This window comes from Poromitra crassiceps (genome assembly GCF_964638095.1).
Source record: "Poromitra crassiceps genome assembly, chromosome: 8".
NCBI lineage: Eukaryota > Metazoa > Chordata > Actinopteri > Beryciformes > Melamphaidae > Poromitra > Poromitra crassiceps.
The window spans coordinates 20803458-21073457 of record NC_139629.1 but is presented as its reverse complement, the minus strand read 5'-3'; the positions used below and the strand labels follow the sequence as shown (position 1 = coordinate 21073457).

The following is a 270000-nucleotide window of genomic DNA, read 5'->3' as shown; positions in this document are numbered from 1 at the left end:
CTCTTTGTGCATTCACTCACTGGAAATTAGCATCCATTAGTTAATGGCAGTGCCACTAAGGTAAACTCAGTGGGCAGTGTAGACAGTGCCACTAAGTTAAACTCAGTGGGCAGTGTAGACAGTGCCACTAAGGTAAACTCAGTGGGCAGTGTAGACAGTGCCACTAAGTTAAACTCAGTGGGCAGTGTAGACAGTGCCACTAAGGTAAACTCAGTGGGCAGTGTAGACAGTGCCGCTAAGTTAAACTCAGTGGGCAGTGTAGACAGTGCCACTAAGGTAAACTCAGTGGGCAGTGTAGACAGTGCCACTAAGGTAAACTCAGTGGGCAGTGTAGACAGTGCCACTAAGGTAAACTCAGTGGGCAGTGTAGACAGTGCCACTAAGGTAAACTCAGTGGGCAGTGTAGACAGTGCCACTAAGTTAAACTCAGTGGGCAGTGTAGACAGTGCCGCTAAGTTAAACTCAGTGGGCAGTGTAGACAGTGCCACTAAGGTAAACTCAGTGGGCAGTGTAGACAGTGCCGCTAAGTTAAACTCAGTGGGCAGTGTAGACAGTGCCGCTAAGTTAAACTCAGTGGGCAGTGACTCAGATTCAGACTTGGACTCGACTCGAACTCGACTCAGACCCTTCTTTAATGACTTGGACTCCAACACTGGTGACTTGAGACTCGACGTGTACTTGAGAATAGTGATTTGACTCAACACTGCCTCCGTCCCTCAACTTCAGGAAAAATGGCCCATTTGCTGTTATTGATTACTTGGAAGGGTCCAATCATGATTTTTTTAAAGTCTGAAATCTTCCGTCATCCCAAAGCAATATTCCCTGTCCAAAAGAGAGAGGTCCTCTTAACTGAAGAGATTTCAGCATCTCTAGTTGTTGACTTCCCCCACAAGCCTAAAAGTCACAGGTCCAGGTCCTCTTGAGTCAATGCGATGAATTGATTGTTTCTGGGACAAAATATATTGGATCAGAGTTTAATTAAATGTACCATTCTCACTCTAATCATTTCAGGAACACACAAGCAACAACAAAAAGGGTCACAGCTAGAGCCCAGCAAAGCACAGGCCTTATCATTCACCTGCGCACACTTATAAGACCAAGCATTTTCAAATGGGAATCGTTATTTCATTTTCATTATAATCTGCATTTAAATGGCACTCTGGACAACAGACAACCCAAAGTCCAGACTGTTCCACTCCACTTTTTAAATGACTCGAGTACATTAGTACATTGGCTTTCAAACAGAAAATGGACTCCAATTTATAAAGAAATGATTCATTATCCCACCACATTAGAAAGTTACTTTGAAAAAAAACATGGGCAACAGTGTAGGCCATGGACAAAGAGTACACTTTATTGAGATACATAGGTTTCATTATTAGAAATTGCTATAGTCAAAAGTTCAAGTTGTTTAATCCTGCATTATTCCAACTGTCATTCACTTTATGCTGCCAATTAACTTAAACTATACTTACGGTACTCTGTAAAAAGAAATATCACAGCCTTATCTTAAATTGCAAACAGCCTGCCTGCAATAACTGGATTCAGCTTAACTGAATTTCCCCTTTGCATAATCCAATTATAGAAAATGGCCAGAAAAAGACATTTTTCTTGGAGGGAACTTTGTAAACAATGTGTGGTTTTTTTTAGAGCTCTGTACATTTGATCATGATTTTCTTGTCCGCTCTTCTGTGCCAGACGTTATCGGTAATCAGTCATAGATGCAAATTTGATCCTACTTATAGGCTGAAAAATAAGACGTTCTTGTTGCTAAGGAGGAGCCAAAGACTTTTTGCAGTTGAAGGAAAACAAGTATCATACAGTAAACACGTCCTGCCGGTGAAACTCCCCCTCGCTGACTGCAGATGTAACGGAGGAAGCATGTGCTAGTCTACGGCTCTCCCCAGATCAGCAGAGGGGGTGGAGCATCAACGACCGGGGAAGCAGGGGGAATTGGCCGGCCGGGTATCAGCCGGATAGAGAGGCAGTTGCAGCAACTCTTATTTCTTCTCGATTTCTGTTGGAATGTTTTCTCGGCCAGCTGTTGTGAAACAATGAGAAATCCACAGAGGAACACAGCCCAGACTGTAAGAAGCAACAAACAGCCCTTCTGCTCCACACTGAACGTTACAGCTCAGTTGGATAATGCCAGCATTTAGGCTACTTTGAAGACCGTTAATATGGTCTCCTACTTTGAAGATGTTAATATGGTCTCCTACTTTTGAAGACCGTTAATATGGTCTCCTACTTTGAAGATGTTAATATGGTCTCCTACTTTTGAAGACCGTTAATATGGTCTCCTACTTTGAAGATGTTAATATGGTCTCCTACTTTTGAAGACCGTTAATATGGTCTCCTACTTTGAAGTCCGTTAATATGGTCTCCTACTTTGAAGATGTTAATATGGTCTCCTACTTTTGAAGACCGTTAATATGGTCTCCTACTTTGAAGATGTTAATATGGTCTCCTACTTTTGAAGACCGTTAATATGGTCTCCTACTTTGAAGATGTTAATATGGTCTCCTACTTTTGAAGACCGTTAATATGGTCTCCTACTTTGAAGACCGTTAATATGGTCTCTTACTTTTGAAGACCGTTAACTCATTCAGGGCCAGTTTAGGACTGCCAATATTTAGCACAGGCCAAAGATTTTCATAATTGTTGGTCATCTTTCAAGACCCACAGTAAATTATCTATTAGCACCAGAGTGATTTGCAATACCTCAAAATGAAGATGTACGTCTCTGAGTTCACCTGGAAAAAAAAAGTGAGCTTTTAGCATGTTCTGTACTCTACTTATAGCCATTTATATACACCCTGTTTTCCCCCAGAAGGTGTCCCAGAGAAAATAAACAGGAGAAAAGGCAATTTTTGTAAAAGGGCACAATCTAAGGGCAGAACTCACTCTCAATTCTTTTATTTTGAACTGTATTGACATCAGACATGTAAATATTATTTGTTAGGACACAAATGACAAAAAAAAAAAATATATATATATATATATATACACATGAAGTGCTTTTTTTTTACATTCAACAATACAGTTTACTCGGTGTGAGTGAGTGTGCAGACAGACAGACAGACAGACAGACAGACAGACAGACAGACAGACACACCGACAGACAGACAGACAGACAGACAGACAGACACACACACACACACACACACACACACACACACGATCCCCCTTTTAGATTTCTAACCCCACATAGGATAAGCAATAACCACGCCCTGTGGCGCTGGGATTGGCCAGGAGCAACACTGGAGGGCACGCAGCCCAGCGATTTCATGAACCAACTGAAGAGCTCTTGAGAAGGACAGCGGGCTGCTGTGACTGCCTTCTGCCCGCTGCTGCCTAGCTGTTCCTGTGTTTATTTTGATTTGTTCTGGTACACCCGTCCTCGTCCATGTCTCCCTGTCATATCCTCTCTGCTATTTGATCGTTCCCGTTTTCCCCTCGGCTATTCAACACGTCCTCACCGCCCTCGCAAACTGATCGATCATTTCCTCATTCCTCCGATGATCAAACACATCTCTTGATTACTTTCTCCTGGCTGGCACAGAGGAAGGCGACTCCAGCTCGTGCAGCGCGCCGAGGGCGTTTCAATGGCGTTTCTCCTGTCTGCACAAGGAAGCGTTACCGGTTTTCTGCTTTTCCTCTTGCTCAATTTCAAAACAACAGCTGCGGTATGTGTTTGTTCACGTGTTGTCTTAGATGCTAGGGACATGATACCATGTGACAGGCTGGGGAAGTGTTTTAACTATGCGCTGCACGAATAAAAACAAAAACACGTCAAACACGTCATTGGCCCTCTGGGCTATTCCTGATAACACGTCAAAGACGTCATTGGCCCTGAATGAGTTAATATGGTCTCCTACTTTGAAGACCGTTAATATGGTCTCTTACTTTTGAAGACCGTTAATATGGTCTCTTACTTTTGAAGACCGTTAATATGGTCTCCTACTTTTGAAGACCATTAATATGGTCTCCTACTTTGAAGACCGTTAATATGGTCTCCTACTTTGAAGACCGTTAATATTAGGGCTGTGGCGATTCACTTATCTCCCGATTCGATACTATCACGATTCTTGGGTGCCGATTTGATTTATATTGCGATTCTTAACACTTTGAGTGCCACGGCCCTTGGGCAAAAGGTGCTGTACTGTGCCACATAGGCCGCAATGCATTTTAAAACAGTCATATAATTTCTTTCATAATTACTATGTAAACACTGAACACGCACAAATAACGATGAGACTCTCTTCTATCACCTGCAAAAAAAAGTTTATTGATCCCATTTTCCGTTCTTTAGTTATGAGCCGGAGAAGATAGCTTGATTTGACCAAAAACAGCCACTTTTTTTCTATAACCTGAGATATTCAGCCTTTTGTGAAAGGAAGCATTTCAAGCACATCATTGACTCATTGCTAATATTTTCTGATGTAATGACACCTCAAAAATAATTTCCTTCAATAAAAGAGTGAAAACAAAGGAATTTTGTTTGGCCAAATACTATTTTTTAGCTGCAACCAGCAGCGCTGGCCCCTGCGTGCGCTGCTGGTTGCAGCTTCTTGCTGTTCTTGATTTACTGCTGGTGGGCATCAGATATTCTAGCTTGCGTTTCCTAATCCTGTCCTGCTGTCTGTGTGTTGTATGCTGCTCTGCGTGTTCTGCGTGCCCCCCCCCCACCCCCTCAACTGCACACTCCTCCTTCTGGGAGTGTCTCTGGGGCTTTCTGCTGCCTGCGTTTGCTCTGCACTGACAAGTCCGCTAGATCCAGCTTTTTTACAACCGCGTGTATTTGTCACCAGCTTCCAGTTGAGAATAATAACAACTCCACGGCTGATCATGCGAATGGGCTGTGCAGCGGACACGGAGGTGCTCAATTGTGACAGCAGATTGGCTGCTGCAGGGGCACAGCTAACGTTATGCTTCAATGAAGCAGCTGCATACGGACGGATGCGATGCGATTTCCTTTTCCCCAACGACTTCTTCTGTGTGTTTTACTCCACTTTCTCTCATCTGGAGTGCGCTGTCGCCACCTAAGGGTTCTGTAAAATAGGTTAGACACATTCAATAGCTCTCATATTGTAAGAGGCGATGTAAGAAGCATAGATCGACACCCCCCCGTCAAAAAAACAATTTTGAGTTATTGACGCCATTTGGCGTCGCTGGCAGCCTACGGTAAATTTCTAATGACGCCATATGGCGTCGCTGGCACTCAATGTGTTAAGTATTGCGATTCTACGATTATTGCGATTCGATATTACGATTTATTGCGATTTTTGTTTATTTTTTTCTTTTCTTTTTTCAGTTTGTTTGCTTTTTTACACTAGATTAGAACATGGGAAAAGTTGAATCATACACTAGTAGAGACTGTATATTATATCATGAGTAAGGCTGGGCGATATAGTTAAAAACAGGGGCGGATTGGGATCATAATTCAGGCCGGGCATTAGATACCAAGCAGGCCAGGCCGATATGGGCCGACGCGCGTGAAATTTGGGCCGTTTGAAGCCCAATTTGGGCCGTTTGAAGCCAGATTTGGGCCGTTTGAAGTCCAATTTTACAATGAGATGCACCCACTTTAACCCTGAAGTGTAATTATTACTTCAGACTAACTAATAAAGTAATAAAACCACTAGTAAACCAGTAGGCGGCGCCTGGCCTGCTGTTCAGTGAGTGGCCTGACTGCGGGCACCCAAAAAAAAAAATGCGATTATCGATTCTGGAATAGAAGATCGATTCAAAAAATCGTGACATTAAAAATCGCGATACTTAGGTGAATCGATTTTTTCCAACACCCCTAGTTAATATGGTCTCCTACTTTTGAAGACCGTTAATATGGTCTCCTACTTTGAAGACCGTTAATATGGTCTCCTACTTTTGAAGACCGTTAATATGGTCTCCTACTTTGAAGACCGTTAATATGGTCTCCTACTTTGATGACCGTTAATATGGTCTCCTACTTTGATGACCGTTAATATGGTCTCCTACTTTGAAGACCGTTAATATGGTCTCCTACTTTTGAAGACCGTTAATATGGTCTCCTACTTTGAAGACTGTTAATATGGTCTCCTACTTTGAAGACCGTTAATATGGTCTCCTACTTTTGAAGACCGTTAATATGGTCTCCTACTTTGAAGACCGTTAATATGGTCTCCTACTTTGAAGACGTTAATATGGTCTCCTACTTTGAAGACCGTTAATATGGTCTCCTACTTTTGAAGACCGTTAATATAGTCTCCTACTGTGAACCAAGAGGCAACCCTCTGGGCAGCAGACCTATCCTTGACTTGCCAGGTCACCACTGTAAATAAGAATATCTCCTTAATGACTTGTCTGGTTAAATAAAGGTTAAAAAAGGAAGAAAAAAATGAATGGGACTCGAGCTGTGTATGAGTGCAAAATGCTGTCAGTGCTCCAAAATCATCCAAAACAGAGTTTATAGAAAGATACAGTGTGTAAACTTAATCAGGAAAATCATTCCTGCAATCACATGTGATGTGGTGTATGAAGAATCCACCTACATGAATCCACTGTAAGGACAAGAGACTCTCATGGTGGGAAGCTTGACATTTCAGTTACTAACATGCAGAGTGAAAGCATAACAGTTTGGAGCAATCATCATTACAGGAAGTGTTTGTTTGGTTCTCTCTTGTCCCACTTCTACAAGGTTAGTCCACGGTCAGTTCAAGTGTGGGTCTCTGTTTGTCTGCAGTCCTGTGTGCCCATGTGTTTTCCCTGTCTCCCTGCCTGTCTCCCTGCCTGTCTCCCTGCCTGTCCCTGATTTAGAACAGCCCGTCCTCACAAGTAAAACAACATGATTGGTCAATTTTCAAGGTAGTTAAAATGACCAATGTTTTTTACGAATGCGACCCCTTGAGGTCGTGCGAGTAAGTGCATGCGTGCAGTGCATGCGCGAGCTGTAACCAGGAAGTAGCGGCACCTCTGCTGGTCTTTAACGTGATGGCTGAAGGGGTGAGATCGGCGTTCCGGTAACTTCCTCGTCTTTCAAGCGAGAGGACTGTGTTCGCCTCCCGTCTTGAGTCGTAACCCTAAACCATAATCCTCCTAACCATAACCAAGTGGTTTTCAGTTGCCTACAACATCACCGTTTTCAACCAGGAAACACGGCGACACCAATCCCACCAAGTCTGTTTTACAAGCCTCGCCCGTGGTCACCACCGGGGCCATCCTCCCCCCGCCTATCACCTGCATGTAGCGTTTCTCATAGGGGTGTCAAAAATAATCGATTATAAGATGCATCGCGATGCGGACGTGCACGATTCTGCATCGATTCACAAATGTCAAAAATCGATTATTATATATATATATACAGTACGGTATATATATATATTTTTTTTTTTATAATAAAATAAAATATAATGGAAGTACATGCAGTTGTTTATTTTAATTATGGATCATAATACAATGCAATTCCAACTGCACTTTTATTTTAAAAGTAGCCACACAGTGAGAAAAAAGAAAGTGAGAAAAAATAAATCATGTATTGCGGAAAAAAGTGATGCATCGATTTAAGATGCATCGAGATGCATCGATAATCGTAATCAAATCGAATCGTAGCCCTCTGAATCGTAATCGAATCGTGAGGCCAGTGAAGATTCACAGCCCTAGTTTCTCATATATCGTTTTGGGAGTCACTGGAAATTAACTCATTGAGTGCCAGCCACTTTTGGAGAACGGACACTCCCAGTGCCAGAGTTTCAGAGCGTTTTCAGTGAGTTCTCGAGGCCCACAGAATATTGTGTGATATTACTATGTAAACACCGAACACACACAAAGAACGAGGAGACTATTGTATCATCAGCAAAAAAAAGTTTATTGATACCATTTTCCGTTCTTTAGTTATGAGACGGAGAAGATAGGTTGTTTTCAGCAAAAACAGGCGTTTCAAATTAGAAGCTGAGATATTCAGCCTTTTGTGAAATGAAGCATTTCAAGCACATTCACTGACTCTGAAGCTAATATTTTCTGACCTGAAACATCTGAACAGTAATTTCCTTCAATAAACAGCACCCACACCCCCCTCAACTCCAAACTCCTCCTCCGTGGGAGTGTCTCTGGTGGCTCTGCTCGCTCTGCTGGCTGCTGCGTGTGTCAGGCGAGTCTCTGCTGCCTGCTATGGCAGGCTCTGCTGCCTTACGGATCCACGTTCGGATGGCGGCTGCTCGTCGGGGGAGTCTGGATCGGGCTCGCATTCGTCTGCGTTTCTGCGGTTTTGGTTGTGAGCTGGGATGAAGCTACGTCCGATTATAGGCTTTCTGCTGTGCGTTTCAAAGTGCGCTGCACCCAGTCTATTTTCGGAGCGCTCAGCCTTGTGCGCCGGCTCCCAGCGCGACACTGAAAAGCCAAACCATTCTCATGAGAATGGTTTGGCTTTGATTTTATTTTCTGGCGGCTAATCGTGTGGAGAAACTATGCAGCAGAGACAGAGGGGCTCATTTGTGAGAGCGGATTGACTGCTGTTCGCAGCTAACGTTGGCTCCAGGCAGCCAGAGCAATCTGTGCCGCTCTGGCTCCAGCATCGGTTTCTCTTTCATCACGGGGCTTTTTCTGCTTTTTTCCCCTCAACTTTCTCTAATCTGGAGAGCACTGTCGCCACCTAATGGGTCCGTAAAATAGGTTATACACCTTCAATAGCTACAATATTTTTTACAGGAGATGCACGAGGCTTTGATCCAAGTCCCACCGTCAAAAAACCCAATTGACGACTTTAGTCGTCTTTGGCACACTACGTTACTATTCGAATTGACGACTATACTCGTCCTTGGCACTCAATGAGTTAACTTATTCTGCCATTTCGGTAGGAGGACATGTTGTTTAGAAGTGTACACAGAGCAGCAGTTTTATCTACAGAAGGCATGTATTTCCCTGCACACAAGATCTTACACTTCCTTCTCTGTATGATGTTCTTCATAGCCATGCTCTATGTGTACCTGTGACTCTTTCTGTCTGTGCAACTAAAAACGTGTGTGTGTGTGTGTGTGTGTGTGTGTGTGTGGGTGTGTGTGTGTGTGTGTGTGTGGGTGTGTGTGTGTGTGTGTGTGTGTGTGTGTGTGTGTGTGTGTGTGTGTGTGTGTGTGTACTTTACAGCTTCGTGCTTGTGTCCATCTTTGTGTGCATGTCAGTCAGGAGTTATGGAGGTGCTGGTGAATCAGTAGGGTGACCAGATGTCCCCCACTTTGTGTGGGACTGCACAGCATTTCCATGCCTTTTCCCATGTCCCACATATTGAGACGATGTCCCACATTTTGATTGGCTCATTTTCAAAAGTCAAACCCACTGCAGGACAGAGAGAGACACATTTTTTAAGAAAAACATAACGAAAATTCTCAAATTCCAGCTTGTTAAACGTGAATATTTTCTGGTGTCCTTAGTCTTCTATGACAGTAAAACTGATGTATCTTTGGGTTGTGGCCTCTTGGTCAGGATGAAGGAAGACATTTGAGGAGGTCATGGGCTTTGGGGAAAAGGTGATCAGTATTTTTCACCATTCTATAGAGCACACAACTAATATTACAGATGAATGGATATTGAAAATAATCGTTAGTTGCAGCTCTACTCAGCGTTGGTAACGCGTCCCACATTGTCCCACACAAACATACTCTTTGTCCCACATTTGGTTTGCTGGGGATCTGGTCACCCTACATGCATGTGTGTTTTGTGTGTGGATTGGCGGCTGTGACTGCTGCTGGGGGTGACATAAGGACAGCCCAGCCACTGTAGACCACCAGGGATCAGAGACACCTTCCTCCTATCCCCATCTCAATACCGAGCAGAGGGGAATAACAACCTGCTATCATTGCCAAACTAAAGATGGTTTCTCTTGATGGACTATTGACTTTATAGCAGTAATTGTCTGTCTTGTCACCTGGGCTGAGGTAACAACAAGGTCATCAGTTTGGAGGAGAAGGTGTTCAATGATAAATGGACCATTTTTCCTTCCGTGGTTCATGGGCTATTTATTTTTCTGATGGATAGACTGAAATTGAAATTTCAACCCCATGTTACCTTGTCGCCGACTCGCGGGCCTGGAAGAATGTTCTGGGTCGGTATTCTTGTATTTATTTTTTACTGTTTGTCGTCATTGGCCATAGTAGAAAATGGTCTGTCTGCGGAAGCAATTTCTTTTTATAGTCTGTGGTTAGGCTGCCCTCGGTGGAGACATTGAGGATGATGGACATTGTTGCTTGAAGTCAACCTTGCCAGTATGTGAGGGACAGTATCATAATGGCGCTCCCTGGGGGTTTGACATCATATTGCGCTCCTGTTGCAGCAACGAAAAATGACAATCCCTTCCCCTGCTGTATCTGTCTAAGCTGGAGCTAGCAAAATGATCCTCTTTACCCTATCAGCCCAAAAGCCCACGTCTGTCTAGACTCAGCTCTCAGTCTTAATCCGTTTCACTACTGTAAGACTGAGAATATTACTATTTAAATCTTTTCATAACGTTAGGTGGTGCTGTTGGAAGCCTTGCATCGGAGAACCAATCATGAGTGTGGGCGGGCCTGCTTTCTGGGGGCAGTGACGCTCATGTAGAACTGGTGCTGTCGCGTTTGCGGAGAAACATATTAATCACTTAGAAACAAACATAACCTATTAATAGGACGTGTTTCATCCGGCCCCGGCGGCTAGAGGTCTTTCCCCCAGCGATAAGCCCGACTCCCGAGGCTAACGTTACAGAGCCTGCTGATGACTTCACAGCATTCACAGTAGGAATGTAGGTAGGTAGGAAAAATGATTGTAAAATAAACAACAGGTATAAACTCTCTTTGCAGCACACATTTGGTTGTCACTAACCCTTGCTCTATATTGGAACTATGAAACATTGGCATTGCCGCTACCAAATAAAATTCTAATAATAAATGTAGGCGTGTCTGCTGCCGGCCGTACTCACCGGGCTCAATGAACCAGATTTGGAACAGTAAATTCCCAGACGTTTGGTGGTTAGGTGGCGCTGTTGGCGCCGCTCACCAAACGTCTGGAAACCGAGACTAACGTCTGTCTGACTATTTTTGTTGTTGTTGTTTATTTTTCAGGCGAGTTTATCAAGGCGCTGTACGAGTCAGACGAAAACTGTGAGGTGGATCCATCCAAGTGTTCATCCAGCGACCTGCAAGAACACCAGAGCAACCTGAAGATGTGCTGCGAGCTCGCCTTCTGCAAAATCATCAACTCCTACTGGTAAATGAACAAAGAAGACAAACAGGCCTACAGAAAATGGTGCACAATGTAAAAAATAAAATAAAAGGGGGCGTGCTCTTTGGTTTGGGGTATGCAACTGAATGAAACCAAAGTTCAAGACACTCTTCTTTGAAAAATGTAAAAGCATGGAGTCATGGACATTAAAAACACTTTAAAAAAAAATGTTTCGGCATCGGCCTTCATCAGGGAGCTCCAAACAATTCATGTCCAAAAACATGAATTGAAGTTAGCATTGGATATTTGCTTCATCCTATTGGAACAAGGCCTGCAATAATGAAACTAACAACTGAATTTAAAGTTACTTTTGGCCTTTGTGTTTAAAATGCCCAAATCATAATCATTTAATTATGGGTTTATAAATATAGACTGTACACTACACTACTCTCGGAGTGATTAATGGCAAATACTCTCTGACAAATTTCAGATTGTCCATTTTGCTTGATTGTAGCTTACAGTTTAAAAAGACTTGTCATTTCATGTTCATATGTTACATACTATACATATATACATATTATACATACATACAGTGTGATAGTGCAGTGTTTCCTTAAAAAAATAACTTGCAGCAACCACTTTTACAGTAGCTGTAAGTCAACCCATTAATTTAAAACGAAAGACATGTCTTCAATTCAATAAAATTAATATAACCAACAGCTAGAGGTAAGAAGCATTGCTTTAATCTTGGCACTGCTCCAGGGATACTTTATTAAAATTTCAGAATGGGACTTTAATATTGATATTTGGCGCAGGAAGTCCAGTGTTGCATTACAGCCTTTGTCAATACATGCAAAGAGAGTGTGTGTGTGTGTGTGTGTGTGTGTGTGTGTGTGTGTGTCAATAATAATAATTTGACGTTGGCCCTCCCCAAAAAAATGGCATATGAAGTCCTGCCCTCTCTCTGACTCTTGGCAGCGTTTTTCCACGAGAGCTGAAGGAGGTGTTTGCCTCGTGGCGGCAGGAATGCAGTAACCGGGGGCGACCAGACATCAGCGAGCGGTTGATCAGCGCGTCCTTGTTCCTGCGTTTCCTGTGTCCGGCCATCATGTCGCCCTCGCTCTTCAACCTGATGCAGGAGTATCCGGACGACCGCACCGCACGCACACTCACCCTCATCGCTAAAGTCACGCAAAACCTGGCCAACTTCACCAAGTGAGTGTGTGATTAGTTAGTTATTACTAGTGTCCTCTAGTAAGAGAGTGGCATCAGCGGAGGACCAAAATGCAAGAATCATTAGCCAATGAACAGCCAGGAATGGGTCTCGCGCTACTTTTGCATGCTAAAATAAAGCCGATAATGTACAATTTGATTCATTTCAAGGGATGAAAAACCCTTTCAAAGTACAACACTGTCTATTTTGATGCAACTCGACAGTGCTGCTTTTTTTACTGAAGAGTTCCACTTTCTACTTCCTGGAAAAAAACTGGTCCATTGGAGTGAATGGAGATGTCGGAACTCTTCTATTATACGGCTCTGGTTATTACTAGACACCTTTTTATTTTCAGCGAATTCCAGCTGTTTTAAAGTTTAAAGGCACAGTTCGCCCAAGAATGAAAACCTCATCCTGTCACCTACCCAACCTCATGCCAGTTGAAACTCCGGTGAAGTTTGTCCAGGTTGCCAGCACATCTCAAGAGCAAACCAGTCACCGTGACTTCAGGTGTACTGTACTGAAGTCAATGGTGACTGGTTTTCTCTGGAGTTGTGCTGGCCACATCCCTGTGTGTTACATGGACAAACCTCACCTGAGTTTCCACTGACATGAAGGTGAGTAGAGGATGACAGAACTTTCATTTTTGGGTGAACTGTTCCTTTAAAAAAACATCGTGCATCATATAAAATACATTTCAGCACTATAAACATTTCCTAATGTGATTTTCTCCATCACACTGTGTCTCTTGTCTATGGCTTCAGGTTTGGCATCAAGGAGGAGTACATGTCCTTCATGAACCAGTTCCTGGAGCACGAGTGGACCAACATGCAGCGCTTCCTGCTGGAGATCTCCAACCCAGAGACCATCTCCAACACGGCGGGCTTTGAGGGCTACATCGACCTGGGCAGGGAGCTCTCCACCCTGCACTCCCTCCTCTCTGAGGTGGTGTCCCAGATGGAGCAGGTACTGCAGATCACTTACGGTGCTACCAGCTGCTCGATCCTTCTCTCGTTCGTCTTGTATCATCGCCCAGCCATACTGACGTTGATGCCGTGAGATTGTCCCAACAATTATTTTCAGCACAATTATTTTAGATAGTTGATGAAACAATACAAATTGAAATAAAGTAATGTATAGTTATATTGAGTGTAGAAATGCTTAAAAATACATAAAATCTGGGGGGGGTGGGAGGTCTCTAGTCTAATGGATGCATTAAGAGAAAGTTTAATGCATTATCACAAGCCTGAGGATTTTAATCGTGCCTAGACTACTACAGTAGGATGTTTACCACACAACAATCAATAATGTATTACTGCATTACATAAACAATACACTTGAGGAGAGCACTGAGGCTGGCTGAGGCATATTAATGGATTCACAAGAACACCATTAGTTGTGGTGGCAGATGGGAAGCTGGTAATAATTAGATCTGTGGTCCTTTTTTTAATGATATTGTCATACATCCACCTCTCAGAAAGCCGCTCTTTCAATCATTCAGAATTCACGCTGAGTCTGGCTCACACTCCTGTCCATCCAGAGTCTGGCTCACACTCCTGTCCATCCAGACTGAGTCTGGCTCACACTCCTGTCCATCCAGACTGAGTCTGGCTCACACTCCTGTCCATCCAGACTGGCCTGTTCCATTATTCAGAATGGGGTTGTCTGAATAAGAGAGATTATTGCCTGGCAATGGGCGGGGGAATCCACTAAAACATAAATGCATAAATGGATTCCAATAAATGTGAATAACTAAAGTTGTCCAGTGTCATATTATTTCACTTGACTTGTTTGCCTCTGTCTCTCCCGCAGAGTGCAGCCTCCAAACTGGGTCCTCTGCCCAGGATCCTGCGCGAGGAACACGGCCCTGTCCAACCCGTCCAGCATGCAGATGACACCCGGACAGTCCTCGGAGCACATGGGCTCCCCTCCCGCTGCGGCAGGCTGCAGCATCTCCACTGGCCTGCAGAAGATGGTCATAGACAACGAACTCTCTGGGTAAGAAGTTTAGGATCTCATCATCGTATCAAGAGCAAGTCGTTTTTGGAGAGATTGTGCCTGGGTTTACATTTCTGCTGATATAGAGATTAACAAAAATTACCATTTGTGTTTCTGTGTATTTGTGTTTGCGTATGGAAATGATCAAGCCAATAATGAGATTATTCGTCTGTTGTCTTTCAAAGTCAACGTGTGTGTGTGTGTGTGTGTGTGTGTGTGTGTGTCTGTGTGTGTGTGTGTGTGTGTGTGTGTGTGTGTGTGTGTGTGTGTGTGTGTGTGTGTGTGTGTGTGTGTGATCTCACTGCCAGTACTAACAACTCTGATAAGCATTAATATGCTTGTCAGGTGAGGCCATGACACAGGAGAGTCTGGCGCCTGCTTGTTTACATCAGCCAGATGAAACCTGGGGCCTGTACCACGAATGGAGATAAACAGATCCCGGATCTGTCCCCTTGATCTGGTTTGACTTAACTAGACAATCACAATCGAGCTAAACGAAACCACGAAGGTGGTTATCAGCTGGGTCTGTCAATTTAGGATTTGCCTATCCAGCTCTGAGCTCGTGCACGTGAAAATGCTCATGCACAGGAGCTCGTGCCCACGAAAGAGGCGTGGTTTGGAACAACTAGCCAATCACAATGCAATACGGACAGCTCCAGCTTTTACAGTGCCAGACACGCCTATTTCCTCATTCATTCAAAGCGCACATCAAAGTGTATTAATTAGCGGAGCTTTACTGTATGTCAGAATCAAAATCTGCGTTGGATATGAGTCTGTTACTGAAGGACTGTCTAACGTTACTGCTTATATTCACATCAGTCATTTGATTTCTTTGAACAGTGCTTTCTGCCTCCATGAGCCTACAGCAGCTTATAAATTATAAACTTAGTATGTCTTTTTTAACACATTGAGTGCCAGCGACGCCATATGGCGTCATTAGAAATTTACCGTAGGCTGCCAGCGACGCCAAATGGCGTCAGTAACTCGAAATTGTTTTTTTGACGGGGGGGTGTCGATCTATGCCTCTTACATCGCCTCTTACAATATGATAGCTATTGAATGTGTCTAACCTATTTTACAGAACCCTTAGGTGGCGACAGCGCACTCCAGATGAGAGAAAGTGGAGTAAAACCATAGAGTAAAACACACAGAAGAAGTCGTTTGGGAAGAGGAAATCGCATCGCATCCGTCCGTATGCAGCTGCTTCATTGAAGCATAACGTAGCTGTGCCCCTGCAGCAGCCAATCTGCTGTCACAATTGAGCACCTCGTGTCCGCTGCATTCGCTGCATTCGCATGATCAGCCGTGGAGTTCTCAACTGGAAGCATGGTGACATACACGCGGGTGTAAAAAAGCTGGACTAGCGGACTTTTCACTGCTGAGCAGCACACGCAGAGCAAACGCACTCACAGCAGAGCAGAGCAGAGAGATACTCCTCCCACAACGGGGGGGGGGGGGGGGGGGGAGGAGGAGGGGGGGAGATGGGGCACGCAGGACACTACAGCATACAACAGACCCAGGGAGCTGCAGCATTACATCAGAAAATATTAGCAATGAGTCAATGATGTGCTTGAAATGCTTCCTTTCACAAAACGGTCATTATCTCAGCTCGTAGAAAAAAAGGGCTGTTTTTGGTCTAATCAAGCTATCTTCTCCGGCTCATAACTAAAGAACGGAAAATGGGATCAATAAACTTTTTTTTGCAGGTGATAGAAGAGAGTCTCATCGTTATTTGTGCATGTTCAGTGTTTACATAGTAATTATTAAAGAAATTATATGACTGTTTTAAAATGCATTGCGGCCTATGTGGCACAGTACAGCACCTTTTGCCCAAGGGCCGTGGCACTCAAAGTGTTAAGAGTGGAAGTAATGTATAATCTCAGTCTAAATTTCCTACATCCGTACGCCTACTGTATTTAGACCATAGATTTAGAAACATGGGCTCAATTAATAATTATCTCTTATCAATCATGATGTGTTTGGTCGCATTGATGGAATCATTCCTATAATACCAATAAAGAAATAACGATGATAATTAAAATACTATATATATGTAAAAAGCTCGACACGGTATGGGGATAGATTTCATTGTCTGAAAAAGCACTTGCACGACTACAGCTGACGGTCAACTAGCATATACATTAGGGCTGTCACTTTTTCCCAAAATAAAGTTCGAACGATCTTTAATTGCCCGAAATTCGTTCGAATATATTCAAAGTTTTTTGGTTAATTAAAAAAAAAAAAAAAATCAGTCCAGGCCACCGGGCATCAGCCCGACGTGTTAGCTTGGACGCTCACAGTCACAACACTGCCTCACAAACTTGGCTGCATCCAACTCGAGACAACTTTTCAGACCCTGGAGACAATCTTTCTCAGAAGAGACTAACGCGACAAATCTGGAGACTTTTTCTGACATGGGATTAACATTACCAGCAAGCAGCAGTTGGTTAATTTTGGTTCATAAAAAAAAATTAATAAAAAAAAAAAAAAAAAAATCGAACAATCAATTTACATATCGAATACGAACCCCTCCCCCACATTCGAAGTTGCATTCGAATTTCGAATGAAAAGTGACAGCCCTAATATACATCCTGCGCCTTAACTCTCCATACCACTGTAAGGACAGTTACTAGTTAATTAGTCTGAATTATAGAAATGATATCATTGAATGATATAGCGATGATATATGATATAGCGAGCGAGAGAGAGAGAGAGAAGCACACACACACACACACACTGCTGTGTGTGCTTCTCTCTCTCTCTCTCGCTCGCTCTCACTCTCTCGCCAAGTGAGACAATTTTGGCCAAATATGAAGTTATTTTGAACATATTTTAGCATGACATTACAGTGGCAGCCAGCCAATCAGAGGGATTTCTCACAGACGCACCGATTAGTGCCAACGGTGCGGAACACACCGCGGAAACTAGGGCGACAGACGCTCCCCCACAGCCCAGACATTGGCCGCTGTGTCAGGGGCTTTAAGGGAGACAGGCAAGGAGGAGCCAAGAGAGCAGAGAGGAGGAGCCAGGAGAGCAGAGAGGAGGAGCCAGGAGAGCATAGAAATAGGCAGCAAGGCAGACAGCTGCTAGCATTATTCTCAGCCGTGACCCTGGATCAATATCTAATTAACTAGTGTCCCTATATGGCCTCTCCTTACTGTACTTCATCACATGACTTCTTTGTGCATATGTTGACGTGTGTGTGTGTGTGTGTGTGTGTGTGTGTGTGTGTGTGTGTGTGTGTGTGAGAGAGAGAGTGAGTGAGATCATTTGCAAGCCGTGAGCCTGAAACTCCCCTGAAAACCATTCTTGCGCTATTGCTTCTCATCCACCAAGCAGTGAGGTGAGAAGTGGGAGAGCGGGGTGAGGGAGACAGACAGGAGAGAGCAGGGTGAGTGAGACAGACAGGAGAGAGCAGGGTGAGTGAGACAGACAGGAGAGAGCAGGGTGAGTGAGACAGACAGGAGAGAGCAGGGTGAGTGAGACAGACAGGAGAGAGCAGGGTGAGTGAGACAGACAGGGGAGAGCAGGGTGAGTGAGACAGACAGGAGAGAGCAGGGTGAGTGAGACAGACAGGAGATAGCAGGGTGAGTGAGACAGACAGGAGAGAGCAGGGTGAGTGAGACAGACAGGAGAGAGCAGGGTGAGAGAGCAGGGTGAGTGAGACAGACAGGAGAGAGCAGGGTGAGTGAGACAGACAGGAGAGAGCAGGGTGAGTGAGACAGACAGGAGAGAGCGGGTGAGGGAGACAGACAGGAGAGAGCAGGGTGAGTGAGACAGACAGGAGAGAGCAGGGTGAGTGAGACAGACAGGAGAGAGCAGGGTGAGTGAGACAGACAGGAGAGAGCAGGGTGAGTGAGACAGACAGGAGAGAGCAGGGTGAGTGAGACAGACAGGAGAGAGCAGGGTGAGTGAGACAGACAGGAGAGAGCAGGGTGAGTGAGACAGACAGGAGAGAGCAGGGTGAGTGAGACAGACAGGAGAGAGCGGGGTGAGTGAGACAGACAGGAGAGAGCGGGGTGAGTGAGACAGACAGCAGAGAGCAGGGTGAGTGAGACAGACAGGAGAGAGCAGGGTGAGTGAGACAGACAGGAGAGAGCAGGGTGAGTGAGACAGACAGGAGAGAGCAGGGTGAGTGAGACAGACAGGAGAGAGCGGGGTGAGTGAGACAGACAGCAGAGAGCAGGGTGAGTGAGACAGACAGGAGAGAGCAGGGTGAGTGAGACAGACAGGAGAGAGCAGGGTGAGTGAGACAGACAGGAGAGAGCAGGGTGAGTGAGACAGACAGGAGAGAGCAGGGTGAGTGAGACAGACAGGAGAGAGCGGGGTGAGTGAGACAGACAGCAGAGAGCAGGGTGAGTGAGACAGACAGGAGAGAGCAGGGTGAGTGAGACAGACAGGAGAGAGCAGGGTGAGTGAGACAGACAGGAGAGAGCAGGGTGAGTGAGACAGACAGGAGAGAGCAGGGTGAGTGAGACAGACAGGAGAGAGCAGGGTGAGTGAGACAGACAGGAGAGAGCAGGGTGAGTGAGACAGACAGGAGAGAGGGTAAGAGAGGAACGAAATGGAGAGATTGAGAAATTGGGCAGAAGGAAGGGTAGAAAGAAGTGAAAGGTGGGTGGACGAAGTAATGGACAAAGGGAGAAGGACAGAGAGAGATGGAGGAGAGGAGAGGAGAGTGATAGAGATTATTGGAAGATAAATCATGTCTGTCAAGGTAATTGTCTCCAGGCAATAAAGCCTCCATCTGGCTGCTGCAGGGAAGGAGGGGGGGGGGGGGGGGGGTTAGGGACAAGGCAAATGAGTGTAGAAGACACACATCCTTACATCTTCTCCAGGTTCAAATATCAATGGAAGTGTACTCTGCATGAATTGTGCATAGCAATGCACTTACATGGGATGTGTTGGAAGAATACTGCAGAATCGACCTGTTTGCTTGTTTCACTTTCACCTCGTGTCGAGCTCCAGGTATAGGCCCTTCTCACGGGGGCCATTTTGTGTCTGAAAGGCAGGGTAAACACAGGTGCAAGCAAAACACTAATGAGGGTTTCCAACTTCCATGATTGCAATTTGGAAACCCTCCTTAGTGTTTTGCTTGCACCTGTGTTTACCCTGCCTTTTCGACACAAAATGGCCCCCGTGAGAAGGGTCTATTGCTTCATTCATGATTATAACTCAGTTGGCCTTCATTTGTTGGTTGAAGTGTTAAAATGCTCTCTCTCTCTCTCTCTCTCTCTCTCTCTTCCTCTCTCTCTCTCTTCATCTCTCTCTCTCTCTCTCTCTCTCTTCCTCTCTCTCTCTCTTCATCTCTCTCTCTCTCTCTCCCTCTCTCTCAGATTGGTTGACTTCACCAGGTTACCCTCACCCACCCCAGAAAACAAGGACCTTTTCTTTGTGACCAGGAGCTCAGGGATCCAGCCCTCGCCCGCACGCAGCTCCAGCTACTCCGAGTCCAACGAGCCCGACCTGGGCATGGCCAACGGCAGCAAGAGCCTGTCCATGGTGGACCTCCAGGACCCCCGCAGCCTGGAGAGCGGCCTAAGTCCCGGGCCCTCAGCAGACGGCCTGGGCGAAGGCCCCGTCTCTGCGGGAGTGTGGTCAGCCAGAACGCCACAGGGCAACATCCCTGGAGGTCCCACCCTGAGGAGGCCGGGCCAGACGCCCACCACCCCGGGGTCAGAAGGCACCCCGGGGCGACCTCCGCAGCTCTTAGCCCCCCTGTCCTTCCAGAACCCCGTCTACCAGATGGCCGCCGGGCTGCCCGTGTCCCCGCGCGGCATGGCCGACTCGGGCTCCGAGTGCCACAGCTCAGTCAGCTCCCACAGCAACAACGAGGACGGCCCTGTGGGCGGGAAGCACACCTTCTTGAACCACGGTGGAGGGGTAGGCGGAGGAGGTGGGGGCGGCGGAGGAGGAGGAGGGGGCGGGGGCGGAGGGAGCAGCGGGGAAGAGTACACCAGGCGTTCGGGCGAGTTCACCCGACGACAGCTGTCCCTCACCGAGGCCCAGCACCAGCCCACCGTCCCCCGGCAGAACAGCGCCGGCCCCCAGCGCAGGATAGACCAGCCCCCGCCTCAGAGCGTGACGCGGGGCCGCACGCCCCCCAACCTGCTCAGCAGCGGGCCCTACCCGCGGCCCTCGTCCGGCAGCATGATGTCGTCGTCGCCCGACTGGCCCGGCAGCGGCGCCCGGCTACGGCAGCAGTCCTCTTCCTCGAAAGGCGACAGTCCCGAGACCAAGCAAAGGGCTCAGCACAAACAGGTACGGGAGGGAGGCCTGAACGCAACTCTCACAACACGGTCCCCACTAATGTGCACGCACCGCACAGAGCGCACATGTCTCTTGCTTTATAGTGACTGATGGTCATATTTAGAAGGATTATTCTGAAGACTCCTCCTCAGTCCTCAGTCCAGATTTGTACATGAAATGACGGTGACAAAACACAGCCGTTCATCTCATACATGTTGACAAAGGCTGTGTGGGCGGGTCTCCACCAGAGAGACCCGCCTCCACCAGAGAGACCCGCCCAATGAGCAGAGACTCTGCTCATTGTGCCCTAATGAGTTGAAGTCATTGTGTGCGTATAATAACAGTAATCTGCATCTTATCACCTCACCACTGTTTTACTGGAGGACTTTAATAGGCTGAATGACACAATTAGCTCCTCGTTAACGAGCATGTGGGCGCCGCACATGTCATACACACACACTGTCAGCGCAAAACCGCCGCTTGCTAAAGCGGTGGGAGATATGCTACACATGGGTGGTAAGTGTATGGATTACTGTGTTAGTGTGTGTGCATTGCATGTAATGTGCGTCTTCGTGTGGTCAAAACAGGAGGTTTCCCCATATATTAACGCTTTCTGTTGAATACCTTAGCTGGTAATTGTAAGTCCATTATTGGCAGGTCTGAACGATAGGCTGTAATTAAAAACCCTTGGTCAATGGTTGCCCTTGGTGACTGTTAGTAAGGCGATGGGGGAGGGCATCTGCATATTAACCATAATGCCTTGCTGCCTTCTCGAGGGAATGGTCTGGATCGCCAATAGATTGATTGAGTGATTGATAGGGCCGATCCCAGTTTTCATTTTGTTTGTGAGAACACAGCGCACACATTCCTTCTCTGCGGTTGAGTCCAGACAAAGGATACAATCAAAGTTCCATTAAAAGATAGATCTCCATTGATCATTAAATTGATTGCATTTGTATCTTTGTCCAATCTGCCTGGATTAAAACATTTTTTTTTTTAAATTAAGACAGTTGTACTTGGGGAAATTGGATTTAAATTATTACATCTCTGATGCTTTGTTGCCGTTTAGATTCAGGCATTTCAGCATTTTCAAAGCCTTCAATCTCAAGCAGTGTTCTGCACAGTCTATGAAAGCGTCCTACATCCACGGCTTCTCTCACTTAGCACCTGTCCATCAGCATAATTGGCAGATATAAACAAACAAACGCACACACGCACACGCACACACACACACACACCTATACACCTTACCTGCCAGTCTCTGCCTCGCGGCTGCTCATTCTTTCTTGCTGCCTTTCTGACTTACCTGCCTTGCTGCACACGTCGTTGTGTGTCCTGTGCGTGTCTGTATGTCTACACACTCACCTGTGTGTGTTTCAATCAGTGCTTTATGGAACTATGTGGACGCGTGTATGTGTGTGTGTTCGAGACACAAGTGTGTAACCGTGTATGTGTGTGTGTTCGAGACACGAGTGTGTAACCGTGTATGTGTGTGTGTTGGAGACACGAGTGTGTATCCATTCCACCCTGCTGTTTAGTCCACATGTCCTGCTTTTCTCCCGCCTGCATTTCAAGCTTATTCCCATGTTGCGTTTTTGTTGTTGTTGTGTTTTGTGTTGTTTTGCATGCCCCGCCCCTTCCACTCGCCCACTCAGCTCATGTGTGTGTGTGTTGTGTTGGTTTCACTAGGCCCCCTCCCCAGTGAACCCCAATGCGCTGGACCGCACGGCAGCCTGGCTATTGAATATGAATGTGCAGTATTTAGACCATGAGGGGATGGAGCCCGAGTCACTGAGAAACAGAGAGGATCTGACTCAGGTGGAGAAGGTAACCTGCCTCCCCAACCCCACCTTCAACTCTGACCCCTCCCAACCCCACCTTCAACTCTGACCCCAGCCCTCCTTTCACAACCACCAACCAACCCCACCTTTAAGTCTGACCCCTCCCAACTCCACCTTCAACTCTGACCCCTCCCATCCCCACCTTCAACTCTGACCCCTCCCAACCCCACCTTTAACTCTGGCCCCTCCCAACCCCACTTTCAACTCTGACCCCTCCCAACTCTGACCCCTCCCCACCTTCAACTCTGACCCCTCCCAACCCCACCTTCAACTCTGACCCCTCCCCACCTTCAACTCTGACCCCTCCCAACCCCACCTTCAACTCTGACCCCTCCCCACCTTCAACTCTGACCCCAACCCTCCTTTCACAACCACCAACCCCACCTTTAACTCTGACCCCTCTCAACCCCACCTTTAACTCTGACCCCTCCCAACCCCAGAAAGATAATAGTTGCATTATTGTAGCTTTAACATGCACTCTGTAAAACGACCTCCCTGCACCCCTGAAACCTTTTCACCCTTTTCACCTGAAACCTTACACCCCTTATCTATATGAAATTGACTTAATATCCTTGAGTGAGTGAGTGAGTGAGTGAGTGAGTGAGTGAGGGTGGGTGTGTGTATGTGTATACACTGTCTATGTTGGAGCATGTGTGCAACTGTGTGTGTGTGTGTGTGTGTGTGTTTGTGTGCGTGTGTGTGTGTGTGAGAGAGAAAGAGGCTCTCGGCTGCTTATGTACTCGCTGCACTACCATTCACCCTCAGCTTGGCTTCCACGCTTTGGATTCACTGACACATGCGCCCCCATTTCTTCCATCCATAATGAATACAGGCGTGTCATCCTAGCATAGCTCACACAGGAGCCAGCAGTATCCTAGCATAGCTCACACACAAGCCAGCAGCATCCTAGCATAGCTCACACACAAGCCAGCAGTATCCTAGCATAGCTCACACAGAAGCCAGCAGTATCCTAGCATAGCTCACACACAAGCCAGCAGTATCCTAGCATAGCTCACACAGGAGCCAGCAGCATCCTAGCATAGCTCACACAGAAGCCAGCAGCATCCTAGCATAGCTCACACAGAAGCCAGCAGCATCCTAGCATAGCTCACACACAATCCAGCAGCCTCCTAGCATAGCTCACACACAAGCCAGCAGCCTCCTAGCATAGCTCACACACAAGCCAGCAGCATCCTAGCATAGCTCACACAGGAGCCAGCAGCATCCTAGCATAGCTCACACAGAAGCCAGCAGCATCCTAGCATAGCTCACACACAAGCCAGCAGCATCCTAGCATAGCTCACACAGAAGCCAGCAGCATCCTAGCATAGCTCACACACAAGCCAGCAGCATCCTAGCATAGCTCACACAGAAGCCAGCAGCATCCTAGCATAGCTCACACAGGAGCCAGCAGCATCCTAGCATAGCTCACACAGGAGCCAGCAGCATCCTAGCATAGCTCACACAGAAGCCAGCAGCATCCTAGCATAGCTCACACAGAAGCCAGCAGCATCCTAGCATAGCTCACACACAAGCCAGCAGCATCCTAGCATAGCTCACACAGAAGCCAGCAGCATCCTAGCATAGCTCACACACAAGCCAGCAGCATCCTAGCATAGCTCACACAGAAGCCAGCAGCATCCTAGCATAGCTCACACACAAGCCAGCAGCATCCTAGCATAGCTCACACAGAAGCCAGCAGCATCCTAGCATAGCTCACACAGGAGCCAGCAGCATCCTAGCATAGCTCACACAGGAGCCAGCAGTATCCTAGCATAGCTCACACAGAAGCCAGCAGCATCCTAGCATAGCTCACACAGAAGCCAGCAGCATCCTAGCATAGCTCACACAGGAGCCAGCAGCATCCTAGCATAGCTCACACAGAAGCCAGCAGCATCCTAGCATAGCTCACACACAAGCCAGCAGCATCCTAGCATAGCTCACACAGGAGCCAGCAGCATCCTAGCATAGCTCACACAGAAGCCAGCAGCATCCTAGCATAGCTCACACAGGAGCCAGCAGCATCCTAGCATAGCTCACACACAAGCCAGCAGTATCCTAGCATAGCTCACACAGGAGCCAGCAGTATCCTAGCATAGCTCACACAGAAGCCAGCAGCCTCCTAGCATAGCTCACACAGAAGCCAGCAGCATCCTAGCATAGCTCACACAGAAGCCAGCAGCATCCTAGCATAGCTCACACACAAGCCAGCAGCCTCCTAGCATAGCTCACACACAAGCCAGCAGCCTCCTAGCATAGCTCACACACAAGCCAGCAGCATCCTAGCATAGCTCACACAGGAGCCAGCAGCATCCTAGGATAGCTCACACAGAAGCCAGCAGCATCCTAGCATAGCTCACACACAAGCCAGCAGCATCCTAGCATAGCTCACACAGAAGCCAGCAGCATCCTAGCATAGCTCACACACAAGCCAGCAGCATCCTAGCATAGCTCACACAGAAGCCAGCAGCATCCTAGCATAGCTCACACAGGAGCCAGCAGCATCCTAGCATAGCTCACACAGAAGCCAGCAGCATCCTAGCATAGCTCACACACAAGCCAGCAGTATCCTAGCATAGCTCACACAGGAGCCAGCAGTATCCTAGCATAGCTCACACAGGAGCCAGCAGTATCCTAGCATAGCTCACACAGGAGCCAGCAGTATCCTAGCATAGCTCACACACAAGCCAGCAGCCTAGGCAGGGAATGCAACCAAAGAAGGCAAGAACTTCCCTCCAACACAAACAGACGCCTTCAAATGGTAAACAGAGCAGGAAGCCAGAGAGGGAATCCGGATTGGAAAAGTCATAAAAATGCACACAGCAGGTTACATAGAGGTCCCAGCTAATGCTATATCTGCTCTTAACAGTACAATGGCCATATTGGTCATTTTGACGGTTCACATATCATATATTATACGGTATTCCAATAATACTGTATATACAAATTTAAAAATAAATCAGGATAGCACATTAGAAATGTCAGGACCACAGAAGCTCAACTTGAATAGAGACGTGTATAAACAATGGTTATAAATGCACATTCTTTCGTGTGCGGACAGAACATGATAGTCAAGAGAGTTTAGAATGTTCATCCAAATGATGCCGTCGCCATAGCAACAAATGATCTTTCTGAGCCTCATGCAGCAAATCAACACTGTGGTTTCCATGACAACATGATCACATGTTCTGTGGCAGCCACTGAAGTGAAGAGTGTACAATTGAATGGGAATGACCGTTCTATCAATTCAAATTCCGTGGGAAAGACCAAATGTAAATTCCAATCATTTCCCTAATTTGTTATAATCTGCATGACCACAGAATGCAAGTACTCTAATTATACTATACTATATCAACATTGGGGGGGTTTTCTATAAAAAAAAAACACATCTGATATCCGATATGTCGATATTTTCCAACTCTTTCGGCCGATTGCCGATATGATACTAATATATGCGCTGATTCCCCCCCCCACCTAATGTCAGAGAACATCAACTCTCTTCTGTAGTGGAGTTAACACATTATCACGTCTACTCTTATCATGATGGCCCACTGGTAAATGCAGACATAAATACAATGCTTGTCACAATGTACACATTCACTGAGCAAAGTAAGAAAACTAATTCAATTTCGGCTCTGTAAAACACGCCATATTTTTACGAGTCAAGCATCGAGCATTTTGGCATAATTAAAGCGTCATTTTATCAGCCTGTCATATCGGCAGAATGTTTATTTCTGGCCGATGCCAATATTTAATTTGAAAGCCGATGACGTGCCGATATGATCATGCATCCCTGGTGCAGAGGATGAAGAGCACGGGTGAGGTGCAGAGGATTGATTGATTGATTGATTGATTAGTTTATTTGGTCATATTGTTCCAGAAATCAATAATCAATACAAGAATTTTCATGTGGATCAAACAGGACCAAAAGGTGTAGACTGAAGCCGGGGCTTATTTTGTCTACCCTTTTAACACAGTTTCAAAAGCCTTTGTAGTACAAAAGAAAATATATTAGAGAATGAAAGAAACGAAATAAAGAAAAATAAAAAATAAAATAAAAAATGTTACTCAAACTGGCGTTGTCTCTGCTAAGAAGCATCGAAATTCCATAATATATAATGTAATATATATATAAACATTTATCTATATACATATATATATATATAATATGGCTATACCACTGTTTTATATTTATCTATAATCTTGCATTTAAACATATTTTTGACGGATGAAGAGCACTGGTGAGGTGCAGAGGATGAAGAGCACTGGTGAGGTGCAGAGGATGAAGAGCACAGGTGAGAAGACACAACCTTGGGGGGAGGCAGTGGAGGTGTGCAGGAGGTCAGAGTATGTGTTGTTGTTGACCAGTACTCTCCAGGATCCAAATGATTATCTGGTGATCTAAAAACAAGCAAAGTAAACATGCTGCCCCCCATCAGCGATAGATCCAGCCTTACGTCAGCCCCATTCATTGTCAATGCCGCCCCCTAGTGGCACAAGTCAACGTTACAGTGTGACTCAGGGAGATAGTGTGGCAAGCGAGAGACTACAGTGTGACTAACTGACGGACGGACGGAGGGAGGCCGAGCCATAGTCCCGCCCTTGGTGGGGGAGAGTGAAAGTGGTTGATCAGTTGATCTGTCTGGAGCATCAGCAGATGTAGCATCAGGACCAACGGGTGCAGAATTGGATCTGCCCAGGCCACTTTCACACCCTGTTCTTTTCTCTTCCATATTAGTTTCAGCTTATCCAATTCAGATGTGTTCATCACATTCTTCCATTACTCGAATTTGATGTTTCAAACGATTCTTCCTATCAGCCGCGACAGAGCAACTGTAAACGATTGAACGCCACTCCTAGGCAACAAAAGAGAGAGAGAAGGTCATACAGTCAAAGCTTTTGCACACAGTGCAGTCCGTATTTTCGTCCGAAATTGACGCGCGAAAAAAAAAAGAATACGACCTTATTTGTGTCAATCATCGTTGACACACCGAGTGCGACAATTACGTCCGTCATTTAAGTTTTCGGACGAGGTTCGATTTTCTGCATTTTTCGCATCGGTCAATAGATTTTTGCGAGCTGGGACCCGTCTGTGTTTTCAGATGACGGATTAAAAAACACGCATACGAAAACAATCGGACTGTGTGTGCAAAGACCTTCACTGTCACCTTTATGAGGTAGATACATTATATACACAGATCCCTTTTAACAATAGACTAAGATACACAAATATTTTTACTCGATTGTGGGTAGTTTAATTAATTTCAACAAAGCTTTTACATTTTCAAAAGAACTGTCTTTGCGCTGTTTTCTGTCACGGAACAGAGGCTCCTGACACAGAGAGGAGGGGGAGGGAGAGGGAAAAAGACACGCTGTGATTAATGTTGGCTTTCTAAACAAACAATGCTTTTGCAACTTGTTATTACAGCAGCTTGATTTCCCCTGACAGGCGGGGATCTATTGACAGGCCTAGTTTTCAGACCGAACGAGCGGATGCATGAGAGAGAGAGGAGAAGGCAGGGAAGGGTGCAGAGTGGAGGTGATGTATTGTGCGTTTGAGCGAATCAGGGAGGGGGGGGGGGTAGGACAAAGGCAGTTATAGATATATTGGATGTCACTGGATCTCGGGGGGATCCAGTGACAGGAGTGAGGGAATGTGAGAGAGTGGAGAGAAAGGGTGGAGGAGCTGATAAATCAATGTGGGGTCACTCTTCTCCTGAGGAGGGCGGAGGCGGGGGAGGGGGGTGAGGAAGAGAGAGAGAGAGAGAGAGAGAGAGATAAAGAGAGAGAGAGAGAGAGAGAGAGAGAGAGAGAGAGAGAGAGGTGGGAAAGAAAGCAGAAGGTGACAAGAAAAAGATGGATGACCCAAGCACCATCCTCATGTTGCGTAATTGAATCTGATCATTCAGCGTCGTCCCGTAGATTAATCAACAACATTCTTCTCCGTCCGGTTACAGCTGGATAACGGAGTGGAGCGGTCACCGCTCACATTTAGTTGTCGTCATATTAAATAATGAGTCATAACAGGGAGCATAAACAGTTCCTTTCATTCAATTTGAGTTTAGTTTGTTTAGTTTGACACAAATGATGGAATAAAACACTGGACAAAAGAGAAGAAAGGAAATACACGTGGCGGCGGAGCGGCTTCCTATGACATCACTTGTACGTGTAAAGTGTGATCATGGAGATCGGGAGCTGATTTTGATTTTGAAGCAGTACTGCATGTGAGATGAGGGTGGATGATGTCATGGCAGTACTGCATGTGAGATGAGGGTGGATGATGTCATGGCAGTACTGCATGTGAGATGAGGGTGGATGATGTCATGGCAGTACTGCATGTGAGATGAGGGTGGATGATGTCATGTCTACTGCTGATGATACCAATCATGATCCATTGGTGGATGAATTTAGGGACTGGTGCAAACGCTCCTTCTTGGACATAAACGTCTAAAACTAAGGAAATGATCGTTGACTTTAGGAAGAAGTCTCCGCCTATTCTTTCTGCTGTTCAACAGTACACACATCCAGGGACAACAATTAAATAAGTTAACCTTTAAACCAAATACTGATGTTTGTGCCACGGCCCGTCAGCGCATGTACTTTTATCGGAAGCTCCGAAGATTTCATGTTGACACCACTTTTATGAGAACATTTTATTGTTGTTTTATTGTGTCTGTTTTAACCTTCTCTTTGATGTATTTTCTGGTTGGGGTCACTTACCTTGAAAAACAGGGACAGGTTAGAAGGAAGTTAGACTGCAATAAAATTGCAGGCACAAATCTAAATGACTACGGTACTACTCCCAGCTGTACAAAGGCAGAGTCACAAAGAAGGCCCAGTCAGTCCTTGCTGACCCGAGTCACTATAGTGTGTTTGTGTGTGATTGTTTGTGGGTTGATTGGTGTGTTGATTGTTGATCATGTTTGCATCTACTACTGGCTGTGCAACAAACTGCCCCTCGGGGATAACGATTGCCTTGGCTTGCCTTACAGTATCTTACCTTACCTGAACTTAACTTACCTTACCTTACCAATACACTTTTCACAAAAAAGGAAGTTGTGGGTCTCCAGCTCAGAGTTGCAACAATCATGAACCTCAGAGGGATCTGCTTGATAAGCTGGTCTTGTTTCATCTTTCATTTTTAGTAATGAAACACCTTTTTGCTTTTTTGTTTTGTTTATATATTTATTTATTTTCAATGGCAGGGATAGATTGTTTAGTTGGTAGTCCAACCAGTGTTTGTTTTTTTGTTTTTTTCCTATGTGGCAGGATCAAGTCGGTATTATCAGCAACAATGCTAGGACAAATTCAAAGAAATAGAATTATACCACACATTTTTTCATCGCAAATCTGTAGTTTATCTAGTAGTGTTTTTGTCTCATTGACTCACCCGTTAGTAGAGTCTCTCTTACTGGTCTTCCAGTCGCACGTTGACTGACCACAGGATTTTAGAAATCCAGTACCTCAGTGGCTATATAAAAATCAAAGATGGAGGAACAAATGAACACTGAAATAAAAGGGTAATGCTCTAGCAGGCAAAGGGATTGTCATGGGAAATGTTTGAGCACAGCTATACAAGTGTACTGTAGCAGAAGATTGGTATAATTAGGGCACGGAGGATGGCTTTTTAATGATACCAGTGATGCCAATGATGGTTATACCCCTGGCACGGCCCATCTCTCTGTTCTACTCAGACTGATCCTCAGTCCCACGACTAATCGAAAGATGTTGCCACTGTTGTTGTCGTCAGACGTGGCAATGAAGGGCGAGAGCCTGCTGAGAGGGTCGATAACGACAAGTACGGCGAGGGTAATGACAACGATGAAGATGTCCTGATTCCTCCACCTGTGTGTTGTGTGTGTGCTCAGTACCAGCAGGAGATCTTGGTGCTGCAGGAGAAGCTGCGGGCGTCGGTCCAGAAGCTGGAGGAGTACGAGGCGCGGCTGAAGGGTCAGGACGAGCAGGCGCAGAAGGTCCTGATGGAGTACCAGGCCCGGCTGGAGGAGTCTGAGGAGCGCCTGCGCAGACAGCAAGATGACAAGGACCTCCAGATGAAGGGCATCATCAGCAGGTACGATCCGTTAGAGACACTCTACATCTCAGCCCACTCGCCTGAATTACACGTCAGCCTTCTACAGTTCTGCAGTCCACGGATACGTAGAATATCAACGTTTCTGAAGCAAAAAATACGTTGCGTATCACATCTCTATTGAAATAGCACGGACGGAAATAGTAAGGACGTTGTGGTCGGGGAGGATGGAGGGTGTAAACACTTGCCTTTCACACCGGAGGGCCATGTCCGCATCCCAGCGTGTTCAAGTCTACATTTAGACCGTGATTCACGTTTAAATGTGTTTGTTATTTAAGCCAAACCATAATCCTAACCTTAACAAAGTTATTTTACTTGCCTAAAGATAACCAAAGTTGTTGTTTTATTTGCATTTAATATTGTAAAGGCAGCGAGGTTTTCAAATTAACCACCGTTTCAATTTTACTTTGAGATTGTAGGTTTGCAGTAACGTAAATTGCCATGTTCTAGGAACGTAAAATACCAACCTTCTTGTTTCCAATTTTTTTTTCAATATTTTATTTTACAATTTTCAGAACAACAGGCTCAAACAAAGACAAAAACAAAAACATACATATATCAACATATCAACTAGGGATGTTCATCAATTGTCGAAAATCGATAATTGATCGTTAAGGATTGGAATCGATCCTGTGGAATTTGGATCGATTTTGTTATTATAAAAAATAAAATAAAAAATATTTTTTTTTGACTAGGTTTGGGTGGAATTCGTTCCTCCTCGCCCCACTCGGTTGCACAGCCGACTAATGTGAGGTGGAGCTTCATATAGTCTCTAGTTTTCTGGCTGGGCACGGGCCTTTGTGCCAACAAAACTGTTTTAAACATGGGGAATTTACACCGGCATGCGCCGGGGACAGCAGAGTGTTGGAGAGGAGACACATTGAAATAAAGAGTTCATTGAGGAGAACACGTTGTCTTTCGTATTTTCTGCCATAGGCATTCATTTTGTAATATATATATATATATATATATATATATATATATATATATATATATATATATATATAAAAGTATTAATATGATCGATAATCGATAATTGATCGTTAATTTTCACCGATTATCGATTATGGAAAATTTTCAAAATGAACATCCCTAATATCAACATACATGGTGATAGCAGCCACGTAAAGTGTCAATGTACTAAATGTGCGTGGGATCCTGCGCAAGGGATCCATTAAGAGTCAACCAGGAGAGTCATCAGTCACCTCTAACCTCGTCCAAATAGGCCAGAAACAGATCCCAGACCTCAGACAGGAGAGTCATCAGTCACCTCTAACCTCGTCCAAATAAGCCAGAAACAGATCCCAGACCTCAGAGAATTTCTTAACTTTCAGCAACTTTTCCAAGTTTTGCTATTGGAGAAACTGCGCCCTCTGCGTGCAGCAGTATCGATTTCGATATCGCCGTTCAAAGTCAACAAAACACAGCGCCAGAAAGCTCTATGTACATGTTGTGACATCGGGTACTCACCACGTGATGAAATAATAATCCATAGTTACGTGAAACATCATTTTCGTAGCAAATCCGCATCGAGTTACTTCCTTGTTTCCAGGAACACAACGCTCCCGCTGTACAGCGCATGCGCGCATCTTGCCTCCGGGACGCAGGCACCAAACTGCTTAGTCCCAGGAGAGACCTTTGGAGGGCGGTGTGTGACCAATAGAGGTGACATTCTCCCTGTTACAAGTCACTCTACCATCCTCAATGACTAAAAAGCTGTTATATTAAGGGGAAAAAGTTACTGATTGGGGCTTTAAGTGAATTGATCCTTAAGCTTAATTTATACTTATTATAAAGTGTCGCTCAGCACATGGTCGCAGACGAAAAATAAAGTGTCGCTCATGTTGCTGCATTTATGCTTCTCTCCTCGGCTCAACGGTCACGTGACGCTATAGACAGAGGGAGGCAGAGAACTAGTGCAGACAGCCAAGAGAGGGAATGCTGTCAGTGAACCCACGTCGGAGGCAAGATGTAACTGCAGCCACATATAACGACACGCAACCACACAATCACCTCCTCTCTCTCTGGGAAGTTGGTCACGGTGTTCTTTGTGATTTTCACGAAGTCATACATCAAGGACATGCTGATAAAAATAGCAGGGACACGTTCATTAATTTCATTTCAGCGAAAACTAAAACAAGGAAGTCACGCGCAGCCCGTCTATATAGCCAATCACACTTGCGCGACATTAAGTGACGTAGTCAGCGACACTAGACATTTCACCAGGTAGCAGACACCTCTCGCCGACACTTGAAAGTGTCGACTCAAGTCCTCATTTCTGTCGGCGACCGTTTCAAAAGTGTCGGCAGACGAAGCATAAATTGGGCTTTAGAAACCGGAGTCTCTCCATATGTATAACCGAGATCATGTCCGTCAGCCACAGCTGGAAGGAAGGTGAAGAGGGGGACTTCCACTCCTTAAGAATAATGCCTACCCCACACTACAGGATAATTTGCAAGATTATGGCCAAGATTCCCCCCTCCCGATTTTCTCGGGGGTGCTCCCGATTTGAAGCGCGTCGGGCAGATAATCTTCCCAAATGATCCTGTAGTGTGTGGGGTTCAAAGATTCACAATCGGGAAGACTGCCTCTTCCCGATTGTGAATCGGCCATATCTAACATGTTAGATATTTACAACCCGACAGGCGATTGCATCTTGAGCAGAGAGCCAGTAGTAGCTGCGTTTCCATTAGTTTTTCGCAAATTAAACTGGTCCACGTCCACCCGCAGCCCCGCACAGAAACAAAGAACGAGGAAATTGTCATCGAGGTGAAATACCCGTGCGTCTTTGAACGGGACGGAAAACTAATGCTATACTGCAAAGCATGTAGCCTACAACAAGCGCTTAGGTCTCTCAGCTTCCCGCATCGCGAGTGTCCGCACGGAAAAGTGAGTCAAATCAGCAGACGCGCCCCTCCAGAAGACACCTGTGCAGACGGTTTTCGCCTGGCCGTGCACAGTAGGCCTACACCCCGAATGGACGCGGCTGTCCGCGCAAATATTAGTTAAACAAATCCTTTCAGTGCAAATGCATTATAAAAAAAAAAAATAAAAAAAAAATCGAAAACGAAAACGAAATGACACTAGTACACCCGGTGCGCACACTGAATAGGCATTTTAAAAGTTAACGTCGAGCCCTGCTTCAAGGTGAATCTTCGGCATAATCTTCTAGTGTGTGGGGTTGCGTTTGAACAGACGCGATTGTGTGTGTGTCCCAAGATTGAAATGTTAAAAAATCGGCTCTCTCTGTCCTGTAGTGTGTGGGCTCTCAAGATTTTTATAATCTTCAAGGATTTGAAAATCCTGTAGTGTGGGGTAGGCATAAGTCTCTTGGCGACAGTCGTCCCCTGTGTCAGAGACTGCTGCACAGCCATAGGGAGAAACAGCGAGGATTCTGAGCAGCCGAAGATGGCGAGTTCTGCCTCTGGTTGAAGGGCTACTTTGTAGGCCTTAGAGTACCAGTCAAATATCCTGGCCCAGAATCTGGAAAGTGAAGGGCAAAACCAAAAAGCATGGGATAGTGTACCCTACTCATCCTTTGTTTCCAATTTTTATGTTGAGAGATTATACATATATATATATATATATTATAGCCGTAGATTGCAGACAAATAAAATGCCAGTGTTTTATTCTGTCGACTGGGTTGTACATTGAACACACTCTTGGGCACTGCGTCTAATGCGAGTGGGCTTGGGTCTGGCATTGTTATATTTATTGACCATGTAGTCTAAGCAGTGCGTTTGGAGTGTGATTGGACTGAATGAAACTTAACAGGCGCAGTTTGAAATGTCAGCTGAAGATGGGGGGCAGTCGCCACGAGGAACGTGTACGATGGACGTTAAACTCTCCGTTATCGATAGGCACCGACCAGGGCCGGCCCTATCCGTCTGGGGGCCCAAACCCCCTCCCAGGGGCGGGGGTTTGGGGGCATCCGCGCTGGAAGTACTTTTAAGTAGGGGGTGCTGTAAGGAGGGGACTCTCGGTGCTGCCCTGGCGGGCAGCGCAGATGAAAATTTGACGTTTTTTGGACTTTTAGCCATATTTAGAGGAATATTTCAAACAAACAAACGTGACGAGGAGGATGCTCATTTGTAGCCCTATCAGTGTCAAGCAAGCGTGTAGAACCCAGCAGCCATAGGGGTTGCCAGGTCAGTTAAACCAGGGGTTCCCAACCTTTTTTGTGCCAAGGACCGGTAGATACAGTACATGCAGGACCGGTTGTCAATTTTAATGGTTTTAGTTACATATATATTTACTCACCAGGTGGCGACAAAAGGTAAATAACAGCCTTTTGGGTTGTACTGTATGTAGCCTACAGTATTTATGTTTTTGTTTAAACTACAAACATAAATAAACGTCAACCTATGTTTTAACTACCACACAGCCTATAATATTATAGCCTATGTTTATTTAAAAAAAAAAAAATTAAGGGGGCCCCTGGCAACTCCCGGGGCTCTAGGCAGCCGCTTAGTTCGCATATAGGGCGGGCCGGCCCTGGCACCGACTCAATACGCCGTGGCTGCCGAACAAAAGGCCCATGTTATTCACCACTGCATTTCATCCAATCAAACAGAATGGAAGAGAATTGTGCCGGGCAAACATTCTCCAATAACTTCTTTCTTTATCAAATTGCCCCTTACCCAAAGCATAACTGTAATGAACAGAAATGAATGGGAAAAAAACAAGCTGATGCCAGATTTGAAAGCTGCTGGGATATGAGCAGCCGTGCTGAATCCACAGATCGTTACACACTGAGCATGGGCTGACAGAGGCACAGGCTGCCAGAGCTGCTAAACAAACACATTAGCACTGTGCACAATAGCACGCATTAAAGCTGCTGGCCACATGAAGTGCACTTGAGCAGACACAAGCAGCAATCTACTGCGGAATGAATGTTTTACCTAGGGCAGAGGAAGACTAACCTGACGCTGCCAGATGGACGGTATAGCTCCACATAGGTTTCACTAAACCAGTCGATCTGGGTTTGAAGTCACCAGACCCGCTGACGGAGGCGGGCACTTTGTCCAAGCTACTTGGCAGGTGATTGGATGACGCATCTGTCTATCACCGCTGGTGGGTGTTAACTTCAACCAATCAGATCGCGGAAGGTGCCTGTGGATGATCTCCGTGGTATTCATTGATTGAGTCCTCGCGGTCGTAAAGTCACCTTCGAAGCATTTAGTTAGATTATAACGAACTAGTTGTGTGGCTTAGCCTTCCCAAATGTTGAGGGTCGTTTTTTAGAATTTAATACATAGAATTGGGAACGTTACATTCAATTTCATTCACTGCCTGTCACTTCCGCGGCGGCAGCCATGCTGATGAGTGAAAAGAACTACAAAGACCATGTACCCACTACTTGCCCAGACGAGCCAGAGCCCGCCTACGGCCGCCGCTGATTCGTCGAGCCGGCATGGCTCGACCAATCATCTTAACTGCCTGTGCAGGTCCAGACCGTCACGGAGAACCAAATGCAATGTGAGTTCACGTGACGGGCGGTTTACCAGGCTAGAGGAAGACGCCTCCAGCTGCCATAAATATCCACTTGTTTCTTTGGTGACTGTTTTGCAGTCAATTTGAGGAGAGGAAAATCTTACTCACAGTATATTACATGGCATGGTGAAATGTGGTTAAACAAAAAATGTAAGCCTGCATACAGTACTGTGTAGAAGTCATAGGCACCCTAGACTTTCTATATACTTTTTGTCTTAGATGTTTGTTTATTTGTCTTCTGCATTAGTGTGTCAGTAGACTGCTATATATATATATATATATATACATACATACATACGTATATGGCCAAAAGGGGGTGCAGTGGAGCCCAGCTCTCCCTAAACTGTGCGCAGTTGTCCATCAGTTTGATGTTTTTAGTGCTGGGATGTCAGAAGACAAAATGTCTTCCCTGCATACTTCAGATCTCTATCCTCTGCCACTCTGCCAACGCAATAACATATTTAAATTAAATGAAGGCCTTAAAATGCACGACACCACCCACATGCACACACACACACACACACACACACACACACACACACACACACACACACACACACACACACTAACTGTAATAGTTTCAATCTCCTCTCTTAGTCGACATATCCTTATCTCATGTGGGTAGGCTTATACTGTTGTCTGCTTGTAACTGTACTGTCTTCTTTTGCTTTTCCAGGTTGATGTCGGTGGAGGAAGAGCTGAAGAAGGACCATTCAGACATGCAGGCTGTAGTAGACTCCAAACAGAAGATCATTGATGCACAGGTCAGTTTGACAGCACACCATGCTGCAATGGCTTGACTGACAGGGGAGCTCCATTGCCCACTGTGCAGATGGCATACAGTTTTGTAGATACACTGTCTGTCTGCCTGTCTGCTTGTCTGTCTGTCTGTCTGCCTGTCTGTCTGTCTGTCTGTCTGTCTGTCTGCCTGTCTGTCTGTCTGTCTGTCTGTCTGTCTGCCTGTCTGTCTGTCTGCCTGTCTGTCTGTCTGCTTGTCTGTCTGCCTGCTTGTCTGTCTGCCTGCCTGCCTGTCTGTCTGTCTGCCTGCTTGTCTGTATGTCTGTCTGTCTGTCTGTCTGCCTGCCTGTCTGTCTGTCTGCTTGTCTGTCTGCCTGCTTGTCTGTATGTCTGTCTGTCTGCCTGTCTGTCTGTCTGTCTGCTTGTCTGTCTGTCTGTCTGCCTGCCTGCCTGTCTGTCTGCTTGTCTGTCTGCCTGCTTGTCTGTATGTCTGTCTGTCTGCCTGTCTGTCTGTCTGTCTGCCTGCTTGTCTGTATGTCTGTCTGCCTGTCTGTCTGCCTGCCTGCCTGCCTGTCTGTCTGCTTGTCTGTCTGCCTGCTTGTCTGTATGTCTGTCTGTCTGCCTGTCTGCATGCTTGTCTGTCTGTCTGCCTGCCTGTCTGTCTGCCTGCCTGCCTGTCTGTCTGCTTGTCTGTCTGTCTGTCTGCCTGCCTGCCTGCCTGCCTGTCTGTCTGTCTGTCTGCCTGTCTGTCTGTCTGCTTGTCTGTCTGTCTGCCTGCCTGTCTGCCTGTCTGTCTGTCTGTCTGTCTGTCTTTCCTTAGATGTGCTGTATGTGTTTCAAATGTGTATGTGCTTTCCACTGTGCATTTCCTCCTGGTGAAGTGAAGGGTGATATGCCATGGAAATACAAAGACATGTTTAATTCATAGCTGTTAGAACTATGTGGCATTGACAAGCCTGAATGACTGAGCAGCATTTCTCAGCTCTGTCTATTTCTTTATACAGCCTACATCTACATCTACTTAATGTATCTTTATACAGCCTACATCTACATCTACTTTATGTTTCTTTATACAGCCTACATCTACAACTACTTTATGTATCTTTATACAGCCTACATCTACAACTACTTTATGTATCTTTATACAGCCTACATCTACAACTACTTTATGTATCTTTATACAGCCTACATCTACATCTACTTTATGTTTCTTTATACAGCCTACATCTACAACTACTTTATGTATCTTTATACAGCCTACATCTACATCTACTTAATGTATCTTTATACAGCCTACATCTACATCTACTTTATGTATCTTTATACAGCCTACATCTACATCTACTTTATGTATCTTTATACAGCCTACATCTACAACTACTTAATGTATCTTTATACAGCCTACATCTACATCTACTTTATGTTTCTTTATACAGCCTACATCTACAACTACTTAATGTATCTTTATACAGCCTACATCTACATCTACTTAATGTATCTTTATACAGCCTACATCTACATCTACTTTATGTTTCTTTATACAGCCTACATCTACAACTACTTTATGTATCTTTATACAGCCTACATCTACAGCTACTTTATGTATCTTTATACAGCCTACATCTACATCTACTTAATGTTTCTTTATACAGCCTACATCTACATCTACTTAATGTATCTTTATACAGCCTACATCTACAGCTACTTTATGTATCTTTATACAGCCTACATCTACAGCTACTTTATGTATCTTTATACAGCCTACATCTACAGCTACTTTATGTATCTTTATACAGCCTACATCTACAACTACTTTATGTATCTTTATACAGCCTACATCTACAGATACTTTATGTATCTTTATACAGCCTACATCTACAACTACTTTATGTATCTTTATACAGCCTACATCTACAGATACTTTATGTATCTTTATACAGCCTACATCTACAGCTACTTTATGTATCTTTATACAGCCTACATCTACAGCTACTTTGTGTATCTTTATACAGCCTACATCTACAGCTACTTTATGTATCTTTATACAGCCTACATCTACAGCTACTTTATGTATCTTTATACAGCCTACATCTGCAGATACTTTATGTATCTTTATACAGCCTACATCTACAACTACTTAATGTATCTTTATACAGCCTACATCTACAGCTACTTTATGTATCTTTATACAGCCTACATCTACAGATACTTTATGTATCTTTATACAGCCTACATCTACAGATATTTTATGTATCTTTATACAGCCTACATCTACAGATACTTTATGTATCTTTATACAGCTTACATCTACAGCTACTTTATGTATCTTTATACAGCCTACATCTACAGATACTTTATGTATCTTTATACAGCTTACATCTACAGCTACTTTATGTATCTTTATACAGCCTACATCTACAGCTACTTTATGTATCTTTATACAGCCTACATCTACAGCTACTTTATGTATCTTTATACAGCCTACATCTACAGCTACTTAATGTATATTTATACAGCCTACATCTACAGCTACTTTATGTATCTTTATACAGCCTACATCTACATCTACTTAATGTTTCTTTATACAGCCTACATCTACAGCTACTTTATGTATCTTTATACAGCCTACATCTACTTAATGTTTCTTTATACAGCCTACATCTACAGATACTTTATGTATCTTTATACAGCCTACATCTACTTTATGTATCTTTATACAGCCTACATCTACATCTACTTAATGTTTCTTTATACAGCCTACATCTACAGCTACTTTACGTATCTTTATACAGCCTACATCTACAGATACTTTATGTATCTTTATACAGCCTACATCTACAACTACTGTATGTATCTTTATACAGCCTACATCTACAGCTACTTTATGTATCTTTATACAGCCTACATCTACAGATACTTTATGTATCTTTATACAGCCTACATCTACAACTACTTTATGTATCTTTATACAGCCTACATCTACTTTATGTATCTTTATACAGCCTACATCTACAGCTACTTAATGTATCTTTATACAGCCTACATCTACAGATACTTTATGTATCTTTATACAGCCTACATCTACAACTACTTTATGTATCTTTATACAGCCTACATCTACAGCTACTTTATGTATCTTTATACAGCCTACATCTACAGCTACTTAATGTATCTTTATACAGCCTACATCTACAGCTACTTTATGTATCTTTATACAGCCTACATCTACTTTATGTATCTTTATACAGCCTACATCTACAGCTACTTTATGTATCTTTAAATATTCTGTCTATAAGAAGCTCACATCACCTCTCTGTAAATAATGCAGAGACAATGCACATTATGCATTATACAAAAGTCAAACAAAAAATTATATATTAAAGTTTTCACATAAACAGAACAAAAAAGATGAAAGCATGCAGCAACAACTTTTAGGGATAACACACACACACACACACACACACACACACACACACACACAGCGAGACACATGTGGGCTCAATCTATTTCACACAGTGAAGTAATGAAACAAACAAACAGGGAGCAGTGAGGCAATGAGCTGTTTCCCCAGGAAACAGACGGAGAGAATGAAAATGAGAAGCTCGTTACGAACGGAGGGCAGAGAAACTTGCCAGAGTGGCTCAGCCCATCCTGCCACCAGACACGACACGATACAATTAACACAATGAGCGCATACTAACTAGACGTGAGGAGGGAGTTTATTATTATTGAATCAAATCCCTCGGCGAGTGTCTTGCAGTGAGTGTATCTGTCTCTTTAACTGTGTGTGTTGCAGGAAAAGCGCATAGCATCCCTGGACGCGGCCAACGCCCGGCTGATGAGCGCGCTGACCCAGCTGAAGGAGCGCTACAGCATGCAGACCCGCAACGGCATCTCCCCCACCAACCCCACCAAGCTGCAGATCACCGAGAACGGAGAGTTCAGGAACAGCAGCAACTGCTAGACGGACTGGCAACCCGAGCCACCGGGAGTGTCTGTGGATGTGCATGTGTCTGTGTGTGAGAGAGGGAGTGTCTGTGGGTGTGCATGTGTCTGTGTGTGAGAGAGAGAGTGTCTGTGGGTGTGCATGTGTCTGTGTGTGAGAGAGAGAGAGTGTCTGTGGGTGTGCATGTGTCTGTGTGTGAGAGAGAGAGTGTCTGTGGGTGTGCATGTGTCTGTGTGTGAGAGAGGGAGTGTCTGTGGGTGTGCATGTGTCTGTGTGTGAGAGAGAGAGTGTCTGTGGATGTGCATGTGTCTGTGTGTGAGAGAGGGAGTGTCTGTGGGTGGGTGTGCATGTGTCTGTGTGTGAGAGAGAGAGTGTCTGTGGGTGTGCATGTGTCTGTGTGTGAGAGAGGGAGTGTCTGTGGGTGTGCATGTGTCTGTGTGTGAGAGAGAGAGTGTCTGTGGGTGTGCATGTGTCTGTGTGTGAGAGAGGGAGTGTCTGTGGGTGTGCATGTGTCTGTGTGTGAGAGAGAGAGTGTCTGTGGGTGTGCATGTGTCTGTGTGTGTGAGAGAGGGAGTGTCTGTGGATGTGCATGTGTCTGTGTGTGAGAGAGTGTCTGTGGATGTGCATGTGTCTGTGTGTGAGAGAGAGAGTGTCTGTGGATGTGCATGTGTCTGTGTGTGAGAGAGGGAGTGTCTGTGGATGTGCATGTGTCTGTGTGTGTGAGAGAGGGAGTGTCTGTGGATGTGCATGTGTCTGTGTGTGAGAGAGGGAGTGTCTGTGGATGTGCATGTGTCTGTGTGTGAGAGAGAGAGTGTCTGTGGATGTGCATGTGTCTGTGTGTGTGAGAGAGGGAGTGTCTGTGGGTGTGCATGTGTCTGTGTGTGAGAGAGAGGGAGTGTCTGTGGGTGTGCATGTGTCTGTGTGTGAGAGAGAGGGAGTGTCTGTGGATGTGCATGTGTCTGTGTGTGAGAGAGAGAGTGTCTGTGGATGTGCATGTGTCTGTGTGTGTGAGAGAGGGAGTGTCTGTGGATGTGCATGTGTCTGTGTGTGAGAGAGAGGGAGTGTCTGTGGATGTGCATGTGTCTGTGTGTGAGAGAGAGAGTGTCTGTGGGTGTGCATGTGTCTGTGTGTGAGAGAGGGAGTGTCTGTGGGTGTGCATGTGTCTGTGTGTGAGAGAGAGGGAGTGTCTGTGTGTGTGCATGTGTCTGTGTGTGAGAGAGAGAGTGTCTGTGGGTGTGCATGTGTCTGTGTGTGAGAGAGAGGGAGTGTCTGTGGGTGTGCATGTGTCTGTGTGTGAGAGAGAGGGAGTGTCTGTGGGTGTGCATGTGTCTGTGTGTGTGAGAGAGGGAGTGTCTGTGGGTGTGCATGTGTCTGTGTGTGAGAGAGAGGGAGTGTCTGTGGGTGTGCATGTGTCTGTGTGTGAGAGAGAGGGAGTGTCTGTGGGTGTGCATGTGTCTGTGTGTGAGAGAGGGAGTGTCTGTGGGTGTGCATGTGTCTGTGTGTGAGAGAGAGAGTGTCTGTGTGTGCATGTGTCTGTGTGAGAGAGAGAGGGAGTGTCTGTGTGTGTGCATGTGTCTGTGTGTGAGAGAGAGGGAGTGTCTGTGGGTGTGCATGTGTCTGTGTGTGAGAGAGGGAGTGTCTGTGGATGTGCATGTGTCTGTGTGTGAGAGAGAGGGAGTGTCTGTGGATGTGCATGTGTCTGTGTGAGAGAGAGGGAGTGTCTGTGGGTGTGCATGTGTCTGTGTGTGAGAGAGAGGGAGTGTCTGTGGGTGTGCATGTGTCTGTGTGTGAGAGAGGGAGTGTCTGTGGGTGTGCATGTGTCTGTGTGTGAGAGAGAGGGAGTGTCTGTGTGTGTGTGCATGTGTCTGTGTGTGAGAGAGAGGGAGTGTCTGTGTGTGTGCATGTGTCTGCGTGTGAGAGAGAGAGTGTATGTGGGTGTGCATGTGTCTGTGTGTGAGAGAGAGAGTGTCTGTGTGTGTGCATGTGTCTGTGTGAGAGAGAGAGGGAGTGTCTGTGTGTGTGCATGTGTCTGTGTGTGAGAGAGAGGGAGTGTCTGTGTGTGTGCATGTGTATGTGTGTGAGAGAGAGGGAGTGTCTGTGTGTGTGCATGTGTCTGTGTGTGAGAGAGAGGGAGTGTCTGTGTGTGTGCATGTGTCTGCGTGTGAGAGAGAGAGTGTCTGTGTGTGTGCATGTGTCTGTGTGTGAGAGAGAGGGAGTGTCTGTGTGTGTGCATGTGTCTGTGTGTGAGAGAGAGGGAGTGTCTGTGTGTGTGCATGTGTCTGCGTGTGAGAGAGAGAGTGTCTGTGTGTGCATGTGTCTGTGTGAGAGAGAGGGAGTGTCTGTGTGTGTGCATGTGTCTGTGTGTGAGAGAGAGGGAGTGTCTGTGTGTGTGCATGTGTCTGCGTGTGAGAGAGAGAGTGTCTGTGTGTGTGCATGTGTCTGTGTGAGAGAGAGGGAGTGTCTGTGGGTGTGCATGTGTCTGTGTGTGAGAGAGAGGGAGTGTGTGGGTGTGCATGTGTCTGTGTGTGAGAGAGAGGGAGTGTCTGTGTGTGTGCATGTGTATGTGTGTGAGAGAGAGGGAGTGTCTGTGGGTGTGCATGTGTCTGTGTGTGAGAGAGAGGGAGTGTCTGTGTGTGTGCATGTGTATGTGTGTGAGAGAGAGGGAGTGTCTGTGGGTGTGCATGTGTCTGTGTGTGAGAGAGGGAGTGTCTGTGAGAGAGGACGTCTACGTGCCTGCATGGCTGCATGTCGGCTCGGAAGATTCTGTGTGTGTGTGAGATAGTTTTTAAACGGGGACATACAATTAGTACTTGTGGAAGAGACTTCTGTTTTTTTTGGACGCTTAACAGTGTAGGAGTGCGGACGTCACTCTGGGGGCCAACGGGCGGAGGCGGGACTTCAGGATGACAGACAGATTACTGAGAGAATTGAGAGCCAGTGGGCGTGACTGATCACCAGAGGGCCTTCACTTAAGAGGGTGATGGCCAGAGGAGGTGGAGCAAAGCCTGTAGATAATGAACTCAAAAGCTCTTTCCGTCAATCAAACCCATTTGGATATTTCCAATGGATGTATGCAGTTGCCGGGACACTTGCAGACCCCGCCCATGCCTGGGACAAACCACTATACAGTATAATCACACACACAGTCAGTGGCTGTCTGAGACAGTCGCACGAGCACCCCTCCTCTCCTCTCTTTCTGCTTCTTCTCAAGTGGAACACCAGTCAAAACAACAAGAACCCAGCATCGACAGATATCACTACAGTTGTCTGGAGAGGATTCTTTTCCAGTGCTTTATTTCAATGTTGTTTCTTTTCTTTTTAACCAAAAGAGCTTCAGAGGATATTTTTAGTCCAAATACAATCGACTCATTCCCCTCCTCAGTCCTGTGGTGTGTTCCAAAGTGCCCCGCGCGAGCCCCCTACCACCCACTCCCCCCCCATGTAGTGCACTTTGTGAAAGCTATTGGTACATGAAACGCCTTAAGTAAGGGACACACCTCTTCTTTATCCCCGCAGCTCCTCCTATTTCTGCAAAAAAAGGCACAACTTATACTGTGGATTTGTAAAGGATAAAAAAAAAATTGTACACTCTTAATGTATTATGAACACTAAAGTAAATGAATTCTATGTGATACTATATTAATGAGATTTAATATAGATGTATGCATTTCTTTTTTTCTTCTATAGAATATACACACATATACCTATATTTGATAATCTCAAATATGAAAGCAGCCCTTTATTTAGGAGTGAGTTCTTAAACTTAGCGAGTTTTATTTTTTATTTTGTTTTTTCTCCGATAAACGACTGAAGCTTTAGCGTGCCCCCGGTGGAGAGGCCGCCATAATCGGTGGTCTTTTCACCCTAGTAGCACAAGGAGAGCTATAGAGAAGCGATGGGTTCAGACACACCCACACATACTATACACTGGACAGGGCGGGCCATCGGAAAGATGGCCTCCTAAGCTAGAATCTCCTCTAACGGTTTTGTTTGTCAGTGGTAATGAAGTATGCTGCATCCAAACTGTGACTCCATTCATCTTGGTGGCATCATCGCTCCTCTTCTCATCTCTCTCCCTCCGTCCTCCCCTTTCTTCTGAATGTGAAGATGCTGGCTCACAGTTGGTCTTAACACGGGGTGTATTCCCTCTTGAATGATCCTGTCATTGCCATCAGATCCCATAGCCCCCGTGCCATTTCAACATCTATATTTTGTATATTTTTGTATTGATTTTTCTTACCTTTAACAGACTATATACATTAAGTGAGGCTCTGCATGCTTCATCCTGGCTTTGTGGCCAATGGTAGCGTCAGTATCACCATTTGTTTTCTGTTTGCCAATTGGAAGGTGATGATGATGATGATGATGATGATGATGAATGGCTCACTGCAGACACATACAGTGAATTATGATAACAGAGTGTATCAAAAGGCTGGACAGCCTGGGAAAGTGTAAATAAAATGTTCACAATATTTTTACCTAATGTTAACGGAGAGCTTTTTTGTAAATGTACCTTGTGCTCAACTCTTCTGTATCAATATGACATGGATATTGTAAATACTAAATAGCTCAATCAGTCATCTGTCCTCATTGGTTTAATTCACATTCTGGTATTCGCCCTGTTAAAACGCTTGTTCTGTATCAGAGTGGAATATAGGTAGCAGAAGCTGGTTAGAGGAGGCGTGACTGTGGGGGAAGTCTTGGATAATGCCATGCTGGTTTCAGGCCAGGCTGATCGTGTGTGCACGCGCTCCTCGGATACATCGTATTTACCGTATTTACGAGTTGTGAGCACATGGGCCCTTCAATGTCGTATTTTACGAGTGGGAATTTCGGAAATTTCGATGCTACACGAGGACTACAACAATGGCGGAAAGTATGGAGTCCATGGCACCAATTGACTGTAAAAAGTTATATATTTTGTTATTCTGTTCATAGTAGCTATCATTTATTTTTAGTAGTTGCACATTATAGCCTATGTAGCTACCATAATGACCCACTACTTGCTTTTAGTAAGAAAACACCAGCCACGAGAAAACAAGTGTTTGTTGCCCTTTCCGACCAAGAGCACTTGAACGGTGTCCTGTCGTAATTACCACATCAACACTGGTAAATACGATATATCCGAGGAGCACATGAATGCACCATCAAGTCCAGGCAGCTGCCAGCCTACAAGCAAGCACAATCCCGTTTTCCTCATCAATCTAGCTCTATGCACTTTTTACGTTCAGCGGGTTGATATTAATTGACCTTACTTTGAAAGCACATTGCCTGTTTCAAGAGTTTAAAAATATACATAATTGACGAGTGAAAGGGAATTTGATCAAATGACTACAATTACAATACAATTAGTGCATTAACATACGTAGCAGTATATCATGAACGCACACAGAAGTATAGACCGTTTCAACTTGACAACATAAACATTCTAAATTGCCCCTAGCTAGCTTCCTGTTGCAGTGTTTGCTAACGCAATAGCTGACAGGGAATAAGCTATAGGTTTCAAACTGTTCCCATAGCAACACGATTCCGTGAAAACCGTCTATACACAGTAGCTTTGTTGATTCCTCCTGTTTCAGTGGAAATAGCCTCAGTTTGATGAGTGGACGGGATGGTACCAACAACAAACACTGACACACTCCTGATCATATCTTATCAGAAGAGATCTATTCTTAGTCTTATTATAAGATGACATGTTAGAGCTATTCATTGTAGTTAACTGATGTATGGCTGTCATGTGTGCCACATGTGTAACATCAGTAAATAATCCCACACTAAAAAGTAGAAGCAGCTCTCATCATGTGGGCGTGGTCATTTTTCCTCCGAGCCATTTCTTCATCCAGTCCATGTTTCTGTTTTTAGAGTTTACAGGATCAGAGAAAACCCAGAACACCCATGATAGATCTAGTCTCTGTAACTATAACCCACTCACCTGATCACACAGTTCCGCCGGTCCAAGAAAAAGATTTATCAAAAATATAAAAGCTATAAATAAAGTAAAAGATGTTGTATGTTTTCTAATATCTTGTAGAAAATACTTTTGTAAGTATGTTGAAAGTAAAGTATTTGCTGGATTCTGCTTCCTTCGACGACAGTGACAAAACAATAATGTACAGAGGAATTTGTTTGTGTTGACAAGATAATGTGGCTGTGCAATTTATGTACATTTGCAACTAGACCTATTAAAGTTTTATTTAGCTATTTTAAATCTTGGCCTTACGTGTCCTCACTTGATTGAACGTTATTATTCTAATACAGTGTCAATGAAGTTTAACTTGAGCGCGAGATACGTCACATGTTCATTAAATACTAAAGCAGGCCGGAATGGCCGACAAGGGAGCTTGTGATAGAAGTGGAGCACAAAGAGCCAACATATGTTCAGAGTAGGGGTGTCACGATACACTCAGTTCACGATACGATACGTATCACGATACTGGGTTCACGATAACGATACGATACGATACGATTTTAACAATATTTTTTTAAACTTGAATAATGACAATATATGACTGGAAAAGTAGTATTTTATTTGAAATGCACAAATACAAAACATGCTGTTGTGGGAAATTGTTATTACAATAACAACTAGAAAAAACATGAGATTGGAGATAAGGCTTATCTTGAAATAGAATGAGTTACACCGTCACTTAGATTTACTTTGAACTAAAAGGTTTCTCAGCAGTATAAATTCTCATTATGCATCTTCAGTTTTTCTTCAAACTCAAACAACAAGACTTTTCTTAATCTATTTTTTATGCATCTTCAGTTTTTCGTGTCAAGTAAACAGTTTTCCCAGAAACTCAATTGAATGGTTTCTCTCCTGTATAACTTCTCATGTGTCTCTTCAGAGACTTGTTCAACTGAACTACTTTCCACACATTGAACTTCAACAAACAAAGACGTTTCTTAGTCTATTTAAAAAAAAAAAAAATAATAATTTTTTTTTTTTTTTTTTTGCGATATGAGATTTCATCTCAACGATACATATCGTGACGTTTTACTATCGCGAAATTTCGTGGGACGATATATTGTGACACCCCTAGTTCAGAGTGGCGCTCCAAAGGCAGAGGAGGGGGTAAGATGGAGGGATGTGAAGGAGGGGTTGTGAGCACTGCCTGACCTACATACCGCCTGATTGTTATTCCCCACAGTAGGCAGGAGAACGTCTGAAATGATCCTGACCAAAATGGAGGCTGCAGAATACGCTGCGAAATATCTCCGATCTTATGACTAACGTTGAGTTTCAAAGTAGTACAAAAAATGTACACACTTGTATCTGTGTGTACCTCAAGGGCAGGGAAAGCCAAGTGTGCCCAAAGATCGAACTTCACCGTCTGACTGAACTGAGATCAAACATTGCTTGTGCTCTCTGGCTCCATGAGGCGCAAAATGTGATTATCCTCTCAGGCCCAATCCACATACTGCATATTAACCTCTCAGGCCCTATCCACATACAGTACTAATCTCTCAGGTCCTATCCACATACTCCATACTAACCTCTCAGGCCCTATCCACATACAGTACTAATCTCTCAGGTCCTATCCACATACTGCATACTAACCTCTCAGGCCCTATCCACATACTGCATATTAACCTCTCAGGCCCTATCCACATACAGTACTAATCTCTCAGGTCCTATCCACATTAGAGCTGGGCTCGGGCTGAATTTTCCTTACCGAACCCGACCGAGCCCGTCACATTATTAGCCGAGCCCGGCCCGGCCCGACAGGTGTCAATTGATAATCTGTCCGAGCCCGGCCCGAACCCCCTCCCTGATTTTTTTTCCCCCCTCGGAGCGCAGCGAGCGCATAATTCAATGAGTCTGTCCAGCCTATAAACAGCCCTATATAATCCCAAACCAAAATCAGTCCTCGTAATTCAAAGCAGTCAATGATTAATACGTAATGTACAAAGCAAAGCACCAAACAGCCTAATTCGTGCGTGCCGTGCACTGCCCACACAGTCCCACATCGCTGAAAGAAGTACTGCACGGTGTCGGCGACACCAGCGCTGAGCCGACACGCAGCTGACTCCGGGCAGAGCAGCAGAGTGCATGTCTGGGCGTGTTTCATTCGATGCCTTCAGGTGCTTTCATTAACGTAGTAAATTAGCTCAGGAGCTGATGATAGATATATTTGAAGGCAAAAACAAGTGACTGATTACGTGACCGAGCCCGGCCCGAGCCCGAACGCGACTTCAATGTTTCTGTCCGAACCCGGCCCGTAAGTCGGGCCGGGTTCGGGTTCCGAGTCCGACGGGCCGGGTAGCCCTGCTCTAATCCACATACTGCATACTAACCTCTCAGGCCCTATCCACATACAGTACTAATCTCTCAGGCCCTATCCACATACTGCATATTAACCTCTCAGGTCCTATCCGCATACTGCATACTAACCTCTCAGGCCCTATCCACATACTGCATACTAACCTCTCAGGCCCTATCCACATACTGCATACTAACCTCTCAGGCCCTATCCACATACTGCATATTAACCTCTCAGGCCCTATCCCCATACAGTACTAATCTCTCAGGTCCTATCCACATACTGCATATTAACCTCTCAGGTCCTATCCCCATACAGTACTAATCTCTCAGGTCCTATCCACATACTGCATATTAACCTCTCAGGCCCTATCCCCATACAGTACTAATCTCTCAGGTCCTATCCACATACTGCATATTAACCTCTCAGGCCCTATCCCCATACAGTACTAATCTCTCAGGTCCTATCCACATACTGCATATTAACCTCTCAGGTCCTATCCGCATACTGCATACTAACCTCTCAGGCCCTATCCACATACTGCATACTAACCTCTCAGGCCCTATCCACATACTGCATACTAACCTCTCAGGCCCTATCCACATACAGTACTAATCTCTCAGGCCCTATCCACATACAGTACTAATCTCTCAGGTCCTATCCACATACAGTACTAACCTCTCAGGCCCTATCCACATACAGTACTAATCTCTCAGGCCCTATCCACATACAGTACTAACCTCTCAGGCCCTATCCACATACTGCATACTAACCTCTCAGGCCCTATCCACATACAGTACTAATATCTCAGGCCCTATCCACATACTGCATATTAACCTCTCAGGCCCTATCCACATACTGCATACTAACCTCTCAGGCCCTATCCACATACAGTACTAATCTCTCAGGCCCTATCCACATACTGCATATTAACCTCTCAGGCCCTATCCACATACTGCATACTAACCTCTCAGGCCCTATCCACATACTGCATACTAACCTCTCAGGCCCTATCCACATACAGTACTAACCTCTCAGGCCCTATCCACATACAGTACTAATCTCTCAGGTCCTATCCACATACAGTACTAACCTCTCAGGCCCTATCCACATACAGTACTAATCTCTCAGGCCCTATCCACATACAGTACTAATCTCTCAGGTCCTATCCACATACTGCATATTAACCTCTCAGGTCCTATCCGCATACTGCATACTAACCTCTCAGGTCCTATCCACATACTGCATACTAACCTCTCAGGCCCTATCCACATACTGCATACTAACCTCTCAGGCCCTATCCACATACTGCATACTAACCTCTCAGGCCCTATCCACATACTGCATACTAACCTCTCAGGCCCTATCCACATACAGTACTAATCTCTCAGGCCCTATCCACATACAGTACTAATCTCTCAGGTCCTATCCACATACAGTACTAACCTCTCAGGCCCTATCCACATACAGTACTAATCTCTCAGGCCCTATCCACATACAGTACTAACCTCTCAGGCCCTATCCACATACTGCATACTAACCTCTCAGGCCCTATCCACATACAGTACTAATCTCTCAGGCCCTATCCACATACTGCATATTAACCTCTCAGGCCCTATCCACATACTGCATACTAACCTCTCAGGCCCTATCCACATACAGTACTAATCTCTCAGGCCCTATCCACATACTGCATATTAACCTCTCAGGCCCTATCCACATACTGCATACTAACCTCTCAGGCCCTATCCACATACTGCATACTAACCTCTCAGGCCCTATCCACATACAGTACTAACCTCTCAGGCCCTATCCACATACAGTACTAATCTCTCAGGTCCTATCCACATACAGTACTAACCTCTCAGGCCCTATCCACATACAGTACTAATCTCTCAGGTCCTATCCACATACAGTACTAACCTCTCAGGCCCTATCCACTTACAGTACTAATCTCTCAGGTCCTATCCACATACAGTACTAATCTCTCAGGCCCTATCCACATACTGCATATTAACCTCTCAGGCCCTATCCACATACTGCATACTAACCTCTCAGGCCCTATCCACATACTGCATACTAACCTCTCAGGCCCTATCCACATACTGCATACTAACCTCTCAGGTCCTATCCACATACTGCATACTAACCTCTCAGGCCCTATCCACATACTGCATACTAACCTCTCAGGCCCTATCCACATACAGTACTAACCTCTCAGGCCCTATCCACATACAGTACTAACCTATCAGGCCCTATCCACATACAGTACAAACCTCTCAGGCCCTATCCACATACTGCATATTAACCTCTCAGGCCCTATCCACATACTGCATACTAACCTCTCAGGCCCTATCCACATACTGCATACTAACCTCTCAGGCCCTATCCACATACAGTACTAACCTCTCAGGCCCTATCCACATACAGTACTAACCTATCAGGCCCTATCCACATACAGTACTAACCTCTCAGGCCCTATCCACATACTGCATACTAACCTCTCAGGCCCTATCCACATACTGCATACTAACCTCTCAGGCCCTATCCACATACTGCATATTAACCTCTCAGGCCCTATCCACATACTGCATATTAACCTATCAGGCCCTATCCACATACAGTACTAACCTCTCAGGCCCTATCCACATACAGTACTAACCTCTCAGGGCCTATCCACATACTGCATATTAACCTCTCAGGCCCTATCCACATACTGCATACTAACCTCTCAGGCCCTATCCACATACTGCATATTAACCTCTCAGGCCCTATCCACATACAGTACTAACCTCTCAGGCCCTATCCACATACTGCATACTAACCTCTCAGGCCCTATCCACATACAGTACTAACCTCTCAGGTCCTATCCATACAGTACTAACCTCTCAGGCCCTATCCACATACTGCATACTAACCTCTCAGGTCCTATCCATACAGTACTAACCTCTCAGGCCCTATCCACATACAGTACTAACCTCTCAGGCCCTATCCACATACAGTACTAACCTCTCAGGCCCTATCCACATACTGCATACTAACCTCTCAGGCCCTATCCACATACTGCATATTAACCTCTCAGGCCCTATCCCCATACTGCATACTAACCTCTCAGGCCCTATCCACATACAGTACTAACCTCTCAGGCCCTATCCACATACAGTACTAACCTATCAGGCCCTATCCACATACAGTACTAACCTCTCAGGCCCTATCCACATACTGCATATTAACCTCTCAGGCCCTATCCACATACTGCATACTAACCTCTCAGGCCCTATCCACATACTGCATACTAACCTCTCAGGCCCTATCCACATACAGTACTAACCTCTCAGGCCCTATCCACATACAGTACTATCCTATCAGGCCCTATCCACATACAGTACTAACCTCTCAGGCCCTATCCACATACTGCATACTAACCTCTCAGGCCCTATCCACATACTGCATACTAACCTCTCAGGCCCTATCCACATACTGCATATTAACCTCTCAGGCCCTATCCACATACTGCATATTAACCTATCAGGCCCTATCCACATACAGTACTAACCTCTCAGGCCCTATCCACATACAGTACTAACCTCTCAGGGCCTATCCACATACTGCATATTAACCTCTCAGGCCCTATCCACATACTGCATACTAACCTCTCAGGCCCTATCCACATACTGCATATTAACCTCTCAGGCCCTATCCACATACAGTACTAACCTCTCAGGCCCTATCCCCATACTGCATACTAACCTCTCAGGCCCTATCCACATACAGTACTAACCTCTCAGGCCCTATCCACATACAGTACTAACCTATCAGGCCCTATCCACATACAGTACTAACCTCTCAGGCCCTATCCACATACTGCATATTAACCTCTCAGGCCCTATCCACATACTGCATACTAACCTCTCAGGCCCTATCCACATACTGCATACTAACCTCTCAGGCCCTATCCACATACAGTACTAACCTCTCAGGCCCTATCCACATACAGTACTATCCTATCAGGCCCTATCCACATACAGTACTAACCTCTCAGGCCCTATCCACATACTGCATACTAACCTCTCAGGCCCTATCCACATACTGCATACTAACCTCTCAGGCCCTATCCACATACTGCATATTAACCTCTCAGGCCCTATCCACATACTGCATATTAACCTATCAGGCCCTATCCACATACAGTACTAACCTCTCAGGCCCTATCCACATACAGTACTAACCTCTCAGGGCCTATCCACATACTGCATATTAACCTCTCAGGCCCTATCCACATACTGCATACTAACCTCTCAGGCCCTATCCACATACTGCATATTAACCTCTCAGGCCCTATCCACATACAGTACTAACCTCTCAGGCCCTATCCACATACTGCATACTAACCTCTCAGGCCCTATCCACATACAGTACTAACCTCTCAGGTCCTATCCATACAGTACTAACCTCTCAGGCCCTATCCACATACTGCATACTAACCTCTCAGGTCCTATCCATACAGTACTAACCTCTCAGGCCCTATCCACATACAGTACTAACCTCTCAGGCCCTATCCACATACAGTACTAACCTCTCAGGCCCTATCCACATACTGCATACTAACCTCTCAGGCCCTATCCACATACTGCATATTGACCTCTCAGGCCCTATCCCCATACTGCATACTAACCTCTCAGGCCCTATCCACATACAGTACTAATCTCTCAGGCCCTATCCACATACTGCATACTAACCTCTCAGGCCCTATCCACATACTGCATACTAACCTCTCAGGCCCTATCCACATACTGCATACTAACCTCTCAGGCCCTATCCACATACAGTACTAACCTCTCAGGCCCTATCCACATACAGTACTAATCTCTCAGGCCCTATCCACATACTGCATACTAACCTCTCAGGCCCTATCCACATACTGCATACTAACCTCTCAGGCCCTATCCCCATACTGCATACTAACCTCTCAGGCCCTATCCACATACAGTACTAATCTCTCAGGCCCTATCCACATACTGCATACTAACCTCTCAGGCCCTATCCACATACAGTACTAACCTCTCAGGCCCTATCCACATACTGCATACTAACCTCTCAGGCCCTATCCACATACAGTACTAACCTCTCAGGCCCTATCCACATACTGCATACTAACCTCTCAGGCCCTATCCACATACTGCATACTAACCTCTCAGGCCCTATCCCCATACTGCATACTAACCTCTCAGGCCCTATCCACATACTGCATACTAACCTCTCAGGCCCTATCCACATACAGTACTAACCTCTCAGGCCCTATCCACATACTGCATACTAACCTCTCAGGCCCTATTCCCATACTGCATACTAACCTCTCAGGCCCTATCCCCATACTGCATACTAACCTCTCAGGCCCTATCCACATACAGTACTAACCTCTCAGGCCCTATCCCCATACTGCATACTAACCTCTCAGGCCCTATCCACATACTGCATACTAACCTCTCAGGCCCTATCCCCATACTGCATAGTACTCATTTCTACCTGTGAGGCCTGCTTATTCCCTTGGCATAATGGAACGAGCTCTGCATCACCCTTTGGGGTAAGTGAATGCCTTTAAGAAAACTAGTTACCAACTGACCACACAGCCAGCACTTAAGCACGGCTCCAGGATTGTTTCTAAGGGGGGGCTCGGGGGAGGCTAGGCCAATATGTGGGGGTGCTCAGAGAATAGTCGATTTTCATGACTTCAAAGTTACTTTATAATGAAGTCACCCCCCCCCCCCCCCCCGGCACCCAAATAAAACTAGATATGGCACGCAGCACGTTAGCACATTCAAAATAAATGTAGTTTTTAAATTAATGTGGCCAAAGAATATAAAACAATATAGCTATAATACTACAAGTGACCACAAGGCAATGGCAAAAACTTACACATGCAAAGGTTTAAGCATGAGGAGTGATTGGTTACGTTTAGGCATGCAGAGTGATGATTGGTTGGGTTTAGGCATGATGAGTGGTGATTGGTTAGGTTTAGGCATGAGGAGTGATGATTGGTTAGGTTAAAGCCCCATTCAGCAAGTTTTCCAAGTTTTGCTATTGGAGAAACTGCGCCCTCTGCGTGCAATAGTATCGATAACGATATTGCCGTTCAAAGTCAACAAAACACGGCGCCAGAAAGCTCTATGTACATGTTGTGACATCGGGTACTCACCACGTGATGAAATAATAATCCATAGTTCCGTGAAACATCATTTTCGTAGCAAATCCGAATCGAGTTACTTCTTGGTTTCCAGGAACATAACGCTGTAGAGCGCATGCGCGCATCTCTTTTTTTTTTTTTTTTTTATTGCCACGGGACGTGGCAGACAAACTGCTTAGTCCCAGGGCTGGCCAATGGAGGGCGGTGTGGGATAAATAAAGGCAAGAGTCTCCCTATTACAAGTCAATCTACCATGTCCTATGACTAAAAAGCTCTTATATTACAGTAAAAAATGTCAAAAATCTTACTGATTGGGGCTTTAATATCAGGGTAAGAAAAAGTCCACGATGGAAATAAGCCGCGTTTATCTCTATGCCATCTATATCCCATAGAGATAAATCTCTATGCCATCTAAATCCCATAGAGATAGACACAGTGCCTATCTCTATCACTTTTATATCCCATAGAAATCAATCTCTATGCCATCTATATCCCATAGATAAACACTGTTTATCTATGCAGTGTGGGTACGGGGTACGGGGGGTACGGTGGCGCAGTCGGTAGCGCTGTCGCCTCACAGTTGGAAGGTCCTGGGTTCGATTCTCGCCTGAGACACTGTGAGTGCTGTGGTTGTGTTCCCCCCCATATCCTCAGTGCCTACTGCCCAGGTGGGTTCTCTCGTCATAAGGGCCTTTCTCTCTGTGTGGAGTTTGCATGTTCTCCCCGTACCCCCCCAGGGGGTTCCTCCGTACATAACCCCCCCACTAAAAACATGCAGAAGATCAGATCGTCATCGTCATCCGACCAGTGACGACAACATCCGAAGTTGGTCCCCGGGCGCTGTATGAGAAAGCGACCACTGCTCCTGGCCTGCCCCCCGGAGGAAAGGACATGCCTGGATGGGTTAAATGCAGAGGACACTTTTCACCGGCCACCGTCAGCATGAGTGTGTTGTGGCCGCATGCATGTATTGTGGTGCTCGTGTGACAATAAAAGACGGGCTTGTCCGTTACGAGAGAGTGATGATTGGTTGGGTTTAGGCATGATGAGTGATGATTGGTTAGGTTTAGGCATGAGGAGTGATGATTGGTTAGGTTAATATCAGGGTAAGAAAAAGTTCACGATGGAAATAAGCCTTTTGATTGATTGATTAAAAGATCCAAGGGATAGCATGTAAAAGTGTAAACACTTCATTCCAACATATGGTCCCTGATGTGTTATTGTGTTCTCTTGTGTTCTCAACCTCAATGTTTTTTTTTATGTTTGTATGTATTCCTGCTGGGCAGTTGTATACATATCTTTTTATAAATGATCAAATACATTGAAACCTGGTTATTAACTTTACATTTGTACATTACACATTTGTTTATTTAAAAATAGAAGATACTAAAATTCTTGAGGGGGCTAATAGCCCCCCCTTGCCCCCGTGTAGCGCCGTCCCTGACTTGATATCAAAGGATAGAAGACAGAGACACACTCATGGCAAGGCCAAGGGCATTCTGATAGCTAAGGAGTGTATCGATCATCCCACCATTAAACCTGCCAGACAGCTGAGAAATGAAAAGAAAAAACAGTATCTTAGTCAGGTGTTGGGCCACCATGTGTCACCAGAACAGCTTCAATGAGCCTTGACATTGATTCTCCAAATCTCTGGAAGTCTACTTCCAAAACATATTCCCTCATTTGGTTTGATGATGGTGGTGGAGAGTGCTGTCTTAACACGTCGGTCCAAAATCTCCCAAAGCTGTTCACTTGGGTTGAGATCCGGTGACTGCAAAGGGATGCCATACACATACATGATTCACATCATTACACACACACACACACACACACACACACACACACACACACACACACACACACACACACACACACACACACACACACGAGAAGAACCGCCCAGAACAGAACCTCCTTTGCTTTGAAAAATTCTAGTGGGTGAAAGAGTTAATGTGCAGCAAAAGTGCAAACTAAACTCCAACACATCCTCATACTGAAACAAATAAGTTGATTTCCAATGACTCCCATTAAACGACGTACAACATTATGAGCTAAAGACTGCCAGAGGTCGCCGCTACTCCCTGGTTGGGATATTTTTTTTCCCATGATGGCGAAGGCATGACCCGCCCCTCTCTGCCTCTGATTGGCTGACTGTACGCGGCTGCTCCCACCGTCTTTCCAGGCGAGCCAGAAGTATCTCAAATGTGAACAGCAGGTGCAAAACAATCATTAAATCAACAAGCATGAGATACTTCATTATATGGAACGTTACAATAGCAAACCCTATATCTGAGTTATTTCGGACTACTTAGCCTATTGCACAGACGTGTATTTTTTTCTTGTCATTCCAAATTGAATCACATTGTTGCTCTGATTAAGTAGAAGTACAGTTATTTGTGTAAAAAAAGACTGGTAAAGCAGAAGTACTGATTCAACTTAATTACTCAAGTAAAAGGAAAAAAGTACAGGCTCTGAAATGTACTCAAGTATAAAAGTAAAAGGTGTTCTGTGCAAGGCGAATAGAAACTCATCTCATATTAATATAATTCAAATACTATTCAACTTAAAAGGTCCCTTCAAAACATATTTTAAGATGCATAAAGACTATACTTTACTCTTCTAGTCTTAATCACTATGACCCACTAGCTCAGAGAGTTGGATTGCTGTCTAGCAGTTAGGAGCTTGTGGGTTTGAGCCTCAGTGAGTTTTGAATGTCGACAGCCAGTGGAAAGAGTCATTTAAAGCCCTGAGAAAACCTCATTCAATCAGTCTGACTTGGTGGCACAGAGAGTAGGCTTGCTGCCCGGCAATATTGAGACCTCAGTCACTTTTGCGGTTGTGGGTTCGAGCCTCAGTCAGTTTTGAATGGTGACAGGCAGAGGGAAGAGACAAGAGCGCCCGGAGAAGAGCTGTGAGTGTGAAGGGCCCCTGGTGGTGTGAAGGAATAATACACACAGAGACACCGGGGCCAGAGGTTGTGGGTTTGATTCCCACTCCGCTGCCACTACCTGGAGCTAAGGGGGGAGGGCTGTTCTCCCCCCCTGAGCTCTGCAGAGACATGAGCTGAGGGTTATGAGACAGAAAACCACAGAGAGCTGAAATTTTACTGACATCGGAAGTACGTTTTAAATACCGTTGTGCCCTCCCTGGCTGCCGCTAGGCGTAAAAAAAACTTTTTGAAAAACTGCTCTAGACTCAGTATCCAAACATAACTACAATATACATATATACTCCATCCTGTCTGTATCCATTCAATAGATCAGAGGTATTCAAAGTGGAAGGCGGGCCTCCGCAGGGGGGCTCCAAACAGTTTCAGGGGAGGCGCAGTGAATGGAAGTGGGGGGGGGGGGGTCACATTAGTTATTACATAAGTTATCAAAATAAGGTCATGTAGAAAAGCCTAAATGTGTGTGATTTGATTCAAGAGATAGTTGAGAGATACAGTAGTTTGGGGGAATTTAACTGTTTCCCACTTCCCCGGAGTCATAACCAAGCCTTAAGACAGACCTTTTTTGTACCTGATGTAGTCTGAATATGTCAAACAGCTAAATCTTGGCTCAATTGTTGAGTGTCTGTGGGATCAAATAATATAAGTATGTAATAAGGGATGATTAGGTGGCCGTGATTGAAGGAAGGTCTGTTTGGGAATTTAGCCAGGGCACCAGACTGTAAAGAGAGAAAACCAAGCACTATACGACAACACAAAAGCCCACCAGTGCTAAGCTAAGCGCTGTTGGTAATCTGAGACATTCAGACATTCACAGTAGGTGGGTAGTTTTATGTATAGCAGGCTAAAAAGTTATATTAAAGGATAATTCCTGTTTTTTACACCCTGGACCTCCAGCTTTAAATATGATGTGTGATATGTTCTTTTTTGGTATAATTTTTTTTTATTGTAAATACAATTTATATTTTTTTGTAAATATTGTAAATATGATGTTTTAAGTCACCCTGACAACTTGGGTTTGATTAGCATCAGCAGAAACCATCATCAGTTTGAACTGCAACCTGAAAACGAGGAAAACGGGGCATCTGAAATTATTGTATTTACGGCCTTCCCTGCAGCTCGCCCACTGCACGTCGCATGCTTTATGTTGCATTACCGGTTACCGCCTCCTTCTGGATTTATCCATCAACTGTTTCCCTACATTCTGTCCCGGCTGGGCTCAGTAACATGATTTATGACATCACTGATGACATGATCATTCATCAGTGATGTCACAATGCACAATTGCTCAAGTGACATTACTTATGACGTATGAAATCTGTTGACATCATCAGTGGGACAAAAATTGAAACAGACAGAGATAATAATAATAATAATAATAACAAAACTGTTTAATCTTTTCATGTCATGTCTTTATTTTTTGCACCAAATTATGGAGAGTAGTATCGGTAACAAAATATACCAACAATATAAATGCAGAAACTGTTACCGTACTCCCTTCCCCCAGTCACATTCCCTCTTTTTTACATTTTCAATTTTCTGTTCTCTTGTAAATTTTATTTCCATAATAAACCATTCACAGAGTTTCATTATCGGAAACTCTGTGCATGGTTTAGCCCGGCATCTCTCGGCCTGTCTCGGAGGGGAGTCCCCAGATGGGGGTCCGCTGCTGTGGCCTGGGTGGGCCCGTCCCCCGCGTGGCCTGCTCTCACGCTCTCAGTCACTATGCTGGTGGCTGGGGGCTGGGGGGGCGGGTCGCGTGGGGGCTGGGCCGCAGCAATGGGCCCCTAGCACAACGACCTCACAAGGTTCCTCCTCAGCCAAGTCACTGGGGCAATCCATGTGGCGATCCATGTGTGGATTGCCACCATATGGTGGAAAGGTTTTCTTGCGTTCACTGGGGGTGAGGGGGTGCCGCTGTGTCCCGGCCTGGCCTTCCCTCCCACGCCTTATGTGGGCGGGGGCCGGGTCGGGGGGCATCGGTGCTCTTCATCACTGGTCGAGGGCTGCCGGTTGGTTTAGAACAGCTTAGGTAGGCGATAGATTAGCTACAGCCTAAGGCTGACCTGTTATAGTGTTCAGGCTAAAATCAGACTAGAGCAGGGTAAGATAGGCCAGATTAGGCTGTAGATTAGCTAGATACTATGTCCCAGTTAGCTCTGGTTAATGCTTAGAGTAGTCAGTTGTCTGATCTTCTCCCCCCCCCCCCCTCTCTCTTTCCCCCTTCCCCCGCTTCTTCCCTTCTTCCCCCTTCCTGTTCTCCTCTCTTTCCATGCTCTTTCCTCCCCCACATCCCACCGCCCCCCCCCTCCCTTCTCCTGCTCTCTCCTCCTTCTCCCCCCCTCTGCTCCTTCTCCTCTTCTCCCCTATTTTCCTGAATCCCTGCCACTTCCTGCTCTCCCTTCTCTCACATTCCCCCTGCTCTCCTTCCCCTGCACCCTCCCACCTCTCCTTCTCTGCCTCTCTCCTCCTCTCTGTCCTCCCCCCTCTCTCACATTCCCCCTGCTCTCCTTCCCCTGCACCCTCCCACCTCTCCTTCTCTGTTCTCTCCTCCTCCACATTTCCCATTTTCTCCCCACCCTCGCCCTAATCCGGGCCCGTATCCTACTCCCTCCCTCCACCCTAGACCCTACCTCTACTCTACCTCCCCTGTACCCTTCCACCTCTCCTTCTCTGTTCTCTCCTCCTCTCTGTCCTCTCCCCTCTCTCACATTCCCGCTGCTCTCCTTCCCCTGCGCCCTCCCACCTCTCCTTCTCTGTTCTCTCCTCCTCTCTGCCCTCTCCTCCCTCTCACATTCCCCCTGCTCTCCCTCCCCTGCACCCTCCCACCTCTCCTTCTCTGTTCTCTCCTCCTCCACATTTCCCATTTCTCCCCACCCTCGCCCTAATCCGGGCCCGTATCCTACTCCCTCCCCTCCCCCAACCCTAGACCCTACCCCTACCCTGGCTCTCCCTCCCCTGCACCCTCATCTCTCCTCCTCTGTTCTCTCCTCCTCCACATTTCCTATTTTCTCCCCACCTCCCCCCTCTCCTCCCTCCTCCCTCTCCCTCCCTCCTCCACTCTCCTGCTTTCTTCAAATGTTCAAATGTTATCTTTATTCTGTATATTCTTGTTACTGTGTGTTAGCTAGAATCAGCTAGACATACTTTCTGTGAAGCCCTCTGAGACATGCTTGTGAATTAGGGCTATATAAATAAACTTGACTTGACTTGACTCCTCACTTCAGAGGCACGTTTGCCCTGTATTGACGTTCTTCCCTCAGCTTCTCCTCCAAGCATTGAAACACGATGGCGTCCACTTTCAGGTCAAATTTGTTAGCGAACAAATTGTCGGAGTTCAGGAGCCAGCGGAGCTCAGCGGCTCCATAGATACAAACGCCACGCAGGTGTTTGCCAGTGCACGGTGGATACAGAGAGCCTTCAAATGATGTCCATTTGATCAGTCGCGTCTTCGATGTGACATCAGGGTGTGACCTGGGAATCTGGCCTGGTACCCCGGGCACCCGGACCAGGGTGGCCCAGAAGTGTTCATCTGGTGAGTATGTGTCGTTGGACCACACCAGGAGGTCCATGGCCTTCTGACTACTGGCTACATAACTCACAAACTCCCAGGACAGGACGACGTACGCAAGCCCAACAAACACTTCCATACCGTGAGGAGCCGCTGCCTTGGCCCGTCTGGTTTCGACAGGCAGCCTGTGGTACTCATACCTTCCTGGAATGTTCTTCAGCTCATGCTGGAAGCTAAAGCGCCGTTTTTTATTTTTGTTGGGCCGAATGGACTCCACCATGCTGCTGCCATTCAGCTGCTTAAGCTCCATCACCAGCTCATAGTTTGTCTTGAGGGGGAAGTCCTGGCCACACAAGTTGATGACATACTTCCACTTGACCTCTGACCTCAACAGGTCCGAGAGGCAGTTGAGGTCAGCTTTAAGCCTGGTGATGTGGGCATACTCCACAGACTCCAGTTTGGAGGCAATGTGTACATTTGGGAAACAAAGGGCAAGGTTCTTTATGGCCATCATAAAAGCTGGAGTGGACTTCTGGTCATAATGAATGCAATAGATGTTATGAGGTGCATAGATGGCGCGGAGAAGACTCTCCACCATGGGTGCCATTTTATGCACCACTAGGGAGTAAGCCAGGGGGAAACGCTCTTCCTCATCTGACACAGAAATGTCATCGTATCCCCGTGTTTGGATAAACTTCTGACAGTCTGAGGTCAAAGAAACGATGCTATCGTCGTCCACGTCAACGTTGACTTTCCGTCGTATCTCAAGGGCCTTCCCTATCTCCACAGGGTCCAGCTCGTAGATGGCAGCACAGTTGATGTCATACCTGTGGATCCTGGAGGAGCTGTCAGTGATTCCATTGGGCTCAATAGAAGCTAGAAAATAGAAGCTGCTCCACACCACTCCCACCACCAACAGAAACAGACAACACAGGAAGTGCCTGTGTCTCATATTATGTAAGGGGGATCTTATTTCCATTAAAAAGGACATGGGAATGAGATAGAAGAACTTGCAGATCTCAAGTTGCCCTAGTTGCACCGGTCCTACTTATAGCCTCTGCAGGGAAGGAGTTATGACATCACTGATGATGTCATAAGTCTATGACATCATCATATATGATGTCATAAGTCTATGACATCATCAATGTCTGTCATGAACCACTTCATATCATCAGATGATTATAACATTGTTGACTGCGGTGAAGCCAGCCTACTCACGCTGTTGCCTCGTCAAGCCAGCCGCTCCTACATTTCAAGGGCGCCCTTATTGCAGACCTTACGGTAAATACACCGCGCGTTGACCAACTTCAGGGTTTCAAAATAAAATGTCAGGTTTTTGAAAGGCAATAACAGAGATGTGTCGAATTGTCGATGATTTTACCAGCCAGCCAGTGTATTCTACACTGATTTTGAGTCATTAGGTCACATGACCTGGAAGGTATTCAGCCGTAAATGCTTATTTTTCGATAAAGAAAATAATATGAAATATATGGAGTATTAAACTCCAATAAAAATAGGTGTGTCCTAACCAGGCTGTGCAGTAATGCCATTCTACATTGATTTCGAGTCATTAGGTCATATGACCTGGGAGTTATTGAGCCGAAAAGCCACATTTTTCCATAAAAAAATGAATTATGAAATTTGGGGAGTATTAAACTCCAATAAAAAAAGGTGTGTCCTAACCAGGCAGTGTAGTAATGTCATTCTACATTGACTTTGAGTCATTAGCTCATATGACCTGGGAGTTATTGAGCCGAAAAGCCACATTTTTCAGAAAATGCATGTTTCCATAAAGAAATTAGTCATGAAATATGGGGAGTATTACACTCCAATAAAAAAAGGTGTGTCCTAACCAGGCAGTCTAGTAATATGATTCTACATTGATTTTGAGTCATTCGGTCACATGACCTGGGAGTTATTGAGCCGAAAAGGCGAATTTTTCAGAAAATGCATGTTTCCATAAAGAAATTAATCATGAAATATGGGGAGTATTAAACTCCAATAAAAAAAGGTGTGTCCTAACCAGGCAGTCTAGTAATATGATTCTACATTGATTTTGAGTCATTCGGTCATATGACCTGGGAGTTATTGAGCCGAAAAGCCACATTTTTCCATAAAAAAATGAATTATGAAATTTGGGGAGTATTAAACTCCAATAAAAAAAGGTGTGTCCTAACCAGGCAGTGTAGTAATGTCATTCTACATTGACTTTGAGTCATTAGCTCATATGACCTGGGAGTTATTGAGCCGAAAAGCCACATTTTTCAGAAAATGCATGTTTCCATAAAGAAATTAGTCATGAAATATGGGGAGTATTACACTCCAATAAAAAAAGGTGTGTCCTAACCAGGCAGTCTAGTAATATGATTCTACATTGATTTTGAGTAATTCGGTCACATGACCTGGGAGTTATTGAGCCGAAAAGGCGAATTTTTCAGAAAATGCATGTTTCCATAAAGAAATTAATCATGAAATATGGGGAGTATTAAACTCCAATAAAAAAAGGTGTGTCCTAACCAGGCAGTCTAGTAATATGATTCTACATTGATTTTGAGTCATTCAGTCATATGACCTGGGAGTTATTGAGCCGAAAAGCCACATTTTTCCATAAAAAAATGAATTATGAAATTTTGGAAGTATTAAACTCCAATAAAAGAAGGTGTGTCCTAACCAGGCAGTGTAGTAATGTCATTCTACATTGACTTTGAGTCATTCGGTCATATGACCTGGGAGTTATTGAGCCGAAAAGCCACATTTTTCCATAAAAAAATGAATTATGAAATTTGGGGAGTATTAAACTCCAATAAAAGAAGGTGTGTCCTAACCAGGCAGTGTAGTAATGTCATTCTACATTGACTTTGAGTCATTAGCTCATATGACCTGGGAGTTATTGAGCCGAAAAGCCACATTTTTCAGAAAATGCATGTTTCCATAAAGAAATTAGTCATGAAATATGGGGAGTATTACACTCCAATAAAAAAAGGTGTGTCCTAACCAGGCAGTCTAGTAATATGATTCTACATTGATTTTGAGTAATTCGGTCACATGACCTGGGAGTTATTGAGCCGAAAAGGCGAATTTTTCAGAAAATGCATGTTTCCATAAAGAAATTAATCATGAAATATGGGGAGTATTAAACTCCAATAAAAAAAGGTGTGTCCTAACCAGGCAGTCTAGTAATATGATTCTACATTGATTTTGAGTCATTCAGTCATATGACCTGGGAGTTATTGAGCCGAAAAGCCACATTTTTCCATAAAAAAATGAATTATGAAATTTTGGAAGTATTAAACTCCAATAAAAGAAGGTGTGTCCTAACCAGGCAGTGTAGTAATGTCATTCTACATTGACTTTGAGTCATTCGGTCATATGACCTGGGAGTTATTGAGCCGAAAAGCCACATTTTTCCATAAAAAAATGAATTATGAAATTTGGGGAGTATTAAACTCCAATAAAAGAAGGTGTGTCCTAACCAGGCAGTGTAGTAATGTCATTCTACATTGACTTTGAGTCATTAGCTCATATGACCTGGGAGTTATTGAGCCGAAAAGCCACATTTTTCAGAAAATGCATGTTTCCATAAAGAAATTAATCATGAAATATGGGGAGTATTAAACTCCAATAAAAATAGGTGTGTCCTAACCAGGCTGTGCAGTAATGCCATTCTACATTGATTTCGAGTCATTAGGTCATATGACCTGGGAGTTATTGAGCCGAAAAGCCACATTTTTCCATAAAAAAATGAATTATGAAATTTGGGGAGTATTAAACTCCAATAAAAGAAGGTGTGTCCTAACCAGGCAGTGTAGTAATGTCATTAGTGGCCGGGCCAGCGAAGCGCCAGGCCACTTCTTGTATTTGCCTGTATTATTATTATTATTATTATTATTATTATTCTTTATCCTCCTGGTTAAACCCTACTCCTCCCACATTTTTTCTTCAAACGACACCAAACTTCAGTATCTGCATCGTTAGACTGTTCTACACAAAAGTATCAAACCAGATTTTCGATCGGTCAAAAATTGAGCCCACAGTGCATCAAAACGTTGAATTCTGGCCCCGTGTATAGCCTAATTACCTTAATTACCTTTGGCAATTAGGTTGTATTTGTGATGTCATCAGTCAGTCAAGCAATTGTGATGCCATCACTAATGTCACTCGAGCAATTGTGATGTCATAATATTTTTTTCCCCCATTGACTTGCATGGGGTTTCGAAAAATCTTGTTACATTTGGCAATTAGGTTGTATTTGTGATGTCATCAGTCAGTCAAGCAATTGTGATGCCATCACTGATGTCACTCGAGCAATTGTGATGTCATAATATTTTTTTCCCCCATTGACTTGCATGGGGTTTCGAAAAATCTTGCAGTAAATTAGCTGTAATTCAAAAACCATAACAGCTACAGCTACGAAACTTCGTAGGGAGGTGCACAGAGGGGCCTTATACTATACACGAAAGAAATACACAAATTGAGCAGATGGTGGCGTTATAATAGCCCTCTTTACAGCCTGCGCTCGGCCCCTAAGGAGGATCTGCAGTCCTCTTCGGCCGAGCTCGTGTTGGGCCAGCCACTAAGAGTCCCTGGGGAGCTATTGTGATGTCATGTCATAAGTGACATCACATGTGGTGTGATGTCACTCCTTTGCATCGACTTCCACAGTACGGCAATTGGGTTGTATTTATGATGTCATCAGTCAGTCAAGCAATTGTGAAACCATCACTGATGTCACTCGAGCTATTGTGATGTCATGTCATAAGTGATGTCACAAATCCTTTCTGGTTGACACTATATAAGTGGGAACAGTATATCTTTCCATGTAAGGTCCCAGTTGAGATGCCTCGCAACAAAAAACGCCATCAGATGATCAAGAAGCTCCATGCTGCAAGGAAATCAGAAAAAGCTGGATTGCATGCAGCAGATGATAGAAAGCTCACCCATAAGAGACTTGAGACTTGACTTGGATTTGTGACTGAAGACTTGAGACGTGACTTGGACTATAGCTAAAAGACTTGAGACTTGCCCGGCCACGACCCATTGCTGCGCAGCAGCTATAATTCTACATTGACTTTGAGTCATTAGCTCATATGACCTGGGAGTTATTGAGCCGAAAAGCCACATTTTTCCATAAAAAAATGAATTATGAAATTTGGGGAGTATTAAACTCCAATAAAAAAAGGTGTGTCCTAACCAGGCAGTGTAGTAATGTCATTCTACATTGACTTTGAGTCATTAGCTCATATGACCTGGGAGTTATTGAGCCGAAAAGCCACATTTTTCAGAAAATGCATGTTTCCATAAAGAAATTAGTCATGAAATATGGGGAGTATTACACTCCAATAAAAAAAGGTGTGTCCTAACCAGGCAGTCTAGTAATATGATTCTACATTGATTTTGAGTCATTCGGTCACATGACCTGGGAGTTATTGAGCCGAAAAGGCGAATTTTTCAGAAAATGCATGTTTCCATAAAGAAATTATTCATGAAATATGGGGAGTATTAAACTCCAATAAAAAAAGGTGTGTCCTAACCAGGCAGTCTAGTAATATGATTCTACATTGATTTTGAGTCATTCAGTCATATGACCTGGGAGTTATTGAGCCGAAAAGCCACATTTTTCCATAAAAAAATGAATTATGAAATTTGGGAAGTATTAAACTCCAATAAAAGAAGGTGTGTCCTAACCAGGCAGTGTAGTAATGTCATTCTACATTGACTTTGAGTCATTAGCTCATATGACCTGGGAGTTATTGAGCCGAAAAGCCACATCTTTCCATAAAAAAATGAATTATGAAATTTGGGGAGTATTAAACTCCAATAAAAGAAGGTGTGTCCTAACCAGGCAGTGTAGTAATGTCATTCTACATTGACTTTGAGTCATTAGCTCATATGACCTGGGAGTTATTGAGCCGAAAAGCCACATTTTTCAGAAAATGCATGTTTCCATAAAGAAATTAATCATGAAATATGGGGAGTATTAAACTCCAATAAAAAAAGGTGTGTCCTAACCAGGCAGTCTAGTAATATGATTCTACATTGATTTTGAGTCATTCGGTCATATGACCTGGGAGTTATTGAGCCGAAAAGCCACATTTTTCCATAAAAAAATGAATTATGAAATTTGGGGAGTATTAAACTCCAATAAAAAAAGGTGTGTCCTAACCAGGCAGTGTAGTAATGTCATTCTACATTGACTTTGAGTCATTAGCTCATATGACCTGGGAGTTATTGACCCGAAAAGCCACATTCTTCAGAAAATGCATGTTTCCATAAAGAAATTAATCATGAAATATGGGGAGTATTACACTCCAATAAAAAAAGGTGTGTCCTAACCAGGCAGTCTAGTAATATGATTCTACATTGATTTTGAGTCATTCGGTCATATGACCTGGGAGTTATTGAGCCGAAAAGCCACATTTTTCCATAAAAAAATGAATTATGAAATTTGGGGAGTATTAAACTCCAATAAAAGAAGGTGTGTCCTAACCAGGCAGTGTAGTAATGTCATTCTACATTGACTTTGAGTCATTAGGTCATATGACCTGGGAGTTATTGAGCCGAAAAGCCACATTTTTCCATAAAAAAATGAATTATGAAATTTGGGGAGTATTAAACTCCAATAAAAAAAGGTGTGTCCTAACCAGGCAGTGTAGTAATGTCATTCTACATTGACTTTGAGTCATTAGCTCATATGACCTGGGAGTTATTGAGCCGAAAAGCCACATTTTTCAGAAAATGCATGTTTCCATAAAGAAATTAGTCATGAAATATGGGGAGTATTACACTCCAATAAAAAAAGGTGTGTCCTAACCAGGCAGTCTAGTAATATGATTCTACATTGATTTTGAGTCATTCGGTCACATGACCTGGGAGTTATTGAGCCGAAAAGGCGAATTTTTCAGAAAATGCATGTTTCCATAAAGAAATTATTCATGAAATATGGGGAGTATTAAACTCCAATAAAAAAAGGTGTGTCCTAACCAGGCAGTCTAGTAATATGATTCTACATTGATTTTGAGTCATTCAGTCATATGACCTGGGAGTTATTGAGCCGAAAAGCCACATTTTTCCATAAAAAAATGAATTATGAAATTTGGGAAGTATTAAACTCCAATAAAAGAAGGTGTGTCCTAACCAGGCAGTGTAGTAATGTCATTCTACATTGACTTTGAGTCATTAGCTCATATGACCTGGGAGTTATTGAGCCGAAAAGCCACATTTTTCCATAAAAAAATGAATTATGAAATTTGGGGAGTATTAAACTCCAATAAAAGAAGGTGTGTCCTAACCAGGCAGTGTAGTAATGTCATTCTACATTGACTTTGAGTCATTAGCTCATATGACCTGGGAGTTATTGAGCCGAAAAGCCACATTTTTCAGAAAATGCATGTTTCCATAAAGAAATTAATCATGAAATATGGGGAGTATTAAACTCCAATAAAAAAAGGTGTGTCCTAACCAGGCAGTCTAGTAATATGATTCTACATTGATTTTGAGTCATTCGGTCATATGACCTGGGAGTTATTGAGCCGAAAAGCCACATTTTTCCATAAAAAAATGAATTATGAAATTTGGGAAGTATTAAACTCCAATAAAAGAAGGTGTGTCCTAACCAGGCAGTGTAGTAATGTCATTCTACATTGACTTTGAGTCATTAGCTCATATGACCTGGGAGTTATTGAGCCGAAAAGCCACATTTTTCCATAAAAAAATGAATTATGAAATTTGGGGAGTATTAAACTCCAATAAAAGAAGGTGTGTCCTAACCAGGCAGTGTAGTAATGTCATTCTACATTGACTTTGAGTCATTAGCTCATATGACCTGGGAGTTATTGAGCCGAAAAGCCACATTTTTCAGAAAATGCATGTTTCCATAAAGAAATTAATCATGAAATATGGGGAGTATTAAACTCCAATAAAAAAAGGTGTGTCCTAACCAGGCAGTCTAGTAATATGATTCTACATTGATTTTGAGTCATTCGGTCATATGACCTGGGAGTTATTGAGCCGAAAAGCCACATTTTTCCATAAAAAAATGAATTATGAAATTTGGGGAGTATTAAACTCCAATAAAAAAAGGTGTGTCCTAACCAGGCAGTGTAGTAATGTCATTCTACATTGACTTTGAGTCATTAGCTCATATGACCTGGGAGTTATTGACCCGAAAAGCCACATTTTTCAGAAAATGCATGTTTCCATAAAGAAATTAATCATGAAATATGGGGAGTATTAAACTCCAATAAAAAAAGGTGTGTCCTAACCAGGCAGTGTAGTAATGTCATTCTACATTGATTTTGAGTCATTCGGTCACATGACCTGGGAGTTATTGAGCCGAAAAGGCGAATTTTTCAGAAAATGCTTGTTTCCATAAAGAAATTAATCATGAAATATGGGGAGTATTAAACTCCAATAAAAAAGGTGTGTCCTAACCAGGCAGTGTAGTAATGTCATTCTACATTGACTTTGAGTCATTAGGTCATATGACCTGGGAGTTATTGAGCCGAAAAGCCACATTTTTCCATAAAAAAATGAATTATGAAATTTGGGGAGTATTAAACTCCAATAAAAAAAGGTGTGTCCTAACCAGGCAGTGTAGTAATGTCATTCTACATTGACTTTGAGTCATTAGCTCATATGACCTGGGAGTTATTGAGCCGAAAATGCTAATCTTTCCATAAAGAAATCCATATAAAATATAGGAAGTGTTAAACTCCAATAAAAATAGCTGTGTCCTAACTAGGCAGTGTAGTAATGTGACTCTACACTGATTTTGAGTCATTAGGTCATATGACCTGGGAGTTATTGAGCCGAAAAGGCAAACTTTTCAGAAAATGCATGTTTCCATAAAGAAATGAATTATGAAATATGGGGAGTATTAAACTCCAATGAAAAAAGGTGTGTCCTAACCAGGCAGTGTAGTAATGTCATTCTACATTGACTTTGAGTCATTAGGTCATATGACCTGGGAGTTATTGAGCCAAAAAGGCTCACTTTTCTGAAAATGCGTATTTTTCCATAAAAAATATAATATGAGGAGTATTAACTATTTTCTTAGAAGGGAAGGCAGAAGATTCTAGGGCTGATATCTCCAAAACCCATACAACTATTGACAGGGAAAAGAAATTAACATCACACCAGCTCATTTTATACAATTAGCTAGTTAAAGTGCTACTATACATTTTCAGTTAGCATACACTTTAATAGATTTAATAGATGCATAGAGACATTTCACTGGTGACTTCTAGCCTACATTTTATAATTCATCTTGACCATCTTGAAACAGCTCACAACGCTAGGTTAAGGCCTCGCTGTCACAGGCTATGTGGTAATCAAAACATACAGAAGTGCGTATGCCCTGCTTTATTGTCATAACAATCTACTTCTTTAATAATAACTGCATTCATAGTTACCGTAAATTCCGGACTATAAGACGCACCGGTGTATAAGCCGCGGGACCAAAATTGACTATTTTTTTCTTCTATAAGCCGCACCGGACTATAAGCCGCGGGTGTTTTGATGTTTAATTACCATATGAAAGGGTTCGTGCACAGAGAGGAATGTCGGGAAAGAGATCGCTGTTTGGGGAAGCTCCCATTTATTAACATTTCAACAAAACAAAACAAAAGTCAGGTCACTAATCCCCAGACAAAATCACACAACAATAGGCTACCGTATATGTGCAGCAAACCTGTAACCAGAGAAGTCAAGTCACTAATCCTCGTCTTCCTCTTCTTCCTGCGTACTGAAACCACCAAAGTCCTCATCTTCAGTGTCGGAAACGAACAGGTTCAGGGTGGCTTCGTCAACCACTCTCCTCTCTCCTTCAGGTGCCATGGCACGAGTCCGATACCTCACGAGTCCGACACCTCACGAGTCCGAAAAAAGAGGCTAACTTCCCCCAGACCCTAACCCAAAACCTAACCTCTCCCACCCCCACGCCTAAACCTAACATCCCCCAGACCCTAACCCAAAACCTAACCTCTCCCACCCCCACGCCTAAACCTAACCTCCCCCAGACCCTAACCCAAAACCATGAGGTGTCGGACTCGTGAGGTATCGGACTCGTGAGGTATCGGACTAGGGGGCAGTCCCCGTGGCGTCATCCTCTTCATCCCGCAGCAGTCCAGCGTTTTGGAACCCGTTGGTAATTGTGGATGTTTTCACACTCCTATAATATTCCGTGATCTTCCTTTGTGTGAATTCGCCGAAGTTTGTGATTTTCTCCTGATAGTCGGGAGGGAGTTGTTCAGTAGTTCTCCCCCGGACGGACAGTCCCTTTTGCCCAGGTTACGCGCGGCTGCTCTGTTTGATCGGCGGCTGCTCTCTTTTAATGCGAGATTGACTGCTTTCAACTTGAAAGCTGCCTCGTGTGAATTTCTGCGTACCTTCCCCATGGTAAGTGAGAGTGTTGCTTCTACTGCTCGTCTTGTTGTGAATATTCCTTGATCTTCCTTTGTGTGAATTCGCCGAAGTTTGTGATTTTCTCCTGGTAGTCGGGGGAGGGAGTTGTTGCCCGAGTGGCCGTTTGCTTACCGTAATTACCATATGTAAGTGGTCACGCACAGAGGGGATTGTCGGGAAGAGATGGCTGTTTGAGGAAGCTCCCATTTACCGTATTACAACATTTCAACAAAACAACATAACACAACACCACCGTTGTTTATTTTTACAGTGCACACAGTGTCCGCGGTGTGGTGAAAAGAGGGCAAGAGAGGAAATTAAAACAGAAGTGGATTTATAGTTAGAAAGAGTGCTAAAAAAGAGAGATTTTTTTTTTTTTTTTTTTTTTTTTCTGAAAAAATCCATAGATAAGACGCACCGTTATATAAGCCGCAGGGGCCAAAAAACGGGAAAAAAGCCGCGGCTTATAGTCCGGAATTTACGGTATACAGATCATCTCTCAGTCACAGGTCAAAATAACCTCATGTCTCATCACATTGCCCTGTGTACAGCGCCATCTTAGAATAACAAATGTAATCTCTGATCTGGGCACTATCGTAACAGAATAACAAAATGTAATCTCTGTTCAACTGAATCACTATAAATGTGTAGGACTGGCTGGTCCTTTTCATGTAAGCCTGTATGTCCACCCGTGGTATGTACAGGAGTGCATCTCCTTGGCCAGGATCTCTGTTTCAACTGAATATATGTCATATCATAGACTCAGCCCTCAGTCTTAATCCGTTTCACTCCTGTAAGACTGAGAATATTACTATTTAAATCTTTGCATAACGTTAGGTGGCGCTGTTGGAAGCCTTGCATCGGAGAACCAATCATGAGTGTTGTGGGCGGGCCTGCTTTCTGTGGGCAGTTCTCATGCAGAACCGGTGTCTCGCAAAACATCGCAGCGTTTGCGGAGAAACATATTAATCACTTAGAAACAAACATAACCTGTTAATAGGACGTGTTTCATCCGGCCCTGGCGGCTAGAGGTCTTTTCCCCAGCGATAAACCCGACTCCCGAGGCTAACGTTACTGAGCCTGCTGATGACTCACAGTAGCAAGCGGACCACTTCCGGGTAGGAAACATTATTGTAAAATAAACAACAGCTATAAATTTTGTTTGGAGCATATCAGCTTCATGCTCTGTGTTAGGACTATGATAAATGGCATTGCCGCTACCAAATAAAATTCTAATAATAAATGTAGGCGTGTCTGCTGCGTGCCGTTCTCGCCGGGCTCTGACAGACAGTTTCTGACAATGAAATTCCCAGACGTTTGGTGGCGCAGCTCACCAAACGTCTGGGAGCTGAGACTAGTCATATCACAAAACTTATTTTGACTCCGGCTCCCTTTTACTCAAGACTTCCATTTTTGAGTGTTTTGCTGTTCATGATTAATTTCTTTATGGAAACATGCATTTTCTGAAAAATTCGCCTTTTCGGCTCAATAACTCCCAGGTCATGTGACCGAATGACTCAAAATCAATGTAGAATCATATTACTATACTGCCTGGTTAGGACACACCTTTTTTTATTGGAGTTTAATACTCCCCAAATTTCATTTTAATTTTTTTATGGAAAAATGTGGCTTTTCGGCTCAATAACTCCCAGGTCATATGACCTAATGACTCAAAGTCAATGTAGAATGACATTACTACACTGCCTGGTTAGGACACACCTTTTTTTATTGGAGTTTAATACTCCCCAAATTTCATAATTCATTTTTTTATGGAAACATGCATTTTCTGAAAAATTTGCCTTTTCGGCTCAATACCTCCCAGGTCATATGACCTAATGACTCAAAATCAGTGTAGAGTCACATTACTACACTGCCTGGTTAGGACACAGCTATTTTTATTGGAGTTTAATACTTCCTATATTTTATATAGACTTTCTTATGGACAAATTAGCATTTTCGGCTCAATAACTCCCAGGTCATATGACCTAATGACTCAAAGTCAATGTAGAATGACATTACTACACTGCCTGGTTAGGACACACCTTTTTTTATTGGAGTTTAATACTCCCCATATTTCATGATTAATTTCTTTATGGAAACATGCATTTTCTGAAAAATTCGCCTTTTCGGCTCAATAACTCCCAGGTCATGTGACCGAATGACTCAAAGTCAATGTAGAATGACATTACTACACTGCCTGGTTAGGACACACCTTTTTTTATTGGAGTTTAATACTCCCCATATTTCATGATTAATTTCTTTATGGAAACATGCATTTTCTGAAAAATTCGCCTTTTCGGCTCAATAACTCCCAGGTCATGTGACCGAATGACTCAAAATCAATGTAGAATGACATTACTACACTGCCTGGTTAGGACACACCTTTTTTATTGGAGTTTAATACTCCCCATATTTCATGATTCATTTCTTTATGGAAACATGCATTTTCTGAAAAATGTGGCTTTTCGGCTCAATAACTCCCAGGTCATATGAGCTAATGACTCAAAGTCAATGTAGAATGACATTACTACACTGCCTGGTTAGGACACACCTTTTTTTATTGGAGTTTAATACTCCCCAAATTTCATAATTCATTTTTTTATGGAAAAATGTGGCTTTTCGGCTCAATAACTCCCAGGTCATATGAGCTAATGACTCAAAGTCAATGTAGAATGACATTACTACACTGCCTGGTTAGGACACACCTTCTTTTATTGGAGTTTAATACTCCCCAAATTTCATAATTCATTTTTTTATGGAAAAATGTGGCTTTTCGGCTCAATAACTCCCAGGTCATATGACCTAATGACTCGAAATCAATGTAGAATGGCATTACTGCACAGCCTGGTTAGGACACACCTATTTTTATTGGAGTTTAATACTCCCCATATTTCATGATTAATTTCTTTATGGAAACATGCATTTTCTGAAAAATGTGGCTTTTCGGCTCAATAACTCCCAGGTCATATGAGCTAATGACTCAAAGTCAATGTAGAATGACATTACTACACTGCCTGGTTAGGACACACCTTCTTTTATTGGAGTTTAATACTTCCCAAATTTCATAATTCATTTTTTTATGGAAAAATGTGGCTTTTCGGCTCAATAACTCCCAGGTCATATGACTGAATGACTCAAAATCAATGTAGAATCATATTACTAGACTGCCTGGTTAGGACACACCTTTTTTTATTGGAGTTTAATACTCCCCATATTTCATGATTAATTTCTTTATGGAAACATGCATTTTCTGAAAAATGTGGCTTTTCGGCTCAATAACTCCCAGGTCATATGAGCTAATGACTCAAAGTCAATGTAGAATGACATTACTACACTGCCTGGTTAGGACACACCTTCTTTTATTGGAGTTTAATACTTCCCAAATTTCATAATTCATTTTTTTATGGAAAAATGTGGCTTTTCGGCTCAATAACTCCCAGGTCATATGACTGAATGACTCAAAATCAATGTAGAATCATATTACTAGACTGCCTGGTTAGGACACACCTTTTTTTATTGGAGTTTAATACTCCCCATATTTCATGAATAATTTCTTTATGGAAACATGCATTTTCTGAAAAATTCGCCTTTTCGGCTCAATAACTCCCAGGTCATGTGACCGAATGACTCAAAATCAATGTAGAATCATATTACTAGACTGCCTGGTTAGGACACACCTTTTTTTATTGGAGTGTAATACTCCCCATATTTCATGACTAATTTCTTTATGGAAACATGCATTTTCTGAAAAATGTGGCTTTTCGGCTCAATAACTCCCAGGTCATATGAGCTAATGACTCAAAGTCAATGTAGAATGACATTACTACACTGCCTGGTTAGGACACACCTTTTTTTATTGGAGTTTAATACTCCCCAAATTTCATAATTCATTTTTTTATGGAAAAATGTGGCTTTTCGGCTCAATAACTCCCAGGTCATATGAGCTAATGACTCAAAGTCAATGTAGAATGACATTACTACACTGCCTGGTTAGGACACACCTTCTTTTATTGGAGTTTAATACTCCCCAAATTTCATAATTCATTTTTTTATGGAAAAATGTGGCTTTTCGGCTCAATAACTCCCAGGTCATATGACCTAATGACTCGAAATCAATGTAGAATGGCATTACTGCACAGCCTGGTTAGGACACACCTATTTTTATTGGAGTTTAATACTCCCCATATTTCATGATTCATTTCTTTATGGAAACATGCATTTTCTGAAAAATGTGGCTTTTCGGCTCAATAACTCCCAGGTCATATGAGCTAATGACTCAAAGTCAATGTAGAATGACATTACTACACTGCCTGGTTAGGACACACCTTCTTTTATTGGAGTTTAATACTCCCCAAATTTCATAATTCATTTTTTTATGGAAAAATGTGGCTTTTCGGCTCAATAACTCCCAGGTCATATGACCGAATGACTCAAAGTCAATGTAGAATGACATTACTACACTGCCTGGTTAGGACACACCTTCTTTTATTGGAGTTTAATAATTCCCAAATTTCATAATTCATTTTTTTATGGAAAAATGTGGCTTTTCGGCTCAATAACTCCCAGGTCATATGACTGAATGACTCAAAATCAATGTAGAATCATATTACTAGACTGCCTGGTTAGGACACACCTTTTTTTATTGGAGTTTAATACTCCCCATATTTCATGATTAATTTCTTTATGGAAACATGCATTTTCTGAAAAATTCGCCTTTTCGGCTCAATAACTCCCAGGTCATGTGACCGAATTACTCAAAATCAATGTACAATCATATTACTAGACTGCCTGGTTAGGACACACCTTTTTTTATTGGAGTGTAATACTCCCCATATTTCATGACTAATTTCTTTATGGAAACATGCATTTTCTGAAAAATGTGGCTTTTCGGCTCAATAACTCCCAGGTCATATGAGCTAATGACTCAAAGTCAATGTAGAATGACATTACTACACTGCCTGGTTAGGACACACCTTTTTTTATTGGAGTTTAATACTCCCCAAATTTCATAATTCATTTTTTTATGGAAAAATGTGGCTTTTCGGCTCAATAACTCCCAGGTCATATGACCGAATGACTCAAAATCAATGTAGAATCATATTACTAGACTGCCTGGTTAGGACACACCTTTTTTTATTGGAGTTTAATACTCCCCATATTTCATGATTAATTTCTTTATGGAAACATGCATTTTCTGAAAAATTCGCCTTTTCGGCTCAATAACTCCCAGGTCATGTGACCGAATGACTCAAAATCAATGTAGAATCATATTACTAGACTGCCTGGTTAGGACACACCTTTTTTTATTGGAGTGTAATACTCCCCATATTTCATGACTAATTTCTTTATGGAAACATGCATTTTCTGAAAAATGTGGCTTTTCGGCTCAATAACTCCCAGGTCATATGAGCTAATGACTCAAAGTCAATGTAGAATGACATTACTACACTGCCTGGTTAGGACACACCTTTTTTTATTGGAGTTTAATACTCCCCAAATTTCATAATTCATTTTTTTATGGAAAAATGTGGCTTTTCGGCTCAATAACTCCCAGGTCATATGACCGAATGACTCAAAATCAATGTAGAATCATATTACTAGACTGCCTGGTTAGGACACACCTTTTTTTATTGGAGTTTAATACTCCCCATATTTCATGATTAATTTCTTTATGGAAACATGCATTTTCTGAAAAATTCGCCTTTTCGGCTCAATAACTCCCAGGTCATGTGACCGAATGACTCAAAATCAATGTAGAATCATATTACTAGACTGCCTGGTTAGGACACACCTTTTTTTATTGGAGTGTAATACTCCCCATATTTCATGACTAATTTCTTTATGGAAACATGCATTTTCTGAAAAATGTGGCTTTTCGGCTCAATAACTCCCAGGTCATATGAGCTAATGACTCAAAGTCAATGTAGAATGACATTACTACACTGCCTGGTTAGGACACACCTTTTTTTATTGGAGTTTAATACTCCCCAAATTTCATAATTCATTTTTTTATGGAAAAATGTGGCTTTTCGGCTCAATAACTCCCAGGTCATATGAGCTAATGACTCAAAGTCAATGTAGAATGACATTACTACACTGCCTGGTTAGGACACACCTTCTTTTATTGGAGTTTAATACTCCCCAAATTTCATAATTCATTTTTTTATGGAAAAATGTGGCTTTTCGGCTCAATAACTCCCAGGTCATATGACCTAATGACTCGAAATCAATGTAGAATGGCATTACTGCACAGCCTGGTTAGGACACACCTATTTTTATTGGAGTTTAATACTCCCCATATTTCATGATTCATTTCTTTATGGAAACATGCATTTTCTGAAAAATGTGGCTTTTCGGCTCAATAACTCCCAGGTCATATGAGCTAATGACTCAAAGTCAATGTAGAATGACATTACTACACTGCCTGGTTAGGACACACCTTCTTTTATTGGAGTTTAATACTCCCCAAATTTCATAATTCATTTTTTTATGGAAAAATGTGGCTTTTCGGCTCAATAACTCCCAGGTCATATGACCGAATGACTCAAAGTCAATGTAGAATGACATTACTACACTGCCTGGTTAGGACACACCTTCTTTTATTGGAGTTTAATAATTCCCAAATTTCATAATTCATTTTTTTATGGAAAAATGTGGCTTTTCGGCTCAATAACTCCCAGGTCATATGACTGAATGACTCAAAATCAATGTAGAATCATATTACTAGACTGCCTGGTTAGGACACACCTTTTTTTATTGGAGTTTAATACTCCCCATATTTCATGATTAATTTCTTTATGGAAACATGCATTTTCTGAAAAATTCGCCTTTTCGGCTCAATAACTCCCAGGTCATGTGACCGAATTACTCAAAATCAATGTACAATCATATTACTAGACTGCCTGGTTAGGACACACCTTTTTTTATTGGAGTGTAATACTCCCCATATTTCATGACTAATTTCTTTATGGAAACATGCATTTTCTGAAAAATGTGGCTTTTCGGCTCAATAACTCCCAGGTCATATGAGCTAATGACTCAAAGTCAATGTAGAATGACATTACTACACTGCCTGGTTAGGACACACCTTTTTTTATTGGAGTTTAATACTCCCCAAATTTCATAATTCATTTTTTTATGGAAAAATGTGGCTTTTCGGCTCAATAACTCCCAGGTCATATGACCGAATGACTCAAAATCAATGTAGAATCATATTACTAGACTGCCTGGTTAGGACACACCTTTTTTTATTGGAGTTTAATACTCCCCATATTTCATGATTAATTTCTTTATGGAAACATGCATTTTCTGAAAAATTCGCCTTTTCGGCTCAATAACTCCCAGGTCATGTGACCGAATGACTCAAAATCAATGTAGAATCATATTACTAGACTGCCTGGTTAGGACACACCTTTTTTTATTGGAGTGTAATACTCCCCATATTTCATGACTAATTTCTTTATGGAAACATGCATTTTCTGAAAAATGTGGCTTTTCGGCTCAATAACTCCCAGGTCATATGAGCTAATGACTCAAAGTCAATGTAGAATGACATTACTACACTGCCTGGTTAGGACACACCTTTTTTTATTGGAGTTTAATACTCCCCAAATTTCATAATTCATTTTTTTATGGAAAAATGTGGCTTTTCGGCTCAATAACTCCCAGGTCATATGACCGAATGACTCAAAATCAATGTAGAATCATATTACTAGACTGCCTGGTTAGGACACACCTTTTTTTATTGGAGTTTAATACTCCCCATATTTCATGATTAATTTCTTTATGGAAACATGCATTTTCTGAAAAATTCGCCTTTTCGGCTCAATAACTCCCAGGTCATGTGACCGAATGACTCAAAATCAATGTAGAATCATATTACTAGACTGCCTGGTTAGGACACACCTTTTTTTATTGGAATGTAATACTCCCCATATTTCATGACTAATTTCTTTATGGAAACATGCATTTTCTGAAAAATGTGGCTTTTCGGCTCAATAACTCCCAGGTCATATGAGCTAATGACTCAAAGTCAATGTAGAATGACATTACTACACTGCCTGGTTAGGACACACCTTTTTTTATTGGAGTTTAATACTCCCCAAATTTCATAATTCATTTTTTTATGGAAAAATGTGGCTTTTCGGCTCAATAACTCCCAGGTCATATGACCTAATGACTCAAAGTCAATGTAGAATGACATTACTACACTGCCTGGTTAGGACACACCTTCTTTTATTGGAGTTTAATACTCCCCAAATTTCATAATTCATTTTTTTATGGAAAAATGTGGCTTTTCGGCTCAATAACTCCCAGGTCATATGACCGAATGACTCAAAATCAATGTAGAATCATATTACTAGACTGCCTGGTTAGGACACACCTTTTTTTATTGGAGTTTAATACTCCCCATATTTCATGATTAATTTCTTTATGGAAACATGCATTTTCTGAAAAATTCGCCTTTTCGGCTCAATAACTCCCAGGTCATGTGACCGAATGACTCAAAATCAATGTAGAATCATATTACTAGACTGCCTGGTTAGGACACACCTTTTTTTATTGGAGTGTAATACTCCCCATATTTCATGACTAATTTCTTTATGGAAACATGCATTTTCTGAAAAATGTGGCTTTTCGGCTCAATAACTCCCAGGTCATATGAGCTAATGACTCAAAGTCAATGTAGAATGACATTACTACACTGCCTGGTTAGGACACACCTTTTTTTATTGGAGTTTAATACTCCCCAAATTTCATAATTCATTTTTTTATGGAAAAATGTGGCTTTTCGGCTCAATAACTCCCAGGTCATATGACCGAATGACTCAAAATCAATGTAGAATCATATTACTAGACTGCCTGGTTAGGACACACCTTTTTTTATTGGAGTTTAATACTCCCCATATTTCATGATTAATTTCTTTATGGAAACATGCATTTTCTGAAAAATTCGCCTTTTCGGCTCAATAACTCCCAGGTCATGTGACCGAATGACTCAAAATCAATGTAGAATCATATTACTAGACTGCCTGGTTAGGACACACCTTTTTTTATTGGAATGTAATACTCCCCATATTTCATGACTAATTTCTTTATGGAAACATGCATTTTCTGAAAAATGTGGCTTTTCGGCTCAATAACTCCCAGGTCATATGAGCTAATGACTCAAAGTCAATGTAGAATGACATTACTACACTGCCTGGTTAGGACACACCTTTTTTTATTGGAGTTTAATACTCCCCAAATTTCATAATTCATTTTTTTATGGAAAAATGTGGCTTTTCGGCTCAATAACTCCCAGGTCATATGACCTAATGACTCAAAGTCAATGTAGAATGACATTACTACACTGCCTGGTTAGGACACACCTTCTTTTATTGGAGTTTAATACTCCCCAAATTTCATAATTCATTTTTTTATGGAAAAATGTGGCTTTTCGGCTCAATAACTCCCAGGTCATATGACCTAATGACTCGAAATCAATGTAGAATGGCATTACTGCACAGCCTGGTTAGGACACACCTATTTTTATTGGAGTTTAACACATTAAGTGCCAGAGACGACCTAACTCGTCTTACATAATCCAGCGCTTAAGTGCCAAGGACGAGCTAACTCGTCTTACATAAACATTTTTTTTTTTTTGACGGTGGTACATCAATCAACAACTTTTACATCTTCGAGATCACTATTGGAGCAAGATAATGTGTATAATCTATTTTACCGACCCACTAAGTGTTGACAGTGCTCCCCCAGACGACCGAAATCAAAGAAAAAACTGCCGCGGGACCAAGCCGTTCAAGGAAATGCCGTGGCGATTTCACAGTAATCCATTCAAGACTTGTCTTGCCTGAGAGCGGCCGCGCACCGGCAGCAGCACACAGAGAGCGGAGAGCGATTTGCAAAATAGATCATAGGTGAAACACACTTTGAAACACCTCAGAAAGGCCAGAATCAACATCTGCCCATCGCCCACGCATTCCCCGGCCCATCTTGACTCGCACAAGGAGCGTCTGCACGCAGGCAAGCAGGCAGGCAGGCACACAGGCAGGCAGCAGCAAAAGCGCTTCTGACACGCCCGCTGTACAGCCAGGAGGACACAAGACACACGGAGGGAGGAGTTTGAATGAGAGGGGTGTTTCCTGTTGTTATGGAGGAAATTACTGTTCAAAACTATTGTTTAGAATGTCTGACGGTCTTACTGATGCCAAAAATGAATGGTTAAAGTGACTGTTTCACAAAAAGCCATTTATCTCTGAATAAATTTCCAGACGCTGAAACCATGCTGTACTCAACGGCTAATATCTACATAACTACTAACTCTGCAAACTAACTCTTTTAGACAGAGAAAGCACACATTCTATTAGTTATTTTTAGATGATTGGTGTTCATGAATTCTTAACAGAAAAGAATCCTCGTCTGTTTCTAAAATGAGCCAGAATCGTCAAAAACACCCCTGGCACAACTTACCTACAGGAATGAAAACATGGCTGGCATTCAATGTGTTAATACTCCATATATTTCATATTATTTTCTTTATCGAAAAATAAGCATTTACGGCTGAATACCTTCCAGGTCATGTGACCTAATGACTCAAAATCAGTGTAGAATACACTGGCTGGCTGGTAAAATCATCGACAATTCGACACATCTCTGTTATTGCCTTTCAAAAACCTGACATTTTATTTTGAAGCCCTGAAGTTGGTCAACGCGCGGTGTATTTACCGTAAGGTCTGCAATAAGGGCGCCCTTGAAATGTAGGAGCGGCTGGCTTGACGAGGCAACAGCGTGAGTAGGCTGGCTTCACCGCAGTCATTGTTGGTGGGTATGACATCATCAGTCACCACCTTCGTTTGCATGTTCAGTTGAAGGATTGTGATGCCACGCTACTGCCGTAACGCCGCCCTATTATACATGTAAATGTATAATAATAACTAATATCATAATAATACAGTATATGATATTAGTAAGAAGAACATCGCGCTAGGGCTGGGCGAATAATCGAATTTTAATCATGATTACGATTTGGGCTGTCCACGATTATGAAAACAAGATAATCGACATACAACGATTTTGCGGCTCTTGTCACTCTCGTTCTGTCTTGTGTTGTAAATCAAGCGCACCCCTTCCTTTGCAGCAGTGTGCTCGGCCCCTCCCCCAAAGCCCAAAACACACACACACTGCTTCAGCTCGAGTTGTGAATGACTGTCATGTGAACAGAGAGCCACGGCACGTTTCTCCTCCCCGATTATTTCCGTGGTAGCACAAGAATAAGATGACAGAAGTCACAGAAAGAGAGCCGCTGGTCGAGAAGAGAGGTAAAACAACGTATGTGGGGTGGAAACACTATGGTTTCGCAGAGTTTAAAGGTCCACACATCAAGAGCGATGCGAATATACAGCACGGAATTGCGATGCGAGTTTTGACCCACCTCTCAATCACAGCCACAGACTTGGAACAAACAGTGCAAGATATGCGCGGTCGTGGCTGCACCCCGCAACACAACCTCTCCCTCTTTCTTTAATCACTTGAAATCCACTCACAAAGTGGTCTATGACCAAGCAATAAACGCTAAACGAACAAAAATACAAAGCCCCATCTAGTTACTGCCACCACATACAGTCATCGATTCAGGACACTCTTTACATCAATGCGACCGCATATTCAACAGCTAACGAGTTCACAGATAAACATTAACAATAGCCTATTATGAACCTAAACGTGTTATTGTAAGTCGCTTTGGATAAAAGCATCTGCCAAATGAGTAATTTAATGTAATGTAAACGAACGTTACTAGCGTTCTCATTAAGGAGGTCTGGATCTCTTTGCAGTCTGTCCACAGTGTCCATTTCTGTGGATCTGTAGGAGGCGCTACGCTGGTGATGTTAAAGACAGGGCAGTGCTGTAATATGTCTCCTCCATCGGGAATCGAACCAACGGTCTACCTGTCAGACAGAGACAGTGACGCAGCTGACTGAGCTATGAGCTGTTGGGAGTTAAAGTCCTGATTTCTACACACTGTATTCACACTGACAATAACACAGAGCATAAAGAGTGAGACAGGTGAGATTTGTACCAGTGAGTTGAGCTAGAGTCAGGGACTGACTAGTCTCCTTCATCAGCTTATTTCTATCAGTGTTCAAACTACTACTGGGGATGGCCAGGGGGGCCAGGTTCCCCCAGTAGTAAAAAAAAAAAAATGCTCACCATTTTAAATCTCCATCTGACTGTCTGGCTGAATATGATCATACAATTTATATCCACTTTGACAAGCATCACAGGTATCTCTTTGCTAAAGTGACAGGGGGGCCTCTGACATGAATTTCTCCATTGGTTTTGGGTGAAAATAAATATATTGTAGGCGGAGTTCCCAGCATGCTCTGGGGTAGATGTGTTTGCTTTGGGATGTTAGTTAAAGGACTTCCTGTTCTATATGTGTGATGTTAGTTATCTGCAATGTTATGTGTCGACTAATAGTGCTGTTCTACATGTTAATTACATTGCTTCACAATGTTGAAATGTTCGCACCATGGGTGCCCAGCAAGCACGGACGGACCCGGACGAATCGAGAGAGCCCAATCGGGGCCAGCTCAAGTCATATCATGACGAGTCAGATCTGGCCCAAGTATCACTATCCAACTAATTTCACTCACCACTGAAATATCCATGAGGATAACTAAATGGTTGCAATCAATCACGTATTTCTCAGCCTGGGCTATTTTTTATCCAAAATCCGAGTGATCAGCAGTTGTGGACATCTGCTGATTAACAAACTGTTTATTCGTGGAGGTGGGACTACGAGGAGATGAATTGCGGGGGAATCCTGCAATTGTCTCACTTGCATATCGTGTTGCCAGATTGTTTTGAAAGAGAGAAAATACACTGTGAGGTGTAAATCTTTGAGTTGGGAGTTGCATGTTTCGGGGTTCTGCTTACACAGATTGTAAACTGTTACATGCTGTGATGTGCGATCCACAAAAGTTCGGTAAAGTTGCAAATATATTGACAGATTCGCACTTCCCGGATCAATAGCTCATAAACGAAGCGTGTACTGCACATATGACGCCTCCCCATCTTAGTAAGGTAGACAACGAGCTACAACCTCATTTTCACCTAAATGAATCCTCCGAGCCGGACAAATAACATTGGTCTCTATGTGCTGCGGGCGGTGAGGCAAGTGCTTAGGGACCGTCAGACTTGACGCCAACGTTTTAAATAAAAAACAAGTTTCTGCCATAATCCTATCATATACGGTAGGCTATGTATTATCCGTGTCTCATAGCCTGTTTGTGTGTGCAGGAGCATTGGCAAACAAACGTTATAGGCTGGTGACACTTGTAAATTTTGAGGGGACCCTCAATGATTCTTCCAGATTCAGTTTATTAAATTAGCTATCGTTTTTAATAAAACTGTCCCGACTCCATGGATGTTATACTGGTATAAAAATAACAAGGGGTCCATGTTTTGAAACAGTAGGCTATATTACTCCAACCTACAGCAGAACATTTCAGCGAACAGTTAGCGTAGCGGTAGAATAGCCGGCCTGTAAGTTGTAGATCCCGACGGGTGGTATTATATTTTTTGAAAATGTAGCATAAAATTGTTAATCTGGACATAATTATAGCTTTATGTATAAAGTTGCTAAATATACACTGTACATAGGAGAATAACTGAACATGCCCATTCATGGTAACGGTCATATTTCGACGTCAGCTTGACGTTCCCGCGTAGACGTCTAAATCATCCCCAAATCACCATGTGATCTGGCCTAGTCCTGAACATCACTGGAACACGTCATCACAACGTTATCATGACGTAATTATGCTTGCTGGGTGACTCTGGTAAGCAGTTCAGTGACCCCTCTGAGATGCTGTGTGTGGTCTAATGCAACAATAAACAGTATTTCCAGTAGTCTTGTGTTGTACACGGCGCAGGATCTGCTAATAAAATGGAGATAATCTCTCTGACTGTGCTTGTTGCAATATCTTTCTAGCTTTTGATTGGGTTGCGAAGACTCATGTCTGAGTGGGCATTACCCACCCCTGCCCATAGACCCCTCTCATGGGGGCCATTTTGTGTCAAAAAGGCAGGGTAAACACAGGTGCAAGCAAAACACTGAGTGTTTCGAACTTCCATGATTGGAATTTGCAACCCCTCATTAGTGTTTTGCTTGCACCTGTGTTTATTCTGCTTTTTTGACACAAAATGGCCCCCGTGAAAAGGGTCTATGAATTCCCTGTGCCACTCCCACAAGGGCTATGTTCAGAGAGCAAAAAGACATCCCCAAGTAGGGTTCGATCTCGGCAGGCCTGCTTCAGAGTCCTCTGTCTTAACCCCTCAGCTATTGACTTGAGTGAAAATAATCTCTTGGAAGTAATATATATACTTCTGACAAAGGTTCCTACTGGAACATGCATGAAAGGTTACCTCGCTAATTCAGTTTCATGATTCCCTCCAGCGATTAGATTACTTTATTTCAATCATGAGAGACTCTTAATATAATTTTAACAAACTTTATTGAATCAGAATAGACGGTTTGAGTATGGCGTATGACTCCATGATGTGACGCTCCTCTTGCTTATGAGAGAGGGCGTCGGTGCTGTATGAGATAGGACATCCCCCCTAAGGGGATTTGTTTCCAACAGGAGTCATGACATTGGTGGTGATCTGGGGAGGTGGTGGGATGAAGCTTTTTGCTCTGGAGATGCTGGATGAATGCGTGATGCTGACACAAGGTGAGTGATGACTGCACAAGTGTGATTTAAGCTGTGGTGATGGGGGCTTTATATAGTACCAGGAGAAGGACATTTATGATGTCATAACTGATGTCATTTGGGAGAAGGGCATTTATGATGTCATAACTGATGTCATTTATGATGTAATTTATGATGTCATAACTGATGTCATGGAGAAGGTGACGTCGGAGATGGTGACGTCATTTAGTGACGTCATTTGGGCTGAGGGGTATGACAGCATGGGGTGCTCTATTAATGCCTTATTTGGTCTTCCATGATTGAAATTCAGTCTACGACTACACTTCAATCATGAGACTCTTAATATAATTTTAACAAACTTTATTGAATCAGAATAGACGGTTTGAGTATGGCGTATGACTCCATGATGTGACGCTCCTCTTGCTTATGAGAGAGGGCGTCGGTGCTGTATGAGATAGGACATCCCCCAAAGGAATTTAAAGTTATTTCAGGAACTGGGAGAGTGAAAACGGGGGTCATGGAGCTCGCCTGGGGTATGCTTTAGTCAGGTCGTGGGCTGACAGGGGGAGAATTTATGCATGCCGGGAGATGAGGGGCTGACCGGGGTTTTTTAAGGCAAAGCGGGGATGCAAGGGAGTGGATGTGGATAGCCCGGGCACGGGCGCATTGAAGAGAAAAGGAGAGTTTGATCACCACCAACGAAGTGCTTGTTGCCTCTTTAGTCATGGAAGGAGGGATCTTTGGGCTGATAATATGGCGTCTTGCTCTGGACGAATGTAGGATGCATAGGCTGATGAGGACCGGCGCCCCAGTTGTTGAAGGGAGGCGGAGGACACCCCCTGCATGGCTGCTGATGTGGCTGCTCCGATCCTGAAGGAGTGACTGGAATGGTTCTCTGCAGGGATGTTGCATTTCTAGAGTGTGGTCTTGAAGTGAAGGATGAACCAGGATCTTGTCATGTGATGATGGGGAGAGATGAGGAAAAGGGGGCCAAGGGCTGATTGAGGTTTATGCAAATGCCGGAATGATGGGTTATGCAGATTGTCAGGACATTGGCTGACTTGTCAGGACGTGGGCTGACTGAGGTTTAAGCAGGATGCAGGGATAATGGGTTGAGCAAGTTGTCAGGATGTGGACTGACTTCTCAGGACGTGGGCTGACAGGTTTAAGCCGAATGCAGAGATAATGGGTTGAGCAAATTGTCAGGGCGGGGCTGACTTGTCGGGACATGGGCTGACTGATGTTTAAGCAGAATGCAGGGATAATGGGTTGTGCAATTTGTCAGGACGTGGGCTGACTGAGGTTAAGCAATGGCAAGGACACTTATGGGGTTATATGCAAATTGCCCGGCATGGGCACCAAACGGGGATTGGGAGAGAAGACCACCACCAATGAAATGCATTAATACTTCCTACCAATCATGGAAGGAGGCATATTTGGGCTGATAATATAGCAGCTTGCTCTGGATGGATGTAGGACGCAAAGGGCTGATGAAGACGGCAGCCCAGTTGTTGAAGGGAGGACCCCTATTTTAGATCATGTATGATAATGTAAGACTTTATGTTGACTGTGCAAAGCCTCAGTCTTCTGATCCAAAATCAGACACCTTGTCCATTAGGCCAGGTGGTTTGACTACCAGAACAGGGTAACTTCTTATGTTTTCCACCAGAAAAAGGTTTTTGTTAACACGTTGAGTGCCATAGCCGAGATATCTCGTCTTACATAATCCAACGGTTAAGTGCCATAGACGAGCTATCTCGTCTTACATAAACATTTTTTTTTTTGACGGTGGGACATCAATCAACTCCTTTTACATCTTCTATATCACTATTGGGGGAAGAGAATGTGTATAATCTATTTTACCGACCACTAAGTGGCGACAGTTCTCTCCCAAGACAGAGACAAAGCCACAGCCAGCCACAGCCAGCCAGCGCGCTGGACAAAGCCACAGTGTAATTTTCAAGGAAGCAGCTCGGCGAAAACTCCCTCGATCCCACACACACACACACACACACACACACACACACACACACACACACACACACACACACACACACACACACACGCGCGCGCACACACACACTCGAGCACCCCCGCGCATAAATAAGACCAGAATCGCAAAAGCTTACTCAAACCTCAAGAAACAGTTGATGTATCTCGTCCAGACGGCCGCGGAGAATCCTTCCCCCGCAGCACAGACGGAGGGAGGAGCCCGGAGACACACACACACTCTCTCCCTCTCTCTCCCCCTCCCCCCAGTCCCGAGAGAGAGAGAGAGAGAGGAGAGAGAGAGAGAGAGAGAGAGAGAGAGAGAGAGAGAGAGAGAGAGAGAGAGAGAGAGAGCACACAGAGCGGGAGACAGACACGCCGCGGGGGCAAAGAACGGACAGAGATCCCCTCCCCCCAGAGCCGCGGAGCAACGCGCGAACACACACACACACACACACACACACACACACACACACACACACACACACACACACACAATACAGTATACAGACTCGCCCAATGGCACCCACAATCACAGGCAGGTGACTGTTCTGCTGTTTGATTGAATTTCACAAAACTGCGATTATCTCAGCTTGCTGTCTCATACGCTAAAACCATGCTGTACTCAACGGCTAATATCTACATAACTACTAACTCTGCAAACTAACTCTTTTAGACAGAGAAAGCACACATTCTATTAGTTATTTTTAGATGATTGGTGTTCACGAAGTCTTAACAGAAAAGAATCCTCGGCTGTTGTAAAATGAGCCAGAATCCTCAAAAAAAAACCTGGCACAACTTACCTACAGGATTGAAAAAATGGCTGGCACTCAATGTGTTAAGTGTCTAAGAGCCCTTAGCCTCAGTCAAACCAGCCACACCTTAACAATCACACCCAGGTGGTGCTAATTAAGTGTCTTAAAGTGGTAATCCATGACATAATAATAATAATATCCATGCTGGATAAGGTAATCTCATGATGAATGGAATCCAGGCCCATTTCAGCTATGGGCAGGGGTGGGCATTGCCCACTCAGAGATGAGTCTTGCCCACTCAATAAAAAAGGAAACATTGCAACAAGCACAGGCAGAAAGACGACCTCCGTTTTATTAGCAGATCCTGTGCCTACTATAGAAAATACTGTTTATTGCATTAGAACACAGCCACATGCAGCATCTCAGAGGGGTCACTGAACTGCTTACCAGAGTCACCCATGGTGCGAACATTTCAACATTGTGAAGCAATGTAATTAACATGTAGAACAGCACTATTAGTCGACACATAACATTGCAGATAACTAACATCACACATATAGAACAGGAAGTCCTTTAACTAACCTCCCAAAGCAAACACATCTACCCCAGAGCATGCTGGGAACTCCGCCTACAATATATTTCTTTTCACCCCTTGCATGCACGTTCCATGGTCACTTTTGAGGTCTTGGGTTTGAGTCTCAGTCAGTTTTAAATAGCAACAGCCAGAGGAAAGAATGAAATGCTCTGAGAAACCCCATCTTAAGAAGTCTGACCCAGTGGCTCAGAGAGTTTCATTACTGCCCAGCAGTGTTTAGCTTGTGGTTTCAAACCTCAGTAACTTTTGAGGTCGTGGGTTCAAGGCTCAGTCAGTTTTGAACAGTGACAGACGAAAAAGATAAAAGCTCTCAGCGAAGAGCTTTGAGTACGAAGGGGAGCTGGTGGTGTTGGTGGTGCGATGGATATGTCGACCACATAGAGACGTGGAAGCATGCAGATGGCTCATTTAATTCCTGCTCCACCACCACTACGTGGAGCTTGTCATAATGTCATTCAACTTATTAAATGTAAAAGATCCACAGCTTTTTTGGAAAGATGACATAATGAGTATGAAAGACAATGAGTTTTGGCCTGTCAGATGTGACTGGGGAGGGCATTCCAGATGGAGGGGGCGGCTGCAGCAAGGCCCTGTCAGAGGCCCCCCTGTCACAGCTTTAGCAAAGAGATACCTGTGATGCTTGTCAAAGTGGATATAAATTATATGATCATATTCAGCCAGACAGTCAGATGGAGATTTAAAATGGTGAGCATTTTTTTTATTTTTTATTTTGTTATTTATTTTTTACTACTGGGGGAACCTGGCCCCCCTGGCCCCCCTATTAACTCCGGCAATGGCAACACTTTTTTCCCTCTCTCTCACCTTCTCTGTAATGTCTCTCACCCAGAGGAGACCCACGTTGCATTCAGGTACAGTCAGTTAGATTCAGCTTTGGTGGTGGTAGTTGCTTAAACCTGCGCTAAACCTCTGGTGTCACTCCACATTAACTCTTTAGGCTTTAGACAAGGTGCCACAATAGTCTACTGGAAATTTCTTGGACCCAGTAATGTTGTTTCTTATTAACTTAAATACCCCCTTAAAACCGCTTTTAGCAACCAAGTTGAATTTCATCCACTAGGCATAAATATGACATTTCAATCATAAAAGTTAATTTACTGCTCTAGACTCAGTATATGACACGTCTGGATCTCTTTGCAGTCCTACGCTGGTGATGATAAAGACAGGGCAGTGCTGTAATATGTCTCCTCCATTGGGAATCGAACCAACAGTCTACCTGTCAGACAGAGACAGTGACACAGCCACTGAGCTATGAGCTGTTGGGTGTTAAGGTTCTGATTTCTACACACTGTATTCACACTGACAATAACACAGCATAAAGAGTGAGACAGGTGAGATTTGTACCAGTGAGTTGAGCTAGAGTGAGGGACTGACTAGTCTCCTTCATCAGCTTATTTCTATCAGTGTTCAAACTACTGGTGATGATAAAGAAGGATCACTGCTGCAGCTTATAATGTGAGTACTTTTTAAGAAAGTCCCTGAGGCAGGGATTGAACCAACAACCTTTGCATATGACACAACATTCACATGTTCATCTGAGTGAGCTATAATCCACTTTCTCTGAAACTCTTATCATATTTAGTCAACCTCATCCTGATTTTATTTAGTCAAGTTTTCATCGACTAAGTGTCTAAGTATCTTAGTCAAAGAAAACCGTAACTATTCATTAGAATTTCCAAACTTATTGTAAAGATATATTAATCTGTTATTCTGGAATTGTTTTAAGGTTTGAATGTGCAATACAGACACAGATGTTTAACGTCTTCTTCTCTTCTGATTTGATCTCTTCCCAATTCGTCCCTCCCTAACATTTAGTCTAGTTTTCACCAGTGAAAATAGGTAGTCGACTAACATTTTTCCTCATAGTTTTTGTCTACGAAATCAACACTGCTATGGATGTCTCCACCTAGTGGTGCACTCCTCTTCCAAACTCACACACGTTTCCACAATGACACCATGTATCTGAAATTATGTTTACTTACTGTCAATCAGGGGCGTCATGCAAGCCAACAATCTGAGGGGGCGAATGCTGGCGCCGCCCGGAGGGCGGCAAAAAATTTTGGGGGTTGGAAGCCAGATTTAGAGGAATATCTAATTTTAAATTAACAGACTGAGCAGGTGTAACCATAAGGCTATTTTCCAAACTGCTCAGCCTCCTGGAAAGATCCATAATCACCAGACTAAGTACATTGCCACTGCCCAGGCTCAATGGACTTGACAAAAAAGGGAAACCACATGTTTCAAAGCAATGTAACACAATGTTTATTTTGGCTGGTATTGCCTTTTCAGAAGGTAGAAATCTTTCCTCTAGAGCAGGGGTTCCCAACCTTTTTTGTGCCAAGGACTGGTAGATACATGGGAAAAAAAGTTGCGGACCGGTTGTCAATTCTAATGGTTTTAGTTATATATATTTACTCACCAGGTGGCGACAAAGGGTAAATAACAGCCTTTTGTGTTGTACTGTATGTAGCCTATACAGTATTTATGTTTTTGTTTTAACTACAAACATACATAAACGTAAACTTGAAACTATGTTTCAACTACCATACACAGCCTATAATATTATAGCCTATGTTTATAAAAAAAAAAAAAAAAAAAAAATTACCTCTCAAAAATCTGAGGGGGCAATTGCCCCCTCAGTTACAATGGGCATGACGCTTCTGCTGTCAATCTCATCAAAGTTTCTGAAGACCATCTCCACATGATCCCACTCCATAAAGCTGCATTTCCCAATGAAGGGCTGGGCAAACACCACATACTGATACATATTTCAATTCAAATACATGTCACTCTTGTGTTAGAATGAGTAAATGGGCATTGACACTGTTTTTATATAACCCTTGATCAATTCTCATTAATCTTTTATCTTTTCTTTTTTATTTGTCTGTTAGGCTACATACGTGCACTGCAAAGTAGTGGCAGCATTAATAACCAGAGACCAGACTATATCAAAAACATAAACACACAGTGGCGTCTTTCATGCATGCTAGCAAGCGAAACTGCTGTCTGCCTGTAGAAAAAGACGCAGGATAGCCAAGCGAATGTGATTGGATGAACGTTTGATGCTAGGCCAATCACAGGCAGAGAGGGTGCCTCCAGCCTTCGCCATCATCCGGAAAAAAATATCGCTCTCTGGTTACAGCTCCCGACTCTCTGGCGTATGCACTGTACGCATGCACAAACTCACACGACCACAAGAGGTTGCATTCGTAAAACCTCGGCCGTTTTAACCCGCTTGAAAATGAACCAGTGATGTCGTTTTCCTTGTGAGGAGGATGGCCTGACTTAGCCTGAAGCTTGCCTCATTGCACGCTCCTTACAGTTCATTAAATTGCAGTTTCACTCGATGATTTAGCACCGAAACTTCTGTGATCATCAAATTTGACGTCTTGTATTTTTCCAGTCTGTTCTTCCTTTGGCAGCGCCAGGCCAGCCAAGGTGGAGGACAAGGTGAGTGTCAGACAGCATCAGCGTCACCGTGTGGAGTGAAGTCGTGGAAGAGATTGGGCTTGATTGATCTGTACGGGCAGCTCTTTGATATGTACTGAATGACAAACTAGCTCAATCTGCTGTTACTATCAAGATGTTGATGGGAGGATGTAAGTTGAAAATGAAATAGATAAAGGGGTATTTATATTGAAGGTGAAAGAGACAGTGGAGGGGGAGGGCCGGCGATGAAGGTGAGAGACAGTGGTGGGGGAGTAGCCTGGGTAAACCCAGCCTCCACGTAACCTCTATCTATGTGCTATCATAGATAGAGGTCACGTGGAGGCTGGGTTTACCCAGGCAAGTGGGGGAGGGCCGGCGATGGAAACATCAGTCATTGGAGATGTGGGGGGGTGGGATGATGGAAACGATGGGGAAAGACAATTGAGAGCTCCCGTCAGGCTTCCTAAACATTTTCCCTTTCCAGATGTGTCTGCCAGACATTGACATCTGAGTACACAAGGGCGTCACTTTGTGTTGAAAAGTGGTGGGGACATGGCCCCATTGTAAATGACACCTATGGCCACACCACAATTTGGAGGTTTTGGGGTTTGAGCCTCAGTCAAACCTTTGAAGACTCAAAAGCTCTGACAGAAATGACTCAACGTTGTGAGATTCAGTGGCTCAAAGAGTTTTGACAGCAGCACGACAGATTTGAGGTTTAGGTTCGATCCTCCGAGAATTTTGAAAGTAGACACCCAGACGAAAGACGGAAACTCTCTGACAAAACCTGTCTTTAGAAGTGTGATGCAGTGGCTCAGAGAGTTGGATTGCTGCCCAGCAGTATTGAACTTGTGGGTTCAGGCCTCAGTCAGTTTTGAGCTTGTGGGTTCAGACCTCAGTCAGTTTTGAACGGCGACAGCCAGAGGAAAGAGAGAAAAGCGCTCAGAGAAGAGCTGTGAGAGCAAAGGGGAGCTGGTGGTGCGATGGAGTTGTCGACCACATAGAGACGCGGGAGCCAGCGGGTGGCCGGTTCGATTCCCGCTCCACCACCACCAGCACCCAGAGCCATGGGGGGCCCGGTCTCCCACTCCCAACCTCCAACCTCCACCCTCCACAGAGATATGACCAGGGGATTATGAGAGAGGAAACTACAGACAGCTGAACTTTCACTAACATTGCAATTTACTTAGTGGTGGACATTGAAGTTGTGCAGCTGCCAGGCGTAAGACCTCCTTAATAAAATACATCTAGACTGTCTATGGCACCTCTCTATATATTCCTCAGTTTTGGCTTTGGCATCTGATTTGAAAGCCTAAAGAGTGAGACAGGTGGGATTTGAACCACCAAGCAGCTGTTCATCTCACTGAGCTAGAGCCAGGGACTGTCCAGTGTCCTTTATCCGCTTATTTCTATCAGTGTTCAAAGTACTGATGATGATAAACAAGCATCACTGCTGGCATCTAATCATATGAACTTTTCTGAAGCAGGGAGGGATTGAACCAACAACCTTCGGCACCACAGCCATGTGTTTATCTGGGTGAGCTACAGCCCCCTTCCTCTAATATAGAACTGCTAGAATATTAGAATTCTAGAATATTATGGACGAAAAATCATCTCTGTATTTTTAGGCTGAACTTATATACGTCTGTATTTTCTACAAGTGGGCCAAATGTTCAGTTGTAAGTCAAAGCCACATGTGAGATGTAGCGCTGGGCAAATTATGGACAAAGTCATCACAATATTTTTGACCAAATACGTTATCGATATTGCGACAATATTGTAGGGATGACTATTGGTGCTTTTACAAAATATTTACACAATGAGATTTTTGATAGTCATCAGTAATGTGGATATAATGAACAAGTGGGTAAAAGCAAATAATAGAACAGCTAGCGGGCAGTCTGGTAAGATCAGAAAGTGACACTTTACTGTACTCATTACAATCATTGCATTACAGTGTAATGCAACCTTTAAAACCAGGAAAAGACAACACTTATGCCATATCACCATATCCAACATCTAAGACCATATCTTCTCATATCACCGTATCACTATCCAACATCTAAGACCATATCTGGTTGGGTTTAGGCAAGTAAAAGAATGGTTCCGGCTAAGGCAACAAAAGCCTACGTTTTCGTAACACAAGACACACACAACTTGGTTTTCATGTGACAATGAATTTAATCAATTTAGTGGAATAGAAAGAACTGAACAAAAGAGTTGAAACATGTAGAATCCCAACATTTCTGTTACTGTGAATAATGGTGGTGTAAACAAGCAGAATTGACAGCAATGACCTACGACCTCTCTGGCTGGCATCCCCCTATTCAGCTTATGTAGAAGAGACAGAGAGCCTAACCGTTAGTGTAAACACAATCGGAGGTTATGATTGTGTTTACACTTCCTGTGACTCATAAACCTAGTCTGACTCATATGTGAGTCAAACTAGGTTTGACCAGGTGAGTCAAACTAGGTTTGACCAGGTGAGTCAAACTAGGTTTGACCAGGTGAGTCAGACTAGGTTTGACCAGGTGAGTCAAACTAGGTTTGACCAGGTGAGTCAAACTAGGTTTGACCAGGTGAGTCAGACTAGTTTGACCAGGTGAGTCAAACTAGGTTTGACCAGGTGAGTCAGACTAGTTTGAGCAGGTAAAACAGCCGGCGTTTTGAACAGGAAGTCGTGACACAATGGGTCAAGTGGGCGGGGCTACATAAGGTGAATAGCAGTCGTTTTGCCTGTAACTGGATCCAAGTCATGTTCATTGCAGTTCATGGACAGATCTCACAATTAGCTGGATACGTTTTTTATTTATAAAAAGCTATCTGAATCACTGTAAATAAATAAAAAATGTCCTGCAGTCGCCGCTGAATTCCTCGTGGCAGTTGGGTGGCTACAAAGTGATCAGCCTGGAACCTGTTGCAGGTCTGAGGCTGCCTGACTGGAGGAGCTGCTGAGCTGAAAGAAAGGTGATGGGGTGGGCGTGGCACGGCCGTTTCACTTTGGATACTTCACTAATGGGCTCACAGAGCTAAGGACGGACAAAATGTGAGCCACTGGTTGTACAGTACATAGTGCTGAACTGAGGAACTAACCCATTGATACCTGATGCCGCATTTGTGTGTGTATCCCTTTCCGCTGGGCGTATGACGCGGTTCGCGGTCTTAAAGGGATACACACACAAATGAGGGATATACACGCAAATGCTGCATCAGGTATCAATGGGCTAAACACAAACAGACACAAACATACACTCACAGACACACACAAAAACTGGTCTCACGTGGTCAGACCCATCGTCTTACGTCGGCAAGCTTCCAGCGAGACGACACAAAAACTCAGTCACTCTTACATCCATATCTGTGCAAATGTAATAGTTCAAAACGTTACTGTGCAAATTCAAGAATATAATACACACGTGTATTTATGGGTGCGGGTGTGTGTGCGTGCATGTGTATGTGTGAAAAACTATGTGTATGCGTTGTTTTCCCTGAAGAGTTGTTTTTGTGTGTGTGTGTGTGTGTGTGTGTGTGTGTGTGTGTGTGTACAGTACCAGTCAAATGTTTGGACACACCTGATTGAGTGCATGTTTTTCCTTATCTAACGTAGGGGTTCCCAAACTTAAGAATGCCGCGGCGCACTTTGAAACTTGAGACTAAGATGATGTATTTCCCTACATATTTTTATTTCATTAACATAACAGAGCATGTGAACTTGGGCATATGGCCAATTAATAATCTGAAGTTCGATCAGAAGTAGTATTTGCATGGATAACACATTTATTAAGACAAACGGTGATGGACGACCCTGATTATGGGACGACGACCCCCCCCTGGTAGAAGGACACTATCTCTGGGTGTAGTAGTCTTAACTCCTGGGTGGAGCATTGGCCACTATATTTCTCCACCTCGCCCTGTTCTGTACCAGCCTCTCCAGATCTTGCCATCTATACCTCTCTTTCCATCTGGGCTGTAACACTCCTGCTCCAGGTGTTTTTTGGCCTCCCTCTACAACTCTCACTCTGTGGGTTCCACTGCAGGGCTTGTTCGGTGATGGAATTACTTGCTTTCCACATTAACATGGCAAAAATAGCTCAATTTAGCAAAGTGAAATGACTGTTGATGACTTTAAGATACGGTATTAAGGTATTAAGGTATTAAAATTTCAAGAACTTTGCTTCAAAAACCATCAAGCACTATGATGAAACCAGCAATTAAAAGGCAAACCCGAGTTACCTATACTGCAGAAGATAAGGTACAGTCCCCAACCTGAGAAATCGCTAATTAACAGCACCTCAGATTGGAGCCCAAATAAACGCTTCACTGAGTTCAAGCAGCAGACACATCTCAACATGACATGTTCAGATGAGACTGCTCGACCCAAACCCAGTAGAGATGCTTTGGGATGAGTTGGACCGCTGAGTGAAGGAGAAGCAGCCATGTGGGAAGTCCTTCTAGAGACTGTTGGAAGGCTCGCTCATGATGTTGGTGGAGGATAATGCCAAGATTGTGCAAAGCTGCCATAGAGGCAAAGGATAGAAATCTAAAATGTAAGATAGTTGTGATTTGTTCTCACACTTTTTGGTCACTTCAGGGACAGATTTGTGTTATTTGATAGTATTGATGTCTTCAATAGTATTCTAAAATAGTAAAATAATGGAAAATAGTAAAAATGAAGAAACATTGCTTCTATGAGTAGGTGTGTCCAAACTGCATGTATGTATGTATGTATGTATGTATGTAAGTAATTTATATATGTATGTATGTATGTATGCATGTATGTATGTAAGTAATTTATATATATATGTATGTATGTATGTATGTATATGTATGTATCTGTGTGTGTATGATTGTCCTGGGGACTCCATGGTAAAGGTGAAGAGAAGCAAACAGCTGCTCTGTAGAATCAATACGTATATTTAAAAGAGGCATTTTAGAGTCACATCCACTCCCCCCACTGGACCAGTGTTCACACACGACTCGAGCGGGAGGGAGGGGAGGACATCTGTCTCCACTGAAGGAAAACCAACCAAGCTGAGAACGCTCCTCTTGCGAGTCAGCCAGCGGGGTCGAGCTGATCCTTCTCTGGGCTCTCACCGTGCCCCCTCGAGGAGCCAGGAGAGCAGGCAGTCAGTTATCCACGCTGGCCCTGAGTCTCTGACGCAGCCGGTAGTCCTGGCTGGCCGCCCTTCGCGGGGGATCCGGGGACTGCTGGAGGGGGTTGGAGAGGCCCGGTGCCTGGGCCTTGTTGCCCCGGGACAGCGCCCGGCTGCAGCTCACCGAGCGCCTGTCCTCGGGCCCCGCCGGGCCCCCGACGCCCGACTCCAGCTGGGCCTCGCACAGCTCCACCATTGACACCACCTGCTCCCGCATCGCCAGGGACTTGAACCTGCGAGCTGCCAGGTAGAAGAAGGCTTCCAGAAATGCATGCAGTCCCATACCTGACGGACAGAGGGAAGAGAATGTGAAATTGACAAGAATAATTTGCTCTTTCAAATGAATCAAGACGTCACACTTGTCAATCATGCCCAAAAGATAGTCTTTTCTATCATTCTAAATCCCCCATACAGTTGTCATGAATGGTGAAACTAGCTATACAGACTAAAACCATTTTTTGAATCATGCTCTAAACATGTTTATTTATGGTATAAAGACAGGCATTTTAACATGGGGGTGAATGGGGATTGACTCGCTCTTGCAGCCAGCATCAAGTGGCCATTTGAGGAATTGCAGTTTTTTCTACTCTTGATCTTGGATCTCAATCTGGATAGGATCTACTCTCCTGAGCTCAGTGTGCATCATTGTGAGGTTTATCGCAGTGCACACATGTACCGAGTTTTATAATAGAGACATGCATTTCTTCTGTGTCCTTTCCATTACATTTTGTCATTATTTATGCCCCTCCAGCATTGCAAGGTCTTCAATGAAACACCACTGGGAAGAGGTGAACTTGAGGAGAGTGGGAAAATTAGGATTCAGGACATAGAGAGGCTTTCTCCTGAGGCGGTAGAGCCTTTTATCATTCAGCTGAGAATCCTGAGTCAGCCTTTCACACTATCCTAAACAAAAAACTTTTCCTTGAGCAAGAAGAAGAAAACAAATCCTTGAGCACATAGACATAAAATAACCGACCCGACTTGAATGCTCCCCGCATACCTATGAGACGGTTTCACATTCAGCTCACAGTCTCTTCAGTACCATCCTGGTCCAGAACGGTGAGGGAAGTACGGCACCGCGTTCAAGTAAAGCAAACCACAGGCCCGTCTGTCCGTCCAGCCCCTCCACCTCCTCGCAAACATTCACAGGTGCAGTCTCTGAATAATTCATGAGGAGGAGGAGTCTCTTTGCTGTCACTTTGTGATCTCAGCGTATTCCAATTATGGGAGTGGAATTTGACGAAGCAGCCTTTAGCTCAAAACATAACGCTGTTCGTCCCCCAAGTTTCGAGTACTTTGTGAGGCTTTTAGCATGTGTGTGCGCGCGCGCGGGGGCGTGTGTGTGTGTTACCTGCTTCTTTGGAGTCAGGCATCGATCCTGACCAGCGACGTGTGATATCGATGTAGAGGATGTCCACTGATGCCATGGAAAAATAACTATTGCTCAGCTTACAAGTCCTAAAGAAAAATACCATCATGTGAGCTAGTTCATATTCAAAACAAAGATTACAAGTGCCATAAGGATATACTGTATATTTATAAAGTAGTAAATCATTCTAACTAAGACTAAGTACTTCTTCAAGGCACATTGTCGTTGTCCACCACCGATCGGAGACCTGGGGGGGGGACTATGGATCGGTCTCGGTCCGTGCATCCGTTACAATGCAACGTTACCTTTCTCCTTCTAGGGCTACGTTCACACAGGCCACCCAAGCCTCTACGTTCACACAGGCCACCCAAGCCTCTACGTTCACACAGGGCACCCAAGCCTCTACGTTCACACAGGCCACCCAAGCCTCTACGTTCACACAGGCCACCCAAGCCTCTACGTTCACACAGGGCACCCAAGCCTCTACGTTCACACAGGCCACCCAAGCCTCTACGTTCACACAGGGCACCCAAGCCTTGCCTCCGCCTTGCCTTTACCCACGCTTTTAAATAGGCGTCCTTTTTAGTCAATGAGGCTGTGTACACAGGGCGCCTCAGCGTGAACCTTGCGTGTACCCACGCCTTGCCTGACCTGCGCCGATTTTATCGTTTAGGCGTGAGTTCTATTTTCCAGCCAACTAGGCGCGTCAAGGCAGACTTCTTCTGTCAAGCCATGAAGGAAAAACGCGACAATATCCGTGGGAAATGGCAAAGGCAACTAAATTTCAATATAAAATGGAGTTACTACAACAGTGTTGAGCAGAAAGAGAGAGAGAGAGAGAGAGAGATTGACGGGTGGCTATCACGTGGGGCTTTCTCCCCGTCGGTAAACAAATCTTCAGGAGAGAGAATAGCGACCGAAGAAGCAAGATGGACAATGAAAAGTGAATCCACTTAGTACAACAGCATCCAGTTCTCTATGACAGCAGTCACCCAAGAAGGAGACCTCGTTATACATATCCAGCATCAATAGCACATTAAATATATCTGATTTATTTTACCTACCCATGATAATTCGGGACCACACGTGACAAAAAAAAACACTCGGGAGAGAGGAGAGGCACTTGTAACTCGGCTCAGGTTCAGCGTGGAATAGTCGTGCAGTGTGATCGCAAAAGCGTGTGATAGGTTCACGCCCAGTGCAAGGTCTGCAGGCGTAGGCGTGGGTTGAAGCAAGGCAAGGCGTAGGTGCCCTGTGTGAACGTAGCGTAGGGGGCGGCATTGACAATGAATGGGACTGAAGAAGACTGTAATGTTGACTCTGTGTCCCTAGGGGGTGGCTGGACACATCGTACTCCTATAATATTCCTATAGTATTCCTGTTGGGGCTTGAACTGTGTCTGTGGTGCACAATAGTGAGTAATGTTGACGTTAAGCTGCTACAGTTTTGACTCGTTTTCTGTTTCTTACCTGATGAAGGTGCGGAAGGCGGTGGGGCCCAGGCGCATGTTGCCCTTGACCCCGAGGAAGCGTATGAACAGGGCGGTGATGCGCTCCATGAGACGCAGGTAGTTGAACTGCTTGGAGTACTTGGGGTACACCTGCTTCAGACAGAGCGAGGGCAGAGCGCCTCCGTCGTCCCGGCTCGCGTCCACGGGAATCTCCTCCCCCGGCTCGTACCCGGGCCGCGGCTGGGAGCTTCTGTCAGGGAGACGACAAGGGAAGTAACAGATTACTAATGAAACCTGTTCATACTCCTGCATCTCTGATCAGAGAAGTTTGCAAGTCGCATTTGTCGCTATGTGTTATTTGTCCGGTTGTGTATTTTAGCAGGTCATTTTCCTCTCAATCTCATATCACATGATTTCCCCTGGGTTCCCCCGGATTATTTCACATAATAAACTATTATGTAGCAATGTTATACTTCAGTCGGGACCTATCATAATAATATAATATAATAATAATAATCGTAATTACAGAAGTGATTCCCAAGCCCCTAACTTAGGCCACCTTAGAGCCACAGACCCCCAAATTGATGATTTTCTCTCTCAGACCCAAATCTGAGAAGCATTTTTAATTATTAGATATGATTTTGTCCAGAATCCCATGACTGTCTGTATTGTAGGTAGAGAGATAACAGACTATCTGTATTGTAGGTAGAGAGATAACAGACTGTCTGTATTGTAGGTAGAGAGATAACAGACTGTCTGTATTGTAGGTAGAGAGATAACAGACTGTCTGTATTGTAGGTAGAGAGATAACAGACTGTCTGTATTGTAGGTAGAGAGATAACAGACTGTCTGTATTGTAGGTAGAGAGATAACAGACTGTCTGTATTGTAGGTAGAGAGATAACAGACTGTCTGTATTGTAGGTAGAGAGATAACAGACTGTCTGTATTGTAGGTAGAGAGATAACAGACTGTCTGTATTGTAGGTAGAGAGATAACAGACTGTCTGTATTGTAGGTAGAGAGATAACAGACTGTCTGTATTGTAGGTAGAGAGATAACAGACTGTCTGTATTGTAGGTAGAGAGATAACAGACTGTCTGTATTGTAGGTAGAGAGATAACAGACTGTCTGTATTGTAGGTAGAGAGATAACAGACTGTCTGTATTGTAGGTAGAGAGATAACAGACTGTCTGTATTGTAGGTAGAGAGATAACAGACTGTCTGTATTGTAGGTAGAGAGATAACAGACTGTCTGTATTGTAGGTAGAGAGATAACAGACTGTCTGTATTGTAGGTAGAGAGATAACAGACTGTCTGTATTGTAGGTAGAGAGATAACAGACTGTCTGTATTGTAGGTAGAGAGATAACAGACTGTCTGTATTGTAGGTAGAGAGATAACAGACTGTCTGTATTGTAGGTAGAGAGATAACAGACTGTCTGTATTGTAGGTAGAGAGATAACAGACTGTCTGTATTGTAGGTAGAGAGATAACAGACTGTCTGTATTGTAGGTAGAGAGATAACAGACTGTCTGTATTGTAGGTAGAGAGATAACAGACTGTCTGTATTGTAGGTAGAGAGATAACAGACTGTCTGTATTGTAGGTAGAGAGATAACAGACTGTCTGTATTGTAGGTAGAGAGATAACAGACTGTCTGTATTGTAGGTAGAGAGATAACAGACTGTCTGTATTGTAGGTAGAGAGATAACAGACTGTCTGTATTGTAGGTAGAGAGATAACAGACTGTCTGTATTGTAGGTAGAGAGATAACAGACTGTCTGTATTGTAGGTAGAGAGATAACAGACTGTCTGTATTGTAGGTAGAGAGATAACAGACTGTCTGTATTGTAGGTAGAGAGATAACAGACTGTCTGTATTGTAGGTAGAGAGATAACAGACTGTCTGTATTGTAGGTAGAGAGATAACGGTGAAACCATGATCAAAATCGTCTACACGGTATTTATTCTACATTCTCTAATTGTGCTTCTTGTAAATGAGTTTAAGAATTCATAGATTTAGCTCAAATCCCTCAAGGACCCCTGGTGGTCCCCATATTGAGAACCACTGAATTACTGAACTGAATCTGAATGACAGCAATATAAGACAGAACAGATTTGAACAAGTATAGATGCTGTCCAGTCAGTCCCACAGTTACTAGTAGCTCGGTTTGCAGCATCAACTGTTGCTGTAGTTGAAGTTGTAGTTGTTTGCCAAAATGTTACATTAGCATTGCCCAAACTTGATTAATTCCACATTTGCAAAAATGCTTTGCTAGCTCAACTAGCGATAACTAAAATATTTACTGGCAAGGAATTAGGGCTGTGAATCTTCACTGGCCTCACGATTCGATTACGATTCAGAGGACTACGATTCGATTCAATTACGATTATCGATGCATCTTGATGCATCTTCAATCGATGCATCACTTTTTCCCCCAATAAATAATTTATTTTTTCTCACTTTCTTTTTTCTCACTGTGTAGCTACTTTTAAAATATAAGTGCATTTGGAATTGCATTGTATTATGATCCAAATAAACAACTGCATGTACTTCCATTATATTTTATTCGATTATTAAAATAAATAAATAATAATAATAATAATCGATTTTTGACATTTGTGAATCGACTTGCAGAATCGTGCAAGTCCGCATCGCAATGCGTCTTACAATCGATTATTTTTGACACCCCTACAAGGAATATGTGTATTTTCTCCCCATGCATAGTTTAAGCCACTGCAGTGGCAAAGCTTACACACATTAGGAAGGCTGTAATACTGGAGGGATGAGCGAGCATCATTCAACACAAGGTGAGAGAGCGCTGTTTGGCGTTAAGTTGGAACCAACTACGGATGGACTAGACTAGACAATTGTCAGGCACTAGCAGTGAAGAGATACTGCAACACATCAAATGCATCAGTTCAACTGGATGCAGATTCAGTGATCATCATGTTGCAGACAAGTGGAAGTGACATTGTGTGAAAATTCAAAACGATGTAAAATGTTCACAATAATTGAAGTCATGCTTTATCTTAATTAGATGCTACTCAGTAAACCAAAGGGGGGGAAACAATTACTTTGCTGCGAGTCAATTAGTGAACTGGTATAGAGAGAGATAAGGTGTGTGACGACTGACCGACTGACTTGAATTTGACTCCTGATGCCCACTTTGCCATGGGAAAAAGGTGCCATGACTGATGATGCACAGCAGATCTGCACACTGCAGAACCCTCAGTGGGAATAACAATAAGGCCTTAAAGAAATACTTGGGTATAAGAGGAACAAAGGATAGAACTACATTAAGAGATGTGGTTTTACTTCAATGACAGATCCATTAACATTCTATTTGATTAGCTGCCTGACCTTTTCCTGGCATTTCATCAGCAGCTGTGTCTTAAAACTATGAGAGCAAGTCCCTAAATGTAACACAACACATGTAGATATGCACTAGAGCAGGGGTGCCCAAATTCTTTCCCATGAAGGGCCAAAACTCAATCTGGGTGGAGGGCCGAGGGCCAAAAATAAATGTTGTGGAATTACATTAAAATGTATTGTGTTTTATAGAAAATTAACATTCTAAATCTAAAATAACATTTCAATATAATAATCTACTTTTTATCTGTTTGGTAATTGTAATAATTTGCAATTGGTTAAATATATAAAAAAAAACATCTGCATTTGTGGGGAGCTTAAACATTTAATCAGTAAACACCCAATTTAAAAACAGTTGTATTTTCCACCTTTGTAATCAAGAGAGAAATTTGACTTAATTCACAACTTGAAAAATCCTCAAGGTGCTTTATTGTCCATCTTTTGTAAAAAATTTGCCATGACAATTTGCAGGGATGCAATCTCAGGAGTGAACACAGTATCCGCAGCCACACTCAGACACTGTTTCACAAAGTCACCAGGGGGGGGAACAAAAAAAATCCCAAATCCGTGGCGGGCCAAAACAAACAGAGCGTGGGCCAAACTTGGCCCGCGGGCCCCAAATTGGTCAGCACTGCACTAGAGACAGCTAGTGCAACGTAGCCACGCTAACCAGCCATTTTGGTTGTAAACATGGTTCCAACGGAGTCAGCAGGTGACTAGAGAAAGCTACGGAGACAATATGTGTGTGTTCAACTCGCAGACAAAAAGAGGCAAGGTCAAAGTCAGTGATCTACTACAGTAACACCAGGTGAGATCAATCCTGCAGACAGACCCGTAATAGCTCTGTGACCTGTAATAGCTGTGTGTGTGTGTGTGTGTGTGTGTGTGTGTGTGTGTGTGTGTGTGTGTGTGTGTGTACGTACGTGTGTGTGTACGTGCGGTCCAGCAGCAGGGCTGAGTAATAGCCTGTGGGCCTGAGGACCTAAAGACATATGGCCAAACTAATGAGCTGATTTACAGATTACTGCCACCAGGTTGAGATAAATGTGTCGAGTGTTTCACTGGACTCTGCACTTATAGAGGCTGGCCTGGCAGAGGAGGGGGGGAGATATTAAGGCTGTATGAAAGATAAATACATCCCACCCACTTTACACCTTGCATTAAAATGCATTTTGGCTGATCGGATTACAAATCGGATAGCGGACAAGACGCATGGAGGATGGATTCTGAACTCAGTGGCCGAACCACCTCCGGAGGTGGTCAGAGACGCACTGTGACCACATTGAACACGAGTGTGAATGCAAATGCACATACAACAAACAGCTGTTCTACGCTATGGAGCTTGCCTATAGGTCCAGACCTTTGACTCCGCCCACCCCACCGAGTAGAAGATAGGAAACGGAGTGCAACGAGTTGACAATTCAGCCAGGGCCGCCCATAAGGGGGGGTAAAGGGGTAAGCTTCCAGGGGCATCGCCACTAGGGGGGGCATTGGAGCCAGGCAAAAAAATAAAAAAAAATAACACTAAAATATACGGTATCTCCCATCCTGAAAATGCGGCAACTAATTAATTTTTTTGCAAGGAGTCGAACAAATACACAAAACACAGCAGCAGTAACAAGGCATGCTTGGGCAGGAGTGCTCCTGTGGAAAATAGTGCCATTCTGATGTAATCCCCCATCCGACCAGCGCAGTGAGAGGCAGCAATGTGCCGCAAGGCATCTAGTCTGCCGGAAAGCCAAAAGAAGAAGAAGAAGAAGAACAAGGCAGGCATGGGGCGGACCATTTTACTTTACTTACTTTAACCATTTATGGTGTAATACACAACACAGACAGGTGATAGCAAACAAAACAAGACCGCCGGTGATAGCAAAATGCCAGGAGCAAAACAAAAGTCAGGATGCCAAAATCGCAAGGCAAAAAAAAAGCGGGAGCAGGCAAGGGCTTTAGACCCAAATAATAATCTGTTAACAAACTTTTTTCAGTCAGCTCCGAAAGCTGCAGCGTTGATATGAGTAAAGCGCGTGCGGGGGAGGGGGGAGCATAGTGGCTGGACCCTTCCAGGGGCAATGCCATCTCTCTAGGCGGCCCTGAATTCAGCTGATTGATGATTGGGATATCAGGCTACTATGGAGGCCGTTTCCCTCACGGTCTGTGTTGGAGTCCTGCAGTCAGACTGCGCTTTTCAGCAAAGAGCCGTGGCTCCGCCCCGTCATTACTCCCTCTCGTCAGTAGCAGGCGCCCCGGGAGCCCGGCTGGCTGGAGAGTTTCTCTCACGTCACTCTCGTTTCTCCCTCTCGCTGTTCATTCATAAAGACAAGCCTGTTACCGTCCCGACCGCGGACACGCACGGGAACAGCCCGCGGACGGAGATGTCTGTTACCGTCCCGACCGCGGACACGCACGGGAACAGCCCGCGGACGGAGATGTCTGTTACCGTCCCGACCGCGGACACGCACGGGAACAGCCCGCGGACGGAGTGGAGTCTGCGAAAGGCTGCTGCTCATGGGCAGCCAATGCGCTTGGTCACTCGGTGGGAAACGGCTGCAATCGGATCTCAATGTGGACACTGGAGACATGTTAATACCAGGCGTAAATGTAATCAGGGTAATGTGGTCAAGCGCTATCCGATTGCAATCTGATCACCCGAAACGCATTTTAAGGCAAGGTGTAAAAGGGGTTACTGTGTGCTCAAAAAGCGTCAATCGTTGCCATGGTAATAGACGTCTCAATCGTTGCCATGGTAATAGACGTCCAAATCAGCAGACGATGCTTCGTGTCCGCCCACCTCCTCTCCTCTCTGTGTGTCTCTCCACATGCGGTGTAGCTTCGTGAGACAGTCTCTAGTTTCCTGGCTGGGCGGGGTCCCTCGTGCCAACTGCTCACATCCAAAACAGTTACGTGAATTCAGTGGCAAGCAGTGTTGGGGGTAACTCATTACAAAAGTAACATATTACATGTAATATATTACTTTTAGTAGTAACTCAGTAATATAACTTATTACCAATAGGATTTCAGTAATATTATACCAGTTACTTTGCCAAGTAACAAACATTACAAATTGAGTTACTTATTTTTATTTTTATCAACGCATATTTAAATAGGCTAAAGATACAATCATTTCCTAATCAAATTGTGTGTTTTTATGCAAATAACCACTATAGATGACAATAACAAAGGAAAAAGGATAACATTTAGAAATTTGGACAGTTTACACTGACTTCAAGGTTGAAATAATTTTTTCGGGATGGTCCCGGGGCGGCGATGTCATTCTGCTACTGCCGTTATTTTGGTGAAAGTAATGCAAAAGTAGTTTAATAAGTAACAAGTTACTCTACACAGACAGTAATATTGTAAAGTAACTTATTACTTTCAAATGAGAGTAATAGTAATATGTATTATATCACATTTTTGAAAGTAACTTGCCCAACACTGGTGGCAAGATGTACTGTACGGCCCACTGACTTCACATCCAGTCGGATATGCAGAACTGCAATAAACACCAAATGACTTTAGGATTAGCCTGTTATTGAATCCTTCTTCCACACACTGTTTGGAAGTCTGCTGATGAGAGTGGCTGCTACATGTCATGAAGTCTGCTGATGAGAGTGGCTGCTACGTGTCATGATGTCTGCTGATGAGAGTGGCTGCTACATGTCATGAAGTCTGCTGATGAGAGTGGCTGCTACGTGTCATGATGTCTGCTGATGAGAGTGGCTGCTACATGTCATGATTGAACTCTGCTGATGAGAGTGGCTGCTACGTGTTATGATGTCTGCTGATGAGAGTGGCTGCTACATGTCATGAACTCTGCTGATGAGAGTGGCTGCTACGTGTCATGATGTCTGCTGATGAGAGTGGCTGCTACGTGTCATGAGAGTGGCTGCTACGTGTCATGATGTCTGCTGATGAGAGTGGCTGCTACGTGTCATGATGTCTGCTGATGAGAGTGGCTGCTACGTGTCATGATGTCTGCTGATGAGAGTGGCTGCTACGTGTCATGAAGTCTGCTGATGAGAGTGGCTGCTACGTGTCATGATGTCTGCTGATGAGAGTGGCTGCTACATGTCATGAAGTCTGCTGATGAGAGTGGCTGCTACGTGTCATGATGTCTGCTGATGAGAGTGGCTGCTACATGTCATGATTGAACTCTGCTGATGAGAGTGGCTGCTACGTGTTATGATGTCTGCTGATGAGAGTGGCTGCTACGTGTCATGATGTCTGCTGATGAGAGTGGCTGCTACATGTCATGAAGTCTGCTGATGAGAGTGGCTGCTACATGTCATGAAGTCTGCTGATGAGAGTGGCTGCTACATGTCATGAACTCTGCTGATGAGAGTGGCTGCTACGTGTCATGATGTCTGCTGATGAGAGTGGCTGCTACGTGTCATGAGAGTGGCTGCTACGTGTCATGATGTCTGCTGATGAGAGTGGCTGCTACGTGTCATGATGTCTGCTGATGAGAGTGGCTGCTACGTGTCATGATGTCTGCTGATGAGAGTGGCTGCTACGTGTCATGAAGTCTGCTGATGAGAGTGGCTGCTACGTGTCATGATGTCTGCTGATGAGAGTGGCTGCTACGTGTCATGATGTCTGCTGATGAGAGTGGCTGCTACGTGTCATGATGTCTGCTGATGAGAGTGGCTGCTACGTGTCATGAAGTCTGCTGATGAGAGTGGCTGCTACGTGTCATGAAGTCTGCTGATGAGAGTGGCTGCTACGTGTCATGAAGTCTGCTGATGAGAGTGGCTGCTACGTGTCATGATGTCTGCTGATGAGAGTGGCTGCTACGTGTCATGATGTCTGCTGATGAGAGTGGCTGCTACGTGTCATGATGTCTGCTGATGAGAGTGGCTGCTACGTGTCATGAAGTCTGCTGATGAGAGTGGCTGCTACGTGTCATGAAGTCTGCTGATGAGAGTGGCTGCTATGTGTCATCATGTCTGCTGATGAGAGTGGCTGCTATGTGTCATCATGATGTCTGCTGATGAGAGTGGCTGCTACGTGTCATGATGTCTGCTGATGAGAGTGGCTGCTATGTGTCATCATGTCTGCTGATGAGAGTGGCTGCTATGTGTCATCATGTCTGCTGATGAGAGTGGCTGCTATGTGTCATGATGTCTGCTGATGAGAGTGGCTGCTACGTGTCATCATCATGTCTGCTGATGAGAGTGGCTGCTATGTGTCATGATGTCTGCTGATGAGAGTGGCTGCTACGTGTCATGAAGTCTGCTGATGAGAGTGGCTGCTACGTGTCATCATGATGTCTGCTGATGAGAGTGGCTGCTACGTGTCATCATGTCTGCTGATGAGAGTGGCTGCTACGTGTCATGATGTCTGCTGATGAGAGTGGCTGCTACATGTTATGAGAGTGGCTGCTACATGTTATGAGAGTGGCTGCTACGTGTCATGAAGTCTGCTGATGAGAGTGGCTGCTACGTGTCATGAAGTCACATCAAGAACTAAAACAAGTCCAGGGAGTACATTCGTTAGCTGCGTTTCGCTCCGTTAGCAAATGCTCTCAAAGCAAGTGGCTGGTGAGGCTGTAAGCTGATCTATCCACCATGCAGAAATGTTTGCTAGTCTCTCTGTTGAGCTTGTAGTAGTACTGTTACCAGCACAGCATGGAGATGTTACCAGCACAGCATGGACAGAACTAACAGGTTGTTTTCTTTCTATAGCTGGAAATGTCACTTTGTTGCATTTTTTTTTACATTAATTCTGCCTAGTTACAAGTGACTAAAAGTCACATGGGAAAACGTCATTTTCTGGTCATGTTCTGTAGTTGCTACCATTACTGTACATTCTCACTCATAACAAACCTCAACACAGTTCGCTTGGAAGAGGATTGAGAGCCACCTTTCCAGGCAGCCTCAGTGCAGTTCTATGAAACTCTCTGGAGTTTGAATGCCATTATTCTCACCGGCCCAAACAAACTGAAGCAAAGGAGTACACGCTTCAGGAGTCCATTAAACCGCTCCAAATATGCTTGGTGTGCCCAAAAGGTTACAGGCTGTCCAGTCCAGATAAAGACCAACCCATTTCAACCACATATTGTACCGTGCCGTAGCCTATCCTAAAATAGCCGTAAAAGGCGGTCATGGAAATACCACCTGAAGGCCACGAAATATACAAACTGCCAGCCAACCTAATGGGGGGGATTAAAATGTGGGGGGGAAATCCAGTTTTCCCTGTGAATTACAGCTTTATAACTGTATTTAAATATTAAAAGTCATATTTGTGTTTATCTCCAAATAGCAAAGAAACACTTCCAGTCCTATTGGACAATACAAGAGCCAGTCTTCCAGACCCGGGGCTGGGCAGGTAGAGTGGGATGAGAACAAAATAAACTGTTCAAGGAGAAACAAAAGCAATTATTTCTTATTGTACGTTCATTTACGGAAAAGGGGATTAAGGCCACATGTGAAAAATGTATTGAGTTCCGAGATTCATCTCAGAATTGTGAATCGTGGCCTAAATCTTCTTCCGTAATTCGATATTTATTAGAAAGAAGCAGCATCAGCTATTTTCAATGTGGAGAGAAAAGGAGGAAAGTTGGGGTCCAGGGGGCTGGAGTGGCTGAGAAGCACAATTCATCCTTCTGGACCCAAATCAAAGAGCGGATGTTTCATCCACCAACAGATTGAGACACCAAGCTGGGGACAAAGACTAACGCCCTGTATTGATGTATTAACAGGTCTGTGGCTGCACAGCTTCTCAGGAGAGAAACATTAAGTAGACTAACCATCACTTTTCGGGCTACGACTTCACTAACATTTGCCGGTGCCCTTTTTATGGTGACTGCTATTGTCCTCATAGAGGCAGAATCCGCTGAAGTAGACAATTTTTTGTCTTTATAATGAACAAAAGCAAGATGTAAATGCAAAGGAAAAAGTCAATCTCACAAACCAATCACTCCCGACTGAAAACCAACAAGAACATCAAACTTTTTCTGCAGACAAGCCACTTTCAGAGAGGCGCACATTTGAGCTGGCAAAGCAATCTCCACACAGCCTCCGTGCCTATTACTTCAGCTTAATTTCCTCCAGATATCTCTATTCTGCAATTTCCCAGCATGTACAAAATCTTCTTCCATTGTAAAGAAGGAAAAGGCTAGTATTAGTGACTTTAAGTTGCAGAGAAATTGTCATTCAATTCACAGTAAATGCTTAAGAGATAGAAGGAACTAACATAAAAATAGCATGATATATCAGCTACAGTGCTGTATGTTGTATGCACATATGTTGTATGCGCACACCCCCCAATCACCATCAATGGCACAGTGGTGGAAAAGGTGGACAGCTTCAAGTACCTGGGAGTCAACATCCACCAGGACCTGACATGGGCCAGCCACACCGCCACTGTTGTCAAAAAGGCCCAACAGCGACTACACGGACTCAGACACCTGAAGAAATTTGGGCTAAGGCCAAAAATCCTCAGGGACTTCCACAGAGGCACCATTGAAAGCCTGCTGACTGGCTGCTTCACCACCTGGTACGGGAACTGTACCACCATGGACCGCAGGGCGCTAAGAAGAGTGAGGTGCGCGGCCCAGCACGTAACAGGATGTGAGCTACCAGAACTGCAGGAACTGTACAATCAGCGGTGCCTCAGGAGGTCCCTGAAGATCACACATACCACCCCCACAACAGCCTGTTCTCCCTGTTACCCTCAGGGAGGAGATACAGGAACCCAAAAGCACGAACAAATCGCCTGAGGGACAGTTTCTTCCCGCAGGCCACGAGACTCCTTAACACACACAAATCAACAATCATGTAGTAGCTGCTACCATTACATATGATAATTATGCCTATGTTATTTGCACCTGTGCAAACAGAATGTTTAATCATGTTTTAAGGTGTCTACGCTAGAAAAGAAAAGGAAAAGTTTACTGTTATTGCTTGTTGTTCTCTTGTTTTACTGCATCTATATGCCCTGTTTTTGCACTGTTATACTGTTATTTGCACTATGTTGTAACGGAGCCTACAGCACAAGAATTTCACATGTGATACTTGTACTATGGAGTGACAATAAAAATCTTGAATCTCTTGAATCTTGAACATGGGCACAGACAGTATACTGTATATACTAAGCTGTGCCACTCCATGTGCTCCCTCCATTCATCTTCTCATGAAACAGAAAAATGAAATTAGGACTGTACTGTGTGAAACCCAGGTCACGACCTCTGACCTGCAAAACATAAACTGGATAAACAGGAGAGATCTCACTTCTCCCATGCACAGACTCTCTATGACAGATATTAATTAATATGACAAAATATAAGCTTCTTAATATAGCCTAATAAATAAATAAACTTCCTAAACTTCTTAAAGCACGTAAGGTGTTAGGGTTAGTAGTTATGGTGTAACAGTTTGGTTCGATACGACACAGTGGTGTCACGGTTCGGTACCTTTTCAATAATACAGCAAAATGTCCTTTTTGATGTACTAGGCATTTTATTTTATGTACTACCCTGCAGCTCGCTGAGCTGGCCCTGCAGCTCGACCGCTGCGTGGCCTCGCCTGCTCTCACTGATGATGTCATAGACATTGTGACAATTCTCGAGTGTAACCAAAAACCACAATTGCTCGAGTGACATCACTGATTATGTCATAGCTGATGTCACTGAGGATGTCATAGACAATGATGTCACAATGTCTATGACATCATCAGTGATGATGTCGCAAAGTCTATGACATCTGTGACATCACAATGCCCAAGTGTAACCAAAAATGTGACCAAAATTGCAGAACCTACTTACTCCCTTTTATATAAAGGATTTATTCATTTATTTACTTTTAGTCTTATTTATTTTTATTATTTTCAGTCTAGTTTACATTTTAATTTCAATTTATGAAATTCTTTTTAACACCTTTCATTTTAGTTTTATGATATCCATGATATCCATGTAGGAGTAGACTTTTGTTTGGTTCGCAAAGCGTATTGATCCTAAAGCCTCATACCTAAACGGTTCAGTACGAATATGCGTATTATTATACCCCTAGTTAGTAGCAGATAGTAGTTTCAAGAAAACCAGTTTTCACTCATTCATATGGACATTTTATGCAGCAAGGTGACTGCCACCATAATTAAACTGCGTCCCGGTAGGTGGAAAGTGGAGCCAGTGGAGTAAGCATGTGTGCCAATATGAGCAGAACATCTGCCTTAACATGTGCTGGCCTGAAAGGACTGCTTAAGCCGTATAAAGACCGGTGGACTGTGCAGCAAAGGGGAGGGCATCAGAACATGCATTGGTCCTGGCACAGGTGGAGTGTTATTTTGTCTGAGTGCCAAATAAAACAAAGTGAACCACAAGCTCCTTTCCAGCGTCCTTCCAATTATCAAGAGGCTGAAACGTGTCACAACAAAACATCGCACAGGTCCAGAGCAACTCGACTGGCCTGCCCTCTAAAGCCTCGCTCACAAATCAATTACCAAATCAATTACAAAATCCACCGCCGCTACTGCCTCACTAAACAGTGAGAATACTGCCTCTGGATTCAGAGCACCGCACAGTGTGACTACTACCTCTGGATTCAGAGCACTGCACAGTGAGACTACTACCTCTGGATTCAGAGCACTGCACAGTGTGACTACTACCTCTGGATTCAGAGCACTGCACAGTGTGACTACTGCCTCTGGATTCAGAGCACTGCACAGTGTGACTACTACCTCTGGATTCAGAGCACTGCACAGTGAGACTACTACCTCTGGATTCAGAGCACTGCACAGTGTGACTACTACCTCTGGATTCAGAGCACTGCACAGTGAGACTACTACCTCTGGATTCAGAGCACTGCACAGTGTGACTACTACCTCTGGATTCAGAGCACTGCACAGTGTGACTACTACCTCTGGATTCAGAGCACTGCACAGTGTGACTACTACCTCTGGATTCAGAGCACTGCACAGTGTGACTACTACCTCTGGATTCAGAGCACTGCACAGTGTGACTACTGCCTCTGGATTCAGAGCACTGCACAGTGAGACTACTGCCTCTGGATTCAGAGCACTGCAGTGTGACTACTACCTCTGGATTCAGAGCACTGCAGTGTGACTACTACCTCTGGATTCAGAGCACTGCACAGTGAGACTACTACCTCTGGATTCAGAGCACTGCACAGTGAGACTACTACCTCTGGATTCAGAGCACTGCACAGTGAGACTACTACCTCTGGATTCAGAGCACTGCACAGTGTGACTACTACCTCTGGATTCAGAGCACTGCACAGTGTGACTACTACCTCTGGATTCAGAGCACTGCACAGTGTGACTACTACCTCTGGATTCAGAGCACTGCAGTGTGACTACTACCTCTGGATTCAGAGCACTGCACAGTGTGACTACTACCTCTGGATTCAGAGCACTGCACAGTGTGACTACTACCTCTGGATTCAGAGCACTGCACAGTGAGACTGCCTGTTAGACAACTTCAATATTTGATCATCCAAAATTGGGCAGTCTCTAGTCTAACTTTACCCCTCTTTGTCCCTTTGGTATTCAGAGAGGAAACTATGGGAGGGGCATTTTAAATGTGGGCCATCTCCGAAGAAAATCTACCAAATTCAGTGTTCTGCATTATTAACTCGGTCGAGTGGATTGACCTGAATGGCCACAAGCAGGAAGAGCTAAGAACAGGGGAAGATGGGCTTATATAGAGAGACAGGTAAGAGAGGAACAAAGAGAGCAAAGGAGGTGGAGGGCAGAAAGGAGAGGAAGTGGAATAATAAGGTGCACACGATAGCAGGTGAGAGGATGAGGGAGAAGTCAAATCGTATTATCCACCAACTTCTCCTGTGCTTCAATACATAACTGTTTAGCCAGTTGTGGGCCTGGCTTTGCCAGCCAAACAGGATTTCAGGATTAGGATGAGTGTGTGCTGACTTAGCAGATCTGGGTCAGTCAGGACCTTATGGTGTGAGAGGGGTTAAGAACTCAATATCTTGCCTCCTGATCCAGTCAGATCATCAAGAATAATTCTAACATGTTGATGTATATGACCCCTTGCAATGTGAGTGGGCCAAAGGCACAAATCTGCCAACACAGACAAGAACTAGGCTAGCCAAGAGCTGAATGTATGACAAATTATAATCATTAAGCAAATTCCTCTGAGTTGAATATTATTTACATATAATTAGCACTGTGTACTAGGTCAATATCAAAACAGATGAATTAGACAATTTTCTGAGTTTCACTATTGTTTTTTATGACTTAGATTTTCAAAAAACCATATCATAGAAACACAATAACATTACAAACCTTGAGGATTACCAGACAAAAAGATAAGAGAAGTAATAAGAAAGAAAAAACAAACAAAACAAAAACAATCAAATAAAAAAAGTTGACTGATAAGAGATAGTAAACAATCAAATAAAAGTGACTCACAATTAAATAAGGCAAATTAAAACCACAGTACTAACATGACATAATGTGAATTGTCAGAAGTCCATAGTACCACTGTGAAATGTCCACTGGTAGTCCTTAATAAAGGACTAGTCCTTAATAAAGGACTACCAGGATGGACTCCATAGGGCGCTGTGCATGTCACAGAGTGCGTCCCCACATATACACGAATAGACATAACATGTTGCAGGCAAATATCAATACAAGCCGGCCCAGGCCGGCATTCAGTGAGACCACTCAACCCAGTAGAAATCTTCCCCACTTACTGTATCATTGCATTTATCCACCTCATTTATTAGGCTATAAGATATCCTCTCAACAGCTGCCACCTCACCCAGTTCTGAGATCCAATCTTGAAATGATAATGGGCCTTCTACAGCTTTTCACGTTCTCATTATCACCTGTTTACCATAATAGTTGTCTGAATCCAGTGTGCTAGGGCTTTTACAAATTGGTCAAGGAGTTGAGGATGTCCAACTTAGTATGTATAGACCAGGACAAAATTCATAATCCATCCCCACAATCTCTGTGATGTATTCATGGACTCCAGTCCAAAAGGTCTGCCATATTTCAAATATAACTGAAATATTGAAATGTGTCAAAAGGTGAATTAGTCCATTTCTAAGTTTTATATACTTCCTATTTACTCTTCTTGTTATTGAACCCCCCCTTCCCCTATTTCTTTACTATGCTACTATTTGATTATACAACTATACATCCAGTAATCCATCAATCTGTAACATTTGTCTTTGGCAGGAATATTAAATGAATACATTTAATGGAATTTATGGCATTATGGTCTGTGATTTTTGAAATTAAGTAATTTATTTAGTCAAATATTTTATATACATTTGTTTTGTGTGATACAGTACTACCATGTCTGATCCAGAAGCACGACCACGACAGACCACGTGTCATTTAGTGTGAAATGCTCCACATTTTCAATCTGTTCGAATTATAAAAGCAATCAGCATCAGACAGACATCGACACAGACAATGAATCTATACATTTGATTCCAGTTGTTCCTGAACAAATGACCTTCAGGTAGCCACTGTGGCAATTCTTTTGGTTGGTGCATTAATCACTAATGGATTTATCATTTGTTTCTCTCAATTTTAACCTCATCTGAACCACCTCTCAATGGCTGAGAAAGATGTTAGCTAACGAGGGAGAGAAGTCTTAGTGAATCTTGATGAGGTGCCTCCACTGAACTCCAGTAGGAGCGCTCAGATGTGAGGGTTTGACTGTAGGTTCATGTGTGTGTGTTGCATACATTGACTGTATATATTATCTGGACAGACTGTGCCCATTGGTTTTTGATACCAGAAAATGAAGCTCGAATCTCCTGCTCCCTGGTAATGTTTGATTGGATGAATGGATTTTCCTGGAGCATTGTGGGAAATCCTGCTACTGCAGATGCAGTGTCGCGAGCCCAGCCGACTGTCCGCCTGGCTTGTGTTCTTCTTCTTGTGTTCTGTACATCCATGGTGTGAGCCTCCAGCCTGTTAGCTCCACAAAGTAAATCCAATTTGGAAATATGCATTATTTTGATAAACTGACCTCACAACGAGAGCAATACAGTTACGTGTCTAACAACATTATTAAAACATCATAAAGATAACGTTTCTGATAGTTTGCTAAATTACTACATGCTAATCTGCTAGCGAGCTATCTGGCAAGCTTCTTCTTCTTCTTATTCTAATAGCTTTCCGGCAGGCTAGATGCCTTGCTGCCTCTACCGGTCGGAAGTATTACTGTTCTTATTTATCCAATGTATTTATCGTCTATTAAACTCAAAATGGGGCCATAATTTAGAAAACGGAGGACATGAGAACATGAAAAAAACTGTTGATTCAGACCATAAACTCATTTGTAAAGTGTTTATTTAAGACATAGACCGAGAGAGAGATTGTTTTCCGTCATTTCCCCATTGACTTGCATGCACTGCACTTTGATTCTGCAGTACCCACTTCGCCCCCCCCCCCCCCCCCCCCCACTGGCCATTCGAGAGAATGCAATTCCCGGGTTGGCTTCAAACAGAGGGAGGCTGAATTGGGCACTGGTTGCATAATATGCCCCCCGAGGTGCCAATGCACTGTAGGAATGCCTCTAGAGGAGTTGGCAGTGTGCAGTAATTGGCTTGGCTTGCTAACAGAAGGAATCTCCTCCTGCCTAGAGGATCTCACCTAGCCATGTCTGGAGGACAATAGAACCAGATCCAGGTCAGATGGCCCCGTAAGGCAGTGGTTCCCAAAGTGGGGTCCCCAGCAAAAAGGGGAATCATTTATTTTCACCAGAATTCCATCCCTAAGTAACACAATGACAGAATGTATGACTATCTATTTCGGGCATGGTTTTCATCAACTTTCTGTAATAAAACATCTAAAAGAAAGAAAATAAATCTTATCAGAGGGGGTACCCTGAGACAAAGTCTTATCAATTGGGGGTTCATGGTCTAATCTGTGTCAGTTTAGGGGTCCTTGTGAAAAAGTTTAAGAACCACTGCCTCAAGGAACACTTCTGTTGTCAACACGCATGCACGCGCGCACACACACACACACACACACACACACACAGAGTGAACACACACACACACACACACACATAGTGAACAACACACACCCCGAGGAGATATTGCTGACTATCATCAGGGCAGTTTCTTTCTCCATGAATTAGTAAGCAGTGTGAATGGCATTGAGAGAGGCCTGCTGAATGTTTAATGGAATCAATCATGGCGCAGCAGCCAGAAGGACACTGCATCTATTTAGACAGGACGGGCTCTGCTAAGCAGGACACCTCAGCACAAAGTGACAGCCAGACAGAGTGACACTGATACGGCCCACCAGACAGAGAGAGGACCACCAGACAGAGAGAGGACGACAACGACGACGACGACGGAGGGAGAGCCAGCTGGTAAAGGGTGAAGAATGTCAAGTGAACAAACAGAGAGACTGTCCTTGTGTCCCACTGAAGTCCGATGCCAAATATAGAGATGGGATATCGGTATTGGGATATCGGTATCGGGTGCCGATACTGACATAATTCACATATTGGATATCGGACTGACGTCGGCGTTGTCGATCCACGTTCCGATCCAGATTCCATCTATAGCCTGCGCTGGACCATAAACCCACCATAACATAACATGAAACAGTGCTAGTAGTAAGTAGTAGTAGTAGTGAGCTAGTAACGTTCGCAGTTAGCTAACTCGACAACATGTCCTTAGTTTTGGTGCTATTTTTGGTTAGATATTTTAGTAGGGGCTTTCCCACTTCACCAAATGTGGTAAAGTGGCAGCGGTGTTTAATTGTCGGTTTGTTGAAATGTAATTTTAATTCATTTTGAGTGGATCAATAATTGTTTTGCAAATATCCAATGACCTTTATTAATTGTTGAATTTAATATTGTGGAGTATGATGAAGCGGTTAACTAATGCTATGAGATAACTGATTACCAAACCAAACACTAACCTGATGGCTCAGTAGGAGCCAGCTACAATGTAAAGGTGGAGGTTGCAGCTCCTTGGTGAGTTGCTAAGAGCTCTGGGATCGGTATCAGAATCAGTATGGTATCGGCAGATATCCAAATCTAGTGGGGCTCAAAACAGCACCTATAGGTCGCTTCCGGAAAGAAGCGCCAAAATTGGCACAAATACTCCTTGTGGACTGTTATTTTGATAAAAGTAACTGGCCATGCAGAAAATTTATTTTTTTCCAAGATGGCCGCCATTTCCAGCCTGAAAACACTATTTTGGGGGCAACTTTGGGTAGAATTTTCCAATATGAATGATCTTGTTATCAAACCATACATTTATGACCACAGAGAAGCCAGATTTATTCCATGAAAACTTCAAAATGGCTGCCATTTTAAAGATGGCTGCCATTTCAGCAATTTTTACCATAGGATTTCACTGTGCAGGGCGATTTTGATGATTCTGGTGTCAAATGACAAGTTTTTAACTATGGAAATTTAAAAATTATACATCAGAAATCATTTGTATATCTCCTTTTACCATTTACTCTGCATATCTTTTCAAAGTAATGTGAAAATATGCATAAACAACAGTATTTTAGCACAACTTTTATTAGAAATGTATAGGAAATTGACATTTTATTTTCACAGGGAGCGATTATTTGGTTACAATTGAATATGCATAAGCTATAAATAAATAAATAAATACATTAATCTATTAATTAATAAAGTACATTTGATCTAATAATTACCACTTTTATAAATGGACACCTTGCTGTAAAGTAATTACATACATTTTTGCTAAAACAATAAATAGCTTTAAAAGAATGAGAGTCAAGGTGGGGACAGGAAATCAATGAGGGGGGGGGGGGGGTCATCTCCTGAGTGTCCTGCAGGTGGTGCAGGCTGGCGCTGGAGTAGTCCTTGACACTACAGCTGCTAGGCAGGCTGACCCCTGAGTTGCTCATGTTGCTGGTGCTCCGCTCCAAGTAGCCCAGCAGGTAGTCCATCCCCACCACGTTGACATCCAAGTCTTCTGATGGCACACAGGGGACACAGCATTCTGATGGACAAATGGCATACAATGCATTGAAGACATCTGCAACCTTAATAACCTGACCATTTGTGTATCAACAGTTATGTTATAGAAAATGTGCATATATAATCAACTAACCTATAGTCTGGGTTGAAATGGAGCCTATTCCTCACATCTGCATCTGCAGCTACACAGTGCTGTGCAAACAAGACTAAATCTGTAGCATTTGCACCTTCCACGGCATTCAAATCTGCAACCACACTTGGTCAGTTGTCGGCAACTCTCTGCAATGGGGGGGAGATCAGTCCACAAGATCTGCCACATATCGCCTTTCTTGATCCATCCCCAGTCAGAAGGACTTTGTGCTTCTGGTTGGCAAAGTAATGATTGAGCCCATATGCATCCAGCCTGGTAGGCAGCACGCTTTACATGCTGGAGTAGAGCAGCTTGAGTAGAAGGGATGGCTTCATATGGCCTCTGCTTCTGAGCAAACATGTCCAGCCTTGCATCATTAACACAATCAGATGTACTGGACCTGTCATACATCTTTTTGTTTTTACAGTCAAAGAAAAAAACTAGAAATATTTCAAGTTTTCAAGTATACAGTATCAAAGCTGAGAATCACATGACGGTAAATATCTAAAAATAAATGTAACTTATTACTTACAGACACAGAATGTAGTTTAGGAATTTTCTTAGTAGATTAGACAGAAGTTGGCAAACCAAGCGACCACCAAATGACAGCTGGCAGTGCAGTGACAGCCGATTTAAAGGGGCAGCACTTTTGTGTGTGTGGAGGGGGGGTAATCTTGTAAACAACCCCCCCCCCCCCAAGCCTAGCAGTACACCAATAACAAAACTCTTTTGCTAAAGTTGTGCTAAAATACTGTTGTTTATGCATATTTTCACATTACTTTGAAAATATATGGAGAGTAAATGGCAAAAGGAGATATACAAATGATTTCTGATGTATAATTTTTAAATTTCCATAGTTAAAAACCTGTCATTTGACACCAGAATCATCAAAATCGCCCTGGACAGTGAAATCCTATGGTAAAAATAGCTGAAATGGCAGCCATATTTGAAATGGCAGCCATTTTGAAATTTACATGGAACAAATCTGGCTTCTCTGTGGTCATAAATGTATGGTTTGATAACAAGATAATTCGTATTGGACAATTCTACCCAAAGTTGCCCCCAAAATAGTGTTTTTGGGGCGGGAAATGGCGGCCATCTTAGAAAGATCGAGATTTCTGCGTGGCCAGTTACTTTTATCAAAATAACAATCCACAAGGAGTATTTGTGCAAACTTTGGCGCTTCTTTCCGGAAGCGACCTATTTTACATTGAAAGTGCATTTTTTGAGCCCCACTAATCATCATGTGTCGGAATCGGATCGGAGCTGAAACAAAGTGGATGGATGCATCTCGAGTCTAAATGTTAGCCGGGCGTACGCAGAGAGGACAGAGTCGCCCGTCAGTAGCTGGCCTGAATGCTATTGCTGGCTTCTTGTCTAATAAAAGAGTTTCTTGCTCCCTCTCATATCTATCCCGCACACCCGCATGCCCTTTGTCAGGGATCAGAGAAATTCGGGGTGACGCAGGGGACAGGAGGATCCTCTTCAAAGCCCTCCTCTGTGACAGAATGAGGTGAAATTCGAACCTTAAAATACCACACTTTGGTTCAGCTATAGCTATCCTCGCACTGCACCGAGCCCAATCCACTTCAGAGTATGTGTGTGTGTGCATGGAATCCACTTCAGAGTATGTGTGCGAGTGTGCATGGAATCCACTTCAGAGTATGTGTGTGTGCATGGAATCCACTTCAGAGTATGTGTGTGTGTGCATGGAATCCACTTCAGAGTAGGTGTGTATGTGTGCATGGAATCCACTTCAGAGTATGTGTGTGTGCATGGAATCCACTTCAGAGTATGTGTGTGTGTGCATGGAATCCACTTCAGAGTGTGTGTGTGTGTGTGTGTGTGTGTGTGTGTGTGTGCGCATGGAATCCACTTCAGAGTATGTGTGTGTGTGCATGGAGTCCACTTCAGAGTATGTTGTATGTGCATGGACCCCACTCCAGAGTATGTGTGTATGTGCATGGAGTCCACTTCAGAGTATGTGTGTGTGTGCATGGAATCAACTTCAGAGTATGTGTGTGTGTGCATGGAATCCACTTCAGAGTATGTGTGTGTATGTGCATGGAGTCCACTTCAGAGTATGTGTGTGTATGGAGTCCACTTCAGAGTATGTGTGTGTGTGTGTGTGTGTGCATGGAATCCACTTCAGAGTATGTGTGTGTGCATGGAATCCACTTCAGAGTATGTGTGTGTGTGTGTGTGCATGGAATCCACTTCAGAGTATGTGTGTGTGTGCATGGAATCCACTTCAGAGTATGTGTGTGTGTGTGTGTGTGTGTGTGTGTGTGTGTGTGTGTGTGTGTGTGTGTGTGTGTGTGTGTGTGTGTGTGTGTGCATGGAATCCACTTCAGAGTATGTGTGTGTGTGCATGGAGTCCACTTCAGAGTATGTGTGTATGTGCATGGACCCCACTCCAGAGTATGTGTGTATGTGCATGGAGTCCACTTCAGAGTATGTGTGTGTGTGCATGGAATCCACTTCAGAGTATGTGTGTGTAATGTGCATGGAATCCACTTCAGAGTATGTGTGTATGTGCATGGAATCCACTTCAGAGTATGTGTGTGTGCATGGAGTCCACTTCAGAGTATGTGTGTGTGTGTGTGCATGGAATCTACTTCAGAGTATGTGTGTGTGTGCATGGAATCTACTTTAGAGTATGTGTGTGTGCATGGAATCCACTTCAGAGTATGTGTGTGTGTGCATGGAATCTACTTCAGAGTATGTGTGTGTGTGCATGGAATCTACTTCAGAGTATGTGTGTGTGCATGGAATCCACTTCAGAGTATGTGTGTGTGTGTGTGCATGGAATCTACTTCAGAGTATGTGTGTGTGTGCATGGAATCTACTTCAGAGTATGTGTGTGTGTGCATGGAATCTACTTCAGAGTATGTGTGTGTGCATGGAATCCACTTCAGAGTATGTGTGTGCATGGAGTCCACTTCAGAGTATGTGTGTGTGTGCATGGAGTCCACTTCAGAGTATGTGTGTGTGTGCATGGAATCCACTTCAGAGTATGTGTGTATGTGCATGGAATCCACTTCAGAGTATGTGTGTGTGTGCATGGGAGCGCTGTATTTCACATCGTCTGTGAGATGCTTAGTAATGGTGTAGCTAACACTGCATCCTAAGATATGGTGTCCCTGTGTAGTGTAATATAATATAGATGTGCTTTCTGTTCTCATCCTAACACACTTGCTGCCGAAACGTTGGTTTCCTTTTCTCTGTGTCCTCAATAAATATTGGCACTTTGACTATAGTGTGTGCGGCTACATCTCTGTCTCTCATGAGACTAAAAAACCTCAGCTCATCCTAACACACACACTTTGTTATAATGGACCAGAAATCACCTTCACTGACGTCATACAAAGGGTTAATGGCTAATGCCATTTAATATTGACACATCTCTCTCATACATGCTCCTATCTATCACCTGCTACTCTCTCTACTTCCCCTGCACTTTCTCTGTCTCTGCTGTCTCTGCATTGTATGCCTGGTCCCTTCTCGGAAACACTCCATTTGGATAGTCCGCCTACAGAGATCTACTACAGAATATTTGTAACAGGTCAACAGTTTATTAATTGACATTCGTTTACATTGAACAATTCAACTGTTTCGCCTCGTCTGTACATGTTGTATTAACAGCTCATTAGTTACTTGCGATTCAACAGATTGTTTGCTTCATCACACGCACATAATACGCTCTATAGATAATCTGTTCAACTACTGTTAAAGTCAACTAATAAGCTGCTGAAATGTTACAAATAGTCTGGAGTCTGTCTGTAGGCGCAGTATCCAAAGTGTTAGCCAATTCTCTCCTCTCCTCCCCTTCATCTTGAATAGATGTGCTATTCATATGGGGATGAATTCAGCCTCAACTCACAGGTATGCAGCAGCACAGGTATACTTTACTAACCGATAGACAGACCATCTGTGCAGTAAACAAATCGCTCAACCGCCCGTAACAGCATTGGGAACATTTAAAATGTCCTCAGACATTCATTCAAAGTCTGGCTGTTAACGACTCTAAAATGAAAGAAAGAAAAAAACAACAGTGCATAGTCCATACTCATTAAAACGCAACTGAACAAGATGACATAGAAATATATGCAAATGAAGGCAAGTAGGCTTCCTGTTAAGAGCTGGTCGTATTCCACTGGGATCCCCGAGACTTCTGAGGGATCTGCTTTCAGAATTTTCAGAAAAGTGTATATTTTTAGTATATTTTTTTAATGTTGCAGTTAGGTGGAGGTTGGCTTGTCAGCAGCACGGCTGTGATATGAAGGCATCACCGTCACCGCTTCAGTGTATGGCTTCCTGTTCCATAGCTGATGCCACATCTCCTCTAATTAAGTCTTTTGTTAAGAGATAGCATTCCTCAGATTCAGCTCAGAGCCTAAGGCCACGTCCACACGGAGACGAGTGTATCCGCTAAAGTTTTTTCTCATATGGACGTTTCGTCCAGATGGAACCAGCGTTCTGGGACTATACGTTCTGGGAGAATACGCACATTTTTGAAACCGGGTCCCAGAGTGAATAAATCTGAAGACGCCACCCTTGCATTTCCGTGTTTACAACCCATACGCATCTTTCCTGAACCGATGACGACATAGCACCACCTCTCTCTGCCAGCTAGCTACTGAGCCTCAGGGCTCCACAGCTGCCTCTTCCCATCCACCCCTCCCCTCCCTTCATTTCCCAGAAGGCTTAGCGGCGGCTAAGTTTTTACAATAACACAAACAAAATCAGGCTAAACGTGTTAGATAGAAATAATATTTATTTTTAATGCAACATGCAATTTTGGAATAGTTGAAATTTGGACAAAATGAAATTAAATGAAATATAAACCCTGAGTGTAACGCACATACTCGGGATGATCTACATACTGTATAGCCCTCGCAAATACAACGTGAATAGTGAAGTGAGAGGTTTTTTACGACCACACGGTTGTACTGTGATGGTTGCACTGTGATGTCCACTCGTGTCCACTCCAACAAGACTATAGCTTACTTGATATTATATAGCCTAATCTATATTCATGTTGCATCATTTAGCCTGTGCTGTGATGTGCAGGAGCGGCCAATACGCTGGGATGTGTTTGCAACATATGTCTAAAGATCATGGAAGTGGGTGATATCAGGAACGTCACCGATAGTTAATGTTCTATATATTGTAGGCTACAGGGAGACCATCAGCCCTGCTGAACAGCTCTGCATTTGCCTGTATAGGTTTAATCATTTTATTCATCGACATGGCAAACCTCCCCGCAAAGCCAAGCTGCTCGCTACAGTGAGATACACATTATAGACTGTGCGCCCCTAGTGGTTGATGCCATTATTGACGAGATTGTCTTATTCTCTGTTTTTGGTGTACTTTGTGGCAGCGTTACAGCGCCACTTACCGGCCTGGCATATATACTACAGCGGTTTCAGTGGTATTCAGTGGTTTCATGTGGATACACACATTTCTTGAAACGATTCCATGTTTATGGAAAACTTTTCTTAAACGGGGGGGAAAAAAAGATCGGTTCCGTCTCCGTGTGGACATGGCCTAAGTGCCCTCTTTCATCGACACAGATAAGTGCACGTGAACTCACATGTGCACACGCTGTGGCATCTCATAGACACAGATAAGTGCACGTGAACTCACATGTGCACACGCATACACACACAACAAAGAGGAGGGCTGCGAGGGCATGCTTCTTATTTTGTGGCTGTGTCGTTGGTTGCAGTGCAGACTGCATTTTTTTTTAAAGGAGCACATCTGATCTAATGGCTAATTGAATACGCATTACAACTAGCTAGTTGCATAATTAGCAATTGCCCGCTCTACCACAAGACTCAGTAACAGTCTGCAGATGACAGTAGATTTCCCTGCAATCACAACCTGACATGAATGCTAAAGTTTGAATTCCCTCGTGGCACTACATAGTGTGGATGTGTGTTTGTGGATGCACACATGTACCTGCATATTTGACATATCATGATAACAGTGCAAGTGCAATGGATCTAATTAATGGTGACATATTTTGTTCATATTAGCTAAATAATGAAACAGGCCATTTTGAAATTGAAGGCTGAGCAACAACAAAATAATAACACACCTGTTAGAACATTAGAACAAACACCACAACAGTAAGCACGCAAGCTTAAATCAACTGAGCTGGGCAACAGTAGCACGAACTGACTTAACAAATGTCAGCTTGTGAGTGAGAGAGAAAACAAAAACAAATTTGAACTAAAAAGCTAGCTTAGTATGGATGTCCTGGTCACTGAAAAAGCCTTTGGGTGCATCTGAGACAAACGTTCATCTTGTTGCTGTGGGTCTGCCTCCTGGACTGAAGCATGTTATATCTTTTGTGTCCCCGCCCCCACCACCACCAATTTGGTGTAAACAGTTTAGAAAAACAAACCTAGGGCTGTTTCAATAAGCAGGGCGACCAAGTTAGGCAGATAATTGTGAAATCGTTTATAGCATTTTAATGTGTGAAAATAAAATTGGATGTTCGGGAAAGTCACACTTTCATCATGAGCAGCACTTGAGACGTGATTTATTGTAACCTTTAGTTATCCAAGTGGATAACCCTGCCATTTCAAATGGCAAAACCCCTCCCCCCCACATCTATTTTGAATAATCTATCAATTATTTACATGAATTGTTGCATTTCTGGGTTTTTCTGTTGACCTTTTATTTATTTATTTCCATTTGATCATTTCCTGGCCTGTTGATATCTGTGGTGCAGCACTGGTGCAGGGCTGCACCACAGATGGATGGATGGAGATGTATGTGTGTATGTATGTACGTATGTACATACGTACGTATATACTGTATATGTATATATATATACGGTATGTATGTATATATATATGTATGTATATACTGTATGTATATATATATATATGTATATACTGTATATATAAATATAAATATATATCAACAATGATAAACTTTTTTTCCATTACATTAATTAGTGATCAAATAGTATTTATTATAGCACTAACTTATACTTAAATAAGTGTTGCCAATTTTGTCAGGTTATTTAACTGAAATTGAGTTAACAGCAATATATTCCAGTCACACAATGGCTACATATTTCTTCACTCATTCAATGAGCTTCTGTAGTTTAAAGCATGCCTCTTCAGTACCGTAACTGACATTTTATACATTTTACCAGCAGATCTCTGGTGACATGATGAGGTGAGACATCACTGCACCTCCTGGTGGCCAAATAAAGAACAGCTGTTGTAAGACTTGCCTTTTAGGGGCAGTTCCAAATTACACCCAAAATGTGGTGCATATTACTCCCTGCTGCTCATTCAGAAGATCTACAGCTAAAATCATTTACCAAAATCAGCCATAATCTGTCAGACAATGGTACTGAATTATGACTCAACAGTACTACCATTTGATAGATATGTATTGCCAGCAGTATACTTAAATGATCCTCAGATGTTGACATCAGTGCTTAAATAGAATACACAGTAGTCCTTTCTGAATACAAAACAAGGATCATCAGAGATGTGAACATTTTCAGCTCAGGTATGATGATTCATAGCTACATGTAAGGTTGAATTTTCACAGTAAAACAACTGGTACCTTCTCATATCTTTTATGATATACTGCCCATTGCCCAATACATCACAGACATTTGTAGAAAGTGATTTGATCAGGTGGTGTAAACCATGATGATGTTTACACCACTTGCTTATGTAGTCTGCCACCAGGTGTAAAGGAGAGAAGTTCACCCTTAACTAACTGAGGCCATGAGGTCTAGGTGAGGGTGTTAAGCAGAAGCTGCAGAGCGGAAGAGCCAATCAGCACTGCACTAACAAAACAATAATGGCCGCCTCCTTGCCTGATCGTCTCGAGGAGCAATGTCGGCGTTTGTCTAGTTTAAACAGTCATAAAGTGCCGTTATTGCAGAAATAGACTCAATAACAACAATTAAACAAGTACAGGAGTATCGCCGCAACCGCAGAGTTTCTCGGCGGAAAACATGTTTTTGCCATTCTCCCGAGTGGATTTGGGTTTGACCGGATCCGACGCTGATTGGCTGAAGGAGTTGTCTGTCAAGGCAACTACGCCCGCCCACGCTCCCGCCCCTGCTAAGGACTGGGTGAAGAGTTGGGGCCAGACCGTCACGCAGAACCAAATGAAATGTGAGTTCACGTGACGGGCTGGTTTACCAGGCTACTCTATAAGTAGAACAAGCACAAATTCGCAATAGCTGCGACCATATTATGCAAGTTTCCGAAATGCAGGATGGCAGGGGCAGCCCACCCTAATCTGCCTCGGTCACCCTGCATTTTGAAATGTGCCCCCCCCCTCCCCATTTTTAACCCATTCGCATGAACACACACACACACACACACAAACACACACACACCCTTGACACCTCCTACCAAATGTCAGCCTCCTAGGGCGAAAACTGTGCCCGCTAAAGGTGGTGGTGAACTTTTTGTGGACTGACCGACAGAGCTGCTGGTCACAGCTAAAAAGCACAACAGAGCAGAATTTACAATGTCTACAGTACACTGCAGGTTAAAACAATCTATTCTAATCCATCCAACAGACATCAAGTAGTCCCAATGTATGATGTGGTTCTGATGATCCTCGCTCCATGGAGGTAAAGCAATACAGGAAGAATGAGGATTAAACAATATGCTCCTGGTCATGAATATGGTAAGAATAAAGACGGTATTATCCCCAAGAAGCTATTCCTCTCACTTTCAGAACGAAGCAGATCCAATATCAGATATGGAAGATAATCTTAGGGAGAGAGAGAGAGAGAGAGGGAGAGAGAGCGAGAGAGAGATAGAGACAGAGAGAGAGCGAGATAGAGAGAGAGAGATAGAGAGAGCGAGAGAGAGATAGAGAGAGAGAGCAAGAGATAGAGAGAGCGAGAGAGAGAAAGTGAGAGATAGAGAGAGAGAGCAAGAGATAGAGATAGAGAGAGCGAGAGAGAGAAAGTGAGAGAGAGAGAGAGAGAGATAGAGAGATAGAGAGAGCGAGAGAGAGATAGAGAGAGAGAGCAAGAGATAGAGATAGAGAGAGAGAGAGAGAGAGAGATGCAAGAGGCAGTAGAAAGAAAGTGAGACACCGGGTGTCAGGCAGCTGTTCAGTGGTGCATTTCTTAAGCTGGGCATGGAGGATGGACGGGTAGAGGAAGATGCCACGCCCTTATGAGCAGGCTGTAAAACCAGTCGGCAGACAAAGAGACGCAAAGAGAGTGAGAGAGCGATCCACAGCGGGATGGAGCTCTGACTTCCCAGCGTAGGGAACCAACGAGGTGTCCTGTGTAGGGAGCTAACGAGGTGTCCTGCGTTAGTTGGCAACTAACGAGGTGTCCTGTGTAGGGAACTAACGAGGTGTCCTGTGTAGGGAACTAACATCCTGTGTAGGGAACTAACGAGGTGTCCTATGTAGGGAACTAACGAGGTGTCCTGCGTAGGGAACTAACGAGGTGTCCTGTGTAGAGAACTAACGAGGTGTCCTGCGTAGGGAACTAACGAGGTGTCCTGTGTAGGGAACTAACGAGGTGTCCTGTGGAACTAAGGAGGTGTCCTGTGTAGGGGTGTAGCGGGTCACAAAATTCAAGGTTCGGTTCGAGACGACTCAGTGCCGTCACAGTTCGGTAAGTGTTTGATGCAGCAAAAATGTAGATGCTAGAGAAATGTCCTTGACTATTACCCCCCCCCCCCCCCCCCCATTTATTTTATTATTTTCACAGTTTAGTTTCAATTTTATTTTTATTTCAATTCATGACAATGTTTTTTTTAACACCTTTCATCTTTTTCATCTCAGTTTTACTTTAGCATGATATCCTTGTAGAAGGCTTGCACTGTTCAGCAGTGAAAGGTTAATTTGGGTTTTAGGCTTGCCATGCGTATTGAACCCAAAAGCCTCGTACTGCACCTAAACCGTTGGGTACGAATACGCGTATTGTTACACCCCTACTATTGTGTGTGTTTGTGTGTGGGCTTACAGTGATGCTTTCTTGTGACCAGGGTCCATAAGGCGTAGAGTGTCCCTGATCACGCCCACTTTGACCTCTTCATCCACCGGACTGGGAACGTACTCAAAAACTCCTGGGGCCACCTGGAACAGTAGGAGAGAATGAATGTCCGCACACCGGTTAAGCTCCCATAATTTAATAATTGAATAAGCGCAACGTTTCGACCCCACACGGGTCTTCTTCAGGCAATCAATCAACAAAGCACAGACAGGAAAATGGCAGTTCATATACAGTAGCTGTTCAGGTGATTAGTTAATGGTAAACACCTGCCCATCAGCTGATCCGGCCTATACAATTTTTTTTTATATAAAATTGGTTTAAAACCCCAAGAAAGGGGCATAGGCTACATTCAACATATCACAATATGAAAGTTAATAATACATTAATATTTCCATCAATAAACCACACCCTTGTTGCAGAAAATAAAATAAAATGAGGAAAGGAAAAAGAAAAACCAACAGCCAGTGAGCTGAGCTTAAAGGGACAATTCGCACTTTTTTGCTTAATTCACAAATTCACAAATGAATGCACAGACCTCAGCCTACCATATTACAGAAATGGTTTTATATCAAATTCTTCATTCAGTCCATGAGGGGACATGGTGTTTAAATAAAATATCCAAAATGTTTCCCGTTGGACGAGTCTTTTATCATGATCGCCACCTCTAGGTGGTTTTTGGACTCTCTCCACCCCAATATACCTCAGGGCACTGACATTATGACCGGCTGCTTTGAAATGAGCAGCAACTGGGCTGCGTTCATCCCCGGTTCTAATGCAGCTCCGGTGTTCACTGATTCTGGTGCGCAGGGGTCGCGTCGTCTTGCCTATATAGGCTAACCCACAGGGACAGCGGATAAGATATATATGTGTCGTACTGCATGTGATGGCTAGGGCTGGGTCGGTTTGAAAATTTTAAAACCGGTTCGATATTGCCGTCTAAACCGGATCGAACCGGTATACCGATTTTTTTTGTAATTAAAAAAAAAAAAAAAAAAAAAATGTAATTATTTTTTTTATTTTTTTTTAAGCAGGGCTCCCGAGTGTGGCCCATAACTGTCTGTAGTGCAACTTCAGTCCACCTGATAGCGATAATACACCTCTAAGCTGGTATTGTCAACCAGCAATGATACTGAATAAAAAGAAGCAGGACACCTGTGTAACAAACACACCCTGTATTTATTTCTCATAACTATTCAGCTCAACTTTTCTTCTAAACATCAAAATAATAAATGAAATAAGACTTCTGCCTATAGTGCAACTTGAGAAAAGGCTAATAAAAACACAAGCAGTGCAATCAGAATGGATTGGCTTACAGCTGAGCTGCCTTATAAACTTCAAAACTCACAAATTCACACAATATAGGGCCTAGGCATGGGTCGGTTTGAACATTTTGAAACCGGTTCGATATTCCCCAAAAAAACGTATCAAAGCGGCTGCAGTTGGTGGCGATAATGCACCTCTAAGCTGGTATGCTGCCAACCAGCACGAACACTGAATACAAATAAGCAGAACCTTTTAACTGTAACAACACACTGTTTTTATTTCTCATAACTATTCAGCTTAACTTTTCTTCAAACATCAACATAATAAACAAAATAAGACTTTTGCCTACTAGTGCAACTTGAGAAGAGGCTAATACGAACAATAGTGCAATCAGAATGGACTGGCAAAAAAAAAAAAAAAAAAAAAAAAAAAAAAAAAAAAAAAATTTTTAGGTTTTTTCGGTTTGCACGTGATCAAACCGGTTTGGGCTCGTATACCGAACCGAACCGGTAAAACCGGAAATCGACCCATGCCTAGTGATGGCCCCTTTAATAGAAATGTTCTGGCCAGTGTGTGGGTGATTAAAGATTTTACATTTGTGTGTGTATGAACATTGTGCGCAATTTCCGCACCGGTAGTTACCATCTGACATAACTGGTAGGTCTGTGGTTGGCTGGGGGCGCACTTCATTTTTAACCAAACGGTCTCTCAGGTTTGGCGCACGTTTAAACACCAACATTGGTTTTTCTGTGAAAACTGTTTTTAACTTGGGGTCCGACTCAATAATGTGCCAGTGCTTATTGACTGCTTTTCTAAAGTCAGACACCAGAGGAGAATACTTGATACAGCACATAGGAGATTTTCTAAGATCTTTCTTCCTCTCCTTAGGTCTTAGACATTCTTCTTGTGTTAACTGGTCAAACCGCTGCTTGGCCACATCAATCCATTCTTGCTTATAGCCTCTATTGAGGAATCTATTAGATAGGTCTGCAGCCTGCGCAGAGTAGTCTGCGTCCTCACTACAGATTCTACGTACCCGGTGAAATTGACTGATGGGTAAACTTTTGACCAGTGGTCTCGGATGGAAACTGTCCCCACGTAATATAGTGTTACGGTCGGTGGGTTTTCGAAACAGATCAGTTTTAATACTCAGTCCATCTTTGCATATCTGTACATCCAGAAAACTTATGCGATGCATGTCATGTTCTAACGTGAACGTCAGGTGTTCATTACAAGAATTCAAATACTCATGGAAACTCAATAATTCCTCCGCTGTGGAGTCAAAAATTAGAAAGATATCATCAATGAATCTTTTGTAGAATAAGGTTTTTGAGAAAAAGGGATTGGCTGGGTTTAATACATATTGGTTTTCAAAATAACCCATATAAAGGCATGCATAATTCGGAGCCATCTTGCTCCCCATCGCTGTACCTTTCTTTTGCATGTAATAATCACCCTTAAAGCGGAAGAAATGATTGGTTAGCACTATATTGGTCATGTCAAGTATACACTCAGTGCTAGGTTTAGATTGATGTGGGGCAAGAAAGAACCGGAGTGCCTCAGTCCCTCCGCTATGGGCCACCTGGAACACGCACACACACAGATGCAGTAATTACTATGGCACTGACAGTGATGATAATGATAAGAAGAATACGGAGGATGATGATAATGTCGATGTTGGCGGTGGCTCTTACCTCCTGTTCGTGCGCTATCCTCATGCTGGGGTTGGAGTTCACCTCTAGTAATACTGGCTTCAGGTTCTTCATCAGCAGGATGTCAAAGCCTAAGATCTGACACACACACACACACACACACACACACACACACACAGACAATGGATACATGTAGGATAAAATCGATAAAAAAAAGAGTTTAGATCAGCACTGTCAGTGTGACCAAGTCAACTTTCCTCAAGGTCTCAAGTAACTAAGTAAAAGTACTTTGTTACTGTACTTAAGTAGGATTTTCAGGTATCTGTATCTGAGTATTTATTTTTACTTTACTCCCTACATTTTAAACACAAATATCTGTACTTCCTACTCCTTACATTTTGAAAACAGGCTAGTTACTTTAGTTCGAATGCACAACAGACAAAAATGATGTAAAGTTGTTTGTCTCTTGTCTCGCGCTCTCCCAGCTTTCACGCATTATGTACACCTTTTTTGTGTAGAAACCATATCGCACTAATTATGAATCAAAGTATAGTCTTTATACAACTTTAAATATGTTTGGAGTGTCTGTCTATGCGGAGTTGCAAGATGCGCCGTTGCTCTGATCGTCTCCAAAATTGTTCGTCCAGTGTGGGTTGACCTCCTCCCCTTTTTAATGGAAACTAGGAATGGAGCGCGCGTAGGGTGGAGACTCTGGAGATGATGCTCCACGGCGGTTATGGAAATGGCCCACTCGGCGGGCTGCCGTCATTCTAATTCACACTGTACCTGGAAGCAGGTGGGTCCTGGTTTGCCAGCCGGTATATCAGCCTGGTAGAAGACCTTGAGCTCAGGCACCACGGAGATGACAGTCTTGATAACAAGAGAGATGATGTCTGACCACACCTTCTTGATGTCCACACCTTTGGCAGCGAGGCGGTACAGCACACTGGAGAGCGTGCGCTTGCTGCCCGTGCTCTGGCTGTCTGAGTGAACAAAGTTGCCACTGTGGATGTTGAGGGAGTAGTTGGTCAGGTGCATGAAGACGTGGCTCAGGTTCTTCTGGCTAGGCTCCTGCACAGATAGAATAAGAACGAGTTTAACTATCAAGGCCTTGGAATTGTTTCTCATTGGTAATACAGTCTCTGTATGGAGGGGGGGCGGAGGGACTGGAGATATTCATTCCAAATTGAGATTTTCACCATTTGAACTACTTGCTACTTGACATAAAAGTGAAGCACATTATGAGTTACAGTTAAAAGAAGGGTGCACTGTTGATCGGCCACTGATAGTTGAATCAACTGCCTGACGAAAGCAGTCATATCTTCTTTTTAGTTAAAATTGGCTAAGTGATGTCTGTGGTGGTGGTGTCTGTCACGATTTGTGATGGAAGTGATGTCATCAGTGATGTCACTTGCGCAATTGTGATGTCATCAGTGATGTCACTTGAGCAACTGTGATGTCATCAGTGATGTCACTCGAGCAACTGTGATTGCCCAACTGTGATGGCGCCTAGGTGGGTGGGGACTGTCTGTCTGTCACGATTTTGGGAGCCCGCGGAGCAGGCGATTTCCATAACTGCAGCAATGGCGCATCATCTCCAGAGGCTCCACCCTAGGAATGGAGTGCGCGTAGCGCGCGAGAGCCATAAAAAGTAGCTAATTTGCACACATCATGCTATTGCAGAATCATCCCAAGAAAACCTGATCAGTGCATCCCTAAGCTTAAAGGTCCATTCCGTAATTTCTAACTCTTACTGACACGGGTGGCCGTTGGAGTAACTGCAGGCAGCATGTGCTCGAGCTGGCGCGTGGGCACCGTACTCGCACACGCTCAGCAGCTGCCTGTGTGAGTAGCGGATCTACAGTGCCTGGCTAAAACAAGGACAGCAGAGGATGCAAAAAAAAAATCTGTTTTTGAGGATACAATCATGTGTTTTTAAAATATCTCCCTACTATAATAAGGCAGAGAGGGGTTCCGTGTGGCGTACAGTTGCTCTTTGTGTGTGAGGCTACGCAAGGCGTGTAAGGCATGCTAGAAATGATCGCGCAATACTAGTTCATTTGCATTTCATCTCAGACAAGACAAGACACCGCTTTCAAGTCTGAAATGTAACTAGATTTCACCTTTTCGCCAAATAGGCTGCTGCTAGATGATGTCACTAGGTTGACTGTACATTACAGTACAGTACAGTACAGGATACCTAAGTGCTGGTAGTAAGGATTTTGAATTCTAACAGGCTCACAGCATAATGCTGTTGTGTTTCTGACTTGGATTGTGGTTGTTTTGATCCATCAAAACATTCAAATCCTTACTGCTGTACTGTACAGCCACCCTAGTGACATCATCTAGCTGCTGTACTGTACAGCCACCCTAGTGACATCATCTAGCACAGCCCTAGTTGGCGAAAAGCGGAAATGTTGTCTAGGTACATTTTAGACTGGAAAGCAGTGTCCTGTCTCGTCTGAGGTGAAATGCAAATGAACTAGGTTCACATGATCAAATGTTTCATGTCCTCTTGAAGACCCTTCAAGACCTTGAATTTAGAGAACTAAATTTGATAAATTTTAATATATTTTTTAAGGATGTGTAAACAGTGTGATAGGCGATATGTGAAGAGCTTTAAAGTGAGACTGCGTGTGCATCATGAGCACTGTCGTGGCTACCTGGTAGGGCTCAGTGCAAAAGCGTGTCAGGCCTTCCTTGGCGATGTAGATCTCCAGAGGCTCCAGGGCCTTCACCAGCACGTACAGGCGGATATCAAACTTGAGTTTGTCAATGAGCAGCGGCTTATGGATGTACTCCTGGACCACGACCTGCTTGGCCTGTGAGGTGGCCATGAACTTCAGGTCACTGGGATCGCGGATGAGGTAGATTCCGTCCCCCTGAGAGCCCCCGTCTGGCTTGACGATGAAGGTGGGATTCACCGTAGCATCCCTCTCCTTCACCTTGCGAATCTGGAGCAGAGAAGGGAGTGACAGGGGACATGGGTAACAGAAGAAAAAGACTATTGTTGGTAACACTTGGGTTGCAGGAGTTACAGTACATACTAACTGTATATCAGTGGTTCTCAATTTTTTTCACATGAAGGACCCCTAAACTAACAAAAATTAGACCACGGACCCCCATTTGATAGGATTTTGTTCCACGGTCCCCCATATGATAATAAGATTGATGCTGTTAGATGTTTTATTACAGAAAGTGTATACAATCCATGACCTTAATAGTCATTGTGTTACTTATGAATGGAATTATAGCGAGAATACATTACCCCCCTTTTGGCTGGGGACCCCCTGGAACCCCCTCAAGGACCCCTGGGGGTCCCCGGACCCCCATTTGAGAACCGCTGCTGTATATTATACAAAAGTTAGTTCCCGCCGAGCAATTTGATTGGACAAGAGGCATTCCAGCCGTGATGATATTTCAGCATAACATCACGGGCGCTTCACTCTGTGTAGATCACTCCACTTCACAGCTGTTCTAAATCTAACCACCTAGTAGGATATGGATTTGACCTTAATTATGAACGGTAAGCTGAAATCATCTAACCTCAAAGTAGCTAACGTTAGCTTAGCTAGTAGTCAGGAAACTATTGTATAAAAGCAATATCACACTCAAGGTCATGCTGTGTAAGTGTAATAACGTCACGGCTGTGATTATCTTCGGCACTTGGCCATATTATTACAGTAGAACAGCATGAGCTTCAGTGGTGGCCAGGTCAGCATTGTAAAAGAGATTACTATCTCAATGCTTTTTTATAAAGGTAAAACAAAAGCTGACATCCCAAGATGTTCCTGTCTTTCTAGTGCTACGTAATGGACCCTCGCACAAGTACAGTACAATTTATGGGTTGTTGTTGTGAAAGACATTGAAAACAGAGATGAATACAGCACCATATCATTTATATCATCATGAAACAAAAATAGTAACAGGACAAATTACAAAAGTACAGTACAACACGTGAATGATCATCTCTGAGATGAAGGTAAATTGTCCACGGCGCTATACCAATTATCCAAACACAAAAACTGTGACTGAACACTTTGTGTGCCTCACACATACATGTGATCCCTTAGTAGTGTGCAAGACTCCATATAGGCAGAACACTGTCAATTATGCATAGTTCGTTGGCACATTAAGTTTGACCACTTAATCATTTTAGGCAACCAGCATCACAACTTCAACATACCAAGAGAAGAACCGCAAACAAGATGTTACCGATAAGCCCGGTTTCACCTTTTCTGTTGCCAAGCAAAGGAACAAATGACCTTAGCACTCATTGAGACAACATTTCAGTAAAGCTATATTTTATAATTGGATGTGATGCTTGATTAATATAACACATTATCTTAATCTGATTACAAGTAGCTCATTCGTCATTAAATTAATTTTTTACACCAACTAATGCATTTAGCCCATTCCACTTCAATCAGAGAATGAAATGAGATCTTTATACTGTTGAGCGACTACTCAACTACTCACCGCTCCTTCAGTTTGAAATCATGAAGAACTGCATGATATTAACAAGGTTGTTTTGGCTGGGAATGCAGTATATATATACAGTATACAGTATACAGTATATTACATACATACATAGATACATACATACATACATACATACATACATATACTGTATATATATATAGTTTATTATTAGTTTATTTGACAGGGGCCATGCACAGCAACCGTTAAGCCAGAACTTAGCTATAGCTAATTTGCATCTGTGGTCCCTGGGTAAGAAGAACAGTAAAGTGCAATACACAATACAATACAATAATACAGCAATAAAATACAAACAGTTAAAAACAAGACAATTAGCATATATATCCACCCCCCACCACAATTGAATATGGAAACCTTTGATAAACTCCTCACCAGACAACCTGATCAGTCATGATGAGAAATGACCGCAGGGGGTAGAAAGGTTTTTCTTTCTTTCTTTCTTTTGTAAGATTAGCTTTGGGATACAAGGATCAGCATGTGTTGACTACTGCAGCTAATGCTATCATTACATAATGCATACAAATGCAATGAGAAAATGTCATTTTTGCTTTAAAGCAGCACACATCAGATTCAAAGCGAGGGGATTGCAGGCACATATACACCTCTGCCAAAAGTTGTATTTTTTAGAATTATATCAAGGGATATTAAACCATGATGCAATTCACAGGAAACATCAAGGCTTCATTTGCCTTTAATTGCATGCATACATGGAAAGCAGGCAAGTCCTCCAGAAAGCAAGTGCTCACAGCATGCTATTGTGTATTCTGCACAGACCTGGTTTCATACCTTCACTTGGTTGGGCAACATTTTGAGCCAAGAGCTGTCACAGCATCTACCTCTCAATATTTCATTTGCCTGGAGTGTGACTTGCATACGTTATCAGTGATTGTCGGTGTGACGGCAGTGCCCCCTTCAGCAGCGTCGAAGAATCACCACAATCCAAACGCCATATCAAAAAATAAATGCAAGTTCAGCGCCAGGCCGCCATCTCCGTTGCAGTGAGGCCGTTTTATTCATGCTCATTTGGGTCTGACTGCACATTAACGCGTCTCTATTAAAACCCACTGATCAGTAAAAGCCTCAGATTAGTTAGGAAGCAGATTTGTCTGCTGTACACTAATTTAACTGTAATTACAAAAGTGATACTCTGGTGCCCCCCTCTGTCTGCATGTCATTTGTACTTATTATTTTCCTTGCAGCAGACCTACTGAGCAGCGCCCCACGCAGCTACACCACCAATTACGTTGCCTGATTACAGTGTTAATCAAGATTAAACAACTAAAAATGCTCCAGCTGCTGGGTCAGTGTCTACAGAGAACAACACAAGCTCCATTCTAAACTTGTTTGTTCTTAGCCTCCTTAACTTTCTAAAAGAAAAATAAATTGGGGGGGGGGGGGGTGGACTAAACCACCCGCCGGGGGGGTGGGGGGGTGGGCATGGACTAAACGCGTACAGTGTCAGCTGGCACTCCTTAAACCAGGGATACTCCACTTGCTTTGCCCGGGGGCCACTTTCGTGAAATGATAGAAGGCCAGGGGCCAGTTAATAAACAAACAATATACATTTTTCTGCAGCGGATTGTAGGTTTTTGGGGTGTCAGCCGGAGTTTAGTCTGACAATGTTGTGCACACCGGATAGATAGTTAGTTAAGTTAAGTCAGACAGTTATGTTAAGTACATACATAAGTGCCTGGGTACTGGATAGCAAGCAGACGGCGGTATTTGACAATTTAGCAGCTAAATCATAGATTATTGAAAGATATTCCATATTCCAGACTGAAATGCTATAACAGAAGTGGAGTATTGGCCAGAATGACATGAACATTTGGACACTTATTCAGCGGGTATCTTGCATGTTCAGGTGCACTGTAATTTTTTGCAATTCAATAACGGGGCACACAGGGGGCGCCCGCGGGCCGCATGTGGCCCGCGGGTACGGCAACCATTTTAGGGCATCCTCGTCAGTCAGAGTATAGGCTATCGTTCCTCAGTCTAAAGCGTTGTCAGTTGTCATGTCTCCTATAGTAAACCGTCGAGTGTGCTCTGAAACACCTTCAGTCCTCACACCAAAACGCTGTCATTCCTCCTGCCTCACTAAAAACGTTGTCGATCCTCCTGTAGACTAGCTGTCAGACATCACTCAAACTAGCTGTCAGGCATCACTCCTCACGTCTCACACAAAAACGTTGTCGATCCTCCTGCAGACTAGTTGTCAGACATCACTCAAACTAGCTGTCAGGCATCACGCCTCGCACAAAAACGTTGTCGATCGTCCTGCAGACTAGTTGTCAGACATCACTCAAACTAGCTGTCAGGCATCACTCCTCACGTCTCACACAAAAACGTTGTCGATCGTCCTGCAGACTAGTTGTCAGACATCACTCAAACTACCTGTCAGGCATCACTCCTCACGTCTCACACAAAAACATTGTGGATCGTCCTGCAGACTAGTTGTCAGACATCACTCAAACTAGCTGTCAGGCATCACGCCTCACGTCTCACACAAAAACGTTGTCGATAGTCCTGCAGACTAGTTGTCAAGCATCACTCAAACTAGCTGTCAGTCATCACATGAAAACGCTGTCATTCGTTGTTTTTGGTTGTTCTTCCGTGTGGGGAAAGAATGCCTGTGAAGGTAGCAACAATTTTTTACAACTTCACTTCCGGTTGAATGCTTTTGCCTTTCAAAATAAAAGCACGCATTTTTTTAATATTTACAATAGATTAAAGTAGTAATCTATGAGACCCAATAGAATTAACATAGTAACACTAAGAGGAACATCTAGTTTAATTGACAATAGACTATATATATATTTATATATTTATATTTATATTTCTTGAAATTCTTTCAACACAAAGACCGGAAGGCTAAATTTGGACACATGTAAATTAAACATAAAAAGTTAAATGGCTTTAAGGTAGATTCCTAGGATACTTCTTTATTGAATGGGAAAGCTTATTTAATTATTTAATGGTAAACTGTTGTTCCATCAGGCATAAGATATCCAAACAATGTAGGGTGTGTGCAGAAAACATTTGACTTCTACAATAGCCTTGGTTATGGCCTCTTGGTAGACATCCAAAGAATACCAAGTAGAGGTGATGCACATTAAGCAAAATGGAAGGTTTTGGTCTTGTGAAAAGTTATTAGCAAAATTTAGATACACAAGTGTCTTGTTGATGACCACCAAACATAACCAGCAGCCTAAGGACATGTTGAGGAGCTGGGCCATCGGTGTAAGACAGGGGTGGCGAAACTTTTTTGGTTGAGCCACAAACAGAAAATATAAGCAGTCATGGGCTAAACAATATAAAGCGTGAGTTTTCAACCAGGTACACTGTAAGCAAACATCCAATTTGTAAACCAGAAAACCCCTGGGCCATCAAACATTCATTTTCCATCCAAATAAGTGAACAGTTTTGACATGGCAGTGAGTGCTCACCTATTTCAATGGTTAGCTCTTACTGTATCATTTCAATGATTGTTTCTGTCAGAGGTTAAGACCGATAATTCACCAAAATAACTGATGATTACACTGACAAAAGCAATGAACTGTGTATTGGCAAGCAACAAACATTTGTAGGAAATGCATGACATCATGGGAATACTATGGCTAGGCTAGAGTTCAAGGCCCACGTGTCCACCCAAAGATTCCAGGATAATTGTAATAGACTGAGTAATCATAATGCCAAAGAGGAATTTGACTTTGTGCAAGTATGCATATCACATCAATTACAGAAGATTGAGCAAACAGAAATCAATCTCAAATTATAGTGTCTAGAGAGGGAAAACACATGAAACTTGAAATGACAAGCAAACCAGATGAAACCTGTTAACACGTTTTAATGTAATAAGAAACATTTCACAGAATGGTCAGTCCTCCACTGGAATGCTTTCCCCCCCTTCTTTTCAGTCCATAGCAAACACTGCAACAGGAAGTGAGCTGGGGTTCAATTTAGAATGTTTTTGTTGTCAATTTAAAACATCTATATGGGAGAGTTTCTACTTTATGGAAATTTCAAAAAATAAAAATGTCAAAATCCCACCACGTGAAGGGTTTTTCCAGACACCACACCTTTACAGAACAAGAGCAACCAAAAAGCTTTAAAAATAGGTGCTAGGCGAACTCACCAATGGCTTTAGGCGGCGTTCACGACCAAGGTGCTTTTTTCATGTAACGTTATGGAAATCATGTTGAGAGCACTTCCATTGTGCACGGAGAGTTTTTTGTGCGCTTCGTTTTGTTTTTACCTGCAGTCGCGTGCAGTACAGTTTAGGACACAACGACCACACGGACGGTATCTAGCTGGTTTTGTCCGTTTGATGTTGTTGACCGTCAACATGAAAGCCAGATTATTGCCAATTCTGCCAGCAGCGGAGGGTGAAGATCCCTCTGGGAGAAGAGGTTGGATGAGTGAAAAGAAGAGCACGGCGCTTTTCCTCCAAACGTTCTACTTTTTTCAGCTTAAAAACACCCAGAGCGCGCTGCCAAAAAAACTAGATAGCAGCGTTTAAACGCCAGGTGTGTTCTTGAATGAGGAGCACGTTTAGTGCGTCCTTACATAGAGAATGAATTGCAGAAAGACGCTGGCAGCTCAAATGAGCGCGTTGTGTGTGAACGCCGCCTTATGCTACAATAAAAGTCTCGAAAAGGCTATAAAAATAGCTAGGCGAACTTTGACCCACGTGTCAACCACATCAAGAGTTGTGAAAGTCTGAAAAACTCGAGCTGCATCTTTTAACGTTTTGAAATTACATAAAGCCTTCACGTGATGAAAATGAGTTTATCAAGTATTTTGAGATTTTGACTTATTTGGTTACTTTAATCTCTGTAGTACATCTTGGCAAATAATTTTCATGAAACACAGGGGAAAGTATTTATTGTTATGGTCTTGTTGGAATGTCACTGTACAAAATACGTTGTGGAATGTTATGCCATTTGTTCTCACATTTTACTTTTAGACGCATAACAGATTAAAATACTCTATACTATCTCAGTCATTCGAAAAGTTATATATAGGGGAGAGTTGATATGCATATTGGACAAAGTCAAATTCCACTGTGTTATGATTACTCACTGTATTAAAATGAACCTTTAATCTGGACACTTGGGCCTTGAACTGTAGCCTAGCCTATTCATAGCATTCCATGATGTCACATGCATTTCCTACCAATATGGTGCTTCACAATACACAGCTCATTGGCTGCTTTTGTCATTTGAGTGTAATCACCTGCCAATGGATTATAATCACCTGTTATTGACCTACAAAGGACAACTGTTATACTGAATTTTGGTGAATTATCTGTCTTAACCTCTGACAAAAACAATAATTGAAAATAAAAATGGAAAAGATACATTGTCTTTTTAAATAAATAAATTGTAATAGGAGAGCACTCAAACTATACTGCACCGTCAAACTGTTTACTTATTTGGATAGAAAATAATGTTTTGATGGAACTGGGGGTTTTAACTGTTTCTTCCTAACTGCAGCTGACGTCATCACTCATACACATGACTTGTGTATCTAAATTTTGCAAATAACTTCACAAGACCAAAACCTTCCATTTTGCTTAATGTGTATCACCTCTACTTGGTATTCTTTGGATGTCTTCCAAGAGGCCATAACCAAGGCTATTGGAGAAGTCAAATGTTTTCTGCACACACCCTACATTGTTTGGATATCTTATGCCTGATGGAACAACAGTTTACCATTAAATAATTAAATAAGCTTTCCCATTCAATAAAGAAGTATCCTAGGAATCTACCTTAAAGCCATTTAACTTTTTATGTTTAATTTACATGTGTCCAAATTTAGCCTTCCGGTCTTTGTGTTGAAAGAATTTCAAGAAATATAAATATATATATATAAATATATATATAGTCTATTGTCAATTAAACTAGATGTTCCTCTTAGTGTTACTATGTTAATTATATTGGGTCTCATAGATTACTACTTTAATCTATTGTAAATATAAAAAAACGCGTGCTTTTATTTTGAAAGGCAAAAGCATTCAACCGGAAGTGAAGTTGTAAAAAATTGTTGCTAACTTCACAGGCATTCTTTCCCCACACGGAAGAACAACCAAAAACAACGAATGACAGCGTTTTCATGTGATGACTGACAGCTAGTTTGAGTGATGCTTGACAACTAGTCTGCAGGAGGATCCACAACGTTTTTGTGTGAGACGTGAGGAGTGATGCCTGACAGCTAGTTTGAGTGATGTCTGACAACTAGTCTGCAGGACGATCGACAACGTTTTTGTGCGAGGCGTGATGCCTATTCGTCGTAGAAGTCGTGACAACCTCAAACACCTCCCCTGCTCCCCCGTCCTCTGGCTCAGAAGAACATCAGGCTACATTCATTAGCCTTTGGCGCCGGTAATGACGGCCCAGAAAAGAGGTGGCGAGAGAAAGAGAGAGGGAAGAGGAAATACGTGGGATCAGGAGAAAGGGGGAGGGGGGCAGCTTGTCCCTTGTCACTCCCTGGTGTGGTGGTGACTGCTGCGCGAACAAACGTGTCACAGACAATTAGCAAGTTTCTCATTCACTATTAAACAGCTGCTCCGCTTGACCCCTTAAACTACAGCACTTAGCTCGCCCTCAAAACAGCAGCTCCTCTGTGCTACAGCACTTAGCTCGCCCTCAAAACAGCAGCTCCTCTGTGCGCGACACTTACGTCGTCGGCCTCGTGTGCGGCGCCACAAGATACACCAAACATCTTTGTACTGTGCTACTAAAAGCAGAACACTAAGAGTGGATAGACAACATGCACAGAGGTCAACACAGACTGTAGCCTTAAAGCTGGGCTCAGACTACAGGATTCTGACAATCTTAGCCGATTTTGAAATCTGGCTGTGACACGCACTACAGGAGAATCTTCCCAGATTATCTTCCCTAGAATCTCAAACATGCACACACTACAAGATTTGTAAATGTGGCGCACCACGCACTACAGGATATTATTAAGATTATCGGCAGGATAATCACCTTGATGCCCGGCCATACGAACCTGTTTCGTTTTTGGGGTTCCAGCAGTGACCAAAGCGCTCCGCCCCCACCTCACCTCTCTCTCTCGTTTCCTCATTTTCATGCCCGTCTCGCCAAACAAATGAATCTCACGGTAGTTAGCATGCGTGTAAACAACGCGACTCTATTGTCTGTACAAGTGAGAACACAAACACATGGCCTACCCAAATATATTTCCCTGCTGCATGTCATGAGATCGGCAAAAGTTTGGATAGCTTCCCGCAGCAGCAATGCCTTTTCCCCCCACACTGCCTGGCTGATAGACAGGTAGGAGATTACAGCCTCTGACTGGCAGGGGCTCAAAACTACGATATAACAACTTTTTATTCATTGGTCATTCATTGTGATATAAATGAGTGACATTTCCCCCCAAATACTCGTGGTTCTGTGCTGTTGGTATTTGGTAGCCTATAATGCCTGCAGTGCAGCGCATCAAATGAGCCGCGTCAATTAACGACGGGAGTCTCCCGCAGCAGCAGAATGATGTATTCGCGCAGATTTTCAGTCCTAAATATCAAACATGTTTGATATGATCGGGACGGCCCCGATGAGGCTTTGAGCAGATCGGGAGGCTTAAGATTGGATCTGCAAACAGCTCACACTACAAGATAATCGGTGCCGAACGTCGGGCCCGACCAAGCTTGGCAAGCTGCCAGGCCAGATTTCTCCTCCGATTCCTTAAGGCTGGCTCACACTACAGGATTTTCGGGCCGATTTATGCCCGATTCACCCCTCCCGAGAATCGGAGGAGAAATCTGGCCTGGCAGCTTGCCAAGCTTGGTCGGGCCCGACGTTCGGCACCGATTATCTTGTAGTGTGAGCTGTTTGCAGATCCAATCTTAAGCCTCCCGATCTGCTCACAGCCTCATCGGGGCCGTCCCGATCATATCAAACATGTTTGATATTTAGGACTGAAAATCTGCGCGAATACATCATTCTGCTGCTGCGCGAGACTCCCGTCGTTAATTGACGCGGCTCATTTGATGCGCTGCACTGCAGGCATTATAGGCTACCAAATACCAACAGCACAGAACCACGAGTATTTGGGGGAAAATGTCACTCATTTATATCACAATGAATGACCAATGAATACAAAGTTGTTATATCGTAGTTTTGAGCCCCTGCCAGTCAGAGGCTGTAATCTCCTACCTGTCTATCAGCCAGGCAGTGTGGGGGGAAAAGGCATTGCTGCTGCGGGAAGCAATCCAGTCTATGCAAACTTTTGCCGATCTCATGACATGCAGCAGGGGAATATATTTTGGTAGGCCATGTGTGTGTGTTCTCACTTGTACAGACAATAGAGTCGCGTTGTTTACACGCATGCTAACTACCGTGAGATTCATTTGTTTGGCGAGACGGGCATGAAAATGAGGAAACGAGAGAGAGAGGTGAGGTGGGGGCGGAGCGCTTTGGTCACTGCTGGAACCCCAAAAACGAAACAGAAACAGGTTCATATGGCCGGGCATCAAGGTGATTATCCTGCCGATAATCTTAATAATATCCTGTAGTGCGTGGTGCGCCACATTTACAAATCTTGTAGTGTGTGCATGTTTGAGATTCTAGGGAAGATAATCTGGGAAGATTCTCCTGTAGTGCGTGTCACAGCCAGATTTCAAAATCGGCTAAGATTGTCAGAATCCTGTAGTCTGAGCCCAGCTTTACTTACATTTCTCTCAAATACTAAATGTGATAGGACACAACTTCTTCCAAAGAGCGGAGGCTAAGGAAATACTTTTGGATATGTTACAAAATGTACAATGTCCAATAGGGATGCAAAATATTGGATTTTTTGTGTGCAGATATCCGATATGACAATATGCCCGAATATTGCTGATTCCGATATATGCAATATATCCACATAATTTCAGAGAGCATCAAGTCTCTCCTGTAGTGGAATTATGAACATATTCTGCCTGCTCTATCGTGATGGCCCAGTGGCAGATGCAGGCATAAATACAATGCTTTTCAAAATGTACACATTCACTGGGCAAAATACTTCCACTTACTGGTTATGTAAAACACGCCATATTTTTATTATTTATTTGTTAAGCATCGAGCATTTTGGGCATAATTAAAGCGTCATTTTATCGGCCTGTCATATCAGCAGAAATGTTCGTTTCGGGCTGATGCAGATATTCCATTTTAAAGCCTTTATCGGCCGATACCGGTGACGTGCCGATATCACCGTGCTTCCCATGTCCAATATAAACACAGACATCATTATTCCCACCTCAGGATAACACATATTACACACATTAAAAAGTTATCTTTCTACACCTAGCCCTCAAACAGACCGTTCCTTTGGCACTACATCTTCTCAACCGTAGAACTACCGTATTCCTACGCCTGCCGCGCACTGTATCACGCCACAGATCACAGTTTGGGTGCTCCACAACGTGCTGCTGTGGAGTAACAGTGCGCAGCATGCGTACGAATACAGAAGATAACGGTTATTAGTGGCCGGGCCAGCGAAGCGGCAGGGCCACTTATTGTATTTGCCTTTATTATTATTATTATTATTATTATTACTATTATTATTATTTTTCTTCTCCCGGGAAGTTCGACTTCCCATGGATGAAAACTAACCAAACTTTGCACAAAGGTCCAATCCCATGCCAAACGTCTTTGACACAAATTTGGGGCCAATAGTCCTAACGGTGGCACTACAGCGACCGTCTAAAGTTTCAAACTTTACAAATTCATAAAAAATCAGGCATACGTGCTACGGCTTTGCAACTTTCACCAAAATGTGCGCCCAAATGAGGAGAAACTTTTGTACAATGCAACCTATGGCCAATTATGAAGTCTAAAGACCGCAAAACTGCAAAAACGAATTAAACCTTACTCCTCCCACATTTTTTCTTCAAACGACACCAAACTTCAGCATCTGCATCGTTAGGACAGATTTTCGATCGGTCAAAAATTGAGCCCACAGTGCATCAAAACGTTGAATTCTGGCCCCGTGTATAGCCTAATTGCCTTAATTACCTATGGCAATTAGGTTGTATTTGTGATGTCATCAGTCAGTCAAGCAATTCTGATGCCATCACTGATGTCACTCGAGCAATTGTGATGTCATAATAGCTCAAAGTAGAGGTCTTCGGTGTACGGTGGCGCAGTCGGTAGCGCTGTCGCCTCACAGTTAGAAGGTCCTGAGTTCGATTCTCGCCTGGGACACTGTGGGCGCTGTGGTTGTGTCCCCCCCCATATCTTCAGTGCCTACTGCCCAGGTGGGTTATCTCGTCGTAAGGGCCTTTCTCTCTGTGTGGAGTTTGCATGTTCTCCCCGTGCTCCCCCCAGGGGGTTCCTCCGTATATAACCCCCCCACTAAAAAACATGCAGAAGATCAGATCGTCATCGTCATCCGACCAGTGACGACAACATCCGAAGTTGGTCACCGGGCGCTGTACGAGAAAGCGACCACTGCTCCTGGCCTGCCCCTCGGAGGAAAGGACATGCCTGGATGGGTTAAATGCAGGACACTTTTCACCGGCCACCGTCAGCATGAGTGTGTTGTGGCCGCATGCATGTATTGTGGTGTTCGTGTGACAATAAAAGACGGGCTTGTCTGGGCTTGTCCGGACCGTTACGAGAGTCTTCACGGGTCCAAAATCACGGACCCGGACCCTAATGGACCCAGGGAATTTGTGCCCGAACCCGCAATGGACCCGTCTATTATTAGACATCTGAGACCCGGCCCCGTTCAGAACCGATAAATGTCGGACCCGGAGTGGACCCGTCTATTATTACAAATCTGAGACCCGGCCCCGTACAGATCCAAGAAATACCGAGGCAGAGACTATTGGTGTCGACGTCAAAGTTGCTTGTTAACTGCTACAAGTTGTATATCAAATGAAACTTTGTGCATCTTAACGTTATAGCATTCTCACCTGGTTGATGCTGCCTAACGCTAGTTAGATAGTACAGTGGCAGTCTCTCTATGCTACCGCCGTTCCTTCACACATAAAAAACACTGGAACAGTAAGGCGCTGGTTTTTTAAAGTCTTTCCAAATCCCCACCCGATCAGTATTTTCAGTAGCAGTGGTCACTATTATTTTGGAGTAAGCACAGCGATTGTAATACAGAGGGCTGACATGAAACAGATTCCACTTTGGGGGGTTTGTGGGTGGGATGCCCAGGTGTCTCATACACAACCCCAAATATACATCCTCAATGTAGACCGCTTTAACATGTCTGGACGCTTCGACAAGCTTTTTAGGGAGGTCTAAAGACAGAACGTAGCCCAGTCCCAACGCATAACGTGGGTAATGTGACTCAGGGAAAAGCGATACAGGTAGGTAAAACTTATGCTTAGGCTCCCTATGAACTGGAGGTGTTGCTGCCACTAGCCCAGTCATGTAGTTTTTCTTTGGAGCCTTTAGCAGCATGTCGACCAGGTTGTGAGAATTGAGGAACGTGTCTGAATCGATCTTCATGGCGTAGGAGGCACTGGAGCAGTGAGCGTGCAGCCACTCCAACATCACCATGGTCTTGATGGTCAGGTTCTTGTAGCAGTCCAGGAAGTCACTCTGGATCAGATCCCGGTGCTCTCTGCTCTCCTGCAGCACCTGCTGTTGGATTTGCTCAGCTCCTTCTCCAGGGTGCAGCCCCAACAGGAAGAACACCTTCACCACTTTGCCCAGCACCGTGCTCTCACTGCCCCAGGTGCTGCGGACGATGTCGCGATGCGCCCGGTTGTGGGGCGCCACCGGAACCATCAGGACCACGAAAGGTTTCTGTTGCTCGCATTCGTTTGGCTCATTTATAATGAAGTGGTACTCATAGGGGTATTCCACTGAGTAGGGTCCCACCTCAGTCTGTGGGACAGCCGGTGAGAGGCGGACCACCTCAGTCTGTGGGACAGCCGGTGAGAGGCGGACCACCTCAGTCTGTGGGACAGCCGGTGAGAGGCGGACCACCTCAGTCTGTGGGACAGCCGGTGAGGAGTCGGAGGTATTTGTATTGACAATGATCGTGTTGTAAAAAACCCAAATTACTGCCCCAAGCAGAACAAAACAGAAGCAGTGATGGCGTGGCCAACTGATGCATCTCCCAATTCCTCTCCATTCCCCATTAGCTTTGATTGATTGATTGATTGATTGATTTTTATTAAATGTGTCATGCACTTGACAGTGCCCAGCCCTCATGGGCTTACAAGACACACATATGATATATTATGCAGTACAACATACGCCAACGCCGCAGTAATAAAACTAAATCACAGCATAACATAACATTCACCATATCAGCAAAACAAAATCATTACATCATTTTCTGAACATAACATACACAGTTAAAAACACACATAACAGCGCTAGAAACAATCACATACATGGTGTGACTTGTGTACTCACCATGCGATCATCGAATAATAATCCAAAAGTACGGGAAACAGTAATCTTCAATTAAATCCATAGCGAGAGGAGCCAGCAAGAGGGTTACCTCTCTGCAACAAAAATCACTTCCTCGTTTGCCTGAGGCGCATGTGTACGCATGTGTACGCATGTGGTGGTCACATGCGCCTCATGTAAACGAGGAAGTCATTTTCATTGCAGATGGGAACGCTCTTTGCTAGTTATTTTCTCTATGGATTTACTTGCAGTTTGTGACAACAAGCCTCACGTGTGCTGTTTTGATGCATTCCTCTCGTGATCAGCGCTGATCGCCGGGTCCACTCGGGTCTTATTGGACCCGGCATTTCACTGTCAGAGCCCCGAGACCCGTGACAATCGCTACCGGAACCGACCCAGACCCGGAGGCACTTCTTTTGAATGGACCCAGACCCGGCCGGGTCCGGGTCGGAACCTCCGGTATTCGGGGGGTCGGGCATACCCGAAGACCTCTAGCTCAAAGCCTTGAGACTTGCCCGGCCACGACCCATTGCTGCGCAGCAGCTATAATCTATAATTATGATTGCCAACGGCTCCTATAATTGCGAACACTGGACCACCACGCATTTATTGCAGCAGCCCTAAACCAAAAGAGCGTCCTGTGCACCAACCTGTGCAGAGAATTGTGGGTACTCCTCAGGCAGGATCCAGGAGCGCGGGTAGAAGTCGTACTCCTCTGGGAACAGCTGCTGCATGGTCCGAACCGCCCGGCTCAAGTTGATCTTCCTCAGCATTTCAATCATACCTGCAACGTACAACAGAAGAACATCAGACATGCAAGCATGCAGGGGACGGCAGAAATTACCATCTGTGAATCAGAACTGAAAATGCACTTGAATGTAGAAAAAAACGATATATTATTTTGGAAATGGAACGTGTAATGAAAGACATTCTAGACCCGTTTCTCCCAATACTAACAACTAATTGCCATGCCTGAAAGACAGACCAGGCTTAATAAAGTGAAAGCATTTTAAATGACAGGTATTGGAGATAGTGTGTAAGCCACAGGGTGGTCCAGTGGTGTAGATGTGCGTGCCGTGTCGTGTCCGTCTCCTGCCGGGACAGTAATCATCTCTAAAGTCTCTAAAGCTACGGTTATTATTACCATGCCATGAAAAGGGTCGCTTTGGACAACCTGGGCTTAGCAAGGCCAAAACCAAAACCCATTCTGTTGCTTATTCACCACACCCACTTTTTCTCTCTTCCGCGTCGACGCAATTGTATTTGTTCTTCCGGTTCAGCGCTAGTAGTTGGTGGCCAACTTCTAAACAAAACGTCACTAATAATGAATGAAGTTTGGCAACATTCAGAATTAAGCTACACTGCAGCCAACTTCAGGGACATGTTCATAGCGTTACTGCTGCGAGGAGCCGATGGCTGTACCCGGTCGGCATTTAACGTTAGTTATAAAAGCACGTTGACAGTGTTTTCTCACTACCAGGCAGTAGCTATACTGTAGGGGTTGACAGCCGCTCACACAGTCAGCGTTTTCCTCGCTGCTCATTAAAAATGTCCAAATAGGCGTTATTCTGATAAACTCGTCACATGAATGTTACGTTCTCATACGACAAAATATTAAAACTTTATAACAGTTTGTTTTTTTGCTTGAAAACAGCTTTTTGGCAAGTCTATAAATGATAAAGGTAGGCCAAATCTACTTCCGTGTCTAAAACGGAAGGACGATTATTACAAAATGATGTCATGCAGAAGCGTCCTTATATGGGCAAAGAATAAGGTGAATAGATTACAGACTATATAGACGCTTTCAATTCAACAACATAAAACATTTTAAATTGAACCCCGGCTCACTTCCTGTTGCAGTGTCTGCTAGTACAATAGGAGGGGACTGACAATTCTGTGAAAAGTGTCAATACATGAAGCCCCATGGGCCGACTCACACCATCAGCAGAGGAGGCAAGAAGTTAGGCAGGTGGTGAATACCTGGGAACTTGTTGACCTGGCCTGAGACAACACTGTCCGTGTCATGGAAGGACACACCATGCCAGTAGATGTCGCAGGCTGCCCGGCGTCCCACAGGAAACTGCAGAGGGGGTGAAAGGAGAAGAAGAGATGCTTCAAGGAGCTGTCATGAGTGAAACAGTAACGTCAAGATGAACTGCAGGCAAACACACCTTGTTCTCAATGAACCACCGACCTCATTCACTGCCATTGTGAATCAAATCCATGTATTCTGGGTCAGGCTCAAATCTGGCAGTGATGCACTGATCACTATCAGGCTGATATGAAGCACACGTACTCATTCGATTCCACTATAAGAATGAAAGGGGGTGAGCCTGGTTCACAATTGAAAGAGTCTGTGTAGATCATATTTTTCACTATTTTCCAGAGCATGGCCTAAACTGTGTCATTAAAAAGCTGTTCTCAGCAGCCCCAGACCGGCTAAATACTCCAAATGAATGACTAATCCTTGACCAGCAGAAACATACTATCCCTACATGATGAAAAAGAAGGCTTATTTTGTGAGTGTGAGACTCACTGAATCACTCAGATGGTAGATGTGTGAGACTCACTGACTCACTCAGATGGTAGATGTGTGAGACTCACTGACTCCCTCAGATGGTAGATGTGTGAGACTCACTGACTCACTCAGATGGTAGATGTGTGAGACTCACTGAATCACTCAGATGGTAGATGTGTGAGACTCACTGACTCCCTCAGATGGTAGATGTGTGAGACTCACTGAATCACTCAGATGGTAGATGTGTGAGACTCACTGAATCACTCAGATGGTAGATGTGTGAGACTCACTGACTCACATGGTAGATGTGAGACTCACTGACTCCCTCAGATGGTAGATGTGTGAGACTCACTGACTCACTCAGATGGTAGATGTGTGAGACTCACTGACTCACATGGTAGATGTGAGACTCACTGACTCCCTCAGATGGTAGATGTGTGAGACTCACTGACTCACTCAGATGGTAGATGTGTGAGACTCACTGACTCACTCACATGGTAGATGTGTGAGACTCACTGACTCACTCACATGGTAGATGTGTGAGACTCACTGACTCACTCACATGGTAGATGTGTGAGACTCACTGACTCACTCACATGGTAGATGTGTGAGACTCACTGACTCACTCAGATGGTAGATGTGTGAGACTCACTGACTCACTCAGATGGTAGATGTGTGAGACTCACTGACTCCCTCAGATGGTAGATGTGTGAGACTCACTGACTCACTCAGATGGTAGATGGGGGTATTTGTCCTTCCAGTGAACCTGGAGGGTAAGAGGTTAATCCTGCCTAAGGATGGTAGGTGGCAGTGTGTGTGACTTCTGCTGGAATGAGCCAGGAAGGAGAGGAAGTGATACTATAAAAGGATTAAGGAGCTAGGAAGCCCCTGCAGGAGACCTCACACGCGCACAGGCGCACACGCACGCACGCACGCACGCACACACACACACACACACACACACACACACACACACACACACACACACACACACACACACACACACACACACACACACACACACACACACACACACACACACACACACACGCTTTGGCAGATATCATGCGCAAGTGTGTTGTTACAAAATGCAACAAGTACGTATTATTATCATTACAACCTACCATTACACCCACTTGCACCAATGTTGACAAAAACGTCTTTATTTTTTTTTGGACTAGTACAGCCTCCATGAACATGCGTAGCAAATTTCACGCAATTTCATCATCATACAGTTTATTTATTTATTTGTAGCTCCCCCTATTGTTCAATCGTAAAACAGTTATGCAGACATGGTCCTTGATTATCGGAACATCTTCACCACGTTTCAGAGCCTGTATTTTCTGTTCGGGTTTCAACCCGCAGCCACAGCAGAGATGGTGCCGTTTCCTCCGTTCAAGAGAACAACAACGGCCATTTTCAATGGAAAATACAGGCAGAGACAGGCTCTGGCTGGCATGCCAAAAACACCTCAGAATAGGAAACGATGCAATATTTTAGAACACGAATATCCCGACTCGACGGACAACAACCTTGTGTTTAAGGCAAGTACTATTTTGTGTGTGTGTGTGTGTGTGTGTGAGAGATTGCTACATGTATGGAAAAAGTAGGGCCTTGTTGAATGGAGCCTGCAGTGCCTTAGGGAGGGCGCTCCTCTGAAACTTTGAGTGAAACAAACGAGTAGTAAAACTCTGAGGCTAGCTTTAATGATTCTTCTCTTATTCTGATTATATTTGTATTAGTATTATATTGATTATATATATTGATTCTTCTAGTGCTATTCCAAAGAGTCATGGCTGTATTCCAATGCAGTTACTCACATGTTCTATGTGTATTCAATATACAAAACAAAATGACTCCGCCCACTTTCTTGCGTGCCAGCTTATGGAAAGAACAGCAGACCCCGCCCTCACAGCAGACCCCGCCCTCACAGGTGCTCTTGTACTTGCAGTTACAGTATGTGTCTGAACCAAGGGCACGGTGTGTGAATGAAGCCAGTCATTCATGAGTAAGTGTGTGAGCGTGTGTAACAGGGAAGTCCTGCTCGACAGCCAAGACCTGCTGCTCTAAATACAACCACAGAGGTTCCCATGTAGCCAGCCTATAACTGGCTGATCTGAGGGAAGTAGGTCACATTCATTTGGGTAGTATATCTAGAGGAAACAGAGTCAAAAATAGCCCTCGCATACAGTATGTGTGTGCAGAGCTGTAGGGCTGTCAAAAATGGGCCCAAAATCATATTCGAATATTCCCTCTAAACAAAACATATTTGTTTGAATAGACTGTATTCAAATAGTTTTTTTTCTTCTCTTTTTTTGCGTTCGTGGCAAGGCAAACCAATACAACCAGAGAGCTTATATAACTACTTGGTCAGTCAGCATTAGTACAGTAGTAGCCTACCCTTTTGTAATTTTTTTAAATAACCAGGCAAATGATGTATGTTATTATGTTGCCCTCTTGGCCATTTTTTACCTGGTTAAATGTAAAAATAAATTAACGAAACAAATAGATATGTGTGTATATATATATATATATATATATATATATACGGTAGATAGATAGATAGATAGATAGATATAGATAGATATAAAATTTAATCTAATATTAATATTCTTTTAATTTTAATATTCAAATACATATTCGAATATAGAATATTCTTCTAGAGCTGGGCGTTGGACTGTGCTCTCTCATTGAAGTGCACTCTTGCATACAGACTTGTGGGTCAAGTGTGAATAATAAACCTCTCTCAACATAGTTGAGTTATCTAATTTTTCAGTTAGCAAAATAGAAATAGTGGTCACATGTAGACCTTTTCCAGATCCAGCTCTAGTTGCATGGCCAAGGGGTAAGAGAGACCAGCATTAAACGCTTTCTGTTATTCAGTCCAGTGAAATAAATCTTCCTTAAATTCACTTGTCTCTGAAATCGTGCCAGGCCTATCTATCATTCCTGGCACATAGTTTTGCAGACATTCGGGTCCTTATTTTCCGAAGCCGTCCCAGAGAAGCCTCTATAGGTGGTAGTAGGCCTTTTTAAACGTGAGCATAGAGACACTGCAAGAAATAGGCCACGCCCATCACAGGGGAAAAGCTCCGTTCATTTCCACACACCAGCGTCATTTTCCTTGAATTAAACATAGCTAAAAGCTGTTTTGTGGTGGGCTGCGCAGACAACAAATGTAAAAAATTGCCAGTTAAAGTTTTTTTTGTACTCCCGAGGAAAACAAGGAAGCCATTGAGGATTGGCGAGAAGAAAAATGTGGATGTTGCTGTCAATGAAATAAGTTGGAGTGTTCATCTTCTGTATATACGATCTTTTTGTGCAAGACCCGACCATGCACGCAACATAGGAGAACGCCAGGATTGGACGGGAGTTTGTGTTTTCCCCCGTTATTACAGTATATATATATATATATATATATATATATATACACACACACACAGATATATATATATATATATATATATATATACTGTATATATAGCAAGTCACTTTCTATTAGAAAGTGACTTGCCATTCCCTCTTCCAAAGAGTACTAAAAGTCTATTGGATTAAAGAAGATTACATGTAATGATTTACTGTTGAATAGAACGCCACATGCTGGAAGTTCAAGATGTTCAGATAAAAAGAAAATCTTGATTCCCGATCCTGATACCTGAACTAGCGTTATCGGCTGATACCGAGTGGTGTGTCAGTGTGATACGTTATATCATTGTTGTATGGGCTGCCCTGGCTCATGTTAAAACCTTAGATTTCCAGGAAAATGCCCGTTTTATCCAGGTGAAACTACTTTTTTCTGGGGATAATAAATTACATGGTATCAGATGGGTGCACGTAACATACTGAAGACTCGCGTACTCGCCGATACCCGATCCAGCATTTTAGGCAGTAACGGTTATCGGTATCAGAACAACTCTACTGAAAGTGAATTGACAGAGTTGCCTCTCGAAGCAGTAAATGCTGTGCGATTAAATGTGCTGCTCAGCAGCAGTACACTCCTGATGGTTATGTGCTGCTCAGCAGCATGACACTCCTGATGCTTAGGGAGATCCAGCCAAGATGTCATTTTCCACCAGACATCATTTCTATGCAAATGGTCCTTGGAGCCACGTGTACAACACATCGGTCACTTAAGGTGAGAACATGCCTTATAAATGAGACGACAGGATCATGTGCTCACTAGATCAAGTCTTACCTGAATGTTCTAACACTGCATTCGGAACACGGAACCTTCAATTCGGATTTTCCAACCCCTGGAATAGTAGCGTGTACAGGCTGTTTTTATCTCGGAGTTACAAAAACATACACAGCTAGCTAATGTCATTGGTAAAATAGCTGTTAAATTCAACATATTGCTATTATAATCACAGCGAAATGTGAACAATATAAAAAACATCTATTGCATAATTACACCTCAAATTAGGCCAACAAACACTTTGATGACGTCAACTCGGACAAATCGGGGCTCTGAAATAATTTTTCCAACCTGTAATTCCGACCTCGACAACCGTTCAATTCTTTTTTTTTCTGATTTCCCCCCATTTTCTCCCTAATTGTACTTGGCCAATTTCCCCCTGCTGCACCGGTCACTGCTCCACCCTCTGCCGATCTGGGGAGAGCGAGACTAGCACCATGTTTCTTCCGACACATGTGCAGTTGCCAGCCGCTTCTTTTCACCTGACAGCGGGGAGCTTCACTGGCAGGACTTAGCACGTGGGAGGATCATCACGCTATTCCCACCAGTTTCCTTCCGCCCCCAACAGGTGCCCCGACCGACCAGAGGAGGTGCTAGTGCAGCGAGCAAGACACATACCCTCAATCCGGCTTCCCACCCGCAGACACAGCCAATCGTATGGATGCCCGACCAGATCGGAGGTAACACGGGGGCGCGAGTTCGAGTTCAATTATTTTTTTTACAGGTCGGAGCTCATTTTTTCCTGTGTTCCGAGATGAGTTGTCTTGAACGCCGTATATAAGAATCCAAAATAAAGTCTGTAATATATAGCGTAGTGAGTAATATGACATTATAGTTATATAAAAAATCCTCCATAGTTTCTCTTGTAAGCAAATTGAAAGGATATTCATGAACAAGTTCAACAACAGATCAGATTTTGAATCCTACATCAAACCTGCTGCTCTGCTCAGCAAATAAGGCCTATACTGTGTCATGTAGCTACACCTGGTTATAGTTATTATAGCCAATGTGCTTTTCATAAATGACAAATAGCGTAAATAAATAACGCAGGGCTACTGGGGTTTCAACCAACCCCTTGGAGACGCCGCAAGGTCTAAATGACACAGGATGTGTACTAGTGCCCTTGACTTTGTTGGAGGTATAGCACGGGGACAAAGATGGGTAATCTATAGGGCTTCTGTCCACCGCTTCTGACACCAGATCTGCTGGAATTGGAAGGGTTTTGAGTATCGGCACGTAGTCGCCCGGTGACAAAAAGTGTCTTTGCTTCACCTGCCCCGTCACTTTGGCCTTCTTTACTCCTCATGTATTATGGAGCATGTTGATAACGGTATTAATTGCACCACATTCAAACGGGCTGTGCGAGCGACCAGATGGTGAGTAGGGAGGCCCCGGGTTCATTAGCCTGCTCATCAAACTTTTACAGCTACTGCTTTCCATTTAGAAGAACTTTCAGCCCACAAGCAGGAGTCACTTGAGACATGAAGACGCCTTACGAAGTGTCAAGCGCAGGCAGGCCTGCCATCCAGTTCATAACAACGCACTGGGCGGGGAATACAGCACCGCAGGCCAGGGACGACGTGTTTTTTGTAGGCTTAACCAGAAATCGCCGCCATTTTGGTTTGTCAGTGGAAAAGTCTATGGGGATTTTACTTAAATGCGTAAAATAACGTATGCAACTCTGCGATTAACAAAGGTTTATGGGAACGCGAACTTGGGTTCAGCAGGATAATCTTCACAAGCGTTAATCACTTTTATGCCTTTTGAAAATCACAAACACATTTACGTTCCAAAAGTCATAAAAGTTATTAACGTTTGTGAAGATTATCCTGCTGAACCCAAATTCGCATTCCCGTAAAACCTCTGTTCATGGCCTCACTAATTGGCCAGTCACACAGGCCTCACGCCTATAGAGAGCCGCAGGAATGAGTCCAGAAAACATGGATGCTAACACTCCCGGTTCTTCACTGTTTTCGCCTATGGGATTTTTGAATGGGTTTTTCGCACGATGCTTCAAATAAGGTCTGTGGTTAACGCAAGCTTATTCAAACGCGAACCAGTGTTCAGCAGGATAATCTTCACACATGAGGACCACTTTTATGAGTTTTTAAGCTTTTACGTGCCGTTAAAAGGGCGGCTAGCTAGCAAACGGCTGAATGAGACTACACTGTTGAGTCGACGGGGATATTATACGTCAATAACGTCATCACTTCAAAGGACGAACGCGGAAATTATCTTTCCCTCACCTGGTTCAGCCCGGGGTAATCAGTGCTCAGCAGCGCACATATCAACAACACTCCAGGTTTGATTAAGCTTGCGTTGCCCAGAGACCTTATTTGAAGCACCGAGCCAAAAACCCATTCAAAAATCCCACAGGCAGAAACAGTGAAGAACCATGAAGTCCGGTACTTCCGCGTTCCGACTACAAAAACACGTCATCCCTGCGGCTCTCTATTGCGCTAGTAATAAGAATGTGAAGTGTCCGTCTGTCTGTCTGTGAGTGAGTGAGTGAGTGAGTGAGTGAGTGAGTGAGTGAGTGAGTGAGTGAGTGAGTGAGTGAGTCAGTCAGTCAGTCAGTGTGTGTGTTTGAGCAGAATTGTGTTCGCCCACAGCTATGCTATTTTACATGCGATCGCACTGAATCTTTCAGGAAGTGTAAAGAGCACCCCTGCGGGTGACCTAACGAGAGAGATTTTTTAATTTGGTAATTTGGAGCCGATTAAATGGGCAAAAATGGCTCATTAGTGGCCAAAATGACTCAAGACATATTCAGCACCATGGAGAGTTCCAGAGTGGAGGAGCCCACAGGTGCTCCAGACTCTGAGTGAAAGATCCCACGGGTGAGCCAGAGTTGTAGTCAGTGAAGCAGCCGATGCACCCTCTGTGGAGAGAGGAGGCTGCATGCCAACGCTGTGAGCGAGGCCTGACTTAAATGGACAGTCACACAGGGCCAGGTATTCTGCTAGTATAATAGGGTCCGACTCTGGAGGTAATCTAGCGGTGATAATCTCTAGGTCTAGGATCTAGAGGTAATAATCCAGGATGTCATAGTCTTGGACAGTGGTTTCATTCCAACCATTAACACATAGAAAAGAATAACCCAGGCAGAGTGTGGTAGCATTACCTCTTTCCATTTGAGCTGTTTGATGCTTAGCTTCAGGGCCTCCAGCGAGGTTTTGGCTTTGGAGATATCCACTGTCACGGGTCTTCTCTTCCTTAGTTTGTGTCCATCCTCACGGCGACTTTCTTTACTGTCTTTGGGTCGATGGCTGTGTGCAACGTTCCCGTTCGTCTCGCTCTTGCCCTGCAGTATCTTCCCGGTCCCTTTGATATGAAGTGTCCGCTCATGCCCTATTCTATTCAAGTGTTTCTCCACATGAGCAGCGACTACAGAACCATGCAACACTAGGTCGGAGTTGTGCTTGCCGCCGTTCTTGTCATCTTTACCCGGTTTACTACGACTTTTACCCCTGTGTTTGGACGTGCTGGAGGTCCTGGATGCATCTCTCCCTGCTGTGGTGGTGATGATGCTGGGAGTGACAACAGGCGAGACAGAGGCAGGCGGGGAGGATGACACCTGCTCCTCCTGATCCACTGCTCCCTCCTTCTCTGCATCCTCTCCACCACATGATTTCATCTGCTCGAGTTGGACCTTTACTTTGACATAATGATCACTCATTATGCGAATTGGTATGACTGGCGCTGCTGGGCAGGGCACAGTTGTACCACACAGTGCGGTAATCCGACCCCAGCAAGCTAACCGTTATCCTGGTAAAATGTATTTTGCATCGCTAGGCAACAAAATAAACTTCTTCATTTCCATGACGCTGCGCGTGAGCAGAGTGCAGAGATTTGACAGCACCCTTCAACGCTAAGCTAACGTACCCGGCGGTCCACATTGTTAGCCACAGTGCATGGCCAAAGCATTATGTCTATGGGCCAAAGTAGCGTTAATGCTAGCTAGCCATCTGACCATCTGACCACGATCAATCAGCAACTTCAAGAGGCTAGCGGCTCCCACAAGCTGCTGTTGGCTTTAGCCGCTAGTGGTAACGTTAGCACTAGTACAGTTAACACTAAAGCTAGCTTGCTGGACATAGCTTAACCTGACGTTTACAGTGAAAGTTAATCCATATCATTCTGTATCAGTCGCGAAACTCCCATTTTGCTGATGACAGACTTTAACTTACGAGTGTCGTTCGCTACCTTTCTACCAGGGGGGAGCGGTGTAATGATGCCCAGACAGCCCCCTGCTCTGTCCGTGTTGTCAGGCAACAGCACCAGATGATGTGGGCCTCCGTCTGCTTTTCAACCCATGACAGTTGGTGCTACCTTTACGTGCTCCTCTACAGTGGTAATTACGTCGTGGTACAATCAAGTGCTTTTGGTCTGGGGGGGAATGGGCCATAGTTAACAAAAAAAAGTAAATAGGTAAGTAAGTAAGTAAATAAATAAATAGCAACTAGCCTACAACCGAAACAAAAGTATTAACAATAACATAGTCAACTGCAATAATTTGTATGGAATCATCTTATGTCAGTGAATAGGCTATTACTTTTTTTGTTTGCAGCTCATGTGTTTGGATATCCCATTGTGACAGAATACGCTAACACACTTGACGTGGGATGAAATGACTATTTTCAAATATCACTTTTACTATCAGTTGATGATAATGGCTTACATACTCTCTCCATCCTAAATGTCACATCTCTTCAACTCGGGCATAAAAGATGCCGACTTTCACACAACCGTATTTACTATGCTGCTACTGTTTGATGGTTCATGTGCACTAGAGGCTAATTTCGGTATTTCCGACAGCACCTGAAGGCAGTACGAGGATGCCATGTTTGTGTGGCTGTGGATGCATCCCCCTATGGAAGAGGTTATTTCCACAGTTAGCAGTAGCCTTAGCCCATCCACCAAAAAGTGACTGTTTACCCACAGGAATGTGTCTAATGCAGTGGTTCTCAAAATGTATCACGTCAAGGAGCCCTAAAGTGACACAAATTAGACCTCCCATTTGACAAGATTTTGTCCCAGGTTCCCCCATCTGATAAGATTTTTGCTTTTGTGACGAGTACTTCCTTGAGCCAGGTAGAGGAGTCGTACACCAAAGTGAAAGTTGAAACAATAATTTATTAACTAAAACTAAGCCACCTTTTTGGTGGGGACCCCCGGAACCCCTTCAAACCCCCCACTTTGAGAACCACTGCTAGTATAGGCTATATTCGGGTACCATGACCTTCAGCAGCCCTGAAGTCACAGCCAGGCGCTGCTTCATACAGCCAATCACAATCTGGAGCATCTATAGATTACCACAGGGAAATGAGGTTGTAGCAAGGTTGAGCAAAAGTAACATGGTTCAGCGATGGAAAGGAAATTGAATATTAGCACACAACTAGAATATAAGCGCAAGCTATAAAAATAGAAGAAAATAATTCAACTGCAACAAAGATTAGCAACAGTCCCTTCTCAACCAGAGCCAATGGGGGAGAATAGGCTACAGCACAAGGCCAGTGTGACTACTGGTGCATTCTGATCTTTCAGAGAGAAGAATATGGGGCATTCCATGCTCTATCTACATGTATACCTTGAGGCAAAAAGGTCAGTATGTGTAACTGAGGGGACCACAGCCCCCTCTGCCTGTTGACATATGGTATTACAGTGGTGGTTTCTGTCCTCACAAGAACATGGTGGCCCTCTGAAAATGCCAGCAACACTGCCATGATGAGTTCCAGGCAATAGTGTTAATTTTGTAAATTAAAACTATGACGAAAAATGTATGGCTGTCAATAGTCTCGCTGGCCAGCCTCCCCTCCCTTCCGGCAGTGGAGGCTGGCCAGAGAGACTAGTCACTAGGCTGTCAATGGAACTGCTTCCCTTGTATTTATTGATGATGTGACTACTCACAACAGCAGCAGGATGCATTCTGAAGTGCTTTGGACAATATTATCTGCTCATATTCAGCCAAATGGTTAGTTCAGAACTCATTGGACGGTGCTTCACGGTTCAGATGGACACAAGGCATACTGTGAAAGCAACCAAAGAGCTTTTTAAGGCAAAGAGGTGCACAGCCGTACAATGGCCAAGTCAATCACCTGACCTGAATCAAATTGAGCATGCATTTCACATGCTGAAGACAAAACTGAAGGGAAAACGGCCCAAGAAGAACAAGCAGGAACTGAACACAGTTGCAGTGGAGGCCTGGCTGGCAGAGCATCACCAGGGATGAAACCCAACATCTGGTGATCTGTCTATGGCTGCAGGGTTCCACACTTCAGGCTGTCATTGACTGCAAAGGATTTGCAAGCAAGTATTCAAAGTGACAATTTGATTTATGATTATATGCTCGTTTGTCCAATTTCTTTTGGTCCCTTAAAATGTAATGTAATTGCTACATTGTTCACCTGATTTGGATGTAAATACCCTCAAATTAAAGCTGGAATAAGGTGTCAAATTCACTAAAGTGAGTTCCTGATGATGAGTATAGGCTGACATTTTCACGCTCGCTCTGCATGATTGTGCTGCCAGCATGTACCACTGAGGACAAGCTCAGTCTGTGACTCAAGCCTGGAAGCAGGACTTCAGCATGACAATTAGGCCAATCAATCAAACAATCAATCATGCGCCTACTTTATTTGCCCTTGTCTGACCCATGTGCAAATCAGTAATATCAGGGGCCAAGTGCATCACACACGCACGCACGCACGCACGCACGCGAGCACACACACACACACACACACACACACACACACACACACACACACACACACACACACACACACACACACACACACACACACACACACCTTAAAGATTGTCACAGTTGATCCAACATGATCTGTGTAGAGATCACTCTCTCTGCAGCATGATCTGTGTAGAGATCACTCTCTCTCCAGCATGATCTGTGTAGAGATCACTCTCTTTTCAGCATGATCTGTGTAGAGATCACTCTCTCCAGCATGATCTGTGTAGAGATCACTCTCTGCAGCATGATCTGTGTAGAGATCACTCTCTCTCCAGCATGATCTGTGTAGAGATCAGATCTGTGTAGAGATCACTCTCTCCAGCATGATCTGTGTAGAGATCACTCTCTCCAGCATGATCTGTGTAGAGATCAGATCTGTGTAGAGATCACTCTCTCCAGCATGATCTCATCTGTGTAGAGATCACTCTCTCCAGCATGATCTGTGTAGAGATCACTCTCTTTTCAGCATGATCTGTCTAGAGATCACTCTCTTTTCAGGGATCTGTGTAGAGAGATCACTCTCTTTTCAGGGTGTTGAATGCTGTAGCCATTATAAGTCATGATTAAATAACACGTACCACAGTTGAACAAGCTTTAAAGCCATTTTAGAAATAATAAGAAATCAAATATGAAACTTCATTGATGCTCATGTGGAAAATTAGTAAAGCAATCAAATAGAATATAAACAATCAGTCTGCTGTTATCAATGTAAACACTTTATTGGTTAAAATTAAGGGGGAAGTGTGGACTGGTTTGGTTAGAAATAGGGGGAGTGGGGCATTTATTTTATTATTTATATTAAATAAATGTAATATAAATAATAAAATAAATGTAAACTCGGATATAGCTTAGCCTACCCTCACGAAAAAGAACACCCTATCTATGCTACAATAATCCTGTAATTCTGTATCTAATTTTAATAGTATATAATATCACAGTAAAAACATAAATCCTATAGGATTAGGCTATTATAGGGATAATAATGCAATAGTGATAACATGTTAAAAATCATCAGATTTCAATGAAATCACTATATTGAATATGCCTATAGCCAGTAGCCACCATATACATAAATCAAAATAAACAGCAAAATAAATGGACAAAATAAACAGCAATATGATGATTATTCCATGGTTGATAGAAATGTTTTGTTGTTCTTTCAACGTTTAGCCCAATGACAATTAGGCTGCCTATAAAGGCAGGGTGAGGTGGGGGTGCTGTTGACCCATTCATCAAGGAAAAAGGATAGGAAGCATTATGCGAGATTTACGTCGGCGGTTTAAAAACCTCAGCAGCACAGCTGAAGCCCGCATCTTTCCCTTTAAAGAAGCGCTCTGATGGGTCGCTGTGAGACCGTGTGGAGACAGAGGTTGTGGGCTTTATAGGGCAACCACGGCGGGCTGTATCTATGCCACAATATGTCCAGTTTGGTTTGGTCTGAGGAGATGATGAAGGAGCTGCTTTCACACCACGCGGACCTGGCTGTGCGCGTAATTGGACGCGGACGGCTTTAATTTAATTTGATTCTGGGCTATTAGTAACGGACATTTTATTTGGCACGCTGTGGGCTGAATTCTGAAACAAGGACGGATTCTTCAACAACAAATGATTTGTGTGGAAAATTTGGACTCCGAAAGCTATTGTAGCCCATAATAGCCTATGTCCTGCGCGCTATGCCAACCAGATTCACTGTGCGTCGTTGCGCTCATTAAAGACGGACTCGATCGTATCGGCTGACGGCAATATCACGGCATGTAGGTGGTGAAATAGACGCAGGCTTGTGGGCTTCTAGGATGTGATCGGTAAGGGAGACCCTGATTTGCCGATCTCGATCCACCGCATCCGAACCGAACACGGAGCTCACGATGCCCAGGGCTCTGCGGAGACTGGTCCATTTGGTGCTGTTCTGCCCCCTGTCCAAGGGCCTGCAGGTATGAACATGTACACACCATATGCCGGTAGCCTACATATTGATGTTAGTCTGCTGTCTGTTGCTTTTTAACCTCCCCTACTGGTTTCATTCACCCGTGCTGTGGTTATATAGCTAGCTACCATGCAGGATATAGGGCAGGCCTCTAAATAAATCCATTTCAATCACAAAATACAGGGGAACAAATGGGCATAATAAATAAATAATAACTGACAGATGGTGCCACACTGCCACACCAGATTGCACCCAAAGATCCTCTGTCTGAAATGAGAACCTCTAACACACTCACACTGGTTCTCAATGTGGGGAGGGGGTTCCTTTGGGTGAATTGTACAACTCCCATTATTTAATTGACAAGAAGTTGACACAATTAGACAATGTAGTAAAAAGAATGACTATATTTTAACATAGTTTCTCTTATCTCTCTACCTACAATACAGTCACGGAGTTGAAATAATATAGTAGGCTAATAAAAACATTCTCAGATTCGGGGCTGAGAGACAAAATCTAATCGATTGGGGGCTGGTGGACCTAATGTGTAGCCTACTAGGGGGTCCTTCATGTAAAAAAAAAAAAAGGTTGATATACAGTGCTCTAACTGTCTATCCTGTGCTTTATGGTTGTTTTATCCAATGTAAAAGGTCAACTAACTGACCAACTATTTACGCATTCATTCCTTGTGCCTTCTTGCATTATCATCCGTTTGCTATGTCTTCTTGACCTCACAGTCTTCCTCTTCTGCCATCCCCCCATCCCCGCTTTTCCTCCCCACTTCAAGAGTCGTCTTCCAGCCATAAAGGTGAAGTACCTGCTCCTGGCATGGCTGGGCATCCTGGTGGCCAGCTGGGTCATCTACATGCAGTATGCTTCATATTCTGAACTCTGCCGAGGGCATGTCTGCCACATGGTCATTGTAAGTATACTCTCAACGATCTCCATTATGGGACATTCACAGCATAACTTCATCAGCCATTATGAGAGTGAAAAGACAGCAAACAGCTGTCACCACCGGTATGGAATCAAGGTTGTATTCCTTGTCCTGCCATAATTAGTCTATAGCTGTATTGCTTTAAAGTGATGTTTCAACATCGACATCAACAACACAGTATGTTTTAAATGCACCACTAGAGAAAGATGGAGAGAGAGAGAGAGAGAGAGAGAGGGAGGGAGGGAGGGAGGGAGGGAGGGGTGAGTTGTGCATCTTATCTGGCTGTAGAGATAAGAGCCTGTAGGTGCAGAACTAGCAGTAGGCACAAAGTACAAGCTGCAATCAGCCATAGCATAATTAATAATTAATAATAATAATTGATTGGATTTATATAGTGCCTTTCAAGACACTCAAAGCGCTTCACATATCAGGGGAGGGAACTCAACTCATCCACCACCTGGGTGATCCACGGCAGTCAGTTTGTGCCAGAACGCTCACCACACATCATCTATCACAGTGGAGAGTTGAGGACTGAATGTGCCAATTAAGTAACGAGGGATGATTAGGTAGCCATGATTGAAGAAAGGCCTGTTTTGGGAATTTAGCCAGGGCACCAGGGTGACACCCCACAGGGCACCGGGGTGACACACCCCTACTCTTGTGAAGAGTGCCGATGGGATCTTTAATGACCGCAGAGAGTCAGGACCTCGGTTTAACGACGGCGCTCCCTCCTAGGACAGAGTCCCTGTCTCTGCCCTGAGGCATTGGGGAGATTATTCATCAGATCAGATGATTCATCAGACCATTCGGACCAGAGGGGAAGAGCGCCTCCTACTGGTCCTCCAACACCACTTCCAGCACCAGTCTCCCATCCAAGGAGTATCCTAGGTCAGACCTGCTTAGCTTCCCAAGGAAAGCCAGTAATGTAATGCAGGAGCCACTGGTGCTGACAGCCAGCATGAGCCATGCATAGGGCCAAACAAAAACAGATAAAACAGGTATTGCAACTTGCTACGAATTGGGGAAGAAAAGAACAAGAAGAAATATTATATATGAAGTTTGATTACTTGAGCATTAAAGGTTTAGTTTTCCGGATCTTCATTTGTGTGTCTTATTGGCTAAATGCTTACATCAAAAGTCTCTCGAATAGCCGCAAGTGCTGTGGAGCACAAGCATGTGGTGGTCCAATCATTGACAGTAAATGGTCCCAACTAGTGTCCTCTAGAGAGAGAGTGGCGTCAGCGGAGGACCAAAATGCGAGACTCATTAGCCAATGAACAGCCAGGAATGGGTCTCGCGCTACTTTTGCATGCTAAAATAAAGCTGATAATGTACAATTTGATTCAAGGGGGGAAAAACCCTAATCCAGGACCTTACTTCCTGGAACTCTTGAGAGTAAAAAACTGGTCCATTGGAGTGAATGGAGATGTCGGGACTATCTACATGGCTCTGGTCCCAACGGGGTCCTCTCGCCATTCCAAAGTGTCGGCATTCCGATCATTGACTTCTATGCTTTCGGAGAGGCGGCCCTTTTTATCTCCAAAAAAGGTTTCGCCATTGCGAAAGATATTAGGTCCGCCTTTCCGACATAGCATCTTGAGTTATTTAGCCTACAGGGGTGGGAGAGGTTAGGTTCTGGGGGAGGTTAGGTTTAGGCGTGGGGGGTGGGAGAGGTTAGGTTTAGGGTTAGGGTCTGCAGGAGGTTAGGTTTAGGCATGGGGGGTGGGAGAGGTTAGGTTTAGATGTGGGGGCTGGGAGAGGTTAGCTCCAGCCGGTCCCCCGGGTTAGGGTTAGGGTTCTTTCGCAATGGCGAGACAGATCTCCATTCCGACAATTTTGTCGGAATGCCAGTATTTCGGAGTGCCGACATTTCGGAATGCCGGGGTGGCCCCGGTCCCAACAACATTTCTGTGAAAAACTTAGCTTTGTTTGTGTGTCAGGTTGGAGACATTTTGTGAGAGAGGTAATGTACTGTAGCAAAAGAGGATTTGCATAACATTTAAAATGGAGGGAAACAATGTAGAAATGAAACCAGTAGGCTATGTCCAATGGATTCCTTTTGAGTGCAGAACAAATATGCACTGCTATAACGTTCAGGAGCTACTGGCCAATAGGTCAAGTTGCTTGTTATAGCTGAGTGGATTGTTTTTGCACACCTGAGAGCAGTGGGAGATTTGAATTATATCCGGTGTGGATAGGAAACATTAGGATTTTTGTCTCCCTTCCTGTTTGTGCATCATACTCATCAGTTCTGTTCGTGCATCGCTGATGTTAAGTATCAAAAATATGTAAAACAGGCATGCTAGGCAGTTCAAATATGTTTGTAAAAGTTAGTGGAGATGTCAAAGATGGGGGGGGAGAAGCAATGTTGGCATTACGGTGGCATTATGGATTATGACCCAATGTAATGTGTATGCAAAATATGCAAACGCTAATGGATTTTTAAAGCTACTTTACATTTTAGCAATAACCTTGGTACAGACTCGCCTCCCCGCCCCTCCCCACTGATTCTGTGCGCCAAGAGCGATCGGCTAAAATGTAAAGTCCGGATCGTCGTCTCCAACTTCCGAGTCTAAATGCATGAATGCTCCTCAAGTCCAAGGCGAGTCACAAATCCTGAAAATTAGTCCGGGATTCGGACTCGAGTCTGACTCGACTCGATCGCAACACTGGTGGTTGGGCCTTTAAATAATAATGTGCAAGGCTCCAAAACAACAGGAAAAGATGGCAGGACAACTGGACAGGAGGAGGGGGAGGAGATAAAGCTTCGGGCAGCTTGTGTTGGCCTCTTCCCTGGTGCATCAGCTTTGACGCTTTGGCCATAGAGCACGTAGCTGAACTACTCCCCTGCTGTGTGCAGCTGTTTCCACTGCCTTTGGCTGCTGATAATAGGGGTATAGTCGTGTATGAGCATAGATCAAAGAAGACGTGAGAGTGCACAATATCCTTCCTCTGTTTATTGCTGTTGCCCCCTATGGTAATAGCCTACAAGCAATAATGAGGTGCCTTGGTCAGACGGACGGACAGTAACATAATCGCCTACTCCATGCCGAAGTACATGAACAAAAGGAAGGGGATGAGGAAAAACAGGACTTGCCAAACGGCTGTGTGGCTCTTGTAAAGGATGAAATCCTTACTGCTAGTTCTCACCTTGGCCTAACTCTGGATCTGCACATCTTCTAGTTCTCACCTTGGCCTAACTCTGGAGCTGCACATCTGCTGATGAATATGCCTGTCTCCTCCTCGCTGCTGCTGCCTCCCTGCAAACGCTCTGCAAGGCAGGGGGGCAATTGTTGACTGAACTCGGACACCGAGATAAACAGACATGTCGAAGTAGCTGCTAGTTGATGATGATCTAAATTTAGGACTCAGCCTTGCAAGAGGACAAGAGCGCTGAAGGATCTTCCTGGCGATTTCCCGTCGTTAATGTGGCGCATTTCCTGTTTCCTCTTTCAGTGTGATCACTACAGAAGGGGCATCATATCAGGCTCGTCCTGCAAGGCATTGTGTGATCAGAGAAGCCTGACCCTGCAGCACTGTATGACCACCTCCTCCACACACCAGGTAAATACACGCACACACACACACACACACACGCACGCGCATGCACGCACACACACACACGCGCGCGCACGCGCATGCACGCACGTGCACGCACGCACAAGCACGCACACGCACACACACACACACACACACACACACACACACACACACACACACTTCCGCACACACACTTCCGCACAGAATGATAACACGTCTGGCTAAAGGAAACACACACAGGCCACCAGCACTCTCGCCAAGTCGCAGTTTGTGGTAAAACGGTGGCACTATAAGTTCTAAATCAGAAAGACTACCACAACCAGTCGCATATTAAGTGACGTCTCTCCTGCCAGTCCATGTTGTTGATGGTGTGACAAGACATATATTGTGCGACACGAGAGATGTAGTCAATTGACAAATCAAAACATTACATTTCAGTTTCAGGACAAACTGCGACTTTCTTGACATGCATAGTTATCTTTTAAATTGACAACATTTACATGTGGACCCCGTGGCACAATTCAAACGGGATCAAAAAGAGTAACGCCGTCTCCGTTCACCACCATTCATATTTTTTTCAGACGCTGGTACACACAGTAAGGCAGGAAGTGACGTTCACTTTGGCTCTACCTGGAATGTCTTTGTGCTTGCAGGTCTACAGTGGGCTTTGGAAGGAGAGGCCAGTGGTGATCAAGTGTGGGATTGAGGAGCCAGTGAAGATGGACGGCGCTCCAGACTCTGTGCTGCGGCAGGAGATGAGCTTGTTTGACAAACCCACCCGTGGAACCTCTATGGACGAGTTCAGAGAGATGCTGCACAGCTTCCTCAAGGTCTGCTTTGACACTATAGTCTCTCAAGCCAATCTATCTCTTCCACAGTCTTCAAATGCTCCAGAGAGAGACAATCTGAACTTCAGCCCGTTCAAATTTGGCTGGAGGAAGTTGTCATCTTACAAAGAAGTTCGATGGTATTTGACCAATCACGACACATGTAAACAAAACCGAGGCAGGTGATTGGAGACATTAGTGGATGTCCCGCCTTATTTCCGTTTTGACAAACTTTCTGCTCTACGAAGTACAGACCGGTAGGCGGGAGCATTTGCAAATTACGGTAGCCAATGTGTGTGTGCACTGCACTAGCTTCACACAGTCAACATAGAGTATGGTAGACACCTTAGAACATGATTTTAAGGTGGAAGTGATGTAAAGATATTATTCTATTAAATGTATCCAATTGTTGGTATCTCCTTGCCATATTTACAGTAATTAAAAGTGTTGCTGCTGTATAGCAGCCTAGCTTTTATCATACATGTACAACACATGCAACGTTCAACTGTACGTTCAGTTTTGTACACCAACAAAGGCAGGGGTGCGAGCATGTGAACAGTGGGGGCTGTTGAATCCCTGGTGGAGAGCAGAAGTTTGATGTAAGGAGGCTTCAAGGGAACTGAAAGCAAAAGAGAGAAGTGAAAGAAGTGAACGCTTGAAACATTGTGCCAAATATAGCTCCTAAGTCAAGCAGCTCCGACAGCTGCCATCGTCAGCACAACGGCTCTCAGAGAACGGAGACTGTGGTCGGATGGCGCGTGGCATTGATGAATCCTCAAATCCTGGGTCAAAACATCAAAACCTATGTAATAATGTCATGTGCATGCAGAATGTGAAGGTACTATATATATATATATTTTTTACATTTACTCCATAATAACCTGTATCAAACACCTTCCTGCAGTCTAACCTTGGGGAGCAGTCATCTTTGAGCACCCTGGTGGAGAGGGTCATTACGCTGGCCGATGTCAACCAGGACGGGAAGGTGTCTCTGGCAGAGGCCAAGTCTGTGTGGGCTCTGCTGCAGATCAACGAGTTCCTCCTGATGGTAGCGCTGCAGGAGAAGGAGCACACCCCCAAGCTGCTGGGCTTCTGTGGAGACTTGTATGTGACGGAGCGCGTGGGCCACAGCTCCCTCTACAGGCTGGAGGTTCCCAGCTACCTGCAGCCTGTGGTCCCCGAGGCCCTGAGCTCCAGCCTGAACCACTGGCTAGCGCCGGCCTGGCCGCGCCGGGCGCGCATCACCATCGGCCTGCTGGAGTTTGTGGAAGAGGTGTTCCATGGCTCCTATGGGAGTTTCCTCATGTGCGATGCCAGTCCCCGGCACGTGGGTTATAATGCAAAGTATGACTGCAAGATGGCCAACCTGCGCAGTGTGGCGTCCGAGGCCGTCGTGCGGGGGTTCTTGAGGGGGCGGCGGTGCGAGACGAACGCGGACTGCACATACGGCCGGGACTGCACGGCCACCTGTGACCGTCTAGTGAAGCAGTGCAACACTGAGGTGGTGCAGCCCAACCTCGCCAAGGTGTGTGTGCTGCTGCAGGATTTCCTGCTGTTCGGGGCACCCTCAGACCTGCGCGGCGACCTGGAGAAGCAGCTGCGCACCTGCGTGACACTCAGCGGCCTGGCGAGCCAGATGGAGGTGCATCACTCGCTAGTCCTCAACAACCTGAAGACACTACTGTGGAAGAAGATCTCTAACACCCAGTACTCTTGAATTAGATCGAGATCCAATCCAACCCGTACTTTCACCAATGAATTGGGTGAACTATTCGATGGACTGAGAATTTGCTGGAGAAGCTTTGCCAAAAGTTGTAGTTTTTGGTGGTATAAATATTGTATTTTGACTCAACACTGACTGTGAAGTGTGAATAACAGGAAACTGTGAAATAATGACTATATTATGAAAAAGCAGATACAACAGACTGGTTCTCTGGGAACCTCATAGAAACTTTTGTGATGCACATTGATCTATGTAGACATAATATTCTCAGGGCGCTGCCTGTGATTTTATTTCTCAAATGCTATAAGGAACCAACTAGTTTTTCAAAATAAAACAACAAAGACACTGGATAGTTTTGAGGGTACAAGTCCTCTTTTGCATTGTAGTCGTGCCCCAGCAGAAATCGGAAAGACATATAAGGGTGGTGTGTGATTGTGAATGTTTCCTGTGTATGACTATAACCCACTTTTAGAGACCAGGTACAAATAATGGATATATTTCACTTCACATTGATATTGATTCAACTGATTGGAACTGTGAAGGCCAACTATACTGTAGATATCAATTAAAGATTACCATGCTTAAACTTAAACTGCCTCAGACATCAATAGAATTTTCCAGCACATAATCCAATTGCAAAAATCTGAACTGGGCAGCTGGTGTTAGTGCTCATGAACTCATTAACATTTGGTGTTTTTCAAAAGTTAGTCTGCCCAGTATGAAGTGTCTTTAAATACATTTGACAGGTTGAAAGTTGGGCAAGTCATTATAGTTGCAAGAGTTTCAATGGCAATATCCCCCCCCTCTTTTTTTTAACGTTCAATGTTTAAGTAACTTTTTTTTTTATTGACTTTTGAGAGGACTTGAGGAAATCAAAAGCCAAAAATTCTCCATGATATTTTATCAATTTTCTGTGTGTTTTCTATGACTGAAAATGTTTACATTTCAGTGCTTGGAAAGTTATAAGCCCCATAAATTGCAATCCAAATTATAATTCCAAATGATGCTACTGAAATGGTGTAAACCTTTTAACAGCTTTAGCTTATTGCACTTCATGTTACCAAGACAACATTTTCTCCACATGTCTATCAGTGATATATACCTTCATAACTCTAGTTTACTAGGATATGCTGTAAGAATAAGGAAAACTGAACCCATTAGAAAAAACCTCTAGGTATCTTGTCGGTAGATTGATAGACAATCCTTGTGAATGTTGCCTGAACAAAGATATTTATACAGAGTGGTTCTCAATCTTAGTCCTCGTAAGCTCAAGTAGCCTGCATCCACCTGGCCATCTTATTAGATGGCTACAAATTGTAGCCATCTACTAAGTATGTATGGCATGGGGATGGCCATCATATTTCCATGATAATGTTCTAAGCCCAGATACTCTACCATGAAAACCAGCAGGCTCTGAGTCGGTCCTGAGGACCAGGATCAAGAATCACTACCTTTAAGGAATTTATTTGGCCAGCTGAATCAGGGGTGGGCATTCGTGTGCCATGGAAGGCCAAGATTAAATAAAGACTACAACAGATAAGCTCTTCCTCTGTGGTTGAATTTGTGCTAAACTGTGCACCCCTGGTGGTTTTTGGCTGCAATGTAAACCTGCACACACATGGCCGTCCCTACGTGGCACGAGTGCCGATCCATGATCTAAGTAGATTTACCGATTCTTGAAGAGCTCAACTTGTAAATACTTTTTAGTACATTCTTAGCGTATTATCTGATTTCAGTTTTCCATTTGCCCGTGTTTACAGAAATACATTATGTCAGCAAATTTACTGTCAGACCAATTTGAGTGAAATATACTGCGAATAAACTAATAAATGACTACGCAAACAATGCCGATAGTACAGTGACCGCTTATTGTCTGGTGAATTTATCCTTAAACTTGCAGCCTGATTCCCGACTTGTGGAACATGACAGTTATTATTAGGATATTAGTAGGTTCCCATCAAAGTCATTTGCTAACCTCACCTTGCTCTCCATTAGGGTCTAGCTGTGGCACAGTCAGTCTTCCTCCTGACGTTAGCCCCGCCCCCACTTCCTCACAGGAGGAGCAGGAAGAGCTCCAGACTGCCAACAGCTGCTCCATGCAGGCAACACTGCTTCATCATGTGATCTATCAACTGATGCTGAAGTTACTGTCAGCAAAGTACACTGACTTATTGGTCTGCATCCAATAATGCTTATATAGTTTAATAGATGCTACTCAAGTAGACATTTAAAAAATATGTATTAATTATGATGATGTATAATGGTATAATGTCCTAATAATAATACATTATGTGATCATAAAAATGTCTAATCTTTTAGACAAGAGGAAACTATGATGATTATCTCAACCTAGGGATATCAAGGTTACAGCCAGGATACTAATTTTGTATGACCCCACATGACAACAAAACATACTTCAAAGAGCATTATTCTCCAAAAATCACAAAACAGGTTACAGGATAAGACGACACTTCCAATCTCTTGTTGGCAGTGTGTGTGTGTGTGTGTGTGTGTGTGTGTGTGTGAGAGAGACATCGCCTGGAGCGCACAAGTGGCACCTCTTTGTTTTCTTTGTGGTTTTCGGGTAGACTTGCTGGAGAGGTTGAGCTCGCTTGCTGCACATCCATCAGCAAACTGGTATAGCAGTCATTCTGATATGTTCAGCTGTCACTCTGCCTTGTGTCTCAGGGGGAATTGAAGACGATGAGAAATTATTATTAATATTTTTTCACTGGAATGTAACTTCCACGTCAGCAGGAATCTCTTCCTCATCAGTCAATAGATGATCTGGATCAACTTGAACTAACAGGTGTAATGTGTTGCTTGATAGTTGTGGTTGTCATGGGGGAGCAGGTGTAGCTGCCTGAGAAGTAGGGTGAGATGGGGACGGGACAGCTGACAGGGGTGCTTCTTTTCTCTTTATTAATCTCACCCAATCATTTTCTATTGACGCCCAGATTTGACCAAAAACAATGAAATGTCCTTCATTTGAATTAAACACCAAACCTTTACTAAGTTGTGAAAATATTTGTGTGTGTGTGTGTGTCTGTGTGTGCTAGTGTGAAGCTTATGGCAATCAGATTAAAAAACAAAAACAGACAAAGACAGCAATTGTGCTTTTTTTTTTACCGTGCCCTAGCTTCTCACAACACCTTTTTACACGCATGCTGTTCATGGTGGAGTTTTGTTTATGAAAATCCAGACATATCTTCTGTCCTATAGAAGCCAGTGCCGATTTGTAAGCATACACTTAAACGTATGTATTGCAGATCCTGTAGAACCTGCTGATCGAGAATGTATGAACATACCCTGCTGCTTATTACAGGCAAGGACATGTTCATTTTGATGTCTGCGCCTAATTTGGAAGGCAGACAAGCGCTCACTTTAAAAGGTATTTTTCTTTAGCGTGCACGCATAAACAACTTTTGGCTCACCCCTTTAATTACGTTCCACAGTGTATTACAGACACACAGACATCCACCATAAGCTCGACATATTCAAGTCAGGTGGCAATCATTTTTTATTGCAACATTACTGCCACATTTCCATCTTTCCACCAACCAGCAGGCGAATGTCAACAGAAGTTAAAGTCGAGCTGAACCCAAAAATGAATTTTCTTTTCTTGTAGTTAAAATACCTGGGTATGCAGTGCACCTATTTAATAATGTATGCCAAAAAAATCACAAAAATCTAATTTCTTTAGTTTTTCACACTTTTTCACATCAAAAGTTCATTTTTCAAGATTTCATTCATAACAGTAATCTACAGTTTGCTGACGTCACCTAGCACTATCAAATTTCGACCCCATTTCAACCAATCATATCACGACATGGCAGCTGTCAATCAAATCTTCATTCCAGGATAATTTTCTCTTCCAAATGAAGGAGCAAACGGCGCCTAGTGCCTGTCATCTGGCTGAATTCCGATCCCATAAACTAACTACTAACTTGGCCAATTGTATGTTGATATACACAATAAAGAAAACTGTAATGATATACCCAATATCTCAACCTGTCATCTCAGACAAGTTATGTTTTCAGTCTGAAACGGACTGCGACGCACGCGACAAACTGGTTCAGTTCGACTTTAAAGTTAAAGCTATAGTGTGCAACTTTGACATATAAATGATTGTCCGTTACATTCATGCCATTGGCAAAAAACTGACTTGAATGACCAGTCGGCTGTTTGGCTGGTGCTTATGGAAAGCTCTGTGATCTAAACTGAGAGCCATCAGGAACACTTTATTGAAAAGAAACGTCTCTTTGGCGACCACAGTGTCTCAGACTGTTGACCCGGCGGACAGTGAATCCTCTGATGTGGTCTCCGTCTTCTTCAGTCCGTGTCTCCTTCAGTCCGTGTCTCCTTCAGTCCGTGTCTCCTTCAGTCCGTGTCTCCTTCAGTCCGTGTCTCCGCTCAGCTGGCAGTTGAACCTCTGGGCGAAGGCTTGCAGCAGGTGTGGCACGGCCTCCTGCGGCGTCACGTCTCGCCGCAGCTCGGCACTGAGTGATGTCACGCCCTTCCCCTCCACGCCACACGGCACGATGTGGCCGAACCACGACAGCTCCGTGTTGCAGTTCAGAGCCACGCCGTGAGACGTGACGTAGCGGCCGCAGTGGATTCCTGCAACGACAACACAGGGTTCCCACACCTTACGGCTTTTCAAGGACTTTCCAGGGCCCAATTCCCTCAAATTCAATGACCCAAAAGGGCATTGTTTGAGAGACGGATCAAGGTTAATTAGTGTTACAGCAACACTCAGCCTTTTTACGTTTTCCACGCACACTGTAGCTGAAGGTTGGCTTAACGTTAGCTTTCCCGCTTGCTTGCCACTGTTTAACTTGCATCATTTGACTTCAGTCACGCCTGCACGCATCGCACGTTCTCGAGGCAGGCGGGAGACACACATGCAGACAGCCGAACGTAGCCTATTTAGTATCCACCGGCACTTACTTTGGACTGGATTTCACTGATAAACTGAGTGTCAGTTGTGTGGAGTTTCTGAACAGAAACAGGAATCCAGATTGTGCCATTTGAATATGTGATGAGCTGCAGCTGTGTTGGTTTCTGTTTTGGATCTGACTCAGTGTGGCAAGTATGAAAACCGAGAGATCACAAGCAGAGCGAACCGTGAAAGAGGCAGAGAAGAAGAAAGTTACGTTGCCGTAGCGATGGTGAAAGAGACAGACGAGAAGAAGAGAGTTGCGGTTGCCGTACCGATCGTGAAAAAGGCAGAGAAGAAGAAATTTGCATTGCCATACCGATGATGAAAGAGACAGTGAAGAAGAAAGTTGCATTGCATTACCGATGGCACAGATCTTGTTGTCTCCGACCCAGACTCCGGTGTGACACGTCGTCGACGCCTCGATCCCGAAGCTGCTGCAGGCCGAGATCACCGTCTGCTCCAGTTCACCCACGTACCAGCGCACACTCTGAGGGACACAGCACATTAACATCAACATTACAGATCAGACCAAATCAGATGGCATGTAATGGAGTAATGTTACAGCCTTACTTTTAAGTTCTAATAATTGTTTTTTACCTTTTTTTTTTTTTATCCCTAGTGTTTATTTTGTATTTTATTGACTCTTATTTATTGATTTTTATTAACATTTCATTGTTTTATTGATGTAATTTTGCAATGTGAAGGTCTTTGGGCTGCATGTTTGAATAAAAGGTGCTAAAATAAAGTTGAGTTGTTTTAAGAATTAGATTAGATTAATTAAAATAGGATTAAATCAAATAAAACCAGATGATTAGATTAATTAAATTAGATTAGATTGAATTATATTATAAAATGGTTAGCTCAAATCAACCAATCTGATTGATCATAGCTGTGGTATATTAACCATCACCTCTGATAAGATGATCTGTTAGGATAGATCCATCTTTGGTGCAGTTGATTGTTTACTACAATACTACAGACAACAAGGTTTGGTCTTCTGCATTCAGTGGGCGGGGGCGGCGCTGTAAGTGGGCAAATTAAATGAGTGCTACTTTGTGATGTCACAAAGTTACAGAATTTAAAACTGCTAGTTTGGAGCCTGGCTGTTTGGCTGGTGTGGCCTTATCTGGGGACCATGTGTTTTGAGACTCCCATGATGTTTATATAGCATGCCCAAGTCCTTTATCATCAGAAAGGCAAGGAAATCCTGTTTTACATGAAATGGGACATTTGAGAAAAACTTTTTAAATTGGAGTATGTTTATTACTTTCATATTTCCATACTTGGTGACTGTTTTACAAAAGAAATAGCTCACTTCAGGCTGTGATGTATGGTTATTATATCACAGGGCTGTCAGCGTGATGACGCCTGTCGTGATCTATTCAGATGAGTTGAGTTGAGAGTCATGGTACCTTCCTGAAGCTGGCTAGGTGCAGCACAGGGTAGCAGACCAGCTGTCCCGGGCCGTGGAAGGTGATGAGTCCTCCTCGGTCGGCCCGGTGGACCTCAGCCCCCAGCTCGCGCAGGTGCTCCAGCTGGTGAGGGGGGTAGGGCTGCCTGAGGCCTGTGGTGTAGACTGGAGGGTGCTCACACAGCAGCAGGGTGTGGGGCGGGGCCGACGCAGCAGCCCGGGCCCGGGCCACGTACGCCCGCTGCAGCCGCACAGCCTCCCCGTACGAGATCAAACCCAGACGCACCACCGCCACAACAGGCCTGCCACAAGGCATCATGGACCCAAGTGTACCAGACAGAGAGATTCACCAGAAGAGACTAGAATCCCTAGAGAGAAAGAGAGAGAGAGAAAGAGTTAGTGAGAGACTGCATTCACACCAGGGTGACAAAAAGCTTCATTCGCACGTCAAGTTTATTCGTCGAATCCGACCCCAGGTCCTTTGCTGCATGTCATCCCCTCTCTCTCCCCACCTTTCCTGTCTGCCTACTGTCTGATCTAAAAGAAAGGCAAATTGACCAAAAAATAATAATACAAAAAAAGGATCAGCCCCACAGATTTTTTTCTGTTCGAGGCAGAAAAACCGAATTTGACGTGGAAACTGTCAAGAAATATTGGCTACACATGACAATTCATCAATGTTGACAAAACTACTTATTTTGACTAGTACAGCCTCCCTGAACTGCGTAGTGCGTACCAAATCTTTCACGACATTGATAATCTAAGGCCTACAAAATAACCCTTCAGCCGGAGGCCCTTCGGCTGCTCTGAGTCCTCTCTGAACTTCCCTGCTACTGTGCAACAGTCTTTGACACAGGGGACAACTGTCACAAAAAGAATCATTCTGAAGGAATGGATGTCCCCCTCTTCACCTACTTTTCAATTGTGGTTGACGGACATGATCTCTGTTATATGGATGGAGAGACTCAGGTTCCTGAGAACCAACTCGCTTAAAAGCTTCTCAACTATCTGGGACCCATTTTTGGGCTACTTTGACGAGGTTAAAAATGACAAGTGACTCGCACAGCTGATTTTTCATGGCCCCCTTGCGTGAGATCCCATGCACAACATCTATAAGCACATAAGCACTTTACGTGCCTGGTAGCCTGGTTTTGTACACATGTATACATTACATTACATTACGTCATTTGGCAGACGCTTTTATCCAAAGCGACTTACAATAACACATTTTTGTCAGCAATAGAGCAATCAACTATGGAGCACAGTCTATGACAACTACAACTTCTGAAGGAACAGTGGTACAAGTTTAGGTTAGTGGTACAAGTTTAGGTTCGTTTTTTTTTTTTTTAATAAATAAAGAGAGAGAACGAAGTTAGATCAAGAAGGGCCCAGATGGAGCCTGAAAAGGTGTGTCTTTAGTCTTTTCCGAAAGATCGGCAGTGATTCAGCCGTCCTGACCGATATATATGTATATATATATATGTATGCCTTTTTGTCTTTATTTTACTGTCTGAGCTTGTTGTTGTTGATGTTTGTGCTATATGAAAAAATTGAAAAAAATTACATAGTTGTTCAGATAATCTTTTTGCACATTGAAAAGAAGGATGTCCATTCTGTGATTACCAGCTGAATGTTGGTATGTTCATAAAGTCCAATAAAGGGATGGGGTCTTTTGTATTCCCTTCAAGTATTCTATTTTTAAAGAAAGTAAGTGTATTCAGAATTCCACCAATTTAAACTGCAACTGTAATGGAAATACAGTTTCATATTTTGTATTTCAAACTGCCCAACCCTGTCGGTACAGTAGGTGGCGGTATGCACCTATACACGTTGGTTGCGATCCGCCATTAATTAGAGAAGAAGAGGAAGTGTAACGTTCTTGAAAGGAGAAGTATTAGCGTATTATTTTCCGGTTACTTCAGAAGTTTAATTTACAAACACAAGACTCGTATGTGCGGATGATATTACCATCAATTATCAATATATAAAGTGGAGTCGGGGACCTGTTTAACTCTGAGAGGAAGAAGCAGATCATCTCTTATGGGACTCAGGTGAATGGTTTAGCTGTGAAGCTAACGTTAGCTGTGAAGCTATTGGAGATTTGAATGACAAAACGTTTGTCAGTAAATACTTCAGGAGGAAACGTTCCCGTCACTGTGTGAAAATGTCTAAAGTCCAGAAGCTCCACAGAGAAGTCGTGCCTCCTGATCTCCAGCAACTATTGGTCATTAAACAAGAGGTCCCCCCTGAGCAGCAGGAGTGGAGCTCAAGTAGGGACCAGGAGGACCCAGAGCGCCCACACATTAAAGAGGAACAGGAGGAAATCTGGATCAGTCAGGAGGGGGAGCAGCTTCAGGAGGACCCAGAGCCCCCTGCACATATTAAAGAGGAACAGGAGGAACTCTGGATTAGTCCGGAGGGAGAGCAGCTTCAGGAGGACCCAGAGCCCCCAGAGATTAAAGAGGAACAGGAGGAACTCTGGATTAGTCAGGAGGGGGAGCAGCTTCAGGAGGACCCAGAGCCCCCTGCACATATTAAAGAGGAACAGGAGGAACTCTGGATTAGTCAGGAGGGGGAGCAGCTTCAGGAGGACCCAGAGCCCCCTGCACACATTAAAGAGGAACAGGAGGAACTCTGGATCAGTCAGGAGGGGGAGCAGCTTCAGGAGGACCCAGAGCCCCCTGCACACATTAAAGAGGAACAGGAGGAACTCTGGATCAGTCAGGAGGGGGAGCAGCTTCAGGAGGACCCAGAGCCCCCTGCACACATTAAAGAGGAACAGGAGGAACTCTGGATCAGTCAGGAGGGGGAGCAGCTTCAGGATGACCCAGAGCCCCCTGCACACATTAAAGAGGAACAGGAGGAACTCTGGATCAGTCAGGAGGGGGAGCAGCTTCAGGAGGACCCAGAGCCCCCTGCACATATTAAAGAGGAACAGGAGGAACTCTGGATCAGTCAGGAGGGGGAGCAGCTTCAGGAGGACCCAGAGCCCCCTGCACACATTAAAGAGGAACAGGAGGAACTCTGGATTAGTCAGGAGGGACAGCAGCTTCAATGGCCGGAGGAGGCTGATCTCACCAAGTTCCCATTCACTCCTGTCCCTTTGAAGAGTGAATATGAGGAAGAGAAACCTCAGTCCTCACAGCTTCATCAAAGCCAAACTGAGGAGAACATAGAGGCAGAGCCCCGAGCCAGCAGCTCAACTGAACAGATGAAAACAGAAGCTGGTGGAGAGGACTGTGGAGTATCAGAACAAGCAAGGAACTTATATCCAGCTAGTCATTTCCAACCAGCAAGTGATGGCAAGACGTCAGACTCTTCTGATCCTGAGACTGAAGACAGTGATGGTGAATGGATGGAAACTAGTGAACCTCAGTCAGGTTTAGACTCACAGAAAAACAGTGACGTTCTTGGGAAGAAACAATTTAATTGCTCAGTTTGTGGTAAAAGACTTGGTAATAATGCAAACTTGAAGACACACATGATAGTCCACACAGGTGAGAAAAAATTTAATTGCTCAGTCTGTGGTAAAGGTTTTGGTCAAAAAGGAGTCTTGACCAGACACATGATAATCCACACAGGTGATAAACAATTTAATTGCTCACTTTGTGGTAAAGGTTTTGGTCGTAAAGAACAGTTTAAGTCACACATGACAATCCATACAGGTGAGAAAATAATTAATTGCTCAGTCTGTGGTAAAGGTTTTGGTTATAAAGGACAGTTGAAGTCACACATGATAGGCCACACAGGAGAGACACCATTTAATTGCTCAGTCTGTGGTAAAGGTTTTGGTCAAAAAGGAGTCTTGACCAGACACATGATAATCCACACAGGTGATAAACAATTTAATTGCTCAGTTTGTGGTAAAGGATTTGGTCGTAAAGAACAGTTGAAGTCACACATGACAATCCATACAGGTGAGAAAATAATTAATTGCTCAGTCTGTGGTAAAGGTTTTGGTCATAAAGGACAGTTGAAGTCACACATGATAGGCCACACAGGAGAGACACCATTTAATTGTTCAGTCTGTGGCAAATGTTTTGGTCAAAAAGTAGACTTGAACAGACACATGATAGTCCACACAGGTGAGAAACAATTTAATTGCTCAGTCTGTGGTAAATGTTTCGGTCAAAAAGGAAACTTGAAGAAACACATGATAATCCACACAGGTGAGACACAATTTAATTGCTCAGTCTGTGGTAAAGGTTTTTGTCATAAAGCACACTTGAAGTCACACATAATCCACACAGGTGAGAAACAATTTAATTGCTCAGTCTGTGGTAAATGTTTTTGTCGTAAAGGACACTTAAAGAGACACATGATAATCCACACAGGAGTAAACATTTAATTGCTATCTGTGGTGGAGGGAGGATTTGAGTGTTTATGTGTGTGATATATATAGATATAGATAGATATAGATATATAGGCACGCACGCACGCGCACACACACACACACACACACAGTATATATACTGTATATAAATAGATCTGTTTTATCCTGTGTTTATGTATCTATCACAAAAAAATGCTATCTGTGGTCAAAGTTGTGTCAAAATGGAAACTAGCCGTGTACGAAACCGTTCCCCATTACAGAAACTAGACACCCAAAGTCCTGGAAACCCCACAGAGAGGAAACGTAAGCATTTTGAATGAGCAAGACAGGAAGAAGAAGCCCAACACTGTCCGAATTCTCAACTGTTAATTTGATTCACTATATCGTCATCGGTCCGATGTTGCAATGTTAATATTGGTTATCGGTATCAGCCAAATTTTTCACATTGAGATGAAACAATGCGGTAAACCTATGATTTATGGGCCTTTACAAATGTTTTGTAAATAAAGAAATGCATTACTTTTTCAAATTCACAGAATCACAGTGTTTGCATGTGTTTTTCAGTATGTACAGAATTTGATTATCGTAGAAATGTGTTTTTATACTGATCATATCGACATTTGTAAATATCGGTTATCGGCCATAACAGCAATGTTAATATCAGTTATCGGTATCGGCCAAAATTTTCATATCGGTGCATCCCTAGTAGTTGGTTTGTGCGCAGTTTTGACATGCATGAACGTGATCTCTTCATAGAGTAGAGTAAATAACAGTTTACACCTGCCGGGGTTTTTTTTTTTTAGCAATGGGCTTATGAAATGACTTGGAATATATATTTTAATCATTTTGGAAATAAATTGTAATCCCCAATCTTTCCACATGCCCCCTGCAAGCTGCACAAGTATCACTAGGGCAAGGGTTCCCAAACTTTTCAGCCGACGACCCCCAAAATAATGGTGCCAGAGACTCGCGCGACCCCCACTATCCCCGGAGGTGGTTGAAGCATACAAACGTTTGTGCGCACATGAGAACAAAATGTAACAATTATGGTTAAAATGTGCTCTTTTCAATCGTTTTTAAATTGTATTTCACACATTTTGTAATTCACCCATTCTTTAGGCTAATTCTGGAAATAATCTTGCGACCCACCCAGTGGTGTCCCGCGACCCCGCGGTGCACGAACCCCTTGTTGGGAATCACTGTTTTATAGTAACAAGGCCCAGCAAGCACGGATGGACTGGGACCATCAGTGAGAGCCCGATAGGGTCCAGATCAAGTCATATCATGACTAGTCAGATACAGTGGACTGGACTCCTCTTATAGTGATCACTTTGGGACAGGTCAAATTGATCACTATCCACTATCGATGATCATAACAGGTTTTTTCCCCTTTATCTTTATTTCTCAATTAGATTGCCATCTAATTGACATTTGTATATTTATTACATGAATACACTACATATAAAGTAATGAAACAGATAGCTTTGCTATTTACTGAGTGTTATTGACTTAAAAAAAAACATAGCCTACAGTAACTTAGCTTAGGCCTCCAGCTGTTTCAAACACAGTTGTCTCGCATACTGTACGCCGCAATCTCTCATATACAGACAGACATGCACCAAGTAGGCTATCGCTGCTGTATCTCTGCAAATTTTTGGCAGTTTGTAAATAAAAAATATCTCGAATTACTGTAGTAAAAAACAACAACAACATTGTTCTCAGGTGTGACAAGGCCCAAAATTGTAAGCAGAGTAGGCTATTGATCACTATAAGCGATTTATTCAAACAGCATGTGTATAGGAATGATTCGGGACCAAGCCTTTCTGTCAATATAAGCGGTTGATCACTATAACCGGATTCCACTGGTACCACCATATTTCAATCATAGAGAAACATAATGTGCCACAGGGGCGTTTCTAGGGAGTGACACTGGCCACCCCTGAAATATAATTGGCCATCCCAAAATCCTGAGGGTGGCCGACATTACTGTCTTTCAGAGGCTGTAGAGGGCTAATTTTGAAAGCTACTTTTAAGATACTGTGGCGGAATGAGGCGCACACCGAGGCAGATCCTTTGGCTTATCAAACTCTTTATTAACGAACGGACAGGCACACAGGAAGGCAGGCACACCAACACCTCGCTAGCTTCTCCTAGCCTAGCCTAGCTCTCCCCATCACGTCTGCTCTCTTCCAGCTTCACACAGCTCTTCTCACCATTTCCACTTCCTCCCCTAGTCTCCACCCACTGGCCCTATGCTCCCTTCACTTGCCACTCCAAAACCCCAAAACCCCACATGCCCAGAACAACATAACAGACAGATACAGTTAGACATACACCCTACTAGCTATCCCATACTACTCCACCTTTCCCCACGCTACAATACTGATTATATCATATTAAACTAGCAGACCTAAGGCACCCATTGCTACCAAGCATGTCATTCTAGCTGGTTGGGAAGGGGGGTAAATAACGCTCCAATTTAGGCTAAATTTTGGCGAGGGTTACCCTTGCTTGAGTCTGTGCCCCACCTGGGCCACCCCAGTCAAAATGAGCTGGACACGCGACTCCACGAGGATAACTGGTTGTAATCAATGTCAAATCGCAGATTTTTCAGTCTGGACCATTCTTATCCTAAATCTGACCAGCACATATTGCTCTGAAAACAGCAAATGCATGTGTCTTCGTTTTATTCGTTGAATAGATATATATTTGATTGTCAATTTCATTTGGTTGTGAAATTGTTGTGATCAGACGGTCACGCTGGTGTCCACGGTTGGATATTTACTATCAATGGTTGGATACCAGGCAAAATAAACACTGTATTTCAATACAATTCAAACTTCCCCACTGAACTTACCCACAGGAAGGTCTCTCTGGGGGCAGTAAACCACGAGTAGCGAGCAGTGCGAGGCCAACTTGACACCTTCCTGAAAGAAGTGGGACTGGGGGTACTATCCTTACTACTACTTATTACATCTAACGATTCAGACCACTGACCTATTCAGACAGCTTTGAGTTGCGTTATATGTCAGAGAAGCTGTGGTGCCACGGACAGACAGCAGAGATGTGTCCGTCAGTGTTTCTACTTATTACAAATAAACTGCATGAGACTTACACATCAATAAATAAAGCACCAGTTTGCAATTTAACGTGAATTTCGCAAACGAACTTCACTGCGCGCCGCCATGTTGGTTGACATTTTCTTCTTCGCTGGTTGCTTCCTCCAGTCCTCCCTGACTGCCTCAGGTCTCTGTGCGCGCTGCTGCCCCTGTCGGCCATCAATATATAAAGGTTGTTTACTCACCATGTTGCCTATACATACAGTATATATATTCCAAAGTAATGCAAGAGGCTGCTGATGCTCAACAGATAAACTAAGAGACATACCATGGTCTTACATTCTAATTAAATCAGCACGTTTCCCAATAATCTTCGAATGGATTTGCAACAAACTATGTGAAAATCTATTGAGCTCAAAAATTTCAGAATCACACTTTTTTTATTGCTTTTAAATAAAAGGTTTCATGAGCTCTAGAGTACAGATCATGTATTTTGCTCATCTTATAGCTCATTTTACACCTTTACCAAAGATGATAACTCTTGTGGGAATACTATGGAAAGACCATTTGCATCATGACATTGTTGCGGTGTTAGTTACAATGTTGCAACAGAGGCGCACTGGCATACACTTCCATCTATTTTGACACAGTCGCTTGCAACACAGTGCATCCAAAAAGATCGTATTCCTCTAGACAACTCAACCCACTTACTTTCTAGCAAAATAACTTAATAAAAGACGACATGCCAGAAAGAATCAAGATTCTATTCATGTAATGTTCTATGGATGTAAGTACAGAATGTTTGTAACATCTATAAGAGCTTTAAGCTGACCTGTAAGGCTTCAGTCTGAACGTGAGTGAGCAGAGCAGTCAGTTTAAATCGGCTCTGCAGTTTCACATTGTTTCAGAGTGAAGACACAAGATCAAGGGGAGCAGTAGTAGACCGTCTCGACTACAAATGCATATTTTTCAATGTATTTCTGAGGACTTTTTGTGTGTGCAAACAGTTGACAATACAATGAAGTCAAAGACGAGCATAAAACAAACTCATACCCAACCAACAGGAACAGAAGAAAAAATATTTAAAAGAAAAAAGAAAGAAAGCCATAGACATCACTGATGGGAAGACAATGGGTTGTACGTATGATTCATAAGTACGAATCCAATGGCATACAGACAAGACAGGTAGACTGACGGACAGGGAGGGAGGCAGGCAGACAAACAAACTGAGAGACACTCCGGTATATAATCACAAAAGGAAAAGAAAACAGTAAATGAGTGCAAAAAAAGGTCTTGATTCATTGGCAGATTCAAAGCTTTAAGCAAACGGCTACATTTCACGACGTGAAAATGTAGCCGTTTGATTTTTGTTGGATGCAGTGATTTTGTTCCATTGAGATGTGTTCTGTTAAGAGGTTGTACCATTGTGGAGTTATTTTGTGTCTGTATTTCCAATTGAGCAATACTGTCTTTCTTGCAATGGTCAAGGTGATAAGTATGGCATTGTGGTGTTTTTGTAGGTGGCTAATAGGTGTGACATTTCCTAAAAGGCAGAGAGACCTGAAGAGGATCTTAATGTCATGAGCTTGGTGTGGATGGTGTGGATGCTGCTGATAGGCCATGCAGAAGCTCCATCTGCCTCCTTTTGTCCTTGGCGCGGTTGATGGTCACCTTGAATAAGCGACAGTACAGCTCCATGGCAGCCGGGGTGTCGTCGTTCCCAGGCACAGGGTGAGTCACCAGGCTGGGGTTGCAGTTGGAGTCCACCACACCCACCGTGGGGATGTTCATCTTGGCTGCATCTCTGATCCCCACATGCTGCTGAAACACATTGTTGAGGGTGGACAGGAAGACGATGAGGTCCGGCAAGCGGACCCCCGTGCCGTACTGGATGGGAGCGTTGGTAAGGAGGCCGCCCTGCCAGTAACGCGTGTGGGCGTACTCCCCACAGTCCCGTGCAGTGCACTCCACCAGGTGGCTGAACTGGCGACGGCGGTTGACGAATAGTATGACGCCACCACGGTACGCTACATGGGCAGTGAAGTTCAGGGCTGCCTGGAGAAGCTCCATGGTCTGGTCCAGGTCGACGATGTCTTGTTCCAACCGACAGCCAAACAGGTAAGGCACCATGAGTCTAAGAGAGAGGGAGTTAGTGTGAGGTGGTTCAATAGTCCAAAGAAGTCATGAGTAAGATGGGAAATGAATGCCTTCCAAGTGGAGGTAATTTCTTCTCCCAAAGGGAAGCTCTCAACATGTTCTTACTAGAGCAATGTAAATGACCCTTATCTGTGTTTGGTGTTGAACGGGGTATCGAGGGACAACAGAACTTAATGTGTCTTCAGGAGGTGTCAAGGTCTAGGCTAATTCAGCAAAACATCTGTGCTGGGACCAAAATAACACCCACACACTCAGCCCAGTAGCATTTACATCAGTGCTGCCTGTCTGATGCTCCTGTAGATTTATAAATAGTGTAACGTTGCCTGATGCTCTCCATAGTCAACCACCATTTGCAAGTTAGTACATCATTCATTTGGCATCTGAATTGAGCTCCTGTATAAATGCTCATCCTGGGTTTTGCTGTATGTTCAGTTACTAAATGTATGCAATACTATGTAATATTCAGTGAAAAGTAAAAGGTAGACTGAAATATTTTTTTATTTACTGGACCCCCTCTCATACTGTCGGCTGCACTCCTGTATGAACTGCAGCAAGACCTACTGGATTGATCCCGAGCCATTTTCTACTCTCAAGTTAAACACTCTGCATTGAGAATCTATGTTACACACACACACACACACACTTAGTAAGTGGTGCAGGTTTGCGCAGATCGGACCCTTCTCCGCCACCCCCCTCTCCCTGGCACTATGTGTGTGTGTGTGCATCATGTGTAGGGCTGGGTTAAAAAAAAATATATATCGATATTGAATTGATATTCATGTGAAGGAACAAGTATTGATACATCAATCCCAGTATCGATCTTTTAAAATGCATTTTACATTTTTTTTATAAACATAGGCTATAATGTTATAGGCTGTGTGTGGTACTTAAAACATACTTTCAAGTTGACGTTTATTTATGTTTGTAGTTGAAACAAAAACATAAATACTGTAGGCTACATGTGCATTGTGCATGGACCATGAGCCAGATGTACAGACCTCAAATCTGTTTGCACTATAATGTTTGTGAACTGGAAATGTTCATGAGCTGTATTTAATTTAATTTTATTTTATTTACAAAGCAATTATACTTTATGAAACACTGTTTACATGCTGCTGTTCAATGATTCTGTTGTATAGTGGAAATCTAAATTTGTTTGGCTTCTCACAGAAGACTAAAGAAAGAGACAGAAGACTGTAAAGAAAGATAAGATGTTGAATGACTATGTTGGTCATGTTTAAATAAAAAAGAATTATATGCTGTATGTAACTGCTTGCTTTATGGTCAATTATTAATGTAAATATTAATATTTTTTAATAATGCACCAGGTTAGAGGGTTCCTTGTACAATTTACAGCATTAGTTCTTTGAGAATCTCTTCCATTATCAAAGCAAAACTGGTATTGTAACTAAAATATCGATGTCGAATCGTATCGTATCGGAAATCGTATCGACTTGGGACCTTGTGTATCGGAATCGTATCGGGAAGTCAGTGGCGATACCCAGCCCTAATCATGTGTGCATGTTTCACCGACTTTGAGGCTATTTCTGTCTCCTGCACACATCTCTGTGCCCTGCTCAAATCCCAGGCACACATCTCAGCTCAAACGGAAGGAAGGACACGTCACTTTTAGAAGCAGCTGCACCGCTTAATAAATAAATCCGGAATTGGCGATATTATATATTAATTGCATGTCTGCATGGCAGAATAATTAAGTATATAAATGCCTCTTGTAAACGTGTATTTTCTTAGTATTCAAAATGTGCAAATCAATAATAGGTGGTTTCCATAATGATCATGTTATCTGTGACATTTCTAAAGGCAGCTGGAGACTTTGTGTGTGTGTGTGTCTAACATGTCGAGATGAGAGAAATCATACCAACCTGTGTCTGCATCCTTTTTTATGTCCAAGATGCACTCGGGCGTCGAACAGGTCTTTCAAAGAGTACAGCTCTGACAGACGAAAATAGTCTGCCGTCTGAAGCGGTTGATTCAGCAGCTTGTCTGTGTACATGAGAAATAACGTTGTTCAAAATCAGAGAGCAAAACCTTACTACATGTGATAATGTTGGATAAGTTACTTATTGACAGTGTTTGGGGAGTAGTTAAATACATGTACATATAGCTTATTTACTAGTTTGTAATTGTTGTGAAAGGGGGCCTACAGTTAGGTCCAAATATATTTGGACATTGGACACAATCAGTTTGGCTCTGTACACCAGCACAATGGGTTTGAAATTAAACAATCATTGCAGAATTCCAGCTTTAATTTGAGGGTATTTACATCTAAATCAGGTGAACAGTGTATGAATTACATTACATGTTAAGGGACCAAAATTACATTTTAAGGGACCAAAAGTAATTGGAACAACTAACATAATCATCCAATCGTCCAATGAGTTCTGAAGCATTTGGTTGAATATGAGCAGATCTTTTCAGAAACACATCAGAATGCATCCTGCTGTTATTGTTAGTAGTCACATCATCAATAAATGCAAGGGAATCAGTTATATAAACAGCCATACATGCCCAGGTGTGGTCAGTTCCATTTCCATTTCCATTGACAGCTATATGTCAATGGAACTGGTTCCCTTGTATTTATTGATGGTGTAAATAACTGCTGACAACAGCAAAGTGTTTCGGACAATATTATCGGCTCATATTCGGTCAAATTCAGAACCCGTTGGACGATTGCATGATTATGTTAGTTTGTCCAATTGCTTTTGGTCGGGGCACATGTCGAAACTGTTATTCCTACATGGTTCACCTGATTTAGATGTAAATACCCTCAAATTAAAGCTGAAAGTCTGCACTTAATGACAATCACATGCAAACGGATCAAAATCACTTGTGGTTTGCAACCAAGATGTCTGAACGAATACTATTAATTTAATTTACCTAGAAATATAGCCTTTATTGATTCCACCTCAACAATTGCTCCTTATAATCAACTTAAAACACATCCTCCATCTTAAATGAGGATTATCGCTAGTCCATAAATCAAACACAAATACACTGAGATTTATGACTCAGATTGTGATAATTTCCCGTGATGAAGATTGCATAAATAGTTGCACTACTTTTCGTTGGGAAGTATACAGCTGAGTCTCGCGTCGAGGCTAGGATGTAGGATGTTTGGTAAACCAGAACACTGCTTATTAATACACCTCACCCATACTAGCGTGACTGTCCATTTGGATTGGAGGTGATTTGATGGATGCAGCGGTGGCATACTGATGTCCGACTGTAACAAACCGTGAGTTACGTAGGCCCCAAAGTCCTAAAAGACACAACACAAATATTAGTACAAACCAAACACAGGTCTAAGTTACCAGGGTAACGTTAATGCTAGCTAGCAGTGTGCTAACGTTATCGCTACAGCTAGGATTACTAGGATACTAGCAAAACAGCGAACGAGGTAACGTGGATCCGGTGACGTTAACGTTAGCCCTGGCACAGGCTTTAACGTTATGACATTCTGTCAAAAACATATAACTTAACGTACCAAAGACAACAAATAACAATATCATACCTTTCGTTAGCACCCTAGCTGCCATGCTTGCTTCTTCAGTGGTGCTCCCAATGCCTCAAACCCTCCCACAGAAGGTCAAGAACTGCGACTGACATTTGCCGTAAAGTACGTCGTGACCCAATGGACTACAACCAGTGACTACAACTACAACTCCCATGCGCAAAGACTTTCTTCTTTCATTTTGCCATCCGGCAGACTTGACACAGGCCGGTATATTGCTGCCACCTGCTGTATATTTTGCATATTGCACACTGTTCTTGTCAGTAAATAAAAGCTGTTTTTCAGCTCTTGACATTGTAGAAAACGTCTTTTGGAGCTAGTGAATGTGTTGCAGTGACATTCAATAATTCACACTTTAACTACCAGTGCAGCTTAGTAGATGGTGAACGTGTACATTTGCACTATTTGGTCATATTATATTGCCACAAAGAGTGAACTGAGCAGTGAAACTTGCTTTGCCATGTGACAACTTGGCATTACTGGATGGAAGAAATGCTGTCAGGATGGAAAGCCTTTTTATAAGTGACTGGATGCTACCGTGTTGTACTGATGTTAATTAGATATATATAATTAATAACAAATACAAGTAGCACATCCACTCATCAGTTAGCAGGTGCAGGATAAACAAATCAACAGGTAAAAAAAGTAGTCAGCACACCGAGTGCTTGCTCCCAGTAAATATAGAATTGATATCATGTTGGTATTGATTGACTAATTTTACATTTATATAGGCTATATATAAAAACTGGCTCATCTTACCATGCTGACTCCTAAGCACTTTAGTTGTTTTTCTCTGTCTTTTTCTTAAAAACCTTTTCACAATCATCCTAATCTGTTAAGTACAAAATACGGACAATCAATTGTTTGACCTCAGTATAAGAAGCTAACTCTCAAAGTTATCATTGCCTGAACTAAAACGTGTAAACCATTATTTTCAAGACCCAAACCAACCTCAGAGAATGGGAGTAAATGTAGTCAAAAGACATTTTCAAGGAATTAAGAACATTTATAAGAATGGCTTTAAAAGAAAGAAACATTTTTTGACAAAATCTTTCCTTGATCCACTGGAAAAATCCATAACATAGAAAACTGTGATTTTGCTACATAAAATCAAACAGCTAACTTCACATGTAAGAAAGCAATTACCAAAGTGCAGAACTAGGGATGCATGATGATATCGGAACATCATCGGTATCGGCTGATAAATCAATATCGCATCGGTCCAGAACGAACATTTCTGCCGATATGACAGGCCGATACAATGACCATTTTTTAAATGTGCAAAAAGCCGGTTTAAGTAAGAAATTAAAGTAACAATCCACCCAAAAATGAAAATTCAGTCATTATCTACTCACCCCCCATGCCAATGGAAGGGTGGGTGAAGTTTTTTTTTAAAGAAAAACAATAGGAAGAGAGAGAGATGGGGGGGCATTAAAATGCTTCCATACTGTTCACCTGGTATAATCCAAGTCTCCACAAGCCCTGAGATGCCAAATTGACTTCCAAAGACGTAATTTACATTGTTTCTAGCGGAAATCTTCATTGTAGCCATAGGAAGGAGCAAGAAAATCAGGAGTAGCTACTGTAGCCTGCTACAGTGCAGATTTCAGCTAAAAACAGGGTGTGAATGATGTATTTTCAAGTCAACTTGGCATATCAGGGCTTGGAGACTTGGATTACACCATGTGAGTAGTATGGAAGCTTTCTTTTTATGTTTGAAAGTTGGACTCCATTTCAATTGTTTAAGAGAATTCTGCAACAGAGTTTTGCTGTGAAACTCCATGAATGTTTTGTAGACTAAAAGCAAGCTTCACCGCCCTTCCATCGGCATGTGGGTGAGTAGATGACTGAATTTTCATTTTTGGGTGAACTTTTCCTTTAACAACATTTAAAAATGGCTTAAAAAAATCCTTGAACCACTGGAAAAATCTATATTCATAACATAGAAAATGGTCATTTTGCAACATAAAATCAATCAAAACAGCCAACTCCACATGTAAGTAAACAATTACCAAAGTGCAGAACTAGGGATGCACGATATCAGTCAAGGCTTTAAAATTAAATATAGCATTAGCCCAAAATGAACATTTCTGCCGATATGAAAGGCTGATAAAATGACACTTTTGTTTTGTTTGAAAGAAAATGTTACATGAATAAAAAATACCTGTTTTGCATAACCAAAGTTAAAGTAGTTTTCTTATTTTGCCCAGTGAATGTGTACATTTTGAAAGCATTGTATTTATGTCTGTATCTGCCAGTGGGCCATCATGATAAGAGTAGGAATAATGTGTTCCACTACAGGAGAGACTTGATGGTCTCTGAAATCCGGGGGAGGGGAGGGGGGCGGGCGGTCGCATATATCGGTATCGGCCAAAAGAGTTTGCATATCGGATATATCGGCCAAAAAAAACAAAAAAAAAACAATATCGTGCATCCCTATGCAGAACCATTCTTCCACAACACAACAGGCATAACGAGGAACATCATAATACATGTTCCAATTCAGAATTTTATCCAATCATGATGTTCTCCTTGCTGGTTGCTTCATTTCTCCTGAAAAATATAAAACTTAGTTTGAGATAGAAGTTTTTTTGACCATTAAACGTAGAGACAGAAATCACCCAAAATGATTCGCTGACAATTACGTACCTAGACACGGAAACAAAGTGCAGCTTTCTTTTGACACGCTGCACCGTCTTTTTCTGCACAGGTGCTCCGCGGAGAGAAGCGCTTCCCTGCAGTGCAAGCAGCACGTTAACGCACAGCTTTCAGACTGTGGAGGCCCTTTTACCATCGGCCATTATGCAAATATCGGCCAGGAAGCGAACACTACTACACCAATACATTCCGTGTGACTATGCGAGTGTACCTTCGTGCTGTTTACAGCCATGTACCTCCTGCTGAACCTCATGCTCCTCTCCTCTGTGGTGAGAGCTATGCAAGGCCTGAGGGTGATGCCAGGGTCAATGGCACTGGACAGAGACCTGGGCAAGGGAGAGCAGGAGACCATCAGACCACTCCTCAGCAGTTACTTAACGCTCTAATCAGCAATTACAATTGACTAACTCAGGCCAACGAATTGAATCTGTAAAGTTATTAACTGGTAGATTTTACATCAACCAAGAGGAGTGTTATAATGTCTAATAAGTGGCCATATAATACTAATAATGAAGAGCCATTGCTGCTTGGAATCCACTCTTTATTACACAGTTGCACTGAAAAGATACAGCAAATTGTTTTTTTATTATCTGAAAGGGTATAGGGTGGGGGGGGGGGAAACTTTTTGCAAAATATTTACGAAAACTGGCAATGCACAGCATGTCCAGTAAGTCTTTCTTTTTTGATAAACAAAAATAAATAACTTTTTTTTTCACATAGGAAATCCGAGAAAACATTTATAGGTAAGAAATAAACACACTAAATGTCAAGCCTAGTAAGACAGAGGGGAGTAACTGTGTGGACTCTGGAACAACACGCTAGTCATTTGTGTGTGTGTGTGTGTGTAGGGGGGGCAATAATAAGTCCAAGATTGCTATAGTGGCTTTTGTAATAAAACAAAAAAGGCATTACAATTTCAGTAAATTAGTAAAGACCAAGCTTGTGAATGGAGGGCACTGTGTCTAAAGAAGAAGAGCTGATGGGGAAGATGTGAATACCTCCACTCATGTTAGTTGAGAAAGGATACCGGACGGCATCCTTTCCTGGTGCCCCAGTAGGCCTACCTATTTCCAAAATTACTTGGGGAAACAGTGCCAATTGGAAGTCAATAGTACAATCAGTTGTAAAAGATTAGCATAGATGTCTTCTCTTTAACCTACATGTATGGGCATGGTGAGAAAACGCCTATCTATGAGCACATTCACTCCGCTTCAGGTGCAACCCAAAAAAACAATGGATATTGATCAAAATTGACCTCTAGTGGAGAGGTAACAACATTGCACACAACATAGATAGCATGTAGAAATTAATCATTTGCATTTGACAGTTCAATATAATTTGAGCTGATGTACAGCGGATCACTTACAATGAGTGCAGCAGTAGAATATGACAACAGTCTAAATTGTTACATTACACGCGAGCAGTAGTAAAGAGTGCATGGGTCGGACCTACATTCAGGTGGGAGGGAGAGGATGATCTGTTGAATAAATGAATAGACCCTTTTCACGGGGGCCATTTTGTGTCAAAAAGGCAGAATAAACACAGGTGCAAGCAAAACACTAATGAGGGTTTCCAACTTCCAATCATGGAAGATGGAAACCCTCATTAGGGTTTTGCTTGCACCTGTGTTTACCCTGCCTTTTCGACACAAAATGGCCCCCGTGAGAAGGGTCTATTGTCAGGCAGTGACTCTCCTCTGACACTACATGTGGTTTTAATGTGAACAATGGAGAATACAGGACAGCGCTTAAACGGAGTACTTTTGGAACCCAGTCTGGAGTCAATAGACCCTTCTCACGGGGCCATTTTGTGTCGAAAAGGCAGGGTAAACACAGGTGCAAGCAAATCACTAATGAGGGTTTCCATCTTCCATGATTGGAAGTTGGAAACCCTCAAGTGTTTTGCTTGCACCTGTTTATTCTGCCTTTTCGACACAAAATGGCCCCCGTGAAAAGGGTCTATAAGGAGCTAGTCCTGAACAATAAATATTTTTTTTATATGCAAAGGTGAATTCAGTGTTGTTTTCTTTCCCCCCTCCCCCCTCCCCCCTCCCCCCTCCCTCTTGTAATGTGGATACCTCTCCAGTAGATGTCACCATGCTGAATACTCAATGGTCATTTTGAGTTGCACCTGCTGAACTTGAATGAATCAGAATGTATTTGGTTTATTGCGTCTCCCCACCTGTACTGAGATACCCCCAATGAGGGCTGCAATGGCAACACAAATTTTAGGTTCAACTCAACAATAAAGACCTTTTCCCTTCTGCACATAAGACCCCTTTGACATTTTCATTCAACCTATCCTGGGTACATTGTGTAAGGTATATAGATGACTGTATATAGATGACTTCAGCAGTGTATTTTGTAATTTTGAGAGGTTCAACTTCTTGGTCATTTCTCATTAACACGATTTAAATGTGTAAAAACATGTAGGATCATGTCAGTTTCGGCAAGAAAAGTATAGTGCATTTAGTTTGTGGTGCTACTCATGCAGTCTGCTTTGTACTGAAAAAGAGTTGTATTGCTTTTCAAAGGTTCAATGATATGGATGAATTTCACAACACACACAAAAAAAGCGTTTCTTTGTGGTGCCATTGTGTTACACAGCTGGAGAAATGTATAAACACATAAAAGAAAATGCTCTTTTTGTATTGTCTTAATCAACAAACATTCCCTTAGAGCCTATACATGATGAATGAGCTTGAACTTAGCCTAGAAGAGATTTATTAGGACACAATCAAGTAATTAACTCAAATAACTCAAATGGTTGATGATGCTATGTGACCGCACAAACCAAAGGAAAATGCCTATACTTACAACGTGGAAAACCCTTGCTTCTTCTCTGGATTTCTCCGTTTGTCTGACTCACAATCTGACTCGTCTACAAAATCTTCCTCTGCTTCTCCTAGCTCTACGTCTTTCAAGTCCCTTCTCTCCTTCCCCCCGCTCGTCTCCCTGCTCCAGATCTGGACACGGTTGGCCTGGACCTGGACGTGGTTGGTCCGATGTGGCTCCAGTTCGACGAGCACACTCTGGCCCTTGGGCATATGCACCATGCTCTCTGCCTGGCCTGCTGTAGGGTAGTGGGCCCTGTGGTCTCCGGGGGCGAGCTGTGTAAAGGGCACCCCTGGATGCTGCCTGGCAGCAGACAAAAGACTCGAGAAAGGGGAATGGGGCATGATGGTATTTACAGTCGTCTCTGCAGCGCTGGGGAAAGGTGCAACTTGTGATCTGCAGCTTCTCGCAGGGGACCAAACAGTGACCGGTGTCTGTGGTTTGGGGTTGATTATTCCCCCCACTTGATAGGGCGAAGTCGTTGTTGTTGTTGTTGTTGAGGCAGTCTCACTGATTTGGGATGAGGTGACCTGGAATGGGGTTCGACTGCGAGGCGCACTCCTCGTTTCAGTAGCGGGCAGTCCCAGACTCTGGCGCCACTTCGCCGAGTCGGAGCGAGACTGGACCACGCCGCCGGGACTGGCGAACGGCCGGGATCTCGCCGGGTCTGAGGTGAGGTCCTGGACATCGGCGCTCCCGGTACTAGGCCTCCTTTTCTGGGTTCTGGCAGCGGCCGCGCCCTCGTCTGCTGGCTCCAAAAGACCGGGGCTGTCGGGGAGGCCTGAGGAGAGGCATGGTTGTGCGTCGACAGTGGCAGTGGGGCTGGGTGTGTCGGCCTGGGACGTTTGATATGGCTCTGGATCCAGAGACACTTTGCTTTCAGGACCACTTATCAGAAGCGATTGGCCAGGGAGGAGAGGAATACATTTTGTTGGAATTTCAGCCAGCTGACGTTCCACTTTCATATCTTTAACGTGTGTTGTTGTCTGGGTGCAAGCCTCAGCACTACCGTTCCTCCATACATCTCCATCTTGAGTTTTCTCTGCGGTGGAAACCTTGGCTTTTTCGGCCAGGAACTTTCTGATCTCTTGCTCGATGCTATCGTCGCTGTCTACTGAACTGCTCTCCTCCTTGATCTGAACAGCCTGAGTGTTGTGAAGCAACGGGGTGTCTTCTTGGCCCCCGGTCGCCTTCGATGTGTCTGTGTCGCCCGCATGCATAGTATGCTCCTTTCTCTTCGTTTGTTTGTTCTGCGCGATGTTCTTCGCACTCAGTTTGGACTTCTTCTCCGTCACGCCGTCCTTAGCCTTGTGAGCTTTTTTCAAACCGCCACGCTTGGGAATGGCATCGGGTTTGAGCTTTTTCACCTGCAAAGCGTTCCCCAACAGTGGACCGGCATCCGTGAGGCACTTCCTTGATTTCAGCTTGAGGTCTCGCGTCTTCTTCTTTAACTTCTTCTTTGTCTTGAGCAGGTCTTTTATTGCCGTGTCCAGGTCCTCGTCGCTGTCCAGAGAGCTGCTCTTATCTCCGCTTTGCTCCGTCTTTTCTAATCCAGTTATTTGAGTTTGGCTTCTCGGAGAAAATGCCAACGGGCTTGATTCTCTCGCATGCGACGGCGAAGATGGTATATCTTTTCTGGCATCTACCACCACCGACCCTTTGGAAACATTGCCAGCTTCCTCTTTAAGTATCCTCTTCTGTGTCAGAGACAACCGTATAGCTTTCTTCTGGGTTGCGACTTGTTTTGTTTTCACCTCATCTTGCTCAGTCAGTCCACTCGGCTCTGTGGTGATAGTAGCAGAGCTGGGTGGCTGCTTGTGCATTTGGGCCTTTTGTTCGAGGAACTTCCTGATTTCTTGCTCAATTCCATCCTCGCTGTCAATGGAAGTGTCATCACTTGCATCATCTGGGCAGTTGGACAGGAGAGACACGGACGGGGCCGGGGTACAGCTGCTGCTGAGGCCGACGTCAGGGTCGAATGCCTCGGGCATAACGGCTTTGGAAATGTCCAATATTGCCTCAGCACACATCAGCTCTGCTGAGGCGTGTTGCTCCGTCAAAGTTTCTACTTTACACGAAAGTAGTGCATTTCCTTTACCTGTAGAGCTGCCGGGAAGTGTGTTCTTGGGTATGCAAATAGATGCAGGGGGAGGTAGGACAGACTTGACTTCATTTTCGCTTCTATTCTTTTTCTTCCTGGATTTGTGTTTGTTTGGGTTTTCTGTGCTCGTCCCCTCGACGGGGTGCGTCGACGACTTATTGATGGGTTGTGGCTTGTGTAAGAGCGGTTTCAGGACAGTCTTCTCTTTGAGTTGCTCAAGCTGGTAAGAGCGAATAGCTTCCTCAATTCCGTCGTCGCTGGTGGAGTCGGACTCCTCTTTGATTACGTGTGGCTGGAGGACGGACCTTCGGTTTTGCTTCTCCTTTTTCTCTAACTGGTATCTCTGGATGGCCTCCTCGATGCCGTCGTCACTACTGGAGTCAGGGGAGTCTTCCTCCACCTTGACTGTGACGGGGAACTGTGTCCGCATTTGTTTGTGAAAGAGGCTGTTTGCCTTAGAGGTTTGTTTTGTCTGCTCGTTGGACAACGTTCGACTTTTGGCGGTGGTACTTTTATTTGTATCCATTCTCTTAACAGGATTCTCTTTGAAGGGGGCCTTGTTTTTGATCAACTTTTTCATGGGTATAATAGTGGGTGCTGTGGGGGTCTCAATTTTGACACATTTCGGAAACTGATTACTGGCAATCAAAACCTTACTGCTGTCGGAATGTTGTTTGGGAATCTCGGAAACGGGCGGGTTTTTCCTCGGGATTTTGGACGACGGGAGAAAATCGGTGGATGGCTCTGCCTTGCGTTTGTGGTCATCCTTTTCCTTCAGATATTCCAGTATGGCCTCCTCAATCCCCCTGTCCACAGAGTCATCACTGTCAGAGCCACGGCTCTCGTAGTGGACCGGGGAGGAATCCTCTGCATGTCGGTTTTCAGGGGGACCTTTGGACTTGGGCCCCACAAAAGGACCCACCGCGACCTTGCAGACCTGGGGGTGAACTTCCTGTCCTGATGGCACATTTCCCTCCATCTCGTCGCTCATGTTGAGTGAGGACTGGGAGCTCCTCAGGCTCTCTATGATCATCTGGACCTTCTCTGGGATAGGTGTGCCTCTGGCGGACAAATCAGTGTCAGAGTCATTGAAGCACAGTGGAAGGCTATAGCCTCGGGCTGGGCCACAGGTTCTCCATTCTGTGTGAGTCGCTGCGACAGGAGGTACATTCATCAAGTACATTCTAGTGAACTGGGTTGTGGTTCTGGACCATTGGAGCGCAGCCGCCTCCGATCACAGTCACATCTTTCAATCTGAAAGAGAGAAGAAGGGGGGGGGGGGGGGGGGGGTTTCAGAATCACTAAATTAGTTAAATTCTCAGTGATAGATTAGCCAAGCAACAATGACAATTTAATAATACAACAATTCTAGACTGGAGTTCATTATTTATATGATATGGGATAATGTAACTCACTATTCTATGAGTGAACTTTCTGGACATTAGTAACACACTTCTCATAGGGCTCTTTTTGCTGCAACAGGTGCGACTGAAATTTGTGTTTGTGGTCATTACAAAACAATATTTAAAAAAATCAAGTTTAAAATCTCAGTTCTTTAGTTAATGAATTGTACCCTTGTAGGTGTATATTATTTCATTTCAGATGTGTTGCATTGTGACGCACGTGTAACGTTTTGAATTGTTTTTGCTAGCTGCTAGCTCAGCTTTTTTATAACTACTATCAATGATTTTTGGAATGGAAATGTAACATAATCAATAATGACACTTCATTCATTTAATCTCAACACTTTTGAGCCATAGAATTCTGCACAAAGTGTGCTGCAAACTTTGTGCAAACTGCATTAAGGATTATGTGCAATCCCAGCATTGCCTTTAACTGATGCATGGGTAAATATGGAAAGTGATGATTGGGACTCAGAGCGAGATGACATGCTGATAGGTTTCACAATGACAGGGTATGAAGGCCCCCCAAAAATAACATTTCACTTTGGCCCCCAAACGTCAACCTCTACCTCTACCACAACAACTCTTTTTTGTTGATCATAAGACATTCACAAGCCATAAATGACATGTAATGTAGAATACATTATTCTCAGGCCCACCCACAGAAACGGCTGGGCCCCTGAAAATGTCCAGTAAATGAGGCCCTCCCCAAAATCTGCTTCACTCATATCAACGGATGCACGTTGATTAGTTGAATTTTAAATGAATAAATTGCATGATTATGTCTAACAACTTATAAAGCAAGCTAAACTGACAACATTACCGCTTTGCGTGCTAAAGTAGGCTACTTTGTGGGCCAATTTGACTAGGTAGGTATAACTAGGGATGCACCGATATTAACATTTTGGCCGATGCCGATAACTGATATTAACATTGCCGTTATGGCCGATAACCGATATTTACCGATGTCGATATGATCTGTATAAAAACACATTTCTATGATAATAAAATTTTGTACATACTGAAAAACACATGTAAAAACTGAATTTGAAAAAGTAATGCATTTCTTCATTTCAAAAACATTTGTAAAAGCCCATAAATCATAGTTTTACTGCATTATTTCATCTCAATGTGAGGAATTTGGCTGATACCGATAACCGATATTAACATTGCAACATCGGACCGATACCGATATGTTAAAAAATGACTAACATCGGCCGATACCGATATGATTGCCGATATATCGTGCATCCCTAGGTATAACCGCCATTTATTTGATGCGCAGCCCTTTTAGATACACACACATGTGGACAGCATTACCATTATGAGGGGAGGTCTGGTGATTGGTAGTTTTTACATCAGGACCACGGGAATATTATGTCGCCTGGAACAATGTCAGTGATTTGTTCTGGCTATTAGTACCACAGTAAAAAAAAGATCCAACTGAAGCTACGTATTGTATTTTGAAATTACTCCCAGCATGTCAGAGTTCTGGGGTAATTAATCCCATCCAGAATGAATCCCGTCCGGATCAACATCTAGTGTTTGCCTTCACATGTTTAAACTTTCATGTTTTATTTTGAAGGCTGAGCAGCCAAAGCGAAAGGCTCCTAGCTATTCATTCACAAACACAGAGGATGATGACTGCATGAAAGATTAGCATAGCAGAATGAGTCATCAGCAGTAGGGGGGGTAGTAGGCCATATTTTAAAAATATCATATTTTTGTATAATTTTTCATATTTTTTTAGGCAGGATCCCGAATCGACCCACAATCTTATCACAATTCTTTATCATGTTGGTTACAACTATTTTGCAAGTTACAGAAAGTACAACTAGGGCTGGGTGATGTGGACCCAAAAAAAGCATATCTCTATTTTTAGGCTGAATGGGGCGATACATATCTCGCTATATTTTCTACAAAGTGGCGTAAATGTTCACTTCAAAGCCACATGTGAGATGTCACAAGCACGTTCCTTAAAACGAGACTGATCAAAACAAAATGCAAACACAGGATTTTCTTCCCTGACTATTGGTGCAAAAATATTTACACAATGAGATTTTTGAGTAATAATCATCAGTAATGTATGTGTGGATATACTGACCGATACAGAATTTAATTTCATTTATTCTGTATCACTGACTAAGTGGGTAAAGACAAATAATAGAACAGCTAAAACAGTTGAGAAAAAGACACTTGATTGTAATGCAGCCTTCAAGACAACACTTATGTCATAATTTTTCCTGATATCCAAAATCTAAGAGGATATCTAGTCTCATCATGATATTGATATACACTATATTGCTCAGTCCTAATCAGCAGGCATCAGAACTACGACACTACTGGACATATGGCTCAGTCATAATAATCACTAGAAATATTGCGTGCTCATTTCTAGTAGGGCACCTGTAGAGCAGTTAAGCAACTGAGAAACGGTGTGCCATGCCACGCCGAGCGGAACACCCGGCTGCCTTATTATAGTAGTGATATAATTGCATTTTGGCTGGCCCTGAACTCTGTCCTGTACCTACGGAGAAATATCGCCAGTTACGGTTACCAGTCTCGCTTTGCCGGATTGTTCTCCCGCTGAACTTGTCCCACAATGACAAGTTAAGAGGTAGGTAGCAAGTTTACTAGTAGAAAATGGTTAGTCGCACATAGGGATGCACCGAATCCACTTTTTTCACTTCCGATCCGATTCCGATACCTGAATTTGGATATCTGCTGATACCGATATTATGCCGATACCAATATTTTTCTTGAATATACAGTATAGGCAAAGATTTGGCCAATTAAAGATTTTTTTTTAAATATACCTTGCAAAAAGCAGACAAAATTAAGAAAATATACAAGGCAAAGAAGGATACTATTATACATGGGCAAATTACGGCCAGCGGCCCCCTGTGCGGCCCGCGCTGGAATTGCACTTTTTTTTTTTTTTTTTTTTCCCGATCCGATCCGATCCGTGAATTAATGCCAATATCGGCACCCGATACCGATATTTTGATCGGCCCCATCCGTAGTCGCACACTTCATCGATTTCCCATTACTCCGGCCGAACGTGACATTGACAACAAGCTTTAGAACGAAGGTGAAAAAACAACACAGCTGATCCACATGTGGCTATTTGTTTATATCATTAGCTGCTTCTTACAAAAATCTCCACGTAGCACAGCTACCAGATTGGTTACACAGGGTCTGAAATTGCTTAGGTTAACTTAAAATTTTAACGTTATAGCGCCGCCATTAGGCCAACTGTCTCCATATTTCAGTATACCTAGAGTGGGACTACATTGAAGATGTCTGCATTTAAATGTCCTTGATATTTGTTGAAAGTAAAATGTTTCCTGCACCTCTTGACAAGCATAGATACAGTAGCTGCCTTGACAAAACACCCAGCCGCAAGATGCAAAGCATCCGAAAATCCAAAACGGGACATAGGCTACTGTTATGAAGAATATTAGTACATGTAGTTTGGGTGCTCAGCCACTTGGCGGCACTGCTGCGGATTTGGCCAAGCAGAGTCCTACCAGAGCAATCTAGTAAGAGAGTGGCGTCAGCGGAAATGCGTGACTCATTAGCCAATGAACAGCCAGGAAGGGGTCTTGCGCTACTTTTGAATGCTAAAATAACGCTGATAATGTACAATTCCAGAGAAATGTGAGTTATACTTTCACAGTTTACTTACAGCATACATTTTCATTACTTTGTTATTTTCTGTTTCTTATATTATGTCTACTGTTACAATGTATATGAGAAGTAGTGAAATGTGACATTATTGCTGTGAGCGGCACCTGGCAGTCCTTTTATGATATGTATGCTTGCTTCTGACAGTTTCTTACCATTGTTGGTAATTCATGTGTATAATTTGCTAAGATGCATACAGTTTGCTGAAGGATTATTTATGTTCCTATCAAACTCCTATGTTATATTAGCCCACTGCAAGTAGTCTACTCTAATGTCAACCATTAGTTAATTTAGCTGTGTGTTGTACAGTAGCCAAGCTACCTGTAGGCTTAAAGCCTTTGGATATATTTTGTAGCTATTGAATGATATTGCAGTATTATGATGAGTATTATAATATATTAATGGCTACTTTGTATTCAGTCTATTTGTATCTTTCAGAACCACCCCCACCCCCACATACACACACACACACACACAGCAATATACTGCAATAAAGCACAGTAAATTGATCAACTGTGTCAAGAATTGCTATATCCATCAAGTCTTGGGGGAACTTTAAGTGCATTCTGACAGATGCACTCTTTGTGATTATAAATAAGAGAAGCCAGCCTGTCATTCTTAAGCCACAGTATCGCCCAACATGCTCACAAGCATGCAAATGTGTTTTACACACATGCAAAGGTGTTCACAACTACAACATCTATCACAGGTTGCACCTGACAAATGACAATGTAAGTACAACAAAGTACAATATAGCCTATCCTTTTCTCAAAAGATGTTCCCTCCCCTAAAAATTAGGCATTACCGGTACTTATTTCAGCACGGCTGTGCAAATAACTTTGATGAATCTTTATCAGCCTAAAGTTCGGTCTTATTAATAAGCTTTGAACAGCAAAGCAATATAATCACTTTGGTAGAGGAAGTACAGGTAAATGGAGCTCAAGACATTGACATGACTATTATACTGTAAATAAAAAGGCCAGGTCTCACCGTAATTAGTGACTAGTCTTATCTATAAATCTAAGGTAGAAGCATCAACTAAGTGATCAAACAATTACTCTAAAAATATATTCAAATACCCATTTACTGGATAAGGGTAACTTGTTAATATAAATTGGATATTTGAATAAGAATAAGTTTAATTATAATAATCACATTTATGCTAATTACGATTTGCTTTCATCAAACAATGTAACAGCCTATATTATTTTGTGGATTGAAAAACAATCCTAATCTAGGGTTCCCAAACTTTCACATGTCAAGGATCCCCCAAACAGATCACATTAGATGGATGGACCCCCAAACAGATCACATTAGATGGATGGACCCCCATTTTATAAGGGTGAGAATGAAACCTACTTGTGTTATTGTGCCAACAGAAACAAACAATTGATTTTCCTTCACGGAACCCACTGCATGGCCCCTGTCCCCTGACCCCACGTTGGGAACCAGTGCCACTGAATGAACTGAACTCAAATTTGGAGGAGTGGCAGCCAGCCATAGCACTTTACTTGAACCCAGGGGGTGACGTAGAGTGTATCAAATGTTCAAGGTTCGATCCACCGCAACAGACATCAGCCCATCAACAACCGTGCTTTCTGCCGAAGTGCCACTGACTGGGCACGACACGGAAACTACTTGTCAATTGATTTGCAACTCGCTCTGGGTGAGAGCCTCAGCTAAAATACCCACATGTAAAGCTTCCCTGCTAGCTCGGTACGTAGGTAAAGCAGCCTGGAGGGGAGTGGGCAAACCAACAGACACAGATGCCACTTCGCCACTTATTTACCCTTTTAAATCAGCGATTGTAGCTTGCATTGACATAAACAGCTCTACAACAAGTTATTAGATGCAATGAACGAAACTAAATGTCCATGCGTTGAAAATACAAAAAGCCGTAGAAAAATGATTGTATATATTTTTAACATACATAGTCTAGGGTTGTGCCAACTTTATTTTTTGACATGTGTGCAAAAGTTTAATCTGATTTAAGCATTCGTGGGTAGCAAAGTATGCATTACATAACCGACCGTGATACTGCGTGTATTTCCCGTCCCCAGCGCTCTCCCGGCTGTCCCCGTACCCCTCTAGCGGCAGCAGCTGCACCGGTGACCGGCGTGCAGCGCTAGGAGACTCCGCAGAGCAACCATGTTTCTTAGTACCCGGCCGTGGTTGTCAAAACCCACAATACTCGGTCGATATCGCCGCTAAACGCTTCTAATATTCACGGATTCTTGCCTCTAACACGATCACGTTCATTTCACGTAAGAACTATGTCATATTATGTGAAACATTGTTGGGTTAACCGTGCCTGGACGGTGACTTGAAAGAACACAGGCGGGCCTCCCGGCTGCTGCAGCCCGGCATTTTCTCCGGCGAAGAAAGCCTTTGTATCGAGCCGCCGCGGTCGCTCCTTCCCTCGGTTTAGTTTTCAGAAACAACACAGTGTACAAGTTTAACTCACCTGGGTATGCCATGTCTATGACACGAGGCGGTTTGCTACAGCGTCGGTGAAAGATAATAGCCGATTTTCATGGAGACATGTCGGTGTCCCACACTAGAACACGCCACCCGAAGCTCTCGTCTCGGCGTCGAGTCCCCTTCTGACTGCCGGGGCGAGCTTCCTGAAACCCTGGGTCCAACCAACCAGGCGTAGACCTTTTCAAAACATGGCACCAGCAGGCTTCTTCCCATTCTCTCGCTCTCTACAATAACCGGCCTGCCCTATATGATCACAATGTATTATACCCAATCAAAACGGAATCAATTAATAATCCTTGCGTTTTTGTGTAAGCAAGCGAATACGTTTTGTGTGTAAACACTAGTTAACGAGCCAGCCAAGTGTAGGCTACCCCTAACCTCGCATCACCAGGCTCTCACAGGCTAACCCTATTGGGGGGAAGTAGCCTACGTCTATTATATTCCTATAATATTCCTTTATGGACTTGTGTGTGGGTACTGCAGTAGCTTTATGAGCTTTCCTAACCTATCTTAAATTTAAATTTTATGTATATAATGTATGTATATATATAATATATATATATATATATATATATATATATATATACATATATATATATATATATATATATATATATATATATATATATATATATATATATATATATATATATAATAAGCATTTTGAGTAACCTTTTCATTGGTGTAAGTGTATTTACTTGTATATTAACCTATGGGCACAATAATGTGATACTTGATGAAAATTAATCCTATTCTGTGATCTTCAGATCTGCATGGGTCTTGGGCATCCATCTTTTTATGTGCAGAATAGTGTATCCACTTTTTTAGGCTGACATTTATCTGAATGACTTCATAATAGTAGGGAGAGGGAGAAAAGCTTCAATCAATATACCTTTCTGAAGAACTGTGTTTATTGGTGGTTAATATGCCTTATTACTGTGATCACCAGCTGGGGGTCATATTTCCAAGCACTGTAGGACAGTGATTCCCAGTCCAGGGTACCCCTAGGGGTACTTGAGCAGCTGCAGGTTTAATGTAAAATCATTCACAAGTGAAAAGAAGCACACAAATTAGCACAAATACTCCTTGGGGATTGTACTTTTGATCAAACCTATTGGCCAAGCAAAAACCAAGGTTTTTTCCAATATGGCAGCCATTTCCACCCCGGAAATAGTATTTTGGGGGCAACGTTGTGTAGAATTGTCCAATATTAATGATCTTGCTATCAAACTATACATTTATGACCACAGAGAAGCCAGATTTATTCCACGTAAATAAAACAATGGCTGCCATAAAAAAAAACACTGAGCCACAAAGCCATCACTTGGTGTCGAAAGGTATTACAATTGGCAATTATGCAACATATTGAATATATGGGGGGGGGAACCAAGAAAGTCATTTTCTTGATGAACTACCAGCATCAAATTAAAAGATAATGAGGTGTAAACAATAAATGAATCAGATTGTTCATTGGCTGAACATACCCCAAACCCAGGCAGTAGTGTAAGGATGTCACTTAACCCTTGATACTTTATGGCTGTCCATCAGGAGGAGGCGAGGCTTCATTAGTGACGTGATGCGGATGTCCTTATAGAGACTTCCGTAGTGGCGTCAGGCCTCCCTTCTCATATCTCACATACAAGATGGATAGTGTCTCCACTAGTTTGATAGTGTGCTACAGTGGTGTAATGTAACTAAGTATAAATACTTAAGTATCTGTACTTTACTTGAGTATTTATATTTCTGTCAACTTTCACTTTTACTCCACTACATTTCCCAAATAAAATGGATACTTTTACTCCACTACATTTCCCCCAAGTATCTTAGTTACAAAGTAAAATTAGAAGAAATTGTGTAGCCTGCAAGCAATCAGGTTTGGCAAATCAGTGCTCCTAGTTTGCAAGTTACGTTAATCACGATCCACACGCCATTCCATTTGGTGGCTGTAATGCAACATAACGTTGTTTGCCAGCAGCTATAAAAGTCAAGAAGAAGAAATAGACTTCCACTCAAGCCCAGGCATGTCTTTTGCTTGATTTTTTTTGCAGCATTTACTTGTACTTTTTACTTTCAATACTTAAGTACATTTAAAGGGGGACTTACCCCCCTGGGGCCGGTTGCACCAACTGGTCTTACACTGGTCTTAAGCTAAGTTGGTCGTAACTTTACGACCTAACAGCTACGCCGGTTGCACCAAGATGACTTAAGCCTTATTTTCACTAAGACCAGGCGTAACTCCTACGCCTCGTCAGGAGGAGGCGTAGCAGAGATCTCCGCGGAGACCTTTTTGACCGTCATCGTCGTAACACCGCCAGTTCGCCGTCTTTGAAAGCACGACGTTAGATTATAACTAACTACCGTAGTTGTGTGGCTTAGCCTTCCCAAATGTTGCCGTTACTTTTTTAGAATGTAATACATAGAATTGGGAACGTTACATTCAATTTCATTCAGACTCCCTGACACTAATCGCCGCCGCCATTTTCCCCCGGGGCTTCCACAGGAGGAGGGGGGTGGGAGGAGGGAGGGTGTAGTGACGCACATACAGTAGTGGGTGACGGCGCGAGGCACATGTGGGCCAATCAGAGGGCATTCCCCGACAATTCACATGAACGCGCATTGCTACGACCAGCGTAGTTAAGACCAGAGTAAGCCGTGTTGGTGCAACAGGCGTAAATCCACTCTAAAGACTGGTCTTAACTAAGACCGACGTAGGAGTTACGACCAGGCATAGTTAAGACCAGTTGGTGCAACCGGCCCCAGATATGTATCAGAACAGTCATTTGAAAAAACCAAGAAATGACATATACTCTTGTCTATACTATACTCTTTGGCTGTGCTCAGCTCAGGAATTTTTTCTGGAAATCGACGCCATTACAGTTTGCCCACCGCCTCGAAAATAATTTATTTGAGAGCTGCAATATCTTTATAAATATCAACAACTAGCCAACGCTGGTGGCCTGTATGGAAACAGCGTTGCTCAAAATGGTTGAAAGTTATATCAATTTGGCCATTCAGTGGCGAACTAGAAATTTAATTATTTTTCTCCCATGTGTGTGCGGCGTCTTGTCTAACTACGTGAGATTAGTGACGCGAGAGTGCAGCACAGCACAATAGTCACGACAAACGCCCCGCTCTCACGCTCATGTAAATCACAATGCGAGATTTCTCCACGTCATTCCCTCGTCCAACTTGCGATAAACCGCGCCATGAAATCCGTTTTTAATTTTCGTTTTGGGGCTTTTCGTGATTCTAGTTAAAAGTTACAGCACCTCTGATTTTTCCTCTCAGGGCGCAGCGCAGGGCAGAGCTGCAGAGCTCTCCTCCTCCTCCTCGGCCCATTCAGTCTGTCCAAACTCAATACCGATCTAATCAGTATGAGATGCAGGGAAATATATTATAGTAGCCGATGTGTTTAGAGCAGCTTTGTCACGTTGTCACGTCGTAGTATAGCGTTATATTTTACATGTGCGCTAAACTGCGATGATATTTGTTTGCGGAAATGACGGCGGGGATGAAAGTGAGGCTCACTTTGGTGCTGGGGCTCGGAGCTGATGATGTTGCTGCAAACACACAATAACCCCTCCCTCCCTCCAATAGGCTTGGAGTTGTGAGGAGCCGGGAAAGGGTACAGGGGGAGTAGGGGAGTAACTATTGTGGGAATCCCGCATCTGTTTGCGTGAACCGCTGCATACGACTGGGCAAGCCGCTGGTCACAGACAGGCGGGCAGAGCGTCAGTGCAGCAGCTCCGTCTCCCCAGCGAAAAGGGGCACAGAAGACCAACAGTGGTCCTTGAGAGGATTCCAGCATTCTATGTTGTCTCTCAACCTAATTATATGGAATTCTGGACAAAATCATATCTAGGCTATAAAAAATAAAAACAATAAAATAAGATTTGCATCTGAGAGACTGCTACAGTGTATCTGTTTCATAGGAGTCTTTTGTTTTCACTGTTAATGTCTTGTTCGTTTAATAGACCGAGGGGTCGTTATGACGGGGCCCTCGTACACAACAAGAGTGGGCTGTCTGGAGACACAGATGTCTCCAGAGACATGCTCACATGTTTCCAAGTCAGCTAACCAGGTGAGCTATCACCTCTGTTTGATCTGACAGCCTCTTATGTGTCATGGTTCCAGTGTTTTTGCTAGAAATTGCTGGACAATGAAGCCTGATGTTAATGTTATCGTTAGTCTAGAAGCACTGGCCGTGACACAGATCATTCCTTCTACTTTGGGAGATTTAAGTTGTGTCGCCTCACCTTGAGTTTGGCAAACCTATGAATCACTTTTTTGTGCTTGACTCTTTCAAGCAACTTGACATCACAGCCAGGTGCTGCTGGAGTCTGCTTTGCCCCATGGTCCTCCTGAGTCAGGTTACATAGGAGCCGACCGACGCAAGGCCTGTCTTTCAGTTTCGTTTCACGTGTTGCACTGGTTCCCACTCTCACTTTCAGGATATCTGATAACAGCTCTATATATGGAGTGTGATGTTCCGGTGACCTTCCAACATTTTGTGGAAAATAATGGGTTAGTCCAGCTCTGATTGGTCAGGAGCCTCTCTGACCACGTCTCTACCGGTTTAGTCTGGTTCTGTTGGGTGTGGTGATTTATAGAAATCCACATCGGTCTCAGAAGAAACAGCAGTGAGAGGATTGTGCTCAAGGAAGCGGAAAAGGCACCGAAACACCAACCAACAGCAATAAGGTAAGCCCTGCTGTAAAACAATTATGGGTGCAAGGTCTGAACATGACTGATTGTCGCAGCTTGCCACTTCCTCGTCAAAACTCTGACGCTGGGGGGGGGGGGGGGGGGGGGGGGGAGTTGTTGTTTGTGCCTCCACTGTCTGGTAGCGTTCAGACCACGGACCTATTATAAGATGGACTGGGCATGATGACAATGGCAAATTGACAGATACAGTTCTACTGTAAGGTAAGATAGCGGTCAGTATCCACTTCATGGGTACAAAAAGCAGCGCCTCCTCCATATTGAGCAGCTACCAATAATAGCAGATACTGAACAATACCTTGCTAACTGCTTGGCCCTTCTCTTTGGGAGACCAGCCATCTGAAGGCCTCTCACAACCAGCTTATGGACATGACCTAGGCTACCAAATATGAAAACTAGAAGTTTACACCTGTAGCCCAGCTGTGAGATGGTCTGCTGCAGCTGTTGATATTTCATCATCTTGGTTAGAAAGGCCTCCTCTAGGCTGTGGTCAAAGGTACAGCCAACCTCTAGAACAAACACCTCTCTCTCATTTTCATTGACAATAACAACATCAGGAGTGTTAGCTGGAATATTAGAGAACACATCTGAATCGTCACTACACAGACTGAACATGCTCGGCTTCACAGTAGAATGTTTATACAGCGAAATAGAAGATCTGAAAATAGAGGTGATATCTTTCGATATCAAATCCACTATTCTATCGTGCCTACAAATGATTTCCGGCAGTGCGACCCTGACTTTTATACCGAAGCCTTGATGCTTCAAAGCAACACCGAAGCTTTGATACATGTCAAAGCAACTGAAGCTTTGATACGCGCTGTAGCAACTCATAATGTAATAACGGCTCATAATGTAATAACTTAAATGTAATAAAAGTTCATAATGTAATAATCGGCTCATAATGTAATAAAATCATGAGTGCATAATGTAATAACAGCTTTGCGCATAATGTAATAACTTATTACATTATTAGCCTTAATGGCATCACTCATAATGTAATAACAGCTCATAATGTAATAATGGCTCATATTATGAGAAAATTGCTGGATTATCATCATCATTATCATCTTTTTTACCTCTGCCATTACATTATTACATTATGCGCAAAGTATGTTAAGAAAACAAGTGAGAACTGAATAAAATTAAACCAATGCAAACGTCAAATAGAGACATGATGATGTGAACTGTGACCTCTGACCCCTGCAGCTCGCACCCTGAGAAATGTGCTGTACTTTTTCTCTGTCCAACCAAACAAAATAAAAGTTCAGTGAAGCAACATCTGACTGTGCAGAATTATGTTGATTTCTCAGACATAAAACTTGGCATTGGTTTGGCAGGAAACAGCAATGTAAAAATGACATTAAAGTAAATAATATAGTTTGGAGCTTGTGAAACTGTGACGGTCAAGTGTCTCATTTGTAATAATATGGTGGAGCGAATAGCCTATCATCATTAGTTTTTCTGACCCACCTTATGAATTGTCATTATTTTGTATGAGATATTGATTTGAGGTATATTGTATCAGGTTTTCAGGTTATTCATGAGTTTAAGGGAAAGTTCTCGTCTGCCTGGATTTGACATTAAAGTAGAAAGTAAGCGGTTAAACATGAAGTGGAGGTTTTCATGGGATCTCCTGCATTAATAACTCCCTAAACTCATTTTAAGTGGATTTATCATGAACTAGGGTTCAGCTCGGCTGCTGCATGGCCTCGCCTGCTCTATTGGCATGCGCAGCACGCAACAATTGCCTGCTCTTTTGGCATGCACAGCGCACATTTGCTCAACTTTGCATCACTGATGACATCACTGTCACTGATGATGTCACAATGCCTGTGACATCACTGATGATGTCACAATGCCTATGACATCATCAGTGCCTATGACATCATCAGTGATGTCATGAGATGATTTTGGTCAATAATGCCATCACTGATGATGTCATAGACATTGTGACATCAGCGGGACAAAAATTTAGGCTTTAGGCCTAGTCTATTTCAACACACAGGCTGTACGCCTAGTCTATTTCAACACACAGGCTGTAGGCCTAGTCTATTTCAACACACAGGCTGTAGGCCTAGTCTATTTCAACACACATGCTGTAGGCCTAGTCTATTTCAACACACAGGCTGTAGGCCTAGTCTATTTCAACACACAGGCTGTAGACCTAGTCTATTTCCACACATGCTGTAGGCCTAGTCTATTTCAACACACAGGCTGTAGGCCTAGTCTATTTCAACACACAGGCTGTAGGCCTAGTCTATTTCAACACACAGGCTGTAGGCCTACTCTATTTCAACACATGCTGTAGACCTAGTCTATTTCAACATACAGGCTGTAGGCCTAGTCTATTTCAACACACAGGCTATAGGCCTAGTCTATTTCAACACATGCTGTAGACCTAGTCTATTTCAACACACAGGTTGTAGGCCTAGTCTATTTCAACACACAGGCTGTAGGCCTAGTCTATTTCAACACAGGCTGTAGGCCTAGTCTATTTCAACACACAGGCTGTAGGCCTAGTCTATTTCAACACACAGGCTGTAGGCCTAGTCTATTTCAACACAGGCTTTAGGCCTAGTCTATTTCAACACACAGGCTGTAGGCCTAGTCTATTTCAACACACAGGCTGCAGGCCTAGACTATTTCAACACACAGGTTGCAGGCCTAGTCTATTTCAACACGCAGGCTGCAGGCCTAGACTATTTCAACACGCAGGCTGCAGGCCTAGACTATTTCAACACACAGGCTGTAGGCCGAGTCTATTTCAACACAGGAAATAAGTCAGATAGGGCTGGCTTCCTCTTCCTGACTGGTTCCTCTGCGGCTGCTCTAGGCCTAACATTAACCTGGCCATGAATGTGGACACAAATCAATTTATACTTCCTACTTATAATTTCAGAAGGAAATATTTATACTTTCTACTCCACTACACTGATTTCACAGCATTGTTATGATCATCATTGTGTTCCCTGTCTTACCAACAATCTCTGTTTGATTATGTCACAGCTGATTGGCAGGAAGATCTGGTGGAGGAAGAGAGCAAGAGACAAAGATGACTTCTTCACAAGAGGTGAGAACATTAGAATCTGTTGGTAAATGTGATCTGTTAGCTCACCTATTTATAGGATGTTGTACTGTATGTCAGAATGATTGCTAAGTATTCTCTCTCCCTCGCTAACTTTGCTAACATTAGCCTGTTGACGTGGTTCTTCCTACATTTATGATGAGATATTTCACAATGCAAAGCAGCTGCTGTTGTCCAGGTCTGGATCAAATAAAATAACCTGCCATTTATTTTATGATGTGACATTTTCTGATATGTTACACACAGTGTTGGGCAAGTTACATACAAAATGTACATACTAGTTATTTTCTTTTGAAAGTAATAATTTATTTTACAACATTATTGTCTGTTTAGAGTAACTTGTTACTTATCACACTACTTTTGCGTTGCTTTCACCAAAATAACCGCAGAACGACACCACCGTCCCGAAAAAGATTTTCAACCGCCCTAAAGTTAGTGTAAATCATCCACAGTTCTAAATGTTATCCTTTTACTTTGTTATTGTCATCTATAGTAGTTATTTGCATAGAAAACACAATTTGATTAGGAAATTATTATATCTTTATTTAAATATGCTTTGATCAAAATAAAAAATAAAGTCTTGGCATTAGTAGTTTTAATTATTATAAGCTGCTTAGAACTATAGTGTAGGAAGTTACAGTAAACAGGGCATAATTCCCTCTAATATTCTTTTGTGAAGTCATAACGTTATAATTGACCTTCACCCAATACTTGACTTTACTGAGTAGATGAATGCATCATAATGTAACTCAATGCACCATAATGAAGAGCTGACAGCAGCTCAGTTTCAAGTTGTAACTCACATTACTTGACATAGTACAGTAACTGGTATATTACCAAAATCCTATTGGCGTTATATTACTGTGTTACTGCTAAAAGTAATATATTACCTGTAATGTGTTACTTTTGTAATGTGTTTCCCCCGAACACTGGTTACACAGTAGCCTACATACAACAAGATGTTTGTCTGTTAGCATATGCTTTCATATCATAAAATACTTTGTCAGAAATAGTAATGACTTATATCCTTTATATCTTTCTCCATGAAACAGAGAGACACCAACAGACCAAAACGCCACCGCTCTCTGCAGTGTGGGACATCTTTCAGTCAGTCAGGTGACCTAAAAACACATCAACGCATTCACACTGGAGAGAAGCCATTCTCCTGTGACCAATGTGGAAGCAGCTTCAGTCAGTCAGGTGACCTAAAAACACATCAACGCATTCACACTGGAGAGAGGCCATTCTCCTGTGACCAATGTGGAAGCAGCTTCAGTCAGTCAAGTACCCTAAAAACACATCAACGCATTCACACTGCAGAGAAGCCATTCTCCTGTGACCAATGTGGAAGCAGCTTCAGTCAGTCAAGTGACCTAAAAAAACATCAACGCATTCACACTGGAGAGAAGCCGTACTCCTGTGACCAATGTGGGAGGAGCTTCAGTCTGTCAACTCACCTAAAAACACATCAACGCATTCACACTGGAGAGAAGCCGTACTCCTGTGACCAATGTGGGAGGAGCTTCAGTCTGTCAACTCACCTAAAAAGACATCAACACATTCACACTGGAGAGAAGCCGTACTCCTGTGACCAATGTGGGAGGAGCTTCAGTCGCTCAAGTGACCTAAAAAGACATCAACACATTCACACTGGAGAGAAGCCATTCTCCTGTGACCAATGTGGGAGGAGCTTCAGTCTGTCAACTCACCTAAAAAGACATCAACACATTCACACTGGAGAGAAGCCGTACTCCTGTGACCAATGTGGGAGGAGCTTCAGTCGCTCAAGTGACCTAAAAAGACATCAACACATTCACACTGGAGAGAAGCCATTCTCCTGTGACCAATGTGGGAGGAGCTTCAGTCTCTCAAGTAACCTAAAAACACATCAACGCATTCACACTGGAGAGAAGCCATTCTCCTGTGACCAATGTGGGAGGAGCTTCAGTCAGTCAAGTGCCCTAAAAACACATCAACACATTCACACTGGAGAGAAGCCATACTCCTGTGACCAATGTGGGAGGAGCTTCAGTCATTCAAGTGACCTAACAAGACATCAACGCATTCACACTGGAGAGAAGCCATACTGGTGTGAACTATGTCCGAAAAGGTTCACGCACTCAAGTCACCTAACAAAACATCAACACATTCACATTGGAGAGAAGCCGTACTCCTGTGACCAATGTGAGGGCAGCTTCAGTCTGTCAAGTGACCTAGCAGTACATCAACAACACATTCACAGAAAGTGTTCGGGCTAGCCTCACGCATTCACACTGGAGAGAAGCCATAATGGTAATGATAAGACAAACTTCACTTAAAGGGACAGCTCACCCTAAAATCCAAAATAGATATTTTTCCTCTCACCTGTGGTGCTATTTATCCACCAAGATCGTTTCATGTTAGTTGCCTGAGTTTTGGAGATATCAGCCCTAAAGATTTCTGCCTTCTCTCAAATACAATGGAACTTGATGGCACTCGGCTTGTGGTGGTCGTGACAAAAACATACATTTCAAACATCCAGAAATTATGACCCGGTTATTCAAGATAATCCACAAACCTTGTTGTGAGCAGTTTCATGTAGGAACTATTTTCTTTAGACCAAACTACACCCACTAGCTCCTAGTTAGTTCCTACATGAGACTGCTCACAACTAGGTCTGTGTTATCTTGGGTAACCGGGTCATTATTTCTGGAAAGAGACATTGCTGTTGAGTTTTTCAAATGTATGTTTTTGCCGTTTTGAGCAGCAAAAGCAGAGTGCCACCCAGTTCCATTGTATTGTAGAAAAGGCAGAAATCTCTACGCCTGATATCTCCAAAACTCGGCAACTCACACCAAAACGATGTCGATGGATAAATAGCACTACATGTAAGAGGAAAAACATGGAATTTTGGATTTTAGGGTGAGCTGTCCCTTTAAGCACTATCACACGAGAGGGAGGGCTGTTGTACTGTGATATCGTCACGGCTACGATTCGTTCGTAGGCACGAGGACGCAGCCTGAGTGCCGAAGAGTACAAACAGCACGACCTCGAGTGTGATATTGCTTTTATACAACAGTTAACAGTAAATAATCACATTTTAAAGTCATTTGAGACAACAGATGTCTGTTATTTGTCTCCGCCAACAAAAAATAGTTCCCTTAGGAGTACACTACCAGGAGTTGCCAAGCAACAACAGGTGAACTTGCTGTCCGCAGTTTCCCGAATGATTTCAGCTTACCGCTCATAATTAAGGTCAAATGTCTCCATATATATTACATTACATTACATTACGTCATTTGGCAGACGCTTTTATCCAAAGCGACTTACAATAACACATTTTTGTCAACAATAGAGCAATCAACTATGCAACACAGTCTATGACAACTACAACTTCTGAAGTCGCCAGTGTCACGGAGACACCACAGCGAACACGCCTCAAGTCCCGGCGCCCCTTTGCCACCCAGGCCCAGGAACTGCTCCGCACAACACCAGCTGACACCTCCAAGGCTGGATGGGTGAAGGCAAGATGGAGGGACCAGTGGAAGGCAGCAGAACCATCCAGGCTTCACCACTACATCAACGATCCCACAGACGTTCCTGGCCAGCACCTCCCCCGTAAGGAGTGGACAACCCTCAACCGGCCTGAGGACAGGTGTGGGTCGTTTTGCTGCATCAATGCAGAAGTGGGGTCTCACAGACAGTGCCCACTGCGAATGTGGGGACCCATCACAGACTGTGGAACATGTGATGACCAGCTGCCCCAAATATCGGCCACCGAATGGTGATCGTGGGCTAATTGACCTAGACAATGACACACTGGACTGGCTTGCTGCAATGGAGCTGAAGGTCTAAGGACATACGACAGAAGAAGAAGAACAACTTCTGAAGGAATAGTTGTAAAGTTTAGTTCGTTTTTTTTTGGTTTGTGTTTTTAGAGAGAGAGAAATGTTAGTTCAAAAAGGGCCCAGATGGGCAGGGGCGGCTGTAGCTCAGGAGGTAGAGCGGGTCGTCGACTTATCGCTTTGGATAAAAGAGGTCGTGGTTCGATTCCCGGCTCCTCCAGTCTGCATGTCGAAGTGTCCTTGGGCAAGATACTGAACCCCAAATTGCTCCTGATGGTGTGCCAGCACCCTGTGTGGTAGCCTGCCGCCATCTGTGTGTGAATGGGTTAATGTACCTACTGACTGTAAAGCGTTTTGGATAAAAGCGCTATATAAATGCAGGCCATTTACCATTTAGTGTCTCCATAACACTGTCCCTACTAGTGTCTCCATATCACTGTCCCTACTAGTGTCTCCATATGTATCATATCACTGTCCCTACTAGTGTCTCCATATGTCTCCATATCACTGTCCCTACTAGTGTCTCCATATGTATCATATCACTGTCCCTACTAGTGTCTCTATATGTATCATATCACTGTCCCTACTAGTGTCTCTATATGTCTCCATATCGCTGTCCCTACTAGTGTCTCCATATGTCTCCATATCACTGTCCCTACTAGTGTCTCCATATGTCTCCATATCGCTGTCCCTACTAGTGTCTCCATATGTATCATATCACTGTCCCTACTAGTGTCTCTATATGTATCATATCACTGTCCCTACTAGTGTCTCCATATGTATCATATCACTGTCCCTACTAGTGTCTCCATATGTCTCCATATCACTGTCCCTACTAGTGTCTCCATATGTATCATATCACTGTCCCTACTAGTGTCTCTATATGTATCATATCACTGTCCCTACTAGTGTCTCCATATGTATCATATCACTGTCCCTACTAGTGTCTCCATATGTCTCCATATCACTGTCCCTACTAGTGTCTCCATATGTCTCCATATCACTGTCCCTACTAGTGTCTCCATATGTCTCCATATCACTGTCCCTACTAGTGTCTCCATATGTCTCCATATCACTGTCCCTACTAGTGTCTCTATATGTATCATATCACTGTCCCTACTAGTGTCTCCATATGTATCATATCACTGTCCCTACTAGTGTCTCCATATGTATCATATCACTGTCCCTACTAGTGTCTCTATATGTATCATATCACTGTCCCTACTAGTGTCTCCATATGTATCATATCACTGTCCCTACTAGTGTCTCCATATGTATCATATCACTGTCCCTACTAGTGTCTCTATATGTATCATATCACTGTCCCTACTAGTGTCTCCATATGTATCATATCACTGTCCCTACTAGTGTCTCTATATGTATCATATCACTGTCCCTACTAGTGTCTCCATATGTATCATATCACTGTCCCTACTAGTGTCTCCATATGTATCATATCACTGTCCCTACTAGTGTCTCTATATGTATCATATCACTGTCCCTACTAGTGTCTCCATATGTATCATATCACTGTCCCTACTAGTGTCTCCATATGTATCATATCACTGTCCCTACTAGTGTCTCCATATGTCTCTATATCACTGTCCCTACTAGTGTCTCCATATGTCTCCATATCACTGTCCCTACTAGTGTCTCCATATCACTGTCCATACTAGTGTCTCCATATGTATCATATCACTGTCCCTACTAGTGTCTCCATATGTATCATATCACTGTCCCTACTAGTGTCTCCATATGTATCATATCACTGTCCCTACTAGTGTCTCCATATGTCTCCATATCACTGTCCCTACTAGTGTCTCCATATGTATCATATCACTGTCCCTACTAGTGTCTCCATATGTATCATATCACTGTCCCTACTAGTGTCTCCATATGTCTCCATATCACTGTCCCTACTAGTGTCTCCATATGTATCATATCACTGTCCCTACTAGTGTCTCTATATGTATCATATCACTGTCCCTACTAGTGTCTCTATATGTCTCCATATCACTGTCCCTACTAGTGTCTCTATATGTATCATATCACTGTCCCTACTAGTGTCTCCATATGTCTCCATATCACTGTCCCTACTAGTGTCTCCATATGTATCATATCACTGTCCCTACTAGTGTCTCCATATGTATCATAACACTGTCCCTACTAGTGTCTCCATATGTATCATATCACTGTCCCTACTAGTGTCTCCATATCACTGTCCCTACTAGTGTCTCCATATCACTGTCCCTACTAGTGTCTCTATATGTATCATATCACTGTCCCTACTAGTGTCTCCATATGTATCATATCACTGTCCCTACTAGTGTCTCCATATGTATCATATCACTGTCCCTACTAGTGTCTCTATATGTCTCCATATCACTGTCCCTACTAGTGTCTCCATATGTATCATATCACTGTCCCTACTAGTGTCTCCATATCACTGTCCCTACTAGTGTCTCCATATGTATCATATCACTGTCCCTACTAGTGTCTCCATATCACTGTCCCTACTAGTGTCTCCATATGTATCATATCGCTGTCCCTACTAGTGTCTCCATATCGCTGTCCCTACTAGTGTCTCCATATGTCTCCATATCACTGTCCCTACTAGTGTCTCCATATCACTGTCCCTACTAGTGTCTCAATATGTATCATATCGCTGTCCCTACTAGTGTCTCCATATCGCTCTCCCTACTAGTGTCTCCATATCGCTGTCCCTACTAGTGTCTCCATATGTATCATATCACTGTCCCTACTACTGTCTCCATATGTCTCCATATCACTGTCCCCACTAGAGTCTCTATATCGCTGTCCCTACTAGTGTCTCCATATGTCTCTATATCACTGTCCCTACTAGTGTCTCCATATGTCTCCATATCACTGTCCCTACTAGTGTCTCCATATCACTGTCCATACTAGTGTCTCCATATGTATCATATCACTGTCCCTACTAGTGTCTCCATATGTATCATATCACTGTCCCTACTAGTGTCTCCATATGTATCATATCACTGTCCCTACTAGTGTCTCCATATGTCTCCATATCACTGTCCCTACTAGTGTCTCCATATGTATCATATCACTGTCCCTACTAGTGTCTCCATATGTATCATATCACTGTCCCTACTAGTGTCTCCATATGTCTCCATATCACTGTCCCTACTAGTGTCTCCATATGTATCATATCACTGTCCCTACTAGTGTCTCCATATGTATCATATCACTGTCCCCACTAGAGTCTCTATATCACTGTCCCCACTAGAGTCTCTATATCGCTGTCCCTACTAGTGTCTCCATATGTCTCTATATCACTGTCCCTACTAGTGTCTCCATATGTCTCCATATCACTGTCCCTACTAGTGTCTCCATATCACTGTCCCTACTAGTGTCTCCATATGTATCATATCACTGTCCCTACTAGTGTCTCCATATGTCTCCATATCACTGTCCCTACTAGTGTCTCCATATGTCTCCATATCACTGTCCCTACTAGTGTCTCCATATCACTGTCCCTACTAGTGTCTCCATATGTATCATATCGCTGTCCCTACTAGTGTCTCCATATGTCTCCATATCACTGTCCCTACTAGTGTCTCCATATGTATCATATCACTGTCCCTACTAGTGTCTCCATATCGCTATCCCCACTAGTGTCTCCATGTCTCCATATCGCTGTCCGTACTAGTGTCTCCATATGTCTCCATATCGCTGTCCCTTCTAGTGTGTAAATATCCTTGTTGCTCTACTGTTTTAATGGACTGTTTTTCTCATATAAAGTGTTTAGGGATGTACCGATATGAAAATTTTGACCGATACCGATAACCGATATTGGCTGAGTTTCCCAACAAAGAAGCTTCTTAAGAGTTAATAAGCTTCTTAAGGACTTAAGAAGCTTCTTAAGGAGTTAAGAAGGCTCCAAAGAAGTGTTTCCCAAACGCCTTCTTAACACATCGCTAAAGAAGACTCTTAAGAAGCATCTTAACTGGAGCTGTCCACCATCTCGATGTGAGAGGTCCTCTGCGGCCCACTAGATGGCACTCTGAGCCATCAAGAGTGTGAATGTGAATTTAAAAAGATTGATCTGCATTATTAGAATGTGAAGTTAAAATGATAAAAACAGACACCCCTTAATTTTTTTGGTTTGGGAAATGTCATTTCATTGTACTTTCTGTCATCTAGCTTAAGTTTTTAGATGATTAGTGATTTGTAGTTCAGGAAATTCTGACAGAGTGAGAGCTCTTCCTGCAATCTTTGGTCGCTGGAAATGGTCGCTGCGCTTCTTTGATTTTGGAATCTGCGGCAGAGTGAGAGGTCTGCCTGCTCTCCTCTCCTCTTCGGCTTCGTTCACACCTCACACAGGCCACCGACACGTCGCCTTGTGGATCCAGAGAGTGGGAAGGACAATGAAGCCTGATGTTAATGTTATCGTTAGTCTAGAAGCACTGGCCGTGACACAGATCATTCCTTCTACTTTGGGAGATTTAAGTTGTGTCGCCTCATCTTGAGTTTGGCAAACCTATGAATCACTTTTTTGTGCTTGACTCTTTCAAGCAACTTGACATCACAGCCAGGTGCTGCTGGAGTCTGCTTTGCCCCATGGTCCTCCTGAGTCAGGTTACATAGGAGCCGACCGACGCAAGCCACTAAAAGACCTTTCACAGCTACGGCTGCTAACTGGTATAGTCAAAGGCAACCTGTATAACAGCTTTTATCAAGGGGAACGTACAGTATCAGAATCCAAATAGCTTGTACACTGTGAGCATGTCTTGAACAGCACCAGCCTCTCTCTTGCGTTGCGCCCCAGATGGCAACCATCACTTCCTCTGAGTTAAGGTCAAGGTCAATATGGTAATGCAGTGGCAGTTCTGACAAATGTGGCTCAGACAAGAAGTGGTGTGAGGTTGGATATGACTGCATCCCTGAATTCTGTTAAGCAATTCTTCATTCACATCAGAAAAACGCTTCTCAAGTTCAGAGATAATTCTGTCCAGACGGTCCAGACAAGGAAATATCAATTTCCTTTTGGGTTCTTCTGACTTCGAAGAACCACTGACTTGACTACTTGCCCCACAAGTCGACTCGACAACAAATTTGTCCATTCACTTTGGCTTCCGCCTCTGTCTACTGGTACTGCTATCTGGTTAACCTCAAGGCCTTTATTCTGGTGTGAAGATCTGCAGCAGTGACATCACTATAGCAGGCATGTCCAAAGTCTGGCCCGGGGGCCAGTTGTGGCCTGCATACTATGTGGCCCTCCACACAGTATTGGTTAATCAAGCAAGTTCACTCTGCCGTTTTCTCGTTCACCTAACGATGACAGCACTATCATACAGTTTAGACAAGCACCAAGTAGGAACAACGCAGGTGGAACTGTTTTCAGAAGGTAAACTAAATCCGTAGAGTTCAATTGTATTGTATTTAATTTTCTTTATAACCCATATGATGCGAGAATCAGCTGGCCCCCAGGTATTTTCACAAGTTCAAGTTTCAAAGTTTGGACACCCCTGTCCTAAAGGGAGTCAATCAATGAATTTTTGTATGTCACTACGTGGACAAGATCGATGGTCTCCTTCTGTAGGTATTTGTGCTCTTACAGACAGGAGAGTCTGGAAAACGATTGATTGATTGAAACGATTTATTTCAAACAAAACAATACATGAAGTGAAAAAAACAGTAAACATAGCAGTCTAATAGACTTCATCAAAAGGAAAATACGTAAACTCAAACATAAAAAAGGCGAACTGTTTGAAAAGGGGCAGGAAGAAGCCTAGGCTTATCGAGTCCTGCCCCCAAATCATTCATAAACAAATTCATACATCCCTATATATGCATATCCCAACTCCCACGCTCCTCCACACACGCTCATGTATACATGTATACACATACATACATACATATATATGTATGTATATACACAAACGTACACAAACTTACGCATACACACACAATATCATAAATCCACCCACATATCCCTATCAATACTTATTCCTAATAATACATTCCAATATTACCCCAATAACCCAATGCTTTGATATTAACTTGTGTTGAACCAATGCATCTAAGAATTTATCCAATGTACACAGCAATTCTTTACATAATGTATATTACAATATAATATACATCATGCACACCATATATTATACATTATATGCATAATAACTTCATTACACATACAATCATTTTATACATATATGTATATTAATGTACAGAATACACATCAGACCAGGCACACACCCACCAATAACACAGTAATACTCTACCAGGAAGATCAGCAAATACCCTGAGGAGAGTTTACTCAGGGCGAACATACTGTATTCCCAGGATGAGAACCAAACAAGGCATTACATCCTTTGTCCCACGCAGCATTCAGCCGCTTAACAAGTAGGAATGCAAATTTTAATCAATTTCCTTAATCGATTATGTTAACGATCAATTAATCATTATATAAAAAAAAAAACTTTTGACATGCAAAATAGGAAATACAAAATGCGGTTTTTTACAGCGGTCTTTAGGACTAGTCAACAAGTTAATCAACCAACAAAACTTCCTGCATTAGCTGTCATTGTGCGTAGATACAAGCACAATGCGGTGAAAGATACATTTTGCCCTTGTGGTGTTAAATTATTTCAGAAAAAAAAGATAAAATAGCACATTGTCAATTAATCTGTTAAAATATGTTTGATCGATCAAATTCTTAATGGCGATTCATCGATTGGCGATTACCATCCCTATGAACAAGTTTTAATTACTTGGTCTGATTTGAGCACTTTTGGAACTTGCACCTGATGTCCTTATTGATCCCGCAAAGTGATGCTTTTTTTAATAATGTATATTATGCATGTATATTATGTTTGTGCTATATGATAATGTGTGCCTGTTATGTTCTTTTTGGGCTCTCTTTGTGCAGAGCAAATTCCCTGAGGGGCAATAAAGGTTTCATTCATTCATTCAGTTTTTCCTTTAATCCACTGCCATAGTGTTGATGGTAGAGAGGCACTCAATGATGGCAGGGGAATAGTCAAGCACTGCAGTCAGTGAAGGAAGCTGGCGTGCCCATCATGTGTTTGACAACTGCACCGGTTCACTTGGCTGCGATCCTAACTTCCTTTGTCTACAAACTAGCGAGATGCTAAAAATGTGTGACATAAGACAAGATTCAACTGATGCCCATATATAGAGTACCGGCCACAGGGATGACGTATGGCTTACCCAGAAGTCGCTGAGTAAGCATAAATGTTTTTAACGTTGTTTAAAAAAAAAATAACATGATTTTTAGAAAATGCTTCAAAAGTCATAAAAGTAATTTGTGAAGATTATCTTGCTGAACACGAAGTTTGCAGTTTCATAAACTTTTGCTAACCACAGACCTTATTTCAGGCATTTAACTAGTAGGAAATTGCCTTTATTGTGGCTGACAACTGTGTCGTCATGACAACAGTGCCTTGTGATAGACTTGTATGTGGCTGTTCCCGCAAACTACACTGTCCTTGTGTGACTGAGTGGTTTCATGTTTTTGAAACGGGCTCACTGACTTTCTACAATTCTTAACTCCACCATTCACTTTCATTTGACCAAATAACCAGCAAGCCAAGCAGAAAGCAGCTTTTTCTTTTTCTAGAGGAGTATTCCAGCCATTTCAAACTGTGGAACCAGTTGTGTTGGAAGGCTCTTTTTTGCGTGCCAAACTGATCCGGGTACTGAGACCGCTTTAACTGTTTAGGACCTGTGTCAAAGAAACATCTTGAGAGCCTGGGATTGTCAGTGCAAAGAGGGAGAGAGGAGGATGGAGAGAGAGAGTAAGAGCAGGAACAACCAGGTGAGAAAGTGGACAGATAGTGAAGTCAAAATTGTTCTAGCGGAGAGCCAGAAGCACACTTAGAACATAATGATAATAAGAGGGCAGCGGCGTTCAATGCAGGTGAATCCAAGTTGAAAGAAGGTGCTCTTTGGTCCAATTTTGGACCCCATCTTTAGGTAAAATGGGGTAATACAAGAGTAATCAAAAAAGACACTCTTCCCAATAAAAAAAAAAGCATTAATTAAAGGCTTAGTTCACAGATCAAATGAGCCAATATGTTGGCCAGCTGGGAAATGTAGTCCCTCCAGCATGTCCTGGGTCTGCCGGCTCATCCCAGTCAATAGTCGCACTCAGCAGCTGCAAACTGTCCAGTGTCCACACATCAGAGATCGCTGTCAGATGAAGCCAGGATGATGACATCAACCGCAAACAGCAGAGCTGCCAATGTTTAATGTTACCAAACCGGTTACACACACTCAACAAAAAGAAAAACCACACAGAAAAATATAATCTATCTATCTACACACACCTCACTAACATGCATACACTCATACATATATCACACTACCGTATCCCCCGATAGACTATCGTGGGATAGACTATATATACTATAGACTAGTGTCGTGGCTATACAAACAATTGTCTTTAACCACTGTTAAACGGGAACTTGCATGTTTCTGACTCTAAATAATTCGCCCGTGCCAGTCCAAACTGTTTGAAATAAGACGTATTTATTTCCGTCTGTACACGTGGAATACATAAACTTTGATCAATCAAACAAACAAAACGATAAGCAATAAGCAGGTCAAAAGACTGTGCGCTTTTCCCGTCTGAACCAAAACCCCCAGCTGTCTCTACTTGGTCCCATCTAAATAGATTAGCTGCACCCGCCCCCTACAGCCTATACTGCGGCCGCAAGCACAGAGCAGCAGAGGGCAGACTTGCATCTCCCAACACTATTGACAGCAAATATTAATTCATTCATATATTCCACCTTAATGTACAAATAAGAATTCCACCAAAATAATAATAAACCAAAATGGCTCTAACACACCAGCCCCTATTTGCTTTTTACAGAGCAATTACAACAAAAACAATTCATCAATAGAGCCATTACCACAATACAATACATTATCCCATTTTTATAACCTCATGAGAAAAAGAAAAGTTGTATATCAATATAAGTAAATTTGTATCGTTTTTCGTAAGTTTCTAGTTCTGTAAGAGACCATACCATACTGCTAAGTAAATGTTATAGAGTCCATTGATCGAACAGTCAGGGGTGCACATGACTGAAGAAACAATTCATTGATAAACATTTAATTAGCTCAGTTGGCTGCCTCCAGGAGCAGACAGAGCTTGTTAATTGGTCTTTTTGCGTTTATGATAAATGCCGTGGTGAGGTATGTACCAAACTCCTTTTTCCTCTGTGGGCACCTTCTCTGCATAGCCCTTCATGAGAATATCATTCATGAAGACTTTGTACTCTGTAGCATAAACCTGATCCTTCTTGACTTTTCTTTTCAAGTTTAATGCCCGTTGTTTTGCCATCGGATAATTGTTTGGCAGGATGGAATTCTGATCGCGGAGAGGCAAAGGTAGGTGGTAATGACCGTCTTTCAGAGTTACAGAATTAGATGCAATGTCCATAAATTTCTGATCTTCAACCGACATCTGACATTCCTCTTCATATTCTTTTTCAGGAAAGTCATGTTGGTATTGTTTTACTAGAAGTTCCTCGAGATGTACAATTGAGATGCGGTTTGCAGATGCAACAGGACGTCCAAATTCATCCATCTCAGAAAGTGAATTGCGTGGGCCGTTAACCACCCATCCTAGAAGTGTTTTCACTGCGTAGGGGCCATTTCCCTGGCTATTGATAATTTGCCAGGGCTCCATTGCTTTGGGGGCATTCACTCCAATAAGGAGATCCACACCTGCTTCAATCTCATTTAACTCAATTTCCTGCAAGTAAGGCCATTTGCTGAGATCATTTGGAGTGATGATGTTTTTCTTTGTAACGGGGATTTTAGTTTGGGTGTATGTGTTGGGCAATTTAAGAAATGTGCCTCCTTCCAAACTTCTCACTTCCAGTCCCGGTACTTCATAGCTATTGACAGGTTTATCCTGCCCCATTGTTTGCAGAAGGACTTCTGTCTTCCTCCCCTTAGCATTGAGCTTCTTCATAAGGTCCTCTGTACAAAATGTCGCCGTGCTACCCGGATCAAGGAAGGCATAGGTAAGCATGGTCTTATTACCATTGCAGACTTTAACTTGGACTGGTACTACAGCAAGTATGCAGTCTCTACCAGCCCCAGTTTCATCACCCTTTTCCAAGGAAACATGAGCACTGGTGACAGACTTTTCCTCTAGCTTTACGAGATCAGCATTCAGATCGGTCTTCTGGTGTTCGAAATTAGCTGTCCCCTGTAAAGGTCTTTTTATGTGCAAAATGGTAGGATGTCTGGCCTGACAGCTCTGACAGGTCATCCTTTTCCTGCAATTCTTGCTTAAGTGTCCTCCTTTTAAACATCCAAAGCAGAGACCTTTTTCTCTCAAGAATGCAATCTTATTTTGCTGTGGTTGTCCTTTTATCTCTTGGCATTCAGATAATAAATGTTTGCCTGCACAAAAAACACACAAGGTGGTGTCTGGAGCCCTGAAGGAGATGTTGCCTTTTACAGTTGTCTTTTCTGATGTGCATGTAGACGTTTCAGTTGTATTATCTGCCACCTTTGATACTGTAGTAGCAAAGCTACTTTCTTTACTTTTCAGTTTGTATTGTCTAGAATCAGCAGTAACAGATTTGTCTCTTGACACCATTTTGCTGGCAGGAGAATCCTGGATATCACCAAAGAGAGGGTCTTGGAGTATTTGAGCTTGTCTCTCTATGAAGGACACGAGATCAGGAAATGTAGCCCTCCTTTGTCTTTGCTCTAAAATGTCATAAGCCGCGGTCCTCCACCTCTCCTTTAGCTTGTAGGGTAGCTTAGATGCAATGATCTTTAAATTGGAGGGCACGTTAAGCTCCTCCATGCCAATGTCCCTCATTGCATTACAACATCCTCTGAGGTAGAGTCCGTAACTTTGTAACATCTTTCCATCATCTGATTTTATACTATTCCAGATGATTGCCTTCTCCATATAGGCATTGGCAATCTTGATCTTGTCGCCAAAATGTTTCTCCAGCAATTTTTTAGCTTCAGCAAAGCCTGTGTCCGCATCCATGTGAAAACAACTTCTGACCAATTCTCTGGGCGGGCCAGCAGTATATTGCTCCAGGTAATATAACCTGTCTTGGTGGCTGCTGGTCTTGTCCTCGATACCATGTTGAAATGCTGCCATGAATGATCTAAAGCTGAGAGGGTCACCATTAAAAATAGGGATTTCCCTTCTCGGAAGCAAGGTCTGTCTTTGGTGACTGACGAGCAAGTCAGCGATATCATTCTGTCTTTGTATGACAGATAAGAGATTGCCATCCTGGTTTGTAAATGTAGATTGCATTGGGCTCCTAGGTGGCGCTGTTCTCCTAGGGGACATTGGGCTCCTATGTGGTGCTGTGCTCCTAGGTGGCGCTGTGGTCCTAGGTGGCGCTATGATGATAGGTGGCGCTATGCCCCTAGGTGGCGCTATGATCCTAGGTGGCGCTATGCTCCTAGGTGGCGCTATGCTCCTAGGTGGCGCTGTGATCCTAGGTGACGCTATGCTCCTAGGTGGCGCCATCTGGAGTGAGTCAGGTGGTGGCTGCTGGATCAAAACTCTTTGGAGCGGTGTTTTGGGGATAGCTCCTAGCTCAGTAAATGTGATTGGAGAGGCTTCTGGGTTTTCTGAAGGGTCCAAGTCATCATTCATGCCATCTCCACCAGCTTCTCCTTGATTTTCCAAGTAATCATTCATGCCATCTCCACCAGCTTCTCCTTGATTTTCCAAATAAATATCCATGCCATCTCCACCAGCTTCTCCTTGAATTGCTGAATGAGACCTGGATTGGCTCTCAAACTCCTCCAGAACTTTCATTTTGGCATCAGATGCAGCTAGGTCCATTTCCAAATCCATTCTTTCAAGTTGGTTTTGGATTTTAACTTTCTCCATTGCATGTCGCTCAATTAAAGCAGCCTTCTCCAGTTCAAGTGCATGCTTTTCCTTTAAAACATCTGCGCGGGCCAAAAGTCCTGCTCTCTCAGCATGGATTTTAAGGCGTGTGGATGACACAGTGGAAATTCCAGATCTTTTTGAATGCTTGGAAGTACGTGTTGTATTGGAAATGCTGTCCTTAGGTTCAATCAGCAGCTGAGGATCATTTTGAGAGTTTCTCCATAACTGAACCTCCTTTAAGAAGTCTGTAAAAACAGACAATCTTGGTTCATACCAATCAATTCTCTCTTTTTCCATAGCCTCATCAGATAAATACCTTTGAACCAAAGTGTGAGTCTCTTTAAATTCATCAAGCAGTGTTTCAAACCCTGCTACACCTTCATTCACACTTTCAACATTACCATCATGCTCAAGCAAAGCTTTGATCTCATTCATTTTGCGAGTACACACACCAAGTTTCCCTCTGCGGGATGCACTGAGTGTTTTTAGTTCATCTTCTGCCATGGTGGCAGTCTTATCACCCTCTGGTAATTTATCTTCAGGCATTGCCCCTTTAAACCGTTAAAAACACTCAGTTTTTCAATTCAGTGAATTGTCTTATACAACCTCTGATTTGTCTTATCTAATTCATATCTTTAAACACCCACATTTCTTTTTGATTTAGTGTATCAGGATCACACTTTAAACCCATTTCATTTCACAATTGTATGGGGTAAACACTTTTCATGCACGCAATACCAAATGCCACTCAATGTTAAATAGCAGTCACAAGGTTCAATGTCCCGATCCAGAGCGCATCCATAGTTTATTAAACTCCGTCCGCCATCATTTCAACTGAAAGATTAATCCAGTAGGCTACCATTTTCATAACTCAGTCAGTAGGTTACAGTTCATCAGTGCTCAGTAAATCGGTCAGTTCATCAAACGTCGTATAGTCTATTAGTCCGATTAGTCCGTGCTTTCTCCGTCTGATTGAGCGATCGCAAAGAACACTGTCACGTCATTCATAAATTTGGCAGTAAGCCTACAGCCGCAGTCTTTCTACTCACAACCCTTTGCCTAGTAGTACGGCCGTCCTCCTCTGATTCAAATCCTTCCCGGGAACTGGAATCAAAACCACTCTGTGGCTGCAGCACAGTAATCCATTAGTAATCCAGCTTGATCGATCCCCCTTTTTACTTTATTTTTTTTATCTTGCGATCCGGCTGGTGCTTGATGCTGACGTTTCCAGTCTTCACGGGTTTACAGCAACTTATCACAAGTGCGGGATCTTTTGACTTTGTCGTGGCTATACAAACAATTGTCTTTAACCACTGTTAAACGGGAACTTGCATGTTTCTGACTCTAATTGCTTTCAAATAATTCGCCCGTGCCAGTCCAAACTGTTTGAAATAAGACGTATTTATTTCCGTCTGTACACGTGGAATACATAAACTTTGATCAATCAAACAAACAAAACGATAAGCAATAAGCAGGTCAAAAGACTGTGCGCTTTTCCCGTCTGAACCAAAACCCCCAGCTGTCTCTACTTGGTCCCATCTAAATAGATTAGCTGCACCCGCCCCCTACAGCCTATACTGCGGCCGCAAGCACAGAGCAGCAGAGGGCAGACTTGCATCTCCCAACACTATTGACAGCAAATATTAATTCATTCATATATTCCACCTTAATGTACAAATAAGAATTCCACCAAAATAATAATAAACCAAAATGGCTCTAACAACTAGTCTGTCTGTGTGTGTGTGTGTATGTACCGTATGTGTGTGTATATATATATATATACACACACACACACACACACACACACACACACACACACACACACACACACACACACACATATATATACATACCGGTATATATATATATACAGTATATACATACATATATATTCAATTGGAGTAAAATAAAACTTATGAAGCTGTATGCCCTTTTCATTGGCTTCTCTAATCATTCTTGTGAATATGGCCCAAGGAGAAATGTCTTCCCGTGCCTACTTTTCCAAAAATAATGATTGCTTCCCAACAATTATAACCGAATTATGCCATATATGGATATGCTTGCCCCATAGAGTTCAAACAATAAAAACATCTGTTACCACCAGGGAACAACACCTCTATAGGAATGCTGTCCATTTAATATTTTATTGAAAAACAACAACACTAACCTCTGGGAAATATATTTCTGTAATTTTCAAATACAGAAATGCCGCAAATTACCTGGCGATTTATTTCCCAACCTGCCAAAGTCAAATAATAAAGCATCAAATGTTATTGCCCATAATAAACACAGCACAGTGTGAGCCTTTTGTATTCTGGTATGTACCACAAGGTGGCAGTGCAGACCTGTGTAAGAACAGACACAATGTACTTCCTCTGTCGCTTGTGTTTCCACATTTCTGTGTAACTGTACAGTATGTAACACAGTAGTAGCCTATGTTGAATGGGTCTGTGCACCTTTTTAAAACTATAAAACACAGCTATAGAGGGTGATGCAGTATTTGAATATAAATAGCGAATAGAGAAATACATACAGAAGTATACATTAGAGCAGTGGTTCTCAAATGGGGGTCCGCGGACCCCCAGGGGTTCGTGGCACTTTGCCAGGGGGTCCGCGAAAAGTTTTCAGGTAAAAAAAAAAAAAAATCTACATGTTACTTATTCCTTCTCAAACTACTTCCTACATGGTGCTAGTCTATCAAAATATCTTGGCTGTCATTGATTGTGTTGCATAGTGGTTTTCTGTACTGTTGACAAATTGTGATATTGTAAGTCGCTTTGGACAAAACAAAAGCGTCTGCTAAATGACGTAATGTAGATGTAATGTAAAAAAAAAAAAAAAAAATTTTTTTTTTTGCAAAATCTTCACAGTTTAACGAAAATAGTTTATGCTTTAAATCTAAAATGGTTCATGGATTACATTCTAATAACAAACCTATCAAAGTAAAAGTCAAGCATGTTACCGTGGAAACAATTAAGCTTAGCCCAAAATCACAAATCAGAATGAGGGGGTCCCCGGTATATTTTTTATCTTGTAAGGGGTCCTTGGCTGAAAAACATTTGAGAACCTCTGCTCTAAAGGTCTTGTACAGATCCCCATTTTTTCACTTCCGATCCGATTCCGATACCTGAATTTGGATATCTGCCGATACCGATATTATGCCGATACCGATATGACCGGAAAACTTTTCGCGGACCCCCTTGCAAAGTGCCACGGACCCCTGGGGGTCCCCGGACCCCCATTTGAGAACCACTGGACTATACCATTTGCAAATGCATTAAGACTTTAATTTAACATAAATAATAAATTGTGCATAAAAATAATAACTGTTAATGTTGTTAACTGTTAATGTACTGTATGTTGTGTTGTGTTCAAAAAAGAAAGGTCCAAGGTACTCTTATGGCAAAATTTACAAAGTCTTTATTTAGATGGCTATTTCATGATGAAACGTTTAAAAACATAGCTGGTGCAGGTTACAATGGTAGCTGGGACGTAACCCAGGTGTAGCGGCACAAACAGCCTCAGCACACAGTTTCCCATACTGAATACAAGATGAGCAGAAATAACACCTGAGCAGAAAGCCAGCGGCCACAGGATCCCACGCAGGAATCGAACCCAGGACCTTCTAGCTGTGAGGAGACTGCGCTACCACAGCACCACCGTGCCCCGTACTTATCATAATGTCAATGCCATCAAGGTCAAGGTTATCTTTATTATCCCCGAGGGGCAATTTGCAGTCCAGACAGCAGTAACATCAACAAACAATCAAACAACAGAAATAAACAGGGCAAAAGTTACATAGGCTACAGCGGTTTAAAAAGCCCATAGCAGCAAGAACGAATGAGTTTTTAGATGTATTGATCCTGCATCTTGGCACACTCTATCTACGGCCAGACGGGAGCAACTTAAACTCTGAGGACAGGGGATGGACAGGGTCAGCCAAAATAGAGTGGGCCTTCCTCAAGGACCTATCCTTGTATAGGTTAGGAAGATCATTTAAGGTAGTGCTGTCAATTTTGCTGCACACCTTGACTATGCACTGCAGTCTGTTTTTATTCTTGAGGGTAAGTGACCCATGCAGCTCACAAAAGCAAAATGTGAGGACTGATTCGATAAAACAAGAATAAAACACCTGCAATCTATGGTCAGGTTCCAAACCTCTCAGCGCTCCCTTCGCTCCTCCACCAGTGCAGGACGCCTCGCCCCTCCCTCGCTTCGGGGGCTCAAAAGTCGCTCATCCCGATCTCGACTCTTCTCGTCCCTGGCACCTCAATGGTGGAACGAGCTTCCACCTTCGGTCAGGACAGCTGAATCACTGCCGATCTTTCGGAAAAGACTAAAGACACACCTTTTCAGGCTCCATCTGGGCCCTTCTTGATCTAACTTCTTTCTCTATCTTTCTAAAAATAAATAAATAAAATAAACTAAACTAAACTTGTACCACTGTTCCTTCAGAGGTTGTAGTTATAGACTGTGTTGCATAGTTGATTGCTCTATTGCTGACAAAAATGTGTTATTGTAAGTCGCTTTGGATAAAAGCGTCTGCCAAATGACGTAATGTAATGTAATGTAATGAGGTGCTACAAGGCACGCAGCCATTTTACTGTGGACAGATGTAGGACAAGAGAACGTCGATCATGTTCTTGATGATGGGGGGCTGTGGGTGGAGGTTATGGGGCAGGTGGTGGGCAAGCACCATGTCCCAGGCATCCACCAGGCGCACATCAAGGCCTTTGAACAGAGCTCTGAGCACCTTGTCTCGTTGCAGGGTGTACCAGGTGCTGCTGACCAGCACCTGGTAGTGAGTCCTGGACAGAGAGTCATAGTCCATGAGGTTTGCGGTCCGAATGACCACCAGCGTGTGGGGAGCTCTGTCCAGTAGGTGGCGCACCGCCCTGCGGACACCCTGCAGCCGACGGATGTAGACCTGGATGGGGAACGAGCTGAAGTGGGCCCAGATGCTGAAGACCACCACGGTGCGGCGGCCTCCTTCCAGGCTGTCCAGCTCGTTAGCGACATAGCGCAGCTCGCTGATCCCAACGTTTTTGGATCGGACTGGGACGCCGTGCAGGCGCCATTTCACCATGATGTTATGCATGCTGTCGACGGCCATGAGCGGGCCGGCCTCCTTTGTGGTGTGGAGGTCAACCTGCTTCAGGTCTGGCAGCACAGAGTCGAGGTGTTCAAACCACTGTCTGATGGTGGAGTCTCCATATAGGTGGACCACCTTGTCTCTCAGACACTCGCTGATGACAGCGGGGTTGTTGAACTGGCGAACTGTGGTGCCACTTAGGGCTCGCCACAAGCCCTGGTAGTAATATCCAGAAGGTTCAGGCTTCAAAATGCTGATCTGCCTCTCTGGGTGACCTTCCTCCTTTGGCAACACAGTGACATTGTCAGACCCCGAAGCACGACTGAAGACTTTCATGTTGACTTTTTTTTTGAAGAGTTTCTCCTCCTCAGCCATGAGGTACTGAGGTATCTGGTAGAGGCTTCCTTTGTTGTGGCTGATCCTGTCATCGCAGCTCAGTTTCTTGGGCTTGTAGCAGAACCACGGCTCCCCCGTGTGCAGGTCGGTGTAATTGCACAGCGGCTCCTGGTTGGAAGGCAAGCAGACATTACAAACTGTGGTTTCTTGGAGAAAGAATATTGATTTTGATCTGAAGATGCTCTGGAAGATGACCTGGTAAGGGTGGTCCCTGGTCAGCCTGCGCAACACTGTGACGGCCTCACTGGGGTGTTCCAGGGTCACCTCGATACGCGCTGGCCCCTCCCACAGTAAGGGGAACACGGCAGTGTATGAGCCATTCAGGTGGTCCGTCACTCGCCCGGCCACGCCCGCGCTGTGCACCGCGTCATGTAGACGGGCAACCAGGACGTCTCCCCCGAAGCTCTTGGGACACCCACGGGCATCCCGCATCAGGATCCCAGCCTCCAGGTGATCGCCCACATGCCGCTTCCCCCCACCCCTCACTGGCAGGATGGTGAAGGTGCTGTGGGCGGGGTCGCTGACCCGTTTCAGGGAAACAGGCACAGACAGAGGTGGAGTTTCAGGCCAAGCGATGGAATCCAACAAGAGGCGCTCCTCCAGAACATCCTCAGGCGCACGACGCTGGGAGCTGCAGTAGTCACGCTTGTGGGTGGGGGGATGGGGGTGTGGGACGGGCAACAGGTTGAGTTGCAAGTCGCTGTCCTCTGCTGAAGAGCTGATGCTGCCGTATCGCCAATCGGCTAGCGTTTTCTCCAGCTGGTTGATGTGAGGCAGCAGGAAGTAGAGCATGGACAGAGCCAGGAGGAAGATGGCCGCATACTTGGGATACCTCATTCTGACAAACATTGACAACATTCAAAACATCTACAGCAGGGTGTTGGAGCGAGATGCACTTATATTATGGACACGCATACGCATGTCTCAAACAGAAAGCTTTATAAAGGGACACATTGTTCGAGTGACATCACTGATGACATCACTCACTGATGACATCACAAGTGCTCGAGTGACATCACTGATGACATCACTCACTGATCACATCACAATAATCTTGGCTCCCATCGCTATGATGACATCACGATTGCTCGAGTGACATCACTGTTGACATCATCAGTGATTTATGACATCACTATGGTAAGTGGCTGAGCCATCTTCGGGTTGGACTATACTGCAACGAGGGGAAAACGCAACATATCACCACCAACCTTGATCCTCCAGAGCTAAAGTCCACATCTGGTGCTACTATAATAAGGGTAGACTTTAAAGTGTACTTTAAAGTGTAACTTACCCCCAAAACACTTTTTTTCAGCTTTTAACCAATATATATGACTTTGGGGGTGGTGTGTGAAGAATTCTGGTCAAAATTTCCACATTTGAGACCAAACTGTTACCATTGTACCATTTGTATCATTTTCAGCAGCATAAGTTCCCTCTATGGGTTGAACACTGCTTTTTTTGTGCCCTCAAATGAATGGGATATTTGGTACATCGTGATGTCACGGTGCGTTTAGCACGCGCCCCACTCATGTGAAAAATTGTTTTTTTCCCCATTGATTATTCGTTGTCGTCACTGGTCGGATGACGATCTTCTGCATGTTTTTAGTGGGGGGTTATGTATGGAGGAACCCCCTGGGGGTACGGGGAGAACATGCAAACTCCACACAGAAAGGCCCTTTCGAAGAGATAGCCCACCTGGGCAGTAGGCACTGAAGATATGGGGGGGGTCACAGCGTCCCAGGTGAGAATCGAACCCAGGACCTTCGAGCTGTGAGGTGACAGCGCTTACCACTGCACCACCGTACCCCCTAAAACGCCACTAAATGACCAAATTGATAGAACTTTTAACCATTTCGAGTAACACTGTTTCCATACGGATCACCAGCATTAGTTTGTTGTTTATAACGTGGCTATATTCATAACGTTTTATATCTCGGATGCGTTATTTCGAATCCCACATAGGTTACGCCAAACCCCACATAGGTTACGCCTGGAATCCCACATAGGTTACGCTAAAACCCACATAGGTTATGCCTCGAATCCCACATAGGTTACGCTAAAACCACCACCGCAAAGCGTGTGGGTTTCAGGACGAAACAGTATCGAGCCACTAACGTCATCTTTAGAGCACAATATTCCTGGAATGCAAGTTTAACTAAACAGTTACATGTCCTCTGAATTCTACATAAAATTAAGATATTACGGGTTGTTTTATTTTGTATGTTACATACTTATTGGCCAAGATATGTTAGTTTATGGGGGAGGAATTCTGCCAGGTAAGGAGGGGAGTGTGGGCAGCCATCTTGCCTGCGGGGTTTTCGGATCGAGTGGAGAGCCGTTTTGCAGGAAATCTGGGGGAGGTAATCCCGCTTTAAATACGTAGTTACTTCATCATTAGTCTCGACGCCAGACCCATGAGAGTTCTTACGCTGATACACTACGTTACTGCATGCTGCAGAGCTCTCTCTGGGTCTGGGACACTTTCCCTCAGAGGGCTGGTTATGGGAGGGAACCGTTCACTTGGCCAGTCATATATGCCAGTGATGGATACAGTCCTCTCCAATCAGTAACGACTTTGCGATCAGACAACACGGGAGGCGCAGCCCATTTTTCGAACCGCTCTCTCATCGGTGCTACGACCTGTCACTCATTCAATTTCAACCTGCCTTCAAAACCAGCAGTGGCTGTGAACTGGCACAGACTCACTTGTGTAGTATGCAGAGCGCAGCGATTCAACGTCATATTTGAGTCTGGGGAGAGACTACTTCATCATGGACTCACAAAAGGACTTCAGAACGTGCAAAGCAATGGCATGGGATGTCTGCAATAGACTGGACAAAACATGGCGCCCAAACATCAACAATACCATTTCAATCATGAGAGACTAGTAAGATGGTTCAACTTTAATGAAACAATAAACAAAGTAAGTTTGGCGTATGACTCCATGATACGCTCCTTCTGAGATGTGAGAGGAGGGCGTCAGCGAAGTATAGGATAGAGCATAGGTATTCAATTAAAATCCAGATAGGTCAAGTTCGAGAAAATTTCCTCAAGCAAAGGTCCGGAACAATTTAATGTCCAACTTGTGTCGACAACAACCTCTACTCATGCATTGACTGAGGCGCAGGCACAGTGTTCAATCATCAGTCCCTTTTGTTTTGTCGATGCAAGTAACGTTAGTTGACCAATGAAAAGTGTTGCTTTGCCTTTAAGGTGGGATGTGTGGAAATATGATCTGTATCATGGACAACATTTGGTCACACAAATATTTGCTTCCAAACATGCGTGGGCATCATCACCGAGCACACACGGTCATGGACAGACAGCTCTCCAATTATAGCAGTAGGATTGGCTACATGTGGTGTATGCTGATGGTATTTAAAGTCTGGATTTGTTTGAAACAGTCACTGAAGAACTAAATGTAGGAAATGAAAATAAATAAACTGACAGTCCTTCACGTCAGTTTTGGTGGAGCACAAACGCCTTCATCACTTGTGTTAGTGGTAGGGAGTGGACTTGGTCCAGACGATGTTTGCCCAGTGCTTGGCGGATCCGGATCCGACACACGTGGGCCAGACTGCGAGGACATCTCTTGGCCTCCAGAAAGACCCTGAGAGCCTCAGGATCCGCCCTCACATCCAGCTCTGCCTGCTTCAAGGTCACCAGGGCCGGGTCAGCACCGTGGTCCAGGAGCGGCTGGACAAAGGCCGCGTCGCATCTGAACCTCAGCACCACATCAAGCAGGCGAGAAGCCACGTCACAGGTCATAATGCCGGTGGCCTGGAGCAGCATGTGGAAGTAGTCCAGGTCGTGGTTGGCGGCACTGATGTAAAGAGGAGACCTCTTGAAGGTGCAATCGCTGTCTATGTCAACAGGAACAGCAGCAGAGAACCAGATAAGTTCCTGCAGTATCTCCAGCCTTCCCGCCCGGGCAGTGTTAAAGACGCATATTCTTCTGTTGGAGTCGGTTCCGGCTTCCAGGAGGATCCGGACGCATTTCAGGTGACCGTGGTGCATGGCCTTTAAGAGAGGCGTGCGGTGTACCTGGGCTCCCTGGCTGATCAGGTAGGCCACACAGAGAGCATGACCCATGCAGGCTGCGAGCATCAGTGGGGTGTCAATGTTACAGATGTTACACCACGAAATATTCCTATTCTCATTGATCCGCCTTCTGAAGCGATCTTCCTGCAGCAGGGCCCTCAGTTTGTCCAGGTCTCCTGCGCAGGCGGCATGATGGAGCCTCCTGTCGTCATGCTCTGCTCGAGCAGCCATTACTTCAACTACTTGTGCCGAGTCTCAAACAGAAAGCTTTATAAAGGGACACATTGTTCGAGTGACATCACTGATGACATCACTCACTGATGACATCACAAGTGCTCGAGTGACATCACTGATCACATCACAATAGTCTTGGCTCCCATCGCTATGATGACATCACGATTGCTCGAGTGACATCACTGTTGACATCATCAGTGATTTATGACATCACTATGGTAAGTGGCTGAGCCATCTTCAGGTTGGACTATACTGCAACGAGGGGAAAACGCAACATACAGTATCACCACCAACCTTGATCCTCCAGAGCTAAAGTCCACATCTGGTGCTACTATAATAAGGGTAGACTTTAAAGTGTACTTTAAAGTGTAACTTACCCCCAAAACACTTTTTTCAGCTTTTAACCAATATATATGACTTTGGGGGTGGTGTGTGAAGAATTCTGGTCAAAATTTCCACATTTGAGACCAAACTGTTACCATTGTACCATTTGTATCATTTTCAGCAGCATAAGTTCCCTCTATGGGTTGAACACTGCTTTTTTTTGTGCCCTCAAATGAATGGGAGATTTGGTACATCGTGACGTCACGGTGCGTTTAGCACGCGCCCCACTCATGTGAAAAATTGTTTTTTTCCCCATTGATTATTCGTCACTGGTCGGATGACGATCTTCTGCATGTTTTTAGTGGGGGGTCATGTACGGAGGAACCCCCTGGGGGGTACGGGGAGAACATGCAAACTCCACACAGAATGGCCCTTTCGACGAGATAGCCCACCTGGGCAGTAGGCACTGAAGATATGGGGGGGTCACAACTCCAGCGCCCACAGCGTCCCAGGTGAGAATCGAACCCAGGACCTTCGAGCTGTGAGGCGACAGCGCTTACCACTGCACCACCGTACGTACCCCCTAAAATGCCACTAAATGACCAAATTGATAGGACTTTTAACCATTTCGAGTAACACCGTTTCCATACGGATCACCAGCATTAGTTTGTTGTTTATAACGTGGCTATATTCATAACGTTTTATATCTCGGATGCGTTATTTCGAATCCCACATAGGTTACGCCAAACCCCACATAGGTTACGCTAAAACCCACATAGGTTACGCCTCGAATCCCACATAGGTTACGCTAAAACCACCACCGCAAAGCGTGTGGGTTTCAGGACGAAACAGTCTCGAGCCACTAACGTCATCTTTAGAGCACAATATTCCTGGAATGCAAGTTTAACTAAACAGTTACATGTCCTCTGCATTCTACATAAAATTAAGATATTACGGGTTGTTTTATTTTGTATGTTACATACTTATTGGCCAAGATATGTTAGTTTATGGGGGAGGGATTCTGCCAGGTAAGGAGGGGAGTGTGGGCGGCCATCTTGCCTGCGGGGTTTTCGGATTGAGTGGAGAGCCGTTTTGCAGGAAATCTGGGGGAGGTAATCCCGCTTTAAATACGTAGTTACTTCATCATTAGTCTCGACGCCAGACCCATGAGAGTTCTTACGCTGATACACTACGTTACTGCATGCTGCAGAGCTCTCTCTGGGTCTGGGACACTTTCCCTGCAGAGGGCTGGTTATGGGAGGGAACCGTTCACTTGGCCAGTCATATATGCCAGTGATGGATACAGTCCTCTCCAATCAGTAACGACTTTGCGATCAGACAACACGGGAGGCGCAGCCCATTTTTCGAACCACTCTCTCATCGGTGCTACGACCTGTCACTCATTCAATTTCAACCTGCCTTCAAAACCAGCAGTGGCTGTGAACTGGCACAGACTCACTTGTGTAGTATGCAGAGCGCAGCGATTCAACATCATATTTGAGTCTGGGGAGAGACTACTTCATCATGGACTCACAAAAGGACTTCAGAACATGCAAAGCAATGGCACGGGATGTCTGCAATAGACTGGACAAAACATGGCGCTCAAACATCAACAATACCATTTCAATCATGAGAGACTAGTAAGATGGTTCAACTTTAATGAAACAATAAACAAAGTAAGTTTGGCGTATGACTCCATGATACGCTCCTTCTGAGATGTGAGAGGAGGGCGTCAGCGAAGTATAGGATAGAGCAGGGGTATTCAATTAAAATCCAGATAGGTCCAGTTCGAGAAAATTTCCTCAAGCAAAGGTCCGGAACAATTTAATGTCCAACTTTTACAACCTCTACTCATGCATTGACTGAGGCGCAGGCACTGTGTTCAATCATCAGTCCCTTTTGTTTTGTCGATGCAAGTAACGTTAGTTGACCAATGAAAAGTGTTGCTTTGCCTTTAAGGTGGGATGTGTGGAAATATGATCTGTATCATGGACAACATTTGGTCACACAAATATTTGCTTCCAAACATGCGTGGGCATCATCACCTTAGATGAAATAGCAAACTCTCTCACTTCAAGACATTCAATTATTTCGATCAGCGAGTTTCAGTGTACTATAATTAATGAGTATCTTCCAGTATCCTGCTGTGAACCTCTCCACAGTCTGCAAATGTATTTGTAAAAAGAAATAAAATCAAACTCTCATATTTTGAGCGTCAAAGGTCAGGAATTTGCTTAATACGGCTTTGAGTTTGTGCTGTTTCATTTGTGCTCATATCCTCTCTCTGGAAAGTAAAGGCGCTGAGCACATTTGCCACTGATTAACAATGAGCACTGTTGTCCTATTGCACTTGTCTCTCCCATTAATGCCGCTGTGTTTGGAAGCCTTTGATTGTGCCATCTGTTGTCACCAGTTTGTGTCCTTGCTGCTTCACATTCAGGGCACTGAGATGCTCCGCTGTGTCATGCCAAAGTCAAGTCAAGTTGCATAACCGCCTTTCATCCTCGTGCTTTGAAAAAGCCTTCTTACTGGCCACAGATCTGCTGAATCTCTCACACCTCACGAGGAAACTTTACTGGGAAAAGGAGAGCTAGTGATGTTGTTATACTGTCTGCATTTAGCCTCGGTCTTCCTTTCTTACCTATTTTGAACTACCTAGCATCATTTCATGCTCAGTGTGAGAAAAAGATTTCTTTCGCTGCCTTCAAATGGAAGTCGTGAACTTGCGTGTTTACGAGACCAGAAGCCGTGTAGCCTACACGACACGCTTGGCATTCAAGTGGTCACGTCGTGAACATGCGCAGTTGACTAGAAGCCACCGAGGCTAAGAATTTAGCTAACGCTAGCTAGCGAGCGGCTAACTACGTTAATGCAGGAAATGCAAAGGCATAATAACAGAAGGAACAAGATGAGACTGTTGAGAATATCAACATGTTCCTCAGACATATTAGAAAATGACAATGAAAAGCTCTATACAGCTAAAATGTCAACATATTTACTTTCCATCAACGCCCATAGCATCCGCCATTTTGTGAAAACATCACAAGACACGTCACAGGTCGTGAGCTTTGAAGCTTTCAGAAAAATTCCACATAGCAAGTGGTGAATACCACATGAGGGGGCCGTTCAAGTGGATTTATGTTGTATTCACGGTAAACACAAGCCCACTTGAAGGCAGCATTTCTGTGTGAAAAACCGGGACTTAACTGACATCTCAAATTCATATGCAAGTCGGATCAAAATTAACCTGACACTGCCAGATGGGGGCAGTATTGTTTTCACAAACGTCTTATGAACACAATACCGCCCCTATCTGGTTAGATCAACATGGGTTGTGGGCTGGATCTGAGATTGACATGTAATGTAAAGGTAAATAATGGATGTAGCACCAAAGGATATGAGGATACATTTTCACGTTGGATTCATTGTATAGAGAGGCAAAGTGACCGCCTACTTCCTGCTTCAGCACTGTACCAGAGATTTTCATCCGCCATTTATTTTCCCATAGACATTTCATAAAATAGTTTTACTTGTACAAACAAAATGGTTCAGCTATATGTAGAATCGGGAGAGACCATAGAACATTTCACTCGGACCAAAACTCAAAAAAACAACATAGAAAAAATATTTTCTTTAAATCCGCAGTTTTATGTTTTGGTCCGAGTGAAATGTTATGTGATCTCTCCTGTTTCTAAATATATCTGAACCGTTTGGTTTGACCAAGTAAAACTATTTTTATAAGCATTTTAGGAAATGTCTATGGGAAAATAAATGGCGGATGAAAATCTCTGGTACAGTGCCGAAGCAGGAAGTGACGTTTCACTTTGGCTCTCTATTGATGATTAAATGTGAATTACATCTACACTCAAAGTGTATTTATTTGTTGTTGTTGTTGTTGAAAGGGATGTCTCTGGGACTGGGGATGATCATACTTACAGGTCACCCTGAGACAGATGTGAGAAGGGCTGATTTAGCATTCTGGACCAAATGTGCAGAAACAGAGAATGTGATGACCCCTTTGAGCTCTGAGGACAATGTCACGTCAGATAAACGCTCGACTCCTCATTCCAACAGCCCACTATCATCGCCACACAGTGGGATATTGATTGGTGAAGGAGGTCCATTTAATTTCTCTCACAGCAGGTTGGCTGTGCCCAGCTGTCCTTGAGACCATGCTTCTTTGCTTAATGGAATATAGAGAGAGTGAGTGAGTATGAGAGAGAGAAAGAGAGAAATGACAGTAATGCACTTGGAGTTTTTCCAAGATATAACCAATCATCTTGTCATTGGTGTAGGATGGATCTTTTTGCAGGAGCTTATGCTTACAATAGATTATCTGCATTAATGCGTGTTAAAAGAAGTGTGGAAAAGTCTTTTCCTGCGCACTCAGGCTCTCAGAGATGATTTAAATGGCTGCTCATCATCTGCTCGCTGCCATTGATTGAACCCAGTGGAGTTTCATTTGTGGAAAAATTACCACTGTGTCCTTTGGCTCAAAACAAGGAAGAAGAATCACTTCCCAAAGATTTTCCAGAATTCTCATACAAATGCATTTGATCCAGGAAGCATCCAGGCTCATTTTTAAAGCCGGATAATGGTACATGTATCATATGAAACTATAGAAGACCTAATTATGGATGTGTTAGGTTTCAATACATCTGTTGGTACCCTGCCATGCTAGCTTGTCGGGAAGGATGTATAACACTCCAAAGTTAGGCTAAATTTTGGCGAGGGAAAAACTGGAATGGCCATTTTCAAAGGGGTCCCTTGAACTTTACAGACATGCCCACTTTATGCTAATTCCATGCAGATTTAGACAAAAAATCATGAAAGTTTATTGTGAACTTTCATTCTAGTCTCTCATGATTGAAAGAGCTTTGTCTCTGGAGCCACCGTAGCCGAACGCTGCTTGCCAGAAACAGAAACTCTCCTGTGATTTCCCCTGCTACTTCCCACTGTTCCCACTCACCACCATTACAAGAATACCAAGGGTTTGGCCTGCCCACATTATCCTTTAAAAACGACACCTTTTATTTTAGAAAAAATAAGCAACGAAGTGAGAGGAACATTTCAGCATATAACACTTCAATTTATTTATTTATTTACACAAATCTAGCTGGTGTAGATTTTGGTTACCTCATTCCCCAGCTTTTCAAAAGTACATGCAGTGTCAGTCATCTACATTGTTATGCTGAAAAGGTGTTGGTAGAGTAATTGTAAATTAAGTTATTTGAGATTTAATGATGCAAGTTTTGCCAGACTAATTAGCAGAAACACAAAAAATAACATTAAGTTATGATTTTGTTAATCATTATCATTACCTGTAGATGGAATTTGAGACATTGCTCCATCCAATAAACCACGATGTGCATTATAGTAACTGATCGGCCTGCTTTCAAGCTGGAGAGATATTCCTTTCCATAAATGTGGTCTGAACTATACAATGAGAAAGAAACCATTTAATATTAAACTAATTTCCATGTCTAATCAGGGAGGTGATAATGTGATAAGGTGTCAGGCCCGGTTCTACGGGGGTGCAAAAGCACGCATTGCACCCTTATTTTAATTGTCTGCATGCTCAGTTGAAAAGTAAAAAAAATAAAATTGAATTATAATTGTTTTTCTTTGTTCTTTGATGTGAATTTATGACTTTTTGGCACCTATACGTAACCTTTTAAGGTTGAGATAATTGTATTATCATTATATGGTCCAAATATTTCAGTAAAGCACTTGAAACACTTGAAATATTCTTGCTTGGGTTGGGTGGTATCATTCTACTTGAAATGATGGTAAAATTTATTATTTTTAGTAAAATAACATGTCAAATTTGCCGGCCGCCCGAGTGGGCCCAGCCTTTGGCCGGGCATCTGCACCCCTTCCTATCTAGGATGCATCCCTAGTCATCTTGTTCTGGAACCGGCCCTGTAAGGTGTTTTACTTGGTGTAGACAAAAAGTAGTTTTAACTTTCAATGGGCTTATAGCAGTTGAGTATAAGTATAACTGTGTCCTAAAGGGACGGTATCCCCACAAGTCCCTTTTCTGTTCCAGGTAAGCCCTCTCCTGGGGTTTTCACGGCCAGATCGTACCTCATTATGAGCAAGGATGACACCATGTATGGTCACCTGGCTCCCTGAGGGCCCAGCGTGGAAGTGTTGCTAGGAACACTGAGGATCACAGGGGAGTGGAGCTCTGGGACATCCTATCCACATCTGTTATTGTCAGGGAGAAGAAAACGAGAAACCCTTATCACAGATCTTCAAATGAAAGATGGTTCCATGGTAATCAAATTTGAGCTGTTAATTCTTGTTCATAATAGCTAATACAGAGATGGCTGAAACAAAATTACACAAACCCTATAGATACAGTCGGTCTGTGTGGGAACGCCCACAAAATGTTACTACGGCTGGCGGGCGAGTGGGGTAAAACCCCCCATATATCTCAATGGGCTGACTCACCAAAGGACGGTGCTGCGGCTCTACACTACAGGATTGGGGATTCTAGAGCAGGTAGTTAGACGTCTGTTCAGATGTGCGTTTACTGCGGGGGTTAAATCCCCGATCATGTCTGCCTGGGCTGGGCTAGCAGCTAAATGCTAACTATGCTGAATGGGGAGAACTGAATGGATTTACCCCACCCTGACCACGCCCCCCAGCCAGCTACCCCAGCGTTTATGACGAGACATCGACTCAACCTAAGGGCTATATTCTGAGGAAGAAGTGTAGGTAGAAATAAATGATATGTAACCATTGAATTAATATCAGTAAAGTAGGGGGTTAATTTTGATACAGCAATTTGTGAGTAGCTTTGTCACAGCGATGTAGACACACACACACACACACACACACACACACACACACACACACACACACACACACACACACACACACAGCTCATCCAAGCTCCACCTGAGACACAAGAGAAACACTGTTTCAGCTTTCTCTATTGTAGCCCTTCATAACTAGTTAAAGCGTGAAAAAGACTTCACACTCTCCCATGACAGGATCTCCTGAGATCTCTTGAGAAGTAGCCTAGCCTTCAGCACTCGAAGCTAAATGAAATAAGATGGAATGATGCCAGCATCTTCAGGATTTCCCCAGGAACTGACTCTGATGGAAGACTGATCCACACTGTTGACTACTGTGACAACATGTATGATATCATGTAATAATGTGTAATGATGAGGTGTGGCGTAAAGTGCCTAAATAGAATCCTTGTGGTGTTCTGGTGCACAACATTGTGTATTGTGGTTTGTTGCTGAGGCACACCACAGGGTACCAAATCTCAAGGCACACCTGTATAACCGTGCAAAATAGCCACTAATACGTGTTATCAGTCTCTAACTGTTTTTTATTTACTAATACTAAATACAATTTTACAAACAACTATACTACTCATGAAACATTTATTAACAAAATTATTCAGGAACTCAATTGAAACTGTAAAATTTTGCATCAAAGCAGAACACAGTCATTAAACCAGACAAGTCACACACACACACACAAAAAGATGTCTAGGCTAATGCAGTGGTTCGTAACCTTTTCACATCAAGTACCACCTCAGAAATGACCACCATATGAAAGCATGAGAGGGAGGGAGCCCCCGTCCCAGCAGTGGTATACCACATTGACAACCACTGGGCTAATGGAACTGAAAAGAGGCTTCCGTGTGTGTGTTTGCTCCACCCCCTCACATATCTCTCTTTTTAATATTATCCTCAACAGATTCTTTTAGGTATATGATTTGCCTCTGTATTGGGAAATGAGTGCATACATACAAAGTACACTAATCATAACTTTTTGTATAAAGTAAAGTAATGCATTACTGTAATTTTATTACTTTCCAAGTAAGGAAGAGGGTAAGAGGGTAAGAGAAAGTAACTAGTAATGTTACTAGTAGTAACTAATTACATTTGATACAAAGTACTGTAATCAGTTAAGTAATTTTATTACTTTTTAAGGAGTAATCAGTAACTAATTACATTTCCCGAGTAACTTGCCCAGCACTGGTTGTAGGCTATATTTGCAATAATAATAATGTATGGTTGTCACAAAATCCCAAGGTACACCTATACCTGGACTTGCCTCAAGGCACACCAGTATGCCTAGGCACAACTGGACATGCCTCGAGGCACACCAGTATGCCTAGGCACACCTGGACTTGCCTCAAGGCAAACCAGTATGCCTAGGCACACCTGGACTTGCCTCGAGGCTCACCAGTATGCCTAGGCACACCTGGACATGCCCCGAGGCCCACCTGGACATGCCTCGAGGCACACCTGGACATGCCTCAAGGCACACCTGGACTTGCCTCAAGGCACATCTGGACTTGCCTCAAGGCACACCTGGACATGCCTCGAGGCTCACCAGTATGCCTAGGCACACCTGGACATGCCCCGAGGCCCACCTGGACATGCCTCGAGGCACATCTGGACATGCCTCAAGGCACACCTGGACTTGCCTCAAGGCACATCTGGACTTGCCTCAAGGCACACCTGGACATGCCTCGAGGCTCACCAGTATGCCTAGGCACACCTGGACATGCCCCGAGGCCCACCTGGACATGCCTCGAGGCTCACCAGTATGCCTAGGCACACCTGGACATGCCCCGAGGCCCACCTGGACATGCCTCGAGGCACACCTGGACATGCCTCAAGGCACACCTGGACTTGCCTCAAGGCACATCTGGACTTGCCTCAAGGCACATCTGGACATGCCTCGAGGCTCACCAGTATGCATAGGCACACCTGGACATGCCTCGAGGCACACCTGGACATGCCTCGAGGCACATCTGGACATGCCTCAAGGCACACCAGTGTGCCTAGGCAAACCTGGACATGCCTCGAGGCTCACCAGTATGCCTAGGCACACCTGGACATGCCTCGAGGCACACCATCTGGGAATCAGCTGGTCTAAAAGCAATAATAAACCTTTCCAAGCGACAGCCTTAACCTCTGGTGTCAAAACTGTACATCCGGCTTCAGCTTCAGGCTTCAGCGGCTCCAGGCAGCACAAACAGTCTCTTCCTGTTCCACTTTCCATCCACATCTGCTGGTCAATATTTCATATCACAAGTCATCCAGCATCATCAGCCCTCTTCTGGACTGACATTTCATGCACAGCACTTTATTCCGTAGCTCAAGTATACGATCCGATAAGATGCAATATTGATGCGAGTTATCACATATCCTGCCGAGTTCTTGGCAACCTGGAAGCAAATGTTTGCCTTATAGTCGATGCGACTTTTAACCAGGGTGCCCCCTTAGGTTCAGGACTGGGATGGGACTGAAAGGTTGTCTATAAAATATGCATTTCACACTAGGGGCTGAGCTGGTGGAAGAGGCCTGTGTGGGTTATTTGAGAGCTGCCTGCAGAGTCATTCTGTAATTAGATGTACGCTGTGACACTTGGATACCAGAGCTGTGACGAGTGCATCTGCTTTTGTGTGTTCCCAACAGGTTGTAAAGGAGAAGCCAGCGACCCTACTGAAAGAATAAAATAATATACAATAATAATAATAATAATAATAATAAACATTCAGTTTGGAAGAGGGTGGCGTGTACACTTGTGACGCACACGCGCATCACATAATACGCCGTCTGGTTTAAGGTAAAGATGGCAACAAAGTTACACCTGATTATTTATCAATTAATTCAAATGTAGTTATACAGTGATCATGTGCATTGTTGAAAATGAAATAGCATTGCAAGAGGGAATGAAGCATTTTTTGGTTCTGTTTGTGTACGTTATCACATTAGCCATTGGGAATAGAACAGAACAGAACAGATCATTTATTTTTCGTGTTGATTATTCAGTGCCAAAAGGTACAGCTGCAGCTCAGTCAGCAGAATATATCAGATGTCCCATTGTTGAGTCAATGTATTCTGTTGTATGCCAGAGACCCCAAAGCTTTCAACAAAATGATGGACACACAAATTAAGTATTCAACTCTACAGAAGGAATCATCGGATGGTGCTTTGGGATAATGTCACCTCTCTGCACTGCCAACCCTTTGCTTGGTTGCTAGGAGACAACACGGTGCCTAAGGTTTTCAGAGATATTGTAATGTTCTTATATTTCTCATTCCAGGGGCTCCAGCTGAGCAGGATTGATGTTACATTTCAGCCAAAGGGAGCCTGCCAACATCTGGGAACGCTAATGGGAGTAATTTAAGCATGTAGCAAACGCATTGCTCAGCAAAACCGATCTGACAGATGAAACAGTAGATGCCAGGAAAATGCACCTAATTAGAAATGAGTATTTTTGAGTCATATTTAGCAATGAGATAGATTACAAAAGCTACTAGAGAACACATTGCATGATCATATCCAGTAAGTCAAAAGGGTGGAAACACGTTTATCTTTCTGATTGTGCGGGCTTCATTGTAAACTACTTATACATCTCCACCAGAGGGGGGCAGTAAGGTTCTGTCTCAGGTGGCTAAGCATTGTGCTACCATTACCTTATCCTTGGCTACTTCTAGCCTACTTCTACTTCTTTTTCCTCCTGCTCCTTTCCTCATTCTGTCTCACCTATCTGCCTACCCACTGAAGATAAGTTCCCACTGCAGGAGCTGATCTGCTTACCAACTCAAGATAAGTTCCCACTGCAGGAGCTGATCTGCTTACCCACTCAAGATAAGTTCCCACTGCAGGAGCTGATCTGCTTACCCACTCAAGATAAGTTCCCACTACAGGAGCTGATCTGCTTACCCACTCAAGATAAGTTCCCACTACAGGAGCTGATCTGCCTACCCACTCAAGATAAGTTCCCACTACAGGAGCTGATCTGCCTACCCACTCAAGATAAGTTCCCACTACAGGAGCTGATCTGCTTACCCACTCAAGATAAGTTCCCACTGTAGGAGCTGATCTGCTTACCCACTCAAGATAAGTTCCCACTGTAGGAGCTGATCTGCCTACCCACTCAAGATAAGTTCCCACTACAGGAGCTGATCTGCCTACCCACTCAAGATAAGTTCCCACTGCAGGAGCTGATCTGCCTACCCACTCAAGATAAGTTCCCACTGTAGGAGCTGATCTGCCTACCCACTCAAGATAAGTTCCCACTACAGGAGCTGATCTGCTTACCCACTCAAGATAAGTTCCCACTGCAGGAGCTGATCTGCCTACCCACTCTAGATAAGTTCCCACTGTAGGAGTGTGGAAACACACCAGAGTCCGCTGGAGAAGATCACCACTACCAATAATTTGAACAGAGAGGGATTTTCATGCTTTTCTGGATTTTCATTTAAGGGCTCCACTCAATAAAAACAAACAAACCCTAAAATAGAATCTATGATACATGTCCAGAAGGTTTTCACCATTTCAATATAATTGACAAATAAGGCTGTTTTCTTAAAGTGATTTTAGTTTTGTAGTTTTGCTTAAAAAGAGAAGCCCACCTAAAAAACATACAGTAGCTAGAGAGAAGATTAATGAAAATGTTTTTGTTTTTTTGCAGACACCAAGATCCAACCGACACTATACCTGGAAAAGGACAAGCACACTGATAGACTTGTAGGTGTGTGCTGTGACAGTAGATAAAGATCAGATGAAAACATATTATAATTTCTTTCTCTATATGCTCTTTGGATAGTCTAGAGAGTACGTTTTTCCCCCGTTCAGACGCGCTGGTCTCTCTCTGATGTGATCTTTGTCCCTGGGGATTGGAACTAGAGCAGCATCTTGGGCTGAGATAGGCCCAGAGTTTCTTGGCATACCTGGAGGCCCGAGGTAGGTACCCGAGGTGATTTGGGATTTGTTGTTGGAAGAGGCTTTCTTGTAGTAGCACTGTTTGGGAGGTGAAAAAGTTCTCCTGAGCTAATGGCCCATTCATTCCCGGTGACAGGCGAATCTGGACTTCCAAGAAGCATCGTTAAATCCTTAGAGCTCTAGTGGCCGAGAACTTACAGCAGCACGGCGACTTTTCGGCCCGAGAAAAGCAAATGAATGAATTATTCATTTGGTTGAATTAGATTGACTGTAATTACGAATTGAACATCTGAGAGTATTGTATTTGCAGTCAGGAAGACAAAGTGTGCGAATACGCAGCAAGCAAATGGGTGGTTTCTTAAAGGGCTGTTTAATGTCAATGTTAAGGTTACATTATGTATCAATATGGTTTCAGGCCTTGCATTGGACATAGATGCCTTAGAGGTGTGTGTGTGTGTGTGTGTGTGTGTGTGTGTGTGTGTGTGTGTGTGCGTGTGTGTATGTGTGTGTGTATGTGTGTGTGTGTGTGTATGTGTGTGTGTGTGTGTGTGTGTGTGTGTGTGTGCGTGTTTGTGTAGGAGGCGGGGGAAAATCCATTCTTTGGCAGCAGCCACACGTATAGCACAGTATGCAACAAACAAAAAATAAATAAAAAAGGCAGTGCAGCTGAATTATGAATTATTGATGTATATTTGGTAGTATGGGCAGACAAGCATCCCTTCCCATGATCATACCGACAATATGTATTTAACATTCATACCCCATTTTGCATGGCTAGATTTTGCCTTGATGAATTGTTTTAACCCTGGTGTGCCTATAGAGTCATGGCATATTTATATTTGTCAGTGTGTAGTGACTGTGTGCAGGGCTATGTGTTGTGGGCTCAGTGTTAACAAAGAGTCTATGCAAGCTGAGAGCGTTCTCCATGGCAGAGTGCTGATGAAGGTGGTCAGGTGAAGGCTGAGCTGTCAGTTAGCAGGCTGTATCTGTCAGAGCGCTCAGTGCACAGCAGACGCAAGGCGAACAGGGCCGAGAAGGCATATTATAGCACAATGCCACGCTGTTTACACAACACTCAGAGGCTGTTCGGCTGGAAAGTCACAGAATTTACAATCTTTTGACAAAGATATCCAGGCCCAGAGACTAGCGCTCTATGCATTCTTTATACCCTCCTACGCCTCCACCACCACCCCCACCCCCACCATGAAGCCATGGAGGCCAGAACACGCGTCAGCTGTTAGTTACTGTATACTTCTCATAGAACAAAATGAGCAATGGCGATTCTATTTTATTGGTGTGTAGCACCGACGTGAAAATGGATTTTGATTGTGGTTTTACATTCACGGGTTTGGTGTATCTTTGCAAACGAATAGCTTTTGTTATTTTGTATTATATTGTGAGCACTGCAGTCTCACATACGTGCAAATGTATGAGCTAAAAGGACTAATATGAAAGGGCTAATATCAAAATATATAATGAGTCCGATTCTAAACTCAGAAGATTTATTTAAAAATGGGTGTTACAAGTTTCAAAATGATTTAATTTTTCTTTTTGTGCACGTGGAAAGCACTTTGACAGAGGTGTCATCGATCCATTAATGCGCTTCTACAATTTGATGCTGTTTGAATGCCCCCTAGATTTAGCCAAGACCCCCCAAAAATTACCAATGGGGCTCAACTGGGTGGGCAATGTTCAGATCATAAGATTCCATTGAGATTCATTTGTATGTGTGTGTGTGTGTGTGTGTGTGTGTGTGTGTGTGTGTGAGAGAGAGAAAGAGTGCAGAAATTCTGTTGGTTGTCCAGGCTCAGCCCTATGATAAAGCTAGCCTTCATGCTGCTTCCCTATCACACAATAGTAGGGGTGGGATTCACCAGAGAGGCCCCACAATATGATAGCCTCACGATACTTAAGTCACAATACGATATTATTGTGATTCTACACATTTTGCGATATGCGGAGTATTGCGTTAACAGATATTGATATTTATTACCTTTTATTACAGTTTTTCAACTGTAAATTATGTGCCCATAAAGGAAAACTCATATAGGACGTAATGGTGGGAATCACCAGAGACGCCACGATATGATATTATCACAATACTTAAGTCACGATACCATATTATTGCGATTTTAAAAGGTCGGTACTTGGCGTCCGTGTATCGATACAATCTTGTCATGCAAAATATTGCGATAGTATGCTGTATCGATTCCCCCTCACCACTACAATAGTATATGCCACTACCAACTGGTAGGAACCCCCCCCCCCTTTTTTTAGGTAGGCATACAGGTGCACAGACCTTTTAGAGTAATTCTGTATTTTTTTGTGGTATTTTGTATGCTGTGATCTATTAACTTTTTTAGATATTGTCTTGTTTTCGCTGTACTGACCTTAACAAAGTGAATTTCCCTTGTGGACAATAAAGTACAACTTGACTTGACTAGGATAAACAGAGTAGAGGTGTACAAAGGTGATCATGTATAGCTGTTAAACCAGTTATATTGTTTGTATTTGCATTCAAGCAAAACTGGAAGTAAGCATGAATTAAAACAGTGTCAGGATCTGCCCCCGTTTCACAATCTGCTGCCTGGTTCCATGTCCACTCTTGTAATAGGCCTTTTCCACAGCAGCCATTTTGTGTCTAAAAGGCAGGGTAAACACAGGTGCAACCAAAACATTAATGAGGGTTTCCAATTTCCAACCCATAGGTGTTCCCAGTGCTGGGGCTTTCATTAATATTTTGGTTGCACCTGTGTTTGCCCTGCCTTTTAGACACAAGATGGCTGCTGTGTCTGTATTCTGCCCCAGTTTTACTAGTAAAGCCTTTTTACGTGACCCCAGTTCTCTGCCTGCCGGCCTTGCGTTTGGGTCAGTCCCTGAGTTTTCCAGTATGAACTTGTAACTATGGACCCAGCAGCTGCTAACTTTGAGGAGCAGCTGTATGAGCTGGCTTTGGCGTCCAGTGCATTTATGGTGTTGGAGGCGAGCTGGCTGCTCTGAGCCTGGCACACAAGGTGGTGTCCTCAAAGCCCTGGCTGAGGAGCTCACTACCTGAGTGGATTAAGAGATTCCTCGACATCTCTGCCTGCTTCCCGGCCTGCTAGCTTCCAGCCCGCATCTCAATCTGCACCCCAGCTGTTTAGGCTCAGGTTCATGGAGCTGCCTGTCCTGAGCCCTTAGACTCTTAATATACGTTGCAAAGAATGCATTATTTTTTTTACTAATCATATAAACAAGCTTGAGACGTTTAGACACAATTACTCATCAAGGATTGGAAGTGCTACAGGTTATTGTTTTCTCACTTGCTAAATAATAATAATAATAATAATAATAATAATAAATACATACAGACATACAATTTATATAGTGCTTTCTCAAAAACTAGGCACTTTACAGCTTGGAACAACACAACATTAAAAACACCATTAAGGCGTACGTTTAAATACACCTAAGACTAGTTAATAATTCAGTCATACATACAACAATACATTCATAAATGATAAGCTTCTCTAAAAAGGTCAGTTTTGAGAAGAGATTTAAAAGAGTCGACACTGTCCGCTGCTCTGGCTGCGGGAGGTAGGTTGTTCCAAATCCGAGGTGCAGCAGAGGAAAAGGTTATGCACTGAGCCTGGCACACAAGGTGCACCAGGCAGAACTATCTATCTGCTCTCTATTAGCGACACAGATGATTTTGGCAACAATCCTCTCCTCAGATATTGGGTTTGGCCTATTGGATAATGGGCCAAACTCCCCCAAATTCTGTAGTCCTTAACATTTAAGGCATCCTAAAGACAAGCATACTCAAGATCGGGTTGTAGTCAATCTATTATACTTTTGATATGCTTCTGCCATTCCTAATGTGGAGATAGAAACTGTGGATGAATTTAAGTATCTTGGGCTCACTTTGGACTCCACACTCTCTTTCAAGAGTCATATTAAAAGGGTATCGAACACTCTAAAATTCAATCTCTGCAATTTTAGGCAGATTAGAGCATCTCTGACTGACAGTGCGGCCCTAACCTTTCTTCACTCAATGATTTTTGCACATATAGACTACTGCCTCACGAGCTGGTCCTTCTCAGGAGCAACCACCTTGAAGTCCATCGAGTCTCTATATAAAAAGGCCCTGAAAATTTTGGATAAGAAACCTATATCTTACCACCATTGCAATATACTTCTAAAGTTTAAGCTCCTCAGCTTCGACAATTATAGAAAATTTAAAATTGCTTGTATGATTTATAAGGTTCTTCATGGGCTAGCACCACCTCCTTTAGAATGCTTTATCAAACGGAGAGCTACCCAGAACATCACGCGAAGCTCGTCGAGAGGCGACTGTGAACTACCTCTGAGACGGTCCTCTATCGGACAAAATGTTTTGTCCTATGGGAGCAGCAAACTATGGAATAGCCTACCACTGTCAGTCAGAGAGAGTAGCAGCTTTCACACCTTTAAGGGGCTGTTAAAGTCATGGCTCAGATCAAATCAAACCTGCGATCACATTTAAACCTTTTTGTTTCATGTGTTGTTTTTGTATATGTATATCCTTGAAACTGTGGTGAGATATTTCGTTTTAACCTTTAAATAAGTCCATTTACTAGAGAGTAAATTGTAACATAGTTTATTTACAAAACAAAAGTCCACACACGGATCCGGATCACTGCCTACTCTCACTACTTCCTTAAGATGGCAAATGACCCCGAACAAAGGAGGTCTTACTTCTTTATAACCTTTGGTCTAGGCTCCGCCCAGACACTGTGTCTGCAGTTCACAGCGCCCTCTATCTTCCTGGAGTAGTAATGAACAGGATTATTTATCTACAGTTCCCTCCTTTTTTTCCTTATAAGGAAAAACTTAACTGAGGGATTTATTATAAAGTTGCTTTTTGGTTTTGCAACTTTTGTCTATCAGCATACATCATCAGCATTTTGACATCTCACCCCATCCAGAGATGCGCACAAGCAGGTCCACAACGCAGCCTTTCCCAGATCACATAATCCACAAAGTCCAAACCACTTCTATGAATCAAATGACCCGGGAACCATGTTATGAACCACCCTGCACACAGCTCTGCACTGAGTGCGGTGACTTTTAACAGCTTATTCACATGCAGAGGTAAACCTACTTTTTCCATTTGCTTTCCTTCGAAGTAGGGAAAGGCCTCTGCGAGCTTCTACTGTTATAGAACCACTCACTTAAAAAGCCTGTGCATAACCCAGCCTACCAGCGATACCAAAAGTCTATGATGATGCTTATTATATAATGATAATGTTTATACTATATTATAATAGGCCTTTTATACAATACTTCTAGAATTAATTAGTTACATACTCTAGTACTAGACACAACATACATTCAATTCACACTTACAGTACATATTATTACACTTAACAGCTTTCAAGGTTTATAGTTCACTATCAATTATTTGGCATATGTTTCTGAATTCAATTAGGGAGTGCAGGATTCTTGTGGCAGTTTTATTTCTTCTTCGTCCTCGCGTTGGGTCGTCTTCATTGGCTCCACCTATACAAGTGTGCTCTATCCTTTATTTATAACAATTCAGACACTATTCAAATGATGTCATCATGGCTTTCCCATTGGCTCCTCCCCAGGTCAGATGCTAGTGAAGTGTCCTCTTGATGGCTTCCAGTATCTCGCCTCCATCTTGCACCCTCACATTCGTTCACACACTCATCCATCTTAAACCCTCACATTCTGTCGATACTCATTCATTCATATTCCTAATCATATTTTGACATTCCTGGAGTCTTGAACGATGTTCCAAGTCGTTGTTATCCCCTCTGCTCTGGTCTTCCGATCTTCCCTCTTCGTTCATCGTCTCCTCTCTGTGAATGACATATAATCTGAGTGTGGTATTCTATTCTATAGCAATATGTTTTAATATTTTTCACTCTATATAACCCCTTACATGTGAAAATCATCAATGCCACATACTTCCAGATAGACAATTATTTATTTTAGCTATTAACACAAAGGATATATTCAGGGGATTTCAGGAACTCTGGTTATATTCAAATTAATTTGGGATGAACTCTAAATAGTATTGACTATTTAATTTGGATAACTTAACTTGTAGGATGAATCATTGTATCATACTTTTGCCTTTTATCTCTCCCGCCTAAGGATCTTTTGGTTGAAAAGGCTAAATGTACTTTTAGTAGTAAATAGCGATACACCTGCTTATTTTCCATTCTCCTCCATAGGTCTTCTTCCTCCATTTCTTCAATAGCACTGTATAGATGTCATTCCGCCATCTTAGTCTGCATTTCTGCAATGCAACCAAACCAAATATCAATGTTCATTTACAATCTGATTGACTTCTATGATCTTTCCTTAAGTTCCACATCATTTGTCTTTTAAATTAAATCCCATTCTGAAAATGCCTTGCTCCAACATCATATGGGCTATAAAATCACCCTGTACACTGATACGCCATTTTAGATAACACATTTTCTCATTCAAATAAAACACTAACATTCAAACTTCATTTCCAAATAAATGAATATTTATGCAACAAGAAACATTATACAAATATAACTCTGAGCATCTCATCTGCTCACAATGCACACTACATTGAAATGATCACTTAAATTGCTATTCTAACAACTTATTTACATGGCAACACACAAACACAGGTTCTCATTTCAGTTCAATTGTCATTAACAGCATAATTTGTATTAAGAATGATTCATCTCACCTCTTAAATTGATTCCTCTTCAATATTACCTGCCATGGATTCGGTCCCCTCCACGACTATTTGTCCAATAACTTTGGTTATAACAATCAACTTTTCATAGTTAGTTATGAATTAGTTAGTTTGGTTAGTGTATTAATTCATGCAGTATTTCAGCTGCTCCCATATTTCCACGTCATACTTACCTTACTTTCTGATCCTGTAAACAATTAATCACACAACAAATAACACAAATAACCATTCTCTATCTACAGTATTGAGCTCACTTAGATTCTATAACAAATAAAATTCTCTCCTAGTCAGTCCGAAAATGTCAAGTCCGTCCCTTTCCCTCTCATACACACAGTCACAAGTCTGAACTCCCTAATTCTTCATTATTCTCATTATTCTCCGCTTCCTTCCCCCCTCTGAAAATCTGGATTTTTCCATATTTTCACTCCATTGTCCATCTCTGTATAACAGACAAGCATACAGATTAATGACAATTTACACTTTTAAAAAGCAAGATTATTTCCTCCACCAAACCTCCACACTTCCTTATGACGAAATAAAATTAGACTGAATATTAACCAATACACTTTAATTTAGTTGGAGTTTACCCAATGTGGAGTTCACATTCAAATTTTGTTCTTCAAACCCTGTTTACAATGACAGACAGACGGCTCTTCTCGGTCTTCAAATTAGCATTTCAATCACTTTTGCTGCAATAAAAGCCTTTAAATACGACTTCCGATTCTTTTCAACTCCTCTTCTGTGAAGGAAAAATAGTACCAAAATTCTGTTGTCTTATTAGTTCCTTTTAAATGATTACCCTCTTTCCACGCTTTATTATGCTGAAGCACTGACTAAAGGCTCTCCTCTCTCCTTGGTATCTGAAAGATAAGAGTTACTGGTCCCTACTACATCATTCTAAAATGACACCGACTTTACATTGATATACCATCTTGCTGTTGTTCTTCTCCTGTAACCAAAAGCTTGCACTGCGGCCTTTTCTTTGAAACAAAGCCATCCTGCATACTCACACCTACTGGGGAACAATCGCTTTCACATCCTGTAGTGAGCGCTCTTGCTCATTCTGTGAAATTAAACTTTAATTCAGATGTTTAATTTCCCCACTAATAGATTTGTTAATCACCACATGTCCGACCTAAAGGAAAATATTAAATTAGGAATAACAGCTTTTCTTCCTTCCTGCAAGTAAAGTAATGTTATGCTTCACCTCAGAGTTTTACATGACATCACCTCTCAGCCTACAGTCCCCTGTAAGAAAATTAGCATTTAGATTATTCCAAGTTCTCCTCCCATTTTCCTGTTAAGTCTCAGAGATTTAAATGACAAGACAACATTGTGTAAATATAATTCCTGACTACATTTGCTTGAAACTTATCAGCTCTTCACTACTGTGGGTTTTTTCCAGCCGCTCATCTCGGACTCCGTCTGAAATGTTAAAACCATCATTAGCAACCTGCCATAATGTACAATTTTCCTGCACACAACAACTGCCTCCTCTCTTCCTCCCATTCTAGAACAACTTGATTCCCTTCCTTTTTTTCCTTAATTTTCTGTGCTCTCATTTTCTCCAGTTCAGCTGGACTCCTTCTGAAATAAAAGAACATAGTGCTTTAATTACTTGTGACTTAATCACGGTAGACAATTCATTTTCTCTTCTTCTCAAACTTACAGCAAAGTTAAATATGGATCATCGTAAAGCAGTGTAACACAATAACATACTAACAAAGGAATTCTAACCCACAATGACTTCATCTGAAATGAGGTTCATCGTGTTGTTTATATTTATAGCCTTCACCTTGTCTCTAATTCTAATTGGCAACATAAATTGGAAGACTCTGAAATTCAACTCAAAATATGGATATTGATATTACCATAATTAGACAATTCTGTGTTATTTATTCCCAACCAAATTTTCATTTTGCTCTCCACCTGAAATCTTACCATCTCAAAGTCTCACTCAATGCTATTGTTCTCTACCCCCTCACCCCTACTTCAACTCTTCTTATCTCTGTTTAGGAAGAAGGGATGAGATGCATTGTCACTATGTTAATTAACTAAGTCTTATTAGTTCCTTTTAAATGATTACCCTCTTTCCACGCTTTATTATGCTGAAGCACTGACTAAAGGCTCTCCTCTCTCCTTGGTATCTGAAAGATAAGAGTTACTGGTCCCTACTACATCATTCTAAAATGACACCGACTTTACATTGATATACCATCTTGCTGTTGTTCTTCTCCTGTAACCAAAAGCTTGCACTGCGGCCTTTTCTTTGAAACAAAGCCATCCTGCATACTCACACCTACTGGGGAACAATCGCTTTCACATCCTGTAGTGAGCGCTCTTGCTCATTCTGTGAAATTAAACTTTAATTCAGATGTTTAATTTCCCCACTAATAGATTTGTTAATCACCACATGTCCGACCTAAAGGAAAATATTAAATTAGGAATAACAGCTTTTCTTCCTTCCTGCAAGTAAAGTAATGTTATGCTTCACCTCAGAGTTTTACATGACATCACCTCTCAGCCTACAGTCCCCTGTAAGAAAATTAGCATTTAGATTATTCCAAGTTCTCCTCCCATTTTCCTGTTAAGTCTCAGAGATTTAAATGACAAGACAACATTGTGTAAATATAATTCCTGACTACATTTGCTTGAAACTTATCAGCTCTTCACTACTGTGGGTTTTTTCCAGCCGCTCATCTCGGACTCCGTCTGAAATGTTAAAACCATCATTAGCAACCTGCCATAATGTACAATTTTCCTGCACACAACAACTGCCTCCTCTCTTCCTCCCATTCTAGAACAACTTGATTCCCTTCCTTTTTTTCCTTAATTTTCTGTGCTCTCATTTTCTCCAGTTCAGCTGGACTCCTTCTGAAATAAAAGAACATAGTGCTTTAATTACTTGTGACTTAATCACGGTAGACAATTCATTTTCTCTTCTTCTCAAACTTACAGCAAAGTTAAATATGGATCATCGTAAAGCAGTGTAACACAATAACATACTAACAAAGGAATTCTAACCCACAATGACTTCATCTGAAATGAGGTTCATCGTGTTGTTTATATTTATAGCCTTCACCTTGTCTCTAATTCTAATTGGCAACATAAATTGGAAGACTCTGAAATTCAACTCAAAATATGGATATTGATATTACCATAATTAGACAATTCTGTGTTATTTATTCCCAACCAAATTTTCATTTTGCTCTCCACCTGAAATCTTACCATCTCAAAGTCTCACTCAATGCTATTGTTCTCTACCCCCTCACCCCTACTTCAACTCTTCTTATCTCTGTTTAGGAAGAAGGGATGAGATGCATTGTCACTATGTTAATTAACTAAGTCCTTTTACCCAACTGGAGTCATTCTGTACTCTTATTCTTCAAGGAGCCTGCACATTGTAAGGATTATCTGGACAATTTCGGGCCCAGTGTGTAGGATTCCCACAAACAAAACATCTATCTTGCTTTCTGCATACTCCCCTATTCGGACTCTGAATATAAAGGCCGGCACATTCACTGCCTCCTTCTATCTCATGTTGGCCCTGTTGCCCACCCCTCCCCCCTCTGTTTACCTGAAGGGAGCGGGGGTGAGGTGGCTTCCTGTGAAATCCTTCTCTCCTTCCTTTGGGTCGAAATGGCTGCTGCTCTCCTTTTTGTTCGATTCCTGCTTGTTTTGTACTCACAAATGCCTCAGTTACACTTATTTTCTCCTCTCCTGTCAATAATTCTACACTCTCATGTTTCACTATCTGTAATTGACGCATAGCTTGTACTAAGAATTCCTCTGCTTGTCTTTTGGCGATCTGAGCAGCCCATAAATTGTATACTATTTCATGTTCCCTTCGGGCCTGGTCATCCAATTGTTTAAGAGATAATTGTTGTAATACTGCATTTAATTTCGCTTTCTCAAAAGTGCCCATAGCTGGCCATGAACCCTGTGTCCAATAAGACCACTCAGTTGTCTTTTCTGCTGCCATGAGGCCATGCAGATTCATCATTTCTTGGATAGGCAGGATTTTCTTATCTTGATTTCTCAACTCCATTTCTGAAAATTACACAAATAGGTTATTACACAGCAAAGTTTCCCCTAATTCTACTTTATTTTACCAAGTTGCTTATTTACTATACAATCATGTGCTTTACTTCTAATCACGTTTGAGTAAAATATTTGTAGTTTTACACATGCAGTACATTCATTCACACAAAGACTACAAGTCCCTCTGTCCTTGTGAACAACACTCAAAATGGCCGACAGCCATGTGCTCCCCAACTCACACAATAAACAACCGGCGTAAAGCAGCTGCTGGCTTATAAATTAATTCCCTAATTATTAAGCCCCAGCTGAGGATAGAAACCATTGATGTGATAGTCAATGATTTTCTTTCATACAAGCCGATTTAACAAACAACCGCGGTAAGACAACACAGCCACATGCAACAAATTCTGCTACCATTGTTCATCCCAGCAACTGAATAGCATTCACACTTAGAAGCATCGTCTTATTAAATTTGTGCAACCACAACTGGTACTGCGTCTCATTTCATTTCAGTAATATGCAACATCTCCTGAGTGCCACTATCTCAGAGCAGCCAGCTTTTAAGCTTACCGTTTCTCACATAAAACTCCCTTCAACATTCCTTACCATACACTTTTTATTTGCTAGCTAATTCAGTCACTGGATGACTAACGTACGTTTATTCCTTATTTATTTATATAGCGCTAATTATCTCCCAACCGGGGGAAATCCGGCGACTTCAAAGCTTTTACTCCGCTTCCTCTAAGGATTTACTGTGGTCTCATGGGTCGCCAATGCGACTTCCCCTTTCTTTGTTAGCACATTAGCCACTGCTAACTATTGTACTAAACAGTCTCCCAGAACAGACAAGTTGGGTCTCTATCTAGAGCATATACTTTACAGGCCTCTAAGGTCTCATTCCCACACCTTGTGAACGATTCTGCTTCTGATAAAACCCCATCTAACGGTCAAATGCTTCCACCATATGTGTATAGCTGCATTCGCCAGAAGTAGATGAAACAGTCTGTTTTAAGAGACTACTAAACAAAGGATCGTCCCCCCCCTCACAGCCTCTAAGGATTTTATTTATTTACCTAGGTTCTTAATTCTCTCTCAATGGTAGGCCTACACAATCAGCAGCAGAATATCTGTTACATCAATAATATGATTAGTTACCGAACTCAGTTACCTTATACTGTTTAAATGATTTCCCCCTAGTGGATCCTTGAGGCTCCAACTTGCCTCTTAATCAAATTTCCCAATAGCAACATAGCGATCTTTCTTCCACGCTATTCTTTATGCTCTTTTAATCATTCGGTAACCAATCATCTATTGGGCATAATTAACACACAACACACTTAGACTTTTGTATTTCCAAATAATCAAATTACAACTCACCTTGGCTTCCCATTTGCTTCTCGCCGGCCTGCTCTGCCTGTGTTGTTGTTGATTTGCGCGCTCCACAGGAATTCAGGTCCGACGTGAAACAATGGCCCAAACCCCAGGCCCAAAGCCTGCTCTGACTATACCACTATACTTCCCCCCTCGACACGGGTTTCGGCAACCAAACTGTGGTGAGATATTTCGTTTTAACCTTTAAATAAGTCCATTTACTAGAGAGTAAATTGTAACATAGTTTATTTACAAAACAAAAGTCCACACACGGATCCGGATCACTGCCTACTCTCACTACTTCCTTAAGATGGCAAATGACCCCGAACAAAGGAGGTCTTACTTCTTTATAACCTTTGGTCTAGGCTCCGCCCAGACACTGTGTCTGCAGTTCACAGCGCCCTCTATCTTCCTGGAGTAGTAATGAACAGGATTATTTATCTACAAAAGTCCTGTGTCCACCTTGGTTAATATCCCTAATGTTCCCTGTTTTTGTTTCATTTGTGTTGTGTTGTTTGTGTTTACCCTATGTGTATGTATGTGTCATTTACATTGCTGTATGTGTATGAATGCCCCACGTATGCACTAATTTTCTTATTTCTTCTTTTAAACTTTTCTGTACCTCACCTGTCGAGGGACTGCGGATGGAAATTAGCTAAGGCTATAATCCGGCACATTTACATGAAAATGTTCATTAATGTTGCACTGTCCCTGAAATAAATAAATAAATAAATAAATAAATAAATTTCCACTCTCTAACATTCAAATCCTTCGCTTATCTCAGATCTCCCCTCAATCCTCCAACTTGTTCTCCTGTACTTTGTGCTCTCTTCTTCTCTGTTTTGATGTCTTTCTTCTCTCTTTCATCTGCTCACCCACCTCTTCCCTCAGGCTACTCTGGCCTGCAGGTTCTTGGGTTCTGCAGATGGAGTGATGGTGATGTATTCTCTCTCCTCCCCTCGGCTCTCTCAGTTGGGCCCTGGGGACAGCGAGAGCGGGGACTCTTCTCTCTTCTGGGGGTAAAAAAGGAATTGACTTGGTGGAGCGGTTGTGCCCTGCGGCCTCGCTGTGAAGTCTGAACCCATGGGGGACAGACAGTGGAAACAAAGTGGGACTGACCCAATAAGTGGATTTCTATATTTTCAACCCACAACACACTCCATATCATCTGTTAACTCCCATACACACAGAGTCGTGTGAGAGGACAGATCAGATCATCCTCTGCTTCGTTTGATGTGAATAACATTTATGGTCAAGATACATACAGGTACAATGACTACGTTTACATGCACACAATATTCCACTATTATTCAGAAAATGACAATATTCAGAATTTGATAAGGGTCATGTAAACAGCATATTCCAGTTGCATTTTCCGAATTTGGCCTTTTTCCGAATTTTGCATTTTCCGATTAAAGCAGCTACGAGCAAGATTTTCGATTGTTATTAAACAGTCTAAATGTAATATTGATGCATCACATCTTACCTATAATAGTAGCTGAGACCAAAGACGTGTGAATCGGAGATTGCTCTCTTGATGATTATAGAGTCTGTGTCTTTCTTCCGGCGGGCCGGATAGACCAGGAAGTGAAACGAAACGGTTTACGGCAGCTGCCTGCCTTCAACCGTTTCGCTCTGCCTAGCAACAGATCATAGACACGGAGAACGCCATGCAGGGGCTTGCTACTCTCGCGAACATCTCTCGTTATATTCTAACAGTTTGTTTGGAAGTAATTTTGTTATTTTGTGGTTATGGCCGAAGTGGCTGCCGCAAACCGTTTCATTTCACTTCCTGATTTGCCCCGGCCGCAGACAGACTAATCGTCAAGACAACACTGGCCGATTCACTCAGGGTTCCAGCGAGACTACTCGGCATTGGTCTCGTCTACTATTAGAGGTAAGATGTGATGCATCGATATTAAATTTAGACTGTTTAATAACAATCGAAAATCTTGCTCGTAGCTGCTTTAAGACGTGGGTTATTCCAGTATTATTCGGGGTTTAGGAGGATTCTTTGATCATGTATACAGTGCATTCGGAATATGCGTCTCAATCAGGGTTTTTACCGCAGTTTGCGACGCATGTTGCCTGTTTGCGGTCAGCTGATGTGTGCTAGAAAGCGCTAGAAGAGGCAATATAATCATATAATCCATCATCTCTCTGGCATGCGAAAAGAAAAGCCCACATTTCTGAATGGGAGGAGATGAGAAACATCGATTTAAAGAGAGAGATATTTAAAGAGAGAGTGGTGCCCACGGAAGTCAAAAATGTTTGCGAGCCTGCGAGGTAATACTAGCCTACTTTTATGAAAGACTTGAATGCACAAATATCGCACCGCCAAACTTTCCAGCAGCAAGCTCCTGAAATGGACCAAGCGATGCTGGTAAGAATAGTGCTGCTCTGTTTATTCTCAACAGAAAAACGCTGCTGATTCTAGGGCGAGCTACTGCTTCATGTAAACGGGAATATTAGTGGATTATTCCTTTCGTCGGAATATTGTCATTTTCCGAATATGGGCAAAAAACTGAATATTGTGTGCATGTACACATAGTCACTGATGAAGTACATAGTACATACATAGTGGAAAAATCTTTCTAGGCAATTGTGGGGAGGCCAGTCCCATTTGCACCCCCACAGGTAAAACATGCCGTACCTACCTGTATGCTTTCACCCTTACTTTTCTGGATGTAAAATGAAGTGGACAGGATATAAAGTTCCTTCCTTCAAGTTATTTTTAACATAGCATTTTCTTGGCCCAGGTACCTTAGCCTTAAACGTAGTAATTACCCTATGTCACGGTTTGATTGGTTAGGTGCCATGTTTGTCATTATGTTTGAGGGGTTTGATTGGCTGAGGCCTGACTTGAGGGCGGGCCTACCTACTGCTCAACGGGTCATTTCCAGCATGCAGTAAGCAGGTATGTTTAAGAGCTTGGCAGAACTCCACGCAGACGCTGACCTAAGCTGGACCCCAAACCGAAGATAATGACCTAAGTAATGAACTATTGACTGTGTAACCGTAAAACGAGCCCTGTAGTTGTTCTTCAGTCTATGTTACGTGTGTTAGTCGCCTGTCAGGTTGCTTTGGCCGCCGCCCTCTTCGTGTTGTGGGACGTCGCACAACAACAACAGCTGAATCCACCGAGCTGTCGGGATTCTAAGCTCTACTCAAGAGGAGCGCTTCCTTGCTTGTGCTGGTCCAGTGAATCAACCAATGCCGAGGAGAGACGACGAGACCGCCCGGGGTACAAGCACGCGCTGGGATGTAGGTATGTGCCCTGCCCTCATTGCTAAGTCATGGTTATGTATGCTAACGTTTGCTCAAACAAGCCTTGAATTGCTAATTGTCCGGCTAACCGGCAGGTGGCACTTGAGACCTAGAACCGTGAAATCGCACAAATCAAGAAAAAAGTTATCTTTTTAGAGAGGGGTCACTCTTCCCCCTTCATATTACACAAGTTTAGATGTTGAAAATGCACTCAATATATAAGTGTTTTAGGATCACTAAATACCGGTACTTGTAATTTGTTAGTAAACTAAGCTTGTTCATGGCAAACCAAGCATGTACACAAACTTTCATGGCAATTTTCTGGGCGTCCCGGTGGTGGAGCGCGTACCGACCCCGGGTTCGGGTCCGACGTGTGGGTACCGACCCGGGTTCGGGTCCGACGCGTGGTCCTTTGCCGCATGTCGTCCTCCCCACTCTCTCTCCCCACCTTTGCTGTCTGCTTGCTGTCCTATCGAAATAGGGGCAAAAAATGCCCAGGAAAATGAAAAAAAAAAAAAAACACACAACAGGGTGATTTTCTCGGAATGTTGCTTTTAGGAGTATCAACATTCAAATAAGGACATCTTCTCCAACTATCTTCAGATTTCAATGTATGACACATCATTTGAAAGGTTACAATCTGCACTTTCATAATCGGTAAAAAACTGAAACAAAAATCACCTTGGCATACTTGTTAACCAAAACACCGTTCACAAATAAGAAAAGCATGTTATGTCATTTGTAGATGGCTGTACTCACAGATTGCTGATGGATTTCTGAGATGTATCTGCTTACTGACCCATTAGAGATTTGAGAGCGAGAAAATCCAAGGCTTGTTTTTCAGGAGCAGAATTTCAGAAGTATGAGAAAAGTGTCAAAATCCCTGTCTAGTAGTAAATGATAGGAAGATATCGTATTTATTGCAAACATTTAAAAAAAATCATTAACTATTTTTCATGACTTCCCCTAATTTACCTCACCTACTGTAGGGGGGGACAGTTATCCCTGGTAACAGCCTGGTATAGCTCTTAATTGCTTTAGCTGGCGAGGTTTTATGTATTGCTTCCCTTAAGTTATCAGCAACATCTTCATTAAGAAGCAGGCTGAAAACATGCCCATCTCCCCTCCCTGGGCTGCTATATGTGCTCCTTGGATCCCCATGCCCAGTTCTCTCCCCAGTGGGCTTGGCACCAGGCCACAAGTGCCCTGTCAGGATCTCCAGCTGGTGCTGTAGTACTGTAGTAATGGAAACATACTGGTATACCTACTCCAGCTGGTGCTGTAGTATTGCAGTAATGGAAACATACTGGTATACCTACTCCAGCTGGTGCTGTAGTACTGTAGTAATGGAAACATACTGGTATACCTACTCCAGCTGGTGCTGTAGTATTGTAGTAATGGAAAAATACTGGTATACCTACTCCAGCTGGTGCTGTAGTACTGTAGTAATGGAAACATACTGGTATATCTACTCCAGCTGGTGCTGTAGTATTGTAGTAATGGAAACATACTGGTATACCTACT

At 43.4% G+C, this 270000-nt stretch overlaps 7 protein-coding genes and 2 pseudogenes across 9 annotated transcripts in view; 2 read left to right on the top strand and 7 right to left on the bottom strand.

Moving 5' to 3' along the window:
• The window catches only part of dab2ipb (DAB2 interacting protein b), a 239474-nt gene extending 198330 nt beyond the window's left edge, over positions 1–41144 (top strand). Inside the window, 10 exon segments of the mRNA XM_083641622.1 lie at positions 11064–11208; positions 12142–12378; positions 13141–13342; positions 14189–14241; positions 14243–14374; positions 19711–20635; positions 22313–22450; positions 30333–30535; positions 36723–36810; positions 40581–41144. Of these exon segments, the coding sequence (XP_083497748.1) occupies positions 11064–11208; positions 12142–12378; positions 13141–13342; positions 14189–14241; positions 14243–14374; positions 19711–20635; positions 22313–22450; positions 30333–30535; positions 36723–36810; positions 40581–40748 (2291 nt within the window). The 3' untranslated portion in view covers positions 40749–41144.
• Positions 41145–61343: 20199 nt separating this feature from the next.
• Positions 61344–62588, bottom strand: LOC310780551 (beta-1,3-galactosyl-O-glycosyl-glycoprotein beta-1,6-N-acetylglucosaminyltransferase 4 pseudogene; annotated as a pseudogene). The gene has a single exon. The product of its transcript is annotated as a beta-1,3-galactosyl-O-glycosyl-glycoprotein beta-1,6-N-acetylglucosaminyltransferase 4 pseudogene (transcript).
• A 36076-nt stretch (positions 62589–98664) lies between these two features.
• On the bottom strand, positions 98665–161127 carry ttll11 (tubulin tyrosine ligase-like family, member 11; the record flags this gene model as incomplete). Its single annotated transcript, XM_083641108.1, has 10 exons — positions 98665–98975; positions 100042–100148; positions 101529–101759; positions 130911–131023; positions 133898–133993; positions 134642–134926; positions 136519–136809; positions 151386–151519; positions 152716–152815; positions 160573–161127. The coding sequence occupies 10 exons, from the start codon at positions 161125–161127 to the stop codon at positions 98665–98667; spliced, it is 2223 nt and encodes a 740-aa protein (XP_083497234.1).
• Positions 149341–150458, bottom strand: LOC310781554 (beta-1,3-galactosyltransferase 2-like; the record flags this gene model as incomplete). The annotated part of the gene is made up of 2 exons (XM_083642188.1): positions 149341–150309; positions 150426–150458. The coding sequence occupies 2 exons, from the start codon at positions 150456–150458 to the stop codon at positions 149341–149343; spliced, it is 1002 nt and encodes a 333-aa protein (XP_083498314.1).
• A 4934-nt stretch (positions 161128–166061) lies between the features above and the next one.
• On the top strand, positions 166062–173261 carry dipk1b (divergent protein kinase domain 1B; the record flags this gene model as incomplete). The annotated part of the gene is made up of 5 exons (XM_083641625.1): positions 166062–166127; positions 166905–167039; positions 170511–170618; positions 171248–171424; positions 172326–173261. 5 exons carry the CDS (start codon positions 166062–166064, stop codon positions 173136–173138), a joined length of 1299 nt encoding a protein of 432 aa, XP_083497751.1. The 3' UTR covers positions 173139–173261.
• A 3445-nt stretch (positions 173262–176706) lies between these two features.
• On the bottom strand, positions 176707–186980 carry lipt2 (lipoyl(octanoyl) transferase 2). The gene is made up of 4 exons (XM_083641627.1): positions 186688–186980; positions 179499–179865; positions 178447–178573; positions 176707–177764 (listed from the first exon to the last, which is right to left on the bottom strand). The coding sequence occupies exons 2-4, from the start codon at positions 179814–179816 to the stop codon at positions 177541–177543; spliced, it is 669 nt and encodes a 222-aa protein (XP_083497753.1). The 5' UTR covers positions 179817–179865; positions 186688–186980; the 3' UTR covers positions 176707–177540.
• Positions 186981–187402: 422 nt separating this feature from the next.
• On the bottom strand, positions 187403–192627 carry mrps2 (mitochondrial ribosomal protein S2). The gene is made up of 4 exons (XM_083641626.1): positions 192579–192627; positions 192219–192326; positions 190930–191050; positions 187403–189023 (listed from the first exon to the last, which is right to left on the bottom strand). The coding sequence occupies exons 1-4, from the start codon at positions 192601–192603 to the stop codon at positions 188468–188470; spliced, it is 810 nt and encodes a 269-aa protein (XP_083497752.1). The 5' UTR covers positions 192604–192627; the 3' UTR covers positions 187403–188467.
• Positions 192628–195011: 2384 nt separating this feature from the next.
• Positions 195012–207851, bottom strand: ppp1r26 (protein phosphatase 1, regulatory subunit 26). The gene is made up of 5 exons (XM_083641623.1): positions 207726–207851; positions 198053–201425; positions 195448–195562; positions 195228–195313; positions 195012–195131 (listed from the first exon to the last, which is right to left on the bottom strand). Exons 2-5 carry the CDS (start codon positions 201352–201354, stop codon positions 195089–195091), a joined length of 3546 nt encoding a protein of 1181 aa, XP_083497749.1. The 5' UTR covers positions 201355–201425; positions 207726–207851; the 3' UTR covers positions 195012–195088.
• Positions 207852–235875: 28024 nt separating this feature from the next.
• LOC310780549 (NXPE family member 3 pseudogene) lies at positions 235876–237600 on the bottom strand (annotated as a pseudogene). The gene has a single exon. The product of its transcript is annotated as an NXPE family member 3 pseudogene (transcript).
• Between the last annotated feature and the right edge of the window lie 32400 nt (positions 237601–270000).

Bases quoted from the DNA above. Each gene is read 5' to 3' on its own strand.
- lipt2 (XM_083641627.1), bottom strand. From the start codon at position 179,816: ATGATGCCTTGTGGCAGGCCTGTTGTGGCGGTGGTGCGTCTGGGTTTG. The intron at 178,574-179,498 runs GTACCATGACTC...TGTGTCCCTCAG, and splicing joins ACCTAGCCAGCTTCAGGAAG to AGTGTGCGCTGGTACGTGGG. The intron at 177,765-178,446 runs GTAATGCAATGC...TTGTCGTTGCAG, and splicing joins CAACAAGATCTGTGCCATCG to GAATCCACTGCGGCCGCTAC.
- mrps2 (XM_083641626.1), bottom strand. From the start codon at position 192,603: ATGGCAGCTAGGGTGCTAACGAAAG. The intron at 192,327-192,578 runs GTATGATATTGT...TGTGTCTTTTAG, and splicing joins AGCTAGGGTGCTAACGAAAG to GACTTTGGGGCCTACGTAAC. The intron at 189,024-190,929 runs GTTGGTATGATT...CCTCTCTCTTAG, and splicing joins AAAAAAGGATGCAGACACAG to ACTCATGGTGCCTTACCTGT.
- ppp1r26 (XM_083641623.1), bottom strand. From the start codon at position 201,354: ATGTACTTGATGAATGTACCTCCTGTCGCAGCGACTCACACAGAATGG. The intron at 195,563-198,052 runs GTAAGTATAGGC...TCCCTTGCCCAG, and splicing joins AAGCAAGGGTTTTCCACGTT to GTCTCTGTCCAGTGCCATTG. The intron at 195,132-195,227 runs GTACGTAATTGT...TATATTTTTCAG, and splicing joins CACTTTGTTTCCGTGTCTAG to GAGAAATGAAGCAACCAGCA.